Genomic DNA, 235,000 nt, shown 5'->3' on the forward strand with positions numbered 1-235,000 from the left:
CCAGCGCCCCATTCTGAAGTGAGCGTCGTGTGTCATTTTTGTTTAGATTATTTTGATTGGTGTTGTCTTAAATAAAATGTGATATGCTTTTATTGAGAAAATAAAGTTTTGTATTGTTTGATACTCAACCATGTCTGATATCTGACTCTGATCAACGAACCTCTGAGCCTTGTTTAATTAAAGGGCATTTCCCCGGAAAGAGGCCCCGGGGTGGCGTAGTCTGTAATTTTCCTAAATCTTTAGCGTACCTCTAGTCAAAGCTGCCACACTGGCATTAATGCAAAGGTGGTTTAATGCACACCAGTTGACAAAGTTAGAAATGACCTCCCGCAATTCCTGATTGTTCCCTTCCGATACACGTCCAATGATGGCAGTATCATCAGAGAACTTCTGCAGGTGATCGCTGTTTGTATTGTATCTGAAGTCCAATGTGTACAGGGTGAAAAGAAAAGGAGCGAGCACAGAGCCCTGTGGGACCCCCGTGCTGCAAACCAACACATCTCACACACACACTTCTGGAGCCTCACACACTGTGGTCTGTCAGTGAGAGAGATGATGGCAGTCGATTCCGGCTCCTAATAGCTGAGCCCTGAGCAGTGACGGCTGTGTTGGAAAAAAATAACATTCTGTATTATGAATTTTTAAGGCCAGACAGGTAATTTGTTGAGGGTTGATTTGTAAAGAAGGACTACTCACCTGCGCACAAATACAGTCATGGTCAAAATTGATGGCACCCCTGATAAATATGATAAAAAATGGCTGTAAAAAAATAAATCTGCATTGTTTATCCGTTTGATCTTTCATTAAAAAAATTCACAAAAATCTAACCTTTCATTGAAGTAAAAGATTTGAAATTGGGGGTAAATCACATTATGAAATAAATGTTTTTCTCCAAAACACGCTGGCCATAATTGTTGGCACCCCTAGAATTTTTTATGAGAAAAATATCTCTGAAGTATATTCCCATTAATATTTACATTTTTTAGCACACCAGGGTGACTAGGAACATGCAATTGTCCAGCTATGACTTCGTGTTTCACAGGAGTTTAAATATGAGGAAACACAAAGGCCAAATTCCCTTAATCGTCCATCACAATGAGTAAAACCAAAGAATATAGTTCTGATGTGCAGCAAAAGATTGTTGAGCATCACAAAATAGAAAGTGGCTAAAGAATTGAAAATCCCCATTTTGACCATCAGGGCAATAATTAAGAAGTTATAATCAAGTAAAAATGTTATGAATCTGCCAGGAAGAGGACGTGTGTCTATATTATCTTAATGCACGGTGAGGAGGAAAGTTTGAGTGGCCAAAGACTCTCCAAGGATCACAGATGGAGAATTGCAGAGATTAGTTGAGTCTTGGGGGTCAGAAAGCCTAAAAAAAAAAATCAAACAACCCCTACATCACCACATGTTGTTTGGGAGGGTTTCAAGAAAAATCCTCCTCGCTCATCCAAGAACAAACTCCAGCATGTTCAGTTGTCAGACACGACTGGATCTTCAAAAGGGACCGGATTGGCAGATGAAACAAAAATAGGGCTTTTTTGGCAGGAAACCCAGCAGATGTGTTTGGTGCAAACAGGGATGAAGAGTACCCCATGCTTACGGTTAAATATACTACTGAATCTTATATGTTGTGGGCCTATTTATTTGCTGGAGGTCCTGGACATCTTGTTCAGATACATGGTATTATGGATTCTAGCAAATACCAACAGATAAAAAATCAAAACCTGACAGCCTCTGCTAGAAATCTTATAATGGGCTGTGGTTGGATCTTCCATCAGGACAACGGTCCAAAACAAACATCAAAATCAACACAAAAATGGGTAACTGAGCACAAAATGAAGCTTCTGCCATGAACGTCCCAGTCCCCTAAACTGAACCATATAGGAGATGAGTGGGCTGAACTGAAGAGAAGAAACATAAACATGGATCTGGGAATCTGAAGGATCTGGAGAGATTCTGTATGAAGGAATGGTCTCTGATCTCTGGTCAGGTGTTCTCCAAACTCATCAGGCATTATAGGAGAAGACTCAGAGCTGGTATCTTGGCAAAAGGAGGTTGCAAAAAGTATTTAATAACAGGGTGCCAACAATTATGGCCAGCGTGTTTTGGAGAAAAACATTTATTTTATAATGTGATTTACCCCCAACTTTCAATTCTTTTACTTCAATGAAAGGTGAGATTTTTGTGAATTTTTTGAATGAAAGATCAAAAATATAAACAATGCAGATTTATTTTTTACAGCCATTTTTTATCATATTTATCAGGGGTGCCATCAATTTTGACCATGACTGTATATTAAAATGCGCATACCTATAGACTAAACATGTAATACGCATGTGCACACCTTCAGCGTTTTCACATTTTTGCACGGAGATAAAAAAAAATAGCTTTTTTTTCACAATTATTCAACGTCTGCACCTTGGAACCTATTCCATGGTTTGCGTTCTCGAGCCGCCAAACACTGGTTTCGTGCGGATGAGCAGCCGGAGCGCATTAAGGGTTTTCTGTTATGGTGTTGTGTTAGCAGCAACTAAGTTAATAACTAATGATCTTTGCCGCGGAAGTGAATCAATCAAAACTAACTTTAGCTGGACAATAACTTTATTCTAGAGCTGCTGTAAAGCCTAAACAATCTGTTACTTTAATTTCCTTTTATAACTGTAAAGCTGTTTTGAAACCATCTATATTGTTAAAAGCGCTATATAAATTAAGTTTATTCATTATTTAATATTTCTCAATAAATTCTGTCCTTTCCTCTAAATGACTTTTGACCATTTTAGTTATTAAATTAAAAGTGGTCAAAGGGCAATAAAGTTATCAGTAGGGCTGCACGATTTGGGGAAAATGTCATATTGCGATAATTGAGGTCAATATTGCGATTACGATTGCGATATGCGATATAATAAACAAATGGTTTCATGAGTCAACTTGCTTGGTTCTCAAGGAAAATAAATGCACACACAGATTAGTGATAATCAGCCTAAAGAAAAAAGTTCTTTAGTCAAGAGCAGTGAGTGTTTTTCTCTGTTCCCTTTGTTCTTTGATTAACTTTAGCGACTGATTTTTTTTATTGAATTTTAACAAGAACAAAACATAATTTACATACAAGAGTACATATAACCATGCATGTCAGGGGTAAAGAAAAATAATAATAAAAAATAAAAAAATAAAAAAGAATAACTTTAGCGACATTAGTGGCTACTGTACTGTCCCTTTAAGACCAGCCGCTGTCAGAGACGCGGATCTCACACGCGCCTCATTCTTTCACGAGTCATCACAACTCTTCATGTTCATCATAAGACTACTCTTATGTTATGAAGACACTCGACAAAAAGACATTTTTGCATAATTGTGTGTGTTATTGTTCGTTCAAGCTCGAAAGAGAACTGTATTCTGTCATGCTGTTTTGTGCGCACGCACGATATTAGCGCGAGTCTTTCTGTCTGTCACAGTCAGGACATTCACAGGCAGCGCGTTCATTTTGGCATACATGTGTGTTGAACGTTCTACCGCGAAAGAGAACTTGATACTGGCGCGCGTCTATCTGTGTGTGTGTGTGTGTGTCAGGAGGACATTCACAGGCAGCTCGTTCTTTTATGTCTTATCGCGCATGAATGGTTTAAAAGCATTTGCATTAATAAGTGCGTTAACAGCGCTAATTTGTTTATTTAATATAAAATCGCAGCATTTTGCGTCATATAATCGCGTAGGCTTGACATCGCGATTGCGATTGCGATACGATTAATCGTGCAGCACTAGTTATCAGTGCAGAAAAAATCAATTAAACCAACCATTAAACTGTTAAAAAGTTTACAATACAGTATTTTTTACTGTAATTCATCTTATTATTTCAGGTTTATGTCACATTGCGTTGTTCCACATCTGTAGATCGCTTTGAAAAAATCATCAGCTAAATGACTAAATGACTAAATGTCATTATATACATGAATGGATGATGACAAATATTTCATATCATACAGATGTGATCAAACAAACTCTGCGTTCTGCAGAAAGAAAAAAATAAAGACAAAACTGAACAACTGAAGGCAAGGATGAACAAATAAAAAGAATGAACGACTGAAAGACAACAAAATAACAGAAATAATGAAGAAAAACTGATGAACAAACAAACAACTAGTGAAAGAAAGTAGCCTAGTCTATAAATTAACAGACTAAATAGAAGAGAGAAAAATAAAAATTCAATTGAATATTAAAAAAATAAAAATAACAGATAAAAACAAACTGAAAAGACTTGGATGCGTTGTTTGCGAAAATAACATAATTTACCAATTAAATATTAGGCTTGTTTGAGATGAGCAAAATCTGCGCAGAACCGATCACCGGTGATCAGCGCGAGATGCATGCCGGTTAGAAATGTGTCCAAGTGTGGTCCGAGTGAGTGAGGTGTCGGATTCTGCAGTCAAGTATGGCGAGTACTCCGTGCCAAAACATCCGAACGACCGACCGACCGATCGAACGTCTATCCGAACGTCTATCCGTACGTCTCGAACTTTCAAACGGGTGACCCACGTGACGACCTGACGTGACGTCAGCGTCTTAAAATTTGCAGCTTTTTAACCATACAAGTATACAAGCTGATGCGTAAAGACTATAAATGGACATGGATGTACCCCAAAAACAACTTTCCTGAATCTTGTGCTTGTGGGGCTATGTGTTTTACTTTCAAAGAGCAGAAATACTGCCTATATAGGTTACAGACATTCAATAGTCTTGACCAGTGTAATCATTTTAACTAGTTTTTATTGTTAATTTTATTGCCCAATGTACAAAGTTCCCACAGTCCATAAAAACACTCCAAATAAATGTAGTCTATTTTTTTTTTTTTTTTACTTTTTGATCCAGGAGGTTTTCATATTAGATTTATATATTTGGACTGAATGATCTAATGAATGCTCTGTAGTGTTTATGATATTGAGCTGTGTGTATGATCTGAAAGCATTGTTTGATTTTGAGCACAGATAAAATGGTTTTGAGTAAATTTCTTTATTTTGACAAGCGTCAGATGTTCTCTGAATGTAGTTTGAAGATTTGGTTTTGTGTTTAAGGTTTTGAGAAAGTGGGTGATGGTTCCAAGAAATGTATTTTAGCAATTCAGGAAAACTGTATAGATTAAAAACATGCATTATTTTTTTTTATACATAATATCAAACAAATAAAGTAATAAAAAGTAAATCTAATCAAGCATACTTTTTTTGTTTCAAGAACTTAGAGATCTCAACACTTACTCAATCTTAATAAAATTACTAAATTATCATAATCTTTCACAAATAGGCCTAAACATCATAATTTTAAAGTGGAAAGGTTTATTAAAAACCTATGTATAATAGTTCTAATATTACATTTAGACAAGATCAGCTGAATATACTTTACTTTGTAATTAAGGTTCGTTGATTTTCATGTCTGCAAAAAAAAAATGTAATGATCATTTAAATAAAATCATATGTAACACGTTCCTACATGTGCTTACGTGTTGTTAACGCGTTCCCATGGCAACCGGTCGGAAGTGCGAGTGAAGCCGCTTGTCCACCAGCGTCCGATCAATTTTTGTTCCGACGCGACGCCTGTGACGTTTTCGCTGCTTGCTTAAATATGAAACCATAGCAACGGCCATACACAAATTCTCGCCGCCGAGTTTCCATTGGCTGCTGCCCCGCGTTTTGACGCTCTCATTTGCATAAAGTATCCACAGAGATTTTTTTACGCGTTAATTTTTGCGATTAATTTGAAATGTTTAACGCGTTAAAAAAAAATAACGCAGCACCTTTTTTTTTGCCTCGTTTTAATGATTTCCTGTTGCGTCTGCTATTAAACAGGCTGAAATATGCCGTTGTTTTTTGTCTGAAGCCGAACGGTACGCACAAGGCCTTGTGCATCTGCTTTCGTCTCCAGTATTCTGCCCATTAACCAGGAGCCTCGTGGTGCAGTGGAGTCAACCACCACAACTATGTCACCTGGAGCAAAGTTCCTTTTTACCTTTGACCACCGCTGACGTTCTTGGATTAAAGGTAAGTACTCCTGTGTCCACCTTTTCCAGAAGAGATCTGCCATGTATTGTACTTGTCTCCATCTGCGCCTTAGGTATAAGTCCTCTTTTACGAAGAGTCCAGGCGGTAGTATTGGCTTGGTTTTCAACAGAAGAAGGCGGTTTGGGGTGAGTGCTTCCAGGTCCATTGGGTCCTCAGAAAGCTTTGTAATGGGTCGATCATTTAAAATTGCTTCAACTTCACAAATTAAAGTTTGCAACCCTTCATCATCCAGAACTTGTTGGCTAAGAACAGAGTGCAGTACATTTCGAACCATGCGGATCAAACGCTCCCATACACCACCGTGATGCGATCCTGCTGGGGGGTTAAAGTACCATTTTATTCCCTTCTGAAGCATAGCAGTCTGGATTTTGTCCTGATTCAAGGCATTGAGTGCTTCTCTCAGTTCTCTTTCAGCTCCAATAAAATTTGTGCCATTGTCTGATCTTAAAGACAACACTTCACCTCGTCGACAAATACATCTTCGTAATGCATGGATGCAGGAATCTGTGTCAAGACTATATGCGATTTCAAAATGTACTGCCCTGCTTGCCATGCAGGTGAAGATTACGCCATATCTTTTAACAAGACTTCGTCCTCTCTTGATCTCTATAGGACCGAAGTAGTCTACTCCAACATTTGTAAATGGAGGCTTGTCTGGTAGAATCCTTTCCAGGGGTAAGTCTGCCATTTTCTGTTCTCCAGCTCTTCCCCGCTGTCGTTTGCACACAACACAATCTGTTATGATCCTTCTTGCTGCTGAGTTGGCTTTGATAATCCAGTATTTTTTTACGGAGTCGAGATAGCATATGATTTCTTCCACCGTGGCCAAGTTGTTCATGGATATGTCGCAGCAATAGTGTGGATATGTGCAGGTCTTTCGAGAGAATAACTGGATGCTTGGCTTCTTCAGGCATCGCTAGTCTACTCAGGCGACCACCTACTCTCAGAAGTCCATCATCCAACACCGGGTCCAGTTTGTACAGATGACTGCTTCTTTTAACCCCATTTTTACCAGCCTCTAGCGTAGATAGTTCTTCTTCAAAGCTTTGTCTTTGACTGAAAGAAATAACTGCACGTTCTGCATGCATCAGATCCTCAGGATTTAAACACTGTCATTTTAGTTATTAAATTAAAAGTGGTCAAAGGGCAATAAAGTTATCAGTAGGGCTGCACGATTTGGGGAAAATGTCATATTGCGATAATTGAGGTCAATATTGCGATTACGATTGCGATATGCGATATAATAAACAAATGGTTTCATGAGTCAACTTGCTTGGTTCTCAAGGAAAATAAATGCACACACAGATTAGTGATAATCAGCCTAAAGAAAAAAGTTCTTTAGTCAAGAGCAGTGAGTGTTTTTCTCTGTTCCCTTTGTTCTTTGATTAACTTTAGCGACTGATTTTTTTTATTGAATTTTAACAAGAACAAAACATAATTTACATACAAGAGTACATATAACCATGCATGTCAGGGGTAAAGAAAAATAATAATAAAAAATAAAAAAATAAAAAAGAATAACTTTAGCGACATTAGTGGCTACTGTACTGTCCCTTTAAGACCAGCCGCTGTCAGAGACGCGGATCTCACACGCGCCTCATTCTTTCACGAGTCATCACAACTCTTCATGTTCATCATAAGACTACTCTTATGTTATGAAGACACTCGACAAAAAGACATTTTTGCATAATTGTGTGTGTTATTGTTCGTTCAAGCTCGAAAGAGAACTGTATTCTGTCATGCTGTTTTGTGCGCACGCACGATATTAGCGCGAGTCTTTCTGTCTGTCACAGTCAGGACATTCACAGGCAGCGCGTTCATTTTGGCATACATGTGTGTTGAACGTTCTACCGCGAAAGAGAACTTGATACTGGCGCGCGTCTATCTGTGTGTGTGTGTGTGTGTCAGGAGGACATTCACAGGCAGCTCGTTCTTTTATGTCTTATCGCGCATGAATGGTTTAAAAGCATTTGCATTAATAAGTGCGTTAACAGCGCTAATTTGTTTATTTAATATAAAATCGCAGCATTTTGCGTCATATAATCGCGTAGGCTTGACATCGCGATTGCGATTGCGATACGATTAATCGTGCAGCACTAGTTATCAGTGCAGAAAAAATCAATTAAACCAACCATTAAACTGTTAAAAAGTTTACAATACAGTATTTTTTACTGTAATTCATCTTATTATTTCAGGTTTATGTCACATTGCGTTGTTCCACATCTGTAGATCGCTTTGAAAAAATCATCAGCTAAATGACTAAATGACTAAATGTCATTATATACATGAATGGATGATGACAAATATTTCATATCATACAGATGTGATCAAACAAACTCTGCGTTCTGCAGAAAGAAAAAAATAAAGACAAAACTGAACAACTGAAGGCAAGGATGAACAAATAAAAAGAATGAACGACTGAAAGACAACAAAATAACAGAAATAATGAAGAAAAACTGATGAACAAACAAACAACTAGTGAAAGAAAGTAGCCTAGTCTATAAATTAACAGACTAAATAGAAGAGAGAAAAATAAAAATTCAATTGAATATTAAAAAAATAAAAATAACAGATAAAAACAAACTGAAAAGACTTGGATGCGTTGTTTGCGAAAATAACATAATTTACCAATTAAATATTAGGCTTGTTTGAGATGAGCAAAATCTGCGCAGAACCGATCACCGGTGATCAGCGCGAGATGCATGCCGGTTAGAAATGTGTCCAAGTGTGGTCCGAGTGAGTGAGGTGTCGGATTCTGCAGTCAAGTATGGCGAGTACTCCGTGCCAAAACATCCGAACGACCGACCGACCGATCGAACGTCTATCCGAACGTCTATCCGTACGTCTCGAACTTTCAAACGGGTGACCCACGTGACGACCTGACGTGACGTCAGCGTCTTAAAATTTGCAGCTTTTTAACCATACAAGTATACAAGCTGATGCGTAAAGACTATAAATGGACATGGATGTACCCCAAAAACAACTTTCCTGAATCTTGTGCTTGTGGGGCTATGTGTTTTACTTTCAAAGAGCAGAAATACTGCCTATATAGGTTACAGACATTCAATAGTCTTGACCAGTGTAATCATTTTAACTAGTTTTTATTGTTAATTTTATTGCCCAATGTACAAAGTTCCCACAGTCCATAAAAACACTCCAAATAAATGTAGTCTATTTTTTTTTTTTTTTTACTTTTTGATCCAGGAGGTTTTCATATTAGATTTATATATTTGGACTGAATGATCTAATGAATGCTCTGTAGTGTTTATGATATTGAGCTGTGTGTATGATCTGAAAGCATTGTTTGATTTTGAGCACAGATAAAATGGTTTTGAGTAAATTTCTTTATTTTGACAAGCGTCAGATGTTCTCTGAATGTAGTTTGAAGATTTGGTTTTGTGTTTAAGGTTTTGAGAAAGTGGGTGATGGTTCCAAGAAATGTATTTTAGCAATTCAGGAAAACTGTATAGATTAAAAACATGCATTATTTTTTTTTATACATAATATCAAACAAATAAAGTAATAAAAAGTAAATCTAATCAAGCATACTTTTTTTGTTTCAAGAACTTAGAGATCTCAACACTTACTCAATCTTAATAAAATTACTAAATTATCATAATCTTTCACAAATAGGCCTAAACATCATAATTTTAAAGTGGAAAGGTTTATTAAAAACCTATGTATAATAGTTCTAATATTACATTTAGACAAGATCAGCTGAATATACTTTACTTTGTAATTAAGGTTCGTTGATTTTCATGTCTGCAAAAAAAAAATGTAATGATCATTTAAATAAAATCATATGTAACACGTTCCTACATGTGCTTACGTGTTGTTAACGCGTTCCCATGGCAACCGGTCGGAAGTGCGAGTGAAGCCGCTTGTCCACCAGCGTCCGATCAATTTTTGTTCCGACGCGACGCCTGTGACGTTTTCGCTGCTTGCTTAAATATGAAACCATAGCAACGGCCATACACAAATTCTCGCCGCCGAGTTTCCATTGGCTGCTGCCCCGCGTTTTGACGCTCTCATTTGCATAAAGTATCCACAGAGATTTTTTTACGCGTTAATTTTTGCGATTAATTTGAAATGTTTAACGCGTTAAAAAAAAATAACGCAGCACCTTTTTTTTTGCCTCGTTTTAATGATTTCCTGTTGCGTCTGCTATTAAACAGGCTGAAATATGCCGTTGTTTTTTGTCTGAAGCCGAACGGTACGCACAAGGCCTTGTGCATCTGCTTTCGTCTCCAGTATTCTGCCCATTAACCAGGAGCCTCGTGGTGCAGTGGAGTCAACCACCACAACTATGTCACCTGGAGCAAAGTTCCTTTTTACCTTTGACCACCGCTGACGTTCTTGGATTAAAGGTAAGTACTCCTGTGTCCACCTTTTCCAGAAGAGATCTGCCATGTATTGTACTTGTCTCCATCTGCGCCTTAGGTATAAGTCCTCTTTTACGAAGAGTCCAGGCGGTAGTATTGGCTTGGTTTTCAACAGAAGAAGGCGGTTTGGGGTGAGTGCTTCCAGGTCCATTGGGTCCTCAGAAAGCTTTGTAATGGGTCGATCATTTAAAATTGCTTCAACTTCACAAATTAAAGTTTGCAACCCTTCATCATCCAGAACTTGTTGGCTAAGAACAGAGTGCAGTACATTTCGAACCATGCGGATCAAACGCTCCCATACACCACCGTGATGCGATCCTGCTGGGGGGTTAAAGTACCATTTTATTCCCTTCTGAAGCATAGCAGTCTGGATTTTGTCCTGATTCAAGGCATTGAGTGCTTCTCTCAGTTCTCTTTCAGCTCCAATAAAATTTGTGCCATTGTCTGATCTTAAAGACAACACTTCACCTCGTCGACAAATACATCTTCGTAATGCATGGATGCAGGAATCTGTGTCAAGACTATATGCGATTTCAAAATGTACTGCCCTGCTTGCCATGCAGGTGAAGATTACGCCATATCTTTTAACAAGACTTCGTCCTCTCTTGATCTCTATAGGACCGAAGTAGTCTACTCCAACATTTGTAAATGGAGGCTTGTCTGGTAGAATCCTTTCCAGGGGTAAGTCTGCCATTTTCTGTTCTCCAGCTCTTCCCCGCTGTCGTTTGCACACAACACAATCTGTTATGATCCTTCTTGCTGCTGAGTTGGCTTTGATAATCCAGTATTTTTTTACGGAGTCGAGATAGCATATGATTTCTTCCACCGTGGCCAAGTTGTTCATGGATATGTCGCAGCAATAGTGTGGATATGTGCAGGTCTTTCGAGAGAATAACTGGATGCTTGGCTTCTTCAGGCATCGCTAGTCTACTCAGGCGACCACCTACTCTCAGAAGTCCATCATCCAACACCGGGTCCAGTTTGTACAGATGACTGCTTCTTTTAACCCCATTTTTACCAGCCTCTAGCGTAGATAGTTCTTCTTCAAAGCTTTGTCTTTGACTGAAAGAAATAACTGCACGTTCTGCATGCATCAGATCCTCAGGATTTAAACACTGTCTTTGGAGTGTTGCTTTAAAAGCTTGCATCTCCTTTAGTTGGCTGGACTCATCTTTAAAGTTACTCGCAGCAGTCTGAATCTCCTTTCTTTTTCTAGTCAGCAGTAAGATGGTTGTTTTTACTTTAAGTAGCCAAGCTACAGCTGTCATCAGACTTCTCCATGAAGAGAAATAACTTATCAGAGAGCTGGTGGGGTTCAATGGACCTTTAACAATGAGGTTGCTTGTGATGTCTTGCTTGACTTCCGGATCATTGGCAGAGATTACAGTTTCCAAATGAGGTTTCTGCCATTCTCTGTCTGGTTGATCCATCTTTTGCAGCTTAAGAAGCGATTTGCTGTTAGCCCCCTAGAGGCTTCATCTGCTGGATTTTCCTTGGTGCTAACATATCTCCATTGTGACACATCGGTAGTATCCCTTACAAAGGAGATCCTATTTGCTACGAATGTTCGGAAACGTTTAGTTTCATTGTTGATATATTTCAGCACTGTTGTGCTATCAGTCCAGAAGATGGATTTGTTCAGCTGAAGCTGTAATTCCTTCCGAAGCATTCTGTCAACTTTGACAGCTAGAACTGCAGCTGTGAGCTCCAATCTGGGAATCGTTACTTGTTTTAATGGTGATACTCTTGCTTTCCCTATCATGAAAGCAACATGCACCTCTTCGTCATTGTTTTCCAGTCTAAGATATGAAACCGTACCGTATCCACTTTCGCTTGCATCTGAAAAGTGGTGCAACTCTGCATTTCTGATTTGACCAAAGCTTGTGGGCTTCATGCAACGGTCCACTCTAAACTCTGTCAGCTTGTTCAGATCTGCCAACCATCCTGTCCACTGCTGAGAAACAGTTTGGGGTATGTTTTCATCCCATCCAAGTTTTTTTTTTACAGAGTTCCTGCATAATCAGTTTGGCTGGCAGAATAAATGGTGCTAGGAATCCTAAAGGGTCATATACAGAGCCAACCACAGACAAGATGCCACGTCTGGTGTATGCTCGTGGCTGTGCAGTAATTCTGAACATGAATACATCTGTTTCAACGCACCAGTGCAATCCTAGTGCTCTTTCCATCGGCAGGTTGTCCCTGTCCAAGTCCAACTCTTTTGTCTCTTTGGTTCTGTATTCTTGTGGAATGGATGCCAATACTTTACGGCTGTTGCTGATCCACTTTGACAATACGAAACCTCCCTTCTGGCAGAGAGCAGTCAGGTCTCTTACCATAAGAACAGCATCCTGTTCTGTGGACATGGATTTTAAGCAATCATCTACGTAAAAGTTGTTCTTTACGGTGTCTGTAACCTCTGCTGGAAAGTGAGCTTTGTTATCTTCAGCGGTCTTTCTTAGTGCAAAGTTTGCACAACTCGGTGATGACACTGCTCCAAAGAGGTGTACTTTCATCCGGTATTCGACGAGATCCTGCTGCACATCACCATCAGGCCACCATAGGAATCGCAGATAGTCTATATGTTTTTCTGAAACTTTGACCTGGTGAAACATTACTTTGATGTCAGCCATCAGGGCAACCGGCTCTTGTCTGAATCTGATGAGTACTCCGATGAGTGAGTTGGTAAGATCTGGACCCTGAAGCAATTGTTCATTGAGTGATGTTCCCTTAAAGCCAGCACCGCAGTCGAAGACCACTCTTAAGGTTCCTTTCCTTGAGTGATACACCCCGTGATGTGGGGTATAGCAGAGTTCCCCATCATTACGATTCAGTTGATCTACTGGTATCATTTCAGCATAGCCGTTGTCGATCATTTCTTTGAGAAAAGTTGTATATTCATTGTGAAACATCTCATTTTTACCAAACTTGCGTTTCAGGCTTTGGATGCGCTGCTCTGCTATGCAACGGTTATTTGGCATGCTGGGATTTTTTTGCTTGAAAGGTAAGTCTAGGCAGTAGTGACCATCTGACATTTTTATTGAGTGATTCACCATATCCAAGAATTTAATCTCTTCTCTGGACATTTCCTCTGTTTCCTTGCTGGTTACTTCATTGAAATCATGATTGTATTGTTTAACCAGTAGCTCCTCTAGATTCACAAAAGACATTCGATTGACAGCAGCAACAGGGCAGCCATTCTCATCCCTGACGTCGTTGTCTCCTCTCAAGGGACCATAGATGACCCACCCCAGTAGGGTCCTCACAGCGTATGGTCCATCCCCTTGGCTATTGACCACCTCCCAAGGTTCCAATACCTTAGAAGCATTTGTGCCAATGAGCAGGTCAATACCGGCGTCTATTTCATGAATCTTGACATCCTTCAAGTAAGGCCATTGAGTCAGGTCTTCTTTTCTTGGAATGTTGAGCTTGGAAACAGGCATGGTCTTATGTGTAAATACATTGGACAGTTGTATGAAATCATTTTTGTCCAGACTTGATACCTCTAAACCTGAGATATGATGACTGGTCACAGGTTTCTCTTGGTTCATTGTACGCAGAAGAATACTAGCCTTTTGTCCTGTAACATTCAATCTTCTCATCAAGCTTTCTGTGCAGAATGTAGATGAGCTTCCATGATCCAAAAATGCATAAGTTTGCAACACTGTGTCTCCCTTGGGAGTCTTTACTTGTACTGGAACGATAGAGAAGAGACAGGCCTCTTCACCGGCCCCAATATGCCCACATGTATGAGGTGAGAGAACGGCATTGCTCCCAATTGATTTCTCATTCAGTTCTGCATTCTTTCCAATGTCCTTTTGTTCAATGTGAAGTATTTCAGGATGATTTTTATTGCACACGTCACAAGTCAGACGACTATTGCAGTCTTTGCTCATGTGTCCTACCTTCAAACATCCAAAACAGACTCCCCTTTTCTTTAAGAAGTCTATTTTTTCCCTGTGCATCTTTTTCCTGATTTGTGGACACCGCACCAATATGTGACCACCTCTATCACAGAACAAACAGCAATTTTGAGAATTAGTGGCAGATACATTCTTCATTCCATTTGTTGTAATTGTTTCTTGTTTTTCTGTTTCTACAGGTGTTACAGTAGTTGCAAAACTGCTTCCTCTTGGTCTCGGCTTTTCTCTTGCTTTGACAAAGGTGGAGCTTTTGACAGATGTAATTGTCTTAGCATCCTGGATATTTCCAAAAAGTGGATCTGACAATATCTTCACTTGTCTCTCCATGAAGTCTACCAAGTCAGAGAAACTAGCTCGACGTCCATGTTGTTCTTGGAGCTGACATGCCCTATTCCTCCACTTGTCTCTGAGCTTGTAAGGCAGTTTCAGAAGAATGGTCTTCATACTGGAAGCAACATTCAACTCCTCCATATAGGTGAGCTGTCGCATTACATTGCAACAACCTCTCAGGAATAATGAAAACGCTTGCAATGCTTTCACATCCTCTGGCTTGATCGCTGGCCAGGCAAATGCTTTGTCCATGTATGCTGTGGTAATCTTATGTTCATTACCAAAATGTTCTTTAAGCAGATCTTTTGCTCTTTTATAGCCCTCAGCTGAAGGCAAATGTTGGCAGCTGTGGACTAAATCTTTTGGATACCCTCTGGTGTATTGCTCTAGGAAATGCAGACAGTCACTGTAGTCATCTGTCTTTCTTTCCACTCCTCTCTCAAATGCCCTGATGAAAACTCCATATTGCAATGGATCACCATCATAAACAGGAATGTCTCTTGGTGGTAAAGTAGAAGAGAGATGTTGTTGAGTGAGAAGAGCTGTGATGTCACTTTGCCTTTGAATTATGTGATAGATATCACCTTGATTTTTATCTTTAAATACAGGTTGTTGTGTTAGATGAGTCATATGCTGAGCTCTAGCAGATGGTCCATCAGCTCTTTCCTTTGGTCGAACAACCTGTTGCTGGGAAGAAGATTCAGTTCCCATCCGCACATTCTGTCTTTGTTGCACTTGATCAGGTAAATAGGTCTTTGCATGTGGATTTAATTTGACTGACGTTTCCTTTTGAGCAGTTCCTTTTCTCAAATACGAGTTCATCCCATCAGATACTCTTGAGCTGTTTCTTGATCCCATTGATTCAAGTACATTAATTTTTGCAGTGGTTGCTGCCAGTTCAGTCTCTAATTCCAGTTGTTCTTTCTTCCTTTTCAGTTGTTCTTCCTGTGCCTCAAGGTCATGCCTTTTCTGCAGAGCGGCAACCCGTTCCATGAGAGCAGCCTTTTCTGCCTGTGCTTTAATGCGAGCAGAGGATGTTGAAGATGCACGTGATGAAGAACTTGATTTGTGGTTTGATTTAGGTTTTGACACATTAGAAACACTGTCATCCGCTCCAATGTCATCTGTGTTTACACTTTCAGCAATGGTGTGTTTTTTATGCCACCCAACCTCTGAAAACCACACATTTACATCTTGTATAAAACCATCAAAAGTTTCCATTTTTTGTTGAAACCAGTGATTTTGCCTTTCAAGTTCATTTTCAGGCAGTGGTAACTTAACCAAGGACTCATGATTTCTTTTGGCTTCATCACAGATGTTGATTAATTTAACCAAGTTAGATTGCACTTCATTTGCATTCTCCTTTGATTTCATGAGCTCTTTCAACAATTCCATTAACTTCTTAGGCCCCGATCACACCTGACGCGTTTTTTGCAGTGAGAGGCGCCTGTTTTCAATTGGTTTCCTATGGCAGCGAGCGTTCTGCGCGCTGTTTATGCGCCTGCTGCGCCTCGTGTTTTACCGCCTGCTGCGCCTCGCGTTTTTGAAGTTGAAAAAAAAGCAACTCCGAGCGGAAAAAGCGCCCGACGTCATCGCGTTTTTTTTCCACTGTCCAATCGAATGAATGGAGAGGCGGGCCTTCGTTGTGGTGTTGCCGGAAGTTTACAGTTGCTTCAACGTCCAGAGACTGCGATGATGGAGGAGAAACTTGTGGTGACTGTTTCGGGTTACCCGGAGCTCTACGATTTCACCAACCGCAACTACCATAACGTTATTAAAAAGCAGCTGGCCTGGGGGAAAGTTAGTGTGGCAATAGAGATGTCGGGTAAGTTACTTTTTATTTATTTAAAGTGTAGTAAACGTTAACGACAGTAGCAACAGTTTGTGGTCTCAGCTTCATGCATATTTTACCCTGTGTTGGTAGAAGAGGAATGCAAACGAAAATGGAAATATCTGAGGGACAAATATTTAAAAGAGAGGAGGGCAGAGAAGGAGAAACGGAGTGGTGCTGAAGGTTGCAGTCATAAGAGATGGAAGTTTATGGCCGTTATGTCATTCCTTGAGCCTCACGTGAAGGAGAGACCAACGACATCCAATTATAATAATTGTAGGCCTATAGACAGTCAGGACTGTACAGTTGAATCTCTTCTACTTCCTATGGTGTCGCAATTTGAGGTAGGTGGTAAGTTATGGAGTCTAGGGTGATGTAGTCAGAGTAAATAAATGCTAGAAATTTGCTCAAAATATGCTCAAGAAATTGAATCTCATAAAAATGATCATTCTAGAAGAAAATTTCAGATGGCACTTTTGCATCTGAACTCTTCACACACACATATATATATATAGTGAATCTCTTAAGCCCTATAATGATATGTTAAAATGACTGCTGTGTTTAAGTATTTTAAGTTTACGTATTGTTTCAGTATTTAATTGAGCCACCCTCCTTATCTTCTGCACTACTATCTTTATCATCTACACCAGTTATGTCAACATCTACACCAGCTATGTCAACATCTACACCAGTTGTGGAGATTCCTGTCCAACCCAACACCAACAGAGAGAGTGGGAGAGGTCGCAAGAGGAGAGCAGAGCACGAAGGAGAGCTGACAGACTACCAGAGAGAACTCCTGAAAGCTGTCAACAAACCTCTTGATGAGGATGAACATTTTTTTACAAGTTTAATCCCTGCCATGAAACGTTTGCCACCAAGGAAGAGAGCAGACATCAGACTCAAATTTATGCAGCTCCTAAATGAAGCAGAGTTTGGTGATGATGACTAGTTTTAGGTTTTTATTTTATTTTTATTTTTACACACGATTACTTCATGATTGTAAATATTAATCCCAGAATCCTTTAAATTATCTAGACATTTTAATGTTTTCTTGAACACACACACACATAGTACACACAATGATTACTTCATGATTGTAAATATTAATCCCAGAATCTTTTAAATTATTTAGACATTTCAATGTTCTTCACTATACTCAAATTGTTAATATCATTGTAAATACCACTATTGCATGGCATTGTGTGACCTTAAAATATTAAATAGATAGTTATATCACCCATTTCTTCATCATGCTTTGTTGATACTATAGCCTACCTGTCATCATGTTCGCTGTTGATAAAATGCATCTAATCACAAAAAAAAAAAAAAACATTATTTGTTAGATTATAAAGGTTATAAACCTCTGTTTATACCAAAGTTTACCGCAGTCCGTCGGATCCATAATAATAGAGATAATATCCAGAATAATTCTGTATTATACATTTTTAAGGCCAGACAAGTCATTTATTGAGGTCAATTTGTAGAGAAAGACGATACGCCTGCGCACATATACATTCAAACGCGCATGCCCATAGACTAAACACGTAATACGCATGTGCACACCGTCAGCGTTTTCACAGGTTAGCATTTTTGAAGTTTAAACGGACATAATAAAGTTCTAAAAAAAACATCAAGGCTTGTACTTTGGAACGTTTTGTTGTGCAAATGAGCAGGCCGGAGTGTTTTAGGGTTTTAATAACTTAATTCTAAATCTGCTGTAAAGCCAAAACAATCTCTGTTACTGTAATTTCCTATTATCACTTTAAAACTGCTTTGAAACAATCTATATTGTTAAAAGCACTATATAAATGAAGGTGACTATAAATTTGCTGTTTGGAATTATTTTCTCTTAGTGAATATAGAAGTGGCTCTTAAAAGAGCCTTTGTTTTCACATTGATGTTGGATGTATTGTGTCTTCAGATGACAGATAGTGAATTAAGACACAGCTGCATGCTGCCAGGACACTTCACCAGCAGAGGAGGAGAAATAGGTGGCAAACTTCTCTCACAGCCAGCGCTTCTCTGGAGGCATTGTTGCTTCCAACCTGGGTGATACCCTGCATCCCAGCTGATGGCTCAGTGCACAATGCTCTGCTGCTTGGGTCCTCTTCATTAGCAGAGTGCCAGCGAATGTAGTTGTGCAAAATACATGTTGCCTTCACCACAACTTCAGCAACTTCAGGTGATTCTCCAAGGACTCGTCTGTACATTCGCCACTGTGAAGCCAGGATACCAAAGGCACACTCCACCATCCTCCGGGCTCGAGACAGGCGGTAATTAAAGACCCTCTGCTTTGGTGTCAAGTTGTGCCCAGGAAATGGCCTCATCATGTTCATCCGCAGAGGAAATGCCTCGTCTGCCACGAAAACAAAGGGCATGGATCCTTCAGCTCCTGGAAGAGGTGCATCTGGTGGGAGGTTGACGGTGCCATGACGGAGTGCTTGGCCAAAGGCTGATGAGGAAAGCGTACCTCCATCACTGCTCTTGCCATATGCTCCCACATCAATCATCCTGAAGCAATATCTGGCATCCACCACAGCCAGCAGGACAATGGAGAAGGAGCCTTTGTAATTGTGGAACTGGGTGCCACTATTTGATGGGGCTTGAATTGTGACATGTTTCCCATCAATTGCTCCAACACAATTTGGAAAATTCCACAATTTCTGGAAGTCCTCCGCAATACCCTTCCACACCTCCGTTCCAGGAAATGGCATGTGTTCTTCGACCAGACATGACCAGATTGCCTCGCACACATCTTTCACAATGCCCACCACGGTAGAGAATCCAACCCTGTAGCTGAACGCAATTGTTCTGTACGAATCGCCAGTGGCAAGAAATCTGTAATATAAAAGGGAGTTATAGTTACAGTGGGTAACGTTTGTGCAAGAGCCTAGACTTTATTTTAAAAATGTCCAGGTATATGCTCATACATAACATCAGCCCTGGGTAGAATAATTGCACATTTGAGTTGCAGTATGCCTTGACCTCTAGGTGAATGTGTCTGTTCATAATTTCAGATGTAAATATTGTGCTTTTTACTTTTCCTACGTTTGTCTAACACTTCCAATTAGTTGCTTTACAGATTTTGAGTACTGATATAAAATATATTACTAAATATTAACTCATAAATTATGCTGTACGATCACAGTTTAAACTACCCAGCAGGATATAGACTATTAACATTTTACAAAACGTTACACATTTACAAGCAAAAACATTACCTACCGTAAACAAATGCTCAGCCGCTCGGCAGGACCGATGGACTCCCTATATTTGGTTGTTATTTTTGTGATGCTCGAACCGACGATTGACAGCAGGTTATCAAACTGTCCCCGACTCATCCTAAAATAAGCCTTGAATCTTCCATCATCAAGGCGAAGCTCCTGGACCAAGTGGTGGTACTCCCCGCAGTCTTTCCTCTTTCTAGGGGTCTCATGTATCCAAATGGATCTCCTTTTCTGAGTGTTTATACAACTCTCACCCTCGATCAAAGCAAGAGCAAGCGTCCTCTGCTTGTCCATTGTTTTTTTTTTTTTACTTTACAATGTGACAGTTTGTGCAAACCAAGTTTTATTTTTTGAGCGCTCGCGATTAGACTGACAGGACAACGGACTCGGTGGTTGCTTAGCAACATAAAAAAACGCAGCGCACTGCTATTCTGTGATGGGGAAAAAAAGCACTGAAAAAGGCAGTGCTGTGCGCCTCGCGTTTTCGAACCTGAAAAACGCGTCAGGTGTGATCGGGGCCTTAGCTTGTTTACATTTCAAGTTTCTTATTTTCTGACAGTTTTCAATGAACATTTCCAAACCTTTAGCAGTGTGTTTAATAACCCTTTTTTCTTTTTCAGAATCCAGTGCAACATCGCCATCTTGTGACCGAACATCAGACATGACAATGGACATATTTGTTTCACTTTTAGCGTGATCCAGTTAACCACACGGCAATCACAGAAGGTTTCAGACAGCTGATATTGTGGTGACAGTATATGCTTCAGTCAACTAGGTCCATTAATGTAGCTGTTTCTGGCTTTTCCAATAAAGCTTAATGTTGCACATACCCCTCTGCCTGCGCGTTGTCATTCGGAGTTTCCAATCTCCGTCAATCAGCTCCGCACAGGTGGCGTCAATGTTCCGTTGATTGGGAATGACGGCGTCCAGTCATGAAAGAAAACAATCAGTTCTTCCGTGGAAACAATCTTTATCCAGTTCCAATACTTTTACAGGCTCAATTTTCACTCATAGAGCATAGTTCTCACTTATGTTTTGGCAATCCGTATCTTATTTAAACGAAGTTTGCCATCATGCACACAGGTAGGGGTGAAGTTTCTATGCAGACACACAAAGATTTTCCAGAGATTATTGCAGTTGAGGTTTGTGGTTTATTGTAATAAATTGTACAAACAGATGAACATACCAGTTGATTAAGAAATTTCTTGTTCCCAGTTGTTAGCGTGCCGTGTATCTGATCTGTAATCCATGCTCTTTGGTCTGGTGAGAACTGTGTGTGCTCCCCCTACATGTGGCCATAACTTCCTGTCACCTATGCCCCCTTTTATACAACCATGTGCATCGAATCACTGTCACCCAGTGTCCAAAATACTAATATAAATATATCCAAACAAAATAAAATATTATGCAAACAATAAACATAAATGGCTCCAACACCGTTTATCTTATAAATTTTAACTCTTACTTGTAAAACAACATATCAGACAATATACAATTAATCCGTTTGACAGATATAAAAAAAGGAGAAATACAACAACATTAATTAAAAGCCTACCACTGTAGCCTATACAGTTACAATAGGTGAGTCTGGTGTTTGAAACATTAGAGTCATGAAATACACAGAAAGTCATGATATAGCCTCCAGGTGGTAACTTGTTCAGTTCATCACTTAGAATAGCTTACAACACTAGAATAGGCTTATTCAGGGAAGTGCAGGAAATGGTTGAGTATTATTTTAGGTATAACATCTGTAGGCCTATAGTGCCTATCATATCCATTTATAGTCTTTACGCATCAGCTTGTATACTTGTATGGTTAAAAAGCTGCAAATTTCAAGACGCTGACGTCACGTCAGGTCGTCACGTGGGTCACCCGTTTGAAAGTTCAAGACGTTCGGATAGACGTTCGATCGGTCGGTCGGTCGTTCGGATGTTTGATTTTGGCACGGAGTACCCGCCATATAAAAACGCCGTCGCCGTCTAAACGAAAGGCACATCTGATAAAATATTTTTACGTTTTCACCCGCGAGCTTTCTCGTGTAAACAGTGCCTAAAAGTGGACTGGAACGCAGTGAAAGTAAGTTCTCCTGCCGCTATTTTAAGCAGGAAAAATAGGAATACGACACGGAAAAACAGAGCATCAAAGAGTTTAATAGAAACGTTTATCAAAGTTTATGCAGGAATGTCCGTGTGGTTTTATGATGTTAAAGCTGGAGGATTTGAGATCCTGTATCTTGTAAAAGTTTGATCAGGGTGAGTGTTCATGTGTGACTTCCTCATATTAATATGAATCTCTTGAGAGTCTGGAGGACATTTTAAGTGATTGTTTTGATATGAAAGGTTTAATGAAAGGTTTCTTTCGCTTCAGTGTTTCTTTTGTGTTTGGTGATGTTTGTGATTCAAATTATGAAGATAGATGATGAAGGTTGTTTAATTCATTTAATCATTTAATTTAGTGTGTGAATGTTTCTTCATTCAGAGTCAGTGGAGGAGATCAAACTCATCAGATTCTCCTGTATCTTCATCATGGCTGATTCACAAGGATCCAGAGATGGAGATTCTCCTCCAGGATGCAGGTGCTTTCAACAAACACTGTTAAATATTGTGTTACATCTCAGAAAAAGAGTTACCCACCCCACAGACACACAGATCAAAGAAAGTTTATGGAATAAAAAAAAAAAAAAAAAAATGCCTGTGTTTTTGTTTTAAAACTAACATGAACTATTAAATAAAAAGATCATAAAGTTTCTTCAAAGTGCTTTTTGATGAAAGATGAATGTGTTTGTTTATATTAATATGGTTCATCTCATTAAGAATGAACACAATAATCTTAAGGTTTAAACTGAATCTGTTCTCTGTTCCAGTTCAGTCCAGCAGAAGAGCTCAAACCCAGAGTCCAGCTGTGTGTCTGTGAAGAGTAACCGCTCTATGAATCTGTCAATAATGTTTAAGAGTGGAAACAAATGGCCTAATCTCAGGTATATATATTTTTTTATAAAAGATGTGCTTTTAGTATGACACTTTTGAATTAGACGCATAATTTATTTACTAGCAACGACATCAAGTAAATGTGAGATGAGATGTTTTCCACCTTTATATAATGGAGTAGGTGTAAAACTGAGTGGATTTGTCTAACCGCTGGTTCAGATTTGTTGAAAGCTTCTCAGTGTCTGGTCAGAACAGTGATGTTTCACAGCAAGAGCACCGTTACTAGAGTACAGTAAGGTGGTTTGTCTTTAAAGCTCAGCTAAACATTGGTCTCTTTAGTCGGTTGAGCCTTCATCCTCCATTGTGCCTTTGAGAAGAGTCATGTGATCGGGGTTGATGTTGAAACATTCTATAATTATATAGTTGTTTTCAATTTGTTTGTTTTGAATTCATAATTCCTAATATTACTGGTTTTCTCAGTCGCTTTGTTACACTTTTTGAATCATGCTTAACATTTGCAAACCAGTGAGTTCATTTTTTAAAATAATTATAATCAAAGTTTGAAACAACTGAGTTACAGACGCTAAAGAAAAAGTGTAACAACACTCCCTGGTGTTTCCTAAGACAGAAGATTCCTGTATAAGTGCACAACATTTATAAATCTGTATGCTTTTTATTTTACTTAGTTTTGAAACCAGTTCAGTCCAGCAGAAGAGATCAAACCCAGAGTCCAGCTGTGTGTCTGTGAAGAGTAACCAGTCTATGAATCCGCCAGAAGAGTTTAAGAGTGGAGACACACGGCCTAATCTCAGGTATATCATTTCTATAAAAGTTATTCTTATAGTATGACACGTTTGAATTAGTGGCATAATTTATCAAAGCCAGTCAGTCTAATACTAGCAATGACATCAATGACAAGTAATTTGGTGAGTTCAATTTAAGGACTACACGCCTGTGCACATATATATTCAAACGCACATTCCTATAGACTAAACACGTAATACGCATGTGCACGCCATCAGCGCTTTCACAGATTCACCTTTCTGAAGTTCACACAGAGATGACGTTTTTCTAAATATTTCAACGCTTGCATATTGGAACTATTTCAGGGTTTGTGTTCTCGAGCGTCAAACACTGTTGTTGTGAGAATGAGCGGCCGGAGCGCATCAAGGGTTTTCTGTTAGAACGGTGTGTGTTAGCGGCCACTAAGTTAATAGTTAATGATCTTTGCGACGGAAGTGAATCAATCAAAACATACTTTAGCTGCACAATAACTTTATTCTAGATCTGCTGTAAAGCCTAATCAATCTCTGTTACTGTAATATTCTATTATCACTGTAAAGCTGCTTTGAAACAATCTATATTGTTAAAGCGCTATATAAATGAAGGTGACTTGACATCAAGCAAATATAAGCTGAGAATTTTTTCCACCTTTATATTAGGGGTGGGAGATATGGCAGAAATATCATATCACGATTTTTTTCCGGAAAATCACGATTTTATATCATGATTCTTTTTTTAAATGTTGTTTTTACTATTTTGTAAGTGACAGCATTACAGCCAAACTAATGTTCCTATTTTAAAAACAGAGCCTTACAATGTAACAAAATATAAAAGAAAAAGAATAGTAAACATTTAGGCCAAAGTGGCCAAGATAAAAACTTTGTCATTATTTTTTTGTTATTAAAAAATAAGAACAAAGGTACACATTATATACACAACATAATATATAAATGAAATAAACAGTGCTTTATTTTTTCAGCTACAGTAGATTTATTAAACAGTAAGAAGAAAGAAATTAAATTAACAAATATAAACATAAAACATTAAATAGTAGTGATGGGAAGTTCGGATCATTTTGTTGTTTAACATGTCTTTATTGAGTTTTCACATTTTTAGGACAAAAACATTTCAATCCCCAACCAAACCCCAGGCAGGCATATAGAAATACAAAATAGTAAGTTACAAAATTAGCTAGATTCTTCCTACATATAAAACTTCACACATCTAATGCATCTTCAATATTTCCACTTTTAAGAAAATTCAGAAACACCTCCCAGATGTACGCAAATTCAGATGATTTCGTCTTTGTTATATATGTAAGCTTTTCAAGAGCCAAACAAGATGACAGGTTTCTTAGCCATAGTCCAAGAGAGGGGCAATCAGCCTTTTTCCAATATAAAGCAATAGACCGTCTGGCTTGCAGTAAACACAAATCCACCATTTTTCTCTCTTTTACAGACAAGGAACAATTTTCTGCATATAAATTCAATACACATAACATAGGACATGTCGTGACTTGAGAAGAAGTAAATTGAGAAATGCATTGGGTCACCTCATCCCAAAATTTCTGAATCTCCTCACATTCCCAAACACAGTGAAAAAATGTACCAGGGAATTTATTGCATTTAAAACAAAGATCTGGGATATTTGGGTTAAATTTGTTTAATCTTACAGGGGTTATATAGGTCCTCATTATCCAATTATATTGTAAGTGTCTAAGACGAGTATTTATGGTTTGTGTTTGCGACTTTAAGCAAATTGTACTCCACTCTTCTAATGAGATATCGTTTTTAAGTTCGGATAATTTTACTAACTCTCTCGTTCATCAAAATGAACAAATCTTCGAGTCATTTCGTTCTTTTAAGTGGCTTTAAATGTTATACTTTTAACATCCAAATTCCCCGAGAACATCCACCAACGCAATCTTGATCATATTTTGACTGAAGAAATCATTATAATGCAGCCAAAGATAATTTACAGGGAACATAAATATTTAATTTCCCTTCGGAGTCTTTGGTTCATTTGTCATGTGACACGAAATGAACGGATCGTTCGCGAACGACACATCACTACCACATAGACTTCACTGTATAAAAACACTACATAGACTTCACTGTATAAAAATAAAACACTATATAGACTTCACTGTATAAATTAGACACTGATTCTTATTAAAGCTACTAATTAAGTTCTCAGTCCAGAGCAGTGAAAGATTTTCTCTTTGTGTTTTGTTGTTTTATTAACATTAAAGGGATAGTTCCCCCAAAAATGAAAATTGTTATCGTTTACTCTCAAGTTGTTTTAAACCTGAATTTGTCTTTCTTCTGTTGTAAATAAGTTATTTTGAAGACTGTGGGTACCCAAACAGTCGTTGATCCCCAGTGACTTCCATAGTTCATTGTTTCCTACTATGGAAGTCAATGGGGAACAACAACTGTCTTGATCCCCACATTCTTCAAAATATCATCTTTTGTGTTCAGAAGAAAGAAATGAATACAGGTTTGGAACAACATTAGTAAACCTTGTGTGTATTTGACAGTTTTAGTGCAATAAGACTTGAAAGATAACTTAGTCCAGTACCACTAAGGGTGCTTTCACACCTACCTCATTTAGTTTGGTTGAATTGCACTAGAGTTCATATCACACACTATTATTAATCAAAAATGATTTACACCTTCACAAAATCCAAACATTCAGTGTAAGACTAAAAAAATGACATAACATTATTTATAGTAAGTTCACAGCTTATTTAGAGTTTTGACCTTGACAACCCAACTGCATTTACCGCAAACAGTCTAAACTAAAAGATTGTTTTGGTAATTGTTCTACACATTGTCATATAGATAACCTAAAAAATACAGTAGTTTATTAAGGTTAAATCTTGCTAACCACTCTTAATAAAAAATGGGGTAAGCACACTTACATTCTCATTTTAAGAGGTGTTAAATATGGTTTGATTTGTTTACATTAGTTAATGTATTAGGCTAACTGACATGAACCACGAGCAATACATTTGTTACTGTATTTATTAATCTTTGTTAATCTTAGTTGAACAAACAATGAACAGCTGTATTTTTATTTATTATGTTACTTCACACAGTGCATTAGGCTAACTAATGTTAACAAATACAACTTTTGATTTAAATAATGTAGGCTACTAGTAAATGGTGAAATTAACATTAATAAAGATTAATAAATGCTGTAGAAGTGCAGTTTATTAATAGTTAATGTTAACTAATGTAGTTAACTAGAGTTTAATAAATGGAACCTTATTGTAAAGTGTTACCGATTTGTTATACACCGATTCCGTGTTGGACAGATCAGTTGTTTTAACCATTCATTAAAGTGAATCGGTTCAAAGGAGTCATTAGTTCGCGAATCGGACGTGTCATTAGCGGACCGCGGCACACGTTGTGTGATTATCCCGGCAGTTAGGACATCGCTCAAGATTTGTCATTGTCAACACAGAAAACATTTCATCATTGGATAGGTTTTGTTTTGGTTATTGAAAGTGTTTTTTATGTCAGCTGAATGGGCGGAATGCTTTTCAGAGAAGATAAGGCAACATAAAAAACGTAAAAAGGTTTTTTTTGTTTTTTTTTTGTTTTTTTGTTGCACAATTCACACCCAGCGGTAATTCAGGAAAAAAAAAATCTGAATGCTCCACGTGAAACTTCGCTCTTCGTCTTCCGATCTTTTACCATTGTGTCAATTCTCAATTGATTTTGATTAATATGCGCGAGGGAGCGAGAGAGAGCAGGGCAGTTTGAAGACACGCGACCAGGCCTCTCTCTCTCTCTGCTCGTTCTTTCAGTAATATGCGCCCTATCGCAAGCGCAGCAGTCATCTACATCACTCGCCGATCAAATAAGGCTTTGGCAAGACAAAAAAATCGCTTGTGAGAGAGACGTGTGACGGACAGAGAGACGGAGGGAGAGCGGGGAAAGGAAATGCAGCTGAATGAATACGCTGCGTGTTTTAAATAGCGTAAAACCTTTTATTTTATATATATATATATATATAACAAAACGCAATATGTGGCGGCCGGTGTTTATTCTGTGGCGCACCGCCACAAATTAGTCTATGTGTGGGAAACACTGGTTCTATAGTTGTTTTCAGTTTGTTTGTTTTGAATTCATAATTCCTAATACTACTTTGTTACATTTTTTTAATCATGCTTAACATTTGTAAACCAGTAAGTCAATTTCTCAAAAAGTAGAAATTTTTATTTTTCTGAAAGTTTGAGAGACAGTGCAAAACACACTGAATTACAGATGTTAAAGCAAAAGTGTAACAACACTCCCTGGTCTTTCCTTAGACAGAAGATTCTGTAAAAGTGCATAACATTTATAAGTCTGTATGCTTTTTATTTTACTTAGTTTGAAAACCAGTTCAGTCCAGCAGAAGAGATCAAAACCAGAGTCCAGCTGTGTGTCTATGAAGAGTAACCAGTCTATGAATCGGCCACCAGCATTTAAGAGTGGAGACAAACGGCCTGATCTCAGGTATATCAAAAGTTATACTTATAGTATTTGATTTTTATTAAATTATTATTAATTAATATACTGCAGTTTAATGGTCTGAATATGAACCGAGTAATTCTAAGTTAAAATCCTATAAGTTTCAGTCTATTAATGATTATCATTGTGCTCTTGTGTAAAGCTCTATGTTGTAACACCTCCCTTAAATTAAGATGATACATCTGAGGGGTTCAACAGAATTCGACATGTACTGAAAATACAACCACTTCATCAAACAAATACTTTCCTGTTTTGCTTTATTCCCAAGTGCACAACAGATAAATCAATTTAAACACCAGAGCAGTCTCTGTCCTTGAGCATAAGACATACCTGCAAACTTGTCGCTTTTCGGCGACAATCGCCGTTTTCTTGGTCAATTGGGTCATTTACGTGAATCGCATAGAACCGGAGAGTTTTTTTTTTTTGGGGGGGGGGGGGGGGGGGGTATTGTTTCTCACAGTAACTGCCATGCAGGCTAGAATTGCGAAACATTATTGGATAATTCTTATAATGGACATTTCTCTGGGCCAATCGGAATCTTAGCACTTTTTCTCTTGGCCAATTGGAATCTTAGCACTTAGCACACAGAGTCAACTGAGCTGAGCTCGCCATTTGATGAGACGCCTGGCTACCGTGCGAGTCTAATGGAAACTCACGCATGAATTTTCCTGCATTGAACTTGTTTTAGCACCCGCCAAAGTGATTTTTTGTCCCGCCAAAGTCTTATTTGATCGGTGAGTAATGTAGATGAACGGCTGCGTTTGTGACAGGGCGTATGTTAACTGAAAGAACGAGAGAGAGAGAGCCGGTAGCGCGCGCGCACTCTGTGTAAACGACTTCACCGTCTCCAAACTAAGCGCTGTGTTGCTCTCTCCCTCGCACATATTAATCAAAATAAATCGACACGGTGGTAAAAGGTCGGAAGACCAAAGTTTCATGTGGAGCATTCGGAGATTTTTTTTTATTTTTTTTCTGAATTACTGCTGGGTGTAAATTGTGCTAAATAAGTTTCCTTATCTTCTCTGAAAAGCGTTCTGGACATTCAGCTGACATAAAACAACACTTTAATTAAACGAAATAAAACTATACAGTGATGAAATGTTTTCTATGTTGACACAAATCTTGGATGTCCATGTCCTAACTGCTGGGATAATCACACAACGCGCACGACACGTCCAATTCGCGAACTAATGGCTCCTTTGAACCGATTCATTTTAATGAATGGTTAAAACAACTGATATTTCCAACAGTGAACTCAGGAGACGTCTGAATCGGTGTATAACTAATCTGTAACACTTTACAATAAGGTTCTATTTATTACATAAATTATATAAAAAGTACAGTTTGCTAACTCAAGCTTAAACTTTAAAATAAATAAAACCACTTGTTTTGTTTTTTTAAAAGCATATGACTACATTTTTCCACACAGTGCTATCAAGAATCGATAAGAGAATCGTTAAAGAATTGGATCGATAATCAGAATCGTCAGTGGCATTATTATTGATAAAATCTTATCAATTCCCATCCCTATGTGAAGACAGCAAAATTATAATCAAACATTAAGGAACATACATGTTTTTTTAATAGTTTTTTTTTAAGAGTTAAAAGATTAAAACATTTTGCTAACATTAGGTCTTATTGTGTCACTGTCAGTCTTTTTACATCAGTGCAAAACTAGGGTATGCAGATTAATTATTATTATTATACATCATTCATCAGCATGCATTGATTAATCCCATGGCATGTAGCAAAAAAAAAAGTTAGTCTGCACCCCCCCCCCCCAATCCCCCCCGGCGACACTGTCACCTTTTTTAGTCTGAGGAGTTTGCAGGTCTGATAAGAGAGAGTCAATAAAATGAAACTTATCATGATTGATCAGAGTTCGATGAATAAGACGATGATGGAGATGAAATGACTGAGATCCAAACGATTATTTGAGAGCGATGCAATGTTATAATCCAGTAGTCCGAAAACGTGTGAAATGGAGATAGGCAGCCCTGTAGATCCGTAGCAGCAAACCCACGTTGCTTACGAAAGAACGAGTGGTAAATGGTGACCAATTAAAGATCACACATGCAGCATGGACCAACAAAGGTTCCAAACAAACAAATCCAAGTGTCCTAAAAGTCCTTTCTATATAAAAAACAAATAGTTCACATTAGCCTTTGTAATTTACAGTACATGACATCTCAAACTTTTATTAAACAGTATACTCACGTTTGAGCGTAAACTTAAAGGACAAGTTCGGTATTTTACACTTAAAGCCCTGTTTACAGATCGTATCTGATTAAATAGAACGGGTAAGATTAAAATTTGGACACATGCTGCTGTTCCGAGAATTTTAGGTTTATTTCGCTTTCCCCCCCACCCCCACAATGGATGTCTATGTGCACTCGAACATTCATTCCTAAAACACATTAAACTTTCGTTTACAAAGACGTGAAACTCACCGAGTGGTCAGGGGTGTTCACTGGTATGTTCACTCAAAAATCGCTGAAAATGATGCATTCCAACAGGTGTTTTACCATTCGTTGTAAAACTGTGGATCTATTTTTCCAAACGTCTCACACCCGTAAATTCTTCCGTTGAGAGCTTGAATAATAGACACTCCAGCCCAGTTGGTGGCGATAATGCACCTTTGCCAATTGCAAGCAAACCACTGGCATTTCATTGAATACACAGAAGAAGCAGAAGAAGAAGTGGCGGAGTAATACCGTACCTCACACAGCTCTTTCAATACAAGTCAATGGAGTTGGACAAAAACTACGATAAAACCTGTTGGAATGCATCATTTTCAGCGATTTTTGAGTGAACATACCAGTGAACACCCCTGACCACTCGGTGAGTTTCACGTCTTTGTAAATGAAAGTTTAATGTGTTTTAGGAATGAATGTTCGAGTGCACATAGACATCCATTGTGGGGGTGGGGGTGGGGGGGGAAAGCGAAATAAACCTAAAATTCTCGGAACAGCAGCATGTGTCCAAATTTTAATCTTACCCGTTCTATTTCATCAGATACGATCTGTAAACAGGGCTTTAAGTGTAAAATACCGAACTTGTCCTTTAAGGTTCTCAAACAGGACTTATGAGAAGGTAGGTAGCCATGAGTTTAACCCAGGGGGCCAGCGTTTCATATTATGTTGAAGCTTCCCCGGGCGCCGCCATTGGCTATCAGACCATCACCTGCTGTTAGCATCCCATTGACTCCCATTCAAAAAAACATATACAACACCAAGTAACGTTTTATACTGTTACAATGTATTGTATTGTTAATACATTCACACACTGCAAAAGTTGTTGGTCTGTTACTCAGTTAATGACACAATTACATCAATATCAGTGTGTCTGATTCTTTACCCTCTTCATTCTGATTTAAAGTCAAATCTTCTATCCAGACCAGTTAAAAACAAAACTGTGTACAAGCCTGTGATTCAACCACAAGACTTTAATGAAAGCATGTATCCTGGTTTCAGGTAAAATGCAGGACTTTTGTTGTTGATGTTGTTCAATTTGTTCAACACATCACTCAAACACATGATTAATGATTTAAACATTTCAGAAACCCAATGATGTTCTGTGTCCCATAATACAGCAAACAAATAATATTGTAATTTATGGTTATTTATTTCTCTGACTTGTGTAATAATGTGATATTTTTTAATCTTACAGCCATGACTCTAATCCTGCTGAAGTCCTCAACACATTGAGATCAAATCTGAGAAAGAAGTTTGAGTGTTTGTATGAGGGAATATCAAAGCAGGGAAACCCAACACTCCTGAATGAGATCTACACAGAGCTCTACATCACAGAGAGTGAAAGTGGAGAGATCAATAATGAGCATGAGGTGAGACAGATTGAGACACAGTCCAGGGGAGCAGAAACAGAGGACACACCGATCAAATGCAGTGACATCTTTAGACCTTTACCTGGACAAGACAAACCCATCAGAACTGTGCTGACAAAGGGAGTCGCTGGCATTGGAAAAACAGTCTCTGTGCAGAAGTTCATCCTGGACTGGGCTGAAGGGAAAGAGAATCAGGACGTCCAGCTCATATTTCCACTTGCTTTCAGAGAGCTCAACTTGATGAAGGACAAAACACTCAGTCTTTCAGATCTTCTTCATCGCTTTTTACCTGAAACCAAAGAAATGGACATATCCAGTGATGAGTATAAAGTGTTGTTCATCTTTGATGGTCTGGATGAGTGTCGTCTCTCTCTGGATTTTCAGAGCGATGTGAGGTTGTGTGATGTGACTGAATCAGCCTCAGTGGACGAGCTGCTGACGAACCTCATTGAGGGGAATCTGCTTCCCTCTGCTCTCATCTGGATCACCTCCAGACCAGCAGCAGCGGATCTCGTCCCCTCTGAGTGTGTCCATCGAGTGACAGAGGTACGAGGCTTTAGTGACACACAGAAGGAGGAATACTTCAGGAAGAGAATCTGTAAAAAGAAATTAGCTAAAAGAATCATCTCACACCTGAAGTCCTCAAGGAGCCTCTTTATTATGTGCCACATCCCAGTGTTCTGCTGGATCTCAGCCACTGTTCTAGAGAAGATGTTGAGTGAAGCAGAGAGAGGAGAGATTCCCACGACTCTCACTCAAATGTACACACACTTTCTGCTCATTCAGACCAACATCAAACATGAGAAGGACTATGAGAAGAAAGTGAAAGATGAAGACATGATCGTCAAACTGGGGAAACTGGCTTATCGGCAGCTTATGAAAGGCAACCTGATCTTCTATGAGGAAGACCTGAGCGAGTGTGGCATTGATGAGACAGAAGCATCGGTTTACTCAGGATTGTGCACTCAGATCTTCAGAGAGGAGTTGGGCTTGTATCAGGGGAAAGTCTTCTGCTTTGTTCATCTGAGCATTCAGGAACATCTAGCAGCTCTATATGTGCATCTCTCCTTTATCAACAATAACATCAATGTGTTTGACCAGATTACCAAACCAACTAATGGAGACACAGTTTCCCTATCTGATCTCCATCAGAGAGCTGTGGATGAGGCTTTACACAGTAAAAATGGGCATCTGGACCTTTTCCTTCGTTTCCTTCTGGGTCTGTCAGTGGAGTCTAATCAGAGTCTCTTACAAGAACTAAAGACACAGACAGCAAACAGATCTCACAACAATAAGAGAACAGTTGACTATATTAAAGGAAAGATCAGTGAGAATCCCTCTCCAGATAAATACATCAATCTGTTTCACTGTCTGAATGAACTGGGTGATCTTTCTCTAGTGAACGAAGTTAAACCTCATATGAGGTCTAGAGGATTACGTTCTGTGAAACTCTCCTCGTCTCAGTGGTCAGCTTTAGTGTTTGTGTTGTTGTCCTCAGAGAAGACACTGCTGAAGTTTAACCTGAAGAGCTTAATAGGAGCCAGAAATGATCGGTAAGTAACACTGAGTGCAATCATTACAGTCTAAAACATTATGAACGAAGAGAAACTCAGAGATCAGAGGTGTTTAAATCACGGGGCACAGACTGATTTCTGGGATATTGTACATAATTTGCGGGTGTTTCTCAAACCGTGGCTGTGTCCTAGTAAGGCTGCATATCTCGACTGCCACGTCATCAAGCGCCTCTGAAGGCCGTCTCAGTTTGAAGGATCTTTGAAGACAGACTTCATTTTGTGTCTTTAAATCATCTCATTTTGAAGGATGCATCAAGTGTATCCTTCATGTTCTTCAATCTGCCACAATCCTTTGCACACTTTCCAATTCATGTAAAAGAACTGATGAAAATCGAGTCGGCACTGAGTTTATCTGAGTTTATTTTGAAATGTAAGACACAAATAATATATATACGGAGATGAAGGCATACATGTTATCTTTTGTTTCTGTGTACACACTAAACTGAACACTAAACTGACAATAATGTAAGACACTGGGAGACACAGACGGCTGTCATTCATTGTATTGCATTAATAAAAAAGCCAGTTAATATACAGATATTTAATAGAAAGTATTTTTCCAAAATGAAGTTTTAATAGTGGACGCCCTCGAGGAGAAATGTGAGTCTGTAAAGGGATGTAAAAATGATGGCGCACTCGCAGAAGCACTTCGTGCAATTTATTTACAGTCCGCTGGAAGACTGACTCCGCTCACACACACACACAACACAGGGACGAAACGACGAGACAGTGCAGTGTAAGTGTATGAAACGGATATGGAAGGGAGAGTGAAATGGGTGAATGTCCATGTGCTGTCAGCATCTCGTGTGCACCCGCTCCTATGATAGCAGCAGTGTGAGGGAGGAACGGGACGTGTGTCTGTGTGTGTGTCTGTGTCTTTGTGTTTGTGTGTTGCTTCGCCAGCGGTGGCAGCTAATGTGACTTTATCACAATTATCTTACTTCTCATTTCAAAAACAACTTGTTTAACACAAAATACTTATTGATTCATGAAAATATACGCATTTGACAGGACAAAAGAAATCTGATATGTCAAAATAGTGTTGTAGTGTAAATGTAGAGTAATAGACCTGCCACAGCGACATTGACAAGATAAAGAAAAAACAAATCTGTGTTGGCTGAATACGAGGCTTCTAGTTATAGATAATAAAACAACTTTCACATGTCCTTTATGAAGCAGCGTTTAATTAAAATAATATTTGAGGGTATTTAGGAAAGTATAATGTATTAATTACTTATGTTATGAATTATTATTGTTGGCATTAACTAACTTATTTATTTTTTGTTTTCAATTAGTGACACACAAAACACTGGAGATGAAGTTCTTCAGAAGCTGATGCCTGTGGTTACAGCAACTAGATCAGCTTGGTAAGTAACACTGAGAACAAGCATCACTGTTAAAACATTATAACATTTCTTACTTAAACATTATAAATTAATGGTTTAACAAAAAAGTGTCACACTTCAGCTTTTAAACCCTCCACCTATCTGACCTGATTTGTGATCTACTTAACCGTTTTTTATAATATTTGTGTGAGAAATGTATCTTCAAATATATACATTTTAATGTATGTACATAAACATTTATATTTAGAATTTTTATATTAATTTTAATTTAATTTAAATGTTAATGCATTTATATTTAATCGATATTGCGATATAATAAACAAATGGTTTCATGAGTCAGCTTGCTTGGTTCTCATGGAAAATGCACACACAGATTAGTGATAATGCTGAAATGTGTTTTTCTCAACTCAAACTAGCAACAACAACTAAATGCACAAAATTAAATAATGACATCTTTGCATTACTGCAAACTTGTTCTTGTCTCAATAGTACAATAGTATAAAATAAATAGAACAATAAATAAGAACATTTGTATGCTCATGAAAATAAAATATTTTGAACATTCTGTCCAGACAAACAGGGACATTTAAAGGGGAACTTGGCAACTATTTCAACTTAATAAAACCGTTTAGAAATCATTTTGATGGTAAAATAACCTGTTCTGGTGAGAATGGTGTCTTTCCCCGCTCCCCCCAGCGTTCCAGGCGCTAAAACAACCTTGCAACATGGGGAATAACATCCGGTAAGTTGGAAATAGGAAGTCTTGTGAGAAGCGAGAAAGAGCGAGATACACAAACTGCTTTACAGCAATTCGACATAAACATAAATTCGACACACGCCCCCCTCAATACCGGTTAGCCACACCGGCTAGCTATAAGAACAAGCGACGATGGATCATTGTCTGCACGATGATAAGCTAAATTTGGCAATCTCAGTTCCATTGGGGGTAGGTTAGGCTATAACTAAGATAAGAATAAGCGGTAATGTTTGCTAGCTTCATCCGCCCACCCCCTGTTACGGCTTATGGTTGATAACACAATACAAAATGTACATGCCAATGTTCTATGATAGTGTGTATGATGTCTTACCCACCTCGGTAGACATAGCTCCACACGATAAAGTTAGCTTGACATAAATTTCACGATTTCAATTCAAAACATTTTGGTAAGTTGTACTGTATCTTTCAACACATCTATTGTTCATTCGTGTATATTTACTATTAACTAGTAAAGAGAGATGTTCGGTTCATGACCACGATCTGTCACATCACATTTACAAGCGCCAAAATGCTATTGATTGAATTTAGTAATAAAATGAACAGAATCTGAGAGCTGATGATTTGTTTCCTATCATAAGTATCCTGCTCTGTCTAGTCGGTGTCAGTGTCCTCTTTGCTTCGCGACTCTTCTCTGTGTGAGAACGTGTGTGTGTGTGGCGTGAGAGCATGTGAAAAGTGTTGATTGCGCGAGTCTCACGCTGAATGAGTGAGAGTTGGCAGCCCTGCTCTCTCTGCTCAGTGTCGGTTATCTTATAGACAAAATATCGCCATATAACAGAGGTAGAATTGATTCTGGCCACCAGTTCAGTGTCCGTGTGCTCGGCATCATCTTCACCGGTTCTCCGCGCTGCACACCGGAGAGAGTCACGACGTGATTATACGCGCCACTGCCTAAACTGAAACTGACTGGTCTTCTTTTTATTAGCGGTGTAGAAAATATGCAAACAGCTCTGAGAGAGAATGAGTTGTCATATCCACACATGCATTTATTTATTTCATAAAATCGCAGCATTTTGCATCATATAATCGCTTAGGCTTGACATTGCGATTGCGATATGATTAATCGTGCAGTACCAATGTATTCCATTTTATCAGTTTTATATCATCTTTCTCCCTTACATAGAGACATAATCTCTTAGAATAACAGTTATCTTACTGATATATTGAATTAATTGTTTAAAAAAGAGATATTGCACAAATTATAAACACAATTAAGAAAAACAAAGATTTCTGTTTTAATCTGAGAGTGAAGAGTGTGTCATTGTTCTCTACAGGTTGAGTAAGTGTGGTGTCACAGATGAACGTTGTGCTGCTCTGGCTTCAGCTCTGAGATCAAACCCCTCACACCTGAGAAAACTGAATCTGTCTGGGAATAAACTAGGAGACTCAGGAGTGAAGCTGATCTCTGCTGTACTGGAGAATCTTCACTGTAAACTGGAGAAACTGAGGTAAGATCATCTCTACCATAAAGACTCGGAGTGAATAAGGATTAATATGTAGATAGTGTATACAATATATCTTTGGTGTAAGCCCCATCCGGTGGTTCAGCAACAGATTCCTGCTTGAACCGTCAGATCCTGCCGGCGGTAGAAGGCAGCGGTGAGGAGTCTCCCTGAAGAGGAACATTTACATCTTCATACAGTATATTATTATCCCCCTAAATAAAGTAAAACTACCAGTTAAATAAACCGGACGAACTACAAACCAGACAACAGATGCAGGATACAGTGAAGAGGGTTTTTAAATCACAAATGTTTGGTGTAAATCAACTTGTAATGCTTGTGCAAACAGACCCTTGCAAAAGCGTGAGCATTTCCTCAAAATGTGTGTGTGCAGCTGAAAAGAGGGAAGTGGTGTGTGTTTCACTTGATCCAGGACTGTCACCATATCAGATTTATCACTACATGATTATCATGGCCAAAATAACACACAAAACCAATATATCACCATATCTATGGAAATCTTGAAAAATTCATATTAATGCTATCAGTCAAATTCATCTTTATTTTGTTTATTTTGTGTTATTTTTGAAAAAGAAGAATCACTCCATCACATACAAAAGGAACAATTACACTTAATGCGACCAATTTGAAATAATGGTAACACTTTATCACAAGTATACAGTAACACAGCGCTTATAAATCATTTGCAAACTCTTAGTTTATAGTTAATGAATAGTATATAACAGTATATAAGCTGTAGTTAATATATTAAGAGACTATATACAAATAGTGAGTTCTTTGTTCACTGTAATTAACAAAGTGTTATTGTTTAATTAGCTCTTATGTAAAGAGTTAGATAATGCTTTAACAACTTATTAACTTATTAACCATAAATAGTTCTCACTTTAGATTAGGTCACGGAAAATCAGAAAATGTCATTAAGTACATAAAACGTATACACACACACACACACACACACACACACACACACACACACACACACACACACATTTGAATGCTTTTATTTGGATCTGAAAGACATTACAAAGAAAACAAGATCCAAATCCAAATTTTACCACATGTAGAGGCCAATTTTCAATAAGATTTAAAGGTACACAGATATGGAATAGATTTTCTCATGTGGCGAGACAATGCACCTCAGTAGAGAGTTTTAAAAGAGTTTTAAGAGGTCTGCTGATGAACTAGTTTGTGCACTTGGTTGTTTCTATATTTTTCATTGTATTTTTATTTTACTGAGAAGTGCTTGTTGTGTTATCACCACTATTATCATGACATATTTTTTTTATTTTTTATTTTTTTATTAATGTTTGTATGAGTTGTATTATATTGTGTTTGCATTCTTTGGTTATTTTTTATCTTTCTTTGGTGGAGGCTTTAGATAAGCCATACTGGCTTTTTGCCTTCTCCGGCACTGTATATGCATCAGTTTGTCCTTGGTGTTGTACTTCTTTAAATTTGTGCATAAAAATAAAATAAAAACAAATACTCTGGGAAGAGTCTTTGACGAGGTGACAGATCTACAATTCATGGCTCACATACTTGTACAGGTCCTTCCATTTATAATACTCAACACATTAAGGATAAACAGAACATCTCCGTCTCCATATTTGCACGCTCCCTATGGTGATTGTTGTCGTTAAGAGCAACTACTTCTCCGTCAGGTCCCAGCCAGGACAGCTGTATTCCTGTACGGCAGGTCGGCAGCAGAGATCATTTAAATCTAGCCAGTCGGAGCGCACTCCAAATCTGGCTACTCTGATGTCTAACTTTCTGTTCTGCTTTAGTTTAAATCCAAGAAACTGGGACTCGTTTGTGGAAGCAGCAGGTATTCTGCGACGCTGTAGATGTAAAAACAGCGATTCACACACACATGTGTACACACACGTGTGTAGAGACACTCTCACACACTCTCACAGAGACACACTCTCTCTCACACACACACAAACACACACACTCACACACTCACTCACTCACCTTCTCACTCTCTCTCTCTCTCTCTCTCACACACACACACACACACACACACACACACACACACTTGGGCTGGGACGATACACCAGACTAGACTAACACTAGACTATGGGGAAAAGTTAAATCATACACTTATGCAGACTGTACGTTGTTTAAGATGAATCATATTTACAAAAACAATTCATCACATCTTTCTGAGTTTTATTTTAGAAGCGTCATATAGTACTACATTCTCTTGAATAAATAATTCAATAACAAATAAAACATTTAAGTCACTTGTCGCCACCTAGTGGCGAAACATTGTAATCGATAAATGCGTTATTTTAAGTGCCAGGTTTTTATCAAAAGCTGATTTATTCAACACAGATTTGAATGTTGCAATATGATTTTGTCAAAGGTTTAATAGACAGACGAATTGGAAGAAGATCGCTGTACAAACTGTATATTCAGTCCCCTAATCCTAACTGATGTATTTTAACAATGTGAACTAATGAGTACTTGTATATATTTCATATTGACAGCATTATGTTATTTATTTTTTAAGTGTCATGTTTATCTTTGGATATAGGCTTAATGTTTGTCATTGTTCTCTACAGGTTGAGTGGTTGTGGTGTCACAGATGAAGGTTGTGCTGCTCTGACTTCAGCTCTGAGATCAAACCCCTCACACCTGAGAGAACTGGATCTGTCATTTAATGCATGTAATTATCCAGGAGTGAAGCTGCTGAAGGATCTGAAGGATGATCCACATTATAAACTGGAGACACTATGGTAAGAATAGTTCTTAACAATTTTCAAATGGCTGTTTTACTCACTAGAAATAAAAGGAAATTTTACCAGGTTCAGTAACACCACGTGTGTGTGTGTGTGTGTGTGTGTGAATACTTTGTTTAAGATTCTTAAATTGAGCTTCATTTTTGCATGTCTCTGAACTTTAAACTGTTTAATATGAGTTTAATTCTGCTCATAGTGTTGTGACTGATTGGGAAAATAATATTAATATTAAATTTTATGGAAGTAAATTAATGCCAAATGTTTTTGAAACAAAAAAGCCTGTTGAATTGCACTACTTGAAAAAAACAGACATTGCATTAACCATGCTTGCATTATCATGCATTGTATTTTTTAGGGCTTGCATTTTTGTGGGCTGAAATTTTGCATGGTTGAATATTTAAGCTGTGAATATTTCAGTTCAAAACATTTCAAACACATTTTCATAATTACTAATTAAATAATCCATATTCACCTTTCATATTTCACTTCCAAAATATTCAGACTGTTTAAAAATACATGTTTACAACTACTAATGCAATGCCAAGTAGTGCAATTCAACAGGCTTTTTTGTTTCAAAAACATTTTAAATGAATTTGGATGAATTAATATAGATTATCTAGTTAGTTTTCTTATGAAAAGATGTGACAGACGTAATATCTCATACTGCATATGTGACTGTTTGTGTGTTTTATTTTAGGACTGACTATGACTTTTAGATGACAGTCTGATCTTCTGATGATCATCTGATGGTGAATAAGGATCCACTACAGAGACCCACAGCCAACAGAATCAACAGAGACTGAAGATACAGTGAATTCACTGTTATAAATTAAGACTTCATTTAGATTTCAACGATCCTCTGACAGACCTGATGAGGCGGCAGTGAAACACCTTTTATTTCACAGCAAATTACAATCTACAATTACAGATGGCAGACAGTGTGTGTGGCGTTGTGTGGGTGAGCGGTTTGCTGATGTCAACGTTGTGGATCGAGTGGCCCATGGTGGCGGTGGGGTTATGGTATGGGCAGGTGTATGTTATGGACAACGAACACAGGTGCATTTTATTAATGGCACTTTGAATGCACAGAGAGACCGTGACGAGATCCTGAGGCCCATTGTTGTGCCATTCATCCACGACCATCACCTCATGTTGCAGCATGATAATGCACGGCCCCATGTTGCAACGATCTGTACACAATTCCTGGAAGCTGAAAACATCCCAATTCTTGCATGGCCAGCACACTCACCGGACATGTCACCCATTGAGCATGTTTGGGATGCTCTGGATCGGCGTATACGACAGCGTGTTCCAGGGGTCCGTTCTTCGTACGTTGCTTATTACATCCGAGATCAAATGACACATCCAAGATGATATCATCGTGCGAATCATGATCTGGCTAACTCGGTTCTTCGAACACACTTGCCGGATATGATTAGTATCGCTGGATTGAGTTATCTGAGATAATTGCGCGTTCATGCGCTGGTTAAAAGGGGATATGTATCGATAGTAGAAACATTGATCAGCAACGCTGCTATTGGCTGCTCAGCGTGGCCAAAGAGCGCGCTCAGTTTTTCTCCTCAGCAGAGCAATAACTAAAGGTCGAAGTTTATTCGGAATTTTAATGTTTAATCAAAACGCCAGGGAACACCTCAAAGTCTGCAAAAGCCAGGAGAGAGGGCTGGCAAAAAGTAGCAGACAATTTAAATCCGTTAGAAGTGGCCATATTAGATGTTTTTATCACTTATTAGCCTATATTTTTGTATTTTAATAATTGCATAATTACTTTGTGCATTGTAATGTCAGTCACCATACTAGAACATGGGAACAAATAAAAGTGAAGTACAAAAATATTCTACATAATGGTAATTTTTTGTTATATTATAGTCTCTTTTATAAAAGGCACTGTTAAATAAATGGTGTTCTGTTTATAAAAGCAACCAAGAAAAAGGCTGAGAAAAAAATTGAAAAGATCTCTAGTAGCCTACACTGTAAAATAATTTTTGCTGCATTAAATTAAGGCTGTATAGTCATTTCAACTGTTAAATCTTGAGTAATGATGAATTGCTTTGACTTGTGAAAGTGAAAACTGATAAACTTATGTTAATGTACACATATTTTGCCATGAGTTATTGATCACATTTTTCCCCAGTGTAGTTCATTGTAATGACATTGTGTTTTCCTCTTTTGTGCACTTTTACATAATACACCAACACTTGTATCTGTTCCCAAGAAAGTGGAGCTGAAATATGTGCAGTAAGTGGACATTTTCTAACTTTCCAAAGGAAAGAAAGTATAAGACTTTGTAATGTCCATTTGTTTCCATTGCACTGGACAGTGAATAAACCCTCTCAGAATGTCATATGGAGGAACTAGCCTACCTGCAAGTGCATAAATAACTTTACTTAATTTATACTTGTATGCTTTATGGCTGCAATATAAGTTGCAGGATTCCACATCTACAGAAAGGCCTACAGAAGAGTCTGCACACACAGAGGAGACATAGGTCTACAGGTGGGCAGTGTATAGCCAACTTTTCCTTTTTATTTGTTGCATGAGGCATGTGTCTAATATCTCTTGTTGCAGGCACTTGACCACTGGCTTTTCTTTACAAAGAACAATTGAAATAAAACTCAAGGAACTAAGCATATTTATCTTTTATTAAACATTTAATGAAAAGTGTTTTTTTGGCAATGTTGTGTAATATGGCACATGCAACAATGTCCCAGGCCCTGTCAGGTGTGCAACCCTCAGACTTTTCAGACACTGAAATCTTCCCTTTAGTTAGCCAAAGTTCATTTCATTGTGTGCCCTTGTCCTGGCTAGAGCTGCATTGTAACTGGTTTGGGTCAGGGAATGGGGTCATAAAACACCTGTCTGCAGGCAGGAACATGTCATAATCACCTATGAAAAAATGCAGTTCTGTTAGGATCAGCATAAGTGTATGTAATACAGTGAGCTTGATATTTAATTGTGGAACTTTTCTTACCACTTTCAAATAATGTGCATAAATGTGAATCTCTGAAAATTCTTAAGTCATGCACAGATCCTGGCCATTTTGCTTTCACATTTGTGATATGGAAGATTTTAGTCAACTGCCTTTTTTTTATTTGATATAATATTAGGCTACTAATCTGGGATATTAAGAATCACAATAGTAACTGGGCTGCACAAATTTACATTGTGAACCCCCTTTCTGTTCACATAATCCCCTTCATTGAGGCCTTGATGGCAGTCTATGGTAGCCTATATTCTATGGTACCAATCACGTTAGTGAAGCCTGAGTGACATATCTGTAATCGGCATGGTCATGATTGTATGATCTTCATAAAAAATTATGATAGCCTAAAAAAAATAAAAAAAACACTGCTTTACAACATTGGGTCTTAAGTGGCTTGGAAATGCCACAAAAAAACAACAACAACAACAACAAAAAAAAAAAAACTAAAACTGTTTTTTAAACATAAAAGCGACAAAAAAACGACAATCTCACGAATCACGAGAAAAAAAATATATCTCAGAAAGTGCACTATCGCGCTGCGCTGGACTTCCCGTATCAGCTCCGCTTATGAAGCCGCGGTCTAATCCTGTTAACATGAAATAAGCCTGCTCCCGAGCAGGTTTAAGTTTGCGCACATGTTGCTATGACAGCAAGTCCAGGATGAGCGTTGAAGAACCAAACAATCCAAGATCATGCCAAATCGCCAACAATCAAATCCAGCTAAGTGAGTTAGCGACGTACGAAGAACGGACCCCAGGTCCTGCCAATATCCAGCAACTTCACACAGCCATAGAAGAGGTCTGGATCAACATTCCACAGGCCACAATCAACAACCTGATCAACTCTATGCGAAGGAGATGTGTTGCACTACGTGAGGCAAATGGTGGTCACACCAGATACTGACTGGTTTTCGGACCCCCCCCCCCCCCGGACCCCCCCCCCAACACAGTAAAACTGCACATTTTAGAGTGGCCTTTTATTGTGGCCAGCCTAAGGCACACCTGTGCAATAATCATGCTGTCTAATCAGCATCTTGATATGCCACACCTGTGAGGTGGATGGATTATCTCGGCAAAGGAGAAGTGCTCACTAACACAGATTTAGACATATTTGTGAACAGTATTTGAGAGAAATAGGCTTTTTGTGTACATAGAAAAATTCTTAGATCTTTGAGTTCAGCTCATGAAAAATGGGGGCAATAACAAAAGTGTTCAGTGTATTTTCACTTATTTTCTTGAAATTTAATGACTTTATTCTCAAAATGTAATGAGTTCATTCTCTATTTTATTTGGACTTTTTTTCTTGAAACACAACTTTATTCTCAATTTAATGAGTTTATTCGTAACATTTTAATTAGATTTTTTTCTCGAAACAACTTTATTCTCAAAATTTAATGAGTTTATTCGTAACATTTTAATTAGATTTTTTTTCTCGAAACATGACTTTATTCTCAATTTAATGACTTTTTTCTTGAAATTTAATGTTTTTCTCGACACACAACTCTGAACTCATACAATTTTCAGAATAGTCGTGTTTCGAGAAAACACGTTAAATTTAGAGAAAAGTCCAAATAAAATGTTGAGAATAACATTACATTTTATGAATAAAGTTGTTTTTCGAGAAAAAACTCGTTAAGTTTAAGAAAAAAAATCTAATTAAAATGTTGAGAATAAAGTCTTGTTTCGAGGGAAAAAAACTTTACATTTCAAGAAAGAAAGTCAAAATAAAATGTTGAGAATGAACTCATAACATTTTCAGAATATTCTCAAATTTCGAGAAAAAGTCCTTAAAAGCCCAGGGCAACCTCCGCACTGCATGGCAGGGCCTTAAAGGTATGGCAGCTGTGAACTTCAGTCCTGGCAGTCGCAAGCCCGTCCAGGTTGCAGGCTGCAGCCCGACCTCACTACCTAATGACCTGAACATCTTTTGTTTTATTTCCAATGTATCAGCTGCTGCCATCAGGGAGACGTTATAGAGTCCCATTGTGTAAGAGTAATCGTTCACTGTAAAAAATTTCTAACCCTCCCAAATCCAAAATTTCAAGTGACCGATAACATCTAAATTTTTCAATTGGCCCAAGTGAAAATCTGTAAATTTAATTTTATAATTTACAGAATTTCACTTGGGCCAAATGAAAAATTTAGATGTTATCGGTCACTTGAAATTTTTGATTTGGGAGGGTTAGAAATTTTTTACAGTGTTACAAAAATAATTTATTCCTGTATCTATTAATATGTTAAATAGCAAGATGTAATAATGTAGTCTTTTTTTCTTTTTCTTTTTTTTATTGGTTTGTGTGTGCATATGTTGTATGTATGTATATGTTGTAATGCAGCTTTGAGTCCAAGACAAATTTCCCGAAAAAAAAGGACAATAAAGTATACTAACTAACTAATTTTTTCACCAGATTCCAGAAAGATAACAGCTCTGATCTCAAAAGGTTAATTTCCTCACTAGAACCTGATGACTGTGAAATCATTATCGACACTGGAGAAGTGGTCATCGCCCTCGAGAGGACCAAAGTAAATAAGGCGCCAGGCCCAGATCTGTGGGCAGACCCTCAGGCACTGTACTGAGCAGGAAAATAGTGTGAAACAGGAAAAAAAACTAAATGTTTTTAAAGGAAGTATAGGCAATGTCAGTGTATTATTGACTGCACTGAGATTTTTATTGATAGATCTAATAATCTTACAGCTCGAGCACAGACATGGTCCAATTATAAGCATCAAAATACAGTTAAATACTTGGGGTAACACCAGCAGAAGCAAGTTCATTTTTGTCACCAGGTTGGGGTGGTCGTGTTTCTGACAAAGCAATAACATAAAAATCAGGATTCTTTGAACTGCTGGAGCAATAGGATGAAATTTTGGCTGGTCGAGGGTTTTTGATTAGGGAGGACCTTGCAGCATACGGCGCAACCCTTCATATCCCACACTTCACAAAAGGCAAGAAACAGCTCTCTGCTCATAAAGTTGACACATCAAGAAGACTGTTAAATGTGAGAATACACGTGGAAAGAGTCATGGGTCGATGGAAGAAATTCAAAAATGTAACTTGTAATTGTAAAAATTCAAATATCTGTAATTCCACTTACTCAGGTAGACATTCTGGATGATATGGTAATAGTGTGTGGGGCATTGACAAATCTGTGCAAAAATGTAGTGCCTAAAAGATAGACACAAGCCAATCATTCGTAATGTGAAAAATAAGTAACCGAGATGGGTGCTACACATGGTACATTTCCAGGGTTTCATTGTGGATTAACTGTGGGATGGTTTTCTCTTAATGCATGAATTATTTTAATTGCTTTTAATTGACTTTGAATATTTAAATGAAATGAGTCCTGCATTGACATTTTACAGGGCATTTTTAATTTCTAACATTGTCTATTTCATGTTTCATGAATATACTAAAAATATTTGTTTATATTATATCACATTGCTGTAGTTGAACCCACTAGTCAGTCTTTGAATATTGAATACTGAATTTATTTATTTATTTTTTTTTCTTTAACAATGAATTTAATTAAAATATTTAAATTGTACACAAATCAATGTTTCAGTTTTTAGTAACCATTTTGACAAACAACATTTAGGGAGTAAAAGTGATAAGTATATTGAACATTCTCTTACTATTAAGTATTTTGTTTTTAAAAATGTAATTATTTTACTCAACCGAAATTCATAGATGTTAGCAACAACATCTACTGGTTGTAAAACCACACTATAGACTCTGGAGGCAAAATGACGTGACAAAGCATAAATGTATGTGGAGGGGAATGCTGGGTCACACACGCTCACACGCACACGCTCACAGGACCATCCTGGTGGAGGCGGGGGGGTGGAGGGGAATGCTGAATAAATAATGTGTTTATAACATTAAAGCATGGTAACATATTCTATTACTCCAAATACACAAAATAATGATGTTTGAAAATATGATGATATGACTGGTGTAAAACAGCATGATCGGGCAGTTTAAGACACTAGAGCTTGTGTTCATGCAGTGGTTCACGAGTGTCTGATCGTCTGTCAGTTCCAGTGAAGGAGCAGCAGTCGCGACTCTCTCAGCTGATCTCAGGTCAGATCAATCCTGTGTTTTCTTCATTATTCAGTTTGACTGTGTATTTCAATAGGAAAATGCTGTGGTATTCACACTGCCCCAACAAACATCAACTTGTGTGAGTTTGTGCACTTTAAAGGCACTGACTAAAAAATGAATCGTCTTGTTCTGCTTGACACCATTTGATAAATAAAGAGCATTTATATTAAACATGTTAATGTTTTAAAATGCGCATCTATTCAATTCAACAGTAACTTGTGACAATTCCTGACATTTATTCAATTGCAAGTGTCAGCATAAACTGGTTAGCGCTTTAGTCGCTGAATAAGACATTGTGTGAATGGCATTAGTTATAAGTGAGGAGAGATGCTGTAAAACTGTCATGGATCAGAGGTAAGCCTGCTGTATGTAAACCTCTTATGGTTAATTGAGTTGATTAACTGAATGTGCTCCTCCTGTGTTAATTAGGTTAATTATCTGAACGTGCTTCTCCTGAACTTTGTTAATAAAACATCATCTGTTGGCATTGAAGTTGTCATGGCGTGATCAAGTCAGATTGTGTCAGTGTGTTTGGGCCGTGTGAATTAGCCTTTATTGAACTCAGAAATGTGGGATAAAGAGAGACAGCCCTAGTGTGGTCTAAATGTAGTTTCTCATTATGTTGAATATGTCATAACATTGTAATTGATCAACACAAAATACTTGAAGTTATTTTATAATCATCTAAAGTTTGCACACATGAGCCTATATTCTAGTGATGGGAAACCGAGGCTTTCTGAAGCATTTGAGGCTTTCATCAAATTGTGCCGAAAAAAGGTTCATTACTCGAAGCTTTTAACACAATGCGCATTAGTGACATCTGGTGGTCACACTTGTTTTCTACACTATATCTAACAAATCACCACAGAGCAGAAAAGCACGTGACCAAACAAAGCTTCGGGAGTCTGTGACATACAAGTGTGGATCAATACAGTTCTGTCTAATCTCATCTAAATTAATCTCTGCAAATGAGACAGAACTCGTGTCATGTGTAGCTGGTCAACGCATTCACATATTGAGCAATAATATAACATACAAGTATGTGATCATAATTATAGCAATTGAAAAAATATTTCGTTTTCTGTTTTAAAAATATATAAATGATGTTATAGGAAGTGTAGTGTTAAATCGTTTAAATAATGCCTCTTCGATAATCATTTCCCTTTTCTGCATCAGATGAGGACCAGCTGTCCCAACCTTCCGATCCTGCATGACGCTCGAAGCTTCAGACGTCATCAATCATGTGGTATTGTCATTTCGACACAAGCATCGGTACAGTGTGTGACACAATAGTGCTTTGAAAACTGTATGAGAGACCAGAGGATCCAGAGAGCCATGAGTGTGTGCAGAAAAGTGCTCAGTGCTTTTTCCTTCTCATGGAAAAGAAAGGAGAACGAGCAGCCGCTCAAGAGGAGCTCAAAGCACAGGTTGATCACAGAATCTCCACCAGTTCAGGGTCTCGCCATGCAATGAAAGCACGAGTGCTAGAGCAGGAGAAGGCCATTGCTGAAGTTCATCAGCTGATAAAAAACAAGGCACTTGCTCCTCATGGCAGGACATTGATGTCCTGGAGTCTGTTTGCAAGGCTCTAACTCTAACTCCACTTGCTGACTTCACTGATGGCCTTTCTGATGAAGAACATGTGAGTGTGTCGTTCCTGAAACCTGAACTGCAGCTCTTCAATGAGGAGGTCTTGAAACCAGAAGCTGAAGACTCAGAGCTCACCAAGACCATCAAGGCTACTGTCATCAGCTCTCTGAATGAGGAATATGACCATGCTGCCACTGATGACCTTCTGAACATACAGTAGCATCCCTTGTTGATCTTCGTTTCAAGACGCGCTCCATCAAAGATGACGAGGTTGAGGCTGTGAAACCCAGAGCCGTGGCTCAGATGCTGGATGAATGTCAGAGCACATCACAAGCTCCTCCTGCATTCCCATCATGCACTGTACTGGAGGAGGCGAAGGAGATGATGCTGCGACACCAGCCAAACTGCAGAAGAAGACACTGGCAGCTTTTCATCAAGTCCTACACTCAGTGTGTGTCTATATCTGATCTTACTTCTCAATTCTGAAGGTGCGTTCCACTCGACAGGGTCCCTACGCAGTGTTCACTGCTCCCTACTCCCTGAACACGGTATATCAGCTGAAGTGGACTTCGCTGACAATAATCGCTCATTTGGAATAACTTTATAGAGTGTACGGAATAATATAAAGGGACAATAATGTCTAATAAATTAAATTTTGGTTCTTTATTTAACAAAAAAAGGCGTTTTTAACATAACATTAATAGGTTACTAATATTACTTAAAAGAAGTTAAAGGAACACTATGTAGCTTTTCAACCTTCATAATATATTTCCAAGACCCTTGTGATGGTACATCGACTTATCGACTTACAATAGGTTGAATGACACGTCTGCCATAGCCTGACGGAGTCTGTATCGCTTTTACTGGCACTATGTAACTTCGGGGTTCGGGTAGTAACCAGAGCACAAAAAGAACTACAAAATACGACTGCTTTACGGCATATGTCACTTCCCCCACCACTTCGTCAAATTTGGACGTGAGAGGCCAACCAGCGTTTGTTTCCGGCTTTCGTGCGTATGTTTTTGTCATGGGGGCTGTTTACACCTGGCCACTTTATGCGTTTTCTCAGATGGGATAGCTATCTGATCGTGAAAAGACCAGGTGTAAATGCCCTCCGAAACGCATTCGAGACGGATTTGAATCCGATCGCTCAAACCACTTCAGGAGGAGATCTGGGCCGCATTCCTGACGAAACTGGACAAGTGTAAATGCATCTGGTTGTTGAAACCACATATGTAAATTGTACTCCTCCCAAAAATGCTAAAAAAAATAAACGTGTGAGAGCGTGTTATAGGCTATATGTTATAGCCAGATATGACGACGTTACTGGAACACACATCACCGCAGATGAGAAGCTGAGCATCTATTCATCAAGCCAACGTGCAAACTATCGCAAATCAAAGTGAAAGTAATTCACAGATGCTTAACACACAATCATCATCATTACAAGTAAAGAAACGAAATGATCTTACAGGGCTGTTGCCGCTCTCTCTTATTGCAGTCTTTGATTTCGAAATTTTTGCTGATGATCAATAAAATGCAGTTCATATCTGTTGCTTTCGGTGACGTGCCCTCCATTAAATCTGCATGTAGCGCGGGAATTGAAGATTGGATTTAAATCCGTTTCGCAAAAACACATTTATGTGACCAGGTGTAAATGGAATCGTTTTGATAAATCAGATAGCTATCCGATCTGAGAAAACGCATGAAGTGGCCGGTAAATAAATCTCTTATTTGTAAACTTGTTTGCATTCTGTTGTATGTTGTTGCGCTTGCTTGTAGTATGTCATTTTTTTACATGCTGTTCATTCATCCATTGCTGATAATTAGACCAGTCCAATAATTTCCACATATGTCTAGCTAGCTTTCGATTATCAGAGCTGTTAACAGACTTGCTAACAAACACTTGTTTCTCTTACGTGTTTTTTGCATTATGTTTTACTGCCTAGCTTGCCTCACGAACTAGTTTGCCAGCTGAACTCAGGTGTTGTGAGGTGTATTTATCACGTAGTCCTGAGGGATATCAGATGACGCTGTTGACGTTGATTCTTGTGATTATCATGAGAACAGTTTTCAATATCTCACATAATTATCAGGACAGAAATAAGCCTAACGTAGAGGTTGTAAATAGTGTAAACGAGCACAATTTGCAAACTATTATGATAAATTGCAATAATCATGTCTTCGGAGTCTATCTGTGCCTGTTCCATGCCCGACGCAGGTACCGGTGTACAGGGTGGGAGGTGGGGGGTGGAGGGGTATTTACGACAGTGCAAGTATTCCACAGCGACTCTAGGGGTCGCTGTTTGACAAAAACACAATTTCTACACAGTGTGCCTTTAATGAAGGAACATCTTACCACCAACTTTATCAAAACTGTTCCAATGGTATAAATCTCACAAATGTTGATGTTGAGAGTAAATGATGAAATGCTGAGCTGAGATTTAGCATCTTCTAGGAGTGTGTCGATACACTGATCTAATGAGACGAGACACGATATTGGGTTCACGAGAACGAGACGAGACCATATTTTAACACTATTTTTAAGAAATCTTCAATGACGAAATATTTGACAGTCTTTTATTCGACTGAAAGTCACAGAATGCAAAACAATGCAGGGACATTATGTAATGTTTTAACTACTAATCATCTTGTAATGAATGTCACTTCAGTTCTACTTTCTGAGTATGAATTATCATATGCAGTAAAAGACAGAATAATATAATGCAAGCGCTGTAAAAGCTCAAACTCGACTCCGTCTGATGTCTGACAGCTTTTCACCTCCAGGAGAAATATGGTCTGGTTTTAATATGGCGAGATCTGGATTATGTTCTCTGGTCGGTATCCAGATCAGATGGTGGACCTGCACCCTAAAACCAGCACAACGCAGCCCTGAATGTCAAAGTTCAAAAGGTCAAAGTTCAAATGTATTTGTATAGCTCATTTAAACACAACCACAGTTGACCAAAGTGCTTAACAATGTCAGGATACACACACATAAACACAGTAGAGAATGTCACAGGAGCAAAACTCCACTGGAAATGAAAGCTAAGGAACACAGGAGGGTCTTAAGCAACGACTTAAACATGTCATCAGTCCGAGCTGTTCTTATATGAACCGGTAGACTCTTCCAGAGATCAGGACCAGCACTGAGAAGGCTCGCTCACCTTTATGTGTTCACCTGGATCTCAGAACATGGAGGAACATCTGACTGGACGACCTCAGTGCTTTGACAGGAGAGCGCACGTGTAAAAGCTCTGAGAAATAAGAAGGCGCCAACCCATTCAAAACCTTAAAAACAAGCAATAAAATCTTCAAATCAATCCAGAAACACACAGAAGCCAGTGGAGCGAGGCTAAAACTGGGGTAATGTGCTCACGCTTTTAGTCCCAGTTAGGAGCCGAGCTGCTGCATTCTGGACTAACTGTAGAGATGAAGAGCTGACTGATCCAATCACACATATAAAGAGTTACAGTCGTCTAGTCTAGACGTAATAAAAGCATGGTCAGCAGAGACCAGGACAACTAGACGAGCCCTAGAGACAAAGCGCCTGTGAAGACCTCGTGGACTCGACAGTCATCGGCACAGCTCCTCAGCAAAGACCAGGAGAACCAGACAAGTCCTCCACACAGACCCGATGACCAGCTTCAGATCCTCACACCTAATGCTGGCGTGATCAATCCCAATCTTCAAGCAGAAGAGCTCAATCAAACACTCTGAATCATATCAATCCACAATCTGACTTGTGATGCAGCCTGGACTCATAATCACACCACGTTCCTTCGTTTGTCCAGAGGAGAACTGGTCAGGTTTCTCCTCCATTCTGTCTCCTGATGGAGTTTGGGTTCTTGCTACTGTCGCCTCCGGCTCGCTTAGTTTATGACACTTCATATTCAGCACTATTATTGATCTGACGGCACTGACACTATTGAGGAGAACTGAACTGAGCTGGACGAGGACGTCACTGCTTTATAGCTGAACTCGTTTCATATTTGATGAACTTTACACATTATTGAACTGAATCAACACTGAACTGACTTCAGCTGATCAATGACACTATTGTCTTTCTAGAGCCGCTTTACAGCAGAACTGAACTCTGATCATTGATCATTATTGCCCTGTTTATCCCTGTAAAGCTGCTTTTAATCAATCTGTACTGTATAAAGCACTATATCATTAAATATGACTGGACTTTTGCACACGGAAATTATTCAGTGTTAAAGAGAGTTTGTGTGTGATTTTCTATTGTTTATTTTGTGGTTTAAAAGTGTTGTTAATAAATGTCAATATTATAGTGTTTTCGTTCATTGTTAATGCGTGATCATGTTTAAGTGTATTTGTTAATGTTATAATAAAAGCCCTTAAATGGTTGAATTAGTGTTTGACTGGCAGTGTGTAGGTCACATCTGTCTCGAGGAGCAAGCGACTCTCAGCCGGATCTTACAGTGTGTGGGCCAGATCTGGGTCACATCAAACAATGAAGGCACTTCTCAGTGTGTGGGCCAGATCTGGGTCATATCAGTAAAGAAGAGGCATTTTACCGGCTGTGGGCCACATCTGGGCCGGAGGAAACTGTGTGTGTCTGTGTTCAGCTTTGGGCCGGGGAACCAGCAGAACTGAAGCAAGGATGTGGACTAGAGAAATGTTGATATCTGGGATGTTTACTGAAATCATGATGTTGAGCCACTGATTGGAAACTAAAGATTGGTAAAGGTTGGATTTAATTGATTCTTCTTCATTAGAGAGAAACACATGTGCATCAGCTGCTGCTCCTCTGTGTTTCGCACACTTGTTCTCTGCGTTTGATTTGTGTTGTTACTGACGGCAATGAGACACATTCATTAAAAAAGTGATTAAAGTTTTCCCTGTTTCTACATTCAAGTGCATCTTGCTTTAGTCATATTTATTATGAATTTCCTGATTAAAGTTCCAACAATATTTACACTTCACACACAGTGTCACAGACACTCGATCTTAGTTTCATTTTCATGGACTTTTAGTTCGTCATGTTCAGTCACATGTTCCTTTGTTCAGTTTTCCTGCCATTAATCAGTTGTCATGGTTATTGATTAATTGTCACAGGTGTTTATGGTGTAAGAATTGATAAATTAGGAAATTCCAGACAGTCTGTTTTGGGGGTGACCAGACCCTGAGAGGACAAGAGGACCTCTCTGGAGATTACCATTTGAACTGGCCCTTGTGCACCATTGAGACGAAAGTCTCACCTCCGAGTCATCCTAATCTACATCTCTTTCCCTCTCACCTCACCCCCTCTCTCTCATGCTCAGATGATCACCTGATTTCTCCCAAGTTTAATGTAAATGATTATCACAGAGTATTTTCATGTTTGGTATCATTTAAAATGTCACAGTGCGACTGGTACAAATGTCCTATTTCCAGAATAAGTAAAACACAAGGTAATAAGGTTTTTGAAGGTTTATGGATAACTAGCATACAAGGAGAGGTTGGTCTCTCAAGCAAATGGTCATGCCCCCCCAAGAGGTGCTACAGTGTACCTCTGAATGCAAATTTCTATTGTTAGCACATGGTACCACACTGTAAAAAGTGAACATGGGTCTAAGTTGGATTACTAGAACTATTTGAGTCTATTTACTTAGTATTTCTGCTTTCCTAATCGTAATTGATTATTGTACACTCATTCAACTTGAGCGCATAGAAATTCACAGACACTCAAATATCTCACTTTCACCCAAAGTATAATTTCCCTTTAAAAGGATCTCCGCGTCAGACGTTTTTTCTGACGTCATGACGCACGAGCCTGATTTCAACTTCTGTTGCTCAACTGACAACCGCCATTTTCTTTTTCTCTCCGGACTCGGATGAGGTAGGTTGGAAGTTTATTGTAATTAATATACTCGAAAATGCAACTTTTAGACGTGTTTTAGTTGTTTATGAGTTTATGAGTTAATTAATGTTGTTTGTGAACATGAATACTAACGAAATCGTAATTACCCGAATTTTTGAACGTACGTTTGCGATATTCTCGAGGTCAGCGTTACTGAACATGCTCTATGTATACAATATGTTGCATTTACTCGTTTGTTTTATAAAAACGTGTTCAGTTTGTATCTTGGGAGTGTGTGTATACAATTATTTTTTTAAATTTATGCCTCCTTAACCGTCTTTGCTGCGCGAGATATTGGAAATGCTTTGGGCGGGAAGTGCTCGGGGAGTGGGATAAAATGCTCGAATTTGATTTCCAGCAGTAAAATATTGAGTATGCTTTTAAAGTAATGTTTGTCTGTTCTTTTATTTGTCTTTGAAAACGTTGGCTTTGATTTATTCATCGATACATTTTTTCGCCCAGAAATATGATGATGATGAAAGTCATTGGGTGCGTCTCAATCAGCTCCCTAGTTAGCAATCAGGGCACTGATCAGGGAGTCAGCCCATTGACTGATTCCCTGATAAGTGCCCTGGCTGCTGAACTAGGGAGCTGATTGAGGCTATGTTTACACGGAAACGATCTGAAGAGAAAACGCAAAATGGTGTTGCGTTCAGTGTTGCCAACTATTTTCAAAGGAAAGTAGCTAATGCCTCCCCGAAAAGTAGCTAAATGTCGCTAGATGACGTCATGCGTCAATTAGCATATTCATGACGTCATCGCGGCGTACTTGCGTTCTGCCTGCCTAATGTTTTTTCTCATTAAAATCATGCGCACATACTGTATTTTAATATAATATAATATAATATAATATAGCCGAAAGTCCAATAAAGCTGTTCTCATTTACTATATTTTTTTTGTCAGACAATAGAACGAGTAGCTATTGAATGATTATGTGTAAAATTATCTGAATTGAGAGAGTTCGGGAACTGGGTGAACTAAAGCACTGTGATAGTGAGTATTACAAGTAATAAGCACAAGAAAAGAAAGGAAAATAAAACGGTCATTTAAAACTAAATTCTTTAAATATAAAAACAAAAGATAAGTGATAAGTCCGTCCGTGGAAACAACACTGCTCATTCAGGTCTGTTAGCTGCCGTGCTGCTGCCCTCAGCCATTCACAGAACAGGGTAGACGCATAGAGAGGTGTGTGACGGCAAGGAGAAAGCAAATCTCGCGCTCGCAGGACTCATGCTGGCAACATTTGGAGGTTACTGAGGTTTGTTCAAAAAGTAGCTAGATTAGTCGCTAGTCGCTTTTTTGAAAAATTGTCGCTAAAGGGGTCTGAAAAGTCGCTAAAAATAGCGACAAAGGCGCTAAGTTGGCAACACTGGTTGCGTTATCACTTTTTATTCTGTGTTCAGACGAGCGTTATGGGGGATGGGGGCAATCTGCGTGCATATGGTGACGAAAAAGTGTGTGAAGTAAACGCGTACGCGACGAGAGCCACCGTGAGCAGATCGGTGCCTTCACTGTCTAGCAGACTTTTGCGTTTTTATCCGACGGGAACGCGACGGTGGAGCGTTTTTAAGATTCCCACTCTGGAGGGTGGTTTCACTTTTTGCGTTTTTAAGCCCCAAAAACGCCGTCGCCATCTAAACGAAAGGCACATCTGATAAAATATTTTTACGTTTTCACCCGCGAGCGTTCTCGTGTAAACGGGGCCTGAGGCGCACCCATTGTGCTAGCTTCATCCAGGAAAAAAATATCAGGGTTTTCTTTAGTATATAATTATGATTTCTTTTTGTAGAAATAGTATTTTCACAACGAATTAATTACTTGACCTGTAGCAAACCATTTTCTACCACTTAAATACTAACAAATTTTTTCTCCCCTTAGAACCGAAAGCTTTTTTAATATTTGACAAGGAGGACACTTTGCTATAACGTTACATGGTAAGTAATTTCTATTAATTTAAGTAATTTATTCTATAATCGATAATATGAATTACTAATGTTGGATATGTTTTGAGTAAATTCCATCTAATGTTATTGACTTGCATTTTATTCTCATTAAGAATTTTCCAACTAAAATTTGCATTAACTCACCCTTATGACATTCCAAATGTGCCTTTTTTGATTTTCAGAAAAATATCATTTATTTCAGTGATGCAAAGCTGAATTTTCAGGATCATTACTCCAGTCTTCAGTGTCACATGTGACATCCAGTCAATCACATGATCCTTTAGAAATCATTCTAATATGATGATTCATTATCAAAGTTGGAAACAGTTCTGCTGCTTAATATTTTTTCATAACCTGTGATACTTTTTTAGGATACTTTGATGAATAAAAAAAAGAAAAAGAAAAGAAAAAAAAAGAAGCAAATGTTTTCAAGATAGAAATATTTTATAACAACAATATACACTACTGGTCAGTAATTTGGGGTCAGTAATTTTTTTTCTTTTCTTTTTTTTCAAATAAATCAATAATTTTATTCAGCAAGGATGTGTTAAATTGATAAAAAGTGATAATAAAGAAGATTTATATTAAAAAATTTGAATAAATGCAGTTCTTTTTAACCTTTTATTCGTCAAATATATTAGGCAGCAGAACTGTTTCCAACACTAATAAATCAGAACATTAGAATGATTTCTAAAGGATCATGTGATTGACTGGATGTCACATGTGACACTGAAGACTGGAGTAATGATCCTGAAAATTCAGCTTTGCATCACCGAAATAAATAATTTAAAGTATAATAAATTGAAAACCAATTATTTTAAATTGTAATAATTATCACAATATTACATTTTTTTTCTGTATTTTTGATCAAATAAATGCAGGCTTGATGAGCAGAAGGTACTTTCAAAAAACATAAAAAATAGTAATGTGTCCAAACTTTTGGCCTGTACGGTGTGAGTATATATATATATATATATATATATACACACACACACACACTTTGGCCAGTCATTTAATACAAACTTTTATAGTTTTGTAACTGTTTATATTTTCTTGCCCTTTGCTACCATGGCGAAATCTGATTCTCTATTACAGATTACTCTGAATTTTTAAAATAAGAAAAATAATTTTTTTTATCGATTGCTTTATCACAGACTGAAAACATTCACATGAAAAGAGAGTGTGACCTGAAGGCCCTCATCGTTTTCCTGGGGGAAAATCCTCAAGATCTCATCAAGGAGTACCTTGTGAGTTGAAAGTCTGCATATTCTATTTTGATTTTATTTTTCAGAAAGTACAAATTTGTGCTTTATAGTTCTGAACGAAAAATGTAAAAAAAAAAAAAAATTTATGTACACTACTTTAGGAGAACCAGCAAGATGATTGCGAGCGTGAGCTGGAGAAGCTCACCATGGCAGTGTACGTTATTCGGAAGGAGGGGGGAGAACATCACGAACCACCGGCTGACATAGGTGTCGTCATCGAGGGTGTTAAAGTTCTAAATGAGTTGCCTTCATTCACATCAGCTTGTGCCTTGCTTCTCGGGATGATGTACATCATCAATCTGGCTTATCCAAAACCACTTCGATTCACATTTGAGGTATTAAAGTTCTCTTGCAGCTCGATCAGCACAAGATGTCACCCAAAGTCTTTTCAGGAGACTACAGTGAACTTTCAGTAATTTTTGAATGTGCATATGTGTTTGAAAGAATGTCTCTGTTTTAGTTGTATGTTTCATGTGTTATGTTTGTGAGACTATCCATTTGTTCAGTCATATGTCTAGTATGAATCTGTAGTTGTTCGAATCTGTAGTTGATTGGTTCCCTTTACAAAGGGTAATTACCTATAACTCTGTTAAAAACATTTTCCATGATCTGTTTGAAGGTTTTTTTATTTTTTATATATATATATAAAAACATGGCTCAGTTTAGGGCATTACCTGTAAGCTTTTCTAAAGCACTTCTAAATACACTTATATTGTTCTATTTTAAGAATATATTAAAGGGATAGTTCACCCAAAAATGGTTCAAGTTGTTCCAAACCTGTATGAGTTTCTTTCTTCTGCTGAGCACACAAGATGATGTGTTGAAAAATGTTGGTAACCAAACAGTTGACCGTACCCATTGACTTCCAGTCTTTTTTTTTCCTGCTGGAAGTCAATGGGTACGGTCAACTGTCTGGTTTACCAACATTTTTCAACACATCTTCTTGTGTGTTCAGCAGAAGAAAGAAACTCATACAGGTTTGGAACAACTTGAGCCATTTTTGAGTGAACTATCCCTTTAATTGTTTTTAGGTGGCTCATTTAAAGGATTAGTTCACCCCAAAATGAAAATTTCCTACTAATTTACTCACCCAATGCCATCCAAGATATCCATGTCTTTCTGTCCTCAGTGGGAGAGAAATTGTTTTTTTGAGGAAAACATTTCTGTATTTTTCTTCTAACAACGGACTTTATTGGTTATCATCGTATTTAAGTCCAAATCAATGCAGTTTCAAAAGTCTTTGAAGTGTTTAAACGGGCTGTACGCGATCACAGCTGAAGAAGAGGTTGTTATCTAGCGAAACGATACGTCATTTAATTTTTTTTTTTTATAATTTAGAGACTTTTTACCTTCAATAGTTCGGATTGAGCTGATCAACAAACGGACAGGGAACTACGTCATCACGTTGAAAGGTCGCGCCGGCAGAAGTACCGCCCCACTGTTTACAATGCGACTGTACGTAGGAGGATAGTTCAAATAGTATTGTTTGTTATTATATATATATATAAAGTAATAGTATTCAGTGAATATGAATAGTATATGAATAACATTCTGATGAATATGAATAGTAGTTCAAATAGTATTGCCGGCGCAGGCGTGACCTTTCAACGTGATGACGTAGTTCCCTGTCCGTTTGTTGATCAGCTCAATCCGAACTATTGAAGGTAAAAAGTCTATAAATTATTAAAAAAAAAAATTAAATGACGTATCGTTTCGCTAGATAACAACCTCTTCTTCAGCTGTGATCGCGTACAGCCCGTTTAAACACTTCAAAGACTTTTGAAACTGCATTGATTTGGACTTAAATACGATTATAACCAATAAAGTCCGTTGTTAGAAGAAAAATCCAGAAATGTTTTCCTAAAAAAACATAATTTCATTCCCACTGAGGAAAGAAAGACATGGATATCTTGGATGGCATTGGGGTGAGTAAATTAGTAGGAAATTTTCATTTTGGGGTGAACTAATCCTTTAAGGGCATAACCACTTTTTATATTTCTCTTTATAAATATATGCAGTGCAAAGACAACTTTGCAAAAACATTGTTATGGATGTAAAGTGTGTCAGTTATGGATGTGCACATCCATAAGTGTGTACATGTAAGTGTGTCCGTAAAACACTGTTATGAATTAATGGTAATAAATATCTCTAAAGCAATTTGAGTCTTGTGTGATTGACCTAGTGAAATTAAGTTGAGAAAAGATAATTATTTAAGTTGAGGAAACATAATTATTTTAGGTGTTACCAATTGAAGTGTTTTTTTTAAGTTGATCCAACTGTAGTAAAAATTAATACATTTAAGTTGGAATGCAGTGAAATTAAGTTGGACTAATGTAAATAATAGGATTGAATGAACTCAAATAATATAAGTGTGATTAACCTAGTGAAATTAAGTTGATAAAACGTGATAATTTAAGTTGATAAAATGTGATAATTTAAGTTGAGAAAACTTAATTTATTTAGGTGTTACCAATTGAAGTAATTTTTTTAAGTTGATCCAACTGTTCACTTTTTACAGTGCAGGTGAAAAGGTTTGTCTATTTAAGGAAGTGCAGCAGGGAGATCGGGGCCTTTTCTATACTTCAGATCGGCCCGTGAGGCTGAGAGAGAGATCTCTCAGCCTCACGTATTTCTTAATGTTGGGTTTGCATCTTCTCTCTATTCCAGAGCATTTGATGTTTTGTATCGATTATCTTTGAATTGATTATGAAATTGGCATGATACATTTACCTGACATAATAAATTGTTACATTTGATTATTCTAACTGACTTTGATATTATTTTCATTGAAGAGTTAAACGGAATAGTCAAACATTAGCTCACTTTTAGTGAGGCACAGATATTATTAAAACCTTTCATTTATGGAGTCAGATGAAATAAACGAGTAAATATATGATTAATATATTACAAATTTAACCAACCAATACTTTGCATGAGTGAGGACAGAACACGTGAGACCTTCCCCGTGTATTGGCGAACCGGCAGATTGGACCAATATAACGGGCCTTACAATGGTTTGGCCCTCATCAACCTCTTCAGTTGTCTGGTGATGCTTGTGTTTCACACACTGTTACGCTACTTGGATTATATTTGAGTCGTTTAAATAAACTTTGTCTGATTTGTACTCCTGATGGTCTTCCTCTCTGTTCTACATCGTGACACACACAGACGTATCGCATGTGTTCCTCAACGCTTGCAGAGCCGCTTGTCTTCTCTCCTTTAGTGAAGGCAGACGAGGATGGACAGGTAAAATGAGACGCAGCTCCTGATAATGCTGACATTGGTTCTACATTGAGTTGTAGTCGACAGCATGATCACCTGAGCTGGGATTTGATGCTATCCTGAGCTTTATCTCCTGCTCCCTGATTCCTGCTTTATCAGCCAATCATTCATATTCCTGAATCACTATTAAATGTGATGAATGTCACTGATCTCCATTCAGTTCAGCTGTTCCTGCTGAAACACAATCACAACAAACTACATCTTGTGTTTATGAGAAAGTGACGGACACGGCTATTGTGTGATATTTAAAGAGATTAATGTGAATCTGCAGTTGCTCTCACCAAAAGCCACGTTTATGAAAGTGTTCGTCAGGTTTCATCTTTTCAATATAAGAATTATCTGTGATGATCGTATCGGATCTGTGTTGATATACAAACCAAAAATTACACCATATACAATATTTGATATTTTTTTACTAGTGGGTGCAGGACACTATAGATCATTTATGTAAGTTAGGATAGCAAAGTGTCTGAATAAATTTTGGGTTGACTGGAAACTCACTGTTTTTACAGTAGGCTATGGTTTTAATTGATTTGATTCTTTCAGGTTTATGTCACATTGTATTGTTCCACATTTGTAGATCGCTTTGAAAAAATCATCTGCTAAATGACTAAATGTAATTATAAACATGATTGAATGATGACAAACTTATTTCATATTATACAGATGTGATCAAACAAAGTCCTCTTTATGATTTACTATCAGTAACTCTGCGTTCTGCAGAAAGATAAATGAAAGACAAAACTGAAGCAAGGATGAAAGAGAACAAAAGAATAAACAAAACAGAAATAATGAAGAAAAACTGATGAACTAACAAAAAACTAATAAAAGAAAGAATAAATTAACAAAATAAAGAGAGAAAAATAAAATTGAATTAACCAAAGAATATAAAAAAATAACAAAAAACAATATATTAACACAGATAAAAATGGTAAAAAATAAGCGTGCTTGACGCAACAAAAAACAACAACATAATTTACCACTTTATTTACAAAATATTAATCTCTAACGCGCGTTCACGCAACAACGTCTGCTCTCACACGCATGAGCCGTGGTGCTCTCGTGAACGCGCGTCTCTCTCTCTCTCTCTCTCTCTCTCTCTCTCTCTCTCTCTCTCTCTCTCTCGCGCGCGCTCTCTCGTCACAAATGCAAAGTGAAAGTAATTCTCCTGTCACCATTTTGAGCTGGAAAAATACGAATACGACACAGAAAAACAGAGCATCACAAATTTTTATCAACGTTAAAGAAGGAATTTCCGTGTAGTTTTATGATGTAAAGCTGGAGGATTTGAGATCCTGTATCTTGTAAAAGTTCGATCAAGGTGAGTGTTCATGTGTGTGACTTTCTCATATTAATATTGAATCTCTGGAGGACATTTTAAGTGACTGTTTTATGAAATCTTTAATAAAAGGTTTCTTTCACTTAAAGGTTTCTTTTGTGTTTGGTGATGGTTGTTATTCTTCAGAAGTTTAACAGTTTATGTGTAAACATGTATAGGCCAAATCACACCTCACAGACAAACGCCTTTTTTTATCGGATCAGTGTCTATGGAAGTAAAATAATGACAAATGTTTTTGAAACAAAAAAGCTTGTTGAATTGCACTACTCGAAAAAATATGCATTGCATTAACCCTGCTTGCATTTTAATGCATTGTATTTTCAGGGCTTGCATTTTTATGGGCTGAAATTCAACATGGTTGTATATTTAAGCTGTGAATATTTCAATTCAAAACATTTCACACACATAAGACATTGGTAGCCTACACACGTTTCTAACTTCAATAGCATTTGAAGAGAATGACTTACAGTCATAAAACCAATTGTAAAGTGTTCATGTAGATGCCAGACATGATGCACACTTTTAGATTTTTGATATTTAATAAAATAAACTGTCAAATCATGTGTAGGCCTACATATTGCTTTTTTTTTTTCAGTACCACATGAGCTCATATTTATTTTAATATCAACTATCTAAAAAGTGTGCATCACGACACCGACATGAACACTTTACAGTTGGTAGTATGACTGTAAGTTTAGTTTAGTTTAGTTCAGTTTATTAGTTTATAATGGCGTGGACAGTCCCTTTTGATAAAAAGAGCAGCTTTAGCCTCTACGGCTAATTTCCAGCTGTAGTCCCCGGCCAGTTGTTAGTAGGCATACATCAAATAAAATACATTACAATTATATTTACAGCAGGGCTAAGCAAGAGGGAGTAAGACATACAAACATGTGGCACACAATTGAGGCAAGCACAAACAAACAAGCACAAATTGCAAAGGCATAAAAGCAGTTCATGCATTAAAACAATACAAATCAACATACAAAATAATCACACAGAGGCCACATTGAAACACATACAGGACCTAACATTGAGGCAGGCAGCTGAGATCTAGTAGCAGCAGCATGACCATGTCACATCAAATACACATCACATCTGTCAGATTAATGTGTGCAGTTATAATTGTCGGACAGCCAGTTTTTAAGGTGTTTAGTAAAGGTGGAATACGTATGTCTTTGTTTATAGTGGGCAGTGAGTTCCAGTTTTGTATTGCTGTAACAGAAAATGATAATTGACCAAATGTGCTTAATTTCTTGAATGGGATTAGAAGGTCACCTCATGTGGTGCTTCTGGTGATCTGACTGCTATTATTACGTTGGATTATAAATTAATTAAAAGGAGCATGAGCGGTATTATGCAAAATTTTGTAGACCAGACAGATGTTTTTGTATTTGATTACATCTTCCCAGCTTAGCAGTTTATGGTTATTAAGAATAATACAACGATGTGAACTGTTAGGCTTCTGGTCCAAAACTTTGAGAGTTTTTTTTAATAAAGAATTGCTAATGGCTTTAGTGATAAACTGTTAGTTTGTCCCCGGCTTGTCAGACAGTGGGCCCTATTTTAACGATCTGAAACGCAAGTGTCAAAGCGCAAAGCGCAAGTAACTTTGTGAGCGGGTCTTGGCGCTGTTGCTATTTTCCCGGCGGGATAAATGACTCTTGCGCCCGGCGCAAATCTAAAAGGGGTTGGTCTGAAGTAGCTTCATTATTCATAGGTGTGGTTTGGGCGTAACGTGAAATAATCCAATCAGAGCGACATCTCACATTCCCTTTAAGAGCAGGCGCGCTTGTTCCATGGCGGATTGCTATTGTAGACTAACGGCGGATTTGCCAGGCGCGCGCCAGGAGCAGTTCACAGCCGAGGAGACCGACGTTCTCGTCACGGCCGTAAAACACAGAGAGAAGTGACATTGGGGATGGAGAAACACACCCAAATTAGCTTCGGTTAAACAGGCATATGATAATTTGGGTAAATGTGTAAGCTAGATTTATGCCTATTTTTTTTTCACATCTTCATGGACACAACAATGATTTCCCTCATGTAATAATATGAATAAATGAATGAAATCTTTATTTCAAACAATTAAAAAATAAATTAAACCAAAGACAGCAACACATGAAATATCCATCAAGAAAAATAAAACAAAATCAAGAAAAACATTTTTTTTTTTTTTTTTTTAGCATAATAATCACACTGTTCGAAAAGGGATAGGTAGAAGCCCTAGGCTTATCAAGACGTACAAGACCTAATATTTTTCCTAGTAATAATGTATGATTTGCAAAAATGAAAACTGCTGCTTCTGTGTAGATGAGAGAATCAAAGTGTATTCGCGTTGTGCACACGCTACATTGATTATGGCCAAGCATGTGCCCTTAAAATAGCATGAATAACATACGCAACGCGCCACTGACTTTAGACTAGGTTTTTCCTGGTCACTGGCGGAATTGTTTTCTAAACCTGTAAAATAGCATGAGGGAATGTTTGCGCCGGAACACGCCTCCTCTTTGCGCTGAACCGCCCCCAGGAGCGCAAGTGTATTTGCTAGTTAACTGACGTGCGTCTGTGGAGGGAAAAGTCCGCTTTGCGCGGGTGCAAAATAGGAATGATACATGCGTCGGTGTACAAAGTCAATTGCGCTGGGTGCAAGATAGGGCCCAATATGTTAGATGTGACACAATCATGGCATCCATAAATAATTTGGCAGCATTAAAAGTAAGTGCATTTATAATATATCTAAAATTAGCTAAGCTAAACTTGACCCGATGTGCACAAGCGTCGCGACAAACTTCCGCTATTGTCAGAAGTTGGCATATCAGTTTCCGGTTTACGACTGTCTTCATCGGCATCCGCTATAAACAAACTAGATGAGTGCTGCTGACTCTTGTACGAAATAAAGAGATATAATGTGCGTGACACATCTAAGTTTCTAAGAACTGTAGGTGGATCTAACGGCCGTTTCACACATACTCCGTGTGCCGTGTGTCGTGTGTGTGCGGTGCAGGAGCAGCACGCGCTATAGTGCTTCACATATGATGCGTAAACTTGCAGTGAAAAACTGATTCACGGCACTACCACAAACACTTACTATTTTTATTTAAAATCCAGAAGTTACGCTGCAACTTTTATTTAAAAAAAGTTTTGTCAGCATTGCGATTCTCTTTGTAGCCTACACATACACTCTTTAATGGACGCATGCACGTTTTAAAGCACAATTTAAACAACGTAGGGCTATTATTCCATGCATTACTTATATTAAGTTGCTCAAGCAAGTGGCCAAATATTTAACTGTAAATTGACAAAAACAGCCGACTCTCATGCCTTTTCTTTTCCATTTAAATTTTAATAAAATAAATCTTGCATGTCACAAAGAACTTGTTTTTCCACCTCCACGAATGAGACGAGTGTTGTTCATTATGTCGCCTTGTTGAAGTAAATTGTCATAATTTCGGCTTTTAATGTCATATTATGACTTAATGTCATGATTTCTGCTTAGTAGGCCTACGTCAATTTCAACTGCATTATTATGAATATGCAAGTCAAAGTTTTGACTTTTCATCTCATAATTATGGATTAGTATATCATAATATCGTGTTTTTATGTCATATTTTTATTGAAGTTTTTTTATCTGGTGAAAATGGGCTTTCATACTAGACGGTTAAGGGTCGTTCACAAAATTTTTAAAAATCTATATATTGCAGTAGGGCTGTGCAGCAGTTAATCGCATCCAGAATAAAAGTTTGTGTTTACATATGTGTGTGTACTGTGTATAATTATTTTGTATAAATACACACATGCATGCATGCATGCGTTCCCCTGAGAACTTTGCATGCGTTCGCTCGTAATAGAATGCAAAGGTTTTGTGAGCGAAATTGAAGCTCAAATTAATCGTTCGCCGTCGAACATCTGCTGGATATCCACAGGTAAAGATATCTGCGTGCACGCGCATGCCGCGCATCCATGATCCATAACAACTGGTCCGCCATTTGAGCAGGAACAATACGAATACAATACGGAAAAATAGAGCATCAAAGTGTTTATCGACGTTTTAGAAGGAATTTTCATGTATCTTAATGGTCTTAAAGCTGGAGGCATTCAGATCCTGTAGGCCTATCTTGTAAAAGTTTGATTAAGGTGAGTGTTTATGTGTGTGTGTGTGTGTGTGTGTGTGTGTGGGGGGGGGGGGGGTCTAATACTAGGGTCACCCCTAGTATTAGAAAAATCACGATAGCAATGCAGCGGTGGTAGCGAAATCACTTTTTTGAACTCATGAAGTTACTAACCCCCTAAAATAAATTCCGTTTTTGAAATCTGGTGTATATCTGGTTTAGGCTCATGCTAGGGATATTGTCAATATTCTATAATATGGTGCTTGACTGCACATGACTTTAAACCAGAAATAACACACATTTTTCCACAATTTCCGCCTAAACTGTATGCTTTCTTTTATCCCTGTGGCATGAAAGAACAACATGGACACAAAACTCAACAACTTCAATACTCAAGGCACTCTGATGACTCAGAAAATGTATAATATACCCATACTATTTATTTGTGAGAGCCTTAAATTAGACTCGTGCAGCCAGCCCAAGTCTTCAAAATAGAATAGAGCCAATAGAATGGACAAATAGAATACCCTATGAGTCCAGGGCCAAATGGCCTATCTATTCATGTACAGTTGTAATAAAAAGTAATTGTTTCAATAGTGTAGTCAATGGTGTTGTCAACATAACATTTGTAAGTGGTTTAACAAAATGTTTCTTTCATGTATTTTGATATTCACCCACTTTCAGTTAGAATGTCAGAAAGTAGCTCATGCACGGAATGTTGATGGATTTTGACAGTTTGACGAGGTTTTGTCAGTTTTGTGAAAAGAGTGTTGGTTCAGTTGGCTGGTTATAACAACACTACCAACTATGCCATCTTCAATCAACTTCCATTGAGTTCCAGGGGTATTAAATGTAAGTACAAAATACTTTTTCTCTTGTGCTTGTGAATTGGTGGGGAATAGTAGCAGAATAGCAGTAGCTAATGTAAGCTTGGTGTTTTCCACACTTATACTTCTTTTAAACTTAAAATAAGAAAGTATACTTTCAGTCTACATTTTATGTATTTCTCAGAAATATACTTAAAATTACACTTCAGTGTAGGCCTACTTGATTTATACTGAGAGAAAAGTCCAGGGCCCGTATTCATAAAGATTCTAAGAATCCTCTCAGAAAACTCTTAAAGGACAAGTTCGGTATTTTACACTTAAAGCCCTGGTTTCAGATCGTTTCTGATGAAATAGAACAGTTAAGATTGAAATTTGGACACATACACATCCAATGAGGGCGCTTCGCGCCCTCCACACCCCTCTAACCATCAAGATGGGTGTGGCCAGTGTGTATATAATCAGGGCTCACAGGCTGAAATTCTGATTTTCTTGTCTTCAGCGAAGCTCTTCGCATCGCTGGATCTTGAGAGCCGCCGCCGTTGAAACCAGCGACCAGCAAGCCTAGGACAGCGCCTGAAGAAGCCGGCCGCCTTCAGCCATCCGTGCCTGCTACTCTATCCGGCGACATATCCTTTTATTACTGCTGTGTGTGCTCGCCCTGCGACACACACTATCTCTCACTGTTCTAAAAGAGCACGAGGCGTTTTTTTCCTGCGGCTCGTGCCGCGCCCCGCTCAGCAACGGAGACCGCACCTCTTCTGCGCTCTCTGCCTGGGCCGCGAGCACGCCGCCACCGCACTCTCTACGGGCGGCTGCCCCGAGTGCGAAGAACTTTCAATGTCGACCCTGCGGGCTCGACTTGAAGTTTTCGACCAAGCTGTCGCTCCGCCTGTCCCTGCCGGGCCGCGCAATAAGAAGCGCCGCTCGCAGAGACCACCGGAGACTGATATGACTGAGGAGCTCGCCGGAACCTCTCCCTCGAGCTTCTCTCTCGCCCTCTCCGCCCCCCCTCCCGGCCGCTCAACCACCGGCTCTCGGCCGCGCCGCCGCCGCGTCAGGGGATGAGGCGAATGAGATAGACACCCTCCCTCTGTTCGAGCCGCGCTACTGCGCCGCTCACAAGGGATGGCAGAAGTGGACGGTCTTGTTTTTAATACACGCACGACTGCAAACAAACATGAGGTCGTACTCTTATATGCTCGTGCTAACCGAAAGCTAATGTGTTCTCCACTGTAGAATCATAGGCTGTAACACCAGAGACCCGTGTTCGAGCCCAGCTCTCGCGGCAGATACAATTTTTTACTGTTCGCTTCTCCAAGCTCGCAGCCAGCTTTTCTTACATACAGAAAGCGAACCCGCCTCTCGCACCACATGGTGCTCGATTATTTATGAGCGTCTATACACGAGGGAAGAAAAGACGGTTAAGTCCGCTGCGGCTGGACCACCGTCAAAGCTTCACGCTCTGTCAGTCCCCGTTGCCACGGCTACTGCAGATGTTTACCTCGCAGCCAACGAACCGGTATATCTACCCGCTCGCCTGCGCGCAACCACCGTTCTCACGGCGACCCAGAGAAATCTCAAATGAGCATAATGTCCGGTTGCACGGCTCACGCCGTATGTTTCAAATGCAGTGAATGTGCCCACGTTTCCGTGTTCACCCCTGCACACAAGCACTATAAATCCCGTGTCTCGATAAATGCCCGCCCTCGAGCGCTCACACATACTAACGAACATTTCGCCCCCGACGCCGCCCTTGCGCGTCGCGCCTCACACTATATGTTCCCCGTCCAAAGCCACCGGGACACTGTGTGTAAAACGGCCAGCTATCGCTGTGTGCGATCCGCCGTATCTAAGCACCGAGAGTGCGCGCGCTGCGCCGCCCCTCCGTTTCGAGCTCTCGAGCCCGCGATGCGCGGCGATCAGAGCCCGGAGGCCATTCTGCCCCTGGCTGCACACGTAAGAGCATGGGAAGCTCTTCCAGGCGCATCAGAATGGGTGCTAAGCACAGTAAAACTAGGCTATACTCTGCAGTTCGCTCGCCGCCCCACGCGCTTTCGGGCGCGTACCGAGACGAGAGTGAATGGGGAAGTAGCACATCTACTTCGAGCAGAAATAGCCACACTTCTGTGCAAAGGGGCTATATAACCGTTTCCCCCTTCTATAAGCGAGTCGGGCTTTTACAGCCGTTATTTCCTTGTTCCCAAGAAGGACGGAGCTCTCAGACCGATTTTGGATCTGAGATATTTGAACAAAGCTCTTATGAGAAGACCGTTCAAAATGCTCACAACCAGGCAGATCCTCGCGCAAATTCGCCCGAGGGACTGGTTTATCTCTCTCGATCTAAAGGACGCATACTTTCAGATCCAGATAATACCCCGTCACAGGCCATTCTTGAGATTCGCCTTCGACGGTCAGGTATATCAATACACCGTCCTGCCGTTCGGCCTGTCTTTGGCACCCCGTACATTCACGAAGTGCATGGACACGGCTCTCGCTCCCCTGAGAGGTCAGGGGATGCGAATTTTGAACTATCCGGACGATTGGCTGATTCTAGCACAGTCAGAGGCCGAACTCATCGCCCACAGAACAGTGCTTCTCAGCCACCTGGAAAGCCTGGGGCTCACGGTCAACTGGACCAAGAGCTCATTAGTGCCCAGTCAATCAACCTCTTTCCTGGGTTTGGATCTGGACACTGTGGCAATGACGGCCCGCCTATCGCCACGGCACGCGCGCTGCGTTCAACTCCTGGCTGCGTCCTTCCAACCGGGCAGCACCGCACCTCTCAAGACATTTCAGAGGATGCTGGGTTGTATGGCTTCAGCTGCAGCAGTGCTTCAGCTGGGTCTATTGCGTATGCGCCCGCTGCAACGCTGGTTGAACGCCCGAGTGCCTCACAGAGCCTGGGCTTCCGGCGGCATTCGAATCAGAGTGACTCAGAGCTGCGTTTCAGCCCTGGGAGCCAGTGGAGGTTATAGAGGACAGTGGTGATATGACAGGGTGGATACATGATAGAAACATTTTGTTAAACCCCTTACAAATGTTATGTTGACAACACCATTGCCTACACTATTGAAACAATTACTTTTTATTACAACTGTACATGAATAGATAGGCCATTTGGCCCTGGACTCATAGGGTATTCTATTTGTCCATTCTATTGGCTCTATTCTATTTTGAAGACTTGGGCTGGCTGCACGAGTCTAATTTAAGGCTCTCACAAATAAATAGTATGGGTATATTATACATTTTCTGAGTCATCAGAGTGCCTTGAGTATTGAAGTTGTTGAGTTTTGTGTCCGTGGTGTTCTTTCATGCCACAGGGATAAAAGAAAGCATACAGTTTAGGCGGAAATTGTGGAAAAATGTGTGTTATTTCTGGTTTAAAGAAGTCATGTGACCTCTCTGTTTGTCAGACAGATTCAATACTGGGCTTAAATGAAAGCCTAAAAGGTCCCCTTTCCAACGATACCAAGCACCATATTATAGAATATTGACAATATCCCTAGCATGAGCCTAAACCAGATATACACCAGATTTCAAAAACGGAATTTATTTTAGGGGGTTAGTAACTTCATGAGTTCAAAAAAGTGATTTCGCTACCACCGCTGCACTGCTATCGTGATTTTTCTAATACTAGGGGTGTATACCTTGCCAAAAAACAATGATAGCATTTGCCCCCCCGTTGATACCGATGGACCAAATTTGGGGCCCTGGCTCATGGACTACTCATATTAATATGAATATCTGGAGGACATTTTAAGTAATTGTCTGATATGAAATCTTTAAAGGTCCCGTTCTGCGTGATCCCATGTTTCAAACTTTAGTTAGTGTGTAATGTTGCTGTTAGAGCATAAATAATATCTGTAAAATTATAAAGCTCAAAGTTCAATGCCAAGCGAGATATTTTATTTAACAGAAGTTGACTACAAAAAACGGCTCGATTGGACTACATCCCTCTACTTCCTTCTTTAGTGATGTCACTAGAACCGTTTCTTGACTAACCTCCGCCCACAGGAATGCTCCCTCAACTCTACTGGCTACTTGCACACTTCTTATAACTTAGGCTACTGTGTTTACTCAGCTCTTACGGTGATTTTCTGAAGTAAAACTGACGCTTCATCTTTTGTGTGATGTACAATAAACTTTATTAAACTCATCAGTATATGTTTGATCATCATTCAGACAGCAGACTTGTAGGCTATTAATAAATAATGGATACATAGCCTACAAGCAGATGACAAATACGTTATAATATCCGTAATTAAACTACTAAACCATACCTGTTTGATCTCTATACAGCACTCTGACTCTGTAGGCATTATTGTCCGACTCGAAATGAACGCCGTTACTGAGAGTTTCTGATATTATCATCATTCCGTGAGATGAATTTTTCCTGACAGACTGAGCGCGAGCTCATGAAGCTCCGCCCCCTGTGTCGTCCAGCAGCAGCTCATTTGCATTTAAAGGGCACACACTGAAACAGCTCGTTTTTCTGAGCCCCAAAAAATGTCAATTTAAACATGCTGTAAAAAATGATCTGTTGGGTATTTTGAGCTCAAACTTCACATACACACTCTGGGGACATCAGAGACTTATTTTACATCTTGTGAAAAGGGGCATATAACGGGACCTTTAAGGGTTTCTTTTAGGGATGGGCGATATCTTATCGTTTGCGATATACCGCTGAAAATTCTCCCCACGATAAAAATTTGTCTCCTCGCGATAATAACGATAAGTCTAGTTGATGACGTAGTTTTGTGCGTGCGCGATTCACTGTTCACGTGCGGAGTGAAGCATGGCGGAAGGCGGACGTGAGGCTGAGGAGAAGCTTGTAGTTAAGCGAGGAGCTACCTCCACAATTTGGAACTGTTTTGGTTACAGAAAATCAGAAAACGGGAAGCGGCATATGAGGCGCCGGACTGGACAAAAGCGAAACGAACTGCGCGAGCGAGCGACAGTGCGCGAGAGAGTCCGAGTGTGTCTGCGCGCGCAAGCGAAAGTGCGCGAGAGAGACCGAGTGTGTCTGCCCACCTCACGCGAGCAGGGCTTATATTCTCCGAGAACGGACACTGCACTAGTGATATAACACACACACACACACACACACACACACACACACACACACACGCACACAGGTCTGTTAACTTAAGCAATACTTTTAAAAAGGTAGTCTAATATTTTTCTGACTAACAAATTACTGACACAGTAAAGGGTAGATTTAAATAAATAAAAACGAAATTTAAATAAATAAAAACGAAATTTAAATAAATAAAAAAACGAAATTTAAATAAATAAAAACGAAATTTAAATAAAGAAAAAAACGAAATTTAAATAAATAAAAAAACGAAATTTAAATAAAGAAAAACGAAATTTAAATAAAGAAAAACTAAATATAAATAAAGAAAAAAAAGAAATTTAAATAAAGAAAAAAAAAGAAATTTAAATAAAGAAAAACGAAATTTAAATAAAGAAAAATGGAATTAAACAAACACAACACAACTTAAACATAACAATCTGATATTTTACAGAAGAAAATAATTTATCGTCATGTGTATCGTTATCGCAATAAATACCTGAAATTATCGTGATAAATTTTTTAGGCCATATCGCCCATCCCTAGTTTCTTTCATTTTAAAGTGTATTTTGTGTTTGGTGGGTCTAGATTTGTTTTCTTTTTCACGGACTAAACATGTTCAATCCGCGTTTCTCGGTGTCCGTTATTTTTCATAAAATTCTAAATCCAACGGTCGACTTGTTTGTGTGTAAAGGCCCAACAAGCTTGAGTTAACGCAGTCACATGATCCTTTTTCTCCCACACTCCAGATATGTTCAGATAAATTATGAAGGTTGTTTAATTTAATCATATAATTTAGTGTGTGAATGTTTCTTCATTCAGAGTCAGTGGAGGAGATCAAACTCATCAGATTCTCCTGTATCTTCATCATGGCTGATTCACAAGGATCCAGAGATGGAGATTTTTCTCCAGGATGCAGGTACTTTCAACAAACTCTGTTAAATATTGTGTTACATCACAGACCTTTATCAGTTGTGTGTAATCTACACAGTAATCTAAAGGATTAAACTGAATCTGTTCTCTGTTCCAGTTCAGTCCAGCAGAAGAGCTCAAACCCAGAGTCCAGCTGTGTGTCTGTGAAGAGTAACCAGTCTATGGATCCGCCAATAAAGTTTAAGAGTGGAGAAACACAGTCTGATCTCAGGTATAGGGGTGAGCGGGGCACAACGTAACGCAGGGCTAGTTGTAACACACTTGTTTTAAAGGGGTGGTATAGTGCCCTTTTCACAAGATGTAAAAAAAAATCTCTGATGTCCCCAGAGTGTGTGAAGTTTTAGGTCAAAATACCCCATAGATATTTTTATATAGTATGTTAAAGGGGAAATGAAGCAGTCAATCAAGTTTACATGATTTACAAGATGGGTTTCCACTATAATCAACAATTATATAAGAAACATGACAAATGTAATATAAAAGAAAAAAAAGAAAAAACGTTATATCTTTCGCGGCCAGGGCACCGCCATTGTGCGGTATTCTAACATGTGACGTCACAGGGTTGGTTGGCTTTAATAAACCTGGCTGAATGTAGGAATATCCCGACATCAAACTGTCTACACCGCGGAGTTTTGACCGCGAACAACTAACGTTAGGTACAGTCATTATTAGCTAACAGCTGTAAGCATGAACTAGCTAACACTAACTTAGTGTTTAGCTAACTTTAGTGAAGTTTATTAGTACCAGACAAAAAGACAACGTCTAACGTTATATGTTAATAAACTGCACATGAAAACATTGTTCGCGATGTCTGCCATCATATTCATGTCTCTTGTCAACACCATGTAAGTTAGCATGTATTAAAGGGGACCTATTATGCAAAATTCACTTTTGTATGGTGTTTGGACATAAATGTGTGTTGGCAGTGTGTGTACACAACCACCCTACAGTGATAAAAATCCACTCACTCCTTTTTTTTAAATCCCCATAAATCATAAGCAGTCTCTCCAAACGACTCGTTTTCAGAGTGTGGCTTTAGTGACATCACTAAAGCCACAGGCCCCGCCCCCGAGTGTTGACTGACATACCATTATAACTTAGACCCGCCCTGATCGAGTTCACTGCGAGTTGTACACATCAGCCATTGCTGCAGCAATGCACTCACGAGAAGCGTCGAAGCATCTCCCAAGCGTTGAAGGTGTTGTAGCTGGATGTATTCATTCACATAGCTCTCTCTATTTACTCTTGAAATCTGCCAGCCAGTGAAGACGAGGTGGATTCATTTTGTTTTCAAAGAAAATGCTCCCTCAACTCTACAGAAATTTATGTAAGTTACTTATGCACTTCTTATACTGTTTACTCAGCTCTAACAGTGATTTTCTGAAGAAAAACTGATGCTTCATCTTTTGTGTGACATACAGTAAACTTTATTAAACTCATCAGTATATTTTGTGTCATCATTCAGACAATTTAGATCGTCAGACAGAGTCCTACAGCAGGCTTGCATTAATAGTGTATACAAGCAATGCCAAATAGGTTATAATCGTAATTAAACTAAACTATACCTGTTCCAACATATATTCTCTGACTCTGTAGGCATTTTTATGGTCGAAATGAACACCATTACTGTGACTGTCTGTTTTATTATTATCATCTTCCCTGTTCTGCCAGTTCTGGCTCTGATCGCGGCTGATTAGGCTCCGCCCCCTGTGCCGTGAACCAGCAGCTCATTAGCATTAAAGGAGAAGCACTAAAACAGTGCGTTTTTCACAGACCCCAAAAATGATGATTTAAACGTGCTGTAAATAAAATTCTGTTGGGTATTTTGAGCTAAAACTTCACATAAACACTCTGGGGACATCAGAGACTTATTTTACATCTTGTGAAAAGGGGCATAATAGGTCCCCTTTAATATGCATTTGAGCCGATACGGCGTGGGAACCGAGCAGTGGTAAGTTACGTTGTTATGTCGAACAGCCGGTGGTGGTTTGGGGCGAAGAGCGGGTTGGCAAGTTGCAACGCGTGTGGCTGTTGTAATGCGATGCCCACCGTGTCAGAGTCCATCTGCTGTTTATAACGTATAACGTTAGACGTCGTTGTTCGCGGTCAAAACTCCGCGGTGTAGACAGTTTGATGTCGGGATATTAATACATTCAGCCAGGTTTATTAAAGCCAACCAACCCCGTGACGTCACATGTTAGAATACTGCACAATGGTGGCGCCCTGGCCGCGAAAGATATAACGTTTTTTCTTTTTTTTCTTTTATATGTTTACATTTGTCATGTTTCTTATGTAATTGTTGATTATAGTGTTAATCCATCTTGTAAATCATGTAAACTTGATTGACTGTTTCATTTCCCCTTTAAAGTTGTCACTTTTTGAGGGTGAGCAAAAACGCACCGTTTTGTGTCTGGCCCTTTAAATGCAAATGAGCTGCTGCTCCCGACACAAAACAATTTTTGTGCCAATTTTTGTTTTTGTTTTAAAGCTAACATGAAATATAAAATAAAATAAAGATCATAAAGTTTCCTCAAAGTGCATTTTGATGAAAAATGTATGTTTATACTAATATGGTTCCTCTTATAAAGAATGAACACAGTAATCTAAAGGATTAAACTGAATCTGCAGGGCTTGCAAAATCGCCTGCCCGACGTCCCGGGGCTATTGTTTTTTTCCAGTCGGGCTACCAAAATGCATAACCGGCCTGCCCGACGGGCTATCTGAAATTAGTGTTCGCGTCAGTGTTGTTATAATCAGATTCAGCGCGTTCTTCATCTTCAATCCGCAGTGGCGCCGAGCAGAGCGAACGTCAGAAACAGAGGACGGTGTGTGTGTGTGTGTGTGTGTGTGTGTGTGTGTTCATCTGAGTCTCATTGGTCTGTCACTCATTGGTCTGTGGTGCTCGTCAATGTCAGAAAATTTTAGATGACCAATCAAATCAAAGTAGGCGGGCTTTATGTTCACAGAAGCTGCTGAGCGCAAATTTGGGCAGTAGAGCGACTCGCTTAAGTTTACGGTCAAGTGCGAGATAAGATGTAAGTAGCTAAACAAAACATTTCATATTTGACAGCTTTTTTAGGTCATAAATGTGAAACGAATGACAATTGAATGAATTTCGCCATTTTGAACTGAAAATAGGCCTATGTAATGTGACTAATAATTAGTTTACTGTCATTGTGAGGGAACATTATCATTAACAAAGCCGTTTTCATCATAGGCACAAAATTAATAATGAATGTGTACATGTTGAGAATTAATATACAATTTGTAGCCTTCAGTAAATTAAAAAAGTTCAGGTTTAGGTGGGGAAGAGGCAGGGCAAGATGAGGAGACTGAGAGAAAAAGAAAGAGTGATGTATAAGAAGTGAGAGCAGGTATTATCTACTGCCTGCTAACATGGTTTTAAAGCTATTTCTTATCCTTTTTGGCCTTCAAACGTCTTGAAATGGACATATCAGAGAAATAAAAAATTTGAACCCCCTAATAACCTTAAATGTAGGACCTCTTTGATGATAGAGCTGGTAAGTCCCGCCCCTTCCGCTAACCCCACTGGACCTCTAGGTTGAAAAATTGTCAATGCAAGTGAATGTGAGAAAATAATTATTTTCTGGTCCCGTTTGAATTTTGCCATGAATGTGAACATATGTTGGTTTGAATGGTGACATTTGGGTACAAGACACACAGGCATCTCGATCTGTCTCCATAGTTTACCGCAGCATTAGCACCGTGATTTGACAAGTGGAGGGAAAATGTGTTGTGGGGTGACGTCACATAGGTGACATGTAGTCTTTCTCGTTATGTCTTTTCCACAACTGCTAGCCAAAGAATCATACAATATACTGTCAAACTCGTAACATGAAAAATTATATAAAAAATTCACAGACAACATATGTTCACATTCATGGCACAATTCAAACGGGACCAGAAAATAATTATTTTCTCACATTCACTTGCATTGACGATTTTTCAACCTAGATGTGCACTTGGGGTTTTACGGATGGGCGGGACTTACCAGCTCTATAAAGCCCTGTCTACGGCCCTGTATTATGAATAAGATCAATAATGAATGTGAACATACTGTGAATGAATTTAATAAACTTAGTTAGGCTACCTAGCTTTCCTAGTAGCTTTCAGTAAATTAATGCATCTGAGAAAATGAATCATAAAGCAAAAAAATTTTTTTTTTTTTTTTTTTCATCATACCCTCATTGGGGGCTGAGCCACAGACACAGACTGATTCATTCATACTGGTCACACACATTTCAGTTCAGTTAGAACCAGATGCATATTTGTTGATATTTGTGTTTTGAAAGTTTTTGATTCATTGTTTTGACTCCTAACCATTATTCTACATTAAAAATTGTAGTCTTTTTATATGGGCTAGTAAAATTAATTTCGGGCTACTACCAAAATCTGAAGAGTGCCTGCCCGAAGGGTGAAGCCCTGATCTGAAGTCCTGATCTGTTCTCTGTTCCAGTTCAGTCCAGCAGAAGAGCTCAAACCCAGAGTCCAGCTGTGTGTCTATGAAGAGTAACTGCTCTATGGATCCGCCAATAAAGTTTAAGAGTGAAAACACACAGTCTGATCTCAGGTATATCACTTCTATAAAAGATATGCTTATAGTATTTGATTTTTATGAAATTATTATTAATATATACAGCAGTTTAATGATCTGGATTTGAACCAAACAATTCGAAGTTCAAATCCTGTAAGTTTCAGTCAATAATGATTATCATTGTGCTCTTGTGTAAAGCTCTATGTATTGCATTAATACATTCACACACTGTAAAAGCTGTTGGTCTGTTACTCACAGGGTTTCCGCGGGGCATTAAAAAGCATTCAAAGTCATTAAATGGATTTTGTTAAAATTAAGCCTTTAAATAGCATTAAAAAGCATTACATTTTAATCCTACAGGCATTAAAAATGTAGATATAGTTTTAGTTAGTTAGTTTTATTCTATCAATTTATTTGAATATAGCCTTCTTTTTTTTTGTCACAAAGTACATTAATGTGATAAACACGCGGAACAGGATTGGTAATTGCTTCCGGCCCGGAGCAAAATTGCCGTGATTCGGAGGTGATGCGGGCATTTTGTACAGCAGGAATAACAGGAATAAAACTAGACCAGAAAAATGTGAAAGTACAAATTCCAGCAGAAGTGGCTGAAAGACAGATTTAAGGGATGCTCCACTTTTTTTGGAAATAGGCTTATAGGCTCCCCAGAGTTAAACAGTTGAGTTTTACCGTTTTCGAATCCATTCAGCCGATCTCCGGGTCTGGCGGTACCACTTTTAGCATAGCTTAGCATAGAACATTGAATCGGACTGGACCATTAGCATCTCTCTCAAAAAAATGACCAAAGAGTTTCGATATTTTTCCTATTTAAAACTTGACTCTTTCGTAGTTACATCGTGTACGAAGACCGACGGAAAATGAAAAGTTGCGATTTTCTAGGCTGATATGGCTAGGAACTATACTCTCATTCCTGCGTAATAATCAAGAAACTTTGCTGCCGTACCATGAGTGCAGCAGGCGTAATGATATGACGCAGCACCTGAAATTAGGTCTAATAGGTTAGACAAACTTAGTCCCGGTCACGTTGGAAGTTACCGAGCTGGGGACTATTTTCAGGCGCTGCGTCATATCATTACGCCTGCTGGACTCATGGTACGGCAGCAAAGCTATGCTAAAAGTGGTACCGCCAGACCCGGAGATCGGCTGAATGGATTTGAAAACAGTAAAACTGTTTAACTCTGGGGGAGTTGTAAAATGAGCCTATTTCCAAAAAAGTGGAGTTATCCCTTTAACGCGTTAAAACATTTGACATAATTAACGCTGAATCAGTTCATTTTTTTCAACATAAGGAACAGAGAAAATCACTGCTAGGGGTGTGACGAGACACATCTCACAAGACGAGACACGAGATTGGACACGATTTTTACACGATTTTTCAGAAATTCTCAATGACAAAATTCATGACTGGAAAAATAGTATGCAGGTGCATTTTGAAAATCTTCTAATGGATGTCATTTCAGGTGTACTTAAGAGTATGACTTATCAAATGCATTGAACGAAAACAACATGCACTGTAAAAGGTTTTTACTGACTGGCTTTTCTCCTGTATTATTTCACATGAGTCTCTTCAGACCTTACTGTACATTTATGAACTTTCAGAAATTCTGATTGAGGCTGTGTGTGACCTCCTAACTGAACTCCTTTCCACAAATTGAACATTGAAATAAAAACAGTATAACAAAAATAAATATCAGTTTTCTCTTAGTCTTAGGTGCAAACAATAAGTGCAAGTGCAACCATAATCAAAGAACTGTAGTGTACTGACTCTTTATAATTTTTTTGAAATTTTTGCTTTTTTATTTTGCACCGGCAGTTACAGGGTTAATGTAGCGCGTTCAAGGCCGGTTAGAGAGAATCGAGCGAGTGCATTTGTCTCTACAGTAGGGGTGTCCCCGACTATGGATTTTCATAGTCGAATCAGAATCGTCAAGTCTTGCCTATAGTCGACTAATAGTCGAATCATGTGTATGGGGGCGGGGTTTTAACATTTCAAAGCCGCGATGTACAGAAAATCACACAAAGATATATAAGAAAATGTATAAAAACATTTTGCATCAATAAAACTAAGAAATAACATAAATTACTCCAGAAAGGCCACACTGCAGACAGGATTTACATTTCACATGCAAATCAAATTAAATTGGCTAAATTACCGGCTGTGCGAGCAGGCTCTAAACATTGATGCACCGAAAAAATAAACAATTAATTTACTAAATTAAATTAGAACAGAATATACCTTTCTAATAAATAAAAATTCAAAACAAAATAAATCAGAATCAAGTCACAAGATGAGGAGCAAATGTGTGCAAAAAACCTAAAGTGCAGGGGAACATAGATTCAAAACACAAGCCACAAATAGTTAGATTAGATAACCTTGACAGATCAATAAATAAAATAAAAATAAATTATTAAAATAACTAGAGCAGGGTTCTCAAGTCTCACGCATTGGCCGTGAGACACACGCAATTCAACCAGTTCACACGCTCACACGCCACACCGTGTATTTCTCACGCTGAAAAGGCAATGCCAACCAAGCATGTCATGTCATGCAAGCTTTATATATAACGTTGTATACGAGGCGCGGGCACACAAAGTGAAGTTTCCTGCCGCCAGCGCGTATCTTGGCCAGATTGCGTTCGTTAATAGGCAACATAGATGCGCGAACACACGGAAGTTGACGGAACATTCTCGGCCACCGTACGTTCGTTACTAGGTAACCAACAACATCGCGCGAACACACGTCGTGATGATGGAGAAGGTAAGTTGGAAGAAAGCTCGTCTAACATTTTTAGGCTAGAACATTTAATATATAGCCCATCATATACATTATTATTGATGCAGTCAAAAACTCTACAACTACTTTGCAACCAGGCCAGAAGCTTTGGCTCAGTTTGGCTAGCTTACGTTATCTGAAACTAAGGGAAATGTTAGTGGGTATGGGAAGGAATGAAGATGTATCTCTTCATTTTATTTTAAATAAATTTAAATTTATTTATTTTATTTTATTTTAAATTATATATTATACTGTATTAATAGTATTTCTAGTTACATTAAGGCTACATACGTATTAAAGCAGAGTGCTCTGGGTAATATATATCCTGTCAAAACATACATTAATCATTGCCATTGCATTTGTATTTTTCAAACACTTACAACACAAAACACATTTCATAAGCTGGAGTGTGTACTCTTGTGTACACACACACACACCTTAATAATACTCTAATATGTCATTTGTTCACAATGTCCCACCACACAATAAATCATTATACCGTTTCGACTAGACATATTCAAAATGCAAAAATATTTGTTTTTCCAAACTGTTTGGAGCAATTCATTATATTTTTGTATAACTTATTTGTAATTTTGAAATATAACATTAAAGAGTATATTTGATGTGATGAATTGCTCTGTCATTTATTAGATTTACCAATTGTTATAATTTCAATTTGTGCGGGTTAACAATGGTTAAAATTGGGGGGCGGGGACAGGTGGGGGCGGGGCTCCATTAGGCTCCTCCCCCAACCACATGTGATCTCACTCCAAGCTTTTGATCAAACTTGAGAACCCTGCTAGAGTTAGTCAGAATTTTCAACTTTGTCTTTTTAACTGCAGAAACAACAATAAATGCTGGGTTCATCTGCTTATCTGCGCATAGTATGGTTTCTTAAAAAAGTGTGTAGCCTACTGTGTACATGCATTAAGCCACGTTAAAGTGCCTTTTAAGCGTTTTAATAGCTTTTTTCACGTTAAGCATTTTAAAATGTCCTGTGGAAAACCAACTTGTTAACGTTGGCCGGCAGAAGTGCGATCATGGTTTTCCTGATGCTAAATCCAGCCTTGGAGAATATCCTTTCTGATGGTGTACATCCACACTTTAGATTTTCTTATCCCAGACATTGTTAAAGATTTAAATCCTTGCCGCCAAGACGCTCCTCTGTCGGTCACGGATTTAAAGTGAATCTTAAATCTGTCACGGGGTGTTTGGATTTATTCACGCACGTTAAAAAATATTTATTAAAAGCTTCTTTCTTTGCACATTTTTATATACAGCATTATCATAATAGGCTGAATATTAACGTATTGACAGAAAACCGGTAGTTCTATGTGAAATCAGACATTGAGCGCCCTCATATACATATAGCCAAAGTGGCATGATCCTCGTTTCATAACACCTCTGCAAAGATTCGACCGTGAGATCGGTAGTCGAATCAGGCTCCTCCAATCGAAGCATCGAATCTTCGACTATTCGGGGTCACCTCTACTCTACAGTTGTTCTTGTGTTCCGATTAAAAGTCCAGAAACAGAGCATCCCTTGTCTGTTGTAAAGACGTTACAGTACTCTCTTAATATTCGAAGTGCAAACAGAGACCATAGCCACAAGATGGTCCAGAGATGGGTATTGGGAGACAGAATATTGTATTTATGCAGCCTAATCTGCGCGCTTCAGGGAACTCGTTTTACTTTTACTTTAAAAATTTCTAATTTGTGATCGCACATACTCCGTGTATAGGGAGCCGCGGTGCTGAGCACGCATTCTATAAGATAAGACATTTATCAGACGTTTAGGGTCTGTTGCGCAACGAATCCTCCGCCAACGTCACGCGATCAGAGAACTTTGATTCTTTCTGCACTAATTGCGACGGCAACTCGTGCTGGATGAGCAGAGCAGACTTTTACATTAGTTTTTAATGGGTTTTATTTTTTATAAAACAGCAAAATGACAGTTGAGGCGAATGTGAGTGTAGCGGTGGAAACTGGAATATTCTATGCTTATTTCACCCTCACGCTCCGTAATGGCGATATCGTGAGTCAGCTTTTCACTCTACGGGAAATCTCGTCACATTTTAGTCTCGCGCACACTCCTACTAACTGCTCTTGACTGAATAACTTTTGTAGCTTTAGTAAGGATTAGTCTATATTTAATCTATAATTTATGCTGTGCAGACTGATCATTTTATTATAATAATTGTATTATTTATATATTTATTATTATCAATAGCTGTATTAGTATCAGTGCTTCATTCATAAAAAAGATGCCATTAAACACGTATTTGAAATATACTGTCTTTATGTTGCTTCTACATTAATTTGGAGATTAACTGTGAAATTATTACATTATAAAATATATAAACTAGACATAAACCTACAAAAATGTAAGTGTTTGTAATTGCAATTGTTTTTAATTAAAATATATTTTTTTTTTATTAAATTAACTTTTTTAATTGATTGACAGCACAAATATATATATATATCTGTGGTTAGTCATGGATCATGTATGGCATTAAAAATGTAAAAAATGGCATTAAAAAGGCATTGAAAAGCATTACATTTAATTTGAAGATACCTGCAGAAACCATGTACTCAGTGAATGATAAAATTACATATCAGTGTGTCTGATTCTTTACCCTCTTCATTCTAATTTAAGGTCAAATCTTCCATCCAGACCAGTTAAAAACAAAACGTTGTACAAGCCTGTGATTCAACCACAAGACTTTAATGAAAGCATGTATCCAGGTTTCAGGTAAAATGCAGGACTTTTGTTGTTGTTTAATTTTAGGTGCTGCAGTTCACATCACACATCACTCAAACACATGATTAATGATTGAACCATTTCAGAAACCTAATGATGTTCTGTGTCCCATAATACAGCAAACAAAAAATCCATTTAGTAATTTTATGGTTGTTTACTTCTCTAACTTGTGTAATAATGTGGTATTTAAATCTTGCAGCCATGACTCTAAACCTGCTGAAGTCCTCAACACATTGAGATCAAATCTGAGAAAGAAGTTTGAGTGTATGTATGAGGGAATATCAAAGCAGGGAAACCCAACACTCCTGAATGAGATCTACACAGAGCTCTACATCACAGAGAGTGAAAGTGGAGAGATCAATAATGAGCATGAGGTGAGACAGATTGAGACACAGTCCAGGGGAGCAGAAACAGAGGACACACCGATCAAATGCAGTGACATCTTTAGACCTTTACCTGGACAAGACAAACCCATCAGAACTGTGCTGACAAAGGGAGTCGCTGGCATTGGAAAAACAGTCTCTGTGCAGAAGTTCATCCTGGACTGGGCTGAAGGGAAAGAGAATCAGGACGTCCAGCTCATATTTCCACTTGCTTTCAGAGAGCTCAACTTGATGAAGGACAAAACACTCAGTCTTTCAGATCTTCTTCATCTCTTTTTCCCTAAAACAAAAGAAATGGACATATCCAGTGATGAGTATAAAGTGTTGTTCATCTTTGATGGTCTGGATGAGTGTCGTCTGTCTCTGGATTTTCAGAGTGATGTGAGGTTGTGTGATGTGACTGAATCAGCCTCAGTGGACGAGCTGCTGACGAACCTCATTGTGGGGAATCTGCTTCCCTCTGCTCTCATCTGGATCACCTCCAGACCAGCAGCAGCGGATCTCGTCCCCTCTGAGTGTGTCCATCGACTAACAGAGGTACGAGGCTTCAGTGACACACAGAAGGAGGAATACTTCAGGAAGAGAATCAGTGATCGGCGTCTGGCCGACAGGATCATCTCACACCTGAAGTCATCAAGGAGCCTCTTTATTATGTGCAACATCCCAGTGTTCTGCTGGATCTCAGCCACTGTTCTAGAGAAGATGTTGAGTGAAGCAGAGAGAAGAGAGATTCCCAAGACTCTCACTCAAATGTACACACACTTCCTGATCATTCAGACCAACATCAAACATGAGAAGGACTATGAGAAGAAAGTGAAAGATGAAGACATGATTGTCAAACTGGGGAAACTGGCTTATCGGCAGCTTTTGAAAGGCAACCTGATCTTCTATGAGGGAGACCTGAGCGAGTGTGGCATTGATGAGACAGAAGCATCAGTTTACTCAGGATTGTGCACTCAGATCTTCAGAGAGGAGTTGGGCTTGTGTCAGGGGAAAGTCTTCTGCTTTGTTCATCTGAGCATTCAGGAACATCTAGCAGCTCTATATGTGCATCTCTCCTTTATCAACAATGACATCAATGTGTTTGACCAGATTACCAAACCAACTAATGGAGACACAGTTTCCCTATCTGATCTCCACCAGAGAGCTGTGGATGAGGCTTTACACAGTAAAAATGGGCATCTGGACCTTTTGCTTCGTTTCCTTCTGGGTCTGTCAGTGAAGTCTAATCAGATTCTCTTACAAGAACTGCAGGGACCTGTCCCTGTCAAAAAAAAACAAAAACAAAAAAACAAAAAAAAGCAACTAAAAAAAGGCAAAAAAACAAAACAACATAAGACACAGACAGCAAACAGCTCTCACAACAATAAAAAAACAGTTGCCTATATTAAAGAAAAGATCAATGAGTATCCCTCTCCAGATAAATACATCAATCTGTTTCACTGTCTGAATGAACTGGGTGATCTTTCTCTAGTGAACGAAGCTGAACCTCAAATGAGACATGGACGATTATGTGATGTGAATCTCTCCTCGTCTCAGTGGTCAGCTTTAGTGTTTGTGTTGTTGTCCTCAGAGAAGACACTGCAGAGTTTTGACCTGAGAACCTTAAATGGAGCCAGAAATGATCAGTAAGTAACGCTGAGTACAATAATTACAGTCTAAAACATTATGACCTTTCAAAGTAAACTCTTTTGACCGTTGTGTGCGCACCGTCTGTGCCATCACAAAAATTGGGCTGCAAGCGGATCCTCCTGATGATGAAAATTTCATCACGCGGACGGCCAAAGTAAACTTGATAAAAACAGTTAATGGCCTTGATGCCGTTCCTGGTGGCCGTTTAGCTCTTCACAGTGGCGTAGCGGACGGGCACGCAGGGCATATTACATTATTGTTGTTATTATTATTATTAGGCTACTTTTATCATTAAATTAATATTAGTTTAATTGACCCGCAATAATTTCATAGCACATCACAGCATAACTGACGCGCTGTGAGGATAAAAGATTAGAATAGCTTACTTCAAAAACAACTTGTTTAACACAAAATACTTCTTGATTCATGAAAATATGCATATTTTCACTATTGGCCACAAGAGAAGTATTAATAAAATAAATTTGATTAATCTCTCATCATCTCTGAGAGAATATGTGCGTTAATGCAGAGTCAGATGCCAAAAGCTTGGTTAGTTTTTACTGTCAGTTTCTGTAGTGAATAATTGACTGGCGTTTGAGACTTCTTCACCGACATAGTTCTCACGCAAAGTTTTCATATGACTTGTGTTATATGATATTCAATGTCTCGCCTTGATGGTTTAAAATGGAAATATTTTTAATATTGGGGCATTTTTCTTTATCACCAGTTGCTTGCAAAATGGACAATGATTCACATTTTGTGCGCTTCATTTCTCGTGATAATAAAATTAAGGTAATTATTAAATATACAAGTAGGCAAATAAACAAGTAACTAGCAAACAAACTTGTTTAAAATTTCTGAGAATAATTTGCTGATGCAGATACAAAAATACTTTTTTCTTGTACTTTTTTTGTAGAAAAAAAAAATCTGACAAGTCAAATTAGTGTTGTAGTGTAAATGAAGACTAATAGACCTGCCTCAGCAACATTAACAAGAAAAACAAAAAACAAATCTGTTTTGGCTGAATACGATTAGTAGCTTCTACAGTTATAGATACTAAAACAACTTTTTCACATGTCTTTTATAAGTGTTTTAAGTGTTTAATTAAAAATTGTTTGAGGGTATTTAGTAAGGTATGCAATGTATTATTTACTTATGATTTTAATTATTATTATTATTAGGGGCCAAGCACCGAAAGTGCGGAGCCACCTATTGTATCTGTTCCCGTTCTTATTATTAGGGGTCAAGCACCGAAGGTGCAGAGGCACCGTTCTTATTATTAGGGGTCAAGCACCGAAGGTGCAGAGGCACCGTTCTTATTATTAGGGGTCAAGCACCGAAGGTGCAGAGGCACCTATTGTATCTGTTCTCGTTCTTATTATTAGGGGTCAAGCACCGAAGGTGCAGAGGCACCTATTGTATCCGTTCCCGTTCTTATTATTAGGGGTCAAGCACCGAAGATGCAGAGGCACCTATTGTATCTGTTCCCGTTCCTATTATTAGGGGTCAAGCACCGAAGGTGCAGAGGCACCTATTGTATCTGTTCCCGTTCTTATTATTAGGGGTCAAGCACCGAAGGTGCAGAGGCACCTATTGTATCTGTTCCCGTTCTTATTATTAGTGGTCAAGCACCGAAGGTGCGGAGGCACCTATTGTATCTGTTCCCGTTCTTATTATTAGTGGTCAAGCACAGAAGGTGCAGAGGCACCTATTGTATCTGTTCCCGTTCTTATTATTAGGGGTCAAGCACCGAAGGTGCGGAGGCACCTATTGTAATCGTTGGCGTTCTTATTATTAGTGGTCAAGCACCGAAGGTGCGGAGGCACCTATTGTATCTGTTCCCGTTCTTATTATTAGTGGTCAAGCACCGAAGGTGCGGAGGCACCTATTGTAATCGTTGGCGTTCTTATTATTATTCTTTTTCCATTTCTTCTTCTGACTGGGAGTCTATGGCAGCCCATAGAACCGCTTGCGGGAAAGTTATGAAATTTGACACACTGATATACAGTGGTGGTCAAAATTGATGGCACCCCTGATAAATATGATAAAAAATGGCTGTAAAAAATAAATCTGCATTGTTTATCCTTTTGATCTTTCCTTCAAAAAATTCGCAAAAATCTAACCTTTCATTGAAGTAAAAGAATTGAAATTGGGGGGTGAATCACATTATGAAATAAATGTTTTTCTCCAAAACACGCTGGCCATAATTGTTGGCACCCCTAGAATTTTTTATGAGAAAAATATCTCTGAAGTATATTCCCATTAATATTTACCTTTCTTAGCACACCAGGGTGACTAGGAACATGAAATTGTCCAGCTATGACTTCTTGTTTCACAGGAGTTTAAATATGAGGAAACACAAAGGCCAAATTCCCTTGCTCATCCATCACAATGAGTAAAACCAAAGAATATAGTTCTGATGTGCAGCAAAAGATGGTTGAGCTTCACAAAATAGAAAGTGGCTGTAAGAAAATATCTAAAGAATTGAAAATCCCCATTTTGACCATCAGGGCAATAATTAAGAAGTTATAATCAACTAAAGATGTTACGAATCTGCCAGGAAGAGGACGTGTGTCTATATTGTCTTAATGGACGGTGAGGAGGAAAGTTTGAGTGGCCAAAGACTCTTCAAAGATCACAGATGGAGAATTGCAGAGATTAGTTGAGTCTTGGGGGTCAGAAAGCCTAAAAAAAATTTATCAAACAACCCCTACATCACCACATGTTGTTTGGGAGGGTTTCAAGAAAAATCCTCCTCGCTCCTCCAAAAATAAACTTCAGCATATTCAGTGGTCAGACACGACTGGATCTTCAAAAGGGACCGGATTCTATGGTCAGATAAAAAAAAAAAAAGGGGCTTTTTGGCAGCAAACCCAGCAGATGTGTTTGGTGCAAACAGGGATGAAGAGTCCCCCATGCCTACGGTTAAAGGAGACATATCATGCTTTTAAATCGTTCCTTTTTACATATAAATCATACATTTGTAGTCTATATAAAGCGGAACTGCAATGCTTGGGTCTGAATTCCTCATTATTATAGCTCCACAGGCCCCTTTTCTACCCCTTTTCTGATGTGCGTCTGAGAGCAACTCGTTTTGGTGCGGTCTCTAAATACAATTGAGACACGTCATACCCCCCCCCTATCCAGGATGCAGAGGTGACACTCGGTTCAACTCCACCCAGTTTGGCCATTTTTGTAGTTTGATAGCAGAGATACGATTATCTAGCGGCACAGAAACTTTTTATTCACACGTTATTAACAAAATGTCAACAACGGAAGACTCGCCCAGCCAGCCTTACATGTTCGAGCCAGAGTCGGAGCCAGAGCGAGATGAAAATGAAGACGACGAACCTGCAGAACAACGTCTTCATATGGATGTATGGCAATGGTGTGTTACTGTATTTACACATGAAACTTTGGTCTTCCGACCTTTTACCACCGTGTCGATTTATTTTGATTAATATGTGCGAGGGAGAGAGAGCAAGTCTAGTTTGGAGACGGTGTCTTGTTTACATCTTCGCCTGGCTCCGAAGAGAGAGAGAGTGCGTGCGCGCGACCGGGTCTCTCTCTCTCTGCTCGTTCTTTCAGTTAAACATGCGCATACTGTCACAAGCGCGGCAGTTCATCTACATTAGACGGTGTAATGAAGCGTGTGGGTTACTACATCCAACAACCGAACATTTTAACTTACCCTCTCGTAACTTCTGCATCTTTTAGCTTGGACTACAAAATTGCAGCGAGAAATAAAAATGGCGGATTGCTCGAAGTGTTGGGCTGGAAGTCAATGTCCTTATTTGGCAGTTCCATTGCAAATACTGTGACGTAATAGTTCACAAAACGTCATAGATAACAGAAAAATCGGAACAGGTTGAAAAATAAGGCCAAAACAGAATATAAAGATATCCACGAAGCACCTGAAGAGAATAATTTCAACTTTTCTGTACTTCTAAACACTCCAAATATACAACAAAATGCATTTAAGGGCTAAAAAAGTGGATTTAGCATGATATGTCCCCTTTAAATATACTGCTGGATCTTATATGTTGTGGGCCTATTTATTTGCTGGAGTTCCTGGACATCTTGTTCAGATACATGGTATTATAGATTCTAGCAAATACGAACAGATAAAAAATCATCATTTCTCTGCTAGAAATCTTATAATGGGCCGTGGTTGGATCTTCCATCAGGACAACGATCCAAAACAAACATCAAAATTAACACAAAAATGGGTAACTGAGCACAAAATGAAGCTTCTGCCATGACCGTCACAGTTCCCTGACCTGATGAGTGGAGTGAACTGAAGAGAAGAAGCACCAACATGACCTTCTGAATCTGAAGGATCTGGAGAGATTCTGTATGGAGGAATGGTCTCTGATCTTTTGTCAGGTGTTCTCCAAACTCATCAGGCATTATAGAAGAAAACTCAGATCTGTTATCTTGGCAAAAGGAGATTGCAAAAAGTATTTTATAACAGGGTGCCAACAATTATGGCCAGCGTGTTTTGGAGAAAAACATTTATTTTATATTGTGATTTACCCCCACTGTCAATTCTTTTACTTCAATGAAAAGTTAGATTTTTGTGAATTTTTTTAATGAAAGATCAAAAGGATAAACAATGCAGATTTATTTTTTACAGCCATTTTTTATCATATTTATCCGGGGTGCCATCAATTTTGACCACCACTGTAGGACAGTCTGAACTGTCACCATAGCAAATTTGGAGTCTCCAACTCAATGGCTCTAGCGCCACCAACCTCTCCAAAGTTGCACTCATGTTTAACTTTTGAACCACAAGAGCTAGAAACAAAATTATTTTTTCCCCTGATTCCTTGGCTCAAGCCAATTCGATTGCACCTTATGACGTCATGACGTAGCGCTTGCGAAAACAGACGTAAGGCTGTATCTCCGCAACGCTTTATTGGATTCAGACCAAACTTGGTACATGTCATCACAATCATGACTTGAGGCTACATGCTGCGTTTCGGTGCAGCGCCACCTACTGGTCCGGAGATATGAAAAATGGGTATTTTTGCTTATAACTTCTGAAAGGTTTGTCCAAAAATCATAAAATTTCTCGTGCATTTCTCGTGTCTCGTTAGATTCAGGGCAACATGCCAAGTCGACTGATATCCAATTTTACCATATCGGCCATTTTGGCTGTTGTCCATTTTGAATTTTGTGCTAAAATGCTGTATTTTTAAGAATGCATGAACGGATTGTTACGAAACTTGGTATGGCACGATGCCCTGAAGAAGCGTGAGAAGTTTCGAACCAGCGACACCTAGTGGCCAAAAGTTATAACAAAATTTCCAAAAAGGCTAATAACTTTTGAATAAATCAGACTATTGAAATGCCACTTTGCCACAGGTCTTAATAGATTCCTTGGGTCAAGTCAAAAACATATATACCAAGATTTCCTTATTTGGCCATACTTCTTGTCCGCCATCTTGATTTTCATTTAAACCTACTTTATAACTGCTCCTAGACCGTTTGTCCGATTTTCACCAAAATCGAATCGTATCATCTCAAGACTGTGCCAACTAAAAGTTATGGATTTCGAGTCGATAGACAAAACCGTTTTCATATACCGCAGCAGCAAATTTGAGGCATGGCCAAAAGGACTATTCAAGCTTTATCTCTGCAATGCCTTGACATTGACTCCAAACTTTGTATGTGTCATTGTCACTTCACTCTGACCAAATCACATCATTTTTGTAACTGCGCCACCTATTGGTCAAAAGTGATAATCAATTAAATCATATTTTTAATTAGTTTATATGATTTTTTTTTTTTTAGCTATTTCGCCTAAAATCCTCTTTAAATGTCTTTTAATTTCTCATTGTTGCAGTTGGTCTGACGCTTTCAGGCATGTCTTGTCGTCTTATTCAGCTTGGCCCCGGTAATTGCTGCTTGCAGCTATTATTATTATTATTATTATTATTAGCATTTTAGCATTATTATTAGCATTATTAGCATTATTATTAGCATTATTATTAGCATTAATAATTAACTTATTTATTTTTTATCTTTTAATAGTGTGACACAAAACACTGGAGATGAAGTTCTTCAGAAGCTGCTGCCTGTGGTTAAAGCAACTAGATCAGCTTGGTAAGTAACACTGAGAACAATCATCACTGTTAAAACATTATAACATTTCTTACTTACATTATAAATTAATAGTTTAACAAAAAAAAATTGTCACACTTCAGCTTGTAACCTATCTGACCTGATTTGTGATCTACTTACAGTTTTTATGATATTTGTGAGAAATCTATTATCAAATATATGCATTTATAATGTAAATGTAATTTTTATTTAAATGTTAACACATTTACATTTAGGGAACAAGAGATGTATTCAATGTATTCCATTGTATCAGTTTTATATAATATTTCTCTCACATAGAGCCATAATCTCTAAGCATAACAATACAACTCACTGACATTGTTTAAAACAAGAGATGTTGCACAAAGTTTTTTCTGTTTTGATCAGAGAGTGAAGAGTGTGTTATTGTTCTCTACAGGTTGAGTGAGTGTGGTATCACAGAGGAAGGTTGTGCTGCTCTGGCTTCAGCTCTGAGATCAAACCCCTCACACCTGAGAAAACTGGGTCTATCACGTAATAATCTAGGAGACTCAGGAGTGAAGCTTTTTTCTGCTGTACTGGCGAATCCTCACTGTAAACTGGAGGAACTGTGGTAAGATCATCTCTACCATAAAGCCTCTGAGTGAATGAGGATTAATATGTAGATAGTGCATATAATATGCAGATTCCTGCTTGAACCGTCAGATCCTGCCGGCAGTAGAAGGCAGCGGTGAGGAGTCTCCCTGAAGATGAACATTTACATCTTCATATATTATTATCCCCCAAAAGAAAAGAAAACTAACAGTTAAATATACCAGATAAACTACAAACCAGACTACAGATGCAGGTTACAGTGAAGAGGTTTTTTTTAAATCACAAATGTTTGGTGTAAATCAACTTGCCTTGTAATGCTTGTGCAAACAGACCCTTGTAAAAGCGTGAGCATTTCCTCAAAATGTGTGTGTGCAGCTGAAAAGAGGGAAGTGGTGTGTGTTTCACCTGAACCAGGACTGTCACCATATCAGATTCATCACTACATGATTATCATGGCCAAAATAGTCAAGTCAAGTCATCTTCATTCATATAGCGCTTTTAACAATGTAGATTGTTTCAAAACAGCTTTACAGAGATAAACGTATAATTTAAGGTAACAGAGACTGTTTTGGCTTTATAGCAGTTGTTTAATAAAGTTATTTTCCAGCGATATGATTTTGTCAGAGGTTTAATAGACAGACGGATTGGAAGAAGATTGTGTGGCTGTTTGAATGGAGATCACAGTATTTTAATAATGAATCGTGCAGCTTTTACTGTCTTATCTCTCTCTCAACATATGAAAAGCGTGAAAAGGGATATTACGTCACTCAACACTTAAGAAAACGACACATTTTATACTCTGACGGAACAAAAGTGGCTATCTTCTGTCAAACTCATCCATAAGCAAGGACAAAAATAATGCAATTTAATTTGAATCAATATCGATTCTGTAATAAAAAAAATCTATTTTAAAATCGTTAACAAAAAAATTGCGTTAGGTGAATGGATTTTTTACACACACACACCTACCTCCCGGTTAGATACCTTTACATTTATTCATTTAGCTGACGCTTTTATCCAAAGCGACTTACAATTGCTATATATGTCAGAGGTTGCACGCCTCTGGAGCAACTAGGGGTTAAGTGTCTTGCTCAGGGACACATTGGTGGCTCACAGTGGATTCGAACCCGGGTCTCTCTCTCTCACACACACACACACACACACACACACACACACACACACACACACACCTCTCCCGGTTAGATACCTTTACATTTACATTTATTCCTTTAGCTGACGCTTTTATCCAAAGCGACTTACAATTGCTATATATGTCAGAGGTCGCACGCCTCTGGAGCAACTAGGGGTTAAGTGTCTTGCTCAGGGACACATTGGTGGCTCACAGTGGATTCGAACCCGGGTCTCTCACACCAAAGGCATGTGTCTTATCCATTGCGCCACACCACCCCCGATACATCACGATACTTGGGTGCCGATACGATGTAAATGTATTCCGATTTTTAAGAATTTGCAATTCTACAAGTATCAGGGATGCAAACAGCGCGCTTTTCGGCGCCTCCCGTTTTTTTCACGTCAGTTTGGGTGATTTGGGTCTGAGAGGGTCTGATTATAATTTCACAAAGTCATCTGAAGCCATTCCATAGCTTAATGTGAGGGACAGAAGTCTATTTACATCATTAAATTAAAGTTTACGGAAACTCGTTTTCCCTCCTCTGTGGCTGTCAATCATTCTTCATTCAGTATTCAAACAGCGCGCGCACCTCGTCCGGTTACAGCAGGATGCACGGTAAAACTCTCTCCAATATGATATATTCACATTATAATGCTTGATCTGTAGATAAAAGGCTGTGGATTTGCATAAAATTACTTTATTTTGTGTATTTGTATTATATGTTTGTTGCTGTTTTTAAACGACTCGCTACCGTGTGCCTGTTAGATCACACACATCACAAGGACTATGAATCGGCATCAAACGCACAATAACTGGAATTTAAAACTGTGAAGAAACAAATGATCAATAAACTGTTGGACAGATATACACTAGGATTTGTGCGCTCGACATTTCTTCACTTTGTTGCCTTGAACTTTTAAATGCGCACTTGTGCAACGCAGCGCTGAACACTGTGACTCCATGTTGGTTTGAGCACATCATTCTGCACCCGCGATACGCATACGCGGTTTGTGCACTCTGTTTTGAAGCGTTTCATATTATCATGGTTTTGCGCACTGAAAGATTATTAAAAGCCTATATTTTTTATACCTAGCCTGCTCAATACATTTAAATTAAGCATAATTTAATTGTATATTATTTATGTGTAGTGTAGGCTATATAAATATATAGCCTACATTTCTGAATTCTTGACATTCATATATAATTATAAAACTGTGAAATGTATGATTGCCTGATTGAATTTTATAAGAGTACTAATAATAATTCGTTTTTATTAACATGTTTAGATTTTATAAAATTACTGTGCAGATTTTTTCAAGAATTACTTTTTGCTGCTCATTTATACACTAAGTTTAATAAAAATACATAATACATTTATGTAATATTTAAAGGTGTTAACTGTAATCTTACACTGCAAAATGATAACTTACATAATTGTGATGAATTTAATCCTTTGTAAGTATCTGGATATTTGCCGCGGGGCGAGAGCTTCGATACCCTCTATCTTTTTTGACCATACATGTGTTTGCATCCCTGAAGTATTGTGATTCGATATTGCAATGTATTGCCAATATTTTTATTTTATTTTTATTTTTCAACACTAGTCCACCATGGGGTCTCTCTCTCTGGATCAGCGGCAGCTCCAACACAGACTTAAATGTTGCGATATGATTTTGTCAAAGGTTTAGTCGACAGATGAATTGGAAGATCGTGTGGGTTTTTGAATGGAGATCACAGTATTTTAGAGATTAATCGTGCAGCTCTACTGTCTTATCTCTCTCTCAGCATATGAGTAGAGTGAGGGCTTTTCAGTGCATTCAGTCTCACGTCGCTTCCATGCGTCCACTTGAAAGGTATATTATGTTACTCAACACTCATAGATGACACATTTCATCCTCTGTTGGAATAAAAGTAGCTAACTTCTGTCAACCTCATCTGTAAGAAAGGACAAAAATAAAAGCAATTTAATTTGAATCAATATCGATTCTGGAATAAATAAAAAAATATTTTAAAATCGTAAACAAAAAAAATCGCGATAGTCAGGTGAATCAATTTTCTTTTCTCCCAGCCCCTACACACACACGTTCCTTAATGTTTACAAATACATTAAACACACACACACGTTGGGTTTCCATGTTTTATGGGGACTTTCCATTGATATAATGATTTTTATCCTGGACAAACTGTATATTCATTTCAACTAATGAGTATTTGTATATATTTCATGTTGACATTATTATGTTATTTCTTCTTTAAGTGTTATGTTTATCTTTGGATTGTTTTATGGTGTGTATTTTAACCTTCACACATTTAACCTTATTTATTAGTCTCAGGCTAGGTAGAGTAAGTCAAATCTGACCTAGATCATAAGCATTCAAATGGTACTTACAATTTGTTCAGAAGACTTCTCTGTGGTCAGTTCTTGCTAAAGGTTTTATTAACAACAATACTGGTAGACAATTGCTTGCAATTAATATAATAGTAATTTATTAATTGTAATTTTCCAGAAATAAAGTAAGTAAGTAAGCTTTATTTCTATAGCACTTTTCACAGACAAAAAGGTCACAAAGTGCTTCACAAAATTAAAATATACACATAACAGATATACACATAAACATAACATACAAATATACACATACACAAAAACATACAAAACCATTTTGCTAATTAAATGCTTTTCTAAAAAGATGCGTCTTAAGGCGTTTTGTAAAAGCTTCCACGGAGTCCAAAGCTCTCAAGGTTAATGGAAGAGAGTTCCAGAGCCTTGGAGCCACCACACAAAAGGCTCGGTCACCTCTTGTTTTAAAACGTGTTCTAGGAACAGTTAAAAGGTCTTGGCCTGAAGACCTCAAAGAGCGACCAGAAGTGTATACATGCAGTATATCCTGGATATAAGAGGGAGCTTGATCATGCAAGGCTCTGTAAGTAATGGTTAAAATTTTAAACTGTACTCTAAAACTAATTGGAAGCCAATGTAGAGCCTTAAGTATAGGTGTAATATGTGCTCTCCTGTTGGTCTTATTCAAAAGTCTTGCAGCTGCATTCTGTACCACTTGCAATTTGTCCATGGAAGATTTGTTTAAACAAGTGTACAGTACATTGCAAAAGTCAAGACGAGAAGAAATAAAAGCGTGAATAAGCATCTCCATCTCTTTTTTGGAAACCACAGATCTAATCTTAGCGATGTTCCTGAGATGGAAAAAACAGGAACGAACCACAGATTTAACATGACTGCTAAAACACATAGATTTATCAAAAATGACACCCAAATTTCGCACAACATTACAGTCCGAGGATGATAGAGCCCCAATTGCCTGCCTAATCCTAGGAATAATGTTGTCCGGTGCAAAAATCAGCACCTCAGTTTTGTCTGGGTTTAGTTGCAGAAAGTTGTCTGCCATCCAATTTTTAATGGAGGCTAAGCAATTGTGCAACAAGGACAATTTGTCCCACCTATCAGGGCTAAAAGATAAATATAATTGAATATCATCAGCATAACAATGGTATGATATTTCTCCAAAGCTACCAATAATTCAATTCAATTCAATTCAATTCAAATTTATTTGTATAGCGCTTTTCACAATACATATTGTTTCAAAGCAGCTTTACAGAAAGTGCATTTCAGAAATGTACATAGAGAAATACAGTTAGTTAATCATGTATTGATTTAGGGCATAAACATCGCCAGCGTCGAGTCGTCTCTTCACAGGCGCCGAGTCGTCTCTGCACGGGTGTTGGAGAATCTGTAGTTTCCATGAGAGGCTGGATACAAACTGGAGCTGACGATCTGTATTTACCTCGGGACTAACGTCCCGAGATAACAACAGAAAAGCATATGGGAAATAATTAGCGTAGCTGCTGTTCGCAATATTAATGCATTCAATCTGATTCAACTGTAGTATAAAATGTAAGTATTATGTGAATGCCTGGCTGAAGAGATGCGTCTTTAATCTAGTTTTAAACTGGGACAGCGAGTCTGAGCCTCGAACAATATCAGGAAGGCCATTCCAGAGTTTAGGAGCTAAATGTGAAAACGCTCTCCCTCCTTTAGTGGACTTAGATATCCTAGGAATGACCAGAAGCCTCGAATTTAGTGATCTTAAAGAGCGCGATGGATTGTAGGGCGATAGAAGTTCCGTTAAATACACGGGAGCTAAACCATTTAGGGCTTTATAGGTCAGTAGCAATACTTTGTAATTGATACGGAACTTTATAGGTAACCAATGTAGAGACGACAGAATTGGTGTTATATGATCGTATTTTCTTGATCTAGTAAGAACTCTAGCGGCGGCATTTTGGACTAACTGTAGCTTGTTTATTGAGGATGCAGGACAACCAGCTAATAAAGCATTACAGTAATCTAGTCTCGAGGTCATGAATGCATGAACTAACTTTTCTGCATCAGAAACAGATAGCATGTTACGTAGCTTAGCAATGTTTCTAAGGTGGAAAAAGGCTGTTCTTGTAACATATGAAATATGATTTTCAAAAGACAAGTTGCGGTCTAATATAACACCCAGGTCTTTTACTGTAGAGGATAAAGTAACAGGACACCCTTCTAAATTAAAGTTGTATTGTAAGAGGTTTTGTGGGCAGTTTTTTGGACTAATAAGTAATACCTCCGTTTTATCTGAATTTAATAGCAGAAAATTACATGTCATCCAGTATTTTATATCTTTAACACACTCTGTTAATTTAGATAATTTAGCGTTTTCATCTGGTCGTGATGAAATATATAATTGAGTGTCATCAGCATAACAGTGGAAATTAATTCCATGTTTTCTTATAATATTACCAAGTGGCAGCATATATAGAGAATAGCAGAGGGCCTAACACAGATCCTTGCGGTACACCGTAGTTTACTGACGTTATCTTCGATTTTTCCCCATTTACGCAGACAAAATGGTAACGGTCTGATAAGTATGATCTGAACCAGCTTAATGCCTGTCCCTGAACACCAGTGTAGTTTTGTAGTCGGTCTAAGAGTATTGTGTGATCTATAGTATCGAACGCAGCACTAAGATCAAGTAAAACTAGTATTGAGATACAGCCTTGGTCAGAAGCTAAGAGTAAATCATTTGTGATTTTAACGAGCGCAGTTTCTGTGCTATGATGCGGTCTGAATCCAGACTGAAACTTTTCATAGATATCATTTTCTTGCAAGAAAGAGCACAGTTGAGCGGACACAACTTTTTCTAGTATTTTAGACATAAATGGAAGATTTGAAATGGGTCTGTAATTTGCTAGGTTATTTTGATCTAATTGTGGTTTCTTAATAAGAGGTTTTATAACTGCCAACTTGAATATTCTTGGAACATGACCTAAGGATAAAGACGAGTTAATAATATTGAGAAGAGGCTCTTCCACTACAGGTAACACTTGTTTCAGTAGTTTAGTTGGTATTGGATCTAATAAACACTTTGTTGGTTTAGATGCAATGATAAGTTTATTTAACTCTTCCTGTCCTATAGTTGCAAAGCGCTGTAATTGTTCTTGCGGGGTGATAATTGAGGCTGAATCATAAAACACCATTAAAGATTGTACATTTACAATTGTGTTTCTGATGCTTTCTATTTTCTCAGTGAAGAAATTCATAAAATCATTACTACTACACTGTAACGGAATATTTTGCTCCGGTAACGTCTGTTTATTTGTTAGTCTAGCGACGGTGTTAAATAAAAACCTAGGATTATTTTGGTTGTTTTCTATTAGTTTGCGGAGATGCTCAGCCCTGGCTGCTTTTAGGGCCTTTTTATAACGTGACATACTGTCTTTCCATGCGATTCTAAAGACCTCTAGATTAGTTTGTTTCCATTTACGCTCTAAATTACGAGTTTCTCTCTTTAGAACATGCGTAACACTGTTGTACCATGGTGCTTTAGTTTTCTCTCTAACCTTTTTTAATCTAATTGGTGCAACGATGTCTAATGTACTAGAGAAATGGTGCTCATAGTGCTAGTCATTTCCTCTAGTTCATCTGTTTGTTTGGGTTCACTGAGCAGCTGAGATAGATCAGGTAAGCTATTTGAGAAATGATCTATAGTTGTTGGAAGGATTGTTCTGCCTGGTCGATAACGCGGCGCAACATGACAAATTTCAGCGGTACGTAGTAATAATCTTCCCAAGAGGAAGCATATACAGGCTGAACAGCAGAGGGCCAAGCACAGAACCTTGGGGCACACCACATGACAAAGGAACAGAGTCTGACATATATGTTCCTACGGACACAGAGAAACTCCTGTCTGAAAGATAGGAGGAAAACCAATCCAGAGCTGATCCAGTAATGCCCACAGTTGTTTTCAGTCTATCAATCATAGTGCAGTGATCCACGGTATCAAACGCTGCACTAAGATCTAATAGAACCAGCACAGAGCATTTACCCCCATCAGCAGCCATCAAAATATCATTTGAAACCCTAAGGAGGGCAGTCTCAGTTGAATGATTTTTACGAAAACCAGACTGAAACTTATCAAAGATATTATGAGAATCCAAAACATTATTTAGCTGGTTCGCGAAAACCTTTTCAAAAATTTTGGAAAGAAAGGGCAATTTAGAAATAGGCCTATAGTTTTTAAATGAAGCTGCATCAAGATTGTTCTTTTTCAAGATAGGCTGAACAACAGCATGCTTAAAGCAGCTAGGAACCTAAAGGTAAACAAAAAACGAATTGCAAAGTTACAATATAAAGCAAAGTTTCAATCAAAGGTGTAATCAGCTAGGTTTCTTGCATTGAGAGATACCGCTCAATCAGTATCTGCCTAGTCAGTCTTCTGTCACAACCTGGCTCACGGGTCATGACAAAAGAGGGAACGAGGCAGCATAAATAATCAAAAGTGATTTATTTAACAAAAGAGTCACCAAACATAACTATTTAAATGCAGATGGTAAGTCTCTATAACATAAGTAAACTCAAAACAAAATATAGTAGTCGGAGTGATCAGGCCATGGTTGACGTCTGGATTGCAGAGAAGAGAATGCTCGAGTAGTTTGACCAAGTTGAGCTTTATCTCCACTGGTTCACAGGTTCCAGGTGCACCACTCACAGGTTCCAGGTGCACCCAATCAGCAATCACCTCAACAGAACAAAGATAATTAACAATCACACAGGGGCCGTCACACTTCTCATCAGTCTCTTATACTCAAACAGCTCACTGCCGATGTTAAATTCTCATCTGCTGTCATCAGTTGGAGAGCTGCCAAGTCTTTCATAATCATTTTAAGGTGTTTCTGACGTAGCCTGTGTTTTCTCCTGTTAGCTCTCCTCTGGGCCCTTTTCCTCTGTGTCCTTCTCTTTTTCCTCTGTGTCCTTCTCCTTTTCCTCTGTGTCCTTCTCTTTTTCCTCTGTGTCCTTCTCCTTTTCCTCTGTGTCCTTCTCCTTTTCCTCTGTGTCCTTCTCTTTTTCCTCTGTGTCCTTCTCTTTTTCCTCTGCGTCATTCTCCTTTTCCTCTCTTTTTCCTCTGCGTCATTCTCCTTTTCCTCTGCGTCCTTCTCCTTTTCCTCTGTGTCCTTCTCCTTTTCCTCTGTGTCCTTCTCCTTTTCCTCTGTGTCCTTCTCCTTTTCCTCTGTGTCCTTCTCTTTTTCCTCTGTGTCCTTCTCCTTTTCCTCTGTGTCCTTCTCCTTTTCCTCTGTGTCCTTCTCTTTTTCCTCTGTGTCCTTCTCTTTTTCCTCTGCGTCATTCTCCTTTTCCTCTGCGTCCTTCTCCTTTTCCTCTGTGTCATTCTCCTTTTCCTCTGCGTCCTTCTCCTTTTCCTCTGTGTCCTCTGTGTCCTTTTCCTCTGTGTCCTTTTCCTCTGTGTCCTTTTCCTCTGTGTCCTTTTCCTCTGTGTCCTTTTCCTCTGTGTCCTTTTCCTCTGTGTCCTTTTCCTCTGTGTCCTTTTCCTCTGTGTCCTTTTCCTCTGTGTCCTTCTCTTTTCCCTCTGTGTCCTTCTCTTTTTCCTCTGTCCTTCTCTTTTTCCTCTGTGTCCTTCTCTTTTTCCTCTGTGTCCTTCTACTTTTCCTCTGTGTCCTTCTCCTTTTCCTCTGTGTTCTTCTCCTTTTCCTCTGTGTTCTTCTCCTTTTCCTCTGTGTTCTTCTCCTTTTCCTCTGTAAAATAGACCTTATCTACAGCATTAAATGTTTCTATAAAGCAATTTTTATCTGATACGTAAATGCTCTCTACTCTAAGTTGGTTAATATAAATTTCATACAACACACCACAATTGAATAGTTCTTCTTAACATACACATAAGTAAAAAGACTATAGACAAACTCATTTTACATGGTTAAGTATACATGCATACATAATAGTTTGGTACAATTGGTATTATTTTTGCACATAGTTTTGCAATCGTTATGCATCATTACTATTTGGGTTACATAAAGATACTACAAACAAAACAGACTTTAAACTAAACAGAGTAATTGCATAATCATCATATTATAATACATCAACAGGATATAGGTTTAATATGTGTCATTGTTCTCTACAGGTTGAGGTATTGTGGTGTCACAGATGAAGGTTGTGCTGCTCTGGCTTCAGCTCTGAGATCAAACCCCTCACACCTGAGAAAACTGCATCTGTCTGAGAATAAACTTGGAGACTCAGGATTGAAGCTGTTCTCTGCTGGACTGGAGAATCCTCACTGTAAACTTAAGGAACTATGGTAAGATAATCTCTACCATAAAGACTCAGAGTGAATAAGGATTAGCGGGGTGGTTGATTATGATTTCACTTGTCTAACTTTAGTTAGTGTGTAATGTTGCTGTTTGAGCATAAACAACATCTGCAAAGTTACAATGCTCAAAGTTCAAAGCAAAGGGAGATATTTGCTTTCATAGAAATTGCTTTTTAAGGACTACAACAAAAGGCTGGAAGGAACTACAGTAGGTAGCCAACCAGAATGCCTATTACCGCCGCGCCAGCCGGCGTGGCAAAACCACTGAGGCAAAAATAAACCAGTTGCATTTCAAAGTCATTCGCGAAATGACCGCCAGGTGGCGCAAAAGGATATTGTGCAAAACAGCAGCAATTGCCGCATTTTTTCAATTGCCGAAATGTAAGTGGGGTTAATGTCAATTAACAGTAAGGATGAGATACTACAACTATGGTAAACAGAATAGACATTTTTTTAAGGACAGAAAAATAGAATAAAAAGTTAAAAATAGAGATGAGAACAATATAGGCTAACCTATTTTTCATATTGTAGGCCTAGACGTCGGTGGGTGCCAAGCCTATTCCCCGGGGGAGTAGTGCGATAACAAAAAAACAATAAAACAAAAAACAAATTAATAACAAAAATAACAAACAGAAATAGATGCCTATGTGCAATGAAGCTGATTATTTTTACTATTCTATTGAGGAATGAGACGAATGAAGAGCGCTTCTCACTCGTGTGAGTGAACCCACACTGGTGTAACGAACGTTTGGGCAGTTTGCAACAAGTAAATTCATGGCCGAGTGGTAGAACTTACGTTTTTATCATTTAGATGACATGGGTTCAAATCCCGAACCAACATGGACTATTGTAATTTTTATATTAGCCTATTAATGCATTTTATAGCCTATTATTGATGCAGAGAGATTTGTCTAGTTCTAAAACTGTTACACCATAGTTTTTGCTTATATTTATAAAATAAATTTACCATACATTTCCATTTTACACTAAGGAACAAAAAATCTGAAAATCTCGCTCTAATTAAATGTAGGCTAAATCGCCCTGAATTAAAGTGTAAAAATGTATTTATTCAATAAATAAAATTTATTTTTCAATGTTGCGATATTGTTTCATTTAAGTTCATAATTATTCTATAAATGTTATTTAGTTTAACAGCAGCACGAAGCACTGTGGTTCGAGATTTATTTGATGACAGAAATATTACTACATGTAGCCTAAATTATTTAATTCCTTCATTATCAACACTTTTATTTATTTTTATTTATTTATTTATTTATTTATTTGATAGGGACAATGCACATTAATGAACATCTGCATTGAAACAACAAAAACAGACGTAAACATGCCAGATTATAACCACAGGGCTAATTTACATCCGTAGTCCCTTGGCAAATTACAGAAATACAAAACTTGTAACATACAAAATGACAAAAATGAATAAGTACAAGCAAAGTAAAATAAAAGTCACTTAATGGTCACAAGACTGGTTTGCTTTAAGCCACACTTTGAGTTTGGTTTTAAATATAGGAAATGTGGAACATTCCCTGACAGTGATGGGGATACTGTTCCATAACTTACAAGCCTTCACAGACAGAGCATTTTGTCCAAAGGCTGTTCTTCTGAAAGGCACCTCACAATCACCTCTAGTGGAAGCCCGTGTCCTGGCACCACTGTGAGTCTTTGATTTAAAAAAGTCCGACATGGGAGATGGGGCTAATCCATTTAACACTTTGTAAACAAAACAGGCATATTTAAAATGTTTAAAATTCTCTAGACTTAATAGATTATGTTTTTGTAAAATATTACAAATATGGAAGGACATTGGTTTTTTATCAAAGACTTTTAAGGCATTTTTATAGAGTGATTCTATTGATTTGAGTGTGTTCATACCAGTCAATGTCCAACTTGTACAACAATATTCAATATGTGATAAAATCATAGAATGTAAAAAACCTTTGGCAGCCTCAAATGGTATAAATTGACGGATTTGTTTAAAATTTCGTAGATTTAATTTTACTGTACTCGATATTCTTTTTACATGTTTTTTAAAACTTAATGTGGAATCAAGGGTCACACCAAGGTACTTAAATTCTGAGACGATTTCTAATTCTTCTCCTCTTAAAAATACACCAGATTGTTTTATGTCGCGGGACTGTTTAGTGAACATCATACAAACAGTTTTTTTAGTATTAAGTAGCAGACAGGATTTAAAAAGCCATTCATTTACAGGGACCAAAGCGGAGGTCAGGATGGTAGAAGCCTCTTGAACACTTTTTGCACTTGTGTAGATGACTGCGTCATCAGCATACATTTGAAATTCAACATCAACACAAGTGTTTGGAAGGTCATTTATATATAAAGAAAATAATAAGGGACCGAGTATTGACCCTTGAGGCACACCAACGGGGACATCTAGGAAAGACGATTTGACACTGTTAATGTTAACACACTGTTTTCTTGAGTCCAAGTACGATTTAATCCATTGAATGGCATTTGAAGAAAAGTTAAAATATGTCAATTTAGATAATAAAATCTCATGATTAACAGTGTCAAATGCTTTTTTAAAATCTAAAAACACAGCACCGACACAAGCACTATTGTCCAATTTACTTTTTACTTTTTCTACAAACAAACTGTTGGCAAATTCAGTTGAATGATTGGTGCGGAACCCAAATTGCATCGGATGCAAGGGGGAGTGGCCTTTATTTAGATGCTTATTTATAATTTTAGCAACCCACCTCTCAGCAACCTTGGAGACCACTGGAAGGATACTGATTGGTCGGTAGTTGGCTACATTTAATTTATCACCAGATTTAAAGATTGGGGTGACTAAGGCCATTTTCCAGAAGGATGGAACAATTCTCTGCTTGAATGATAAATTGATCATATATGTTATTGGAGCAATTAAGGAGTCTTTACATAATTTTAGAGAATGTGAATCTAACCCATAAGCATCCTTTGCTTTGGAACTCTTAAGTGATCCAATGATGTTGTCTACCTCCAGCTCTGTTATTTCACACAAATTGAACACAGGCTTGGAAGGATCAATGGGTCTAGTTATTTTCTCAGGTGGCTCAAACAGTTCAGTTATCTCCCTAACAGATTTAGAAAAATATTGGTTAAATTCATTTGATAGAGAATTTGGGTTTTTTACTACAGCGTTGTTAATTTTGAGTTCAAAGTCTTCAATTGATTCTTTCTTTTGTCTACCAAGTAATTTGTTGAGATTTTGCCAGATTTTTTTGCCATTCCCTTTTGCATCAGTGATAATATCCGTGAAGAATTTTGCTTTTGCCTTTCGCATATAGTTAGTGACTTTATTTCTTAAGGATGTGAATTTTTGCCTATCTATTGTAAGACTTGATTTTAATGATTTTTTAAGTTGCACATCCCTCTCCTTCATTAATTTCCTACACTCATCATTTAACCAAGGTAACAACTTTCCTTTTCTCTTATTATGGCTTCCTCTTTTGGTAAAATTTAACATTACTTGATTGATTTTATACTGAAACAGATTACTACAATTCTCTATGTCCTCACTTTGATTTAATTCACTCCAATCGGTTTCTTGCAAAGCCGCCGCAAAGTTTGGCATTTGGTTTTTTGGAATAGCATTATACACAGTATGACTGTGTGAAACTTTGAAACGTCTTTTTGTGAGCTTTCTTGAAAAAAGAAAGCATTATGGTCTGATAAGCCTGTCATAAAGTTAAATGTTTTTGTAATTCTTTCAGGTCGATTGACAAAAAGTAAATCTATTAATGTTTTGGAACGTGAAGTTATCCGAGTGGGCTGTTGAATTAATTGTGTGAAATTATAGCGGTCTGTAGTTTCTTTAAGATGTTTTCTAACCTTCTTTTCATTCCAATTTACGTTAAAATCACCAATAATGATTGTTTCTTTATTTAAATCACAATATTTGAGAAGAAGTTTAAATTTTTCATAGAAATCCAACTTTGCAGATGGTTTACGATATACACATATTATGGTAAATGACATTGAAGATGAAAGGGATACGTCTACTCCGACACCTTCAATTTGGATATCCTCTGGCCATACAATCTGTTTACTATTAAAAACATCTCTCACATACAACAAAACTCCTCCGCCCCTACCATGCTCCCTGTCATTCCTGTACACATTATACCCAGGCATATTTACAACAGAATCTGGAGAGTTATGTGTCAGCCACGTTTCAGAGAGGCCTATAAAATCAATGTTGGAATTGCAGAGCAGATGTTCTAGCTCTTCTCGTTTAGGTGCCATACTCCTTATTTAAATGTCCGCCTAATAAGCCTTTAGGTTTGGCTCGCGGATCACTTTAATAGCCTAATGTCTAGAATAGCGATTTAAGTGTGAATTGCTACTTCTCTTTGTTTTAAGTCAGTCTCAAACTCAGATAGCCTGTGTAGGTTTGGAGAAGGCAGTTCAGTTGCTTTAGTGGGGGTGCAGGACTATAGGTGTTAACCCTCTGGAGTCTGAGGTGTTTTCTGGGCACTGGAGGTGTTCTGACATGCTCTGACATTTGTGCTTTTTTCAGTTATTTATAAACATGTTAATGGCAAAGGTGTAAATTCACTCTATATAGCACAAACAGGGCTACCAAAATATGTGATCACCATGCATGTATATTTTTTTATTTTTAAGAGAATAATGCTTATGCGTGGTTATTGAAAAAATTAAAAATGAAAGTTGCTGAAAGAAGACCTCAAAACTCATAATAAATATGCATGAATAAGACTTTTGAGAAATGGATGTTCTTCCTTCGAGTTCTGGCTTCAAAATTATGTGAAAATAGTCTTGCTTTATCGTTCAGATAAAACAATACATTGATTTAAATTGATGTAAAACAGGTTTTGCTTGGAAAGCCATTATGCGAGTGGGCGTGAACGAGGAGTGGTTTACACCTTGGAATACAAAATGTCCCACCCATTATGCATAATGACTCTGCATAATTAGCCATTCATTCAGGTGTGACTCTGACTGACTGAGCCACAATGCAAGGACAAAAAATTAGAAGAAGACTTATATTGACCATTTAAGATTTTGCTTACATCTATCTTGTAAATATGTTTTGCTATTTTATTAAAAAAGGTTACAATTACAACAATAATTAAAATTTCAACAATATTTCAAGTGTACTCTTTCTTTGTAAAAAAAAAAAAAGATTATAGGCCTACATTTTAGGCCTATCTATGTATTCATTAGTTTGAATATAGCCAAAATTGGAACAGCTAACATCTTAGTTGATGACTTTATTTTATATATATATATATATATATATATATATATATATATATATATATAAAAATTGCTAAACAAAAGCTTATTTTATCAGTATATTCTACAGTAAAAACTGTACTCAAATCTATTCAACAAAATGTTGTCTTTCATATTTCGCCTGACTGTAACGTTGTTTTTATGAAATATTAGGGCATACAAATGTTAATTTGCAGTTTAATACGTATTGCTTATACAAATAGCCTACATTTTATTTCAACATATTTCAGTCGATTTTTACTCATCTCAGTAGGCTATAGTAATACAGTTTGCTAAAACATCATCATTCATTCACACACGCGATTTAAATTTAAGCTGTCTTTGCCAGCTGTGGTAAACAGCGCGCATCTCTGCCGTTCATTCATCAAAAACAGAAACCCGATTCACGTGAGAGGAAAAAAAAACTTACAGTATTCCTCAGCTCGCTCCTCGATATTCTGAGGTAGGCTACTTTTTTCATCAAAAGCTTATGTGGCAGTATATTCTACAGTAAAAACTGTACTCAAATCTAGTCAACAAAATGTTGTCTTTCATATTTCGCCTGACTGTAACGTTGTTTTTATGAAATATTAGGGCATATAAAATTGCAGTTTAATACGTATTGCTACGTACAAATACGTACAAATAGCCTACATTTTATTTCAACATATTTCAGTCGATTTTTACTCATAGTAATACAGTTTGCTAAAACATCCTCATTCATTCACACACGCGATTTAAATTTAAACTGTCTTTTTGCGAGCTGTGGTAAACAGCGCGCATCTCTGCCGTTCATTCATCAAAAACAGAAACCCGATTCACGTGAGAAGAAAAAAAAACTTACAGTATTCCTCGATCAGCTCGCTCCTCGATATACCCGCACTTCTGAGGTACTTTTTTCATTATTGTTATTGCTCACAGCGCTGCTGAGACGGTGTTAAAGTAATGATCTGAATAAACTGATATGTGGGCGTTCACAGGTTTGCTTGGATTGCCTCATTCATTTGCGTTTGAATAGTGCGAGCTCTCCGTAGGCGGAGTCACATTACATTTGAATTAGCTCTAATGAGGTCGACTGGAATCGCTCTCTTTTAATACAGATTTCACAACATGAGAATATTTGTTTTTTATATAAATTACTTCATTTAAGAGAAGAGAATTCAAGCTTCATGTCTGTATGTCTGTTTGCCTGTTTGACTGAGTATTCGCTGAGTTATTGTTCATTTTCGGACGCGTTTCAGAATGGACGACACTGGCAGATAGAAGGCAGAACTCGCATCACGTTTATTTTTCTTTATTTGGCAAAAAGCACAACACTTTGTTTTTATTGTGAGTATACACAAAAATAATACACATTTAACAGAATCGATTGATGTATGAAACTTGTTTTGTAAAATCAAAGTCAAAAGAGTATTTTGGGTCTCAATTCAACTCATAAGGAAAAAAGCGAGCAGATCACGCCGGCGTGATCTCCGACCTCTGAGGGTTAATGTTCCGACTTGGAGAGTGTCGGATAGCCAGTCTGATGAGCAGGAAAAGGCAAAATTCTTTTAAGGATAAATATCAAAATCTCCAAAAGTACAAATGTAGGCCCTATATTTTATTAAAATATAAATGTTGTAGTTGTATTTATTGTATTTAAAGGTTTTCCATACACAATTTCAATTGAAGTGTTCAATTCAGTTGTTTCAACTGGTTTTGTAGAGTTTTAGAGTGTGTGAGCAGTGTGTGTGATTGTTAACAATCTGGTATTATCTAAACATGAACTGTTGACAAAACGCGTTCATGCCATGAAAGAATGGGAGTGATCAGCAGATACAGAGCTCTTTAATTCGCGTTCAACCTTGTTTTATTGTAAGGTGAATTCAGCAAGGCATGCTGTGTCTTTGAAGCAACAAAAGCTATTTGTTACAGTTTTTACTTTCGTGATTTGTGTGGATGACACGCAGCGACATATACAGTATTATCAGCTGTATGGTGTGTTTTTACCCTTAAATGTTTAATTACGAGAAAGACCCGGCACGCGCAGTGAGGGAGACAAAATAAACGTACTAAAAAGAGATCCAGCGCAAGAGAGAGGCAAAGAAAAATGCATGTTCTTAATTTGTTGCTTTGAACTATTTTGGTTTTGTACCGTTTTCATTTTTTAACTTGGCTGCAATTTCGTTGGCAATACGCATGTAAAATGTCGCAAGAATAGATTCTGTGTTTCTTATTTTGCATCACAAAGGGAATAAACTCTAAACTCGATGCAACCCTGTTTTAAATAAATAAACTGTCCCGACACTTTATTTATACCTTGAAATGTTCGATGGGGTTTCACACTTAATTAATTTAGTGTTCTCTTACATTTTCTTTTTTTTTATTGAAAGCAATACTGTATTGAAAGTCTTCTCTTTTTTAAATCTGTTTTGAAAAATGTCTTCCGTTGCTATTGATACTTTGCAGTCACGTGACTACCACGGATACCTGGCGGGCAACAAACGGGTATTTTCAACGTTGAGTCCTGTAGTTCCAGGACTTTCTAGTAGCTATCAAGTCTGTTAGCGAGCTAGCTGCATAACTATGGACTAGGATTAACTCCAAGGTAGCTAAATTGTGTAAAGCAGACAAGTTTTTTTTAAGATAATCGAGCAGTAATAATTCCTCCGTAAATAATCTAGCTCTACTGTTGGGTCATCTCTGGTTCTCATTGAAAATCATAGATATCGCAAACCTCAAAACAACCTATCACACACTTCTGTTATTGTTAGCAAAAGACGACAGCTGTTACTGTACGTTCACACCGCCACCGGCGAGAGCGTCAAAGTGCCCGGAAATCATTAATTTTCCATGAATTTTGCCGCTCTCGCCGGCGGCGGTGTGAACGTACAGTTAGTCTAGCTTAGACTCATAACACAAACAGCTGACTCGCCGAACCAGCTGGTGAATACTGGTGGTGTTTATTGACAAAACTACAGTAACTTAAAGACACGATTAATTACATGATCATACACCCATTGTATTCAAACAAATGTTGAAATTACCTTTGATGGTAATTTGCACAGACGTGTATACTGTGAAGGTTGCTTATCTCATCTGCGGTTAGTGCATCCAATTGCACAACAACTATCTGGCATGTCGTTTACACCTCAAAACACCAACTTTTGTATAGTAAAACTGGCGACCCTTGATTAGTTTACTGGGTTTCGTTGCTGGAGAACGACGTTCTTGCCCGCCAGCCAGTACTTGTGACGTCACGTGCAAAGTATCAGTTGCCGGGTATCACTGTCAGTCATCTCAATTTTGTGAATGATTCACAAAACAATAATTTATCAGATTAAAGACGAGCTTCATCTTCTTCATTTTCTGGTGCGATCGGCTGACAATCTTCCTTCATAAGTTTTGTCGTCTGTGCAGAGGCTCTACTGGAATGTAGAAAATGTATGTTGTAGTGTAGCCTACAGTTGATAATTAAACAAAACGCATGACTTTAACTAGGGATGTCCCGATCCGATCCACGGCATCGGTATCGTGCCGATACTGGCTCAAAACGCTAGATCGGATATCGGAGGGGAGAAAAAAAATTATCCGATACCTATGATCCGATACCCATTAGGGGTGGAACGGTACGTATTCGTACTGAACGTACGTTCGGTGCATGGATTTACACAGAGAATACACGGTATAAAAATAAATAAATCTCGCGTGCACATTAATCAATGTAATACGGAACTAACGTTACTGTTAGATACGCGCATATGCGGGTTCTTTAGTGACACCTAATCTGTAGCCCGCCTTAGCTCTGAACGCGCGTCTATATCGCTTCAAACGCTCACAATCATTATACGCGCGCGGCGCGTCCTATTCGCTTTGGACGCGCGAATGGATTCAAACTGTTCAAGCATCGAACTAGACGCGATAGACGCAAATTTGACGCTCTATTCGCGTTTGGACGCAGCAAAATTAACAGGCTGCGATGTCAAGATTGCAATGCTGGAGTGTGTGTGTGTGTGTCAGAGAGAGAGAGAGGCACGGGCGCGATCGAACAGTGGAAACATAAAAACATACTCCGTCATTTTCATACAGGACATCATTAAAACTGCAAAAAGTGTTTAGCCTACTTATATTTGTGTAAAACACAACATTGTGCTTTTGTCAAACTGTCAACTCTTGTCAAACTGTAACTGTCACCCAACCAAAATCTCACACACACACACACACACACGCACACACACACACACGCTGTTTAAAAGCAAAAATTATCTCATCTTTTGGACATTCATCATTGCATTGGTTTTCATTTCTTGTCCTAAAACAGAGCACTAATCTGTTTATTTTTAAGTTACACATTCTACATTGAATAAAAAATAAAATCAAATGTGTTTTTAAAAGTAGTATTATTTTATACAGAAATAAATTATTTATAATTCAGATGAGAATAAAGTTAAGGTTAATTAAAATTTTAAGGAAACAAATATATTGATCTGAAATATAGCAAATTAAGCAAATTAAATTCATTCAGGTTATACATATCTCAAGGTCTTTTGAATAAAGGCTGGCAGTCTTTCATTATCAACTGTTGTTGTGGACTATATACTGGAGAAGTATTTGTTCTCCATTTGAGTGAGATGTTTTTATGTGGCTAATTGAGCAAAGTGCTTACATTATATTTTATTATTATTAGTATTAGTTCAAGAATAAAATAAAAATATCGGATTGATATCGGTATCGGCAAATAGCCAAAGCTGCGGCATCGGTATCGGTATCGGAAGTGAAAAAGTGGTATCGGGACATCCCTAACTTTAACCCTCTGGGGTCTAAGGTGTTTTTGGGGTCCTTGAGATGTTCTGACATGCTCTTACATTTGTGCTTTTTTCAGTTGCTTATAAACATATTAATGGCAAAGGTGTAATTACACTCTATTTAGCACAAACATGGCTACCATAATATGTGAGCAACATGTATGTACATGTTTGTATTTTTGAGAAAATAATGTTTATGCATGGTTATTGAAAAAACTAAAAATGAAAATGTCTGAAATAAGGCCACAAAACACATACTAAATATGTGTCAATAAGACTTCTGAATAATGCATTTTGTCGCCTAGAGTTTTTTCTTCAAAATTATGTGAAAATCATCCTTCCTAATCATTCACATAAAACAATACATTGATTTAAAATTTGTACGACACTTTTTGTTTGGAAAGGCAATATGCGGGTGGGCGTGATTCACACCTGAGGAGACAATGGTTCCCCGCATAATGAGGCTGCATACGTAATGAGCCTTTCATTCAGGTGTGTGACTGAGCCACAAGAAAGAATGCAAGGACAATATATATATATATATATAATTGGTTCACAGTTGTTGTTGTTTTTTCCTCAAATTGTGCTTGCAAATTGTATAATATCCAAGGTAAACATTTCTAGTAATTGTGCAGTTAATTGTTCTCATACTGTATTTTCAGATTTGGAATATATTCTCTACCCAAATGTGTCACTAATAAAGCTTAATAAAATTATTTAAAGAGAAGGCTTATATTGACCTTTTAAGATTTTGTTTACATCTATCCTTGTGTATATATATATACAGTGAGGAAAATAAGTATTTGAACACCCTGCTATTTTGCAAGTTCTCCCACTTGGAAATCATGGAGGGGTCTGAAATTGTCATCGTAGGTGCATGTCCACTGTGAGAGACATAATCGAAAAAAAAAAATCCAGAAATCACAATATATGATTTTTTAACTATTTATTTGTATGATACAGCTGCAAATAAGTATTTGAACACCTGTCTATCAGCTAGAATTCTGACCCTCAAAGACCTGTTAGTCTGCCTTTAAAATGTCCACCTCCACTCCATTTATTATCCGAAATTAGATGCACCTGTTTGAGGTCGTTAGCTGCATAAAGACACCTGTCCACCCCATACAATCAGTAAGAATCCAACTATTAACATGGCCAAGACTAAAGAGCTGTCCAAAGACACTAGAGACAAAATTGTACACCTCCACAAGGCTGCAAAGGGCTACGGGGAAATTGCCAAGCAGCTTGGTGAAAAAAGGTCCACTGTTGGAGCAATCATTAGAAAATGGAAGAAGCTAAACATGACAGTCAATCTCCCTCGGACTGGGGCTCCATGCAAGATCTCACCTCGTGGGGTCTCAATGATCCTAAGAAAGGTGAGAAATCAGCCCAGAACTACACGGGAGGAGCTGGTCAATGACCTGAAAAGAGCTGGGACCACCGTTTCCAAGGTTACTGTTGGTAATACACTAAGACGTCATGGTTTGAAATCATGCATGGCACGGAAGGTTCCCCTGCTTAAACCAGCACATGTCAAGGCCCGTCTTAAGTTTGCCAATGACCATTTGGATGATCCAGAGGAGTCATGGGAGAAAGTCATGTGGTCAGATGAGACCAAAATAGAACTTTTTGGTCATAATTCCACTAAACGTGTTTGGAGGAAGAAGAATGATGAGTACCATCCCAAGAACACCATCCCTACTGTGAAGCATGGGGGTGGTAGCATCATGCTTTGGGGGTGTTTTTCTGCACATGGGACAGGGCGACTGCACTGTATTAAGGAGAGGATGACCGTGTCCATGTATTGTGAGATTTTGGGGAACAACCTCCTTCCCTCAGTTAGAGCATTGAAGATGGGTCGAGGCTGGGTCTTCCAACATGACAATGACCCGAAGCACACAGCCAGGATAACCAAGGAGTGGCTCTGTAAGAAGCATATCAAGGTTCTGGCGTGGCCTAGCCAGTCTCCAGACCTAAACCCAATAGAGAATCTTTGGAGGGAGCTCAAACTCCGTGTTTCTCAGCGACAGCCCAGAAACCTGACTGATCTAGAGAAGATCTGTGTGGAGGAGTGGGCCAAAATCCCTCCTGCAGTGTGTGCAAACCTGGTGAAAAACTACAGGAAACGTTTGACCTCTGTAATTGCAAACAAAGGCTACTGTACCAAATATTAACATTGATTTTCTCAGGTGTTCAAATACTTATTTGCAGCTGTATCATACAAATAAATAGTTAAAAAATCATACATTGTGATTTCTGGATTTTTTTTTTTTAGATTGTCTCTCACAGTGGACATGCACCTACGATGACAATTTCAGACCCCTCCATGATTTCCAAGTGGGAGAACTTGCAAAATAGCAGGTTGTTCAAATACTTATTTTCCTTATTTATATATATATATATATCAAGCGGCAACCTCCCCGTCTCTCTCTTGAAACCAACACGGAAGTGAGTTAAACTGCAATTCGTTGACTGGCCGCTTGAGGCTGTTGTCAGAAGTGAGTCAAATCTGTATCTCCCCCATGTTAAAATGACCAACTTTACAGCAGAAAAAAACATGTTTACAGCCTGGTGTCTGTATGTGGCTTTGGTCTATACAGCTAATTTTGCCCTTCATGACAACTGTGAGGGGGGGTGAATTTTTTTATAACTCTTCCGTTTAGTTGATTAATATTTAAAGTTCTGCAAGGGTGTGGCCACTTGAGTGACAGGTGGATTGCCGCTGATGTCAATGCTAGCCGTTTGTCTGCTGTTACTAGCCGTCCGTCAGTTCACCTTAGCTGCTGAACTTGCCACCTCTGCAGTGTTTTGTGCTTTTTTTCGGGATTATTTCATACAATTTAAAACACCCATTACTTCGCCCACGGCTTTGGGTTCCGTCGTTGTCGTCGAGTATCATTCGAGAGAACAACCAGCGCTGTATTTCAGTTGTTTTCCTCTGTGAACATGCACTAATGGATGTCTGACAATTTTGTTGCTTTTTGGAGTTATCAGATTTAAAAACGTCAATAAAGGCTCGTTCGTTCTGCTCTCACGGAACAGATTGATTATAATTGATGTACCGTCTATGTACCGTCAGATGAAATCCTGCAGGCGTCGGCGCTTTCTCCGTCCATGCAATAACGTTAAATGCACATCCTTGAATGAGCGCGGATTTTCTAGCGCATTTACTTGAACTTCATAGGCAATATATCTATGGAGAGGTGGCCAAAATCATAATTTAAAATGGACTGAATAAGCTCTCTACGAACTTGACGAGCGATGCCGCGCTGACGGACCATAGACTATAAAAAAAGAGTGACTGACATGTATGCACATAAATCACTGTCTCACACACACACACTCTCAGAGTAATATTAAGTTACTGCATAATGCATTTTCAACTAGCAGAATAGTACAGAATTACGATACACAGTCTCACTTGTAGCCATGTCTTTTAACTATTATAATATTTCGAAGGGCAAAAATAGGAACTTTTAATTGAGCTCCTCAGCTCCACTCACGCCCTGCCTCTTTGCCCATTTTCTGTTATCCGGGAGTGACGCAAGGCCAAGATGGCGACGGCCGGCTCCGCCTACTTTAGGCTTCAAAAATGCTGTTCAGAAACCTACGGGTGACGTCACGGACACTACGTCCATATTTTTTTACAGTCTATTATATATATATATATATATATATATATATATATATATATATATATATATATAATAATTATTATTATTATTATTATTATTATTATTATTATTATTATTATTATTATTATAATATTATTATTATTATTATTATTATTAATATATATATATTTTTTTCTATTTTATTAAAAAGGTTATACAATTACAACAACAATTAAAATTGTAACAATATTTCCAGTGTAATCTTTCTTTGTAAAAACTAAAGTATACATTTTATCATACGTAATTCAATTCATATGAGCAGAAATTGGCAACATTATAAGCTTATTTGATGTGGCAGTATTTTACAGTAAAAACTTTATAATCTATCCGATTTTGTAGTCGATTTTTACTCATCTCTGTATAGCAATAGAGTTTGGTAAAAGCTGTTCATTCACACACAAAAACGCGATTCATTTTTAAACAGTATTTTTGCCAGCTGTAGTAGCTACACAACAGCGCGCATCTGTGCGTAAAACAGTCTTTTGCGTGTACAGACACTTGCGATTAGAACAAAGGAGATCTAGAACTGACCTATTCCTCAGCGGGATCCGTTGCTCCTCGAAATGAAACTTCCAGCACTTCTGAGGTAAATTTTCCAGGATTATTATTAAGATAGTAATATTCCTCACAGCGTCGTAAAGTACATGAGTCTGAAAGTGAACTCACGGTGTGTGTTATCCAGCTGATGTGGGCGTTTCACAGGTTTGCGTGGATCGCCTCAGATTATTTGCGTTTGAATAGCGCGCGCTCTCTGTGGGCGAGGTCACATTAAAACTTAATGAGCTGAGATGAGAACGACTGACATCTCTCTCTTTTCATACATATTACATAAACTGTGAATATTTGTTTTTTATAAAAAATACTTCATTTAAAAGAAAAGAATTCAAGCTTCATGCCTGTGTGTCTGTATGCCTGTTTGACTGAGTATTCAGAGTTACAGTTCATTTTCGGACGCATTTCAGAATGGACTACACTGACAGAGAGAAAGCAGAACTCGCATCATGTTTATTTTTCTTTATTTGGCAAAAAGCACAACACTTTGTTTTTATTGTGAGTATACACAAAAATAATACACACTTAACAGGATCGATTGATGTATGAAACGTGTATGGAAGATCAAAGTCAACAGATTATTTAGAGTCTCTATTGCACTGATAAGGAAAAACGCGAGCTGGCCGTGTTTAGACCCGTGTTTCCCCCGTGTCCGACCCGACCTGCACCCGTATCCGACACAGTTGGATATTTTTCACCCGTTTGAGCAAAATTTGCGGGTCACCCGCGGGTACCCGAACCCGTGCAGGACTCTAGTCTGATGATCCAACCAAGGTCTCCAACTACCGCCCAATTGCAAATCTCCCAACTGTTTCCAAGTTACTTGAAAAAACATTATATAATCAACTAATCAATTACCTTGAAAACTATAAGCTGCTCAGTGATTGCCAGCATGGCTTTCGACCCTTGTGGTCAACCATGTCGGCTTTGCTGCTTTTTACTGCGCAGATACGTGTGTCTTTAAATAAGGGTCAGGTTACCGGAGTTATATACATAGATTTTCAAAAAGCCTTCGATACAGTTAATCAAATTTTGTTAAATAAACTTCTTTCTTTTGATTTGTCCTCTTCCGCAATAGATATGTTTATATAATATTTAAGTGACAGATCTCAGACTGTAAAAATCGGCTCAGTAACATCACAGCCATGAGTGTGTTCTATGGGAGTTCCACAGGGCAGCATTTTAGGTCCTTTACTTTTCCTTATGTACATTAATGATCTTCCTTATGTGCTTAATTTTTCTAGTTCTCTCCATTTATTCCGGTCCGTAGTGTCCTCCGGGGCGACTTGCACGTCCTTCATATCTTGCTTGATCCGGTCCATCCATCTCATCTTTGGGCGGCCACGTGGCCGGTTACCGGGTGGGTAAAGGCGCATAGCTGTCTTCGCCACTGAGTTCTCATGGCTGCGTGTTACATGGCCGTACCAGCGGAGACGAGCCTCGCGCATCTTTTCCGTAATGGGCGCTATTCCCATCCGCTTCCTGACGTTCATGTTCATGACGTGGTCTAGCCTTGTCAGCCCGAGTGACCAGCGGAGCATACACATTTCCATGGCGTGTAGAAGCTGGCCATGTTTGGCAGTCGCTGGCCAACATTCGGCTCCATACAGGGCGACAGGGCGTACAATGATCTTATAGATTTTGGACTTTAGGCGGATGGGCATTCGGCAATCTCATAGCACTCCCGTGACTTGGCGCCACTTTGACCAGGCGGCACTCTCACGTGCGCGGACATCCAGGAGGGTGTCACCGTTCGATGACAGTATTGATCCGAGGTACTTGAAGTGTTGAACTTTCTTTAGATCCGTTCCGTCGATGCCAATGGTACTATCAGTCTGGGGGCCACACTCCAGGTACTCCGTCTTTGCGAGGTTGAGTCGCAAGCCATTTGCATCCAGGCGATCTTTCCACTGCTGCCCTTGGTCTTGGAGGTCTTGCCGCTCCCTGTCGGCGAGGTACACATCATCAGCATAGAGTAAGGACCATGGATGGGGCGTCTGGAGGTCCCGTGTCACTGTGTCCATGCATGTGATGAAAAGCAAGGGCGAAAGGGCCGATCCTTGGTGGACTCCTACGTTGATGTTGAAAGGAGGTGATATCCCAGCTGTGCATCGAGCCACGCTCCTGACGTCTTGGTATAAGAGTTGCACCCAGCTGATGTATGTTTCGGGTACGTGATGACGTCGGAGGGAGGCCCAGATGAGGTCATGGGGAACGCGGTCGAAAGCCTTCTCCAGATCCAGGAAGACCATGCGGGAGGCGGGCAGCGTGGATGGCGTCTGTGGTCCCTCGTCCTTTGACGAAGCCGCATTGATTTGGGCTGATTTTAATAATGCTGCGGAGGCGGCTGTCCAGGATGCGTCCCCCTTGCCCTTCCAGATCGGCACTGTGGTGCTGATCGTCCAAGCGTGCCGGACTTTGCCCTCAATAATGATCTTGTTGAATAAGGTGGAAAGGACCTCGGCTCCTCTGTGCCCCATCAACTTCCAGGCTTCAGCAGGGATGTCATCTGGGCCGGTGGCTTTGCCATTGTTCATCCTCTTCACAGCCTTCGTGACTTCAGAGACGGTGACTGGCGGTACAGGTCCAGGGGTGGGATCCAGGCTGTGGATAGGCGGATGCGGGAACTCTTTGTTTGAGATAGCTGCGAAGTACTCGCTCCAGCGGGTGAGTATGGCACACGGGTCTCGCAGGGCTTGCCCATCGGCGTTCTTGATGTGCATGACTCGACCAATGGCTTGGGTCACTTGGTGGCGGGAGTTGGCAATGCGGTAGATCATCTTTTCTCCCTCAGGTGTGCCTAGCCGCTCGTATAGATCGTCGTAGTGCACGGCTTTTGCCTTGGCCACTGCCCGTTTTGCGGCTGATTTGAGTGTCCGATAGTGTTGGAAATCATCATCCAACCGTGTGCGGTGCCAGGTCATGAACGCCAGTTTCTTGGCCTTGATTGCCTCTTGGACGTCCTCACTCCACCACCAGACTTGCTTGTCCATCCTGGATTCATCGAGCCAAGGGCACTGGTGGCAGCATCACGAATGCTGGAGGAGATATCGTGCCAGATTTTTTTTCAACTGATTGGTCGAAATTGATATCTAGTGCTTGGAGGGCCATCGCAAGCTGCTGCTTTTGTTCGTTCAATTTCCACCACTTGACCCACTCAGGCCCAGTGATTCTCTGTCCGGGTTGCCGCTGCAGATTAAGTTGGAAGTCGAGGACGAGTGGCCGGTGTTGGGGGGCCGATATTCTCCGAGGGGATCACCTTGACATTGAGTGCCAGTTTCAGGTCACCGTGTCGGATCATCCAGTAGTCGATCTGGGTTCTGTGGCCGCCACTGGTGTAGGTGGCCAGGTGGCTCGATCTCTTTTTGAAGAAGGTGTTGACGACGACGAGGTCATGTGCTTCGGCGCAATCCAAGATGCGGGCTCCCTCGTCGTTGTGTGTACCTAGCCCCTGTCCTCCATGGACTTGATCATATCCTCCACGATCTTCGCCAACATGGCCGTTTAGGTCTCCTCTGACCAGGATGTGTTCATCTGTGGCGATTATCTGTAGGTGAGCGCCGAGGGTTTCCCAAAACTCGTCCTTCTCTTGTTTGGTGCAGCCGACTTGAGGGGCGTAGCATGAGATGACTCTGAGGGTGGTTGGGCCGGAAACAATCTTGATCGAGATTAGGGGGTCAGAGATGTTGTCGACTTCGACGATACTGTCTCGTAGTTGTTGGCAGACGACCACGCCAACTCCATTTCAGCTCGAGACACCATGATAGATGAGTTTGTACCCTTCTCCAATATCTCTTGCCTTGCTCCCCTTCCACTTGGTCTCTTGGATACACGCGATGTCGATGCGTCTAGTCTTGAGAGTATCAGCCAATTCACGGCTATGGCCGGTGAGGGTGCCGATGTTAAGTGTGGCTAGTCGGATTCGGTGGACTATCTTCTTTGGCCTGCCCCGTCCTTGAGCAGGTAGCCCTCGTCCATTTCTCACACCATCCGGGCGTAGATGACGCGCGTCACCTAGGGGGAACGCCCTAGCTTGATTGGTTTCTTGGTTTGCTGCTGCCATTTGATGCGACCAAGGAGACCCAGCCGATGTGTCGCCTCATCTGTCGCTGGGACCAGAGCCACCGTTAGCCGAGTCCCCGAGGGTCCTCGTTTCCAGCCGACGCCACAAGCTTTGAACCAGTAACAAGACTCTATAATAGAGCCTATAAGATCCACAACAGGCTTCCAGGCTGGACTCACCACTGTATTGCACTATCTTCGTGTAATGCCTTGACATTTCAGAACTATAAAATAAGCCATGGGATAAACTTGTATTATCAAATCTTAAATGGACACACTTCAGCAGCACTGACTGCGTTGGTTCCAAAGCTCAGCTCAAGGTTCGAGCGCACTACGAGATCTGTTACAAATGGACTTCTGCCTTTACCGGCTTTTAGGAACTGCTATGGACCGAGATCTTTTTTTCATGTGTTCACTAAAGCCTGGAATGAGATTCCACAGCACATCAGAACTATAACATCAATAAGACTATTTAGAATAACATTTGCTCGCCATCTAATGGACAGGTTTATCTGTGACCACTGAGATGGCTTCATGGCCTCCCCCGATGCTCATTCTCTTGGTTTGTGTGTTTGCTGCTGTCTTGTCTAGGTGTTTTGTTGTGTATGTGGTATTTATGTTCTGCAGAGCAGGAACCTGCTGAAAATCAGTTTTATACTGAGTCAGGCCCGGTTGTCTTTAATCTTTTCCTGTTTAAACATATAAATAAATAAATAAATAAATAAATATTTGTTTTCAGAATGGGATTTTTCCTGTTAACAGGATTTCCTGTTTTTCTGACCTTATACTTACCTCAAGTTGCCTTTTGGGACATACATGCATACATACGTACATATCATACTTGCCTGTTGCGAAGTTTATTTCAGCATCATATAAAATAAACAATAATGATAATAATAATATTAAAGCAAACACAGCTCTGGTATCGGAATAGTATCGGTATTGGCCGATATCCAAATTCAGGTATCGGGATCGGATCGGAAGTGAAAAAATGTGGATTGGTGCATCCCTAGATACTACAAAGCAAAACAGACTTTAAACTAAACAGATTAATTGCATAATCTTCATATTCATCAACAGGATATATACTTAATGTGTGTCATTGTTCTCTACAGGTTGTGGGGTTGTGGCTTTACAGATGAAGGTTGTGCTGCTCTGGCTTCAGCTCTGAGATCAAACCCCTCACACCTGAGAAATCTGAATCTGTCTGAGAATAAATTAGGAGACTCAGGAGTGAAGCTGTTCTCTGCTGTACTTGAGAATCCTCACTGTAAACTGGAGGGACTGGTGTAAGATCATCTCTACCATAAAGACTCAAATTGTGTGTGTCCAGCTGAAAAGAGGGAAGTGGTGTGTGTTTCACCTGAACCAGGGCTGTCACCATATCAGATTTATCACTACATGATTATCATGGCCAAAATAACACAATAACAATATATCGCCATATCTATGGAAATCTTGAAAACAAGTATAATAATTCTATCAGTCAAATTCATCTTTACTTAGTTTTTTTGTTATTTTTGAAAAAGAAGAATCACTCATCACATACAAAAGTAACAATTACACTTAATGGCGACCAGTTTGAAATAATGGTAACACTTTATCACAAGTATACAGTAACACAGCGCTTATAAATGATTTGCGAACTATTTGTTTATAGTTAATGAATAGTGCATATAATAGTATATAAGCTGTAGTTAATACATTAAGTGACTAAATATGAATAGTGAGTTCTTCATTCGTTGTCACTGTAATTAAAAAAGTGTTATTGTTTAATTAGCTCTTATGTAAAGAGTTCGATAATGCTTTAACAACGTATTAACCATAAATAGCCCTTATTGGACAGTAATTAAATTAGTATTAAGAGTTCCTTAATTTTTACAAATACATTAAGCACACACACTCTCTCTCTCTCTCTCACACACACACACACACACACACACACACACACACACTCTAGTAAGGAGAGATCCCCTGATATGATTGTAAAGTGCTTTGGGTGTACAGTAGTACATATGAAAGCGCTATATAAATTCCTCATCCATTCTGGGCTGGGCTGATACACCTATCCCCAATTCGGAACACACTATAATGAATACCCGTTCTTTATAGCGTGCTTCTTAAAAGATCATTTAACAAAGTAAATGCCAAAATCATCCAGGAAATTATGGAGTTCTGCTGGACACACACACAGACACACACATTCCTTAAAATGTTTACAAATACATTATGCACACTCACACACACACGTTCCTTAAAATGTTTACAAATACATTATGCACACTCACACACACACGTTCCTTAAAATGTTTACAAATACATTATGCACACACACATACACGTTCCTTAAAATGTTTACAAATACATTATGCACACTCACACACACATTCCTTAAAATGTTTACAAATACATTATGCACTCTCACACACACGTTCCTTAAAATGTTTACAAATACATTAAGCACATACACAAAACTGTATATTCTCTCCCCTAACTGACTGAAATTACTGATGTATTTTGACAATGTGAACTAATGACTATTTCTATATATTTTATATTGACAGCATTAAGTTATGTTCTTTTTTAAGAGTTATGTTTATCTTATTCATCAACAGGATATAGGCATAATGTGTGTCATTGTTCTCTACAGGTTGTGTGATTGTGGTGTCACAGATGAAGGTTGTGCTGCTCTGGCTTCAGCTCTGAGATCAAACCCCTCACACCTGAGAGAACTGGATCTGTCTGAGAATAATCTAGGAGACTCAGGAGTGAAGCTGCTGAAGGATCTGAAGGATGATCCACGTTATAAACTGGAGATACTATGGTAAGAATAGTTCTTAACGATTTTCATCATATTTTCATTTAAAATTCATATGGCTGATTTACTCACCAGAAATATTAGTAAATTGCACCAGGTTCAGTAAAATTGTGTGTAAATATTTTGTCTGAGATCATCAGATAATGAGTCTTTAATTCAGCTTCAGTTTCTGTAGGTCTCTGAACTTTAAACTGTGTTTAATATGAGTTTAATTCTGCTCATGGTATTGTGACTGATTATTAAAATAATAATATTATTTTCAGCTTTTCCCCTTTAACTGTCTCTGTGTGTGTGATGATCTGAGATTTGGGTTGTTTGTTATTAACTGATATTAAATGTGTAGTGAGTGTAATGATCATTTCTGCTGGTTCTGTATCAGCTGTCCTTTGTGTGAAAGTGACCTTCCATGTGCTTTTGATTTTGTAAAGTGACTTTGAGCATCAGATATAAGCTATATTATCATGTTTGAGAATGAATTAATATAGATTATCTAGTTTGTTTCCTTATGAAAAGATGTGACAGACGTAATATCTCATACTGCATATGTGACTCTGTGTTTTATTTTAGGATTGGCAATCATGTGGCAGTCTGATCTTCTGATGATCATCTGATGGTGAATAAGGATCCACTACAGAGACTCACAGTCAACAGAATCAACAGAGACTGAAGATACAGTGACTTCACTGTTATAAATTAAGACTTCATTTAGATTTCAACAATCCTCTGACAGACCCGATGAGGCGGCAGTGAAACACCTTTTATTTCACAGCAGCAAATTACAGTTTCTCATTCATAGATTAACCATTTTATTTGTATAAACATACAGTAACTCAAAAAGCTCAGAGTTTTGTGTAAATATAGAGCCTGAATGTGTTTGTGTTGTACCAGCAGAGGGAGACAAAGACTAATGAAAGATTAATTTCTCATAATTATGAGCAGGGAAAAAAAATAGTTAAGCACACTTTTGAAAATCAAACAAAGGAAGCTTGAGTGTATAAATCTTTTTAATAATAGTTGTATTACATTTGAATTAATATTTTAAAGGGGTCATATGATGCGTTTTCATGTTTTTCTTTTTCTTCAGTGTGTTATGTAGCAGTTTGTGCATGTATAAGATCTGCTAACTTGCAAAGCTTAAAGTCTCCTACAAAAATATTTATTCTATCTAATGCCCGGTACACACTTTATTATTTTTAAAGTCATGGTTCGGTTTATTTTCGGTACAGTAAGGGAAAGAAATGCAAACATTAAACTGCAGGTTGTTTATTACTATAAACTTTTTTTTAACAATTTGTTTACACTTTTTTAAACACTTTTTAATAAAATATAATAAAATATATATAAAATAAAAAAAAGAATAAGAAATAAAATACTGCTGCAAAGTTCTCCACTAAATAAAATACTCTCAGTCTCAAACCAATATCACATAATAAATTTAATGAAAAATATAAATAAATAACTATGATTACAGTGCAGTATTACCAATCCCAGCTTGTAGGCCTGCGCATATTTAAAAATTAAGGCTGGGAATCGATAAAAAAAAAAAAGAACTAATTAATTGCACAATTTGCTGTAATTAATTGCAATTCCTCCAAGCTTGTAATCATCAATAATTAAACTTAGAATCACCTAATTAAATGAAACACCGGGGAAAAAAAGGAACAGAAAATAGCCCTATATTAAAATAATATTAAACATAAATATATCAATGTATTATTATTTTTCAGTAATCAATCAACAATCAATTTAAGAATTTTTTTTTATATATATTTTTCTAATTATCAGAATAAAATACAGTCCTACAAAGCTATTATTACCAGAGCATGTGATCAGAGCCTAAGTGTACCATTGTTGCCAGCATGACTATACCAGCTCAGCAAACAGAAGTCTACTTCTGAGAAATTTCACGTTATTTGAGCGGACTTTGCTTTTCCAGTGCGTGATCGTACGTGATTGGAGTGTTTGGGCCGTTAACGACAGAGCAGAACGCGCAGCGCAAACACGGAGTCGAACATTGAACATTGAACATTGAGCAGAGAGCGCAGACACACACACACACACACACACACACACACACGGAACGGAGAGTGCGGCGGTGCACACAGAGCGGAAAAGCTTTTTTTTGCCCTGCAGTCGATTTCATTGGTTTAGGTTACAGTGACGACGGGTAAAACTTTAGAATCAGCTGCAGGGCGGGATTTGCGCTGAAACCGGAGACTTCCACCACTTAATATGTTCGTGTGGAAACACGAAAATGTACCTATGTTCCGCACACAAAATATTGCATTCGGTCATTCGGTACACACGTGCACCGAACCGAAAGCCCTGTACCGAAACGGTCTGGTACGAATACACGTACCGTTGCACCCCTAGTCAGTGATACTACACTGGATGCGGCGCGACGCTACATGGCAAAACCCCGACAGTAACTGATGCCACACTCTATTTCGAGAGAGGCCAGGCCTGAATTTTATTTGTGTTTTGTTATATCTGACAGCAGTCGTCCGTGAGGGGCTGCTGTCTGTATTTTCATTTTGTATTTGTTCTTTAAATGTTCCTTCACGGACGACTGCTGTTACAAAACAGAAACAAAACATCAAATAAAATCCAGACCTGGCAGCTCTCGTCCTTCACCGTCGTCGCTCCTCCTTTTATGCTTTACGGCCATCGGCCTTGTCCTGCTCGCTACATCCACTTTGGAGTGCGTTTTCAAAAAGCTTCGTTTTCATGAATAAAATCACTGTCTCAGTGTGGACGGAAGGCCAAGACGGAGAGAAAAATGTGCGCTTTTAAAGATATTAGGGTGGACATGGCCTAAGTTTGTAGCTTATTTACAATAAAAAATAGATGAGAGTAAAATGCATTGCTCTTATTCTGCTCATAGTTAACGATCATTCATAATAATCAAGTAATTCCTAAAAATCCCATATACATTATTAACCACATGGGTAATTAGGTTGTGTAGATTAAAACTATGTGCATTTCCATTGTGTACAAATATTTATTGTTACTAGAATAAACCCTGTGCCCCGGCTCACATATAGTAACTTAACTGAATGTTACTAGAGTTATTGAAGAGCACAAATAAGGCATTTTAAACTACATTGCAAACAAATATTTAATGAAGATTTTGATATTACAACTTAAGTCATAGAAAAAAAAAAAAAATGTATACTTCAGTAACAGTAAAACATGATTTTATTCTGTAATGCTCAATTTCATGGAGGTTGAAAGGACACTGAAGTAAATAAGGGTGAAACTGATTAATCAAAAACTGAAGCCAGTACTACACTTTTTCTTCTGCACTCCACACATTTCCATGTCTTCGGTGCTCAATTTAAGGCAAGACTTGTGAAAGTGCTTCCACCTACACTGTCCAGATGTGCAGGTGATGTGATCTGTGTCACAATACCACAGTAGCATCACATTTCAGCAGGCTGTTCAGTGTCTGCAGTGTCGGTGGGAGTTTGCGTGGTGCTGTACACCAGGGGTCCCCAACCCCGATACCGGTCCGTGGGTCATTTGGTACCGGGCCGCGCAGAAAGAATAAATAACTTACATTATTTCCGTTTTATTTATTATCTGAGTCTGAACGATGTTTTATTTTGAAAAATGACCGGATTCTCACCGTTACATCCGTCTATGAATCACTCTTGGCGCATAGCAAGACGCTTGTCTCGGTCACGTGATACGTTACAGCTAAAAATAAACCCACAAGCTAGCAAAATGAGTAAAAAACAAAAGTCTCTGGAGAGTTTCTTTGCGAAGGGGAAACGACCCAGTGAGGAGACAGAAGAAGAGCCTACGACTTCCAAGAAAAAAAAAGCTGCATTTAGGCAGTGACAGCAACCAAAACAAAACTACGGAGTAGACTGGACATAAGCAACACACTTCGGTTGTCCTTGTCTCCCATTAGCCCTAGATGGGACCGTCTCAGAGAAACAGGCTCAGGGCTCCCACTGATTCAGTGTTATGGTGAGTTGAATTTTTCATGCCCTTTATATTTGTTTTTGTGGTGTATCTTATTTTGAAGGCATGTTTAAACGTTACCATAGCGACCAGAGAGCGTTAGGGGGCAGAGAGGATGTTACTCATTTTATGTTGTTGGCGCGATGTTACGAGGACGCTGCTAATAAAGTTGCGAGTAGGCCTACACATTGGATTCACATTTATCATTATATTTAAAAAATACCCCAGTTTTATGGCGGTTGTATCATTTTATTTTGTTGTATTTATCAGCCACACCTTAAAGACCGGTCCATGAAAATATTGTCTGATATTAAACCGGTCCGTGGCGCAAAAAAGGTTGGGGACCGCTGCTGTACACCATTTCCCCAGCAGATCTGGTATACTCCGCTCTTGAGGAACTCAACCACTTTGAGGTAGGCATTGTGGAAGAAAACAGGATCATACTTGATCCTCTGGATCAAAAACTCTGGTTACACTTTATTTCGATAGTCCACTTTAGCTATTCTACTAACTATTCTAGTAGCTTTTCAACTACATGTCAACTAACTCTCATTAGAGTATTAGTAGGCTGTAGTAGACTGTCAGTAGACTGTTAGGTTATGGTTAGGTGTTAGGGTTAGGAGAATAAGTTGACTAGTAGTTGCCAAGTTACTTATAGTCAGTAGAATGTCTGTTGGGGGACCAACAAAATAAAGAGTTAGCAGATATTAAGCAGACAGTCTACTAATACTCTAATGACAGTTAGTTGAGATGTAGCTGAAAAGTATAGAATGTCTAAAGTGCACTATCAAAATAAAGTGTTACCAAAACTGCTGCGGTGTCCATACCATAAAATCACAGTAACTCACTGTGTAAACATGCATATGAGCTGCTCTTGATACATGAACTTGTGGTCAGTCTTACGGTCCATTGTCCCATCCTCTATGCCTAGACAGAATGATGGATCTTTGCAGCTTTCGGTGAGTGAACAGTCCCTGCTGTTGAACGGGCATTTTATCTCCAGTACACCGTCAAGTGCTGCTCCAATCCAGGGGAGGTCTGGGTTGATGATGAACCCTGATGCTTGAACCTGGAATGTATATACAGTATATAGTTAAACTGTACATAGATATTGATAGGCTGTACATATATTAATTAATCTCTTGATTGTTGATAGACCTGGAAGTCTTCATGGTGATCTTGCATCATAGATATAAAGTTTGCCCTTGCTCTTTTCTCATTCACTTGACCCCATCTGACAAATTGAAATACAAACTGTTTATTAAAATGTATTTGTCATAATGACATTTACTGCCTATTAACATTTACCTTAAAGCTATAGTAGGTAATCCTGTTCAGAAACACTTTTTTTTATACTGGGTGAAATGGTCCTTCCATCCTGAGAGTAGTCAATACATTGTGTTCAGAAAAAGGAATGAAAACAATCAGACCTCTGTAGCAGCTGCAGGACAGTAAAAACTCTGACCAATCACTGCCACTCGGTGCGAATGTAAAGAACCAATCAGATGCCTTCAGAGCCAGGAGGAGTGTCTTAGCAGTGTCAATCAAGTTTGCGTACGCGCTGATCGCCCCTCTCTTGCACAGCGCGTACCGTCATTCAAAATCAAGATTGCCGGTGTGCCGCAGCTGTGCTAATGGCGGACAAACAACCAAAACTGCCAATTTCTCGAGTGGAACCTGCTCATACAACAAAGACAGGTAAACGGAAAAAGACTGATGACGATAAACAAGCCCGTCGGAGCCCATTGACTCAGTGTTAAAACTCTAGCCGCATAACATACAGATAAAATGTCACGCACTGTGCAAAGCAACAATTGAAACCTGCTAATTCACTGGCTTGTCATGTTGCTAAAATAATGTAATAGCAAATCTTATTTAGCATTACATATCGCTAGAATAATTATTTACATAGCCTACTGCAACGTTAGTTACTGTTATATTATCTTACTAGCTATTTATAACTCATAGAAAGAGTGCAACGTTATAAAGTTACATTACATGAATTGCATAATACGTAATGATTTGAGGACCAAGTTTGTAGTCAAAGTATGGGCAGGCCAGTCAATGTAAAGCATTTCGTCCCTACCAGTGAATGTGCCATAACTGTTTATCCGTCGTCATCGGTGACCCTGCATGTTTACTAGCCTGCGCGTTCACGGCAGGCTCCGCTGTGGGGGGAACTTTACATAACAAAATACATGTTTAACAGCTAGTAGGCCTAACGTTATATGTTATGAATCTTACACGAAATTCATCTTCATCACAATGCAACTAATGGAAATGGAAAAACGTGTATCAATGCAACCTGTTTTTAGCTTTGCCTTATAGTTATAACTAGCTCGTTAGCGAATCAAAAAATATATATTTTAAACTTTACCAATATCGATATGATAGCTTGATAGTGAGTAGGCTACTAAAATACATCTTATTTGTTTATATTCATAATAGTGGTGGGCCGTTATCGGCGTTAACGCGCTGCGTTAACGCGAGACTCTTATCGCGCGATAAAAAAAATATCGCCGTTAATCTATTCTCCAAGTTGGGTTGGGAGCTCAAGCTACACAAGCTATGATGACGCAATCTACCCGCGGCCGCGAGGAACACCCGGCTGCAACGCATCATATTCGTCGTCATCTTAAGTAAACACGGCTGAAAGTGAAAGCTGGTGTAAAAGATCCGTGCAACATCCATTATTTGGACTTGGTTCGGATTTAAGCCGTCCGACGTAGACTGTGTGGTGTAACAGTTCGGTAAGTTAACACACGACTAATCCGTACTAGCACCTCAAATTCAAAACGAAACAAATCACTGAATACCAGCGCGCGCGTATTATTCCCAATATATCTTAGTGAGTGGTGTAGCACATAATCTCTTTTTATTAAAAGCGCCCGATTTTAAGAATCGTTGTTGTGTTTCTTTTTAACTGAAAAGACATCAGTTAGACAATATTCTAATTTTAAATTTGGGGTTTCATAAGCTCCAAGCCATGATAAACATTAGACCTACTTAAGTCTCTGCAGCTAGTGTACTTAAATTTTATTTATCTGCAAAATTATGTTGTATACTTACAGTTTTGCACAATATATGTTCTCAAAACTACATACACCCTTTCAAAAAAAAAAAAAAAAATATTTAGCAGTTGTTTAGCAGGGTCTGTGTAACCTGTTCTGAAATGGTTTTATTATAATATATATCGTTATCGCAAGAGGCTGCAATGTATATCACAATATGGATTTTAGGCCATATCGCCCATCCCTAATTGATAGCTTATAGTAGTTGATAATAACATAGGCCTACCTAATGTTGCCTACGGACGGTAACAGTACAGTAGTAACCTTTTACAGTCTATGAGTAGAACAGCTTTCTCAAGCAGTTTGTGATGCATTTTGGAAACAGGAGATGAGCCCCTGGTCTAATGCGCCACCTGACTTGAGAAACCCGTTCTCAAAGACTTACTTTTATAGTCATTATTTGGGTAGCACACATATTCTGAATGCCTTCGGCAGAATTCAAATGAGCCATTTTTAAAATTTTAAATCTATGCCCACCTCTAATTCATAATGATAAAGTTAGATTTTTTATTACATGTGATTCTGACATGATGCTACATGCACTGCGCTCCTTCCTCTCCGCTCGTCTCAGGTAAATAATGCGTCTTCCAGCTCAGCGGTCGGAGTCGCGCGTTCATGTGTTTTGGGGCGTGGCTTTGGAAGGACCCCAGAAGGGAGAGGGTGGACTGAATGGAAATAATGAGCTGTCTTTAAAACAGTCGTTAGAGGTCTACATACACTCGATTTTTATACTTTCTTTTTCAGAATACTTACATTTTAATTATGTATTGATATATACATAAAGTTTAAACAAATTTGAAAAATAAGTTTTTTAGACCATTCTAACCTACCCCAGCTTTAAGGTGTTGCACTCGGACCACATAAGTGCCTTTGCTCATAATTTGCTTGTAATCTGCTTCTCCTCATTTACTTGTATTGAATGGCCAAACAGGTTACAATCATGGCAAGTGACTACACATACCAAACCTTCACCATGTTTAATTGTGTTTTATTCTATTTACCTTGTCGCCTCAGTGGAAAACTGAGAAGAGCGTGGATAGCAAATTCTTTTGATCAAGGAGACCGGTGTGTTTGCTTTGGCTTGTAGAGTCCTGACCCTGTGACTCTCCCTCTGATCAAACCATACTTTTACTCCCTGGTCTCCTCCTCAACTGCCAAACACTGCAAAAATGTTTGTTAGTTCATTAGTTCATTAGCTAGCTTGTCGTGAATTTCAACTGCACAGGTAGAAATATTAGTAGTAATTAGTTTCTTATGTTTTTATTCTTGTAACAATAATATTGATTGATTAACAGACTGTCACTTACCCTTCCTGTGATCAAAAACATTTTCTACATCTCCAGATGATACATTTTGGGATCATTAACCTGAAACATGCTAGCAACACACTAGCAACATGTTAATCATGCTATCAAATGGCTAACAACATGCTAGCAACATGTTAATCATGCTAACAACATGCTAGCAAAATGCAAGAAATATGTTACAACATGGTAGCATAGTGTTAAATCATGCTAGCAACATGCTAATAATGCCAAAAAAATGCTAGCAACATGTTAATCATGCTAGCAAAATGATAACATTAATTATGCTAGCAACGTTTATAGAGTGTACGGTATAATATAAAGGGACAATAATGTCTAATAAATTAATTTTTAGTTCATTAGTTAACAAAAAAGGCATTTTTTTTAAAGAATATAAATAGTTACTAATATTACTTAAAAGAAGTTAATGATTAAATAACAATTCCAAGCATTAATTAATAGGAATATTATTATTGTGGATAATTTTTAATTAATGAGGGAACATCTTATCACCAACTTGATCAAAACTGTTCCAATGGAATAAATCTCACAAATGTTGATGTTGAGAGTAAATGATGAAATGCTGAGATGAGATTTAGTGTCTTCTAGGAGTGTGTCGATACACTGATCTAACGAGACGAGACGCGATATTGGGTTCACGAGAACGAGACGAGACCATATTTTAACACTATTTTTAAGAAATCTTCAATGTCGAAATATATGACTGTCTTTTATTCGACTGAAAGTCACAGAATGCAAAACAATGCAGGGACATTATGTAATGTTTTAACTACTAATCATCTTGAAATGAATGTCACTTCAGTTCTACTTTCTGAGTATGAATGATCGACTCCGTCTGATGTCTGACAGCTTTTCACCTCCAGGAGAAATATGGTCTGGTTTTAATATGGCGAGATCTGGATTATGTTCTCCGGTCCGTATCCAGATCAGATGGTGGACCTGCACCCTAAAACCAGCACAACGCATCCCTGAATGTCAAAGTTCAAAAGGTCAAAGTTCAAGGGATCATACTATCTGGGGACGCGCACGCACGCAGATAGTTTTACCTGATTTCCAGTAGATCGGCGACAGATTCATGCAATATTTCACGGATCACCGATTAAAACGAATATATTTCACCAGTTGTATACACTGCATTATAATATAATACATAGTACATAATAAAGCGCTTTGTTTTTGCAGTGTATCCTGCGTATTTGATGCAAATTCAAAGAAGTTGAACATACTTTAGTGTCAAACTCAGAAACCACATCTATGTTAACATTCGAATTCATTGGATGAACAGACTTGTCAGCGCACAGTAAAAAATTTCTTCTCAACATTACTGTATCATATTGTGTGTGTCTTTAGTGTGTTGTCATGCGTTCTAATCACAAATAACAACAGATGTAGATTAAGTTAAAGTAGCAATAGCCTAAAGGAAAAATTAATTTTCAAAAAGTTGTATTTATTGATGCAACCACAAATTGTATTACTGAAATCAGCAGAACATATGATATAGTGATGATGAATTATTACAAATACGGCTGCTATTCTCTATGGTTAATATTGCACATAAATCACTAACCTCTTAATAATTTGTCACCTCACATGAATACCAGACCCCTCTCCAAAACAACAATTAGTAAAGGAAATGCTTCATTGTGTACTTTTTTGCTGACCTCTTTAACTAAAAAATATGAACAATGGTCTATCAGTTTTATAAATAAAATGTAATGGGTGTAAAATATAATGGCTTTTTATGTAATATAAATTTGAATTATGCCAGTTCTCTTCATGTGACTGGTCTCATGAATCTCATTAACATATTCTCTTTCCTTATTCATCACATCATGTGCTTTCATTGTTGTTGTCTGCTTACAGGAACAGATGAAGAGGTCTATAAATGAAGTGTCATTATTGTTACTGGTGTCATTGTTGTTAGGCCAAATACTGACACAGCAAATGATGCAATTAAAGTTAGACAAATCAAAAACTTTTTGCAGGATAACCAATATCCCGATAGTTGTTAAAGAAAGGAGAGCGATTATATATTATAAAGAGAAGATGTGAACATTTCACAATGAAGGGTGATGGTGTGTTATATTGGTTGATTAACAACTGGTTAAATTAGTTAAAATTAACAACTGTGACATTTATTTACTAAAATAACATGATTACATTAGATGGAGAGCAGCGTAAGAACAGTTTATACATATACATTACAAAACACACAAGTCTTTCATTAACAAGTCTCCATAGTTTGTTCTTTCCTCCTCAGACTGAATGTTCAGAATGTGGACGGTGGGACTGTGTGGGAAATACAGCTGTCCTGCATGTAGTGCATTTGTCCTGCCTCATTTTTCTTTTTCTTTTTTATTGTTGCTTCAATACCTGTTAGATAATGAATACGTTAGTTGAACATTCCCCTGAATAAATGCTGTGGGTAATTCACTGGATCCTACTGTCTCACCAATTCTAAAATTATATTTGAATACGGTTTATCACTTTTCACCACTCTTAAAGGAATAGTTCACTTCAAAATGAAAATTCTGTCATCATATACTCACCCTCAAGTTGTTTCAAACCTGTATGCATTTATTTCTTCTGCTGAACACAAAGGAAGATATTTTAAAAAAAAATGTAACCTGTCAGCATTTATTTAGGGGAATGTTCAACTAACGTATTCATTAGCTAACAGGTATTGAAGCAACAATAACAAAAGAAAAAGAAGTGTCTGTAAACTGAAAAAAATATATGAAAGTCAATGGCTCCAGTTAACTGTTTGGTTACTGACATTCTTAAAAATATCTTCCTTTGTGTTCAGCAGATGAAAGAAATTCATACAGGTTTGAAACAACCTGAGGATGAGTATATGGTGACAGAATTTTCATTTTGAAGTGAACTATCCCTTTAAGGAACATTTATGGTCCTGTACATGCTTTATGCTTTAACTCATTCCTCCGCAGGATTAAAATAAATAAATAAATAAATAAATAAATAAATAAATAATAGGCTAAATGCTTGACATGTCCCTTTAACCAGTATTGCTGCTCAATTAAAATTAAGCCACAAATTGGCATCATTAAAATAATCTGCAAATACTCACGCACTGCAAAGACACAATGTAAATAGTATACTTTATTGTATGTACTTACAACTGTCATCAGATACAAATTTAATTGAAACGAATGTAACATAACAATGTGGGCGTGGTCTGTGTCACGAAATGAAAACACATTAAAACTTCCCTTAAAGGCGTCTGAAACAAAAGTGTCCTAATATGATACAAACATTTACCAATAACGTGAAAAGCTTTTAAATCTGGTCAGTGACAAATTTGCTGAGACGAAACGAATCGTTCACATCTGCTGGGAATCCAGGTAAAGATATCTGCGTGCACGCGCATTCGCGCAAACCACACATTCCGCAGTTAACATGATCCGTAACACTGGTTCGCCATTTGAGCAGGCAAAATACGAATATGACACGGAAATAAAAAACAGAGCATCAAATTGTTTATCAACGTTTGAGAAGGAACGTTCGTCAGTGTAGTTTTATGATGTTAAAGCTGGCGGATTTGAGATCCTGTATCTTGTAAAAGTTTGATCAAGGTGAGTGTTCATGTGTGTGACTTCCTCATATTAATATGAATCTCTGGAGGACATTTTGTGTTTGTTTGATATGAAATCTTTAATAAAGGGTTTCTTTCACTTCAATGTTTCTTTTGTGTTTCGTGATGTTTGTGATTCTTCAGGAGTTTAACAGCATATATGTAAACATGTATGACTGAGTTTGAGTTAACACAGTCACATGATCCGTTTTCTCCCACACTCCAGATATGTTCAGCTAAATTATGAAGGTTGTTTAATTTAGTGTGTGAATGTTTCTTCATTCAGAGTCAGTGGAGGAGATCAAACTCATCAGATTCTCCTGTATCTTCATCATGGCTGATTCACAAGGATCCAGAGATGGAGATTTTCCTCCAGGATGCAGGTACTTTCAACAAACACTGTTAAATATTGTGTTACATCACAGAAAAAAAATCTGTTTTTGACCACCCAAGTTGTACAGAACTTGTACAGAAAAAGACCCTGTTCTGTACACCCTGTACAGAAAAAAGGTTTAAAAAAAGTGGCCTATTTTTGTCCGTTTTTTTTTTTTTTAAACTAACGTGCAATATTAAATAAAAAGATCATGAAGTGCTTTTTGATGAAAAATGAATGTTTATATTAATATGGTTCCTCTCATAAAGAATGAACACAGTAATCTAAAGGATTAAACTGAATCTGTTGTCTGTTCCAGTTCAGTCCAGCAGAAGAGCTCAAACCCAGAGTCCAGCTGTGTGTCTATGAAGAGTAACTGCTCTATGGATCCGCCAATGAAGTTTAAGAGTGGAGACAAACGGTCTGATCTCAGGTATATCATTTCTATAAAAGTTATGCTTATAGTATGACACTTGAATTAGATGCATAATTTATCTCAGTCAGTCAGTCTATTACTATCAATGACATCTAGTAAATGTAAGCTGAGATTTTTTTTTCCACCTTTATATAATGGAGTAGGTGTAAAATTGAGTGGATTTTTCTAACCGCTGGTTCAGATTTGTTGAAAGCTTCACAGTGTCTGGTCAGAACAGTGATGTTTCACAGCAAGAGCACCGTTACTAGAGTACAGTAAGGTGGTTTATCTTTAAAGCTCAGCTAAACATTGGTCTCTTTAGTCGGTTGAGCCTTCGTCCTCCATTGTGCCGTTGAGAAGAGTCATGTGATCGGGGTTGATGTTCAGCTGAGTTTAATCATTCTATAATTATATACTGTAGTTGTTTTCAATTTGTCTGTTTTGAATTCATAATTCATAATATTACCGGTTTGTTTTTTTCAGTTGCTTTGATTCATTTTTTGAATCAAGCTTATGATTTGCAAACCAATAAGTTAATTTCTCAAAATAATTATAATCAAAGTTTGACACCGTGCAAAACATCACTGAGTTACAGACGCTAAAGCAGAAGTGTAACAACACTTCCGGGTGTTTCCTAAGACAGAAGTTTCCAGTAAAAGTGCACAACATTTATAAGTCTGTATGCTTTTTATTTTACTTAGTTTGAAATCCAGTTAAAAAAATTGGCCTATTTTTGTCTGTTTTTGTTTTGAAACTAACGTGAAATATTAAATAAAAAGATCATGAGTGCTTTTTGATGAAAAATGAATGTTTATATTAATATGGTTACTCTCATGAAGAATGAACAGAGTAATCTAAAGGATTAAACTGAATCTGTTCTCTGTTCCAGTTCAGTCCAGCAGAAGAGCTCAAACCCAGAGTCCAGCTGTGTGTCTATGAAGAGTAACTGCTCTATGGATCAGCCAATGAAGTTTAAGAGTGGAGACACACAGTCTGATCTCAGGTATATAATTTCTATAAAAGTTGTTTATAGTATTTGATTTTTAAGAAATTGTTAATATGCAGTTGTTGAATTAGTTACAATCCTGCTAGTTTCAGTCTATTAATGATTATCATTGTGCTCTCTTGTAAAGCTCTATGTACTGTATTGTTTATACATTCACACACTGTAAAAGCTGTTGGTCTGTTACTCAGTTAATGACACAATTACATCAATATCAGTGTGTCTGATTCTTTTCCCACTTCATTCTGATTTAAGGTCAAATCTTCCATCCAGACCAGTTAAAAACAAAACTGTGTTCAAGCCTGTGATTCAACCACAAGACTTTAATGAAAGCATGTATCCTGGTTTCAGGTAAAATGCAGGACTTTTGTTGCTGTTGTTTAATTTTAAGTTCTGCAATTCACATCACACATCACTCAAACACATGATTAATGATTAACACATTTCAGAAACCTAATGATGCTCTGTGTCCCATAAATAGTTTTGTAATTTATGGCTATTTACTTCTCTAACTTGTGTAATAATGTTGTATTTTAATCTTACAGCCATAACTCTAAATCTGCTGAAGTCCTCAACACATTGAGATCAAATCTGAGACAGAAGTTTGAGTGTTTGTTTGAGGGAATATCAAAGCAGGGTAACCCAACACTCCTGAATGAGATCTACACAGAGCTCTACATCACAGAGAGTGAAAGTGGAGAGATCAATAATGAGCATGAGGTGAGACAGATTGAGACACAGTCCAGGAGAGCAGAAACAGAGGACACACCGATCAAATGCAGTGACATCTTTAGACCTTTACCTGGACAAGACAAACCCATCAGAACTGTGCTGACAAAGGGAGTCGCTGGCATTGGAAAAACAGTCTCTGTGCAGAAGTTCATCCTGGACTGGGCTGAAGGGAAAGAGAATCAGGATGTCCAGCTCATATTTCCACTTGCTTTCAGAGAGCTCAACTTGATGAAGGACAAAACACTCAGTCTTTCAGATCTTCTTCATCGTTTTTTCCCTGAAACCAAAGAAATGGACATATCCAGTGATGAGTATAAAGTGTTGTTCATCTTTGATGGTCTGGATGAGTGTCGCCTGTCTCTGGATTTTCAGAGCGATGTGAGGTTGTGTGATGTGACTGAATCCGCCTCAGTGGACGAGCTGCTGACGAACCTCATTGTGGGGAATCTGCTTCCCTCTGCTCTCATCTGGATCACCTCCAGACCAGCAGCAGCGGATCTCGTCCCCTCTGAGTGTGTCCATCGAGTGACAGAGGTACGAGGCTTCAGTGACACACAGAAGGAGGAATACTTCAGGAAGAGAATCAGTGATCAGAGTCTGGCCGACAGGATCATCTCACACCTGAAGTCCTCAAGGAGCCTCTTTATTATGTGCAACATCCCAGTGTTCTGCTGGATCTCAGCCACTGTTCTAGAGAAGATGTTGAGTGAAGCAGAGAGAGGAGAGATTCCCAAGACTCTCACTCAAATGTACACACACTTCCTGATCATTCAGACCAACATCAAACATGAGAAGGACTATGAGAAGAAAGTGAAAGATGAAGACATGATTGTCAAACTGGGGAAACTGGCTTATCGGCAGCTTTTGAAAGGCAACCTGATCTTCTATGAGGGAGACCTGAGCGAGTGTGGCATTGATGAGACAGAAGCATCAGTTTACTCAGGATTGTGCACTCAGATCTTCAGAGAGGAGTTGGGCTTGTGTCAGGGGAAAGTCTTCTGCTTTGTTCATCTGAGCATTCAGGAACATCTAGCAGCTCTATATGTGCATCTCAACTTTATCAACAATAACATCAATGTGTTTGACCAGATTACCAAACCAACTCATGGAGACACAGTTTCACTATCTGATCTCCACCAGAGAGCTGTGGATGAGGCTTTAGACAGTAAAAATGGGAATCTGGACCTTTTCCTTCGTTTCCTTCTGGGTCTGTCAGTGAAGTCTAACCAGAGTCTCTTACAAGAACTAAAGACACAGACAGAAAACAGCTCTCACAACAATGAGAAAACAGTTGACTATATTAAAGAAAAGATCAGTGAGAATCCCTCTCCAGATAAATACATCAATCTGTTCCACTGTCTGAATGAACTGGGTGATCTTTCTCTAGTGAACAAAGCTAAACCTCATATGAGCCGTGGAGGATTACGTGCTGTGAAACTCTCCCCGTCTCAGTGGTCAGCTTTAGTGTTTGTGTTGTTGTCCTCAGAGAAGACACTGCAGGAGTTTAACCTGAAGAGCTTAATAGGAGCCAGAAATGATCGGTGAGTAACACTGAGTGCAATCATTACAGTCTAAAACATTCTGAACAAAGAGAAACTCATAGATCAGAGGTGTTTAAATCACAGGGCACAGATTGATTTCTGGGATATTGTACATCATTTGCGGGTGTTTCTCAAACCGTGGCTGTGTCCTAGTAAGGCTGCATATCTCGACTGCGACGTCATCAAGCGTCTCTGAAGGTCGTCTCAGTTTGAAGGATCTTTTGACGACAGACTTCATTTTGTGTCTTTAATTCAATTATTTTAATTTAATCGTTCGGTTTTGGCCGGCGCAACTTTCCTCTGGAAGACTGACTCCGCCCACACAGACACACAACAGGGACGAAACGATGAGACAGTGCAGTCCCAGATAGCAATTACATTTGGGCCACATGTGGGTATTATCTGGCACATATGGCCTAGATGTGGCATGGCTGAACAGATATGGGCCAAATCGTAGCCATATTTGTTTTGCCATAACTTTAAAATCTGCGGGAAATGCTCTCTTGGTTCACAACTGATTTTGAGGTATATGGCCCAGATAACAACGAACACATGAGGACCATATGTGGTTGAGCTATGGCACACAGTGAGAAACGCCGACTTGTGGTAAACATTTGGCTTATACGTGGAAAAACACAGGAATCCTGAAATCAAGTGCGACAAACATCCGCCGTTCCACACCTCAGGTTGCTATGCATCTTCCCTCCTATTGGTGGAGTGAGACTACGGCGCGAGTTTGACTGCGACGCTGGCCAGCTGACGCCATTTACTCTGCTTTCCTCACGACTGTGTACATTCAGGTAAGTGATGTTTTGGCATTTTAAAGTCATATAAATGAAATATGCAACATTATGTGTCAATATCGCATGTTATTATGCGTTTAGTAGTTCCATCGAGGAAGGGGTTGAACTAGCTAATATTTTCCTCAGTTTACTGCTATAACTTACAATAAAGTTTAATGTAACTTAACCGTTAACTTAGGCTATAGCAGTTCGCTGGTTTGCCGTTTTAAATTAAGATGTTTTTGTTTATAAATCAACAGCTCACTTTCATACACAATAAAATAGTATAGTTTGTCATTGTGTAGTAGCCTATTTGTGAATTAAGGCGACGCGGTCCAATGTCGGTGTTACTGTTTGTCAGAAAACCTAAATCCTAATTTGTGTTCACAATCATTCAACTAATCATAATATAAAAATGCCAAGAATAAACACATTAATACGTGTGCATTATTGTATGTATCTTCATTTAACTCTGAAATGATATTCAACCAAGACTTTTTCTCATGACCTTTCCCTCTTTAAAATTAAAGTTGTAATGTTAACGTTAGGCTATTAGTGTCAAGTCACAATACCAAAATTATGACTTTCGATACAATACCTGAACATTAACATGAACTAATAATGAACTGCACTTCTACTGCATATATTAATATGTGTTAATGTTAATTTCAACATTTACTAACACATTCAATATAAAAAATTGTACTTGTTAACTTTAGTATGCAGTGTGAACTAACATGAACAAACAATGAATTGCTGTATTTCTGTTAGCTATCAATTAATTGAGCAGCCATTCACTGCCATTATAAAGCTTGGAAGAGGCAGGACATTTTTATAATTACTATAATTTCTCACGATATAGTTTATATACCATGCTATCGTATACTGTCATACCACCCAGCCCTAATGTGTGGTATGGTGGGGCAATGACAATAATTTCCATATTAAAAACCTAGAAAATATGGTTTCAGATGGAGTAAATAATAGTTTATAGTTCATTTTTGAATATAAAAGCACTTTCATTTTAGGGTGGTCTATTTAAATGCATATTTCAACCACTTACACAATGTTTTTTTTTCCTATCAGATTACCTATCTGGGTTTGGTTGGTGGCTTTGACCTGGATAACACCGTGTGGAGAGTGCTGAAAGGCACTTTTACAACTGCTGTGGCACGTTATGAATTGGAGAGAAGTCAATGGGAAGATTGGTGTCCAACGCCTGGTCGTAAAGGAAGTTGTCATTGGTGAGACCTTTTTTAGAAGTCACTTTTATTTATATTGCACTTTGCACAATTCACAACTTTTCAAAACCGCTTTACAGAACATTGTATTTTTATTTCTGTTATCTCAGTATCGAACCAAGCAACTTTTTTTGTCATTACCTGATCACATCCGTGGCTCACTTAAGTGACTGCATTTTTTATTTAGAAGTTTTATGTTTTGTTTTTAAAGAAAGTTATTTTTTATATATTGCGAATCATATTGTTTCAATCATACATTTTAAAGCTGTAATCACAATATAAGATTATCATTCTGTCAAAGTCTCATACCAGGGCATGCCTACAACTATCTGTATTTAGTTCATTATCACTGTGTATTTAAAAGGTTAGTTTACCCAAAAATGAAAATTCTGTCAGTAATTACTCACCCATGTTGTTCCAACCCCCGTAAGACCTTCGTTCATCTTCGGAACACAAATTAAGATATTTATGATTAAATCTGAGAGCTGTCTCACTCCTCCATAGGCTTCTCTGTTATTGAAACTTGCCAGCCCAGAAAGTTAGTAAAGACATTGTTAAAATAGTCCAAGAATACAGTGGCTGAACCTTAAGTTTATCAAGTGTCAAAAATACTTTTTGTGCGCAAAACAAGCTAAAATAAAGACTTTATTCAACGTAGTGTAACAGCACAGCGCTTCTGTGTTGTACGTCAGAACGTAGGCTCACGACTGGCCAGCATCCCACACATGACCAGCGTCGGCCAATAGTGAGTCTACGCTCTGACGTACAACCCAGAAGTTGGAAAAACTTGAGGGTAATTACAGATAGAATTTTCATTTTTGGGCGAACTAACCCTTTATGTTCCTCCTTGCATTCAGTACTTGGCCCATTATTGTTTGTGTGTTTCTGCTTCCAAATTGTCTCGCATCATTGCAGATTATCTTGAGTTTATTTTGTGTTAGTAAAAACACTTATTTTTGTAGACTCTGTCTTTGGACTAAAACATGACATTAATGCTATCTGTGTTGGTGTGTTTTTACATTAGAGTGTGCATGTCTTTTTTTTTAAAAAAGAAGCAGAATACATGCAGTGCTGTAAATTTTAACCGGTTGTTGGTGCAAAAGTATTCTAAAAATCTAAATAATTTGTCATAAGGAATTATGGTATAATTCTGGCCCACATATTGAAAAATACAATTTGCAATTCCTTTTGAAAATTTACTGGAAAAAAACTTTCATATACTGGTAATTCAGAGGTGTTTAATTTGTTAATAATTGCAATTAAAATATTGAAGGATATTTACATTAATGATTTTTTTTATTATCCTGCAGCTCTAGCTTCCAGGTTGTATTGCTGCTAACATTATTTAAATTCTTCTTTATTGCAGGTGAAGTCAGGCAGAATCCCCTTACTGGAAAAGATCAACACATTGCCGACCCTCATTTGAGACTTCTCTGCACATCAACACACTTCTCAACTCTTTACCTTTCAAGTTTGCTTTAACTTTCTCAATTTCTCTTTAAAGTTCTCTTTACCAACTGTGATTTATTTGTATTACTCTCATTGGACTAATTAAACATAACATTAATACACGCTTTGATCGAGTGTTTTGAACTTTGGTGTAAAAAATTAGCTTTGAATGCTATTTATATTATTAATTTGTATTCTTAAATGTTTTCAACTGAATTCTACTTAAAATAAGTACAACTGAGTAGCTGTAATTATGTTTTCTTAAATGTTTTCAACTGAATACTACTGTAATTATTAAATTCAACTCTGTTGCTTTAATTATATTTATTTTTATGAAATGTTTTCAACTGAATACTGCTGTAATTAAGTACAACACTTTAGCTGTAATTATTTAAATGCTTGTCAAAATAAATAGTTTTGAGTACATTTGTTGTTGAGTGTTTAATTTACCTGTGAGTTAAGACTTTAAATACTGTCAGCTGCATGTGGGCCACATAAGGGCCGTTAGATTTTAACAGAACTCAACCATATTAAAGTTGCATACCAGGCCCACATATGGGCCACATGAATTTGTAGTATTTGGCATAAGGAGATGTGGGCCATATCTGGGCCGGCAAACACAAACTAATCTGGGCCACAGCTCAGCTGTTTATCTGGCCCACATCTGTGCCAAAGGTAATTTGCTGACTGGGGTGTAAGTGTAGGAAATGGATATGGAAGGGAGAGTGGAGAAATGGGTGAATGTCCATGTGCTATCAGCATCTCGTGTGCACCCGCTCCTATGATAGCGGCAGTGTGAGGGAGGAACGAGACGTGGATGAATGAGGTGTGTGTGTGTGCGCGCGCGCCAGTGCTGTTTCCCCAGCGGTGGCATCTAGTGTGACTATCACAGTTAGCTTACTTCTCATTTCAAAAACAACTTGTTTAGCACAAAATAATTCTTGATTCATGAAAATATACGCATTTATTTTGATTTGTCAAAATAGTGTTGTAGTGTAAATGTAGAATAATAGACCTGCCACAGCAACATTGACAAGATTAAAAAAAACAAATGTGTTGGCTGAATACGAGGCTTCTATAGTTATAGATACTAAAACAACTTTTTCACAAGCAATGTTTAATCAAAAAATATATTTGAGGGTATTTTGGAAGGTATAATGTATTATTTACTTATGTTATTTATTATTATTATTTAACTTATTGATTTTTTTTTTTTTTTCAATTAGTGTCACACAAAACACTGGAGATGAAGTTCTTCAGAAGCTGATGCCTGTGGTTACAGCAACTAGATCAGCTCGGTAAGTAACACTGAGAACAAGCATCACTGTTAAAACATTGTAACATTTCTTACTTAAACATTATAAATGAATGGTTTAACAAAAAATATGAGTGTCACACTTCAGCTTTTAAACCCTCCACCTATCTGACCTGATCTGTGATCTACTTAACTGTTTTTTATGATATTTGTGTGAGAAATTTATTTTCAAATATATGCATTTATAATGTATATAAACATTTAGAATTCTTTTAATATTAATTTTAATTTAATTTAAATGTTAATACATTTATATTTAGGGAAAATGTTTTCGATGTATTTAATTTTATCAGTTTTATATAATCTTTCTCCCTCACATAGAGACATAATCTCTAGAATAACAGTTAAACTTACTGATATATTGAATTCATTGTTTAAAAAAAGAGATATTGCACAAATTATAAACACAAATAGGAAAAACAAAGATTTCTGTTTTGATCTGAGAGAGTGAAGAGTGTGTCATTGTTCTCTACAGGTTGTGGGATTGTGGTGTAACAGATGAAGGTTGTGCTGCTCTGGCTTCAGCTCTGAGATCAAACCCCTCACACCTGAGAGAACTAATTCTGTCTGGGAATAAACTAGGAGACGCAGGAGTGAAGCTGTTCTCCGCTGTACTGGAGAATCCTCACTGTAGACTGGAGATACTGGGGTAAGATCATATGTGACTCTCATATGAAACTGTAAATTCATAAAGTATAATCAAAAAGGAATAAAATGCAGGGAAATATCTATTATTACATTCACTAAAAAGCAAAGCTATTGAAACAACATGATCAAATTCACCAAATTATTTTCACATTTGTTCATATGATGTAAGAGATTGAATATTTTTGAAGCATTTGCTCTATTTCTCCTGCTGCTGTGAGTTCATGTTTTTGATCTGTAAATGATTGAACACATGAGCAGCTCCTCATTAAGGTGATACTGCAGTACTGATAGTCACACTGAAAAACACACTTTGACATCATGATATACATTTAACACCCTTTACTTTAAACACACTCAATCTCAGCACAGTCAGGATTAACACAGTCCATTCATTTTAGGAGAAAACTGGATACTGTAGAGATTTTTCTCTAGGTTTAAAATCTACATCATGTCAGTGTCAGATTATGACACAGAGAAACACTGTAGTACATCGATATTGCTCGCCCCTCTCTCTCTCTCCTGTCTTGCTCTGCCACACACACTCCCTCTCTTCTCACAGCCGTATACACACAATTAAGAGGATTTTTCAGAATGATTGTGAGGTGGACTTGAGCTGAAAGAGGGGTTTTCATGACTCTTTATTGTTCATTACATTAACCTTTTCTGTTACATTTTTTCTATATATTTATGTGATAAACAGTTTTAATTTGTTTTATCAGTCAGATCAAAGTGAAAAAATTACTTCAACTGAATTTGCATCACGCGCTCCGCCCCGCGAGGCGGGTATAAATACGGAAGCGGATGCATACACCATCTGTTTTTCGCTGAGGAGCCGAGCGTAACTCTGAGTCAGCGGTGGTCCAACTATAGTGGCAAAGGGGCTACGTCCTCCATTCCCTCCTTTAGGGAACGGTGGGTTGCATACGCAACCTGTACGTTCCCTTTCAGTCGAGAACGTCAGACTTAGTCAACGTTGACTGAATGGGGTGTTAACCCTCTGGGGTCTGAGCTGTTTTCTGGGCCCTGGAGGTGTTCTGACATGCTCTGACATTTGTGGTTATTTCTGTTACTTGTGACATTTTCATGGCTAAAGTCTAATTACACTGTATTCAGCACAAACTCTGCTACAATAATATATCAGCAGCATGTGTGTAAAAGTTTGTAGTTTTGAGATAATGACATTTATGCGTGGTTTGTGAAAATACAAAAAAAAATTCTCACTGAAATAAGGCCATGAAACCCATACTGATTATTTCTTCACAAGACACAAAAATTGTATGACGTAGCCTAGAATATTTGCTCTAAAACTATGTGAAAATCACCCTGACTGCTCATTCAGATAAGACAATATATTGATTTAAAAATTTTACGACGTGTTTTGTGTGAGAAAGCTTTATGCGGGAGCTCATTAATATGTAAGCTTTTCACACCTGAGAAAGACAAAGACCCTCCCTAATGGCCCTATTAGGAGCTATCAGGCCCTATCATTCTGAGCAACCTTGCACAAAGAATGAGGAGATTTAAAAAAGAATGGCTTTTAGATTGTTTGGATTTATTTACAACACAACATAATCCAAAGATACACAACAAATGACAAAAATGCACTTATTGAAAACAATGATCCAAAGACAGACCTTTGTGCCATTCCTAAAAACATTGTACATACCTTTCATTTCCAAGGTGTTTGATTTTCACTTTACCATGTTCATGTACAGAGACTCATGTGAATGTTGAAGTCAGCAGGACTCAGTGGCATCTGGGCCCTGAAAGAAAAAAAAAAGTGAACATACTGATATCAAGAGAAAGGCCTGCACGATTTTTGGGAATAAATTTTAGATTTTTCTGGTTAAAATTGCTTTTTAAAATTCACAGAATACACACACACACACACACACACACACAAATGTTTCCAACAATATATAATATAATGAACACCAGGTTTGTTGTGCCTTGTAGGCATAGGCTATGCGTAGTGCTGCATAAAATAATAATAACAATAACCTATAGCAGCCTATAAATCTTCCAAAATATTTCAGTAACAACTAAGCTAGAGAAAAATATATTGATTATCATGTTACTTCAAATGTTTCCATTCGTTATGATGATATGAAATGAGATAATAGTAAAAACATGAAGCCGTTTGGTGCGGAAATTGCTTTTCAAACGCGATCGCGATCCAAAATATGATACATTCAAACGCGATCGCGCACAAATATAAAACATTATGGTTACCATATACATATCTACGTTTGAGCAGATATCCACAAACACAGTAACAGTAAACACGGGTATAAATATTATAATATTCACCATATATCTAGCAACAGTTCAACTGCAATGTGAAATTTATGCAACAATAACAAACTAATATGTAAGAATTTCTTACCTTACATCTTTCTTGTCTTCAAATCGCGTTCTTCTTCTTCTGAGGTAAATCAATGTAAGCTCACGGCGCCTTTCAAACTCGACGAAAAGCAGAGACTTGTGAAGTGTTTTGGTGCTTTGTTTTTGAGGTAATGTGCGCGTTCGCGTTCCATGTGGAGATTTGCATGTGAATCTCTTTTGCGCGAGTGGGCGTGGTCAAATTAAAAATAATTAGGAAGCGTTTGAGAAGCTGGACATCTTGTTGGTTTTATACAAATTACTTAAACAGAGAATATTTGTTTTCAGTTTGAATCTGATCATTTAAAAGTACACACTTAAATGTTTATAAAGGTATATGGCTCATAAATGTGTGACAAGTATTCGCTGGGTTTTGTTTCAGTTTATAGATGTGCTCAAGAAAAAAAAGTTCACCGCGACGGAGAGGCAGAACGCACACCCTGTTTATTTTCTTTATTTTACAAAAGCACAATGTTTTGATTTGATTGTAAGTGGACACATACAAAAGTAGAAATATCACAGATTCTTTTTTTATATTTCTTTTTTCTGTATGACCATAAATGACGGAGTAATTTAAGTTTATAGTGCTACAATGTGAAGAAAATCCAGCAAAACGCGGGGGTGCGTTTGCCGACCTCAGAGGGTTAACCCTGGAAGATGCCACTAGAGCTGCCACCTTCCAGTGCCTTGACAAAAGCCAGCTGAACCTCCCGCATCTTGAGGCGGTGATAGGACAGGGCTTAGGCCAGGGAAGTCACTGCTGTTCCGCAAGACCCGCTCAGTAGACTTGGATAACACTGGGAAAGCGTGCCCTGTCGATGGAAGGAAGGGACGCTATGGAAGCCACATCCAGCCCGAAGGGGAGAACGTGAGAGATACACATATGGGCTGGGTAGGTTTCGGGGGTCTTCTCGATGAGAAGAACACCATTCAACAAATAGGTTGTAGGTTGCTTGTAATATGGGCTGGGCGAAATGTCGGGCAGCACAACATATGGGATGTCACTGGGATGACTCCAGGCTATAACAGGGGGGAGGATCAACCAAAACAGTGACGGCAGAAACTCTGCCAAGGGAAAGACACGGGCTCACTGGACGGAGTCGTACCGTGGAAAATACACATATGGGATCGCCGTAGGGATCACAACATATGGACCCAGCCTAACACAAGTTCCACCAATGCATGCGAGTGGTAGGCCTAGCATCGGACGCTCCACCACGTCCAAAGCCGCAGGTGGTATGGAGGAGCTCAACAGGTTCTGCCAAAAGGGAACTCAACTGGAGCAAAATGGCGCACGTATCCAGTCCATAGGAGGGGAATGGCGCAGCAAGCCGACACAGAGCGGGGCTACTGTGTTAGCTGGCTTCTATGTGAAGAGAGCACACGGGAAGCAACAGGCTCGACACGTAGGCTATAGAATCTAGCGAACGTGTTAGGTGTCGCCCAGCCCGCAGCTCTACAAACATCTGTAAGAGAGGCACCTTGTGCCAACGCCCAGGAGGCGGCTACACTCCGAGTGGAGTGAGCTCGCAAACCCGGGGGACAAGGTACACCTTGGGACTCATACGCCAAGATGATGGCATCCACTATCCAGTGGGCCAACCTCTGCTTTGAGACAGCCTTTCCCTTCTGCTGGCCTCCAAAACAGATGAAGAGCTGATCTGAGGTCCTGAGGCTTTGCGTTCTGTCAACATATATCCGTAGGGAACGGACTGGACAGAGAAAAGCCAGGGCTGGGTCTGCCTCCTCCAGGGGCAGCGCTTGCAGGTTCACCACCTGGTCCCGAAAGGGAGTGGTAGGAACCTTGGGCACATATCCAGGCCCGGGTCTCGGTACGACATGAGAGTTAGCCGGCCCGAACTCCAGGCACGATTCGTCAACCGAAAATGCATGCATGCTGCTCCTCTTCCTCCCTGACTTTGCACAGTGTCTGTGCAAGAAGGCTCACTGGGGGAAACACATACTTGCGGAGGCCCCGAGGCCAGCTGTGTGCCAGCGCATCTGTGCCGAGGGTCCCCTCGGTCAGGGAATAGAACAACTGGCAATGGGATGAGTCTGGAGAGGCAAACAGATCTATCTGTGCGACCCCCGAAGTGGTCCCAGATCAGCTGGACCGTCTGGGGATGGAGTCTCCACTCTCCTCTGAGCACAAGCTGTCGTGAGAGCACATCGGCGGCATGATTGAGCAGGCCAGAGATATGAGTGGCACGAAGCGACCTCAGATGCTTCTGAGTCCATAGGAGGAGGTGACGGGCGAGTTGCGACATGCGACGGGAGCGTAGACCACCTTGATGGTTAATGTACGCAGGGGCCGCAGTGTTGTCCGTACGGACCAGTACATGCTTGCCGAGCAGCGATGTTTTAAGGGGGGGCAAGGCAAGGTGCACTGCAAACAACTCGAGGCAGTTGATGTGCCAATGCAGTTGGGGGCCCGTCCAGATCCCCGCTACTGCATGTCCGTAGACCATGGCCCCCCAACCGGTGTTGGAGGCATCTGTGAAGACACACTCACAGCATGTCTGGACACCTGTTCTAGGGGCACTCCGGGTCTGACCACAGGCTGAGAGTTTTGCGGCAGGCTGGGGTGATTCTCTCCCGGAACGTGTCGCTGTGCCACGCCCCCCTCAGGACTAGATTGTGAAGCCAGTGCTGAAGCAGTCTCATATGAAGCCAACCAAGCGGTATTACTACGGCTGTGGCTGCCATATGCCCCAGGAGCCTCTGAAAGTGTTTCAGTGGAACCGCTACTCTGCTCTTGAGCGTACTCGGGCAGGTCAGCACTGACTGGACACGTTCCTCTATGAGGCGTGCCGTCTGTTGGACCGAATCCAGCTTCATACCGAAAAAAGAGATCCTCTGCACGGGGGCGAGTTTGCTCTTTTCCCAGTTGACTCGAAGACCCAACTGACTGATATGTTGGAGCAACCCCTGTTGGAGCATCCCTGTGTTCGCACAACTGTTCCCGGGACTGAGCTAGTATCAGCCAGTCGTCGAGATAGTTGATGCGAATGCCACGCTCTCTCATAGGAGCAATGGCTTCCTCCGCGACTTTCGTAAAGACACGGGGAGACAGGGCCAGCCCGAAGGGTAGGACTTTGTTCTGACAAGCTCGACCCTCGAACGCGAAACGCAGGAATGGCCTGTGTCGCGGCAGGATGGAGACATGAAAGTATGTGTACTTCAGGTCGACCGCTGCAAACCAATCACGGGGACGAACGCACCGAAAGATGCGTTTGTGCGTTAACATCTTGAACGGGAACTTGTGAAGGGCCCGATTCAAGTGTCACAGGTCCAAGATTGGTCGTAACCCACCTCAATTCTTGGGTACAATGAAGTATGGGCTGTAGAAGTCAAGTCAAGTCAAGTTTATTTATATAGCGCTTTTCACAACATAGGTTGTATCAAAGCAGCTTCACAGTAATAAATTAAAACAATACATCAATGTTTGTTTCTAGTGGAACATACACGTTTGGTAATGCTGATCAATAGTATCGTTGATTGATTAATTAAATTAAATATCCCCAAATATCCCAACTGAGCAAGCCAAAGGCAACAGTGGCAAGGAACCGAAAAACTCCATCAGGTGACCTAATGGAGAAAAAAAAACCTTGGGAGAACCCGGGCTCAGTCGGGGGCCAGTTCTCCTCTGGCGTGTATGAACTAGAGGTCGGATTTAACTGTAAGATTAAAAGTATTATATGAATGCCTGGCTGAAGAGATGCGTCTTTAATCTAGTTTTAAACTGGGAGAGCGAGTCTGAGCAACGAACAGTATCCGGAAGACTATTCCAGAGTTTTGGAGCTAAATGTGAAAATGCTCTCCCTCCTTTGGTGGATCTGGATATCCTAGGTATGACCAAAAGCCTCGAATTTAGTGATCTTAACCCTCAGGGGTCTGAGATCACGCCGGCGTGATCTGCTCGATTTTTTTCCTTATGAGTTGATTGAGACCCGAAATTCTCTTTTGACTTTGATTTTACAAAACAAGTTTCATACATCAATCGATTCTGTTAAATGTGTATTATTTTTGTGTATACTCACAATAAAAACAAAGTGTTGTGCTTTTTGCCAAATAAAGAAAAATAAACACGAAGCGAGTTCTGCCTTCTCTCTGTCCGTGTAGTCCATTCTGAAACGCGTCCGAAAATGAACTGTAGCTTAGTGAATACTCAGTCAAACAGGCATTCAGACACACAGGCATGAAGCTTGAATTCTCTACTTTTTAATGAAGTAATTTATATAAAAAACAAATATTCTCATCTTGTGAAATCTGTATTAAAAGAGAGCGATTCCAGTCGACCTCATTAGAGCTAATTCAAATGTAATGTGACTCCGCCAACAGAGAGCGCACGCTATTCAAACGCAAATGGCTGAGGTAATCCACGCAATCCTGTGAACGCCCCTATCATCAGCACAAGAAAACCAAAACACCAGTTTATTCAGAACATTACTTGTTTACAACGCAGCGCTGTGAGGAATAATGACGAATACGAGGAATACGAGCTGAGGAATACTAGTAAGTTTTTCCTTCTCAGGTTTCTGTTTATGAATGAATGAACGGCATAGATGCGCTGTTTACCACAGCTGGCAAAAAACAATATTACGTGACAGTTGACTTTCAAACATTCACAGATACCTCAAAACAGAAAGTACAAATCCTTTCTTTAAAACGAATTTCGTTTTGTATCAATTGTATCTTAATTTTAATAATTTTTTCATTAACAAATTTCCTGGATTTAAAGTAAATATAGGCTAGCAATCACAACATAAGGTGCTTGAACTGGAGATCATCAACCAGACCGTAGCCTACTCGCCTCACATGTCTAAAAAATGTGAAATATATTTACATTTACAGCTGGTTCTAAACAAAACCATCCAAAACAAAAAAACTATGTAGCCTAATAAATGTGCGTTTCTCCGGTGCGTTCACTAGCCTACTGCGAAGATCGCGAGTCAATAGCCTATCGTATTTTTTTTATTTTTTTATTTATTTATTGCACAAGTCATACATAAATTCATTCATTCATTCATTCATTCATTCATTCATTATTACATGCATGAACGAATAAAAGAATAGAAAAAAAGGAACATGGAGAATAAAATCTTATGATACCTGTCGCTTATTTGTGCACATCAGAAAAATAAATAAAAAACAGCTACTTTATAAATGGATCAACCCCAATCCTCACCCCAAACACCAAATATTTTCAGTAATACCTATCTTTACACTTAATTATCATCATTTTAAGCGTGTGTAAGCGTATTTCATGAAAACAACGTTACAGTCAGGTGAAATATGAAAGACAACATTTTGTTTAGTAGATTTGGGTACAGTTTTTACTGTAGAATATACTGCCTCGTCAAATAAGCTTTTGTTTAGCAATTTCTATATATAAAATAGCCTACTATTTTTGTCAAAAATAAAGTCATCAACTAAGATGTTAGCTGTTCCAATGTTGGCTATATTCAAAGTAATGAATACATAGATAAAATGTAGGCCTATAATCTTTTTTTTACAAAGAAAGAGTACACTTGAAATATTGTTGAAATTGTAATTATTGTTGTAATTGTAACCTTTTTAATAAAATAGCAAAACATATTTACAAGATAGATGTAAGCAAAATCTTAAATGGTCCTTGCATTGTGGCTCAGTCAGTTGTCACACCTGAGTGAATGGCTCATCATTATGCAGAGTGGGTGGTAATTCAGGTGAAAACCACTCCTCGTTCACGCCCCCCTCGCATATTGGCTTTCCAAGCAAAACCTGTTTTACATCAATTTAAATCAATGTATGGTTTTATGTGAACGATAAAGCAAGACTATTTTCACATAATTTTGAAGAAAAAACTATAGGCGATGATATCCTTTAGTCAAAAGTCTTATTGCCACATATTTAGTATGTGTTTTGTGGCCTTATTTCTGCAACTTTCATTTTTATTTTTTCCAATAACCACGCATAAACATTATTCTCTTAAAAATTCAAACATATACATGCATGTTGATCAGATATTTTGGTAGCCCTGTTTGTGCTATATAGAGTGAATTTACACCTTTGCCATTAACATGTTTATAAATAACTGAAAAAAGCACAAATGTCAGAGCATGTCAGAACACCTCCAGGGCCCAGAAAACAGCTCAGACTCCAGAGGGTTAAAGAGCGCGATGGATTATAGAGCGATAGAAGATCGGTTAAATAGACTGGAGCTAAGCCGTTTAGGGCTTTATAAGTCAGTAGCAATACCTTATTATTAATACGGGACTTTATAGGTAACCAATGTAGTGATGATAAAATTGGTGTTATATGATCATATTTTCTTGATCTAGTTAGAACTCTAGCGGCGGCATTTTGGACTAACTGTAGCTTGTTTATTGAGGATGCAGGACAACCAGCTAATAAAGCATTACAGTAATCTAGTCTCGAGGTCATGAATGCATGAACTAACTTTTCTGCATCAGAAACAGATAGCATATTACGTAGCTTAGCACTGTTTCTAAGGTGGAAAAAGGCTGTTCTTGTAACATATGAAATATGATTTTCAAAAGACAGGTTGCAGTCTAATATAACACCCAGGTCTTTTACTGTAGAGGATGAAGTAACAGGACATCCTACTATGTTAAAGTTGTATTGTGAGAGGTTTTGTGGGTGGTTTTTTGAACCGATGATTAGTACCTCTGTCTTGTCTGGATTTAATAAAAGAAAATTGCGCGTCATCCAATCTTTTATATCTTTAACACACTCTGTCAATTTGGATAATTTAGCGTTTTCATCTGGCCGTGATGAAATATAGATTTGAGTGTCATCAGCATAACAATGGAAACTAATTCCATGTTTCCTTATAATATTTCCAAGTGGCAGCATATATATTGAGAATAATAGAGGGCCTAACACAGATCCCTGCGGCACTCCATAGTTTACTGGAGTTATGATCGATTTTTCTCCATTTAAATAAACAAAATGGTAGCGGTCAGATAAATACGATCTAAACCAACTTAATGCTTGTCCTTGAACACCAGTATAATTTTGTAGTCGATCTAAGAGTATTGTATGATCTATAGTATCGAACGCAGCACTAAGATCCTTGAACACCAGTATAATTTTGTAGTCGATCTAAGAGTATTGTATGATCTATAGTATCGAACGCAGCACTAAGATCAAGTAAAACTAATATTGAGATACAGCCTTGGTCAGAAGCTAAAAGTAAATCATTTGTGATTTTAACGAGCGCAGTTTCAGTGCTATGGTGCGGCCTGAATCCAGACTGATACTTTTCATAAGTGTCATTTTCTTGCAAGAAAGAGCCCAGTTGAGCGGACACAACTTTTTCTAGTATTTTAGACATAAAAGGTAGATTTGAAATGGGTCGATAATTTGCTAGATTATGTGGATCTAATTGTGGTTTCTTAATGAGAGGTTTTATAACTGCCAGTTTAAATGTTCTTGGAACATAACCTAAAGATAAAGACGAGTTAATAATATTGAGGAGAGGCTCTTCCACTATAGGTAACACTTCTTTCAATAGTTTAGTTGGTATAGGATGTAGTAAACATGTTGTTGTTTTAGATGAAGTGATAAGTTTATTTAACTCTTTTTGTTCTATAGTTGTAAAGCACTGTAATTGTTCTTGCGGGGTGATAATCGAGGCTGAGTTATAAGGCGCGATTGAGGATTGAACGTTTACAATTGTGGTTCTGATGTTTTCTATTTTCTCAGTGAAGAACTTCATGAAATCATTACTACTAAACTGTAACGGATTATTTTGTTCAGGAGACATCTGTTTATTTGTTAGTCTAGCCACGGTGTTAAATAAGAACCTAGGATTGTTATGGTTGTTTTCTATTAGTTTGCGGAGATGCTCAGCCCTGGCCTCTTTTAGGGCCTTTTTATAACGTGACATACTGTCTTTCCATGCGATTCTAAAGACCTCTAAGTTAGTTTTTTTCCATTTACGCTCTAAATTACGGGTTTCTCTCTTTAGAACATGCATAGTATTGTTGTACCATGGTGCTTTACTTTTCTCTCTGACCTTTTTTAATCTAATGGGTGCAACAATATCCAATGTTCCAGAGAGAATGGTGCTCATAGTGCTAGTTAATTCCTCAAGTTCATCTGTTTGTTTGGGTTCACTGAGCAGCTGAGACAGATCAGATAAGCTATTTGAAAAATTATCTATGGTGGATGGAAGGATTGTTCTGCCTAATCGATAACGCGGCGCAGCATGATATATTACAGGAGTACGTAATATGCAAGTTACCATGTAATGGTCAGTGACATCGTCACTTTGTGGAATATATCTATATCGGTTGGATCGGTTCCATGTGATATAATTAAATCGAGTGTATGATTAAAACGATGAGTTGGTCCGGTAACGTTTTGCTTGACCTCAAAGGAGTTTAATAAATCTGTAAACGCAGCCCCTAGCGCATCATTTGAATTATCTACGTGGATATTAAAGTCTCCAACAATTAATGCTTTATCGAAATTAACTAATAGGTCTGAGAGAAAATCTGCAAACTCTTTTAGGAAATCAGCGTAAGGCCCAGGCGGTCTATATACGGTAGCCAAGGCTAGAGATAATAGGGATGTTTTTCGAACATCTAAGAGCGTAACATTTAGTACAAGTACTTCAAACGAAATAAACTTATAGCCCGTTTTCTGAGTAACATTGAGAATATCTCTATAGATTGTTGCAACACCGCCGCCACGACCAATCAGACGGGGCTCGTGCTTATAGGAGTATCCAGATGGAGTAGACTCATTTAGACCGAAATAATCATTTGGTTTAAGCCAGGTTTCAGTAAGGCAAAGTACAGCGAAGCTATTATCTGTGACTATTTCATTTACAATAACTGCCTTAGGTGTGAGTGATCTAATGTTTAGAAGACCTAGCTTTAGAAATTGTTTTTGATTACTAATAGCAACATTTTCTGGTTTAATAACAATTAGATTTTTTCTAGATCCTGCAGTAGATTTATTATTTGATCTCACTAAACGAGGAATAGACACAGTTTCTATGCAATGTTCAACACTATTTATATCAGTTAAATTGGTGCAGCAGAGACTATGATTTGGACTTTTGGTTACTAGTCAAAAGAAGCCCGACTTCATATCGGCTAACGGAACCGGTTCTATCGCATCCTTTGCCAGTAGGACTGCGATTTCCGCACGCATAACGGGCACGTTCGGTCAGCGCTGAAGTGTACAGAACGCAGCTGAACTTCGGTGGACACCTGAAGAGCTGAATCGTGTAGCCGAGTCTGATGGTACGGAGGAGTCAGCTGGACTGGCCAGGAAGCTCTCTCCAGGCTTCCACAAACCGGGACAGAGGGACCAGAGGTACCACAGACGTACCCGGAGAGGGGCAGTGGGGTGGAGGACAGGGACCTGGCTCGGAGGGCCCGGAGGCGGCCCGAAGTGAGGTCTGAGTGTGCGAGGCAACACTTACCTGACTCCACTGGTCAGCAGGGGTTATGGGAGAAGGCTTAATCGGGTCCTCGAACCGTACCCGGCTGCCGGCTGGCGACACAAGAAGGGACAGAGGGGTGCAAGGCTTTACAGGGTCGCACACCGCCAGTCAGACCTTCTTCGGGCCCAGGAACAGAGGGATTTGCTCTTGTGACAATTGGGGTACCACTGGACTCCGGAGAGTCAGTGGCGGAACGATAACCGTCTGAAGAGCTCGTTCCCCCATCCCTGGGCAGCCTGTATCAGGGACCCTTAAGGTGATGATACACAGGGCAACTTTTTGAGCAATGTTGCTGGGCAATCTTGCCGAGCGATTGTTGCTTGGGCACTTTCTCATTGAAAATGGGCAATACATTTCTATCTGGATAATTTAGATCGGTAGTGGGCCCTGTGTCTCATCTGGTTGCCTGTTGACGGCAACATTGCCCAGCAACATTGCTCAAAAAGTTGCCCTGTGTATCATCACCTTTAGTCTTACAGTTGCCACCTGGCTTGGCAGTGACTGATACAGGCTGGGCGGCCTGCCTGCGGCTCGCTCTACACTGAGGCCCGGGTGAAGGCTGCTGCTGTAGGCCAGAGAGAGCGGAAGTAGCGGCAGGGGGACACCCTCAGGCGGAGGATCTGCCACCGGCGGTGGGGTGATGGCAGCAGCGGGCCTCCAGGGCAGGATGTGTCGGATTGCCTCCGACTGTGCCTGGGCGGTAGAGAACTGTTGGGTGCAGCTCTCCACCGCATCGCCAAACAGCCCAACCTGGGAAATTGGGGAGTTCAGGAACCGAACCTTGTCCGCATCCGATAAATCAACCAGGTTGAGCCAACTATGGCGCTCCTGGACCACCAGGGTGTACATCGCTAGGCCGACTGCGCAGAAGAGCCAAGTCAGTTGCGGTGCGGAGCTCACTGGTGAGCTCACGGCCTAGACTACCCTCGTGCATGTCCATGAGTGCTTTGGCCTGTTAGAGGAAGCGGCTTGCCCACAGGCTCTGTACACTCTATCCGTAAGAACAGATGAGCGACCATAGGCCTGAGGGGGGAAACGAGGATCTCCCACCCGGTCCGCAGAGGCCGGCCGGCACAGGTGCGCTGCGACAGACCGCTCGACTGGGGGAATAGCCTCGTAACCCTTCAGCGCTCCTCCGTCAAGGGTAGTGAGGGGGGAAGAACTCTCCAGGTCGCTTCCGGCAGTAAAAGGTGCCATCCATGATCTAGTAAGCTCTCCATGCACTTCGGGAAAGAAGGGCACTGGGGCGGCGGGCTGAGAACCAGCACGGCCCGCCCCGAGATACCAATCATCCAACCGAGACTGAGCGGGACACGGTGGAGGGTTCCACTCGAGCCCAACAGCCTCGGCGGCCCGTTTCAGCATAGCTGACAACTGAGAATCTGGCTCAGGCAACGTTACACTCTCCGGTGTACACTCTTCATTTGAAAAAAAAAAAGAAAAAAAAAAATATATATATATACACTACCGTTCAAAAGTTTGGGGTCAGAAAGATTTTTTAAAATAAGTATCTTCTGCTCACCAAGGCTGCATTTATTTGATGATAAACAATAAAAAAAAAAACAGTAATATTGTGAAATATTATGACAATTTAAAATTACTGTTTTCTATTTTAATATATTTTAAACTGTCATTTATTCCTGTGATCAAAGCTGAATTTTCAGCATCATTACTCCAGTTTTCTGTGTCACATGATCCTTCAGAAATCATTCTAATATGATGATTTGATGCTCAAGAAACATTCATTATTATTATCAATGTTGAAAACAGTTGTGTACAAACTGTTTTCAAAATTCTTTGATGAATAGAAAGTTCAAAAGAACAGCATTTATTTAAAATAGAATGTTTTCTAACATTATAAATGTCTTTACTTTAACTTTTGATCAGTTTAACTCATCCTTGATGAATAAAAGTATTGATTTATTTTATTTCTTTACCCCAAAAATAAAATTAAAATTCTTACTGACCCCAAACTTTTGGACGGTAGTGTTTAATGTTACAAAAGCTTTAGAATTCAGATAAATGCTGTTCTTTTGAACTTTCTATTCATCATAGCATCATGAAATAAAAATGTAATAACTGTTTTCAACATTGATAATAATCATAAATGTTTCTTGAGCATCAAATCATCATATTAGAATGATTCCTGAAGGATCATGTGACACTGAACACTGGAGCAATGATGCTGAAAATTCAGCTTTGATCACAGGAATGAATTACACTTTACTGTATATTCACATAGAAAACAGCTGTTTTAAATTGGAATAATATTTCACAATATTACTGTTTTTGTTTGTATTTTTAATCAAATAAATGCAGCCTTGGTGAGCAGAAGATACTTCTGTTTAAATGTTTAAAAACATAAAAAATCTTACTGACCCCAAACTTTTGAACGGTAGTGTATAGGCATATTATTATACATGTTTACTTAAAAATTGTGAAAACACACACAAGTACTGTCCCCCTTTACTTAACATTGACATAAATTGTAAGAATATGACTAATAGTAAAGACTACTAATAAATAAATATTAGGCCTATGCTAAAGCTATTAAATAGCAGTCCCAAACTAGCTTTTGTTAATACAATGTTGATATGAGCCACCACAGTCTTTTAAAAATATAAAAAATAACACAGTGAAAATAAAGTGGCATTTTGGGGTTAATATTGAAACGACAGTTACCATGGTGAATACACAATATTAACAAGAACTGTTAATGAAACATGGAAACTGCTCCTGGTGAATAGAATGAAAATCATACCTGCATGCAAATCTTTCTCAGCTAACACATGACGTACCAGTAACGTGATTTATTGGTATTTTACTTTTATTTCATGACTTACTAATTTACAACGTAACAACGTTGCATGCTCGTAGTTTCCTTTGCACTTTATATACAGTGAAGCGATACACAGCACACGCCGCAGCATTTGAATTTTCGCAGTAGTCTATAACGGCTGACATGACAGGAACGTCCGTTTTTCTGAGGTGAAAGACTTTTTATTTCAGCATACACATACGTCACTGCCTGGTAGTTCCTATTGTGCTGGGTTTTCTGAAGTAGTTGTGATTCGCCTCTCATAACATAACATGCTCTAAATGCAGGCAGAGTGGATTTTTTTTTTTTTTTTTTGTAATCGCGGCTTTGAACGATTACGTAATCGTGGCATCCGTAATCGTAATCGCGATTAGAAATTCGATTAATTGTGCAGCCCTAGTTTAATGTGAGAGCCAGCAATCTCACAGGTGAAATTGGTAGGAATTTTGTTTGTGACGAAGGTCCAGTTAAAATAATCTCAGTTTTGTCCATGTTAAGTTTTCGAAAATTTGAATGAAGCCAATCTTTTATTTCATGCACACAAGCAGAGATTTTGTCGGTCGTGACAGATAATAGAGCAGGTGTACAGATGGCATATAATTACTGATATCGCAGCCTGTTCATTATTAACCCTCTGGGGTCTGGGGTGTTTTTGGGGTCCTTGAGATGTTCTGACATGCCCTGACATTTGTGCTTTTTTCAGTTACTTATAAACATATTAATGGCAAAGGTGTAAATTCACTCTATATAGCACAAACAGGACTTCCATAATATGTGAGCCACATGTATGTACACGTTTTCATTTTTGAGAGAATAATGTTTATGCATGGTTATCGAAAAAACTAAAAATTAAAGTTTCTGAAATAAGGTCACAAAACACATACTAAATATGTGGCAATAAGACTTTTGACTAATGGATGTCATCGCCTAGAGTTTTTTCTTCAAAATGATATGAAAATCATCCTGCCTAATCATTCACATAAAACGATACATTGATTTTAGTTTTGTGAAACACTTTTAGTTTGGAAAGCCAATATGCGGATGGGGCGTAAACGCTCCAACAGCATCATGCATATTTAGTAATTCACACCTGGTGAGACTACGTCCCTGCATACTTAATGAGCCATTCATTCAGGTGTGTCACCTATAGCTAACTTAAATATACAAGCTTCATAAAAATGATCATTCTAGGAGAAAATTTCAGATGGCATTTAGAGGCTTTTGCATCTGAACTCTTCATATATACACACACATATATATATATATGCATGCACATACATACTTTATAATCTTTTCAAAACTAGTCAACGTCTTTCAAAACTAAAGTATACATTTTATCATACGTATTTCAAAGTAAAGGATTCATTAGTTAGTTGATGACTTTATTTTTGACAAAACACATACAGTATATATTCCTCATCTCAGTATAGCAATAGAGTTTGCTAAAAGCTGTTCATTCAATACAGCAGTATTTGAAAATCGATCATATTTTGTAAAATTACATTTATATTTGCATTTATGTCAAAACCTAGACACTTTTAAACATCAAAAGGACATTTATTAATATGTATTCGTGTCAAAATGACAAATAAACAGATTTTCCTATTCAATTTTGCATGGAAACGCTTCCAAGACGCTTGCGTGTCGCGTGAAAAATAGGCGTCGGTTCTATTTCTAGAATGCACGCGTTTTCCACGCGGCTCGTGCCGCGCCTGAGACGCGCGTCTCACACAGGCAGTGTGCAAACTCTAAACTGTTAACATGGGAGCCGAAATAAAAACGGACACGCCACGCAGCTGAGACGCTTACGCCACGCATTCAGTGTTTCACCGGACTTATCCAGCGGATGTGGGCGTTTCACAGGTTTGTATGGATCGCCTCACATTTGCGTTTGAATAGCGCGGTCTCCGTAGTCACCGTAGTCTCCGTAGTCACATTAAAACTTAATTAGCTGAGATGAGAATGACTGACATCTCTCTCTTTACATACATATTATATAAACTGTGAATATTTGTTTTTTATAAAAATTACTTCATTTAAAAGAAGAGAATTCAAGCTTCATGCCTGTGTGTCTGTATGCCTGTTTGACTGAGTATTCGCTGAGTTACAGTTCATTTTCGGACGCGTTTCAGAATTGACTTCACTGACGGAGAGTAGGCAGAACTCGCATCATGTTTATTTTTCTTTATTTAGCGAAAAGCACAACACTTTGTTTTTATTATGAGCATACACAAAAAAAATACACACTAAACAGGATCGATTGATGTATAACACAAGCATATAAGATAAAAATTAATATTTAAAAAAAAAAAAATGTTTGCACTCATACGGAAAAAAATGAGCCTATCGCGCCGGCGCGATAGCCGACCCCAGGGGGTTAAAATAAAATAGTCAACCAAACTGTTACACCGCTCAATTTGAATAGTCGGTAATATAATCTTTAGCGTGAACACGCCTCACTGTGCTGTTATATGGGAAAGATGATATTTTACGTCAATAATGGCAAGTACAAAGCTTAGCCTACATAATAGGCCTAATAGTTTAGCTTGATTCGCAAATAATGAAACATTTGGATTTGTGCCGAATGAGAAATGCAGTCTTTTTCACTTTAATTTGTTTAGCATCTTATTTAGTTTTATTTAAATAAATAAACATGTTTCTCACCTTGAATATATGTCCATGTAAGCTGGCATGGCATTAAAAAAAGAAAGGAATATTATTAGAACTTTAATAGTACAGAAGAAACATTCGGAGTCAACCGGTGGATTTTTTTTCGTTTTTTTTTTTCGTTTTAACTACCTGAAAAAAATATAATACAGATTATACTTTTAAGTGGCCAATGAACGAACAATATTATTAAAATATCAGAATTATTTGGTGGAGGTTTCTGCTATCTAAACTGTATAAAATAAATGAGTGAGTGATTTAGGATAAAAAGCATAACAGGCCCTATTTTAACGATCTGAAATGCAAGTGTCAAAGCGCAAAGCGCAAGTAACTTTGTGGGCGGGTCTTGGCGCTGTTGCTATTTTCCCGGCGGGATAAATTACTCTTGCGCCAGACGCAAATCTAAAATGGGTTGGTCTGAAGAGCTTCATTATTCATAGGTGTGGTTTGGGCGTAACGTGAAATAAACCAATCAGAGCGTCATCTCACATTCCCTTTAAGAGCAGGCGCGCTTGTTCTAAAGCGGATTCCTATTATAACGGCGGGTTTGCCAGACGCACGCGAGGAGCGGTTCACAGCCGAGGAGAGCAACGCTCTCGTCAGGGACGTTGGGGATGGAGAAACCCACCCAAATTAACTTCGGTTAAAAAGGCGTATGATCATTTGGGTAAATGTGTAAGCTAGATGTATGCTTTTATAATAAATTATCTATCTATCTATCTATCTATCTATCGTAATAATGTATGATTTGCAAAAATGAAAACTGCTGCTTCTGTGTAGATGAGAGAATCAAAGTGTATGCGCGTTGTGCACACGCTACATTGATTATGGCCAAGCATGCGCCCTTAAAATAGCATATGAATAACATGCGCAACGCGCCACTGACTTTAAACCATTTTTTCCTGGTTAGTGGCGCAACTGTTTTCTAAACCTGCAAAATAGCATGAAGGAACGTTTGCGCTGGAACACGCCTCCTTTTTTGCGCTGAACCGCCCAGGGAGCGCAAGTTCATTCCCTAGTTTAGCGACGTGCTTCTGTGGAGGAAAAAACGCGCTTTGCGCGGGTACAAAATAGGAATGATACATGCGTTGGTGTACAAAGTCAATTGCGCTGGGTGCAAGATAGGGCCCTATATGTCTGAACAGGTCATGTCTGTGGCAAAGACAGACATTAAAATGCAATATAATTTTATGTTAGACTTACATTAGTCACATTTTCGTCATTGTGCCCTTGCAAAAGACCTTTTATTGGTTATTTAAATGTCAAAGAAATGTATTATTCACACTGTGAATTTAACACATTTAGGGTTGCTAAAATGGGACGGGATATTTTCACTTAAGTTCACTAAGATAAGAAAATGTATTGTAACACTCTTTTATGCTACAAAAGCCCATGACAAGCATGTAAAAAATGTATTTATTAATAAACATTAAAAACTGAATCATTAATATTTTATTTCTATTTTCTATTACATAAACAATATAGTCTACTTAAAAATGTGATTACCTATCGAGGTGAACTTGAGATGCGTCAATGACGCTTTGGGAAAGCCTCCGCGTGATTACATCTGAAGCACGTATGTCAACTAGTCCAATGGAAAGAATGAGCATCAGGGGCGGGTGACTTCACGACCAGGAAAGGATAAAAACACATACGGTGCAACCGTTCGCTAGCTTTTGTGCCTCAGCAAAGCACTCTGTGTCAAACTGTCTGATATATTTATTGTTTGTCTGTCACATTCCTTATATATAAGTATGGCGAAACAACTATTAGCCGTTGCTCTTATTGCAGTTTCGTCTTGGCACATTTTCGCGTTATTCAGACTTAATTGCCCGACCGAAACAGCTTATGTAAGAATAGATTTAAATAGTGAAGTCTCAGACAACTCCATAAGGACCAGCGAGCAGCACGCAAGAGACACAACAAGAGCGCGCAAGTGGTTTTTTCTAGAATACTCTGTTCTCCTGTTATTTCAGTGCTGTATTTTAATCGAGGTAAGGCCATCTTCGATTCTCTGCTTACTTTGGGTTTTTAACTTCACATAATTCTGTATTTTCGTTAGACGCGCTGCTTTATTTAACACAAAGCCGCGAGTGATATTAATTATTATTGCAGTCTAATTTGCACTTAAGCCGTTGCTCTTATTGCAGTTTCGTCTTGGCACATTTTCGCGTTATTCAGACTTAATTGCCCGACCGAAACAGCTTATGTAAGAATAGATTTAAATAGTGAAGTCTCAGACAACTCCATAAGGACCAGCGAGCAGCACGCAAGAGACACAACAAGAGCGCGCAAGTGGTTTTTTCTAGAATACTCTGTTCTCCTGTTATTTCAGTGCTGTATTTTAATCGAGGTAAGGCCATCTTCGATTCTCTGCTTACTTTGGGTTTTTAACTTCACATAATTCTGTATTTTCGTTAGACGCGCTGCTTTATTTAACACAAAGCCGCGAGTGATATTAATTATTATTGCAGTCTAATTTGCACTTAAGCCGTTGCTCTTATTGCAGTTTCGTCTTGGCACATTTTCGCGTTATTCAGACTTAATTGCCCGACCGAAACAGCTTATGTAAGAATAGATTTAAATAGTGAAGTCTCAGACAACTCCATAAGGACCAGCGAGCAGCACGCAAGAGACACAACAAGAGCGCGCAAGTGGTTTTTTCTAGAATACTCTGTTCTCCTGTTATTTCAGTGCTGTATTTTAATCGAGGTAAGGCCATCTTCGATTCTCTGCTTACTTTGGGTTTTTAACTTCACATAATTCTGTATTTTCGTTAGACGCGCTGCTTTATTTAACACAAAGCCGCGAGTGATATTAATTATTATTGCAGTCTAATTTGCACTTAAGCCGTTGCTCTTATTGCAGTTTCGTCTTGGCACATTTTCGCGTTATTCAGACTTAATTGCCCGACCGAAACAGCTGTACTCACTCAAGCGGCGAAAGCATTATCTGTATATCTGTGTAATTTGCGCGCTGTCGCGGAAGCGTCAGCGGAAGCGTTCAGCTCTCGTGTTCAGCCTCATCGTGTGAAGACCGACTCGGGTAAAGACCATCGACTCTACCTGCGCGACTCCACCGAGCAAGGACACCAGAAAGGCACTTAAGTATCTCCTTTTCCCTTTTCCTTCACTCTTTTATCTTATTGTTCACCTTAAACAACATGTGCTTTCAACACATTACTGTTATCACTCGGCAACGCCCTTTCATCACGCTCAAAAGGCAGCGCAATACTGCCAATCTGCGTCCCATTCTCTCATCCCCACACACTCCTCTCTCTCTTTCCGTGGGTCTATGGAATTGCCAGTCAGCTGTCAATAAAGCTGACTTCATTCCAGCCTTTGCATCTCATTCTACTCTAAATATCTTAGGCCTGACTGAGACCTGGATTCGTCCAGAAGACTCAGCAACCCCCGCTGCTCTCTCTAGCAATTTCTCCTTCTCTCATTCCCCTCGCCAGTCTGGGAGAGGCGGGGGTACAGGGCTCCTCGTTTCTAACAATTACAAATACTCTGCGCTCTCTTCTATATGCAACAACAACTCATTTGAATATCATGCTATTACACTCACAACTCCCATTAAGATCCATCTTGTAGTCATTTATCGTCCCCCAGGTCAGCTGGGTACTTTTGTGGATGAGCTGGATGTGCTGCTGTCCTCCTTCCCTGAGGACGGCACCCCACTTCTAGTCTTTGGTGACTTCAACATCCATCTCGACAAGCCGTATGCAGCAGACTTCATCTCTCTCCTAGCCTCTTTCGATCTCACACAACTCATCACCACAGGTACTCACAAATCAGGCAACCAACTGGACCTGGTTTACACACGCAACTGCACCACAGACAACATCTTGGTGAGACCTCTCCATGTCTCAGATCATTTCCTCATTACCTTCAGTCTACAACTCTCTGCCCCTGCACCACCAACCCCACCACCAGTCACTTTCAGGCGAAACCTGCGCTCACTTTCCCCCTCCCATCTTTCCTCTGCCGTCTCATCTTCTCTTCCCCCACCCTCACAATTCTCATCTCTGGATGTGAATACCGCAACGGATACCCTATGTTCCACTCTAACCTCTTCTCTAGACATTATCTGCCCTCTCTCCTCCAGGCCAGCACGCGCCACTCCCTCTAACCCCTGGTTATCTGAGGTTCTTAGGGAACACCGGACCGAACTCAGGGCAGCGGAGAGGAAATGGCACAAATCAAAAGACGCATCTGACCTGAGTACGTATCAATCTCTCCTCTCTTCCTTTTCTGTTGATGTTCATGCTGCAAAATCTTCATACTTCCACAACAAGATCAACAACTCCTCCAACACACGATTACTCTTCAAGACATTCAACTCTCTCCTCTGTCCACCTCCACCACCACCCACCGCCTCCTTAACTGCTGACGATTTTGCGATCTTCTTCACCAACAAAACAACATCTATCAGCAGTCAGTTCTCAGCTCCACACACACAGGAACCCAGACCGACCCCTTCCACAGCCAACATCCCTCTGCCCTCCTTTTCTCCACTAACCGAGGAAGAAGTATCTACACTTCTCCTCTCCAGTCACCCTACCACCTGCCCTCTAGACCCCATCCCCTCACACCTTCTACAAGCCATCTCTCCCACACTTCTACCAGCACTCACACACATCATTAACTCATCCCTCCATACTGGCATTTTCCCTACAGCATTCAAGCAGGCTCGGGTTACTCCACTGCTTAAAAAACCAACGCTAAACACATCATTTGTAGAACATTACAGACCTATCTCTCTCCTACCATTCATTGCGAAGACACTTGAAAGAGCTGTTTTCAACCAAGTAACATCCTTTCTGTCTCTCAACAACCAGCTGGATGTCAACCAATCCGGCTTCAAGAAAGGGCATTCTACTGAGACTGCACTACTGTCAGTCACAGAAGCCCTACGGATCGCAAAAGCTGCTTCCAAATCCTCAGTCCTCATCCTCCTGGATCTGTCTGCTGCCTTCGACACTGTGAATCATCAAATCCTTCTGTCCAGCCTCTCAGCACTGGGCATCACAGGAACTTCACTCCACTGGTTTGAGTCCTATCTCACAGGTAGGTCCTTCAAGGTCGCATGGAGAGGCGAGGTATCCAGAGCACATCAACTGACCACAGGGGTTCCCCAGGGTTCAGTTCTTGGTCCCCTCCTCTTCTCCATCTACACCACATCACTGGGACACATCATACAAGCACACGGCTTCTCCTACCACTGCTATGCTGATGACACACAGCTCTTCCTCTCGTTTCAACCAGATGATCCCACAGTAGCTGCACGGATCTCAAGCTGCCTGGCAGACATCTCGACGTGGATGAAGGAACATCACCTGCAGCTCAACTTGGCAAAGACTGAGCTTCTCGTCCTCCCTGCCAATCCGTCTCTACAGCACAACTTCACTATCCAGCTAGAGTCATCATCAATCACCCCATCAAAGTCGGTGAGAAATCTTGGAGTAACGTTTGATGACCAGCTGACCTTCACAGATCACATTTCAAAGACAGCTCGATCAAGCAGGTTTGCACTGCACAACATCAGGAAGATCAGGCCTTTCCTAACTGAGCATGCAACACAACTTCTCGTCCAGGCCCTGGTCATTTCTAGGCTTGACTACTGTAATGCTCTTCTGGCCGGACTTCCAGCATGTGCAACTAAACCTCTACAGATGATCCAAAATGCTGCAGCCCGTCTTGTCTTCAACGAGCCAAAGAGGGCCCACGTCACTCCTCTGTTCAGCTCACTGCACTGGCTACCTCTCGCTGCTCGCATCAAGTTCAAGGCATTGACGCTTGCTTACAGATCTATCACAGGCTCAGCTCCCCCCTACTTTCACTCACTCCTACGAGTCTACATCCCTGCCAGAAGCCTACGATCGGCCAACGAGCGACGTCTCGTGGTTCCATCCCAGAAAGCCACAAAATCACTTTCCAGAACATTCTCATTCACAGTTCCATGCTGGTGGAACGCTCTCCCCACCCTCATCCGGAATGCAGAATCCCTGACAACCTTCAAAAAACATCTGAAAACCCATCTCTTCCGGGAGCACTTAACCTCATAAAAAAAAAAAAATAAAAAAAAAACTCCCCTTTCCCTCTAACCCTCACTTATCGGGCTTATGCTACTCTGAATAATGCCTGAACGTTGTATCTTGAGCACTTCTTGCGCTGCTTCTTGTTTTTTGCCTCTTCATGATGTCTCGCTTAATCTAGTCCTACTTTGTAAGTCGCTTTGGATAAAAGCGTCTGCTAAATGACTAAATGTAAATGTAAATGTAAATAGTATGGCGAAACAATTATTCAAGAAGTGTGTTCCTCTCTGCCCTTGTTTCCTTACGGGTGGGGATACACACAATCTTTGTGTAGTTTGTTTGGGAGTGGAGCATGCTATGTCAGCCTTCGAGGGGCAACTCGGAGAATGCATTCCTGGGGTTCGCAAATGGATCTCTCGGCGGGGTTGGAGACGGGCTCTGCCTTATCTCCTCCCTTACCCGAGGGGATCCAGTGCTCTCTTCGTGGTGTCGGAAGCCCGCCCTGCAGCTTCTTCCGCCCGGGGAGAGAGCCCAATGCTTCAGTGCTCTAGCTACGAGGAGTTAGATGTATTGAGTATTGTTGACAGTGACACAAACATAAAGAGGGAAGAGGATTCGCCATCTCTTTCCCCCGCACATGAGGAGCTTGTGGAGGTCATAACACGAGCTGTAGATGGATAAAAAATTGATTGGTCAGCAGAGAGAAAAGGTGCTCGTCCTAAAAGCAAGCTAGACGAGCGCTTTTTAACTTCCAGTTTATCATCTCCATCACGGGCCCTACCATTTTTTCCCGATCTACATAGTGAGCTGTGTAGATCGTGGAATAAACCATATTCTTCACGTCTCTTCAGTCCTCATATGCACACATATTCTGATATAAGAGGACTGAAGGAATATGGTTATGGGCCGATGACCCCGGTGGAATAGACGCTCGACAGCTATCTGTCCCCTGGGTCAGCATCGTCCTTGAAGGCTCCCGTGTTGCCCACTAAACCTCTAAAAACAACTTCTAATTTAGTGGGCAAAGCTTATACGGCGGCAGGTCAAGCTGGAGCCTGTCTGCATACCATGGCAGTGCTTCAAGCCTATCAGGCAGATCTGTTTGGGGATTTGGATAGGATTGAGGGAGTGAGTCCCGACGAAATTCGAGAGCTTCGTCGGGCCACTGATCTTGCTCTCAGGGCTATGAAGGAGACCGCTCGTGCTATTGGGCGGTCTATGGCAGCCCTCGTAGCTACTAAGAGACATCTATGGTTAAACCTAGCAGAGATAAAAGAAAAAGATTGGGTATTTTTATTAGATGCCCCTATCTCGCCTTCTGGTCTCTTAGGTGACTCTGTGAATACAGTCGTTGAAAGATTTCAAGAAACTAAAAATGTATCCCTCGCCGAGTCCAGCCCCCTGGGGATACTGGGTGTGAGCATCCCCAGCCAAGCTCCTCATATCGTGCACAACAGAAAGAGTGTCGTGTCTCGTGCTCCTTCTAATAAATCATGGGGGCAGAGCCGGCACTCTCAGCCGAAGTCTTCCAAGTCAAAGCCTTATCTGAGGACCATTCTTATGGCGAAGAAGGCTTCGGCTCAAAAGAGGTCCTGACGCCACGTGTGTCAGACCACTGAAGACAGCCCCAGTCAGGGTGGAGTGTGTTCAGTGCATTCAGTCCAGTGTTGCCAACTATTTTCAAAGGAAAGTAGCTAACGCCTTCTTTAAAAGTCGTTAAATGTCGCTAGACGGCGTCATGCTTCAATTAGCATATTCATGACATCATTGCATCATACTTGCGTTCTGCATGCCTAATGTTTTCTCTCTAAATTCATGCTCACATACTGTATTTTAATATATTATAAAATAGCCGAATGTCCAATAAAGATGTTCTCATTTTCTATATTTTTTTGTCAGACAATAGAACGAGTAGCTATGATATAGTGAACGACTACATATTTTGTGTAAAATGGTCTGAATTGAGAATTCGGGAACTGGATGAACTAAAGCTCTGTGATAGTGAGTATTACAAGTAATAAGCACAAGAAAAGCAAGGAAATTAAAATGGTCAAACTAAATTCTTTAAATATAAAACAAAAGAGAAGCAGATAAGTGATAAGTTTGTGGAAAAACACTGCTAATTCACGTCTGTCAGCTGCCGTGCGCTCAACAGAAGAATGAGCCGCTGCTCCTCTCAGCCATTCACTGAACAGGGGAGACGCAGTGAGAGAGAGTGACGGCCGGGAGAAAGCAAGAGCTCGCACTCGCAGGACTGACAACATTTGGAGGTTACTGAGGTTTGTCCAAAAAGTTGCTAGATTTGCCGCTAGTCGCTTTTTTTGAAAGAATGTCACTAAAGGGCTCTGAAAAGTCGCTAAAAATAGCGACAAAGGCGCTAAGTTGGCAACTATGATTCAGTCTCACGTCGCTTCCACACGTCCACTTGAAAGGGATATTATGACAGTCATAGATAATGACACATTTCATCCTCTGTTGGAACAAGTGTGGATAACTTCTGTCAACAATCATCTATAAGCAAGGACAAAAATAAAGCAATTTAATTTGAATCAATATCGATTGTGGAACAAGAAAAATCTATTTTAAAAACATAAACAAAAAAATGCGATGGGTGACACACACACACACACACACACACACTGGGTTTCTATGTTTTATGGAGACTTTACATAGAAATAGTGAATTTTTTTATTTTATTTTAACTGTATATTCTATCCCCTAATCCTAACTGATGTATATGTTATGTTTATTTTAGGGCTGTCAAAAGATTAATTGCGATTAATCGCATCTAAAATAAAAGTTTGTGTTTATATAATATATGTGTGTGTACTGTGTATAATTATTTTGTATATATAAATACACACACATGCATGTATATATTTAAGAAATATTTGTATATAATACAAATATATAAATTACACATTTTTCTTAAATATATACAAGCATGTGTGTGTATTGATGTATATAAAATAATTATACACAGTACACACACATATATTATGTAAACAGAAACTTTTATTTTGGATGCGATTAATCGCGATTAATCTTTTGACAGCCCTAGTTTATTTCATATTGACAGCATTATGTTATTTATATTTGAAATGTTTTGTTTATATCTGGATATAGGCTTAATGTGTGTCATTGTTCTCTACAGGTTGAGTGATTGTGGTGTCACAGATGAAGGTTGTGCTGCTCTGGCTTCAGCTCTGAGATCAAACCCCTCACACCTGAGAGAACTGAATCTGTCTGAGAATAAACTAGGAGACTCAGGAGTGAAGCTGTTCTCTGCTGGACTGGAGAATCCTCACTGTAAACTGGAGGAACTGTGGTAAGATCATCTCTACCATAAAGACTCAGAGTGAATAAGGATTAATATGTAGATAGTGCATACAATATATCTTTGACGTAAACCCCATCCGGTGGTTCAGTGACAGATTCCTGCTTGAACCGCCAGATCCTGCCGGCGGTAGACGGCAGCGGTGTGGAGTCTCCCTGAAGAGGAACATTTACATCTGTTGTAAACTTTTCCTTCGTCAAAGCAGAGACCAGGAGACATTGGGATATCTTTCAAGCAGAAGTTACTCTTTATTGAGAACTCGCTGTGCATTGCTGTAGTCATCAAGTCTAACTAGGGCAGTGGACATTGTAGTTTATATACATTTCAAGGGGGAGGGATTTACATAGAGGTGGATACACTTGGAACAAAGCATGTAAATGAAGTATACAGGTTTAGAAACCCGCCCTAGACTCTAGAGTGTTACCAATCCTGCATAGATACTAATCCAATCAATAACTATTCAACGACTGGGGCTCTTCCTTGAAACTCGGTAATCATCATTTATACCTCAAATGCTAAGTTCAGTCTACTAAACTTTCTCAGTTTATATACTATTGTATTGGAACCTAAATTAAACATTTAATAAATTTGTAATACAACACTATAAATAGTTCTCACTTTAGATTAGTGCTTTAATATAGCCTTTATTTGACATTAATTACATTAGTATTAAGAGCTCCTTAAAATGTTTACAAATACATTAAGAACAATGTATTGTATGTATAAGAACAAATACATTAAGAACACACACACACACACACACACACACTCACACACACATACTCACTCACTCACACACACACACACACACACACACACTAGGGCTGGGACGATACACCTAGACCATGGGTAAAAGTTAAATCATACACTTATACAGACTGTACATGATGAATAAGAACATATTTACAAACACAATTAATCACATCTTTCTGAGTTTTATTTCAGAAGCATCATACAGTACTACATTCTCTTGAATAAATAATTAAATTACAAAAATATGTTTTAATAGTCACGTGTCGCCTCCTAGTGGCGAAGAAATGTCATCGATAAATGCGTTATTTTAAGTGCCAAGTTTCTATTTAAAGCTGATTTACTCTATTTTGATCGCTACCATAGACATCAGTGTTTATATTTAAACTTTAAACTTTTATCCCAGTACCTCTATGATAATTTGAACTATTGTATCACAGAAATAATGATACTATTATGAGGTTTAAAAGACCTTTTGTGAAGCTGTTTCATGACAACTCTCTCTGGGTCAGCGGCAGCGCCAACACAGATTTAAAATGTTGCCATATGATTTTGTCAAAGGTTTAATAGACAGACGAATTGGAAGAAGATCATGTGGGTGTTTGAATGGAGATCACAGTATTTTAAAGATGAATCGTGCAGCTCTACTGTCTTATCTCTCTCTCAGCATATGAGCAGCGCGAGGGCTTTTCAGTGCATTCAGTCTCACGTCGCTTCCACGCGTCCACTTGAAATGGATATTACGACACTCATAGATGGCGACACATTTCATCCTCTGTTGGAACAAAAACGGCTAACTTCTGTCAACCTCGTCTATAAGCAAGCAATTTAAATCAATATTGATTGTGGAATAAGTAAATAAAAAAGTTAGATAATGTAAATAAATAAAAACGCCATAGTTAGGTGAATGATTTTTTTTTTCTCCCAGCCCTAACACACACACACATGTTTCTTAAAATGTTTACAAACACATTAAGCACGCACACACACACATATACACACACGTGTTGGGTTTTATGTTTTATGGGGACATTCCCAATCCTAACTGATGTATTTTAACAATGTGAACTAATGAGTATTTGTATACATTTCATATTGACAGCATTATGTTATTTATTTTTTAAGTGTTATGTTTATATCTGGATATAGGCTTAATGTGTGTCATTGTTCTCTACAGGTTGAGGGATTGTGGTGTCACAGATGAAGGTTGTGCTGCTCTGGCTTCAGCTCTGAGATCAAACCCCTCACACCTGAGAAAACTGAGTCTGTCTTGGAATAAACTAGGAGACTCAGGAGTGAAGCTGCTGAAGGATCTGAAGGATGATCCACATTATAAACTGGAGACACTATGGTAAGAATAGTTTTTAACGATTTTCTTCATCATATTTTAATTTAAAGTTCAAATGGCTGATTTACTCACTAGAAATAAAAGTAAAGGTTCAGGTTTTCAGCGTTTCCCCTTTAACTGTCTCTATAGGCATCTTTACACAGCCGAGTTAAGGCTGCTCTAAAGCGGCTCTGTGTCTGCTCAAAGTTCTGTGTAAAAACACAATGCTGCATAAAAGCAAACTTAAAATATGACGGGTCTGACCCACCTCAACCCCTAGTATCAAAGATGACTCTGATATTGTTTTGGTTCAGTGTAAATGAACGCAATCTTGTGCCGCTCTAAACTACATCATTGTCATGACAACCAAACGAATCAAGAAGCGGAAGACAAAACATATAGGCCTAGCTCCATATTCTTTTAGCCAAATTAAAAAATGTCAGCCAACAAGGGACAATAAAGTAAAAGTGTCCTGTACTCACATCGTGAAGCAAACCAGCAAAATAACAGAGTAGTCGACGTGTGTAATCAATTGGCTTTCGCCGTTTGTAATCTTCCTTTGAAGAGTCTGGCAGATCAACGCGCCGCTACATTTCTCTCAGACACGGTAAATGCTTATTCAGCTTCACTGTGTTATATTATATTCCAAAAATCATCTTCTTGAGGACGATATTTCACTCACACATGACCTGCCTGAAACGCTGACGATTGCAGAATTGTTCTTTCTTTCTGGCTCTTTTAATCCTGCGGTGATCTACTCGGTGTAATAATTCATAATTTCTTTGTAGCATTTGTTCCATCTGGAATTTTTTTTATTAAGTAATAGAAAATAGCTATCAGTACCACAGAATTATGACAAACATCAGAGCGTGAGATCGCTATAGCACGCAGAGGAAATTTAAAATTCTGTATTTTTATTTATCTCGAGTTTTATTTCGTTGTTTACTAATTTAATTTCTTTTAAATTCATTTTATAACAAGTAAACATTTTAAATAAGTAAATATTTCCCGCTATTTTAATTCCTGTGTAAATGCATTCATGCTGCGTCAGAGAAGCAATAAACATTCTGTGTAAATGCACATTTTGTGATTTTTATGCCACTTCAGATTTGGTTTCTGTGCCGCTTTTTCTGTGTAAAGACGCCTTATGTGTGTGATAATCTGAGATTTGGATTGTTTGTTATTAACTGATATTAAATTTGTAGTGCGTGTAATGATCATTTCTGCTGGTTCTATATCAGCTGTCCATTGTGTGAAAGTGACCTTTCATGTGCTTTTGATTTTGTAAAGTGACTTTGAGCATCAGATAGAAGCTATATTATCATGTTTGAGAATGAATTGATATGGATTATCTAGTTAGTTTTCTTATGAAAAGATGTGACGTAATATCTCATACTGCATATGTGACTGTTTGTGTGTTTTATTTTAGGACTGGCCAGTATTAGAATGAACTAATAGATGACAGTCTGATCTTCTGATGATCATCTGATGGTGAATAAGGATCCACTACAGAGACTCACAGTCAACAGAATCAACAGAGACTGAAGATACAGTGACTTCACTGTTATAAATTAAGACTTCATTTTAGGGCTGCAACTAACAATTATTTTGATAATCGATTAATCAGACGATTATTTTTACGATTAATCGATTAATCGGTTTATCTACTTATATTTTAGTTTTGCCCATTTTTTCCCAAGTAAATTATTAACAAAGGGTCTTTATCATTCAACATAGACTTTTTAGAGATTTTAACCATTTTGCATTGTCATATCCTCATCAAAAACATACCTGGAGTTGTGTTTTATTATGTGTTAGTAATCCTTTGTCGAACTCTTCTGCAATCAAAACACTGACCCATACGTACTCTAGCAAATTTCACAAGGAGATTTCACAAGGAGATTTCAAATAATGTTTTCACCATGGCAGTCCTTAGGTCTCCTAAAGTAGTTTAACATCCCGAACAAAGCTTATAAAGGAATCTTGCAGAACATATTTTCACGAAGAATAAGAATAAAACAGAATACAGTTGCAGTAAATTGCATTTTATTTTATTTTTTCCTGTAAACACACAGCTTATACCTGGGAAACAGCTTTATAGCTTATGCTGTGAAATCAATCAGAAAGTTGAAAGTAGCTCAACTTTATGGTAATGAGCTATGACGCGGTTCAGCGGCAAGCAGCGGCAAACACCAGGAACCAATCGGAATATAGACAAGCTTCGCGCTGGCTGATTCCGGAGAAACATACAATGTAAACTTTCGTTCCTACCAAAACATTAGTTCCAAGAAAAAATAATTAATTGCAGAGTTTAACCATCATAGAGTGAAAGTGTATCATTTGCATGTGTTTTTAAGTCCTGTCAGTTTAACAGGGCGCGCTTGACAGGGCATATCTAAGAACGAGCAGAGAGAGAGCCCCGGCCACGCGTGCACACTCACCCGAGCGCTGTCTTGCTCTCTCTCTCTCCCTCGCACATAAACAAAATCGAAATCAATTGATACGATGGTGTCGGGAAAAAAAACTCTCCAGTGATGAAATGTTTTTTTTGTTGACAAATCTTGTGCGATATCCTAAACTGCCGAATGCTGCTTCTTTCGATTAGTTTTATCTTCCGCTTTTTTCTTTTTCTTTCTCGAGCTTACTCCACTGCCGCCTGCCTCCGCCATCTCGCTGAATGCTGCAGAGACCATAGATATCATATAAAGGCTAGATGTCTTAAGGCGGAGTCACTTCCGGCATCACCGGCGGCCATCTTAGGACAGGGCTCTGTGAATTAAGGTGAGTGAGCAGCACGCACACAAATCCTCTTATCTCGCTGAAATCTGGACAGATTTACAAACGGTTTGGTTTCTTACAAACGTTATTAACATGGCTATAATTCTGAATGCTTAAACATTTTGAACATAATTATTCATATGTATGCAGTATAATAGCTACATCTCTGACGTTTATAACAAACCAAACCGTTTGAAAATCGGTAGAAAATTGAGCAAGTTATGGTTATTTAAAAGTACATGCACCATGTTATGAGTGAGCGAGCACCCTGTCGTAAGATGGCCGCCGTGTGCGGATGTCGAGCTCCATTGGCCAGCAGCGCGGACGAGACATCTAGCCTTTATATGATATCTATGGCAGAGACACCGTGCGGGAAGCACGTGACATAAAACAAGGCCAACTATTGGCTATTCGCTACTTCTCCTGCTGTACTGGCTGAGTAAAACCTCCGGTGGCTCATTACTGCCACACTTTGGTCACCGCAGATTTAAAATATGCACGAAATGAGCCGCTTACGGCAAATAAAAGTTATTTATCAACTTATCGATGACTAAATTAGTTGACAACTATTTTAATAATTGATTTCAATCGATTAAATCGATTAGTTGTTTCAGCTCTACTTCATTTAGATTTCAACGATCCCCTGACAGACCTGATGAGGCGGCAGTGAAACACCTTTTATTTCACAGCAAATTAGGTTCTCATTCATAGATTAACCACTTTATTTGTATAAACACACAGTATAAACTCAAAAATGTTGGAGTTTTAGAGTGTTTGTGTTGTACCAGCAGAGGGAGACAAAGACTAATGAAAGATTCATTTTTCATAATTATAAAGGGGGGAAAAAAACAGTTAAGCTCACTTTTGGAAAACAAACAATGCTTGAGTTTATACATCATGTTTTTAATAATAGTTGCATTATATTTGTATTAATGTATTAAAGGAGTCATATGATGCGTTTTCATGTTTTTCTTTTTCTTTAGTGTGTTATAGCTGTTTGTGCATGTATAAGATCTGCAAACTTAAAAAGCTCAGTCTCCTACAAAAAGATTTATTCTTATATAATGCCGGTACACACTGTATGATTTTGGGCTGTTCCAGGCGAAAGATGAGCATCGTGAAAAATGAGGATGAGGTCTGAGGATGTCCTAAAATGTTCACCGTAGTTCCAGTGAAGGTACAGCAGTCGCGACTCTCAGCTGTTCTCAGGTCAGATCAATTCTGTGTTAGGAGCTTTGGGTTCATGACCCACAAACAGGCCCCGCCCACTCTGACCACACCCCCCCCCCCCCCCACACACACACACACACTCACTCACAGATACACTCTCTTGTTGGTGGAAAAGGGGTAACATTCACACTTACGCTTTCTCTCTCATTCATACAAATACACACTCTCTCTCACACACACTCAGTCACACACACACACACACACTCACTCACTCACTCACTCACTCACTTACACGCACACACACTCACACATTCACACACACTCATACACACACATTCTCTCTCTCACAGACACACACACTCACTTTCTCTCACACACACAAACACACACTTTCTCTCAGCTGATCTCGGGTCAGATCAATTCTGTGTTAGGAGCGTTGGGTTCATGACCCACAAAAAGGCCCCATCCACTCTGACCACACACACACACACACACACACACACACACACACTCTCTCACTCTCATTCACACACACATACACTCTCTCACACACACTCACTCTCACACACACACTCTCTTACAGGCACTTACACGCACACATTCACACGCACTCATACACACACATTCTCTCTCTCACAGACACACACATTCTCTCTCTCACACACAGACACGCACACACTGACATACATGCACACTCACTCTCACACACACAAACACACACTTACTCTCTCTTCAGCTGATCTCAGGTAAGATCAATTCTGTGTTAGCAAACAGGCTCCGTCCACTCTGACCACACCTCACACACACATACAATTCCTTCACACACACACTCACAGACACACTCACTCACACACAATCTCTCTCTCTCTCTCTCTCACACACACACACACACACACACTCTCTCACAGACACACTCACTCACACACAATATCTCTCTCTCACACACACACCCTCTCTCACACACACTCTCTCACAGACACACTCTCTCACAGACACACTCTCTCATACACTCACATACACAATCTCACACAAACTCACACACTCTCAGACACTCACTCACACAATCTCACACACACACACACACTGGGGCGCTGTAAAGGGGTGGTAAACGATGACGATATAAAATTGTGGTGCTAAAAAAAAAAATTTGATAGTAAAAATTATTAACTTTAAATTATTCTATTTGCTGTTTCCTGGTGTCAAATTTTTTTATTTGTTTAGGAAACACAAACGTCCGTGGGCCCCTCTCCCCCTCTCGATTATCATAAAATGGTTCAGTCCGCCCAAATTGTATCCAGGCAACACAAATAAGCTTGACTTCACTTATAGCGCCGGCAGAATATCAACTTGACGGAAGAGGAAGTGAAAATGCCTCAAATGCGCGTTGCAGGTGGCAAGCGCGCTCATAATTTAAGAGACGCCGGCGCGACCACAACATTGTCCAACATCAAATGTGCAAATGTAATGTAAGCGGAACGAAATTGGGCTACTCGTTATTGTGTGGTTGAAGGACCGCTTATCAGTTTGGACCAGTGCAGCGCGAGCAATCTTGATCAAGCGACACTGTTACACAGCGGTAATAAGAGATCCAGTAAATAAATCATTTGAATTCGCCACAGAAGTAATAACATCGCTGTGAGATCTAGTGAGAAACATTCACATTTCTCCATTTTTAACGGATCAAACAGAGCGTGGAAGCCAGGAAGAAACATTGTGCCATGAATGAACTATCCAGTGTCCACAGATCAGCAACATTCACCATGGATTTACTGTAGTAACACTAACTGTAACCATGGAAGTTTGGCAGGAATAGTAGGCTATAATGCTTTCAAGTAACGTTACGTTGGTTTTATTTTGACATTATGAATACAATTGCTGCCCTCAAATGTTAATCTGAACTAAAAATAGACCTTTGTTTATAACTACTACAATATTAAGCTACATTTAATTTTTTTCCAAGGAGCTGTTTTGTTTATGCTCCTAAGAAGAGTCTATTATAGCTCCATCATTGGTCAAAGTGTGTTAGTTTTAATAAATAAATAAAAAATAATAATAAAAAATTCTCTGGCATTTATTTCTTTTTGCTGTATCGAAAACGTACCAAACCGTGACACAAGTGTATCGTATTGAACCGAACCGTGAATTCTGTGAACCGTTACACCCCTGCTATCTATATCTCTCTTACCTATCTGTCTACCCCTCTGAAGCAATGGTTGAAGCAATTTGAATGCTGAGAAACTTTACTAAGACGAAGTTAGTTTATCTGTTTATTGTTATGAATGTTTGATATTTACCAAAAACATCACTTTGCAGTGTGTTGTTGAATGAGTTTTTTTTATAATAAATGTATTTTTAATTAAAACATTTGTTAGTAATAATCATTATTGGGATTTGATCTGGTGTTTTATGACTGCATAATGGGTGCGATGTAGGTCTTCATTTTCATTAAAGTGGTCTTAAAAAGGTCTTAAAAAAGTCTTAAATTTGGGGTGATCAAACCTGGGGAAACCCTGGAAAGAGGCAAAGGGTCAACAGTATGTTACCCAATATTTCACAAGAAAAGGTGGGTTTGTAAGTAGGCCTAAATTGTTAGTGGACCGCCCGTGACAATGATTGTAGCCTTCCGCACTTTTCTGTGCATACGCACGCTTTGTACATGAGGCCCCAGGTCTCTACGGTAGCATTTTTCGACAAGTTAGCACCTTTCGATAGAGCAGGGTGCAGCGGGTGCACGGCTTTGCCTCACATACATACAAATATAAATATATGTGAATACACTATATGACACATGTACAGCTATGCACAGTATATACATTATACAGTACTAAAGTAGTGCAGTATTACAGAGGACAAATTACGGGTGTGGACATGGGATGGAGTTCAATTGTCTGATTGACTTAAAGGGGGGGTGAAATGCTATTTCATGCATACTGAGTTTTTTACACTGGTAAAGAGTTGGATTCCCATGCTAAACATGGACAAAGTTTCAAAAACTAAGTTGTACGTTTGAAGGAGTATTTTTGTTCCAAAAATACTCCTTCCGGTTTGTCACAAGTTTCGGAAAGTTTTTTTCGAGTATGGCTCTGTCTTACGTAAGATAGGGCGGAATTTCCTTATATGGGTCCTAAGGGCACTTCTCCGGTGAGATCGCGGCCGCGCGCGCACTCTTAGACCAGAGCAAGAGAGTGAAAGCAGTTCGCCATCAAAGTGCCCTGCCCGGCTTTTGGGAAGTCAATGTCACCAAAGAAGTGTGTTTTTGGTTGCCAGGGCAAGACAACCCTGCACAGATTCCCAAAGAACCCAGCGTTAAGGAACCCGTGGATGGAGTTTGTTTTCCTGAGCATAAACGGAGTTGTGTAAAGACTGTTGTTCCCTGCATTTCGACGATGATTGTTTTATAAACAAAGCCCAGATCTACGGATTTGCAGATCGTCTAATGCTTAAGGATCGAGCAGTCACAATGATAAAAATTTGCGGTCGTGCGTTGGAACCGGACGGTGAGTAAAACTGTTTGTTGAACAAATGTCTCTGTGTGTTGTCACTAGCTCGGCGCGTTAGCACAGCTAAGCTTCGCCCACACGGCCCGCCCCCAGACGCTCGGTTTTTTCCGGAAAGACTCGGTACAGCCTATCTTTATGTTAAAAATTTAATAAAACAAAATACTTTTTGGAGATATGAAGGATGCAATATTACTCTATAGGTACTCAAGATTAACAGGAGATTGAGTGAAAATGAGCATTTCACCCCCCCTTTAAATATATGAGAATGATAGTCAAAATACCATAAACCATGATTTTATGTAAATTAATATGAAAAAAGTCTCAGCTGTGTTGGGGGCCCTGTCAAGATTCTTTTCATGGGGCCCAAAATCCTTAGCAGCGCCCCTGCACACACACACACACACACTCTCACAGACACACTCACACACAATCTCTCTCACACACACACTCTTTCTCACACACACTCTCTCACAGACTCACACACAATCACTCACACTCACTCACTCTCTCTCACACACACAAATACGCACACACACGCACACACACACTCACTCATACATGCACACATTCACTCTCTCAGACACACTCACATACACACACACAAACACTCACTCTCACATACACACACTCACTCATACACACACAAACTCTCACATAGGCAATCACACACATGCAAACATTCAGACACACACTCTCTCTCACACACACACCAGTCTTCCACAGGGCGGAGCAACCTGTCACTCAAATAAGATCCACCAGTAGCAAACCATAACCATCCGATCAATTCCCCAAAGACAAAATCAAGCCCCGCCCACATTTGTTATTGTTTGAGAAGCAGTTTCACCCAGACATGCATCACAATAGAGAAGAAAAAGAGCACTTTAAAGAGTCTATTTTGATTTCACTGGGGACTTTAAGAAATCTACTAGTTACACACATTAGGATATCATCACTAACTTGAGATGAAATGAAGTTCCTAAACGTAAGTTAGAGAGGGACGAGCCCAGAGCCGCCTTAACCTAATGTTAGGCCCCGGGGCTGAGAGGTTTTGTAGGCCCCCCATCCCCTCGATTTATTAGAGTCTCATTTTAAAAAAGTGTAATATCTAGGTAATCTATGAAGCTTATAATATGACAAAATGATTTGAATTTGAATTGTGTAAATTTGAATTATTTGCAAGTGTAATCTAACAAAATTGAATTTTAGGTGGTAGTTTAAATAGTTCTGAATTTGATTTTTTTAAACGAATATTGAACATTTGAAATTTAACAAATTGAAATGTTTTTATGGCTGAATTTCATAGACATGTATTTTCAAACAGCTAGTTTTTTTGTTCTGAATTCTTATACTGCAAATATTCAGTTTAAAAAAAATACAGATTCAAGTTTTCAAGATGAAGAAATTCGGAACTTCAAATTCAGTTTTCTAAAATTCAATCTCAAAAATTCAAACTCCATGAGAAAACAGCTTGAGTATTAGATTTCTAATATTCTAGTAATAATAAATAGTCCGCTGCAGCAGTTGCACGGAGCTTACAAAACTTAACACGTGTATTGCAACTATAGGCTACATTTAATTTTCTCATCAAACAACTAGACTAATGAATGGCTCGGTACAACAGAAGAGCCTAGAAAGGGCTTTTTCTCAGTTGGTCTGAATTTGCTATAACATATAGCCTATTTTCCGGACTTCACAGACTATTATTAGCCTACTAGAATATTAGAAATCTAATACTCAAGCAGTTTTCTCATTTTTCTACTCTTAATATTAAATAAAAAAACGACTGAACGAAAGATACACGGATTCTCTTGAACCACCACCGTGTTTGCGGCAGAAAACTACTGCAGTGCAGCCAAAATGCTCTGTTCGACTTATCTGAGATCCTTTACTCTTCCCTGTGGATGACCTGTGACCTACTTTCTGTAAGATCTGAATTTTTGAGTTTGAATTTTTGAGATTGATTTTTAGAAAACTGAATTTGAAGTTCCGAATTTCTTCATCTTGAAAACTTGAATCTGTATTTTTTTAAAACTGAATATTTGCAGTATAAGAATTCAGAACAAAAAAACTAGCTGTTTGAAAATACATGTCTATAAAATTCAGCCATAAAAACATTTCAATTTGTTAAATTTCAAATGTTCAATATTCGTTTAAAAAACCAAACAAATTCAGAACTATTTAAACTACCACCTAAAATTCTATTTTGTTAGATTACACTTGCAAATAATTCAAATTTACATAATTCAAATTCAAATCATTTTGTCATATTATAAGCTCCATAGTAATCTACATCACAAAATGCATTAGTTTCTTTCGAGACCTACAACAGTGAGTTTTTTTATATTGTTTTTAATTGTAATATTGTTATTAACATATCACTTAGCCCACTTGAGCATAAACACAAGACACTTTATTTAACAACCACACACAGCAACTAACTTTCAACTTTATGCAAATGAGAAGGGATTTTCGCGAGCGACAACCAATAGGAAAGAAGTCTTTCAGTGGAGCTCAGCCTCCGTCACCGTCTCGAGTAAGTGCAGGCAAGACAGAAGAGTTCGAGGGTGATTTTACTGTTTTATATGATTTGACTGTAAAGTTCTAACCACAAACATGGATATAATACAAGACAGTCTCAGTGAGTTTAATTCATACATTTATAGTTCGAGTGTTGTAGTTTTATGATGCAAGTTTAGCACTGCTGCAGTTCATTTTACAGTTTCCCCTGCATTATGTTGACTATTAGGGACAAGAAAATTGATTATTTGTCAAATTCGGATGAGGTTTTAGTCATTTATGACAGTATGAGTGAGTTTAATTTGTAGATTAATTATAATTATTATTTAATCCACTGAACACTGCTGTGTGGTAATATAAAAACACTCTCCCAACAGCATATTTTGAGCCTAATTCCTAGTCAAATTAAAATAATATAGTTGTATCACAATAGCAGTCTACCAATAACATTAGAGCGACAGCACTACCAACGCCCACAAGCGACTTTACAGTATAGAGACTAGCGACATACAGCGACAAAATCTGACAAGTTACAAAACAATATGACCTTTTCAGCTCATCATGAACCTGAACATGGGAGGCCCCTGAACTTGGGAGGCCCCTGGGCTTCAGCCAAGGTAAGCCCGTGGATTAATGCGGCCTTGGGCGAGCCCATCTAATCTTTCAATCGACAGCCAGAGTATAAAAGCAGCCACTTGGCTCTCTCCAGTGTCAGCTGTTCCAGCATCCGATAGTGCCGTACTGAACAATGTCCAACATCCCGGAAATGAAATTGTCCATTCTTCCAGAGACACCAACAGTCACATCTCGCATAAGATTGTATCTTATGGATCCAAACACGGATACTCTTTCTGAGCGCTCCATCCGCAAAATCCAGCACTCATTGAGTTGTAGTCGACAGCATGATCACCTGAGCTGGGATTTGATGCTATCCTGAGCTTTATCTCCTGCTCCCTGATTCCTGCTTTATCAGCCAATCTTTCATATTCCTGAATCACTATTAAATGTGATGAATGTCACTGATCTCCATTCAGTTCAGCTGTTCCTGCTGAAACACAATCACAACAAACTACATATTGTGTTGATGAGAAAGTGACTGACATGGCTATTGTGTGATATTTAAAGAGATTAAGCTCTACATAAGGTGAATCTGCAGCTTTAAATAAATTTTCATTGAACACCTCAGCGTGACTGACCTTGCCGCTAGTGCGACCAGGAAGTATAAAAGGTCACCTAGAGAACATGTCATCCACACTTTTCATCTTCAGGGATGAGTGCTGAGGCGGAGAGATTGTGGAGATCTCAGATGGAGCTCGCGGAGGAGTTTGAGAGAGGTGTAAATCGGTCCAGCTTCGAGCCATGACGAGCAGGAGGAGGCTGACGTGGGTGAAGATGCTGAAGACCACCAGCGGTGAGCCATCCATTTCTTCCTGACGAACCATTTCTCATTGAAGAACCCGTACTCCTCTCGTATTCTCCGGTTTACAGTGTGTGGGCCAGATCTGGGCCACATCAAACAATGAAGGCACTTTTCTGGGTCATATCAATAAAGAAGAGGCATTTTACCGGCTGTGGGCCACATCTGGGCCGGAGGAAACTGTGTGTGTCTGTGTTCAGCTTTGGGCCGGGGAACCAGCATAACTGAAGCAAGGATGTGGACTAGAGAAATGTTGATATCTGGGACGTTTACTGAAATCATGATGTTGAACCACTGATTGGAAACTAAAGATTGGTAAAGGTTGGATTTAATTGACTCTTCCTCATTAGAGAGAAACACATGTGCATCAGCTGCTGCTCCTCTGTGTTTTGCACGCTTGTTCTCTGCGTTTGATTTGTATTGTTACTGACTGCAATGAGACAAAAAAGTTATTAAAGTTATTAAAGCATTTTTCTAGTATGGTTTTTGGTCACAGTATGGTTTTAATTGATCTGATTCTTTCAGGATTGTCACTTGTATTGTTCCACATCTATAGATCGCGTTTGAAAAAAAAACATCTGTTCTAAATGTCATCATGACTAAATGTACTTATAAACATGATTGGATGATGACAAACTTCTTTCATATAATACAGATGTGATCAAACAGTCCTCTTCATGATTTATTAGCAGGAACTCTGTGTTCTGCAGAAAGATAAATGAAAGACAAAACTGAACAAATGAACAAATAAAAATAATGAATGAACGAGCCAAAAAATTAACTAATGAAGAAAACCAAATAAAAAAATTAAAGATAGAAAAAAAATAACTAACTTAAGAGAGATATGGTTAAAACAACTGATCTTTCCAACAGTGAACTCAGGAGACGTCTGAATCGGTTTATAACTAATCAGTAACACTTTACAATAAGGTTCTATTTATTACATAATTTATATAAAAAGTACAGTTTGCTAACTCAAGCTTAACCTTTAAAATAAATAAAACCACTTGTTGTTTTTTTAAAAGCATATGACTACATTTTTCCACACAGTGCTATCAAGAATCGATAAGAGAATCGTTAAAGAATTGGATCGATAATCAGAATCGTCAGTGGCATTATTATTGATAAAATCTTATCAATTCCCATCCCTATGTGAAACATTAAAGAACATACATGTTTTTTTTTTTTTTTTTTTTTTTAAGAGTTAAAAGATTAAAACATTTTGCTAACATGAGGTCTTATTGTGTCACTGTCAGTCTTTCTCATCTCATTTCTTCACCTAGTGGTGAAACGATGTAATCGATAAATGCATTATTTTAAGCACCAAGTTTCTATCAAAAGCTGATTTACTCTATTTTGATCACTACCGTAGACATCAGTGTTTATATGTGAACTTTAAGCTTTTATCCCAGTACTTCTATGATCATTTGAACTATTGTATTACAGAAATAATGATACTATTGAGGTTGAAAAGACCTTTTGTGAAGCTGTTCAATGACAACTCTCTCTGGGTCAGCGGCACACAGATTTAAATGTTGCGATATGATTTTGTCAAAGATTTAATAGACAGAGGAATCATTCACTATATCATAGTGAAGATTGTGTGGGTGTTTGAATGGGGATCACAGTATTTTAAAGATTAAAGCAACAACATGGAACTTTTCAACCTTCATATTATATTTCCAAGATCCTTGTGATGGTACATCGACTTACAATAGGTTGAATGACACGTCTGCCATAGCCTGACAGGGTCTGTATCGCTTTTACTGGCACTATGTAACTTCAGGGTTCGGGTAGTAACCAGAGCACAAAAAGAACTACAAAATTCGACTGCTTTACGGCATACGTCACTTCCCCCACCATTTCGTCAAATTTGGACGTGAGCGGCCAACCAGCGTTTGTATTCGGCTTTCGTGCGTATGTTTTTGTCATGGGGGCTGTTTGTTTATGCCACTTCATGCGTTTTCTCAGATCGGATAGCTATCCGATCGTGAAAAGTCGAGGTTTAAATGCCCTCCGAAATGCATTCGAGATGGATTTGAATCCGATCCCTCAAACCACTTCAGGAGGAGGTCTGAGACGCCAGATTCCAGACGCCGGAGATTCCAGACGAAACTGGACAAGTGTAAATGCATATGGTTGTTGAAAGAAACCAAATTGTACTCCTCCCAAAAATACAAAAAAAAAATAAACGTGTGAGAGCGTGTTATAGGCTATATGTTATATCCAGATATGACGACGCGCTGGAACACGCATCACCGCAGATGAGCAACTGCATCAAGCCAACGTGCAAACTTTCGCAAATCAAAGTGAAAGTAAGTCGCAGACGCTTAACACACAATCTTCATCATTAAAAGTAAAGAAACGAAATGATCTTACCAGGCTTACTGCTCTCTCTTAGGCTATTGCGGTCTTTGATTTTGAAATTTTAGCTGATGATCTGTGAAATGCAGCTCATATCTGTTGCTTTCAGTGACATGCACTCCATTAAATCTGCATATAGCGCGAGAATTGAAGATCGGATTTAAATCCGTTTCGCAAAAATACATTTATGTGACTAGGTGTAAATGGAATCGTTTTGATAAATCAGATAGCTATGCCTCACAAATTAGTTTGCCAGCTGAACTCAGGTGTTGTGAGGTGTATTTATTGTAGTCCTGAGGGATATCAGACGACGCTGTTGACGTTGATTTCTGCGATTATCATGAGAACAGCTTTCAATATCTCACATAATTATCAGGACATAAATAAGCCTAACGTAGAGGTTGTAAATAGTATAAACGAGCACAATTTGCAAACTATTATGATAAATTGCAATAATCATGTCTAATGACATCATAACGGCCAATGTTATGAAATAATGCGACTTACATTTAACTTAATTGATGTTATCTGGCATTTTGTAATGTTTACATTCCAATAAAAACAACAGAAATTAAATTATACAGTAGGCCTAGACTATAGACTATTTACTTGTGATTTAGCTGCAATCATGTAAAAACGTTATAATATATTTACGACAGTGCAAGTACTCCACAGCGACTCTAGGGGTCGCTGTTTGACAAAAACACAAATTCTACTTAGTGTGGCTTTAACTTTGCAACTCTACTGTCTTATCTCTCTCTCAGCATATAAGTAGCGCGAGGGCTTTTCAGTGCATTCAACCCAGTGTTGCCAACTATTTTCAAAGGAAAGTAGCTAACATCTTCCCTAAAAGTCGCTAAATGTCGCTAGATGGCGTCATACGTCAATTAGCATATTCGTGACGTCATCTTGTCATACTTGTGTTCTGCCTGCCTAATGTTTTCTCTCTAAATTCATGCTCACATACTGTATTTTAATATAAAATAGCCAAATGTCCAATAAAGATGTTCTCATTTCCTATATATATTTTTTTGTCAGACAATAGTATGAGTAGCTATGATATAGTGAATGACAAAAAAAATGTATATGTGTAAAATTATCTGAATTGAGAGTTCGGGAACTGGATGAACTAAAGCTCTGTGATAGTATTACAAGTAATAAGTACAAGAAAAGAAAGGAAATTAAAATGGTCAAACTAAGTTATTTTAATATAAAACAAAAGAGAAGCAGATAAGTGATAAGTCAGTGAAAAACACTGCTCATTCACGTCTGTCAGCTGCCGTGCGCTCAACAGAACAATGAGCCGCTGCTCCTCTCAGCCATTCACTGAACAGGGGAGACGCAGTGAGAGAGAGTGACGGCAGGGAGAAAGCAAGAGCTTGTGCTCGCAGGACTGACAACATTTGGAGGTTACTGCGGTTTGTCCAAAAAGTTGCTCGATTTGCCGCTAGTCGCTTTTTTGAAAAAATGTCGCTAAAGGGGTCTAAAAAGTCGCTAAAAATAGCAACAGAGGCGCTAAGTTGATAACACTGATTCAGTCTCACGTTGCTTCCATGCGTCTACTTGAAATGGATATTACGACACTCATAGATAACGACACATTTCATCCTCTGTTGGAACAAAAGTGGCATTGTTGTCTACAGGTTGGTTGATTGTGGTGTCACAGATGAAGGTTGTGCTGCTCTGGCTTCAGCTCTGAGATCAAACCCCTCACACCTGAGAAAACTGATTCTGTCTGGGAATAAACTAGGAGACTCAGGAGTGAAGCTGTTTTCTGGTACTGGAGAATCATCACTGTAAACTGGAGGAACTGGAGTAAGATCATCTCTACCATAAAGATTCAGAGTGAATAAGGATTAATATGTAGATAGTGCATACATCTTTGGCGTAAGCCCCATCCGGTGGTTCAGCGACAGATTCCTGCTTGAACCGTCAGATCCTGCCGGCGGTAGAAGGCAGTGGTGAGGAGTCTCCCTGAAGAGGAACATTTACATATTCATATATTATTATCTTCCAAAAGAAAGTAAAACAAACAGTTAAATAAACCAGATGAACTACAAACCAGAGAACAGATGCTCCAATGTTTGGTGTAAATCAACTTGCCTTGTAATGCTTGTGCAAACAGACCCTTGTAAAAGCGTGAGCATTTCCTCAAAATGTGTGTGTGCAGCTGAAAAGAGGGAAGTGGTGTGTGTTTCACCTGAACCAGGACTGTCATCATGTCAGATTTATCACTACATAATCATCATGGCCAAAATAACACACAATTACAATATATCACCATATCTATGGAAATCGTGTGAAAATTAATAATGCTATCAGTCAAAATCATCTTTACTTTGTTTATTTTGTGTTATTTTTGAAAAAGAAGAATCACTCCATCACATACAAAAGGAATAATTACACTTAATGGCGACCAGTTTGAAATAATGGTAACACTTTCTCACAAGTATACAGTAACACAGTGCTTATAAACAATTTCCACACTATTAGTTTATAGTTAAAGGGTAACTAAACCCTAAACCAACTTTTTTTAGTTAACGATCTGTAAGAATGGGGCCTTATTAGTGCTGTTCATTGATTCAAGTAACTTTTTTGACATTTGGGTATAAAGTGTTTTAATTTTACAATATATGGTGTAAAAACCTCTTCAGGGGAGTGTTTGGGAGTGCTGCCCTCTTCAGGTTGAACGGTGGCTACTGCAGTTGAATTTTCCTATTGGATGTTTGCGGTACTATGTGACGTAAGCAGGTTCCAGCTCACCACGCCCTCCCTTGGTACGAGCTACCACGCCCTTGAATGAGCTAGCATAGATTTATCTGTATTTAGTACAGTGGTCAGGAGGGTACGTAGGTGTAGTGTTGCTGGTTGCAACAGCACTGCTGGACTGCATAGCTTTCCAGCAGACTTGGAAATTAGGCGCCAGTGGTTGCATGCACTTGGCCTGGAAGACCGTGAGTGTGAAACTGCATTTTACGCGGAATTGCTTTTGAAACGCAATAGAGGTGGAAATGGGCTTCTCCACACAGCTCGCGCTGAAAAGCGACGCAGTGCCAAACGCTGCTCCTCCTGCATGGACTCCACCACCGCAGCGGTGTCTTGATGTGAGTGATCATATATATTTTAATCACAATTTATGGTTAGGCTAAAGTTAATCCTCTGGGGTTGACAAACGCGCCGGCGCATTTTGCTGGATTTTTTCACATAGCGGCAAAATATGAAAATGCCTATAGAGAGCGTGCGTTATTGACATCAACTCGATAAAACTCACCAGATGCATGTACTTTACGTCGTCTTGCGACCCTGTGAGTCACTCTCCATTTTAGAGAGTGACAGCAAATCTCAGGTGCACGCCCTCCCGCTCACGGTTCGTCCCCTCTATCTCCGCTGGGGTCTGCCCACTTTTCTAGCATTTTTCAAATATTGCCAGTGGGTGGAGTCAGGCTCTGACCAGGGGTTTAGTTACCCTTTAACCATAAATAGTTGTCAGTTGTTTAGATTAGGTCACAGAAAATCAGAAAATGTCATTAAGTGCTTTAATACAGCCTTTATTGGACATTAATTATATTATTAAGAGTTCCTTAATGTTTACAAATAAATGAAGCACACTCATACACCAACACACACTAATACACACTCAGACATACACATGTGTACGCACACACACACACACACACACACACACACAAACACAAACTCACTCTCACACATGCACATGCACACATACACAGACACACACAAACACACACACACTCATACACACTCTCATACAAACACACACATACACAGACACACACACACACGCACTAGGGCTGGGACGATGCACCTATCTCCCGATTTGATACTATCATGATATTTGGGTGTCAATATGATATGTATTGCGATTTTTAAGAATTGCGTATTATGATTCGATATTGCAATGTATTGCGAAATTATTTTTTTACACTAGACTATGGGGAAAAGTTAAATACGCTTATACAGACTACATGATGTATAAGATGACACCGTGTCCTAACTACACGTGACGTGACGCCGCGACACGCGATAAAAGGTATCTTTTTCATGTTAATCAGAGTTTTTGTCCAAACCAGGCGCGACGGCGACACGCGACAAGTCTATTTTAGAAACGGTTTCTATTTGTCTGCGACATCAAGCTGGAACAACAAACACAAAGTGTGGCAATGATGTTGACTGTTGACTGTTTATGTGCTTTATTTAATGTTTAAAGCGTGTAATGTGACTTTGAATATCATTTAGTGCTCCAGCTTTGTAGCTGTAAAAGCAACAATGGATATACAGTAAGTGTATTATTTGACAAAGATTGGTTTAGTAACTTAGTAGCCTGTGTATTTTTTAAATGGTGTAATATTTGTGAATTTGATTATGTAGCTACTTATCCATTTTCTTGCGAGTGCCATCAAGATTACTCTAGTGCTGTGCACTTGCTGCGAGACTCCGCCCACACGCTGTTCTGATTGGCTGTGTATTGGCTGTGTGTATTTTTGATTGACGTTGTGGCGTCTCACAGTCACGTCTGGTGTGGACAGACACACTGCCTGTCGCTGGAATCTTATCGCGTTGCATGTAGTTCGGACACGGTGTTAGTCATATTTACAAAAACAATTCATCACATCTTTCTGAGTTTTATTTCAGAAGCTTCATACAGTACTACATTCTCTTGAATAAATTATTCAATAACATACATTTTTTAACAGTCACTTGTCGCAACCTACTGGTGAAACAATGTAATGGATAAATGCGTCATTTTAAGCGCCAAGTTTCTATCAATAGCTGATTTACTCTATTTTGATCACTACCGTAGACATCAGTGTTTATATTTGAACTTTAAACTTTTATCCCAGTACTTCTATGATAATTTAAACTATTGTAGCGGCTAATGTCGTAAATACGAGTGGGAAGCTCTGGATTTTCTATAAGCCCTTATCTCATCTTTTTGCCATATGTAACAACAATCATTATCCATAAGCATAGCAATTATTGCATATTCAATATAAGACAATAAATAACTACATTTGAAAGTTTATTAAATTAACTGAAATTATGCGTTTATAACTATAAATAATTACATGCTACATACAGTAAAATTCCATTCTTTGATCAGATCTTTGAGATCAAGTCGTCATGCTAAATCGTGTTTAATAGACAGCATGACCAGGCCATTTATTCTTTCCTGAGACAGTGTTGATCTGAGATAATTTTTTACTTGATTAAGCTTACTGAAGGCTCTCTCTCCACTTGCAACGCTCACAGGCAAAGTGCAAAATATGTGCAAGGCAATGAAAATACTTCACTGAAAATACTCTGGAGCTGCATCTTATAGATTTGATTCAAAAGCTTAATTTATTATTGTTATTATTATTATTGTTAGTTATTAATTATTCACTAATAAGTTTAACACACCAGCAGCTCCAGAAAGAAACATGAAAATTAACTAAAACAGATTTAGGCTACCTCAGAAGAAGAAGAACGTGATTTGAAGACAAGAAAGATGTAAGGTAAGAAATTATTACATATTAGTTTGTTATTGTTGCATAAATGTCACGTTGCAGTTGAACTGTTGCTAGATATATGGGGAATATTATAATATTTAGACCCGTGTTTACTGTTACTGTGTTTGTGGATATCTGCTCAAATGTATATGGTAACCATAATATTTTATATTTGAGCGTGATCGCGTTTGAATGTATTTTGGATCGCGATCGCGTTTGAATGTATCATATTTTGCAGCGCGATCGCGTTTGAATGTATCATGTTGTTCAATGTATCAATGTTTTCATTTTGGATGAAAGCAAAACGCACCAAACGGCTTCATGTTTTTATTATTATCTCATTTCATATCATCATAACGGATGGAAACATTCAATTCAATTCAATTCAAATTTATTTGTATAGCGCTTTTCACAATACATATTGTTTCAAAGCAGCTTTACAGAAAGTGCATTTCAGAAATGTACATAGAGAAATACAGTTAGTTAATCATGTATTGATTTAGGGCATAAACATCGCCAGCGTCGAGTCGTCTCTTCACAGGCGCCGAGTCGTCTCTGCACGGGTGTTGGTGAATCTGTAGTTTCCATGAGAGGCTGGATACAAACTGGAGCTGACGATCTGTATTTACCTCGGGACTAGCGTCCCGAGATAACAACAGAAAAGCATATGGGAAATAATTAGCGTAGCTGCTGTTCGCAATATTAATGCATTCAATCTGATTCAACTGTAGTATAAAATGTAAGTATTATGTGAATGCCTGGCTGAAGAGATGCGTCTTTAATCTAGTTTTAAACTGGGACAGCGAGTCTGAGCCTCGAACAATATCAGGAAGGCCATTCCAGAGTTTAGGAGCTAAATGTGAAAACGCTCTCCCTCCTTTAGTGGACTTAGATATCCTAGGAATGACCAGAAGCCTCGAATTTAGTGATCTTAAAGAGCGCGATGGATTGTAGAGCGATAGAAGTTCCGTTAAATACACGGGAGCTAAACCATTTAGGGCTTTATAGGTCAGTAGCAATACTTTGTAATTGATACGGAACTTTATTGGTAACCAATGTAGAGACGACAGAATTGGTGTTATATGATCGTATTTTCTTGATCTAGTAAGAACTCTAGCGGCGGCATTTTGGACTAACTGTAGCTTGTTTATTGAGGATGCAGGACAACCAGCTAATAAAGCATTACAGTAATCTAGTCTCGAGGTCATGAATGCATGAACTAACTTTTCTGCATCAGAAACAGATAGCATGTTACGTAGCTTAGCAATGTTTCTAAGGTGGAAAAAGGCTGTTCTTGTAACATATGAAATATGATTTTCAAAAGACAAGTTGCGGTCTAATATAACACCCAGGTCTTTTACTGTAGAGGATAAAGTAACAGGACACCCTTCTAAATTAAAGTTGTATTGTAAGAGGTTTTGTGGGCAGTTTTTTGGACTAATAAGTAATACCTCCGTTTTATCTGAATTTAATAGCAGAAAATTACATGTCATCCAGTATTTTATATCTTTAACACACTCTGTTAATTTAGATAATTTAGCGTTTTCATCTGGTCGTGATGAAATATATAATTGAGTGTCATCAGCATAACAGTGGAAATTAATTCCATGTTTTCTTATAATATTACCAAGTGGCAGCATATATATTGAGAATAGTAGAGGGCCTAACACAGATCCTTGCGGTACACCGTAGTTTACTGACGTTATCTTCGATTTTTCCCCATTTACGCAGACAAAATGGTAACGGTCTGATAAGTATGATCTGAACCAGCTTAATGCCTGTCCCTGAACACCAGTGTAGTTTTGTAGTCTGTCTAAGAGTATTGTGTGATCTATAGTATCGAACGCAGCACTAAGATCAAGTAAAACTAGTATTAAGATACAGCCTTGGTCAGAAGCTAAAAGTAAATCATTTGTGATTTTAACGAGCGCAGTTTCTGTGCTATGATGCGGTCTGAATCCAGACTGAAACTTTTCATAGATATCATTTTCTTGCAAGAAAGAGCACAGTTGAGCGGACACAACTTTTTCTAGTATTTTAGACATAAATGGAAGATTTGAAATGGGTCTGTAATTTGCTAGGTTATTATGATCTAATTGTGGTTTCTTAATAAGAGGTTTTATAACTGCCAACTTGAATATTCTTGGAACATGACCTAAGGATAAAGACGAGTTAATAATATTGAGAAGAGGCTCTTCCACTACAGGTAACACTTGTTTCAGTAGTTTAGTTGGTATTGGATCTAATAAACACGTTGTTGGTTTAGATGCAATGATAAGTTTATTTAACTCTTCCTGTCCTATAGTTGCAAAGCGCTGTAATTGTTCTTGCGGGGTGATAATTGAGGCTGAATCATAAGACACCATTAAAGATTGTACATTTACAATTGTGTTTCTGATGCTTTCTATTTTCTCAGTGAAGAAATTCATAAAATCATTACTACTACACTGTAACGGAATATTTTGCTCCGGTAACGTCTGTTTATTTGTTAGTCTAGCGACGGTGTTAAATAAAAACAAACATTTGAAGTAACATGATAATCAATATATTTTTCTCTAGCTTAGTTGTTACTGAAATATTTTGGAAGATGTATACTGCTATAGGTTATTTATTGTTATTATTATTTTATCCAGCACTGCGCATATAGCTTATGCCTACAAGGCACAACAAACCTGGTGTTAATTATATTATATATTGTTGGAAACATTTGTGTGTGTGTGTGTGTGTGTGTGTGTGTGTATTTTGTGAATTTTAAAAAGCAATTTTAACCAGAAAAATCTAATATTTATTTCCAAAATCGTGCAGGACTTTCTCTTGATATCAGTATGTTCACTTTTTTTTCAGGGCCCAGATGCCACTGAGGACTTCAGTGAACATGAACATGGTAAAGTGAAAATCAAACACCTTGGAAATGAAAGGTATGTACAATGTTTTTAGGAATGGCACAACGGTCTCTGTCTTTGGATCATTGTTTTCAATAAGTGCTTTTTTGGCATTTGTTGTATCTTTGGATTATGTTGTGTTGTAAATAAATCCAAACAATTTAAAAGCCATTCTTTTTTAAACCTCCTCATTTACAGTATTGTGCAAGGTTGCTCAGAATGACAGGGCCTGATAGCTCCTAATAGGGCCGGTAGGGGTGGGTCTTTGTCTTTCTCAGGTGTGAAAAGCTTACATATTAATGACCTCCGCATAAAGCTTTTTCACACAAAACACGTCGTAAATTTTTTAAATCAATATATTGTCTTATCTGAATGAGCAGTCAGGGTGATTTTCACATAGTTTTAGAGCAAATATTCTAGGCTACGTCATACAATTTTCAAAAGTCTTGTGAAGAAATAATCAGTATGGGTTTCATGGCCTTATTTCAGTGAGAATTTTTTTTTGTATTTTCACAAACCACACATAAATGTCATTATCTCAAAACTACAAACTTTTACATATATGCTGCTGATATATTATTGTAGCAGAGTTTGTGCTGAATACAGTGTAATTAGACTTTAGCCATGAAAATGTCACAAGTAACAGAAATAACCAGAAATGTCAGAGCATGTCAGAACACCTCCAGGGCCCAGAAAACAGCTCAGACCTCAGAGGGTTAAAGCAAATGTATATCTATGACTGGAACTACATAGTTAATTTTGATCGATTCCTCACAGAAATGGGCTCCCAGGCTTCAGAAAGCCTAAATATATACATCACTAAACTATTTTTATTGTCGCTTGGTGATTTTTTTTTTTTTTTTTTTTTTTTTAAGCTCTATGCTCCATTGCTATTGCGCGATTGCATGGGAAAACTTACATACTTGGTTCCAGTGGATAAATATCAGGGTGAGTAATGGATAGAATTTCTATTTTATGTTAATCAAAACAACTTCATGCGGGCTAGCTTCAGAATCATAGCACAAAACTGGGAATATGAATCACCTTTTTCTTTTATTATAAACTGGGTGACTAGCTGTCTTCCCCGTCTTGCTCTCTCCTCTTTTTCATGCTTTTCTTTCCTCTTTTAGTAACAACGAGTCGGAACTGTGAAGTGCACTGTGTCATTTCTGAAAAAACCCATGAATATCTCAAGGACACACACACACGCGTTGAGTTTCAATGTTTTATGGGGACTTTCAATAGAAATAATGATTTTTATACTGTACAAACTGTATATTCAATTTCCTAACCCTAACAGATGTATTTTAACAATGTGAGCTAATGAGTATTTGTATATATTTCATATTGACAGTATTATGTTTTTTATGTCATTGTTCCCTACAGGTTGTATGATTGCGGTGTCACAGATGAAGGCTGTGCTGCTCTGGCTTCAGGTCTGAGATCAAACCCCTCACACCTGAGACAACTGAATCTGTCTGATAATAAACTAGGAGACTCAGGAGTGAAGCTGCTGAAGGATCTGAAGGATGATCCACATTATAAACTGGAGACACTAGAGTAAGAACAATTCTTTATGATTTCCATCATTATATTTTCATTTAAAGTTCAAATGGCTTATTTTCTCACTAGAAATAATAGTAAATTGTACCAGCTTCAGTTACATCACGTGTGATGAAAATTTTGTCTGAGATCATCAGATAATGAGTCTTAAATTCAGCTTCAGTTTCTGTAGGTCTCTGAACTTTAACCCCCTGGAGTCGGCGATTAAGCCGGCGTGAACAGCTCGCTTTTTTTCTTAAGTTAAGTGTCTATTTTTTTTTTTTTTATACTCTCAATAAAAACAAAGTGTTGTGCTTTTTGTCAAATAAAGAAAAATAAACATGATGCAAGTTCTGCCTTCTCTCTGTCAGTGAAGTCCATTCTGAAAAGCGTCTGAAAATGAACTTTAACTCAGCTATTACTCAGTCACACAGGCAAGCTTGAATTCTCTTCTTTTAAATGTATATAAAAAAACAAATATTCTCAGTTTATGTAATCTGTATGAAGAGAGATGTCAGTTGTTCTCATTTCAGCTCATTATCTGCTAATGTGAACATGCCCACAGAGACCGCGCGCTATTCAAACACAAATGATCTGAGGCAATCCATGCAAACGTGTCAACGCCCTCATCAGCTCGATAAAACACATCTAGTTTAATCAGACTCATGTACTTTAGGTCGTCTCGCGACGCTGTGAGGAATAATACTATCGTAATAATAATCCTGGAAAATTTACCTCAGAAGTGCTGGTTTAGTTTCGTTTCGAGGAGCAACAGATCGAGCTGAGGATTGTGAATAGTAAGTTCTTTATTCTTAAGTGCTTTGTTGTTATCGCGAAATGCAAGTGTCTGTAAACCGCAAAAAGACTTTAAATATGTATCACGTTTCTGTGTGTGAATGAATGAACTGCACAGATGTGCGCTGTTGTTTACTACAGAACAGCTTGCATCTGTGCCGTTTAGCTTTTTACCAAACTATATTACTATAGGCTACTGAGATGAGTAAAAATCGACTGAAATGCATTGAAATAAAATGTCTTTGTATAAGCAACGTGTTAAACTGCAAATTAACATTTATATGCTAATATATCATTAAAAAAAACAATGTTACAGATGAAATATGAATGTTTAGACAAGATTTCGTTGATTAGTTTTGGATAGATTATAAAGTTTTTACTGTAAATAAAGACTACTGTCACATCAAATAAGCTTTTGTTCGCCAATTTCTGCTCATATGTTAAATATATAGTATGTGACGATTTGTCAAAAAATAAAGTAGGTATATTGAATTATGTACCAAATTTTTTTGGGTAACACTTTACTTGAAGGGGTGTGCATAAGACTGACATGACACCGTCATAATCATGACATGACACATGTCATGAATATGAAGGTTTTATGCTTGTTTATGACAAATGTCATTAAGTGTCATTCGCTCAATTATGACATTTTTAAAGCAAAAATGACACTGTGTGAGATGTCTTTGTTATGGCAACTTGACTTTACTAAGACAACAAAACCTGTCATAAATATGTCATAAACATGACATAGCAGATTAATTATCAAACTTAAGAAACCACTTAGCTTTATGGGTTAACATTTCATTAAACTGTCATGTGGTTGGTTTTGACATTGGCTGTCATGAAGCCATTATAACATTTTAATGACAAATTAAATTTGTACCACTGTAGTTGAGGTCAAGAAAAACATTCATGACATAGTTATAATGGCCTCATGACAGCCAATGTCAAAACCAATCACCTGACAGTTTAATGTAATGTTAACCCATAAAGCTAAGTGGTTTCTTAAGTTCGATAGTTAATCTGCTATGTCATGTTTATGACAATTTATGACAATTTATGTTGTCTTGGTAATGTCAAGTTGTCATGACAAAGACACTGACAGGTTATGATGTATTGGTTTATGTCAAGTTGTCATAACAAAGACATCTCAAACAATGTCATATTTGCATTAAAAATGTCATAATTGAGCGAATGACACTTAATGACAGTTGTCATAAACATGCATAAGACCTCCTTCATATTTATGACATCTGCCATGTCATGATTATGAAGGTGTCATGTCAGTCTTATGCACACCCCTTCAAGTAAAGTGTTACCCTTTTTTTTTTTTTTTATCAAATAAATGCAGCCTTGGTGAGCAGAAGGTACTACTTTTAAAAACATTTAAAAAATCATATATATATATATATGTATATATATATATATATATATATATATATATATGTATATATGTGTGTGTGTATATATATATATATATATATGTGTGTGTGTGTGTGTGTGTGTAATATATATATATATATAAAAACATGTAATATCTCATACTGAATATGTGACTGTGTTTTATTTGAGGTATTAGACAGTCTGATCTTCTGATGATCATCTGATGGTGAATAAGGATCCACTACAGAGACTCACAGTCAACAGAATCAACAGAGACTGAAGATACAGTGACTTCACTGTTATAAATTAAGACTTAGATTTCAACAATCCTCTGACAGACCTGATGAAACACCTTTTATTTCACTGCAGCAAATTACAGTTTCTCATTCATATATTAACCATTTTATTTGTATAAATGCACAGTATAAACTCAAAAAGGTTGGAGTTTTGTTAGAGAAAATATAAAGCCTAAATGTGTTTGTGTTGTATCAACAGAGGGAGACAAAGACTAATGAAAGATACATTTTCATAATTATGGGGAAAGAAAGGTTCAAGCTCGCTTTTGGAAAGCAAACAATGGAAGCTTGATTGTATACATGTTTTTAATAGTTGTATGGGCTATGTGCACAAGCGGAACTTCCGCTATTGTCAGAAGTTGGCATTTCAGTTTCCGGTTTACGACTGTCTTCGTCGGCATCCGCTATTCACCTTATTCCGGAAGTAGCACTGGGTGGCGCCATCCGCGTAATCTCACTTCCTGGTTTAGCTACTTAGCGCTTTGTTTGCCCTGGTCCAATCTGTTATCTGTCTTGATATAAGTAGATAGACTATAATATTATAGCCAAATGCGTTGGCCTATGGTTATTAACAACTGCTGCAACGTACTAAAGTACATTTCACTTGAAGCTTTTGAAACAATGCCACAATCAAATTATTTAATAGCTGTGTCTTTCTAATAGCTATTACTTAGTTATGAAGATGTGCACAAACACTACTACATGTAAAGTTTGAAACATTATTACACCACAGTTTGTTTGCTTAATCACCAGATACATTTGCAGTGTATAGCCAACAGATGAGAAAAAAATAGCCACGAACTGGTGTAGAAAGAAAGTAGAGCCTCAACTAGATGAACAAGAGGGTAACGTTAGCTTAGCTAACTGCTAGCTGCAATTTCTTATGGTTTGATCTCTAACACAAGTAATGGCTGTAAAATAAATCCAGCGACTGAATTCTAGAGGACCATAGCTTTCAAACAAGGTATAGCATGTGTATGTGTCCTGTAGTGAGACCATTACAACATTAGATGTTTGTGGCTAATGTAGGCTAAACACTACACATCAGCCGGGCTGCGATCAGACAGGCAGACGGGTCATATAAACACCTAAAAGTCGTTTAAAAATTACCCCGAGAAACAGTGCATTGCTGTGCTGTTGGTACACACGTACATAGCACATTTGGCACAAATTAGCTTGCCTTATGTGACATTTTATCAGTGAGACTTCTCTGCAGTTCTCCTCGAAATTGAATGAGGGTCCGCTAAACCGGAAGTTGGTTTACAACGGAAGTACTGGACAGAAGTAAAAGTGGGCGGGGCGGAATAAGGTGAATAAACAAATTAGATGAGTGCTGCTGTTGTACGAAATAAAGAGATATAATGTGCGTGACACATCTAAGTTTCTAAGAACTGTAGGTGGATCTAACGGCCGTTTCACACATACTCCGTGTGCCGTGTGTGTGTGCGGTGCAGGAGCAGCACGCGCTATAGTGCTTCACATAGGCCTATGATGCGTTTGCAGTGAAAAACTGATTCACGGCAGTACCACAAACACTTACTATTTTTATTTAAAATCCAGAAGTTACGCTGCAACTTTTATTTATAAAAAGTTTTGTCAGCATTGCGATTCTCTTTGTACACATATTTAATGGACGCATGCACGTTTAAACACAATTTAAACAACGTGGGGCTACTTATTAAGTTGCTCAAGCAAGTGGCCAAATATTTAACTGTAAATTGACAAAAACAGCCGACTCTCATGCCTTTTCTTTTCCATTTAAATTTTAATAAAATAAATCTTGCATGTCACAAAGAACTTGTTTTTCCACCTCCAGGAATGAGACGAGTGATGTTCATTATGTCGCCTTGTTGAAGTAAATTGTCGTATGTCATAATTTCGGCTTTTAATGTCATAGTTATGACTTAATGTCATGATTTCTGCTTAGTATGTCAATTTCAACTGCATTATTATGAATATGCAAGTCAAAGTTTTGACTTTTCATCTCATAATTATGGATTAGTATATCATAATATCGTCTTTTTATGTAATATTTTTATTGATGCTTTTTTATGTGGTGAAAATGGGCTTTCATACTAGACGGTTAAGGGTCGTTCACAAAATTTTTAAAAATCTATATATTTCAATTAGGGCTGTGCAGCAGTTAATCGCATCCAGAATAAAATTTTGTGTTTACATAATATATGTGTGTGTACTGAGTATAATTATTGTGTATAAATACACACATGCATGTATGTATGCGTTCCCCTGAGAACTTTGCATGCGTTCGCTCGTAATAGAATGCAAAGGTTTTGTGAGCGAAATTGAAGCTCAAATGGCTGTTAGCGACTTGAAGCAGAGCAAAGTGGCACACAGCAGTGCTCCTTATACGTGCCCATGCTAACAGGTTAGAGCTTTCACACTGCACGCGGTTGCAGTCCGTCGATCCGTTCCAGGTGCGGCAAATATACAGCATACAGAAGTGCTAGTGTTGCCAACTGTCCCGAATTTTGGGTCTAATTTATTTGTCCCGTACGGGACCTCCCTTGTCCCGATTAAATAGACTGCTACGCTGATCTAACTGACTGATACAACAGCAACACGACACAGAGAATGATCACGAGACCGCATCATCCAATCACAGCCCACACTCACGCGCATCAGACCATACGAATATCAAATTATTGTTTGATTTGCGAACAGAATCCCCTGCTGTCTGGTCGCTCCCGGTTCGATCTGGAGGTTCCGGACTCACGCTAAAGGCAAATCCCTTTCACTTCTGACTGGCCGGGTTTTGATTTCGGCAAATCAGTTCAGGTGAATTCAAACAACGTGATTATTGTTCATGAGTCCAACAGCCACGCAAGAAAACATGAAATCTTCCTGAGGGAAAAGTATGCTATTACTTTCTTTAATTTCTTTAAAATGTAGGGTATACTGTTACAAAAGTTTTCTATTTCAGATAAATTCTATTATTTTGAGCTATGGTTTGTGTGTAATGTGACTTTTTTTGTGTGACCTTAAAATTCGTTTTAGAATTAAATTGTACATAAATAGGTTAGGTAAAACAAATGTGTTTTTATCTGAGAACATTTTAAATACATACGAACCTGAAATGACATATACTGTGTGATACAGTACAAATATTTTGAGTGTCCTGTCACAGGGTGGCTATGTTCAGTGGGGGAGGGAGCCGGCTTCAAGATGGCGACAGGTCCACACGTACGTTAACGAGTCAGCCGATTTTTATAGGAATTACTGCACAAATTTTCTTTTGAACTTCTTTCATTGCCATCTAAGGTGAGAGAATACTTATGGAAGATTAAAAGAACTGTCACAAAATACCTTATCTCTGTTTAAATCAGTAACTGCAGTATAACAGGGCGACGGGAATATAGCATTAGCTACAAGCTAACGAGGGAAACTGATAAAACGGAACTGTGCCAGATGGAAACTACGAAGTGTGCTTCTATCACAGAAAAGCGTAACATTCAAGAGATGCATTCTTATGACTGCACGAGCAATTCCGGGGAAGAATGTATTTCCTCTCCGAACACACCAGCGAAGCACACAGCTAAAAAAAGCAAATGCAGTTGGTCTGACTCACAAGATCAACCGTCACTGTATGAGCTACAAAACACAATAATCTCAGCCGTCATCGAGAAAATAAATGAAAGGGCGGATAAAACCGATCAAGCCGTTCATTACAACACCATCCAAATTGATGGCTTGAAAAAGTCTCTGGATTTCTGCCACCAAGAAGTCGTCGATTTAAAAAATCAACATGTCGCTCTTAAAAACAAGTGTGATCTGCTCCAGAAGAAAGTAAACGAGATGGAACAGAAGGTGAATGAGTCTGATCGCTACAGTCGACGACATAACCTCCGCCTGCACGGTGTTTCTGAAAAAGGGGACGCCCAAGTCAGATCGCAAGTTCGGGATATCTGTCGAGCAGTGCTACCTGCCGAGGAGGCTGAGATGGTTGTTGCAGCGGTGGATGTAGCTCACAGAATCGGGAGACCCAAGGAAGGAGGACAAGACCAGCCCCCGCGCCCAGTGATCATCAGGTTCATATCAAGAACGGCCAGGGATGTGCTGTGGAAAGGCTCCAAGGCAAACAACTACCTAAAGAACAACCGACTTCACTTCAAAGAGGATCTGACCGCGGCTGATCGAGCCACCTGCAGTCGTCTATGGCCAATGGTGGAAGCAGCTAGGAAGAAGGGTGACAAGGCCTACTTTGTGGGAGATAGGGCGTATGTGAATGGTAAAGAAATCAAATGATGTGACAGGTAAAGTGTAGTGTGGACAGATGGTGTACTGATATATTAACAAGTTTATATTCTATCTCAGTTTTACGAAGTACACAATATTCTGTTATGGCATGATATATATATATACAAGTGCAGTGATTCTTGCAGTTCTCTTTTACGAGAGTCCTCTCGTACTGCGTTTTTGTAAAAACGCTACGGGAAAAGTCTCTTTTCACGAAATACTGAAGCAAAAAATTATCCTTAATTTTCATACATGTAAAGCGCGTTGCAGCAGTACACAGCTATGGCGAGACGGCTTGCTCGCTCATTGGCTGCTCTGCGGCAACTGCATAAGCCTATCGAGCGAGGCCTGAAGTGACGTCAGGCCAATGAGGGCCCTCCTCATTGGCGCCCTCCTCGCCATTTCCCGCCGAGACGGGTGTGGCTAACCCCTATAAAAGGAGCTCGAGAAGGCTGATTCACTTGATTTTAATCTCTTCAGCGAAGCGCACGCATCGCTGGATCACGGAAGCAAGCGTCGTTTGAAGCAAGCACTTCAACGGGACGAGCCCTCGAAGCCGCTGGCCAACGCCGCCTTCTACAGCCGTACCTGCTGCGCTTTCCGACACCCATATCCTTTATTGCATATTGCTCTGTTTTGTGTGTGTGTTCGCTTGTAACACTCACCCCCTAAAAGAGCTGCGTCTTTTTAAAGATGCCATCCTGCGGCTCGTGCCGAGCCCCACTCACCGAGGGAGACAGTCATGTCATCTGTGTCTCCTGTTTGGGTGAGGACCATGCAGCGCTCGCGCTCGCTGACGGCGGCTGCCCTCACTGCGAGCTTTTGCCGATGGTGACTCTGCGGACTCGCCTGGCATCCTTCTCGAAGCCTGCATTCACCGCCGCGATGCCGCGCCGTAAGAAGCGCCGCTCGCAGCGGGTCCCGGAACCCGCTCCAGCCCGACCAAGCTCGCCGGTTCGCCCGCCAGCTTCGCCGGCTTCTCCCGAATCACTTCCTGATGCTCAGCGCCCGCAGTCTGCCGCCGCTTCATCTGAGGAAGTTGTTTCAGAGGTCGCGTCGGGGGAAAAGGATTCCTGCTCTCTGCTGGCTTCAGGCAGCGAGGACTGGGCGAGCTCTGAGGATCTCGCGCCTCCCGCCCGCAAGCCCACGACGAGAGCCAACATCGAGACGGAGCTCATGCGAGTACTCGCGCTGGCCGCGGAGAGCCTCGGCCTCGAGTGGTCTGCACCGGAGCCCCCCTCTCGCACCCGGCTGGATGGTAGCTTCCTCCCTGGTGAGCGCACTTCTCCGGAATCAAAGCCCGCTCCTTTTCTTCCTGAGTTACATGAAGAAGTTGCGAAGGCCTGGAACGCGCCCTACTCTGCGCGGACGCGCTCATCTGTGTCGCCTGCATTTTCCTCACTGGATAATGCCAAAGACCGAGGCTACCTTTCACTTCCGCCGGTGGAACAGGCGATAGCGACCCATCTTTGCCCGCCCTCTGCTGGACGGCGGACTAAACCGGTGTTGCCCTCTAAAGCCTGCCGCATGACGTCGACGCTGCTCGCGCGAATTTTCTCCGCCGCTGGGCAGGCTGCGTCAGCGCTACACACCATGGCTACGCTGCAGATATTCCAGGGTGATCTCCTCCGGAAGTGGGACGAGATGGGACCTGACCTATCTGCATCGCGGATTTGAGGAGTGCTTCTGATCTCACGCGCCGAGCCACCAAGGCTGCTGCACAAGCCATGGGAAGGTGTATGGCTTCCGCCACTGTTGCTGAGAGGCACTTATGGCTGACGCTCACGGAGATGGCCGATTCCGAGCGCACCGCGTTTCTCGACGCCCCGCTGTCTTCCGCTGGCCTTTTTGGTTCCTCTCTCTCCGAGTTCGTGGAGAGATTTACCGAAGCCCAGAAAGCGTCTCAAGCCTTCAAGCACTTCCTACCGAAGCGCTCCGGCTCTGCAGCGAGTCGTGATAAACAGACCCCGCGGAGCTCTCAGCCTCAGCCCCCGCCTCCGGCCGCCTCTTCACAGCAGCGACAGCAGCGCAGCTCGAGGCCCCGCTCTCGCTCAAGCGCCCGACGCCCCACTATGCGCGGGCCGCGGCCGAGGATTGTGGTGAAACCGGAAGCCCCGAAGAAGTCCTAGCACGCCTAGGAAAGCGCAGGTGTGTGAGTCCCCTTGCGGCCGGCCTCTCACCCAAGCGCGCCGCTGTTTCAGTCCCAAGATTTGCGGCTGTTCCAGCGTTTTCTGCAAGGCGCAAGCCCGCACAGTTGCCCGCTTGCCTGCACACAAAAGCCGTTCTCACGGCTACCCAGATATATTGAGTGAAAAGAGTGTATTTTCTGGTGTCCCGGCCACGGCCGATGGTGCTATAAATGTAGTGTCGATGCCCACTCCTCAGTGCCCATCACTACACACAAGCACAGCCCTACACTTAGGGCTCGCGCACATAAAATCGACTCAGGTCGATTGCGCTTCCAACATAGTAAAAGTGCCCACTTCCCAGTGCCCACGAACACTATGTCTAACAGATCACAGGCTCTCTGTAAAAACGAGACCTGTGAGCGCGCGCTCTGCTCAGGCAGACAGCACGCCCAAAGCAGTGAATGTGCCCGCTTCCCGCCCACATTTACTCGCACACATGAGTCCCACGAGACTTTCTCAGTCCTCCCTCACTCAGTTAAGCGCTGTAGTAAGGTCGAGGACGAGCGTTCCGCCCGCTGTATTAAGCGCGCTCCCCGCCTCAAATGCCACAGGCATAACGCCTATGTTATTGAGCCCCGAGGCGCCTCTGTCGCACGGCGAACAGAGCGCGCTCCGTATCCGGCCCTTAGCCAGCCATGCAGAAGCATGGGCAGCGCTTCCAGGGGTTTCGGACTGGGTGCTAGGCATTATAAAGAGAGGCTTCTCGCTACAGTTTTGTCGACGCCCTCCCCGCTTCACAGCGCGCGTCGAAACTACGGTGTCTTTGGAAATAGCACACCTACTTCGCGCCGAAATATCAAAACTGATAAGCAAAGGGGCGATAGAGCGTGTACCCCGAGCTCAAAGCGAAGGGGCGCTATACAGCAGATACTTTCTAGTCCCCAAAAAGGACGGCGGTATCAGACCCATACTGGATCTAAGACGGCTGAACAGAGTATTAGTGAAACGCAGTTTCAAAATGCTCACGACCAGGAAAATTCTCGCGCATGTTCGCCGAGAAGACTGGTTCATGTCGATAGATCTGAAGGACGCGTATTTTCAAATACAGATAGTGTCACATCACAGGCGATACTTGAGATTCGCCTTCGAGGGTCAGACATACCAGTATACAGTCCTGCCCTTCGGCTTGTCCCTGGCACCTCGTACATTTACGAAATGCATGGACGCAGCGCTCGCTCCTCTCAGACTCAGAGGCATGCGAGTGCTGAACTATTTGGACGACTGGCTGATCCTAGCTCAATCACGATCACAGCTCGTGGAGCACAGAACCATTTTCTCGATCACCTCGAGAATCTTGGTATCACGGTCAATTGGACGAAGAGTTCACTGAACCCCAGTCAAACGATTTCGTTTCTGGGTACCGTTCTGGACTCACAGTCTATGACAGCACCGGCTGTCGCCACAGCGCGTGCTGCACATTCAGCGCGCGGCGAGATCATTCCGCTGCGGCGCGACCACCCCGCTCAGGAAGTTTCAAAGGATGCTAGGTCTCATGGCCTCAGCATCACCAGTTCTCCAGCTGGGCTTGCTCCGCATGCGCCCGCTGCAGTTCTGGTTGAGAGCGCGAGTACCGCGCGGAGCGTGGGTGTCTGGTCGATTACGCCTCAAGATCAATCAGAGCTGTGTGACAGCCCTGATACCTTGGCTGGCGGACGACTGGTACCGATCAGGTGTAAGCCTGGGGACTTCCTCGAGAGTGAGGATGGTGTCGACGGACGCATCCACCTCGGGATGGGGAGCGCTGCTCGAGGGCAGACCGTTCTTCGGCCTGTGGTCGGAACGAGAAAAGCTCCAACACATCAACTGCCTAGAGATGCTGGCAGTGCACAACGCGCTGACGCGTTTTTGTCCCCATATCAAGGACCAACACGTCATAGTCCGTTCGGACAACATGGCCGTGGTGTCCTACATAAATCGCAAGGGCGGTCTGAAATCCACATCCCTGTACAGGCTGGCGAAACGCCTCCTAATTTGGGCTCAGCACAACTTACGCTCGCTGAGAGCAGTGCACGTGCCTGGGCTTCAGAATGTGGGCCCAGACAGACTATCCAGGAACAACATTCCCCCGGGCGAATGGTCTCTACACCCACAAACAGTCCGGCTGTTGTGGGAGAGATTCGGCAGAGCAGAGGTGGACCTATTTGCGTCCCACGAAAACGCTCATTGCCCCGCGTTCTTTTCAAAGAGCGACAGCGCGCTGTCCCGGATGTGGCCGCGCTGCCCGTTATACGCTTTTCCCCCCGTCTCCCTCCTGCCACAGGTGTTAGAGCGGGTCAGGGAAACAAAATGCCCAGTGCTGCTTGTAGCACCGTTCTGGAAGAACCAAGCATGGTTCCCAGTCCTGATGCAGTTAGCAGACATCGCCCCATGGCCAGTGCCATTGAGGAGAGATCTCCTCTCGCAGGCCGGGGGCTCGATTTGGCACCCACACCCGGAGCTGTGGTCCCTTCATGTGTGGGCGCTCAACGGATATCCGTTGGTCTCGCAGAGGGAGTGATGAATACCATCACTCAGGCTAGAGCACCGTCGACTCGGCGGCTTTATGCCTCAAAGTGGTCGGTTTTCTCCGGCTGGTGTACAGCTCGGAGCCTATCACCCCTTGATTGTGAGGTAACGGAGGTTCTCTCCTTCCTACAGGAGCTGTTGGATAAGGGTAGATCCCCTTCCACGCTCAAAGTTTATGTGGCGGCTATTTCAGCGTTCTCTGGATCAACGCTGGGTCAGTCGCTAGGAAGGAACGATTTAGTCATCCGCTTCCTCAGGGGAGCTAGGAGGCTGAATCCACCCAGACCTCCTTCAGTCCCTATGTGGGACCTTTCTACGGTTTTAGCGGCCATGAAAGGTGCCCCTTTCGAGCCTATCCAGTCTATTAGCCTCAAACATTTGTCTTTCAAAACAGTGTTTTTGATGGCTCTCGCTTCAGTGAAGCGCATAGGCGATCTGCACGCGCTCTCCGTGAGCCCAGCGTGCTTAGAGTTTGGTCCTAATGACTCTAAAGTCATACTCAAACCTAAGCATGGCTATGTGCCAAAATCCCTCAACACGCCGTTTCGGGCTCAGGTTATTTCTCTGTCTGCCCTACCGGGATCAAGTGAGGAAGGGGACTCGAGTTTTCTTTGCCCTATTAGGGCTTTAAGAGCTTATGTGTCCCGCTCTGCTGTCTTCAGACAGACGGAGCAGCTCTTTGTCTCGTTCAGTGGACGCTCCAAGGGAATGGCTGTTTCGAAACAGAGTCTATCCAGATGGATAGTTGACGCCATAGCGCTGGCTTATACTGTCAAGGGCCTCCAGTGCCCGTTGGGAGTTAGAGCGCACTCCACAAGAGGCGTTGCCTCCTCGTGGGCTTGGTCTAGCGGGATTTCCTTACAGGATATATGTACGGCGGCAGGCTGGGCCTCACCGTCTACATTTATCAGGTTTTATAACCTAGAGGTTCCCGCCTTGCAGGCTAAGCTTTTATCGGTGTAGTCGATTCAGCTGTCTAACTAGATCACTGAAATCGCAGGCGCAACGCGCTACCGACTATCTTTGGGCAGAATTGTGTAAGACCCACATTTCCCACATTTAGTTCAGGCTCCCTACCCTGTCTATGTGATGTCATATTCGCGTCTGCGGACGCGGCCATATAAGGACAGAGGGAATCCCCTCTTGTCTTTAGACTCTCTCTGTGAGGTCATATTTGAGTCTGCGGACACTACAGTATAGGGAATTAAGGTTTCCCCTCCCTTATTCCCTGACTCTGTGTGAGTCTATCTGGTGATTATGCACTGTACACCTGGATTAGCTTCCAGTGATCGGTGTTTTTTATCCCAGCACGCACGGCGTTTTACAAGGGGTTCCCGTAGCGTTTTTACAAAAACGCAGTACGAGAGGACTCTCGTAAGAGAACGTACTCGGTTACTAACGTAACCTCGGTTCTCTCTAGAAGAGGGAACGAGTACTGCGTTCTCTGCCGTGCGTACGGTTCACTCTGGTTCGCTTCGGCGATCAAAATCAAGTGAATCAGGCTTCTCGAGCTCCTTTTAATAGAGGTTAGCCACACCCGCCTCGGCGGGAAATGGCGAGGAGGGCGCGAAGCGCCCTCATTGGCCTGACGTCACTTCAGGCCTCGCTCGATAGGCTTATGCAGTTGCCGCAGAGCAGCCAATGAGCGAGCAAGCCGTCTCGCCATAGCTGTGTACTGCTGCAACGCGCTTTACATGTATGAAAATTAAGGATAATTTTTTGCTTCAGTATTTCGTGAAAAGAGACTTTTCCCGTAGCGTTTTTACAAAAACGCAGTACTCGTTCCCTCTTCTAGAGAGAACCGAGGTTACGTCAGTAACCGAGTACGTTTCAGTTAATACTCAAGCACAGGAACAAAAAGTTTGTTCAGAGTTACTTTTTTCTGGGTTATTTTTGTTCTTAATGTCAATTTCTATTCTTACTGTAAATACCAGGGGTATCAAAAACTTGTTAAAGGGACACCAGGCAAGTCTGAGTGTTTTTTCTCTACGAAGCTCCCCTAGTGTCTGGTAGTAAATGCTTTCAAACACTCTGTCGTAAAAACGAACTGTTGTTCCTCCCCCCTCGCCACGAGCAACCCAGCTGATCAGCTGTCAACCCAGCTGGGCAGAGAAACCGGCTATTTCGAAACCAGTTATGTCTACCGAGGCAAGTAAAGCATACTTTCTTTCCAACTGATGGCGACTTTTTTTTTTTACTTCAGAAGATGACGTTTCATTTTGGAGGAGTTACTCCTGCCGATCTGTTACTACCAAATGAAAACCAAACATTCTTCCCCCACTGACTCCTCCAAAATGAAACGGTTGCTATGCGACAGCGACACAACGGTCAAATTCTTCAGGGGCGCGCGGCACACAAACACCACTGAGCCGCATTCAAACCTCACTGCAGTTTCGTCTTGTTTGGCACATTTGTATGATCGCTAGAACTCTAATAATTTAAACATTTAACCTATAAGGATTGTTATCTGGCATACAAATGTTTTTTTTATTTTTTTTTTTTATGTTTTTTTATTCTTTATAAATATTATTATTTTTAAATCCTCATCGATATCTTATATTCTACACGTGATTGGTCCATCCTGATCATCACTGAGAAAGTAACACATATGGTATGGAATTAGCGTTTCACATAAATACATACATTAAATTCAATTAAACATACAAAAAATATATAATGTTTATTTATTCATTTATTTACTAATTTTTGGAACATGACTTTCTGGGTTTTAAGCTTGTATTTTAGTGGTCTTTCATTAAAGCTCTATTCATCCGATTTTATAAGCATGCTTCACTGGTCATGCTCTTTAGAAGTGATTGATTTGTGATCTGGCTGATATATGCTGTTGTTTATGGACCCTGCAGTTTTATTTTGTAGTTTTATAGTGATATGCCGCTGCATATACAAGCTTTGGCCGGTAGGTGGCGCTACAGGTCTATGAGTGAATATTAGACTGTGTTGGGATGGAATACTAGCATTCTGCAGCATATACACACCTTCTGTTCTATTATAACATGCAGTATGCCATTTCAGACAATAGTTATTGCCCTTATTACAATGCATGTTTGTTTCAGCCAGTTATGTTCTCAGAAATAAGACTTTGTGTGCAAATGTGTCTGAAATGAGTGATTATATAATGTGTCAGTTGATGCACATTTTGTAGAAGGTAAAGGGCAGTAAAACACTGCATTTGCATCTGTTTGTTCATATAGATGCTGCTTCATAAAGAAATATTAAGTATGATTTTCATCATCATCATCATCATCAGTAGACTAGGATAAGGGTGAGTCAGAGTCTAGCAGACTCTAAAGTCTCGTGTGGGCGCGTTTAGCAGATCACATTATCTGTTGGTGCTGCTTGGAGGTCTGTGTGTGTGTGTGTGTGTGTGTGTGTGTGTGTGTGAGTGTGTGTGTGTAAAGGACTTGAAAATCATTGGACTCAAAAAAGACAATAATAATTCCAAAAATAAACAATAATTTGTTCTTTTGAAGGTTGTAGACTCTGATAAACTCATATTAGTTACTAATCTGAATATTGTTCTGTCAGTGTTTATGACTGTTATGACTCATCAAAATATGATTTCTTCAGAGTTTAGCTGTAACTGTTTCAAATGATAAGACAGCAACGTTTTCTGAGAATGACCCAAAAGCCTCTTTTGTGATCACATGACTCTTTCTTGTGGTTTTACTGTACTGTACTGTAGTATCCACATGGTGTTACAACCGCTCTCTAAAACAACAGGAAGTGACACACAGAGAGAGAGAGAGAGAGAGAGAGAGAGAGAGAGGGAGACACTAAGGCTGTCGAAACACACATTTACAAAGACATAAAACACAATCCATCACTGAATAATCAGAATAACCATATACAGTTTTGGTTATCCCTGCGGTCCCAGCTCTCTCTATCCCAACGGTCCCATCACTCTCTATCCCTGCGGTCCCAGCTCTCTCTATCCCAATGGTCCCAGTGCTCTCTACCCCGACGGTCCCATCACTCTCTATCCCTGCGGTCCCAGCTCTCTCTATCCCAATGGTCCCAGCTCTCTCTATCCCGACGGTCCCAGCTCTCTCTATCCCGACGGTCCCAGCTCTCTCTATCCCGACGGTCCCAGCTCTCTCTATCCCGACGGTCCCAGCTCTCTCTATCCCAACGGTCCCATCACTCTCTATCCCTGCGGTCCCAGCTCTCTCTATCCCAATGGTCCCAGTGCTCTCTACCCCGACGGTCCCAGCTCTCTCTATCCCAATGGTCCCAGCTCTCTCTATCCCAATGGTCCCAGCTCTCTCTATCCCGACGGTCCCAGCTCTCTCTATCCCGACGGTCCCAGCTCTCTCTATCCCGACGGTCCCAGCTCTCTCTATCCTGGCGGTCCCAGCTCTCTCTACCCCGACGGTCCCAGCTCTCTCTATTCTGGCGGTCCCAGCGCTCTCTATCCCGACGGTCCAAGCGCTCTCTATCCCAGCGGTTTCGAGCTCTCTCTATCCCGACGGTCCAAGCGCTCTCTATCCCAGCGGTTTCGAGCTCTCTCTATCCCGACGGTCCCAGCGCTCTCTATCCCGACGGTCCCAGCTCTCTCTATCCCGACGGTCCCAGCGCTCTCTATCCCGACGGTCCAATCGCTCTCTATCCCAGCTGTTCGAGCTCTCTCTATCCCAACAATCCCAGCGCTCTCTATCCCGACGGTCCCAGCTCTCTCTATCCCGACGGTCCCAGCGCTCTCTATCCTAGCGGTTCCAGCTCTCTCTATCCTGGCGGTCCCAGCGCTCTCTATCCCGACGGTCCCAGCGCTCTCTATCCTGGCGGTTTCGAGCTCTCTCTATCCCGACGGTCCAAGCGCTCTCTATCCCAGCGGTTTCGAGCTCTCTCTATCCCGACGGTCCCAGCGCTCTCTATCCCAGCGGTTTCGAGCTCTCTCTATCCCGACGGTCCAAGCGCTCTCTATCCCAGCGGTTTCGAGCTCTCTCTATCCCGACGGTCCCAGCGCTCTCTATCCCGACGGTCCCAGCTCTCTCTATCCCGACGGTCCCAGCGCTCTCTATCCCGACGGTCCAATCGCTCTCTATCCCAGCTGTTCGAGCTCTCTCTATCCCAACAATCCCAGCGCTCTCTATCCCGACGGTCCCAGCTCTCTCTATCCCGACGGTCCCAGCGCTCTCTATCCTGACGGTCCCAGCTCTCTCTATCCTGGCGGTCCCAGCGCTCTCTATCCCGACGGTCCCAGCGCTCTCTATCCTGGCGGTCCCAGCGCTCTCTATCCTGGCGGTCCCAGCGCTCTCTATCCCAATGGTCCCAGCTCTCTCTATCCCGACAGTCCCAGCTTTCTCTATCCCGACGGTCCCAGCTCTCTCTATCCTGGCGGTCCCAGCGCTCTCTATCCCGACGGTCCCAGCTCTCTCTATCCTGGCGGTCCCAGCGCTCTCTATCCCGATGGTCCCAGCTCTCTCTATCCTGGCGGTCCCAGCGCTCTCTATCCTGACAGTCCCAGCTTTCTCTATCCCGACGGTCCCAGCTCTCTCTATCCCGGCGGTCCCAGCGCTCTCTATCCCGACGGTCCCAGCTCTCTCTATCCTGGCGGTCCCAGCGCTCTCTATCCCGATGGTCCCAGCTCTCTCTATCCCGACAGTCCCAGCTTTCTCTATCCCTACTACGGTCCCAGCTCTCTCTATCCCAGTGGTTCCAGCTCTCTCTATCCTAGCGGTCCCAATCCTGACAGTCCCAGCGCTCTCTATCTCGATGGTTCATTAGCTGGATCAGATGTGTTTGATCAATGTTGGAACTGAACTTTGCAGGAAGGTAGGTCTCCAAGGCGGTGTGCATCCCGGTTTCCTGCTACTTTGATTCCCAGTGTTCTTTTGTTATTGGTTTGTTTATGGTCATTTGTTTAACAATCCCCCTGCAAACAGATCCACTTCTCACCTGCCTCACTACACTCTCAATCACTCATTCTGTCCATCATGTGTCTGAGAGAGTCATTATCAGTGTGAAAGACGACAGATCTGATGATGCTGTCAATAAAGAACTAAGAGTTTCACTCACACACACACACTCTCTCACACACACACAAACTGACATGTGTCAGTATAGATGTAGGTCAGTGTCTATTTCTAAAGAGTGACATGTGTTTATCTGTCTGTCTTACATTCATTAATCTTCTATATCTAAATAAGCACATATTATAGACTTTAATTGTTTTACATAGTGTAAAAAATTCCACCCACTTTAGCTCACTTCTGGAGACAATTTTGTAAGTAATTGTAAGTAGTTTATATAAAAAGGGTGTCATTCTGATATGCAAGGCCAGAACTAAACAAATCCAATTTGTCACATTTTCTCCTCGTTTTCACTCTGGGTTCTCCCAAGGTTTTTTTTTCTCTATTCGGTCACCTTGATGGAGTTTTGGTTCCTTGCCACTGTTGCCTTGGCTTTTGGTTCGCTTAGTTGGGGACATTTAATATTCAACAATATTATTGATCTGCCTTACTTAAGATGGACGATGACGCAATTTTCTTCTGGACACAAACTTTGTTGTATTATATACATGTTATCACTGTGAAGCTGCTTTGATACAATCTGTATTGTAAAAAGCGCTGTATAAATAAAGGTGACTTGATTTGACTCAATGCACTTTACAGTGAATTGATTCAAATGTATTGCTAACACCTTGTCGACTCAGTGTCTCGTACAAACACAAGTTTTTGTTGTGATAAACAGAAGACACAAGACAGGGCTCCAAAAACAGGCAGTAAATCGTTTTTAATTCTTGGTTACTACATTCATTGATTGATTGAACTCTAGTGTCGTACAACAGATCAACTCAGTGGTTCCAGTGTTGTGTCTGCATGCGTGCTTAAGGTTAGAGGTCGATCCGTCGAGTGGGAAACAGCCGGAAATCACTTCATAATTCAATATCATTTACATCTGCGTAACTTAATTAAATCTAAATCAAAACTCTCACTCACTCACTCACTCACTCACTCACTCACTCAATGTGCTGATCTGACGGAATCGACCTCAGAATCGCTCACAGGTGTGTGTGTGTGTGTGTGTGTGTGTGTGTGTCAGTTGTGTCCCTCCTCGTCGCTGTGTTCGGCGCGCTCGTCTTTGCTCTCTCTGAGCGAGCTCTCGTCGATGTTCTCCAGGGATTCTGCGTGTTGGATGCAGAGCTCGGACAGTGGGATGCTGGACAGCCGGTTCTGCTCCGGGAAAAGCCACGGCTTGAAGCCCGGACTGTGTTTCTGCTTCCACTCCGCATACCGAACACACGCTTTACTGATGCGCTTCATCGCCTGACACACACACAAACACAAGATGAGGTTACAATACGAGTCGAAAATAAAAGAGCAAACAATGAAAAATGTATTCATTTAAAATATATACTAAAGTCAATTATAAACATTTTATAAAAAAAAAAAAAAAGATTAAAATAAATTGCTGATATAAATATTTTTATTTTATCAGCCCTTTATTTAACCAGATAAACCTTTAACCAGATTAAACATCTCTTTTACAGAAGTCACCTGGCCAAGATGAGCAGGACAACATTATCAAAAATTAAATTAAATTAAAAAAAAGAAGAAAGAGAAAAATCACCATAACATTAAACAGCTCACTAAGCAAAGAATCTAAAAATCTAAAAATATTCATTGACACCAGGGTCTGCTATTTCAGGTCATTTTGTAAAACGTTTCAATCACTTGCCGCATACCGAGAAGCTTGTTTTCCAAAGAATAAACTCCAACAGGTTTGTGTTGGGTAAGAGAGCAAAGATATGGAGGCAACAGACCCAAAACTGGTTTATAAATAAACAAGTATCAAAGTTTACATCTGTATATTGATAATGACGACCAACCACCTCTGTTGTGCAGATCACAGTGATGAGGATTATATTTACAAATTAGTATAAACTTACGTGCACAATGATACAACGTATCCAAAGAGCTTAAAAGTAGTTTTATATTATACAGAATATCCCCATAATCAATGACTGGCGTAAAAGTGGCCGCAACTAGTCCTCTTTTTGCCTCAAATGAAAAACAGAGTTTATTTCTTTAATATAACCCAAACTTTTTTTTAAATTTAGTCCTTAATTGACTAACATGGGATTTAAAAGATAAGGAATCATCAGATATAAAATCGAGATGTTTATATTCTGTCACTACCTCTATTATAGTACCCTGGAAGGTTTGAAGTGATAGTTGATTTGCCACTTTACTTTACATTACTTTAGTTTTGGTAAATAAATCACGGTGTCATCGGCATAAAAATGAAAATTGACATTACTAACATTGAGCGTCAGAGTGTGTGTGTGAGTGCGAGTGTGTGAGTGTGAGTGTGTGTGTGTGAGAGAGAGAGAGAGAGAGAGAGAGAGAGAGAGAGAGAGAGAGAGAGTGAGTGTGTGTGTGTGTACGTCAGAGTGTGTGTGTGAGTGTGTGAGAGAGAGAGAGAGAGAGCGAGAGAGTGAGTGTGTGTGTACGTCAGAGTGTGTGTGTGTGTGTGTGTGATGACCTACATCAGGTGAAATGAGGCTGCAGTCATTCTGAATTTGATGTGTGAAATATTAAACCAGGCCATTAAAATCAAACTATTTAATATAAATGATAAAAAGTAAAGGCCCCAGAACGGACCCCTGAGGAACACCCCTCATAATCTTTAAAGGTGCGGATGAATGACCTTCCACACTCTCTCTCTCTCACACACACACTAATTCAATCACACAGACACACTGCAGCTCTTTGTCTCACTGATCCAGTTTGTCTGAGAAATGTTTGTAACGTCGCCAGTTCACTTCTTCAGTCTGTATTCAAAAGCACTTTGAATTGTCATAGTGTATGAAATGTGCTGTATACATAAACTTGCCTTTTTAAAATCATTAATATAGTGAAACTTTAACAGAAGTTGTATTTCCTGCATCAAACACTAGGAGGATCTATATGGGATCTTAAAGAGACAGAAGCTTCGCATACAGAACCTTTAGAGGTTCCATCATGGGATCATTTCATGCATTTAGTTTTAAGTTATTGTTTTAATTCATTTTTAATTTTAATGAATAAAGCCGCTTGTAAACTTACTTTATCACTAGAAGAAAATAAAATAAGCCATTAAACATGAAAGTATTATGTAATCATTTAAGATGTTTCTCCTTATTTAGAACCTTTTTGGCGTAAACGGAGTCAAGAACCCTAGAGTTCTGTTAGAGTTCTGTTAGTTAGAGTTCTGTTAGAGTTCTGTTAGTTAGAGTTCTGTTAGATAGAGTTCTGTTAGATAGAGTTCTGTTAGATAGAGTTCTGTTAGAGTTCTGTTAGAGTTCTGTTAGAGTTCTGTTAGAGTTCTGTTAGAGTTCTGTTAGAGTTCTATTAGAGTTCTGTTAGATAGAGTTCTGTTAGATAGAGTTCTGTTAGATAGAGTTCTGTTAGATAGAGTTCTGTTAGAGTCCTGTTAGAGTTCTGTTAAAGTTCTATTAGAGTTCTGTTAGAGTTCTGTTAGAGTTCTGTTAGAGTTCTGTTAGATAGAGTTCTGTTAGATAGAGTTCTGTTAGAGTCCTGTTAGAGTTCTGTTAGAGTTCTGTTAGATAGAGTTCTGTTAGATAGAGTTCTGTTAGAGTTCTGTTAGAGTTCTATTAGAGTTCTGTTAGAGTTCTGTTAGAGTTCTGTTAGATAGAGTTCTGTTAGATAGAGTTCTGTTAGATAGAGTTCTGTTAGAGTCCTGTTAGAGTTCTGTTAGAGTTCTGTTAGAGTTCTGTTAAGAGTTCTGTTAGATAGAGTTCTGTTAAAGTTCTGTTAGAGTTCTGTTAAGAGTTCTGTTAGATAGAGTTCTGTTAAAGTTCTGTTAAAGTTCTGTTAGAGTTCTGTTAGATTTCTGTTAGAGTTCTGTTAGAGTTCTGTTAGAGTTCTGTTAGAGTTCTGTTAGATAGAGTTCTGTTAGATAGAGTTCTGTTAGAGTTCTGTTAGAGTTCTGTTAGAGTTCTGTTAGAGTTCTGTTAGAGTTCTGTTAGAGTTCTGTTAGAGTTCTGTTAGATTTCTGTTAGAGTTCTGTTAGAGTTCTGTTAAGAGTTCTGTTAGATAGAGTTCTGTTAAAGTTCTGTTAGAGTTCTGTTAGAGTTCTGTTAGAGTTCTGTTAGAGTTCTGTTAGAGTTCTGTTAGAGTTCTGTTAGAGTTCTGTTAGAGTTCTGTTAGATAGAGTTCTGTTAGAGTTCTGTTAGAGTTCTGTTAGATAGAGTTCTGTTAGAGTTCTGTTAGAGTTCTGTTAGAGTTCTGTTAGAGTTCTGTTAGAGTTCTGTTAGAGTTCTGTTAGATAGAGTTCTGTTAGAGTTCTGTTAAAGTTCTATTAGAGTTCTGTTAGAGTTCTGTTAGAGTTCTGTTAGAGTTCTGTTAGATAGAGTTCTGTTAGAGTCCTGTTAGATTTCTGTTAGAGTTCTGTTAGAGTTCTGTTAAAGTCCTGTTAGAGTTCTGTTAGAGTTCTGTTAAGAGTTCTGTTAGATAGAGTTCTGTTAGAGTTCTGTTAGAGTTCTGTTAGAGTTCTGTTAGAGTTCTGTTAGAGTCCTGTTAGAGTCCTGTTAGAGTTCTGTTAAAATTCTGTTAGAGTTCTGTTAGAGTTCTGTTAGAGTTCTGTTAGAGTTCTGTTAGATAGAGTTCTGTTAGAGTCCTGTTAGAGTTCTGTTAAAATTCTGTTAGAGTTCTGTTAGAGTTCTGTTAGAGTTCTGTTAGAGTTCTGTTAAAGTTCTGTTAGAGTTCTGTTAGAGTTCTGTTAGAGTTCTGTTAGAGTTCTGTTAGAGTCCTGTTAGAGTTCTGTTAGAGTTCTGTTAAGAGTTCTGTTAGATAGAGTTCTGTTAAAGTTCTGTTAGAGTTCTGTTAAGAGTTCTGTTAGATAGAGTTCTGTTAAAGTTCTGTTAAAGTTCTGTTAGAGTTCTGTTAGATTTCTGTTAGAGTTCTGTTAGAGTTCTGTTAGAGTTCTGTTAGAGTTCTGTTAGAGTTCTGTTAGATAGAGTTCTGTTAGAGTTCTGTTAGATAGAGTTCTGTTAGAGTTCTGTTAGAGTTCTGTTAGAGTTCTGTTAGAGTTCTGTTAGAGTTCTGTTAGATTTCTGTTAGATTTCTGTTAGATTTCTGTTAGAGTTCTGTTAGAGTTCTGTTAGAGTTCTGTTAAGAGTTCTGTTAGATAGAGTTCTGTTAAAGTTCTGTTAGAGTTCTGTTAGAGTTCTGTTAGAGTTCTGTTAGAGTTCTGTTAGAGTTCTGTTAGAGTTCTGTTAGAGTTCTGTTAGATAGAGTTCTGTTAGAGTTCTGTTAGAGTTCTGTTAGATAGAGTTCTGTTAGAGTTCTGTTAGAGTTCTGTTAGATAGAGTTCTGTTAGAGTTCTGTTAAAGTTCTATTAGAGTTCTGTTAGAGTTCTGTTAGAGTTCTGTTAGAGTTCTGTTAGATAGAGTTCTGTTAGAGTCCTGTTAGATTTCTGTTAGAGTTCTGTTAGAGTTCTGTTAAAGTCCTGTTAGAGTTCTGTTAGAGTTCTGTTAAGAGTTCTGTTAGATAGAGTTCTGTTAGAGTTCTGTTAGAGTTCTGTTAGAGTTCTGTTAGAGTCCTGTTAGAGTCCTGTTAGAGTCCTGTTAGAGTTCTGTTAAAATTCTGTTAGAGTTCTGTTAGAGTTCTGTTAGAGTTCTGTTAGAGTTCTGTTAGATAGAGTTCTGTTAGAGTCCTGTTAGAGTTCTGTTAAAATTCTGTTAGAGTTCTGTTAGAGTTCTGTTAGAGTTCTGTTAGAGTTCTGTTAAAGTTCTGTTAGAGTTCTGTTAGAGTTCTGTTAGAGTTCTGTTAGAGTTCTGTTAGAGTCCTGTTAGAGTTCTGTTAAAATTCTGTTAGAGTTCTGTTAGAGTTCTGTTAGAGTTCTGTTAGATAGAGTTCTGTTAGATAGAGTTCTGTTAGATAGAGTTCTGTTAGATAGAGTTCTGTTAGATAGAGTTCTGTTAGATAGAGTTCTGTTAGATAGAGTTCTGTTAGAGTTCTGTTAGAATCTTCCGTTGTTGATGTAATGAATCATCCACTGCAGTGATGTAGAAGTGATTGTGTGTTCATGCTGACGGCGTGTTTAATATTTTACATGTTCTTTTGTCGCTGTGTGTCTCTGTTTATCGACCAATCACTCATCTGTTCATTCACTAATGTTTCCTGAGAAACTGTTGACCTACTTTAACACACACACTCACACACACTCACACACAAACTCACACACAAACTCACACACAAACTCACACACAAACTCACACACAAACTCACACACAAACTCACACACAAACTCACACACAAACTCACACACAAACTCACACACAAACTCACACACAAACTCACACACAAACTCACACACAAACTCACACACACACACTCGTGTCTGTCATTAAATGGGGTTTCAGGGTTAATTCTGTTAGAAATGAAGAACAAATGGAAGAGCTACAGAGCAAATAACGGTCGGATAGCAGGAGCAACGAGTGTAAGAATGAACGAGTGTAAGAATGAACGAGTGTGTGTGAAGGAAACTTTACTCACTTTGGGTGCTAGGAACTGGGAAGACTTGTTAACAACCCACTTGGGAAGAGAACCTGAGGGAGAAAGAGAATAAACTGAACAGCTGTGGTCGATCTTAAACACCTGTGAGTGTGTGTGTGTGTGTGTGTGTGTGTGTGTGTGTGTGTGTGTGCGCGTGCGTGTGCGTGTGCGAGTGTGAGAGTGTGTGTGAGAGTGTGTGTGTTTGTGTGTGTGTGTGTGTGTGTGTGTGTGTGTGTGTGTGTGTGTGTGTGTGTGTGTGTGTGTGTGTGTGTGTGTGTGTGTGTGTGTGTGTACCTCTCGGGTCCACCTGTGCCAGGTATGTCAGTGTGCAGCTGGTGGGGCCGGTGCGCTGGATCAAGTATCCCGTCTGAATAGAAACGGCTCGCACCAGATCCTTCTTAGGAGGATATTTCTGAAACACACACACACACACACACAATCAATCAATAGCCAATGAGATTCACTACAGCGTCACTATGGTTACAGGAACACTAGCCCATAATGATCAAAATGGCACTCTGGCCTCTGTGTGTGTGTTTGATTGATTGCGTTTTAGAGTGTGTGAGAGAATGAGAAGAACAGGAGATAAAAACGAGCCTCTCTCTCTCTCTCTCTCTCGCTCTCACACACACACACGCTGGAGCTCTCTCTCTCTCTCTCTCTGATCAGCAGCAGACCAGTGATCATGTGACTCCAACAACAACTTTATGACCACACACACACACACACACACCTGTACATGATCAGAGTGAGACGCTGCACATCACCACATCATTAGTAAAGATCAGAAGGTCGTTAGCTCAATCATTACTGTCCTGATCGTCAACTAAACACACAAACACTGAACACACACTCTCACACACGTCACTGCTGCACATTCAATAACCAACACAACAACACAGTGATTCATTAAGTTTCAGCTCTAACATTCTCTCGAATCCCCTTAAACGAATATTAATTTAATAATTTCAATTTGCATGTTTACGGTTCTCCGATGACAGCTAATGGTCACATGACACGCAGCTTACATCAACTCTATGAACAGAACATTCATCATGTGTGGTTTCACACACACTCACACACACTCCTCATGTGTGTTTTCACTCACCGCGTGTTTGACGGAGTAGTTCATGATGATGTAATCGTTGCCCATCGGCAGCCACGAGCGCAGAGTGATGACATCACGGTTCTTCAGCGGCTTCGGACACTTCCCTGAGAAGAGTTAGCGCTTACCATGAGTCATCAGTCACACACACAGTAATTAGCATATTCAGATATTTAAAGACTGATGAAGTAAATTCAGTCAAGTCAATTGCAATTCTTGAAAAAAAGTCAGAATATACGAAACTCACAATTTCACATTTTCTCGCAATTCTATGAAAAAAAGTCTGAATCTATGACTATAATGTGCGAAAATAATAATAATTGCAAGAAACTCCGAATTGCGAGAAAAATCTTAATTGCAATTCTACAAAAAAAGTCAGAATAAAAAGGTATATAGATTCGCAATTAGCCATTTTAATTTATTTTTTTTAATCCTGTGGTGGGAACAAGCTTGAATACACACACACACACACTCGCTCCCTCTCACACACACATGTACATGTACACACACACACACACCTCTCTCTCTCTCACACACACACACACACTCACATGTACACACTCACTCTCAATCTCACACACAAACACACACACTCTCTCAAACACAATCACTCTCAATCTCACACACACACACACACACACTCACTCACTCATATACACACACTCTCTCTCACACACACTCACATACACTCACTCACCTACACACTCACCTACACACTCACCTACACACTCACCTACACACTCACCTACACACTCACCTACACACTCACCTACACACTCACCTACACACTCACATACACACTCACATACACACTCACATACACACTCACATACACACTCACATACACACTCACATACACACTCACATACACACTCACATACACACTCACATACACACTCACATACACACACTCACTCACACACACACTCACTCACTCACACATATACACACACAGTAATTAGCATACACACACACGCACACAGTAATTAGCATACACACACACACACACTGCGAGGTCTTACAGGAGTAATAGCCCACGTCCGCGTTGACCGTCAGTTTGCCGATGTCGAAGGTCTCGATGACGTTCGCGTCCCACTTCCGCCGATACTCGATGTCGTGGAGCACGTCGTACATGGTCTCGGCCGGGATGTCCTTACACTGCATCCGGCACTGAGGAGACAGCGGGAGAACCCTTACCCAGAATGCATCTCTTTGACCCTCTAGGAGTCTTTGGTCATTTTAGACAGGAATATATATATAAATGCAGAAAATTATAAAAGTGAGTAATTATGTCAGCAAATTTGTGCAATTTTGCACTTCAGATGAACTTTGCTAAAAAGGTAAATCTTGAATAAGATCTTTAATGAGGTCTCTTGATTACTCTACACTTTATTAATATTTACTTATTGCAAAAACAGACTTTTTATTATTTTACCTATTTTTACCCATTTTTAAAATGATATTGTGCTTATTGCCTTTAGCTAGACTTGACCGTCAGAATCACAAGTGTGACGCTAAAGTTAAGATGTAATTAAATGTTAACTGAAGTGTTTCCTCAGTCTTTCTCTTCCTGGAAACAGACCAAGATATTGGTGACATCATAATGCGCAAACATTTTGTCCCTGGTCCCAAATCATGTTCATGGAATAAAACCTAAAACAGAAACATGTGTGTGTGTGTAAGAGAAAGTGTGTGTGAGAGTGAGAGAGAGAGAGAGAGAGAGAGAGAGAGAGAGAGAGAGAGAGAGAGAGTGTGATAGAGAGAGAAAAAGAGTGTGTGTGTGTACGTCTGAGTGTGTGTGTACGTCAGAGATTGTGTGTACCTGTACGTCAGAGAGTGTGTGTGTGTGTGTGTGTGTGTGTGTGTGATGACCTACATCAGGTGAAATGAGGCTGCAGTCATTCTGAATTTGATTTGTGAAATATTAAACCAGGCCATTAACCCTCGTCTGAACAGCACCTGTGTTTTCTAGAGCGACGACACTAGTGTTCATGTTCATCCTCCAGACTCACCGCTGACGAAGAGCAGAAGAACCCATACGCTGATATAAATACACAACTATAACTCTAAAATTACTGAGCAGGAATTAAATATAATAACACTTCTGACTTATTCCTAAAACGCATAAATGCTAAACATTATACATTAGTTATCTTAGTATTAATTTCTGCTCTGGTTTTGGTTAATTTGCATAAAAAATTTAACATTTCACTGGTATATATAAATATATATATATATATATATATATATATATATATATATATACAATGTTTATATCATATATATATAAATATATATATCAACCTTATATCCTGCGAAATATACTTGATTCCATATTAATATATAAAATGGTCAGTCTGTTGAAACAGGACAGAAACGCTTGAGTGGGATTTTCCTGAAGCTCCACTGGAGATGAACATCATGAGTGGGAGGACAGATAGTGTGTGTGTTGTGTTGTGTTGTGTTGTGTGTGTGTGTGTGTGTGTGTGTGTGTGTGTGTGTGTGTGTGTTTCGGGGGAAGCCCAACAGCTTTGAGGAGAATCTGACATCTACAGCCACCCACACAGAACTATGCTGCGTGTCATACGTGTGTGTGTGTGTGTGTGTGTGTGTGTGTGTTTGTGTGAGGGAGGGAGGGGGAGAGGGAGAGTGTGTGTGTTCTAGTTTCTAACGAATTATTTGATGCCTGCAGTCATGGGTGTTTCTTTACTGACATCTATTCTTTCTTCATCAAGAACTACACAAACACAGACACTCATGGACAAACACACGCCAAGCAACACACACACACACACACACATGACACGCAGCACAGTTCTGTGTGGGTGGCTGTAGATGTCAGATTCTCCTCAAAGCTGTTGGGCTTCCCCCGAAACACAAACACACACACACACACACACACACACACACACACTGATCTGTGTGTTTGTTTCACCTGCTAATGATGAGAAAACACCTGTAAACAACAAGTGGAATGGATTTTCCTGCCGTGAAGCTTCACTAGACTTTCCAGGGTATTGAGTCACATTTCACTAAAGCTCCTGAAGATAAAGAAATATTCAAACTACTTCTACATTTAATGCAAATAAAACACTTTATCAGCTGTACAGAGACACACAGAGCTGATGTTTGAGGAACTGATCACTGACACTGTGACCACCGCAATATCACTAACACACACACACACACACACACACACACTCACTCATCCACATCCAGTTGTAATCCAAATTATTCACCCCCTGAACAGAATCCCTCACAACAGCCCAGATCTGCAGAGCAGGAGTCGTCTCACTCATCAAGGGCTTCATTAGCTGCACCAGGTGTGCTCGAGCTAGAACACATGAAACATCTGAACTGGCGGGTTTGTGGAGGGTCACGTTTGACTGCATGTTAGAAATACGTATGGCTAAGTCAAAAGAAAGAGAAGATACCACACCATTGCCCTTCACAAACGAGGAACAGGATACAAAAGTATAGCGAAGGCACTAAATGTTCCTAGAGACACTGGAAGCTGAAGGAAAGTTAAAGGAACAGTGGTTGCCTGGACGGGGCTGAGAAAGGAAGATATTAACGGTTCAGAGAAACCCTCGAGTGACTGCAGAAGACCTTCAGCCAGACACGGTGGAAACAGGCACTGAGGTTTCAGTACTAAACACATACCAGAACTCCAAGAATACACCCCTACTGACACAAAAGCACAAGAAAAGTGCTCTAAATCATGTAAATAAGCCACAGACGTTTGGGATTCTGTTCTGTGGAACTTTTCAACTCTATGGATCAGCGGTGTGTCTTAGGGCTGTCAAAATTGCTCAAAAATGACGTTTGAATATTCCCTCTAAAAACACATATTCAAACTATTCGAACATCTGGTTGCGCATTACGTCAATAACAGGACAGATTAATACAAAGAGACATAACTACTTGTATAGGTAGTTTAAGTTTAAACATATTTGACAACGTATTACCTACACAAAAAGTAAATCAACTAATGGCCAAGACCGCAGACCTCACTCTCTCTCTCACGCTCACTCGCTCTCGCTCGCACTCTTTCTCTCTCTCTCTCTCTCACCCTCACCCTCTCTGCGCATGTTTTTCCACATTCGAATATTAATTTTCACCTTCGATATTCTGTTTTTTAAAACTATTCGAATATATATTCGAATTTAGAATATTTGTTGACTGCCCTGTGTCCTGAGGAGGAAGAGTGAAGCATAAGCTGTGAAGAACACTGTCTACAGTTCAGCATGTGATGCTCTGCGGCTGATTTATATCCTCTGGCTCTGGAAACCTGCAGCGTGAGGAGGGAGAGATGGATTCAGTGAAGCATCAGGAGATCCTGGGAGAAAACCTCATGCCATCATTGCATTGCATCCCAAGCATTCCTCACATTCCACCCAGTGCTGAAGAAGTCCTGGGAGATACAGTGGCATCACAGTCTCCTGACCTGAACCTCATAGAAACCTCTGGTGGATCTGAAGGCGGCGGTTGCAAACCCAGGAGTCTCCCTGAACTGGAGGCCGTTGCTCACGAGGAACAGGCCCAGATCCCTCAGAAACTCTTCCAGAAGCTGCGGTCTGCTTATACACCTCGCTTCAGCAAAAGGCTGTTCTACTGAGTGCTAAAGATGCTTGGCTTGAAGGGGTTGAATAATTTTGAAACTGCAGAAGTCACTGAAAGTTGAATTTGTGGAAAACCACTTGAAACATTTGTTGTGTTGAGCTATTTCAAATCCTTTTGTTTGATTTGTTCATTCCAAACAGCTGAAAGTCTAAATTAAGCCAATAAACCTGATTGCAATGGGATAATTGAATAATTTCGATTACAACTATACACACACACACTCACTCACTCTCACACACTCACTCACTCTCACACACACACACTCTCACTCACCTCACACACACACTCACTCACTCACTCACTTCACACCTCACACACTCAATCACCTCACACACTCTCACACTCACTCACTCACCTCACACACTCTCACTCACTCACTCACCTCACACACACTCACTCGCTCACACACTCACTCACCTCACACACTCTCACTCACCTCACACACTCTCACTCACTCACCTCACACTCACTCGCTCACACTCTCACTCACTCACCTCACACACTCTCACTCACTCACACTCACCTCACACTCACTTGCTCACACACTCACTCACACACTCACTCACCTCACACACTCTCACTCACTCACTCACCTCACACTCACACACACTCACTCGCTCACACACTCATTCACCTCACACACTCACTCACCTCACACACTCACACTCACCTCACACACTCTCACTTCACACTCACACACACACACTCACTCGCTCGCTCACTCACATGCTCACTCACACACACACACACTCACTCACCTCACACACTCACACTCACCTCACACACTCTCACTTCACACTCACACACACACTCACTCGCTCGCTCACTCACATGCTCACTCACACACACACTCACTCACACACACTCACACACTCGAGAAGAAATAAAGTCATACATGTTTGAAGCGACACAAATCTTCATTTACTCTCCCTTTCAATTATTCTACAGCATTTTAAAGTGTGTTGTGTGTATCTTCAGGTGCCTGAGATCACGTGAGTCGACGAAGAGCAAACACACACTGATCACGAGAGATGACGGTGATCTATGACTCACTCGTTTCAGTTTTACATCATTAGTTTTGAGTGTCAATAAATCGTCAGTAAAAGCAGAAGCTTCCAGAAACATGAGCTTTAGACACTGACAGCGGGAACAACTAGACGTGACGATGCTGACAGTGGCACATCATCTACTGTGTGTGAACGCTGAGCTCGAAGAATAGATGTGACCAATCAATCACATGGTTATAACGTTCATAACTAATGCTACTACTACTACTACTAATAATAATAATATAATGATGATGTTAATGATATTTATTATAAAGGTCAATACACAATGTGCATGTGTGAGAGAGATAATATGATGAATTAATCTCTCTCTCTCTCTCTCTCTCTCTCACCATCTCTCTCTCTCTCACCATCTCTCTCTCTCTCTCTCTCTCTCTCTCTCTCTCTCTCTCTCTCTCTCTCTCTCTCTCTCTCTCTCTCTCTCTCTCTCTCTCTCTCTCTCTCTCTCTCTCTCTCTCTCTCTCTCTGGCCTTTTGTCTGCAGGCGATGGAGTATTTCTCACACTTCAGCACTTTGTGTTATTGTGCTTTACTACTGTTTCCCCCACAGGAACACGCGTCAGCAGACACACACGCGTGTGTGTGAAATGTTTGTGTGAAAACTGTGAAATTAATACAGATTTGATGGTTTCTTTTATTCATTTAGCAGATTATTTTACCAACAGCAACTCACAAACGAGAGGGTCCATTTTCACCGCCAATGAAAAGTGATTAAGGACATTAGAGATGATAAACTGCAAACTGACACTCTATCAGTGACGGGAGCGACGTATGAGAGAGACACTGTGTTTACATGCTCTTATTAGTGGGCGCATCATGTAATCGTATTATAAGAGAATGAAGAGTTTCAGTTTCAGCACTAATACTGTCTTTCTGCTTCTGTAAACCTTTATTCTGAAGATTTACACACAGTTACACACTGAAGATGAAGTAGTGTTAAAGATGAGCACCAGTACTAATGATGAGTGACTTAACAACACACACACTCTCAAACACACCCACACACACCTTAACTAAAGCGTGTGTATTTGTCACTGAGGCCTTCAACACCCATGGATCCACTAAAGGTGTTTCTAACGTTCCTCAAACAAAGATGGCCGCTTCACGAGCGGTTCTCCAGGAACCCGGACCGGTCCTCCAGTCGTTCATCACTCGTCCGCGCTCTACAACATCGACCCGAAGCGTGTTCGATATATTCCCCTGTTCTCTGAGAGACGGATGAACTTCAGCTTCACTTCTGCTCACCTTTGTTTCATGCAGTTCTTCCTACTTTATACTGGAACAAAAGGACAGTGTGTGGGTGTGTGTGTGTGTGTGTGTAAAGCTCGAATTACTTCAGTCTCGTGAGAATCCAGCAGGTTCTGAACTTTCTGAACTTGAGATGCATTAGACTGAGTTTCCTTGAGCAAACACACACATAAAAGAACAGGGACTGACTGTAAAACACACTGAGTTTTAGAGAAGACACACACACATCCTGCTGGCTTTCTGTTACAGTTCAAACACACCCGTGTGTGTGTGTGTGTGTCAACACCTGCTGGATAAACCTGCCCGGCCGACACACACCCGGATGTTCCCGTTAAACACACACGGACTTGATGACGAACTCAGGGATTTAACCCTGTGAATGATCTGATGACCTGTCGAGTTCAGACTCTTGCATCTGCTCGTCCTTCAGCTCGTGTGTGTTTCTGCTGAGAGATCTTCACTGAACGCAAGATTAACTTTGATATTGTTAGTCATTTTTCAGCTGGACTGAAGGAACTTCACCTTTTCTTGATTATCGCATAGAGAACTCATGAATATGATCATCAGGCTTTTGAGGAAGGATAACCTGTTCATCTTTCAGTCAGCTTTGATCATGAAACTGAGCTAAAACATCATGGCAGATATTGATGTTTATATGCGTTTCATCGGCTTTACTGTTATACAGATCTCGATGATTTACAGCATCTTACTTTTTTTTAACCAAACTGCATATTTTTGCTCAGTTTGAGTCTCTGAATGACGTTGATCTGCTTTTCCTCCATATTCTCACTATATCAGACTATATGAGCCATAAACGCCTGATGGAGCAAATATGATACTCGACATTAAACACATAGGCAAACTTTTTTTGTGCTATCTGCACTCACTCACTTCCACACACACTCACTCACTCACACACACACACACACACACTCTCACTTCCACACACACTCCAGATAGTGTCTGATTAAGGTCAGTAAAGTGAGTTTGAGTGTTTTAGAAACCGGATACAGTTTGAGTCTCAGCAAGGCCTGGCGTGAAGAAGAGCATCCGTCACACACACACACACACACACACACACTCACCTTGATCTTGTGCAAGCTCTTCTCCTCCTCCAGGATCTGGATCCACACACAGATGCTGGACTTGTTGTATGTCGGACTCCAGCCTTCATCGCACTCACACTCGCGTTGGAAGCGACTGAACGCGCGATCATCCGGGATCAGAACCTCTTCCCCGGACATCATCATCTTCATCATCTTCCTCTTCCTCCTGATGATGAAGAAGATGAAGAACTGCGGCTCCCGGAGAGCAAAACTAACCAAACACCAAAGTTGAGTTTAATTCGGGTTATTCCCTGACGCGCGTCGCGTGATTAAAACGCGCGTGAGACGCACGGGCGTTTCTCTCTGTGTGAACCGAGTCTCTGCGGTTTCGGATCCTGATTCACAATTCCACATCAGATGTTCAAACATATGCTCATATATAAGCTCATATGTGTTTGTCGCGCGCGTTTAAATATCCAGATATACACGCGCTGTGTGTGTAAATAAACTCATATGTGAGTGTGTCGAAAATAATAAACGCGAGCGCGTTTCCCGGTGTAATGCACAAGCAGCTGTTTCATCCCGCTGTGTGTGTGTATGTGCGCTACATTGATGAGGAAAGGCGTGTGCCCGCTAACACACACACGTATGACTGACAGCTGAGCTCCGCCCACTCGCATGCACGCGCACAGCGCTGACGTGTTACTCCCCTCACCTTCCCATCATAACCTTTTATATTCATAAATGTAAGTTTTCAAATTGTAAACCTATTTTTGTGGTATTTTTACACGAGATGAAACATTGCTCATATTATCTTAACCCAAAAGCAGAACATTTTACAATTTGCACATCAAAACTTTTTACCTTAATTAATGTTTACATTTTTTTTATTTAAATAATGCCCTCTTTCTCTCTCTTTTTCCCATCCTCGTTTATTTTAATGTCTGGTTCTGTTTTTGTTTTGTGTTATGTTGTTGGTGAAGTGTGTTCTTGTACTATTCTTTATATTTTTGTTATTCTTAATACGTATTGTTGAGTTCTAATTGAGTTGTTTCACGTTATAAACTGAATGTTAAAAAAAGCATATTAATAAAAAACTGTTTTGCATGTTTAGATGATATCACTCATGCAAAATAACATCACACACACACACACACACACACACACACACACACACACAGAAATAGGTCTGACAGGTTTGTTTCTCGGTGTTATTGAGGAGACATCATGCATGAAGATGCACTTCACTGCGATGCAAATGTTCACTTATGGGTCATATTGTGAGAAATAATACCATAATGCAAGAAAAGAGACTATTATTTCATAAGGCAGGCTTTATCAGGCTTTAAAATATGAATAGAAATGATCTTTTTTTTAATTGAGAGTGAACTGAAATGAGACATTCAGTGCCAGAAGCATCACACACACCATTAAAATAAAACGTCTTGTGTGTGAATTTGAGGCAAACTGATGCACTGAACATCAAAAACCATCATTTAAAGTGTTTAAATACACTATGGTGCCTCTGTAAGTTGTATTAATACACACATCTGCGAGACACACACCACAGGAAACTTGTGGTTTGGAGATGTTGGGTGAGTTTATTCCTCATGCACTGTGTGTTATTCTCATATCGGACACCATAAACTCTGATGAAACGGCGCAGTTTGAGGACTTTACACTCTCATGGAAACTCTCTCACCTTTCTCCATTAACAGACATTCATTCTGACCACATAAACAACTGCAAAACATCAAACTGTGTAATTCTATTGAAGAAGTCAGTTCGTGTATTATGTTCGTATATCTAAGTGAAACGCTTCTTGAACAAGAAGGAGATGTGGGCGGGGCTTGATTGTGTGTGGGGGGATTTGATTGGATGGTTGAATTGCTGTGGTTTGCTATTGGTTGATCTCGTGTGAGTGACAGGTTGCCCCGCCCTCGTCAAGTGATTCTGACTCAAGATTACCAGGAACATCAATTTAACACAATGATAAATCATTAAGAATAAACACTGCAATATTCCGTTACAAAACAAGAATTGTCCATTTTGATTTTGCTGTAGTTTATTTAAGTAATGTTCAGTAATTGTGTGTCTGTCAACAAACAACATGCAGGAACATTTCAGGATGATCAATACCGGATAATTAAAAATTAATAATTTCATAATATTAAACATAACTGACTTATTAATAATGTAGAATGCAAAGGGATTTGGACTCTGTTCAAGTCTAACGCTCATATTTCCATGAATATTCTGTTGTTAATCTATAAACTGATGACAGAGGGAAAGTGTTGCTCGTGTATTTTGTGAGTCTAGACGCCCTCTGCAGGTCAAAGTTCACTAGCACACATTCATGCTTATTAATAATAATATAGGCCCGTTATATAAATATATAATCGATCTATCGTCGTCAATCAACTTGATCCATTTGAAAAAAAAAAAAATATATATATATTTATATATGTATGTGTGTGTGTGTGTGTGTGTGTGTGTGTTTTGCATTATCATATATACGCATGTCCAACAATTAAACTTTTAAATAATCATAATAATAATAGTAATACAAAAAAAAAAAAAAAAAAAAAAAACACTTCACTGAGCGCATGAAGTGCAGTAGTGGCGCTGTTGACTACATCTCCCATGATTCCGTGCTCACCGCGCGCGGATGTTTATCATTCACCGGAAACACGTTTCTGCTGTCAAGCTCTCATCCTCCTGCATCATTAACATCATAATTCATAATCCGTCTGTCTTTGATCACTGAAACTGAACACACCGTCTTAACCGATAACGGAACCCGCTCTTATTGTCATCGCGTCAGTTCGGAGCGTCGCGATGTTGCTGTCGTCGGTGCCGGCGCGCGTCCTGATGCGAAGGTCACGGAGCCTGTCTCCGTGTCGCGCGCTTCAGACCGGTCACGGTGAGGCCTCCCGGTTCCGTAACCTGTGTGAGCTCGAACCGAACCGGAGCCCGGTGCTCAGCGGCGCTCGAGCTTCCAGGAGGAGCGTTTTGAGCGAGGAGACGCACGTGCAGTACCATCAGCTGGCCAGCAGATGGCGCGCGAGCCTGGAGGGCCGCCGGAGCAGCTGGGCGAGTCTGACCGCCTCGGGGCGCTCCAGAGGCGGACACCAGAGCGACTCCCACACCGCGGCTTCTGCTTCTGTAGGCCTCATCTCAGCCGCGGCGCTCGCCTTCTGCCTGAAGAGAGACACCGACGATAGAGGTAGAGAAACTCGCATGTGCAAATCATAATTATGACATAACAAGACAAGATTTTGGCATACTGATATTAATGAGATGAAAAATTTAAATTATGACATTCTGTATACAATTATAGATCAATAATGAGATAAAAAGTTAAAGTTATTACCGTACTTAAAAAAAAGTGATTGTGACAGAAATTATGGCAGATTAAGTTGAAATTATTACATTTATAAGTATGTTTTACTTATTAAAATTATGACATTCTAAATCAAAATTATGACATACTTAGATTTATTAGATGAAAAGTCAAACTTTACACATCAAAGAGTTGAAATTATGACATTCTAAGACATAATTTTGACTTTTTAAGAATGACTTGGTGTGTCCTTATGTGGAGTTTCATAACTTGTGAATTATGATGATGTATAATAAAGACTGATCTGAGGTTTGGATATGATTATTTTTCAGCGTCAGCTCTTCTGGACGCCTGCAGATCCAGCAACACTGATGAGCTCAGCAGGTCACACACACACACTCACACACACACTCTCTCTCACTCTCTCTCACACACACACACACTCTCTCTCACTCACACTCACACACACACACACACACACTCACACTCAACACTTGACCTCAGTTTGTGTGGGTTTCATGCAGTCATCACGTGACTGTCCGCTGCAGTGTGTGTGTGTGTGTGTGTGTGTGTGTGTGTGTTTGTGTGTCCGCCAGGGGGCGACAGTGGTCTTCAGTTCATCAGCACAGTGACTGTATATATCATGATATAGTCTGTTGTTCTGGAAAGAAGGCTGTTATGATGCCAGAATTTTAGAGACCGGTGAGATTATTCACAATATCACAGCAGAAACTCACACTAGATTAACTAATGTAACTAACGTCACTAATGTAACTAATCTAACTAATGTCACTAATCATCTCACTAACATAACTAACGTCACTAATGTCACTAATGTCACTAACGTCACTAATGTAACTAATCTAACTAATGTCACTAATCATGTCACTAACGTAACTGTCACTAATGTCACTAACGTCACTAATGTCACTAACGTAACTAATGTCACTAACGTCACTAATGTCACTAACGTAACTAATGTCACTAACGTAACTAATGTCACTAACGTAACTAATGTCACTAACGTCACTAATGTCACTAATCTAACTAATGTCACTAATGTCACTAATGTCACTAACGTCACTAGCGTCACTAACGTAACTAATCTAACTAACGTAACTAATCTAACTAACGTCACTAGCGTAACTAACGTTGTAACTAACGTCACTAGCGTAACTAATCTAACTAACGTCACTAGCGTAACTAACGTCACTAGCGTAATTAACGTCACTAACGTAACTAACGTAACTAATGTCACTAATCTAACTAATGTCACTAACGTCACTAGCGTCACTAACGTAACTAATCTAACTAACGTAACTAATCTAACTAACGTCACTAGCGTAACTAACGTTGTAACTAACGTCACTAGCGTAACTAATCTAACTAACGTCACTAGCGTAACTAACGTCACTAGCGTAACTAACGTAACTAATGTCACTAACGTAACTAATGTCACTAACGTAACTAATGTCACTAACGTAACTAATGTCACTAACGTCACTAATGTCACTAACGTAACTAATCTAACGTAACTAATCTAACTAACGTCACTAACGTAACTAATCTAACTAACGCCACTAGCGTCACTAACGTCACTAACGTAACTAATCTAACGAACGTCACTAGCGTAACTAACGTTGTAACTAACGTCACTAACGTAACTAATCTAACTAACGTCACTAGCGTAACTAACGTTGTAACTAACGTCACTAATGTCACTAACGTCACTAATGTCACTAACGTAACTAATGTCACTAACGTCACTAGCGTCACTAACGTCATTAATGTCACTAACGTAACTAACGTCACTAATGTCACTAATGTCACTAACGTAACTAACGTCACTAATGTCATTAATGTCACTAACGTAACTAACGTCACTAATGTCACTAACGTCACTAGCGTCACTAA

General features: G+C 39.4%; 4 protein-coding genes across 7 annotated transcripts in view; 3 read left to right on the top strand and 1 right to left on the bottom strand.

Annotated features, from left to right (window-relative positions):
• The first annotated feature begins 21,613 nt into the window (after positions 1–21,613).
• Positions 21,614–124,074, top strand: LOC307167411 (protein NLRC3-like). Of its 4 annotated transcripts, XM_079886486.1 has the most exons (13): positions 61,908–62,091; positions 72,942–73,038; positions 73,150–73,263; positions 77,530–77,643; positions 83,057–83,152; positions 83,361–85,172; positions 91,025–91,075; positions 91,213–91,284; positions 91,700–91,873; positions 101,455–101,628; positions 121,087–121,260; positions 122,622–122,795; positions 123,357–124,074. In XM_079886486.1, the coding sequence occupies exons 2-13, from the start codon at positions 72,989–72,991 to the stop codon at positions 123,379–123,381; spliced, it is 3,030 nt and encodes a 1,009-aa protein (XP_079742612.1). In that variant the 5' UTR covers positions 61,908–62,091; positions 72,942–72,988; the 3' UTR covers positions 123,382–124,074. The 4 variants fall into 4 exon arrangements, with proteins under 4 accessions (XP_079742614.1, XP_079742615.1, XP_079742613.1 ...); XM_079886487.1 differs by lacking the exons at positions 61,908–62,091; positions 72,942–73,038; positions 73,150–73,263; ... (2 more) ...; positions 83,361–85,172; positions 91,025–91,075 and adding exons at positions 21,703–21,995; positions 22,222–22,318; positions 22,607–22,720; ... (1 more) ...; positions 27,833–27,958; positions 31,643–33,370; XM_079886488.1 differs by lacking the exons at positions 61,908–62,091; positions 72,942–73,038; positions 73,150–73,263; ... (8 more) ...; positions 122,622–122,795; positions 123,357–124,074 and adding exons at positions 21,614–21,995; positions 22,222–22,318; positions 22,607–22,720; ... (5 more) ...; positions 39,546–39,719; positions 40,420–41,579.
• Positions 124,075–134,553: 10,479 nt separating this feature from the next.
• Positions 134,554–175,191, top strand: LOC307167420 (NLR family CARD domain-containing protein 3-like). Its single transcript, XM_079886513.1, has 11 exons — positions 134,554–134,747; positions 135,033–135,129; positions 135,439–135,552; positions 136,424–136,537; positions 136,793–136,888; positions 137,083–138,810; positions 143,509–143,580; positions 144,073–144,246; positions 170,770–170,943; positions 172,880–173,053; positions 174,459–175,191. Exons 2-11 carry the CDS (start codon positions 135,080–135,082, stop codon positions 174,472–174,474), a joined length of 2,712 nt encoding a protein of 903 aa, XP_079742639.1. The 5' UTR covers positions 134,554–134,747; positions 135,033–135,079; the 3' UTR covers positions 174,475–175,191.
• Positions 175,192–215,075: 39,884 nt separating this feature from the next.
• On the bottom strand, positions 215,076–230,357 carry stard10 (StAR related lipid transfer domain containing 10). Its single transcript, XM_079886574.1, has 6 exons — positions 229,783–230,357; positions 222,783–222,930; positions 221,764–221,867; positions 220,950–221,067; positions 220,656–220,708; positions 215,076–215,420 (listed from the first exon to the last, which is right to left on the bottom strand). The coding sequence occupies exons 1-6, from the start codon at positions 229,954–229,956 to the stop codon at positions 215,193–215,195; spliced, it is 825 nt and encodes a 274-aa protein (XP_079742700.1). The 5' UTR covers positions 229,957–230,357; the 3' UTR covers positions 215,076–215,192.
• A 2,042-nt stretch (positions 230,358–232,399) lies between these two features.
• The window catches only part of clpb (ClpB family mitochondrial disaggregase), a 45,433-nt gene continuing 42,832 nt past the window's right edge, over positions 232,400–235,000 (top strand). The window contains exons 1-2 of the mRNA XM_079886540.1: positions 232,400–232,969; positions 233,419–233,470. Coding sequence (XP_079742666.1) covers positions 232,582–232,969; positions 233,419–233,470 — 440 coding nt within the window. The 5' untranslated portion in view covers positions 232,400–232,581. The remainder of the gene's footprint in view (positions 232,970–233,418; positions 233,471–235,000) is intronic.

The sequence above is a fragment of the Squalius cephalus genome, assembly GCF_949319135.1.
Source record: "Squalius cephalus genome assembly, chromosome: 11".
NCBI lineage: Eukaryota > Metazoa > Chordata > Actinopteri > Cypriniformes > Leuciscidae > Squalius > Squalius cephalus.

Bases quoted from the DNA above. Each gene is read 5' to 3' on its own strand.
- LOC307167411 (XM_079886486.1), top strand. From the start codon at position 72,989: ATGGCTGATTCACAAGGATCCAGAGATGGAGATTTTTCTCCAGGATGC. The intron at 91,285-91,699 runs GTAAGTAACACT...TGTTCTCTACAG, and splicing joins AAAGCAACTAGATCAGCTTG to GTTGAGTGAGTGTGGTATCA. The intron at 121,261-122,621 runs GTAAGATCATCT...TGTTCTCTACAG, and splicing joins TGTAAACTGGAGGGACTGGT to GTTGTGTGATTGTGGTGTCA.
- LOC307167420 (XM_079886513.1), top strand. From the start codon at position 135,080: ATGGCTGATTCACAAGGATCCAGAGATGGAGATTTTCCTCCAGGATGC. The intron at 135,553-136,423 runs GTATATCATTTC...TCTCTGTTCCAG, and splicing joins GACAAACGGTCTGATCTCAG to TTCAGTCCAGCAGAAGAGCT. The intron at 143,581-144,072 runs GTAAGTAACACT...TGTTCTCTACAG, and splicing joins ACAGCAACTAGATCAGCTCG to GTTGTGGGATTGTGGTGTAA.
- stard10 (XM_079886574.1), bottom strand. From the start codon at position 229,956: ATGATGAAGATGATGATGTCCGGGGAAGAGGTTCTGATCCCGGATGAT. The intron at 222,931-229,782 runs GTGAGTGTGTGT...CTGTCTCCTCAG, and splicing joins AGAGCTTGCACAAGATCAAG to TGCCGGATGCAGTGTAAGGA. The intron at 215,421-220,655 runs GTGAGTAAAGTT...TGTGTGTGTCAG, and splicing joins CCCAGTTCCTAGCACCCAAA to GCGATGAAGCGCATCAGTAA.